Genomic DNA, 288,358 nt, shown 5'->3' on the forward strand with positions numbered 1-288,358 from the left:
TTTACTAATATAATTACTAACATTAACTCTCACAAAAAGGTCACAACGTCACCTAGTTTTTTTTTTAAGCATTAAAGGAATAAAAGTGCAGAAAAAAATATATAAGGGATAATAAATTCACCTTTAAGCATATCCTCCTCAAAAAAATGATACAAAAACAAGCATAAAAATCATACAATTCAATGATAGAAAGTATCTTTTTTTGTAGAATGTATTTATAATTTCATGTTTTTAATGAATTGATGTGAATGATAACAACTTAAACGATGCTATTTCTGAATTTTTTTTCTACATAACAGTTTTTAGCATAACAAAGCTGTAGGTTCAGTTGGGCTGAGGAAAAGAACAGGGTTTGTACATTTGTAATGTGTTTTAATAAAGAACATAAGTCTGAGAAGCAAATGAATGACGTTTTCCTTTACAGAAGAACTCACAGAAATCAACCATCAGTCCATTTCAGAAATTTTTGAGATGAAATGCTTTTTATTCATTGTATTTATGTTTTTATTTCAGTGATTATGAATTTAATTGGATGGCTGAATTTGTCATGATTGAAAGATTTATTGTTTACGTGAGAGCACTTTCGGCTATATATATACTGCGTCATTGGCTGAAGGGGCCTTCAAAGCGAAGACGTCTCTGCGGGCTTTACAGGTTTGTCACACAGATGCGTAATTAGAGGACAGGGGATAGAAGGACGGGTAAGAGCAGAGAAAATGACATGCATTGGGCCAGTCTAATGATAGTAGAGGAGTGACAGTCCTGTGGGTGCTGTACTTTCCAATCACAGCTTTCACACAGGACATCTACAAGTCACTCAGGTAAAACTGCCCATTGAAACAGAAAGCTTTCATTCTGAATCAGTGCCAGATATCAGGCGCACAAGCCAAAGTGTGGACAGAGAAAAACAGAACCACTGCAGCTTTAGCGAAAGAGTTTTGAGACCATCCAAGATCTGTCATTTGACTGCTAATACCACAGCAGTTGTCCTTACTCTGGGAATCAAAAGATCTGCAATATGTTGGGGCCAACAAGCTGAATTAATCAAAGCAGCCATTGACCATAATGGTGTTTTGTTGTTCACTGAAATTTCTTTTGAAACTCAACGTACAAAAGTATACCAAAGATATACACTAGTAACAAATATGAATCACACCATTAAATATGCTGCTTAATTCTGTGCTTGGAACAAAGTGTCTCCATGCTTCTTAGTGGACAAAAGTCTAATATCATGAACAGTGGGCTTTAAATTTGGTGAATTGCCCCAGAGCCAAAATAAAAAAAAATATATATTTAACTGACGTGATTTCCATTGAAATAGACACAGGATCCGAACGGATTAAACAATGATTAAACCTTCATGAAATGAAGCACTCCAAATGGCCAAACGTGGTCGCAGTAAGGTGGTTGCAGACTTTTAACCTGTTAACTTGTTGGACAGAATAACGGCTTATTCCAAGCAAAGTACCAAAAGTACCAAAAGTACCAAAAGGTACTTTGGAGTGTAAAAATCATGGCCGCCATATTGAAATTTCATTCCAAACCAAAGTGATCAAAACTGGCCACATTGAAGGGCCTTTTGGAATGTAGGAGTTAAAAAACACAACTGATGGACACTTTGGGAAATCATCCTTTCAGCAGGGATGCTGTTTGGTGTCACTCACTGCACTCAATTTAGAAGGGCTCATCCCTATGCTCTAATCCTTTAAGAGGGACCCTTCGAAGATATTACAGCATAGGGATGAGCCCTTCACTCAGCAAAAAAAAAGTTTTTCTTACTTGGATTTTTTCTTGTAGTCCAAATATTTGATCATACTTATCAAGAAGCTTTTTAGGCAAGCAAAGTAAATTGTCTTGTGTTCAGAAACAACATGCCAGTATTAAGAAATTTTTTCCTTAAAACAAGCAAAATAATCTGCCAATGGGGTTAGAAAAATAATCTTGTTTTTCCTTTTGACATAAGATTAGTTTTCTTACCCCATTGGCAGATTTTTTTACTTGTTTTAAGGAAAAACTCACTTCATTTTAGCATATTATTTGGCATATATTTAGACTATAAACAACATAAAAAAATCTAAGAAAAGCATTTTTTTGCAAGGCAGACTGGAATCCATTATAGGTTAGGGTTAGGCTTAGAGTAGTGTCCAGACTGCTCTCTGTGGACCAGTGGTGTTTGAATTGTAAACTTCTCATGTAAATGTAAACTGTTTCTATTTACAATTAAAATTGCATCATGGGTGCTGTTCTGACAACTTTTCATGTTTCGTTTGTCTTGTATACATCCAGAGTGATTTATAAATCAGGAATACTTATAGAGACATCACAAATGAACGGCAGAAGTGCTTGTATATGATTTAAATCTAAATTACAGTCTAATTTCCTCACACTCGCACACTTGGTCTCTTTTATTAATTAATATTTCAAAATTCATCATTTTATATTGATCTTTTTCCACTATTTTACCTTCTGAATTTTTGTAAAGTACTTTACCTGACAAAAGTCTTGTCACTTATCCAGTTTTTAGAAATAACAAATAATAACTATGATAATAATTTGGTACCAGAAGTAGAATATATGAAAGGCAAATGCCTCTAGATAACGCTTATTTTAGCAAAATAAAAATCATCATGCTTTGATTTTTAATTATTTAATTAGGAGGGTAAGGTCTGACTTTGCTTAGACAAAAGTCTTGTCACTTGACAGAAATAATGTACAGTATGGAATATAAAGTCATAGTGCAGTGGAAAAAAACAAAGAAAAAAAACAAAAACAAAATATATATATATATATATATAGGGACTTCCAGGACTTCCAGAATTCAACAAGAGTCTTTGGATTCATTTTCAATGCCTTCTCCATCTTACCTCAGACATGCTCAATAATGTTCATTTTTGGTGACTGGGCTGGCCAATTCTGGAGTACCTTGTACTTCTTTGCTTTCAGGAGCTTTGATGTGGATGCTGAAGTATGAGTAGGAGTGCTATCCTGCTAAAGAATTTGCCCTCTCCTGTGGTTTGTAATGTAATGGGCAGCATGTTTGTCTTGATACCTCAGACTGTTGATGTTGCCATCCACTCTGATGATCTCTCACACGCCCCCAACCAATATCATGATTTTTCCTTCAATAAAACCTGACTGATTTCTGTGAGAATCTTGGGTCCATGTGGGTTCCAATAGATCTTCTGCAGTTAACCATTAGTCTATCAATTATTCAATAAAAATTTGTTGTTAAGTAAGACCGCTCGTTAGCAAGATAAAAAATATTAGTATTGATCATTTTCTGCAAGTGAAATAAATGAAAAGTAATGAATGTGAAATGAATAAAAACTCTTCTTCTGTTCAACAATAAAGAAGACAGTTTGAAGAAAGTTGAAAACCTGTAACCACTGACTTTCAAAATACCATTGAAGTCTCAAGCTTTCCTTAAAATAACTTATGTCGTGTCCAGCAGAATAAAGAGACTTAAACAGGTTTGGAACAAGTGAAGTGTGTGGAGTGTTAATAATGCTGCCAGCATGCATAAGTCCTTTATTGTTACGCATGAGTGCTATACTCATCTGTAATATAAACACTAAATTCAAATTACCAATGAATTTTTTTTTATCCTGACTAACGCAACCGGCATTTATTTATGAAAGGAATGATTGTAAATTTCAATACTATAAGCATCTGTTATTTAAACACACTTTAGCACTGTCCTGTTTTGTGCTAAACAGTTTGACAGGATTAATCCCATCTTATAAATAACATTATTAATATTTTCATAAGCGACTTACCATCATGAAGATCCTAAACTTTCTGTCTTTATTTCTTCTGAGAAGCATAAAAGAAGATATTCTAATAAATTGATGCTCTTTTCAATGACTCATTCTACAAAAAAAAACAAAAAACATTTATTCTTTTTCGATTCGTTATACCCTCCCCTTCTATATATATATAGATAATGCTGTGTGATCGATTAAAGAATATTACAATTTTTTATCATTGCAAAGTGGCCTTTTTTTCTGGACATGTCATTTCTTTTTTTTCTGGACACACTTTTTGGACAATTCCAACACATGTTATTAAAAGCTTGAGTAAAAGCTGCTGTCATAAAAGCTCCTTGAACATGTTGTTCCTCTCGGGGTGAGGTCTGATGGAAGGGGAGTTGCTGCCTGTCTGCAGTGTTGCGATTCCGTCCCTCTCAGTCTCTCCCCATCTCTTATCCTTTAAATGTGTATCCTGGCTCCCTGATTCTGTGTTAGCATTACAATGGAGGCCTGCTGAGCAACCTCCCAAGGCTGAGCCTCATCCACCGGTGTGTTCATTCACTAGAGCGACTCACACCGCATTGTAAAGCTCTTGTTAAGAGTCTGGACCGAATGGATGAGCCTCATCTTTAAACGGGGACAATGCATGCCTGATTTACCATACGGTCGTGCAGCGGATGGCACGCCTGTTAGTTTTATGAGATGCCCAGAAGTTTGTGTGGCGCTTTTAAAGCTGAGGGACACTATTTAGAATGTGTTGCACTAGAATTAAATGGACAAGAATGAACTGTCTGGTGTGCGTGACAGGATATCCTTTAGGAGAAACAGGCACTAGTTGTCACAAAGGAAGGACAAAATCTCAGTAGCTATAAGCTGTAACTCTTACTAGAGTAATTTCCCTCTACTGCACACATTATGATAGATCTCTCTCTCTGTCTCAACTTATGTCATAAACATAAATTGTGTACATGTTTATGGTACTTTATGATAGGTTGCCATGTGGCAACAACATCCAATAGTCGATCTAACTTAAATATTTATTCATTCATCCATTTTCTTTTCGGCTTAGTCCCTTTATTAATCAGAGTTTTGCATATTCAGCATATGTTTTACACAGCAGATGCCCTTCCAACCACAACCCAACACTGGGAAACACCCATACACTCTTTCATTCGCACACATACACTACGACCAATTTAGCTTATTTAATTCACCTGCACCACATGTCTTTGGACTGTGAGGGAAACCGGAGCACCCAGAGAAAACCCACACGAATACGGGGAGAGCATGCAAACTCCACACAGAAATGCCAACTGACCAAACCAGCAACCTTCATGCTGTGAGACTGTTGTGCTTCCCAATGCACCTCAGTGACACCCTAACTTAGAAATTTCTGATTTAAAACTTTCCTTATATATAGTTAATAATTTTATTGTTTGAAATGATGTTTGTTTCAATTTAATTGATGTTGCAGTGTTATAATCATTAACACAGAACTTTACACCTTATACATACTTTCCAACAACTCATATTCCAACAGCTTTTATTTATTCCATTCTTTTTGCTGGATATTATTGTGAACAAATATAACATTGTATTATCATATATAGAACATACAGTAGGGATACATATGTCCTCCAGATGTCTTTATTTTGTGCATCTGACATAACTTGATCCTTTGTTTTTATTGACCTTTCATTTGCATTCAGCAACTACTCACAATAAATGCCTGTCAGAAAACGTGTCACAGAAAAACCCTGCATGTCATGTGACTTAACCAAAGCCTTTCACTGGCTAAACCGAGGTCTTCTCTTTTCACCAAAAAAATAGAGCATTGGTCTTAAAGAAACAGTGGCAGGGAAATGAACCTAAACAACATGTTGCCATATGATAACACCATGCGGTAGAGGGGTAGTATATTTTCAGGATAAAGGTAGAACAATGGGTTGATGTAGTCGCAAGATCAATAGGTAGCAGAATGCCTATAAGGAGACTAGCATAAAAAAGTGTTAATAGAAAATAAGTAGACAGTTTAACGTTCTGATCACTGCTACTTCAAGAGTTATTAAAGTGCATTTGGCATGCTGTCCCGGGAGAAAACCCTGAGCACAGAATATCCTTGAGCCTGTGGCTCGCGCCCGTTTGAAGGGCGAGAGGGGAGTTTGAGCTGAGGTAGGTCTCCAGAACCCCCCTACTTGTGAACTGCTGAGATATATCTGACTAAGAGTTGCCTTAGGATGCTATTTTGAAGTAGTCGATTTACTTAGGGTGTATGTCTTTGGACTGTTGAAGGAAACCGGAGAACCCGGGGAAAGCCCACACAAACACGGGGAGAACATGCAAACTCTGCACGGAAACACCGACCGGCTCGGAGAATGGGAAACCAGCAGCCTTCTTGCTAATGTGCAGGATAAGATATCTTTTAAAGTGCAGCAGAAACAGGGATTAGTTGTCACAAATGAAGGACAAAATAACAGTAGCCCCAAAGGTTTGAGTTTAAATATACACCTGTCCTAATAAACATTCACCCCAAAGTGAAAACTTTCCTGAACAATTGGTACCAGTCGGCAGAGCATGTAGCACTGATGTGGACAGAATACTAACAGCATAGAAAGTGCTTGTTTCAAAGAGTCAAACGTCTTTAGATGTATCTGTAAAACCTCACTGCTATGAACCCAAAAAGGTGCTCTCTAGTGACATACACCATGGTCAGAGGCCATGGTCTTTAGCTTCCATGGTAGAGAAACTAACTCCCATGCTGTCTCTGGGAAAAGTTCCACACACACACACACACATACACTCATACACTACGGACAATTTAGCCTATCCAATTAACCTGTACTACATGTCTTTGGACTGTGGGGGAAACCGGAGCACCCGGAGAAAACCCACGTGAACGCAGGGAGAACATGCAAACTCCACACAGAAACGCCGACCCAGCGACCTTCTTGCTGTAAGGCGACAGCACTACCTACTGCGCCACTGTTTCGCCCATTCGGAATTCTACTAATGTAAACTAAAACAATTACTATTTACATTTAAAATTGCATTACGTGTGCGCTTACAATAAATAAACTACAATAAACTGTCTAGTGTGGGTGATAGGAAACCTTTTAAGGTGCAGCAGAAACAGGGACTAGTCGCCACAAATGAAGGACAAAATGTCAGTAGCTATAAAGGTTTGAGTTTAAATGTACACCTTTCCTCATAAATATTTATCCTGAAGTGACAACCTTCCTGAACAATTGGTACCAGTAACCCTACGGTAACACAGATGTTGACAGAGTAGAAACAGCATAGAAAGTAATTGTTTTAGAGGGTCAAATGGCTTACATGTGTCTTCTCTGCAGCCCACATAGTCATTCCTCCAGCAAGGAACAGTAAAGTCTTTCAATGGGATTTTGTACATCTTTGGGGTGACACCACAAAACATCTCATAAAACTATCAGGAATATCTGCCAAATTGCTGAGATACAAGCAGATGTCATCAAATTATCAGGCAACGATTGCAAAGCCATGCTTCTGATAGTGCTTTCTTGTAGATGAAAACAAAAGACAAAAATGAAGACAAAGATGAAGACAAAAAATGGTCTACAGGCAGAGCCCTGGGGCACACCCGCAGCTTAATTTTGTGACTTGGACAGCTCAACCCTCCCTGAAGGTCCTGTTCTGTATCTGGTTACACTTTCTATGATGTTCACCTCCACACAATTGATTTTGTAACTTTTTAATAAGTCAGTGAACACTCATTAGAGTATAAGTATACTATTAAGATGGGGGCAGTACAATAGGACTATGTAGTGAAAAGAATATTAGGTAGTAGAAGGCCTGTTGGGAGACTAGAATAACAAAGTGTTAGCAGAAAATAGGAAGACAGTTTAATGTTCTAATCACTGCTAATCATTATTAATAGTTGTAAAGTTGCAATTTTTAAAGGACTTTTAAAATGAAGTGTTGATAAACATGTCTGAAAATGGATTTTGAGTGTTTATGTTTTCACTTAAAGTAATCCTGAAATTTGAGTTTCATTATGAGTCGATCAGTCAGCTTTGAAGGCAACACTTGATTATCCTGTTTAGAGAGCCACTTCAGCACAAATCAGCAAAGCTGTAATTTAGCTGGCAAGCTATTCACTGGGACGGCACGCTGTGATTGGTTAGGAGCTGTTCCTGGTACAACGGTCCACGTGCCTAGTCCTTGGGAGGGCTTCTCAAACATGTCTACACTTGCCCAGACTGTGTCATGCCCGCATCAACCCTCTAACCGTGTATTGAATTGCAAAAGATGGTCAACGAAATCGTAGTACAGAACACGTAGATCACATAGCACAAAAAAATCACATGGCATATGAATGGCTTACTAGAACTGTCCTTTATAGAGACAGGAAATTCTGTTCTGCTCTGTTATCTCCATGTGGAGATTAATTAAGCTTGAGTTACTGCTGAAAACAGGTGAGGTGGTCAGCTGTGCAAACTGGGGTAAAGTGCAGCCAAGTTTAATTTCAATGTGATAGATTGATAGATGGACAGATAGACGGACAGACAAATGGATGCAAAAACTGATAGATAGAAGTTCAATTCAATTCATGTTTATTTCTATAGCGCTTTTACAATGTAGAATGTGTCAAAGCAGCTTAAAATAGAAGTTGGATTAAAATAGTGGATTGATTCCAGATTCCAGATTTCAGAGTTTAAGTTCAGTTTAGTTCAGTTCAGTGATTAGAGATTAGTTGGCATGTAGATGCAATGTAACTTAATTCAACAAACGGACCATATGCCAACTTAATTCTCATTAGATTATGAGTAGACTGTTAGGTTAGGGTTAGGGGTGGGGATAGGGTTAGGGTTAGTGTTGACCTGTACTTGCAAAGTTTCTTATAGTCAGTTAAATGTCTGTTGAAGGTGCATTATCAACAGATATTAAGCAGACAGTCTACTAATACTCAAGTGGACCATCAAATTAAACTGTTACCAAAAATGTATTACAGGAGAGTCTGTGAGATGCTGATTTCATAACAGCACGTGTAATAATTGGTGTGTTCATGTCAAAAACCCTTACTCTCAGATCTCTCATTATTGGAGCGGATGAGCTTTAATGAAGTACTTGGAGGTGTTCTTAATCTAAATGTTAATCAGGCAGCTCACAGCAAACTGCCTCGGCATTGATAACTTTCTAGATGACCAGTAGCATTAGCATCAACTACAGTCTGACATTCTTTAAGAGTAAAGGGTTATTTTATGTATGCAGTTATTTTAGCATAACTGACCCCCTCAGAGCAAGACTCTTCAATATCGTTGACAACCTCATGCTCCATCCAGTCCTTTCATAAAGCTGATCCAGCACAGAATAACCGGAGACAGGAGCCGCACCTTAGGTCGGGGCAAGTCCACACATGCTCTGTTTACTAATTAGACACGCTAGTCGTGAGGGAGAACAATGCACCATTCCTCAGCACAATGCTTCAGACGGCGTGAGGGAGGTCCAGATCCTAATACTCTCTGTTTTTCCAGTTATGAAAACTGATACTGATGCTGTAAGAATTCATCATTGGAATTGACACTTTTGAGTGGGTGGGGGGTGGAAACTACTGATATGTAGCAGAACCAGTAATACATTTAATCCTAGATTGAATTCTTGAGAACATGAGAATGGTTGATAAACTGAACGTGCACTACCTGACAAAAGTCTTGTCGTCGATCCCAGTTGTAAGAGCAACAAATAATAATGTGACTTTTAGTTGATCATTTGGAATCAACAATCATCTCAAATACTTCAGACCTATTGGTACACGCATGGACCTAAGATTCTCATAGAAGTATGTCAAGTCTGGTGAGGGAAAATCATGGTTTGGGGTTACATTCAGTATGGGGGCATGCAAGAGATTTGCAGAGAGGATGGCAACATCATTTGTGCTGCCCATTACACTACAAACCACAGGAGAGGGCAAATTCTTTAGCAGGATAGCACTCCTTCTCATACTTCAGCCTCCACATCAAAGCTCCTGAAAGCAAAGAAGCTTAAGGTGCTCCAGGATTGATTAGCCCAGTCACCAGACATGAACAGTATTGAGCATGTCTGAGGTAAGATAGAGCAGGAGGCATTGAAGATGAATCCAAAGACTCTTGATCAACACTGGGAGTCCTGCAAGAACCCTCGAAATTTGTTTATAAATAAACTTCACTTATTGACATATTCTTATCAAATGACAACTTATTTACATTATGGGATGTTTTTTATAAGTTGTTTACATTTTAAGACTTTTTATTTAAAAGTATTATAAAAAAATGTTACACACAGACTGTTTGCTAAGAAAAGCAAAAAATTTTAAGCTCGATATCTCAAAATCACTCAGAACACAGATCAATTCAACAAAAAAACTAATTTTGTAGAACATACAGTGATCAAAATAAAATAAAAAACAGCAATGATTTAAGCTCTAAGAAATGTTTCTTTTTTAAGGTTACAGCATATTAGCAGGAAGTGAAAAGGCCCTTGTTTTGAATTTAGCTGTGATCATAATCAGCGCTTCCACAATTCTGTGACTGTAGTGGGTGTTTTAATATGACTTTGTTAGCTCATTGTCCTGCATGAATATTGCTGACTGATTGAATGATGAATGCAGAGAGGGAACTGCATGTTGCTGAAGGAGCTTCAGATATGCATCTTAATTTACTTGTCTAATTGAATAAGACTCTAAAATAAATAAAGATAAAGTCACAATCTTTCACCATAGTTTTTTCATCTGGCTTCAAAACGTTCAGTTTATATGATCAGTTAATTAGAACTTGTCAGATATCAAGGAAATTACCAACAATAGTTTCAGATTAATACCCGCAAATAAAGGCAAAACACAATGTGTAACTTATGAAATACTTAAAAATATTCCTTTACTACAATTAATTCCTTTATTACTTTCAGATAAGTTGTGACCTCAAGATTTTGCAGATTGTTCACTAGTTTCCACTGTATACAGTGAAAGAAGGTTGTTGGTCTGAGTCCAGGCTGTGTCAGTTGGCATTTCTGTGTGGAGTTTGCATGTTCTGCTCGTGTTCGTGGAGGTTTCCTCCGGGTGCTCCGGTTTCCCCCACAGTCCAAAGATTTGAATGATGGTGATTAGAATTAATTAAATTGGCCGTAGTGTGTGTGTGTGTGTGTGTGTGTGTGTGTGTGTGTGTGTGTGTGTGTGTGTGTGTGTGTGTGTGTGTGTGTGCTGGATAAGTTGGCAGTTCATTCCGCTGTGGCGACCCCTGATGAATAAAGGGACTAAGCCGAAGTAAAATTGATAAACTACAGTGTTTTTTAAATTTGTTTATTTAAATCATTCAATAAATTGAACAATAATTAATACAGAGTTCTACAAATCAGACACAAATCTAACCTGTGACCTTTAATGTCATCACTTTTATTTAGGATGTATTAAAAAGAAGATTTGTACTTGATTTGTTGTTCTTTCCTTAAAAAAACAGCAGAGTAAAACAAAGCATTTACTCCTGATGCTAGCCATTGGTGGTTGCATATACTTATTTAAATTTGATCTCATATTTACGTATTTGCCAGTCCAAGTTCTCTAGAGGTAATTGTCAGAACATGTTTATGGATTATTGGATGTGTGTAAACAAACATCAGCATATACTGATGACCAGCTGTGCATCTGCTCCACTGAGGTCACTCATTTCTCCTTGAGAGGGCATTGTGTGGGTTTAAAGGAGCTCGTTAGACATGTCCCTAACTAGCAGAAATGTAATTTACAAACAGAAGACTGGAGGGCTGAGGATCAGAGGTGCTGGGGGAGACGAGCCCTCGCTGCCTGAGGCCTGGATCTGACAGCTCAAAGAAGCAGAGACGGAGAGCAAGACAGTTAACTCTTGTAACACTAAAGGCCTGCCATGCTGAATAGATTGTCACTGACTTAAACAGGCTGCTTCTGAATAAAGACTGGATAATGAATGATTAAACCTTCATTTTATATACTGGTTTGATACTTAAGTATTTATTATTTTTTTTGTACATTTTTTATTATTTCGTGTTTTTAATGTTTTGTGACTTTTCTCATTTAAGATCATGGACATGCAAAATATACAAATGTTCTATTACCTTTGGGGTTTTTAATATTTTTGTTTTTATGTTTGATAACTTAAAGTTTAAGACAGTGGGACAGAATTTTTTTTTTTGTCAGTTGCTTAACTATAGCCGAACAGTGTTTTCTAGACATGGGTGTTTAAATTTTGTTTTAAATGATAATTAAAGTCATAAACATTAACTTGAGTATGTTTGAAGTCAGAATTATTAGCCCTCCTTTGAATTTTTATTCTTTTTTAAATATTTCCCAAATGATGTTTAACAGACCAAGGAAATGTTCACAGTATGTCTGATGATATTTTTTCTTCTGGAGAAAGTCTTATTTGTTTTATTTTGGCTAGAATGAAAGCAGTTTTAATTTTTTAAAAACCATTTTAAGGTCAAAATTATTAGCCTCTTTAAGCATACTTTTTTTCGATATACAGATCAAACCATCATTACACAATAACTTACCTAATTGCCCTAACCTGCCTAGTTAACCTAATTACCAGTTAAGCCTTTCAATATAACTTTAAGCTGAAAACTAATGTCTTGACAAATATCTAGTCAAATATTATTTAATGCCATCATGGCAAAGATTAAAAAACAAAAATCAGTTATTAGAAATCAGTTATTAAGACTTTTGTGTTGAGAAATGTGTTATTTTATGTTTATTTTATTATAATAAACCCACATCTACCCCACCCACATTGCTTTTACATGTGTACATGTGATAATATATGCAGAATTTTAACTTGAACAGACAAAGTCAAATGTTTCAACATTCATTAAAATATAATAATAAAAAATTGTGAAAACATCAGGTAGGATTTTTTTTTTTTTTTTGCACCTGCATAATATTGTATTGTTTGTACACATTAAATTCATTAAAATGTAGAATAAAATATTTAAAACGCGTGCTTTTTTCTTTGTATTTTACAGTCTATTCACATTTTTAGTTAATATTTTTGCAGACATATTCACTAAAATAACATTTATTAGTCATCAATTTCTTAACCAACAGAGCAGCTGTCATGAAGGTCAAAAGGTCACTCACAGATCATTTGCGCTGTTTACTTTGTCCTCCTCTTATGACTATTAGCTGAATTTAACATTTCTATTTCCAATTTATTTATTTTTTAATTCCCTGTTAATAATAAGATGTAGAGTGCCAGTAGGGGTGTAACAGTGTGACATCGTTAAAAATAAAGACACCCCCTCATAGTCCATTTTTCATTAACACTCATCATTTATGTTATATTAAGGCATACAGGTATTCATTGTATAATATAATCATTCATCTTTGAAAGTATGTTGATCAGTTCATTTGTGCCCCCTCTTCACCTGCAGTGTGTTAAGTAGATCAGCCTGCTGTCTCTGTGCTGTTCTAGAATGACGGCTCTGGGCACAGGTGGCAGACAGACCAGGTTTATGGAGCCGGGTCTCTCTGTCTCTCCAGCGATGTGTGACGTTGCGGTGTGTGTGTGTGTGTGTGTAAGGCAGGTGTGTAGTGTCCATCCAGCCCCCCGTTCACCTGTGTGCCTCTGACCTGCAGCAGTGGCTCTGGGGGTCTGCGGCGCCTCTACGTGCTCATCTGCGGGACAATGAGGATCGACAGCCTGCCACTGACCACCTGCTGCGCAGCTGCCAGGTTCCTGTTTCAGAATCGGTTTTCAGCTGCACCTCCCCCTTCATCCATCCATCTCTCCACTGCTCCAGCCGTCTGCCTGCAGCCGATCAGATGGAGGTACAGCACACAGCACTCACTCAACGTGACGTACAATATTAAACAATATTATCAGATGTTACAGTTAGTTTTGTTTATTGATGCTGGATTTTAGATTGTGTTTGCTTTTTTCCTCAATTTACATTTAGCTTACCTTTACTATCATCTAACACTTCCTTAGAGCGATAGTGCACCCAAAAATCAAAATGTACACATTATTTACTCTCCCTCAAGTGGTTCCAAACCTTTTGTTTCTCTATTCTGTTAAACCCTAAAGAAGATGTTTTGAGGAAAGTTGAAAAGCTGTAACCTTGTGGACTGGCTAAGAAGAAAAAACAAATACTATTGAAGTCAATGGTTTTGTCAAAGGTTTTGCTTTCTTCAAAATGTCATCTTTTGCGTTGAACAGAATAAAGAAAGGGGGTTGTAACAAGTATTCATTCATTCATTCATTCATTCATTTATTCATTCATTTTCCTCCGGCTTAGTTCCTTTACTTTCAAGGGGTCGCCACAGCAGAATGAACCACCAACTTATCCAGCATGTTTTTACACAGCGAATGCCCTTCCAGCTGCAACCGTGTATCAGGAAACACTTACAAACTCCCATTCACAATCATACACTACGGCCAATTTAGCTTATTCAATTCACCTAAACCTCATGTTTTTGGACTGGGGGAAACAGGAGCACCCGAAGGAAACCCACAAGAAAACGAGGAGAACATGGACACCACACAGAAATGCCAACTGACCCAGTTGGAATTGGAATGCTGTGTATGGAGCTAATAATATGCCAAAACAATCTGAATTTAAATTGTTTTAATTTGAATTATTATTAACAATTGTAATTTAATAAAACTGAATATAGAGCTTTACCAGAGATGGGTTGTGGATGGAAGGGCCTCCGCTGCATAAAACATGTGCTGAATAAGTTGGTGGTTCATTCCACTGTGGCAACCCCGGATTAATAAAGGGACAAAGCCGAAAAGAAAATGAATGAATGAATTAATAGGGTGACGTGGTAGCGCAGTAGGTAGTGCTGGTACCTCTCGGCAAGAAGGTCGCTGGTTCAAGCCTCAGGTGGTTCTAATGGCCTGTTTGTGTGGAGTTTGCATGTTCTCCCCGCGTTTGTGTGGGTTTCCTCTGGGTACTTCGGTTTCCCCAAAGTCCAAAAGACATGCGGTACAGGTGAATCGGATTAGCTAAATAGTCTGTAGTGAATGAGTGTGTATGGATGTTTCCCAGAGATGGGTTGCAACTGGAAGGGCATCCGTTGCATAAAACAAATGCTGGATAAGTTGGCGGTTCATTCTGCTGTGGCGACCCCGGATTAATAAAGGGACTAAGCTGAAAAGAAAATGAATGAATGAATAAAACTGAATATCATATGCCCTCAAAAAAGATTTGAACTTCTTAACTTGAATATTGAACATTTGAAATTTTAGACAACTGAATTTTTTAAGTCAGGTTTTTATCGACGTATTTTCAAACATTAGATTTTTTTGGTTTTGAATTCATACGTTGCAGATATTGGGTTTGCAAAAAATATTTATTATTATTGATATTATATTAATATTAATATATCCTAAATTATGTTTAACAGAGCAAGAAAATTATCACAGTATGCATGATAATATTTTTTCTTCTGGAGAAAGTGTTATTTGCTTTATTTCGGCTAGATTAAAAGCCGAAATTTAAAAAAAAAAAATTAAGGACAACATTATCAGCCTCTTTAAGCTAACTTTTTTATCATCTACAAACCAAACCATGGTTATGCAATAACTTGCCTAATTACCCTAACCTGTCTAGTTAACTTAATTAATCTAGTTAAGTCTTTAAATGTCATTTTAAGCTGTATAGAAGTGTCTTGAAAAATAGCTAGTCAAATATTATTTACTGTCATCACGGCAAAGATAAAATAAATCAGTTATTAAAAATAAGTTATAAAAACTATTGTGTTTAAAATGTGTTGAAAAAATCTCTCTGTTAAACAGAAATTGGGGGGGGGGGGAAATAAACAGTGGAGGCTAATAAGTCAGGGGGCTAAAATTCTGACTTCAACTGTATGTTTTAAATTTTCAAGATCAAGAAATTTGAAACCAAAAATTAAAATTTAAAACCAAAAATTTGTAATCAGATCAATCTTGTGATCAGATTGTGAAATTCAGATTGTGCAGAAAGTGGGTCAGGAGTCCTGACAAATTCAAATTCTGATTGTTTTGGGATATTATTAGCTCCATAGCAGTAAGGCAACAGTGTGAACCACTGAGCCACCATGCTGCCTTGTAACAAGTAAAGGGTGAGTAAATTCATTCATTCATTTTCTTTTTGGCTTAGTCCCTTTATTAATTTGGGGTCGCCACAAGTGAAGTGAGTAAATGATGACAGAAAAAAACTATGAACAAGAATGAACAATCCTTTTACAGCTGAAATTAAAATTGAATTAAATTAACCATACAAGTAAGTTTTACAATTTCATTTACATAAACTTAGAAATGCTGAAATAAATAACTTCTGTATGCTGTGATAAAGGTGGGAAAAAAAGTAATGATTTCACTATATATTACAATTTATTTGTCCTGGGTACTATTATGTGCTCTAATTTCCTCTATTTTCCATCTTAATGTTTTAACATTATGTCTATAACATTTAAAACACTAATGATCACATGTTGCCTTGGAATTTTAAAGGTATAGTTCACCCAAAATGAAAATTGACTCACTATTTACTCATCCTCAAACAAGTGATTCCAAACCTTTAAGAGCACAAAAGAAAATGTTAGAAACCAGTAAAACAAATACTACGGAATTCAATGGCTATCAACATCAAAATAACTTCTTTTGTGGTCAACAGAAATCAGAAATTCACAGAGGTTTGTAACAAGTAAATGGTGTGTAAAGGCAAGTCATTCAGTTATAGGTAACCTGCCTCATTTAAATAGAATGAAATTAACTTCACAACTACGTTCAACTTACAATACATTATCCAAATGACAATGCAATGTCAGTCATCAATGACGACAAATAAAGGCTTTCAGACTTTCTGTCGGAATGCCTGACAGAGTTTAACCGAAGTCTGTAATTGTGATTGTGGTTAATTTATTGTTCCAGAACATAATGGTGAGAACACTAATACACTATAAGGCAAAAGAGTTTTAACCTTTCTTTGTAGTTTGGGATAATTAAAGATATAAGTATTGGCTAATTAGCTGAAATAAATAAAATAAATGAACATATTATGCCTACATGTTTTACTGAGTATGTCTTAAATAAATTTAACACCGCTATAATCACTTCATCTTGAATCACAGCTCAACATATAAAGAGGTTACTTCTTGATCTGATGGCTTTGTTTTGAGTCTGGTCTGAAAGGAAGTCCAATATGTTGTTCATTTTCTGTTTGGGGTATGTACTTTTAAAAAAAATGTATACAGGAATGAGAGTAACACTGGAATGGGACACATGTTTTTTTTTTTTTTTCCAGAGATGAAAGGATGTCTCAAACCACTGATCAGAAGTGTGGTTAATCTGTCAACAGCTGGAAGACAAAATGTCCTCTCTTGAGCAGACGAGTGAACTGTTAAATCCACTAAACTTTCATGTCAAGCTAACATAAGTATGGGCAATAATACAGGGTAAAACTTTAAAATAATGGTCCATTAGTTAATGTTTATTGACTAACATGAACAAACAATTTAGTAATACATTTATTATGGCATTTATTCATCTTTGTTAATGCTAGTTAATATTATTCAAGTTAAATTGCGTTAGTTTGTTAATTCACTGTGCATTAACTAATGTTAATAAGCACAACTTTAGAATTTAATAATGCATTAGTTAATGTTGAACTATTAATAAATTCTTTACAAGATTATTTATACTTAATTAATGTTAGTAAATACATAAACATTCGTTAATGGACTATTATTCAAAAGTTATACCTAGACAATGATGTATTACAAATGTGCAACCTTATTATTTTTCGTAATGATAATAAATATTAAAATATTATAATTATTATTAGTTATTTATTATATATTAATATTGTGTGGAAAAATTAAATAATCAAACACAAAAAATGCTAAAAATATAGTTAAGCATATTTTAAATGTCTTTAAATCCAATATTAAGATACAACAAATGTTATTTCAATAACAGTCAACAAGTTAAATTAGTCAATATTATTGTAATTATTATTATAGAGAAGATTATCTTTAACTTATTATTATCTATTAACTTTTCCAACACGTCATGTTGTGCAGTTCAGTGTCACTTCCCAGCAGGCATCTTGATGTCAAAACAACATCCAAAAAAACACGTCAAAAATCAAAGCTCTGCTTGGTGCTCTTCCTTTTTCAGTTCACTGTTCAAGACACAAGGCAGATTTTGTAGCTTTTGTGTCACTCCTGGCCAGCTGCCGTATTCTACTGCATTGGAAATCAACCTACTCACTCCTTGAGGATTAATGATGATTTTCACTTAGAAGAATTAGACACTTGGAGGGGTTCTTCCAAAGAACTTTTGTAAAACTTAGGGTTTTCTTCTTTGATACATGGAAACATATACTTTCTGATTATTGGATGGGAGGAATTGATAACCACTAAGTTAGAGACTGAGTTAATGAGTGAGGGTGTTAGTGAGGGATTGAGTTGTGTAATAAGTCAGTAAAGGATTGAGTTAATGAGTGAGTTTGTGATTGAGTTTGTGGGTGAGTTGGGGAGGGTTAATGACAGTGAGTGACTCAATGAGTGATTGAGTTAGTGAGTGAGGGAGTTAGAGAGTCAGTTAGTTATTGTTTGAGTGAGTTGTTGAGTTAGTGAGTGATTGAGTGCTGGAAGAGTGAGTGGGTGAGCGATTGGGTGAGTGAGTCAGTGATTGAGTGAGTTAATAAGTTAGTGAGTGACCTGGTGAGTGAGGGTGAGAGTTAGTGAGTTGGTAAGTGAGTGAGTGACTTAATGAGGGAGTTAATGAGTGAGCTAGTGAGTGAGCGTTAGAGTTAGTGACTTGATGAGTGAGTTAGTGATTGAGTTAATAAGTGAATTATTGAGTTGTTTAGTTAGTGATTGATTTAGTTAATGAGTGAGTTAGTGAGTGAGTTAGTGAATGAGGGACTGAGTTAGGGAGTTAATTTGTAAGTTAGTGAGCTAATAAGCGAGTTAGTGATTTAGTTAACGAGTGAGTTAATGAGTGTTTGTGGGAATGAGTTAGTGAGTGACTTAGTGAGTTGGTGAGTGTGTTATTGAGTTAGTGAGTGAGATAATGATTGAGTTAATGAGTGAGTTAGTAAGTTATTTAGTTAGTGATTGATTTAGTTAATCGGTGAGTTAGTGAGTTAGTTAGTGGATGAGTGACTGAGTTATAAAGTTAAAAATTGAGTTAGTGAGTTATTTAGTTAGTGATTAATTTAGTTAATGAGTGAGTAAGTGAGTGTTTGAGGGAATGAGTTAGTGAGTTGGCAAATGTGTTATTGAGTTAGTGAGTGAGATAATGAATAAGTGGGTTAATGAGTGAATTAGTTAGTTATTTAGTTAAAAAATGGTTTAGTTAGTGAGTGAGTGATTGAGTTACTGTGTTAGTGAGGGGTTGAGGGAGTGAGTTATTGAGTAGTGAGCTGGTGAGTGAGTTAATGAGTGAGTTGGGGAGTGAGTGAGTTAGTTAATGAGTGAGTTAGCTAGTGAGTTGATGGATACATTTGTGAGTAAGTTTGTTAGTAAGTTGCTGAGATTGATTGAGTTTGTGAGTTGGGTGAATGAGCTTGTGACTGAGTCAGTTAGTTAGCGAGTGAGTACATGAGTTACTAATTGATTGTGATGTAAACGAGTGAGTTAGTGAGTGATTGGAGGACTGAGTGAGTTAGTGAGTGAGTGAGCTAGTGAGTTAATAAGTTAGGGAGTGAGGGACTTAATGAGTAAGTTAGTTGGTGAATTAGTGAGTCGATGAGTGACTGATTGAGTTAGTGAGTGATTGAGTCAACAAGTGAGTTAATGAGTGATTTAGTTAATATGTGAAATAATAAGTGAGTGAGCTAGTGAGTTAGTGAGTAATTAAGTTAATATGTGAGTTAATAAGTGAGTGAGTTAGTGAGTTAGTGAGTGATTAAGTTAATATGTGAGTTATTAAGTGAGTGAGCTAGTGAGTTAGTGAGTGATTAAGTTAATATGTGAGTTATTAAGTGAGTGAGCTAGTGAGTTAGTGAGTGATTTAGCTAATATGTGAGTTAATAAGTGAGTGAGCTAGTGAGTTAGTGAGTGAGTTTGTGAGTGGGTGAGTTTGATTGAGTTATTGAGTTAGGTAATGAGTGAGTTTGTGAGTGAGTGAGTTAGAGAGTTGGTGAGTAAGTGAATGATTAAGTAAATGAGTTAGTGAATGAGGGGAGTTAGAGAGTTAGTGAGTTAGTCATTGATTGATTGAGTGGGTGAGGTAGTGAGTGATTGGATGAGTGAGTGGGTGAGTGAGTATGTTAGTGAGTTAATGAGTGAGTTAGTGCATGATGGAGTGATTAAGTTAGTGAGTGAGTTAATGAGTGTATTAATTAGTGATTTAGTTAGTGAGTTAATGAGTGAGTTAGTGAATGAGTGACTGAGTTGGTGAGTGATTGAGGGAGTGAGTTAATGAGTGTGTTAGTGAGTTTGTAAGTGAGTGACTGAGTTAGCTAGTGAGTTAATGAGTGTGTGTGGTAATAAATGAGTTAATGGAAAAGTGAGTGGATTAATGAGTGAGCTAGTGAGAGAGTAAGTGAATTAATGAGTGAGTTAGTAAGTGAGCTAGTAAATTAATGGATGAGTTCTTTAGTGAGTTTGTTAATGAGTTGGTGAGGGCAAGTGAGTGAGTGAGTGAGTGAGTGAGTGAGTGAGTGAGTGAGTGAGTGAGTGAGTGAGTGAGTTAGTTAATGAGTGAGTTTGTGAGTGGTTGAGTTAGTTAACGAGTGAGAACATGAGTAGCTAATTACTTGAGTGAGTGGGTGAGTTAGTGAGTAATTGGAGGACTGGAAGGGTGAGTGAGTTAATAAGTGAGAGAATGAATTAGTGAGTTATTGAGTAAATGGGTAAGTTAATGAGTGAGGGAGTAAGGGACCTAATGAGTGAGTTAGTTAGTGAATTAGTGAGTCGGTGAGTGAGTGATTAAGTTAGTGAGTGATTGAGTCAACAAGTGAGTTAGTGAATGATTTAGTTAATTAGTGAGTTATTGAATGAGTGAGCTAGTGAGTTACTGAATGAGTTTGTAAGTTGGTTAGAGTGATTGAGTTAGTGAGGGAGTGAGTGATTGAGTCAGCGTGTTAGTTAATGAGTGAGTTTGTAAGTGAGTGAGTGTATCAGTCAGTTAGTAAGTTAGTGAGTGAGTGAGTGAGTGAGTTAAGGAGTTAATGAGTGAGTTTGCGAGTGATTGAGTTAGTGAATTAATGAGTGGGTTAATCTGTGATTTAGTTAGAGAGTAATTTAGTTAATGAGTGAGTTAGTGAATGATTGTGGGAGTGAGTTAGTGAGTTAAGGAGTGGGTTAGTGAGTGATTGAGTTAGTAAGTGAGTTATTATGTGAGTCAGTAAATTAGTGAGTTGGTGAGTGAGTTAATGAGTGAGTAAGGGAGTTAGTGAGTGATTAAGTTAGTAAAAGAGGGAGTTAGTGAGTGAGATAGTGAGTTGGTGAGTGAGTGAGTGAGTGAGTTAAGTTTGTGAGTTTATTTATTTTGGGAGTCAATAACCTATACAATCATTTTGGATCCCTGTTTATTATCTGTCTATCTTTGTACACGTCAAAATGTAGACCTCAAATTGACATCTAACATTCATTCATTCATTCATTCATTCATTCATCTTTTCGGCCTAGTCCCTTTATTTATCCGGGGTCGCCACTGCGGAATGACCCACCAACTCATTCAGCACGTTTTACACAGTGGATGCCCATCCAGCTACAACCCATCTTTGGGAAATCCATCCATACACACTCATTCACTACTGACATTTTAGCCTAATTCACCAATTCACCTGTACCGCATGTCTTTGGACTGTGCAGGAAACAAGAGCACCCGGAGGAAACCTACGCAAACGCAGGAAGAACATCAAAACTCCACACAGAAGCACCAATTGACCCAGCCGAGGCTCAAACCAGCGACCTTCTTGCTGTGAGACGACAGCACTACCTACTGCGCCACTGTGTCACCTTTGACATCAAACAATAGCATCAAAAACCAATGCATTTAGATATATTGTAGGAATACAAATCCAGTTTAATCTTTGAATTTCAAATTTAAACTTTCAAACAAACACCACTTTTCCTGTATTATAATGTTTGTGTCGTTATTTTGGTGGTCAGAACAGCACCACTGTGTAGAGACCAAATGGACACTAAGGTTTTGACATCAAATCAATTTGCGTTTTTGACATGATGTTTAATGTCAATTTGATGTTGTTTTTGCATCAATATGACCACTGGGTTGTAGTTAATTGAAATGTTTTCAAATAAGAAAATTAGAAGCATCACCAGACTTCTCATCCTCTCTGTATTATTCCATTGAAAATACACTTTAATCAGAAAGTCCCTTTTATTCATAGCTTGTTCCTGGAGTCAACTGAAGAACCAATACTGAAAAACTCCAGACGAGCATATAATGAAACAGAAATCAAGGAGATTAGAGTGAGAGATTAATGGAGAGACGTCACTGCACTGTATCCCAAACATTCCCTGCGGTGGAGAGCGACTTGCTAATCAGCAAATAGCTTGTTATGCACAATTGAAGAAGCGGATTAGAGGATCCCCTGCATGCTGATTTGATTCTGATCAATGATTTGCGATACGGCCCTCTTACCCTTAAATTAGCATGTGTATGGGCCGCTGGACGGAGAGGATGGGGGCAGGAGGAGACATGGCCAATTTCCTCTCAAGTGCCTGTGTGGGGTTTGATGTATAGAGCTCCTAAACAGATCTGATTGCACTGCTTCCCTCAGCTGCTCCTTTGTGCTTATCTGAGTCTGGAAGTAGCAGACGGGGTTCAGAACAAGTTAAAGACACATATCAAATACAGTTTGATGGCAGGGAATGATGGGAATTGTTTCTTGGCATGGTGCTGATGCTGCATAAATGCACAGGCTGTCCACACTAAATAGTATGTGAGATTAGAGAAAGTGTATCCTGAAGGAAGCGGGTTGAAAACAGTAGAAAGTGTATCGTAACCTTAGAATTATAAGGTTCTATCTGACAAAACTGGTTCTATCTCTTGTCAAAATTGAGTGATTGGCATCTTCTTATTAAATGACAACTTATTTATAGAATTATTGTTTACATTTTAAGACTTTTTATTTAAAAAAAAATAAAAAGACACACATACTGTTTGCTATATGGAATGCAATAACTTTGAAGCTCATTATTGTCGTGTTCACACCCATCTTGAGTGTCATTTGTCATAATTGCAGACTTCTTATCAATTGGAAATTATCAGACGGGAGGTTTTGAATATCAGGAAATAGACTTTATTCTCTATAATAAAGCCAAGAAATCGCAGAGCATTCTGAAGTCTCTCCTGGACAATTCCTGTCTTTCTTTCTTTCTTTCTAAGGTTTCTGTCTTTTCCACAATCTTTGTATAGATTATTTGACACACCCCTGGGTGTCTCGTTTTAACTCCTGACCATTTTTGGATAAGTATTTACTCTAGATGGTCCTGTTATTCTTGGCTCTCAGTCAGCTTGCTAAGGTCACCAGAGATGTCATAGGTCTATGTCAGCAACTGTTTTGACACCAGAGTTCTCTTTCCATAGATGCAACTTATGCAAAAGGACTAAGTGTTTACACATTGTCATGATGGTACTGTAACTTGATTATATGTTACTCACTCTAGCTTCTGCCATATATAGATTCATATGAATGTTAACATATATAATCAGTGCTTTACATATTCAGTTATTCTACATAATCAGTCATTCTTCAGCATAGCCTTCTCCTAGTGTTGTTCATGTCCTGTCCTTACTCATCTTACACACAGACAATCTACAGTATTTTACCACATGCTGGCATGTTTGATGCAAACACTCCATGCTTTTTGTGAAGAGAAAATTAACTGCTTTACACTTAGGAAATACTTCACACTGAGAGAATAAAAATCTTCTTCATTATCTCACAATCATTTAGAACGCAGACAGAACCGTATAATTCCAAGGTGGCGGTGTGTTTGCATTGGATAGTAAATGTCCGCACTAATGTCTGATAAATTGTTTCAAAACACATAATTTTGCAAAATGAGTTAAAGCATTTAAGCATTTCCATATTAGTCAATAAATAAATATGATATTAATAGAAAAATTGGGTTTCTTTTAGTTAGTTAAACGCTGTTGAAGGAGCAGTATCAACATATATTAGGCAGACAGTCTACTAATACTCAAATGAGAAGTAATTGGCATGTGGTTGCAATGCAAATTTTAACAAAATGTGCAATGGGAGCCATCAAAATAAAGTCCTACCAAAAATTGATGAAGATATATTTTACACACATTAACATAAGTAAATAAATCTCAAAAAGTCATTAATGGGCTAAAAAGAATTGGAGATTTTTGTGGGTGCAGATTCCATATGGGTCTGCAAATAACTAAGATAAAAGTATTTCAAGCAAGATGAATGAGCATCCTTAAAAAGCATCCTTATCATTTACTCCCACTATTGTTATATTCAACAGTACTAAAGTACAAGTAAATGATGGGAAAATGTTAATTTTTCAGTGAATTATCCCTTTAAATAATTAGGGTTATTAATAATCATTATAATAATAATAATAATTCTTTTATTAAAATAGCGATTTTCTAGAGTCAATCAAGGCGCTTTACATATTGGAATCTCCTCATCCACTACCAGTGTCCAGCAGCCACCTGGATGACCCAACTACAGCCATTTTGTGCCAGACTGCACACCACACACCAGCTGATTAGTGGGAAGAGACAGAGTGATAAGCAAATTATGGGGTGGTTAAGAGGCCATGATGGACAGAGGACAGTGGACAAATTTGTCCATGGATGCCAGGGTTAGACCCTTTTTCGAAGGACAGTCTGGGATTTTTAATGACCATGGAGAGTCAAGACCTTGGTTTGACGTTTCATACGGAAGACGACGCTCACTGAACAATATAGAGTGCCCATCATATACTGGGGCGTTAGGGCCCACATAGACTGCAGGTTGAGCACCCCTGCTGGTCTCATTAACACTGCTTCCAGAAGGAACCTAGCTTTCCAAAGTGGTCCCCTATCTAGGCACTGACAACAAAGACACTGATCCTGTTTGTTTAATACAGAAAGGAAGGACGCCTGTGTTGTTATCATTCATCAAAAATGGTATTTGTGTGTATTTTGAATACTGAAACCTACAACCCTAATCCTAAAGGCAGGAACAGATCAGGCCGACACCAAACAACTAGCACTACAACTAACGCAAGGCTATTTATAAAATCCAGGCATAACACTGTGAAAACATTTCAGAAAGCAGTTCTATAGCCTACTGCTAATCAATCTGATTCTGAAGTGCTTTACAGTTAAAAAAAAAAATAGAAATTATAAAAAAAATCTGATTAGTTTACATAAAAGACTCAGACAGGCTGATGAACAACTTGTTCTTTCTCTAGGATGATAAGATAAAATTGTGGCTAACACTTTTTAAAGGCATCCTCACACATGTTTCATGTACTTACTATAGGAATTACAAATAATTATGCATTGTTTAATGCAACTGACTATTAGCATATCTCACATTTTAACCCTAACCATATACAGTGGTAAGAACATGTAAATATTTAATATTGCTCAGTGAATGAATACTTACTAAAAATAATTCTTCTTGGCTTAATATTTTTAGTTGAAACAAATTAGAATTTTAGTCAACTCAACTTGCATCAAACTGACTGAAAATATTAAGTTGAACTTTGTAACTTTGCAACTTAAAGGACACCTATTTTTCTTTTCTAAGATTTAGGATAAGTCTTTTGTGTTTCCAGATTTTGTCTGTAAAGTTTCAGCTCAAAACACATGTCAGATTATTTATTATACCTTTTAGGACAGTGGACACACACACACACAGTGTACACATTTTTAACTTTCCACTGTTTTTACACAGCAAATGTGACAGGATACACATTAATATCAACTGCTGTATAGATATCTGTCATGTCAATGTACAATAAACCTGATTTAACATCCACAAATTGGAATTTAAAGCATCTTCTTTTATAATTGTACAGACGTGCGGTTGTGGTGATAAAATAAAGACGGTAAAATTGCTGTAATTACAAACTGTCCATCAAATATGTGAGCGGCGAAACCACACTCCTACGTCATGTTGTGATGGGCCTCAAAATGGGACCCAATTTTGATAGAAGAAAATTTAAAATAAGAGCCTTATTGTCTTCAAATCACTCAAATATGACTGTGGACACACTATACCTACACACAGTTCTGTCCAAACAGCTTTCAACTACATTTTCTTAAAGGGCACCTATGATGGAAATCATCATCATAGGTGCCCTTTAAGAAAATGTAGTTGAAAGCAGATTAACTCATCAGCGTTAAAATGACATAAAAACATTTTGTCACCTTGGAATTACATGTATAAGGTTCTATCTGCGTTCTGAATGATTTTGAGATATTGAGCTTCAAGGTTTTTGTATTCCATTTAGCAAACAGTCTGTGTGTAACATTTGTTTTTAAATAAAAATTCTTAAAATGAAAACAACTTATAAAAAAACATCCCATAATGTGAATAAGTTGTCATTTAATAAAAAATGTAAATAACTTAACTTTAACAAAAATGTCAGATAGAACCTTATCATTCTAAAGTGAAAATTTGTTGTCATGACTTTATCATATAATAAAAAGTGCCTTAATAATGTAACAAATTAATGAAACGCAATTTCATGATGATTTAACATATCCTGAAGCTCACCTCTTCCTCTGATTGTCAAAGTATCTCTGTTTTTCTTAACAAAAGGACTGCATACTTTTAAGCTGTAGTACAAGCAGATAAGTAAACTGAGACACAGCAGGAGACTTTCCTGCCAAAGTGGCAGTGTTCGAGAACAGTCACAGAAGAGCACTTGAGCGACCACTGCAGACCAGAGCCCAGCGCACACATTAATTAGCCAGCTTTTAATTACCATTTGGGCTAAACTAACACCGGGTTTGCAGTGTTGTGTTTGCTACATTAGGGAAACGGGGGATGGGAGACTTATAATTAGCATATAGCTTACAATAGAGGAGCCTTTTTTCTCTTGTGTTTTTCCAGAGGTGGAGGAGAGACGATGGAGCGTGAAGACGGAGCTGTATTAATGCAGTGATGCGCTCTCCAGACTCCTGCAGATCCTTCAGAATGATGGCAGGAACCGTCAAACCTCCCCCACACACACTTACAGCACAAAGAGCTGCTCTGAGATCAGGCCAATCATCCTCTGTCACAGATGAGTATGCAAACACTTGCAGCTGTCTGTGGGCTCCGGGTTTGAACAGAGGTGATAGGGGCATGTTTGAAAGTATGCTTCTGTTATACTTGAGAAGAACAGTTCTAGCAGTGTCTGAAATAAAGGTGCAAAAGCAAGAGCCTATATTATATATGGTTAAATTAATAAATGAATAATAGAAACTAATAGCTAAAAATATTGGAGGAAATGTGAAGATTTTTTTTTTAATATAGACTTTTTCTGATTCAAAAAATAACCAAATAAACTACAATATCTCATCTCGCGCATGTTCTTTTTGATATTTGGTGCCACTGTATGGAAACAGTGATTTATTTGCAAATAATTTATGCAATATTCCAGTTTTGTGTATATTCGTACACATGGATGGAAACATACCTATTGTGTGCTTATATTCGACATAATCTGTTTTAGTACTTTTTAATCAAATTCCCCAAACAGGAAGTGCAACCCATAAGTTGAAACACAATCATCACACGCAGAGAAAGATGGACAGGTCACACCAGAACAGCTTATCTCCCATAGTGCACGTCAGAACTGAAAATTCTGTGCGACTGCCACAAGGGGGCATATTCAGACAGTCGTGTCCAAATGTTGTGTACAGTGGAAAGGCGGCTATAAACCGAGTAGATGAAAACATAATGTAATAGATGCGGAGTAACTTTTAAAAGCACAATATTGCTCTTTTTGTAAGTAAAGCCACAAACAAGTTCTGGAAGTAATAATACTGAACCACTTTGATGACAGACTTTGGCTTAGTGATTTTAGAATGACCAAAATAACATTCTAAAATGTAGTTGGTCCAATGGTTTGCCCATTAATACTGTGCTAATCACACTCATTTTTGTTATTACATAATTTGTTAAAATCACATAACTTTTTTAACATACATGCAAGAATTTCTGCAAATGTGTTTCTATTGTAGTTCCATCCAAATTTATTTTTAAACACTTTTTAACCAAAATTTTGTTCCTCCATCTTTTTTTTTTACAGTACAGTACAGTACAATCATTTTCAAGATATGTCTGTATTGGGGCAACACGGTGGCGCAGTGGGTAGCGCTGTCACCGCACAGCAAGAAGGGTTGAGCCACGGCTCAGTCAATTGGTTTTTCTGTGGGGTGTTTACATGTTCTCCCCATGTTTGCATGAGTTTCCTCTGGGTGCTCTGGTTTCCCCCACAGTCCAAAGACATGTGCCGTAGGTGATTTGGATAAGCTAAATTGTCCGTAGTGTATGTGTGTATGTCCTGGTCCTCCAGATTGGGGGTTGAGCATTGAGCTAACAACTCAACTTATAAATACTAGATGTTACGAAACAACAATATGGTGTAGCTAAATATCATCTTCGATATAAATGGCACTGAGAGTATGTCTGTATTGCTGTGGAAAAAAGTTGTTTTAGGGGTTATTCTTGCGAAATTATTCTTTTTTCCCTAATAAATTGGCTTTTTATATTGGATTGGATAGTATTTTTTAAAATTTTACTCAATATTTACAGTTTAACGTACAGTACGTTCAAACAAAGCATCCTGATATCAACATCAGTACATTATGACTGTCAAACACAGTAGTTGTGTCCCAAATCACACTCTGTACACACGTAAACGTCTAGACTAGTATGACATTTATAAGGTTACTTTGTCATTCAGTATGAGTCTAAAAGTAATTAAAGCTTTGACGACATGAAGTGTCCCACATTCCACAATTTTAAAAAAAATGTCTTTATTATTTATTATTTCTTTAATAGAAATGTATTAGCTATAATTTCAATATTTGGTATTACACCAGAGTCCATTTGGTTTAATAAAAGTAAGATAAATGTGATTGCCTTTGCTACGCTTTTAGCTAGAAGGTTAATATTGCTCACATGGAAGGAAAAATTCCTTCTAACCTTTAAGCAATGGCTTATGGAACTTCGACATCACCTGACCTAAGAAAAATAGCATATACTGTAAGAGGTTGTACTGATTTGTTTTTTTTCACACTTGGCAACCTGTTTTAGATCACATAAAGAAGATAGACCCTTCTGTTATTTTAGAAGAGTAGAACCTTTGTTATTTTCTGTTATTTCCTTTTTCCTTTCCTTTTTCCTTTCTTTTACTTATAAGAGTGAACTATCCTTTTACTTAATAATTTTATTATTTATTTGTTTTTTATTTTAAAATTATTCATATATTTTTATAGAACCAAAATGTAAATGTGTGTAATGGGGCTTGTTTGTGGTCTAAAAAAGAAAAAGTGAAAAGCTATTTGTATTGCATGTATTATATCCAACATGTTAAATAAAAACACCTTTGAGAAAAAAATAGATGTTTAATTTATTTTTGTAAATCTTACATTATTACTACAATTTAAAAATAACAGTTTATCAATTTCAAACATTTATATTATAAGGTTCTATCTGATATTGTCAAAATTGAGCTATATACATTCTGGAGCAACTAATTCGTATTGTTATTTTTTCAGGTATAACCATATTCCACTGTTAATATTATTATATTTATTCTTGTAAACTTCAATTACTCAAATATTCAGTGCCATATGATGCTAACTTTTTTCTGCTCTATTATTATTATTTAACATTATTATTGTTGGAATTGGTTGTCACTTAATCAGTTAAATACATACTTTATTATAATTATTAATATTATTATATTTATTTAAATATTATTATTTATTATATTTATTATACTTATTTATTATAATTAGTTAAATAAATGTATAGCTACACTTACCAGTCATTTAGTGATCTTTTTTGTTTTGCCTTTCCTTCATCTTTTTAAATAGATTTAATTATTTTGTTGATACATTTCGTATCAAACCGATTTTAGTGCGCACCTGAGCATCTCTCAGTGCATTATAGGATTGTTCTTCTCACAAAGGACACACGAAAAAAACCCTGTCTTCAGAAGAGAGGATAATTATGCTGCTTTTTATTTGGAACAGACATTTCACTGGGTTCTGTGGCTCTAAGCAATATTTGAAATTCAAATGAGCATCATCTTTTAGTCTTTCAACAACATAATACAGTATGTTTAAGTAGGTCCTTATACAAATAAATATGGTGGCTACATAAGAAGCTGGCTATGTTTAACGCAAACCAAGCTCATGAAAAAAAAATGCTTGTGGCAAAATTTTTGACAAAATTATATTACATTTCTGCTGTTTTTCACAGCAAAGTAAAATGGCAAGCGAGTGGCCATTTAATTATTTTTAATGTTTTTAGAAACAAACATGGTATCTCATATGTTTTGATGTTTTTATATTCATTCATTCATTCATTTTCCTACAGCTTAGTCCCTTTATTCAACAGGGATCACCACATCGCAATGACCGTCAACTTATCCAGCATATGTTTTACACAGCAGATGCCCTTCCAGCTGCAACCCAGATCCGGGAAACCTATACACTCATTCATACACATACACATAGCGCATGTCTTTGGACTGTGGGGAAACCCAAGTGAACACGGGGAGAACATGCAAACTCCACGCAGAAACGGCAACTGACCCAGCCGAAGGTTTGAACCAGTGACCTTCTTGCTGTGAGGCAACAGCGCTAACCACTGAGCCATTGTGTCATCCCCATGTCTTTGGACTGTGGGGAAAACTGGAGCACAAGATCAAATGTGTAACAGGACATTGGTAACAACACTAAACACATCTGTAACAAGAATTACATAAGCGCATTGTGTAACAACAATATACTTGCAGGTGTTTTTCCATTTCCACACCTATTTGCATACCATGTACTTTTGAACACTGTATTAGAATAAGAATGGCAGAACTAATGCTGCATTAGAAAGTTTCACATTGTGATACCAGTGTATTTACAGGGTAAATCATCAGGAACTGTCCACGCAAAATATTGTGTAAAATGGTCACAAATTACTGTGTAGTATGTATATAAAATCTAAGCCTTTGTGTTACTGTTTAATAACAGCAAACTTCTGCCAAATTGTATATAGAAATATAAAAATGCCTTGTGTTTATATGTTGTTTTAAGGTAAACTCACATCAGTAATTCACATTACAGGGGTAGTTTACCAAAGAATGTGTTATTAATGTCCTGTTACACATATGAACTTACACATACTATTCAGTGTGTTGTTACATGTGTAGTTACACCAGTATTACACAAGTAAATACTATGTACCAATGTGTACATACACTGTAGTTATATACTATTTACACATCTACCTTGTAAGTTCACAGTTATAAGTGACACTTAAGATAAAGTGGGACCAAAGTGGAAAAACAGCCAAACATGACAGCAAACTTTGTGATTTTGTCACAATTTATTTTGTTCTCTTACTTTTGAACAGGTAGCTAAAACGCTACCGAATTTAACCTTTGTAGTAGTAGCACTACATGCATCACAGGTTTGCTCCAAAAGTGCTCTGATCTAACAGGACTCGGATATGGCAGTAGCTGGTAGTCAATGAAAAGGCACAACTGGCTATTCTTCCCTCCTGGGGTGGACTCTCTGAGCCGGAGAAATATTAAAAACAATAAAACTTTCCGTATGAAACAACATTGTATAAAAAGAGTGTATTTTATATAAGCTTAAGAGTCAAGAGTTGGCATCCAGATGCCTTCAAGCGCAGCCCTATTTCTGCAAGGCCTCAGTGGAGGTGAGCATTGAGGTCGTATTTCTCACAAAACTTGTCCGTCAGCGGGATGCAGGTGAGAAACTCACACCACTCGCATTTAACTGGATAAACATAGAAGAGTACCACGAAGCTGGAGAAGATGCCCACAAAAAGGGTAAGTGCCACGAGGATCTGTAGACGTTTGCGGTACATGTCCATGCGGCCGAAGCTGATGTAGGGCAGGAAGGCGAAGGACAGGAAGAAGCCCGAGACGAAGCCACAGATGTGAGCGAAATTATCTATCCAGGGCAGCAGGCCAAAGGCGAAAAGGAACAGCACTACACATGAGAGCTTGGTGAAGGCCCTCCACGGCCGTGCCAAGATCTGCCAGCTCTGGAACAGCTCCACGAACAGACAGGCCAAGATGCCAAACTGAGAGCCAGCCGGACCCACCTGGCATCAGAAGCAGAGGGAATAACGTTTTATGGCTTGAGAGAGACATTTCTGCACTGAACCTCCTCAAATAAACTGCACTGAAAAAAACATTCAATGATGATTCATTGGATTTACAGATTTTTTTTTAAGTTAAATGGTCTTAAACAGTTTAATTAGGCTGAATTTAAACAAACAAATTAAGTTCAAAATTACTAAATTTAATTTGTTAGTTTAAATTCAACCCATATAAATTGTTTGCAACAATTTTGCAGACATCATTTCTTTCAGTCTGGGACATTGGAACAAGGTGGTTAGTCAAATATGTCTGCTTCCTGCTATAAATGTTGTAAAAAGTAAGCCTTTAGATCAATTAAAAAAATTACTTCTATTTGTTACACTTAAAAATATATTTATTTATAATATAACTTATTACAGTGTGACAGTTTGATGTGCCATATGCATTAGACGTTCAGGTATTGCTGTGAAGTTTGAGGCTAATCTGAACGTCGTTCCAGTAGCTCAACTGACATCATAGATTATGATGGGTATCATCGATAAAGATTATGTGTATATCACTTGCACTTGCACACTTATAAAATGAATAATTTTAACAGCAGAGAAGCAGGTAAAAGATGATGGATATACATATAATAAAAATAATAGCGTTTTAAAGTTTAAAAATGTGCCTGAATAGACAATTCAGTATATATAGTTAATTATGCATTATTCTGCCAGTATCTGTAACACAATTTCACTCCGTCTTCTACAATACTAATGTCATTTTAATTCTTACAGTTTTTTTAATGTGAGAACGTTGTTGTTTAGACTTCAAATATGCAGTTTATTTATAAAGATGTTTATAACATATATTATATTATATATTTGAACTTTTTTTGCACCATGCACCAGGACAACAGCGGCAGTTAATCGCTCATGACATTTACAGAGCCTTTCCTTGGACACTTCTTTTGAAATTGACCACTCACTGTGATGCATGTCTCTATAGTGGTTAAATACAACCTATAATTTAATTTGGGTATATCGATCAGTCAGTCTGTATTCTAATAAATCTTTTATTTAATCCAGAGCAAACAGTATGACTGATAGCAAAAAATATTGTAATTTTAATTCTGTCTAAATTTGAAACCCTGCTTAAGTTCATTCAATTATTTTGATTAAGCTTAGTCCCTTATTTAACAGGGTTCACCACAGTGGAACAAACTACCAACTATTCCGGCATATATTTTATGCAGGGGATGCCCTTCCAGACATAACCCTGGGAAACACTCATACACTCTAACATTCACACTCCCTCATACACTATGGTCAATTTAGTTATCTCAATTCACTCTTAGCACATATCTTTAGACTGTGGGGGAAACTGGAGTACCCAGAGGAAACCCACGCCACTATGCGGAGCACATGCAAACTCCACAAAAAAATGCCAACAGTCCAGCCAGGACTCAAATCTTATTAACTCCAGCTATGTAAAAAGTGTCATTTTTTTAAACTTTCCATGGTGTCGCAACAAGTCTATCATGCAACACACTGTAACCCTGATGATTTATTTATGAATATGATTTATGAATATATATTTTAATAATATGTTACTTTTTCACTTTTCAAATTGACAAACATCCTAAATATATTGTAAAATAGCTAATGTTACAATTCTCAAATATATGTAAGAATAAGAATTTCATTGTTTATACAGTTTAATAATCACAGGTGAATAAAACACACCTTCTGATTATGTTTAAATATAATTATTATTGCCATCTCCATAGACATCAGCCTCTATTTTACAAACCATAAATGTTATATTCTGCTAGCATGAATACTGCTTTAAATGTCTGAAACCTAAAATTAATGTTATTTAATAAATCACAAGCACATCTTTCTCTGGCTCAGCGCAAGCAGATTTAAATTTAGCAGCTGATCTGCAACGCAAGGATAAAGAATGAGTCTCCTCCATTCGGCCTCTTTACTTTCTCTTTCTCTTTACTTTACTCCTTTACTTTTGTGGATAAGGAAACAGAGTTTTACGCACTCCACTGAAGACATCCATTAGTCAACATATTTAATTTAGTTTGTGCAGCGCAAAGATTTGTTTCAAAGCTACTTCTATTTCTCGATTCTAATTTCCAACAAACGAATAAATGAACTATAATAGCGAAGTGTGGTCAAAAAACTAAGTTATATGCAAACACACATTTATTCTTATGTCCCATATATTGACACAAACTTCTCCAAAACCTGACAGGTGGACAAATCTAAACTCGTATTTAGTAAACAAATAATAACACTATACCAATGCAGTAGCATTTTAATTTTTTTTTTTTTATTTATTTGTGTACTGCTGTACATCCTGTGTGTACTAAGCAATGTGTAAGCATTAGGGCTAACATAGGTGCATAACTAATGGGCTCTGCGCTGGACTTTAGAGCAGCTTTTAGATGGTCAATGGCGCAGTATTTTACTTCATCAAAAAAGCGACAACAATGTGCCTTAACACACCTCTATTTTAGACCGAAACGCCCATGAGTCCACGAAGTGAATTTGCTATTTAAACAATGTTTTGCAAAACGTAAAAATAAGGCTTGTGCTGGTTTCAAAATAGCAACAAATCGCACCAAACATGTCTAGCGCCTTATTACGCCAGGTGTACAGTGTGATAGGGCCCTTAATACTAGCAGGTGCCATTTATTAAATAATATTGTTAAATACTTAAATATTATTGTTTCTTTAATTATCGTATTTAATAAAATAATTCTGTATTGTAAAACAGTGCGTATGTGTGTTAATTTGGATTTTAGTGTAGAGTTTTTAAAATTATGCAAATACAATTCAAAAAGCTTTGTAACAGTACTTTTGCTCGGTTTCAAGAGTTCACACTTAGCTGATGTTTGATTATAGGGCTTGTTTGGCATGCTGTCCCGGGAGAGAGCTCTGAGCTTGTAAAATCCTCGAGCCTGGGGCTCCCTCCTGTTTGCAAGGTGAGAGGGGAGTTTGAGATCGGGTAGATCTCGAGAACTCCCGTGATGTAGTAGCTAATGAACAGATAGGGATTGCTCTTAACTGATAACTACTTAATAGGAGCATGCTGATTTGTTGAAACCCACGTGAGCACAGGGTGAACGTGTAAACTCCGGACAGAAACGTTGGTTGGCTTGGTAAGGACTAGAACCAGTGACGTTCTAGCTGTGAGGCAACTGTGCTAACCACTGGGCCACCATGCCACCTATCTAGGAAAGGAGGAGGAGTAGGGGTGGAATGGGGGATTCTTCAAAACGAAGATGGCTGTAATATGGAACTTAGAGTATTTATTAGGAATCATCTGATTGGTGAATCATAAATTAAATAATGCGGGACCAGCTACAAGCAATCATAAGCCTGTGATCCTCTCGAATTTAGTTTATAAATAAACTTCCCTTAATCCATTGGTGCTATTTTTTATTTTTTAATAAAAAAAAAAACATTTTTAGTGATTAATAATAATTGAGGTGTTTTAGAATAAGTGGTCTATAAGAATTATCCAGCCAATATCCTAAAGACCTATGAAAGGCTGAACTAAACTTTTAAAAATTTTTGGGTCCAAATTAGTTACATGATCTCATTACTGAACAAAGAAACTCAATGATCCCTGATTTAGACTCATTAGGTTTTTCTGTACCTCTGCTCTGTACGGTAAGAAGATGGCACTGGCGAGGTTGCCCGTAATCCCGCTGAGGATATAGATGATAGAGATTCTCAGCCAGCCTGCCAGCTTCTCCAAATCCCTTAGAATGGTCATCTGGAAGCACACAGACACCAGGCAGTGCAGGATCCTGCAGAGACACAGAGACTTTCTCTATCAATCAAACACGGCTTTACCTTTGTCAGGACAGTAATCTGACACTGCATTTAATTTATTGGGAAATTCACAATAGGCCCCCCTGTGACGGATCACGCTTCCTCCTACTCACCCGGCGTGAAGAAACAGAGATAGCCAGAGTCGATAGAACTGGTCTGGGATCTCTGGGTTCAGAAAAGGCAGGAGGCCACAAACATCATCCATGCAATGAACCTGAGAACAGATCATCAGTTTTATCCGTAATTACACAAATTACAATTCATGGCTAAAGGTTTGTCTGTACACTGACATTATGGATACTGGGACAAATGTAGATCTCTACACCCCCTGCTGGTGTTTTACATGATTGCACATTGTAGTGACACTCATTATAAACCAGCAGAAAATCGAATAAAAATAAGAGATCACCTTAAAATGATCAGTTTCTCAAAATTTACAATTGATGTTTATGTGTTTGAGTCTCCATTTTGTGAACAACTGATGACAATTCTTCCAATTTCTAATAAAAAATCATTTTTGTAACAATGTGCCATGTTGTCAGTCTTGTTTTTATTCACTTTAAACAACACAACACCAATATTTAAACTTAATATGAGCAAAGAACCAGTATTTGGTGGAATAACCATGATTTTAAAGCACAATAAAATAAAATACATTTTATTTTGACCAACTGTTCAAAGCTTAAACTGTTTCCAAAATTTTGTCAGTCATTTATAGAGCATCACAAATACTGACATTTTACAAACCCCTACCATACCTACGTTTCCATAGCTGTGTGTGTGTGTGTGTGTGTGTGTGTGTGTGTGTGTGTGTGTGTGTGTGTGTGTGTGTGTGTGTGTGTGTGTGTGTGTGTGTGTGTGTGTGTGTGTGTGTGTGTGTGTGTTTGCATACAAAATGTCACAACTCAAGAGGAAGAAATGCTTACTGACCTGTGAACAGAGCGTGGCCTCCTCATGGAAGTATCCCTTCATGAAGTCACAGTACTCTCTCGATGTAATCTCACACCTGTGCAAATCACACTTAAATTTGAATGATTTATATTCAATTAAACAAAACATAGAGTACATTAAAATGATAAACAATGCACAAGTGAATAATTTAGCACCTTTTTACAATTTTACATTGCTCTCTAAATGTACAACATTATCAAAATATAAAACTCATCAAATAATTGCTCACAATATTTAGTTGTGTTGTGAATTGATGAAATATACTAACAAATTTTTTGAAGATTTGTTAATTTTACTAAATTGAATATTGAACTGATTTATTATCCATACACATACTTTTTTTTTAAATTATGTCAAAATGTATGTTTCAGATTATAAATTGATAGTTTACATTCATTATTCATTCATTTTACACACATACACACATGCACGCACACACACACACACACACACACATGCACACACACACACACGCACGCACACACACAGGTTCAATATCAATATCAATTTGTGTTTAGTGGAATGTGATTTCAGGAGCTGTGCCAGTGGATTGTGACATATGTCACTAGAGGTTTAGGCATTTAACAGCGGATTGTGTCAGGTGCCACTGAAAATTACAGAATATGGTGGAGTGTGCTGTGGCACCGTTAAAAGTGACTGACAAACGAACTGAGGAGTCGACATATGCATAATGATGTTTTTGGGTGTTTAGTTCAATTAAGTTAATTCGAAAATTCTTCATTTTGTAAGATACTGTCACTGTTGTTGTTTTTTCTCAGAGTTTTTGCATTGCTAAAACGAATAAAAGAAAATAATAAGAAACTAAATAAACAACTAGTAAGTTTGTGACACCAGATTTAAGTGACATGTGACACTGAAAATTCTGTAACACGGCTCAAAACAAACAACTAATTATTGGACAACACAAGTATACTAACATCATTGACACTGCAGCATGTATCTGCAAACATGTATTTGTGCAAAATGATGTATGTGTGCAGGTAAGTTCTGGTATAAGTTAAACACTAACCTACACAAGATAAAGTGAAAATGTGATTTATTGCATATTTTATATTTTTTGTATTTTAGAATTTTCATATTTTGTAGTTATATTTTATTTTGTATTCCTTTACATTATATAAACTGTATTAACAATAAATTGGCAATTTAAAAATGTGAAGTAAATCAGTATTTACAAAGATTAATTGTTAAATGTCAAATAGAAAATTGTAAAATGTAACTCTCCACCCATGTCTGAAGTTTTTTAACATTTGCTGTCCTTCAGCAGAACAATAACCAGCTTTGTCACCCTTACTTATACTAATGTATATTGTTACTATATGACCTCTGTCAGTCCCTGCTGGCATATTGTTCTCATTTAAAATTAGGAAATAATTTTTGTTGTTGCTGTTGTTGTTGTTGTTTTTGCAAAAACTACTACTCAAAAGTTTGCGCTTAGTAGATTTTTCATTTAAAGAAATGCACACGTTTATTTGTCTAGAATTTGATCAAAAGACAGAAACGGCTGGGAAACACCAAAACTGAAAAAAGAATTTCATACGCTATGCTTTTTTCAGAAAAATATCTGTAAACTCCAAACAAAAAAAACTAAAATGTTGGCAGCAGGAGAGTATTCAAACTTCAAACACATTTACAGTATAATGTAACAATACACTGCTGCTTCAAGTACAGTAAGTGCTGTTTCACTGATCTTTCTGTTTATCAACAAATCTCGAATCACTTTTTTTTCACAAAATTATTAGGCAGCACATCTGTTTTTTATAGCTTTTATAATTACAGGGTTAACACTTTACTATAAGGTTTCATTAGTTCATATTAGTTCATGTATTTATTTAATAATGTACAAGGGCCGCACATTATATTGTTTCAGCATCAATATGGCAATGTCCCCGTCCACAATAGTTATATCGCAGATATTGCAGTATCTGCAATGTCAAGTTGGTATTTTTCACAGTTGAAATCATATGTTCACTGCAAAATTTTACTGAAGTTAACCAACATGTTTATTATTTGCGTTTGTTTTTAATGTCTGTGGGCATTTTAAGCCAGTTTAAAACATTCAGGCCATTAATTATAATGCTTTTAACTTTAAGGAAGATTAATTCTATTTATACAATGTAGACTATATAGGAATATTTCAAATTTGTTAATTGTTATTGTTGTCACTAAACTACAAAACACAATCCCAATTAATCTGAAATTATGAATTATTTCCAAATAGAGCCATTCATTTCATCTAGTGAAAGTATGCTCAATATCGCAATATGTATCGCAGAATAATTAAATATGGCAATGTCAGTTTTCTCCAATATTGCACTGCCCTAACATGTGCTGTACTCTACTGTACTGCAACTGTAGTCTGATTTAAAGCACACGTCTATTTTTTATTACATAGTTTAGATGATACCATCAAGTTAACATGAATAAAGGTGTTTTCCTAACCTTCCTTTCGTTCCGATGCAGCAGGGTCGACCAGTGATGACGCAGTCGATGTGAGGCAGGTTAGTGTGATTCCCTGTGCTGTACCTGGTGCATATCTGACAGAGACAAAACAGAAAAATGACAATAATTATTAAAAATATAATTTTCTGTCCATAAAATGATAACACATGCTTTGATATAATCTTTTTGTTGCCTTTATCTGTTATCCTGTTTGAGGATCATGCTTAAAATTCAAATCTAAAATCAAACTTAAATGTCTCTGTCATTTAGTATTTAGATATATTCGCATAATTACATTTCAACCTTGTAATGAGGAGCTATATAGATTATGATGATATACTGTAAATGCATGACATTAAGGATGAGAGCGTTTCAATTGACAAAAATTAAAATCAGAATATTTAAATGTATAGTTTAGATGGATGTGAATGGTTACAGGTTTCCCACATTCTTCAAAATATCGTATTTTGTGTTTTTGTTTTGAGAAACCTCTTGAGGGTGACTAAATGGCATGTACATTTTCACTTCTTGGTAAACTATCCCTTTAAATACAATTTTTACATGTACTATTTATTTCGGAGCATAAACTGATAACATAACGTCATGCTCTGACAACAGAACATTTTAACAAGATCACCCAAAAATACAAACTCTGTATTCATAGAATTTGATGACAATTTCCTCCTTACCCATCACAAACCTGTTTGAGTTTCTTTCTTCTGCTGAACACAAAAGAAGTTATTTAAAAAAAAAAAATTCTAAAAACAACCGTTTTAAAATAACCGTTGACTACCATAGTATTTGTTTTTCTTACTTTGGAAGTAAGTGGTAAGTGGTTTCTAACATTCTTCACAATATCTACTTTTATGTTCAACAGAATAAAGAAACTCAAAAGGATTTGGAACCACTGAGTAAATAGCAAGTAAATTTTGGGGTGAGCAATGCTTTAAAACTTTAACTTGCACTCAAAATTCTGCCTTTCATTTAGATTTGACATCTACCATGAGAATTGTTGAAAAACTGATATAAAAAATTGTGATAAATTATTGGCCATACTGCCAAGCTCTAGTATAACAGCATATAAATGAAGCACTAAAATTACAGTGCACAGCATAATTGAGTACAGCCCATTTTGAAAATAAATATTTTTTTAATCTATTTCAGAGTGAATAAAGATACTATATTTTGCTACATTTGAACAAGCAATCAGCTTTATTAAACAGTTAGGATTAGGGTTTAATTCTGTAAGAGTGTGGTCATCTAACATCAATAGGAATAGAAAGACAATACATTTAAATTTGAACTAAATATTGTAAGAAAAAAAAAACATTACATTTTTATATATTCCCCTTACAGATCAATTTAGGCAGGCTAATTCTTGAACCCTTATCTTAAGCAGTTTTGTTAAATTAGTTCCCATTTCAGCTTTGGTACTGACGAATAGAATTTAATCTAATGTAATATATGCACAAATATATAAATGTGAAGCATCCTATAGAAAAAAACTAATTTAAAGGAGAGACCCGTGAGTGCCTCATCCGTGAATTGTGTACTAATTTACAGTTTTATGCAAAAGTTTGGCCACCCCTGATCATTTTCATAATTGCAAGCCATAGTCTGCTTGCCTTTCAACTCATTTGGATTTATGTTATACCCTAGGGAAAAAGCACCATTTCAGTTCTGACATCAATTTCATTGCATCTGTTGATTAAATAAATTTTAAGTTATAACAAAAATAGACAGGTGCAAAAATTTTGGCACTCCAATAGAAAAATGATCTTTTGTACAGCCACCTTTTGCTAAAGTAACAGCCTGTAGATGCTTCTTATAGTCAAGGATATGTTCCTGAATTCTTGCTGAAGGCATTTTGCACAATTTCTCCAGTTCTGTCTGGTGGGATGGGTGCACAGCGTGAACAGTAATTTTTTTTTTAAAAATACATAGAATTTTAATGATGTTCAAGTCTGGGGACTAGGATGGCCATTCTAGAAAACTGAATCGTTTCTGATTATGAATTCCTTGGTAGATCTAAAACTGAGGGACTTTTGGTCCCTGCTGTAACTTCAGACCCTTGACTGATTCCTGAACATTGTTCTTAAGAATCTGTTGTGACTGGGTGAAATCCGTGCGGCCTTTAACTCTGACAAGGTTTCTAGAACCCTCCACCAAATTTTACAGTAGGGTGCAGGTTTTACTTCTGGAATGATTTGTTCTTTTCAGGTCATGCAAAGCTCCTATTGTTGTGACATCAGTCCACAGTATATTTTCCTAAATGATTCAGGCTTGTTCAGATGAGACTTTGCATACCTCAAACGACTGCAGAAAAGGCTTCTTCTGCATCACCCTCCATTGAGCTGTTCTTTGTGAGGATGTGCTGGATGGTGGGATGATCTACAATGACATTATCAGCAGCAAGATGTTCTTGGAGCTCTTTAAAGGTGGTCTTTGGTTTCTCTGTGACCATTCTAACCATTTTTCACCTTTGCCTTTCAGTTATTTTTCTTGGTCTAGCACATTTTCCTTCACAAGAACTGTTCCTGTGGCCTTCCATTTTCTTACTATATTTCTGACTGTGGAGACTTTGAACCTTTGTGGAAGCTTTTTAAATCCTTCTCCTAATTCATGTTGGTAAATTATCCTAGTTTTTAGGACATTAAGAAGTTCTTTTGAGGTTCCCATGTTGCTACTTTCTGGTTCACAATAAAGAGAAGCACAACTAGCAATCAGCTATCTCAAATATCCTTTTTCACGATTGGTTGCACCTCTGTTAGGATTGTTAAGGTAGACTGAGTCATTCAAATCAATTTTGTGTCGTAATCAATCAGCATTAAGTGACTACTGGTTTTGAAATGCTCTTAAAAAGAGAGAGTGCCTAAACTTTTGCATAGCCTATTTTTTCAGTTTCAATTTAGTTTCACACATCTCAATACTGCTACACTATGTATTTCTGTCTGAAAAACATGACATTATCTAGCTTTCTCTAGAAACAGAATGGCATTTCACTGCGATCTTCTCTTATAACATAAGAGCACATTATTATGCAACCAAGGAGGGGTGCACAAATGTTTGCAAAAACTGCTTGTTGGGCACTGTACATAATGCATGGTCATACTGATCACCGTTTCACACTCACCGGCCACTTGCTGATGTCATCAGGCCACACATGAGGAGAAACAGAGGCAGGCTCCAGACAAATCCTAACATTATTAATACACAAAATAAATAGTCATCCAATAGAAGATGAGGATAGCTTAAAAAAAGAAAATAAAGAGGATTATAAATGTACCTGGGGTCTTGATGGCACACGGAGCCGTACTGACGCACTTTATCCCCTAGAACTGGAGCACTTGGGTGCTGAGGCCACTTTACCCATAATGCCAGAGTGCTCTGAGAAAATTACAAGGACGTTTGGTTAAATATAGCTGGAGTGGATATAATAAAGTGCATACGTGATGTGAAAGGAGGAACTGACTGAACACTCCTCCTGAGAGGTCTGAACGCAGCCGGACTGGTCATTGCGGACGCAGCAGGCCGAGTGTTTTTCGCTGGCCTTTTTCTGCTGGATGAGCTGGTGAACCTCTTCATCCTGTCGCATACAGGGGGAAAACTTCGCCCCCAAGTGAATCAGCGCCTCCTGCAGGACACAAAAAACAACTAACTGTTAGATTTTGTCATTTGTAGAGTTACTGTATACTATTGTACTATTTATTGATATTTCAAATTGTATTTATTTTATTTTTTTGTTATAAAATATATATCATATTATATTATTATATAAAATTCTATTATATATTATCATATTGATATTGTTATAATACATAAATTAGTTTACAAATTAATATAATATATAATTATTTATTATATTATTATATAATATTATTATATTTTATATTATATTATTATATAATATAATTAATTATATCATTAGTTAGTAAATTAATATAATTATCAATATAATATATTAATGTTAATGACTTTCAAATTCATATTTTCTATAAGATGCTTTATAATAATATATCTGTGCATACACATTAAATTAGTAAGTACTAAAGCCCAAACTACAACAAATATAACAACTACAACAAAAACTTAACATAAAAAAATCCCAATCATCAAGTCATTCACTATAACTTTTGTCATAGAACCTACTGGACCCGACTCAAAAGACATCATATCAATGCCTCCTTTAGTCTGTGATAAATGTCCTGACAAGAACTTGGATCTTTTTTTCATATGATGTGGGAATGTGTATAAGTACAAAAATTTGTAATGAGGTCTCTGTTATCTTATCTAATCTAAAGTCATTGAATATCCCGTACCGGTAAATCCTTCCATTGTATTACTGAGCGGTGATTCATTGAATCTTACCAAGCTCCAAAAAGCTGTTTGGCTGACTGGCATAACTTTTGCAAAAAAAAAAAACCTACTAACCCAACATTGCCTGCCTTTACATAATTTGCACACATGGAAGTGGTTGGTACAACTTCAGGACATTATAATGTTGAAATTATCCACAGCTTGAGTGAACTTGGTATAAATTAATACATTAAAGATCTGGACTTCAGCTGCTGACAAAATGTCCATGTTTATTCCACAAAATAATGATCAGGATCCAGAATGATACCTTATTTGTATAACTGATACTTGATACTGTATTTTGCTTTTGTTTTTCTGTTACCTTCTATTCATTGGATACCCCAGTGTAAAGAGACCACAGGGGAGGGGTGAGGGTAGTTGAATTGATATATTTCATTCATTTTCTTTTCAGCTTAGTCCCATTATTATTCTAGGGTCACCTCAGTTGAGCCAACTGGCCCAACCTAGGCTCGAACCAGCGACCTTCTTGCTGTGAGGTTAATGTGCTAGCCACTGCGCTACCGCATCGCCGTGATATAATTATATTTTATTCATTATATTGTTTTTTTCAGCCTGTATGTTTTGTTAAAAATAATAATAAAAAAATAAATAAATAAATAAATAAATAAATAAATAAATAAATAAATAAATAAATGTAAAAAAAATAAATAAATAACATCACTGTCCAAAAACGAGTACACCCAAATTAATGTATTAGGGCAAAATAATAATTAAAATGTAATTTCACAGGAAATACCAAGACAAAAATAAAAATATAAAAATTGTTTGTTTGTTTTTTTTAAATGTTTTTTATTTTTTGCAATACCTCCTTTGATATTAAATGTATTGTGTTTCTATTTTTTTAAAAGTCTTATTTTAATAAACATAACTGGTTAATAAAACAGTTTTTAATTTTTTATGTTAATAATAAAACTATATTAATTATTACAAATAATACTCATTTAAAAATGCTTAATTAGTTAGTAAATTAGTTATTTCTGCACAAGTTAATTCACTGATTAATGTTTTCTAATGGGACTTTATCATTTAGTAAATTTTCCTTCAGCTTAGCCCCTTTATTCATCAGGGATCGCCACAGGGGAATGAACCGCCAACTTATCCAGCACATGATTAACACAGCGGATGCTCTGCCAGCTGCAACCAAGTACTGAGAAATCGCATGTCTTTGGACTGTGGGGGAAACCCATGCAAACACGGTGAGAACAAGCAAACTCCAAACAGAAATGCCAACTGACCCAGCAGGGACTTAAACCAGCAACTTTCTTTCTGTGATGTGACAGTGCTAACCACACTGAGCCACCGTGTCTCCTTTTATGGAACTTTATTGCAATATTAAATCAATTGTAAAATGGTTGGGTTGCTAAAGGAAAGATAGGGGGAGAGGAATAAAGAAACTCAAAAAGGTTAGGAACCACTTGAGGGTAAAATTTTATGTTTGAATTTTAGATTGAACCATCACTTTAAGTGCTTTAGATATATTTACCGAGCTTGGCCCAACCCAGAAGTTCTCTTGCTGCATGAATCTGACATTCTCATAAACTCCTTTGTTTCGTAAGACCTAAAATCAGATGACATACCAGGTTATATATGAAGTTAAACACAAGCTTGGTTTGAAACAAAACCAAATGAACATAGTTTGGCTTACAGAATCAACAGTCTCATGTTGTGAAAAGCCCACTGGTGCAATGCCATAGATGGAAACCGCCAAGACGGTAATCAACAAATGAACAAAGGTGATCCAATATGTGAAGAAAGGCCTGTTGGATGAAATGCCAATTCATCACACTGTACAGACATCTAGAATTAAAGGGAATGGTCACCCAAAAATAAAATGTACTCATTCTCTACTTGTTCCAAACCTGTTTGAGTTTCTTCTTCTGTTAAAAAAAAAAACAGCCATTGACTTTCATAGCATATTTTGTTCCTATAATGGATGTCATTGGATGCTTTTTTCCAACACTCTTCAGAATATGTTGTTTTGTGTTCAACAGACAATAGAAAATCTTAAAAGTTTTGAACCACTAAAATTTGAGTAAACATCATTTCCTTTCGTCATTTTCAATTTTTGAGTGAACTATCCCTTTAATTCAATCGCAAATTGTACAATTGCGCCCAAAAATATGACGTTATCACAATGGTCAACATCTGCAAGAGCTCCAGCAACACTGTGGTAAATACCTGTGGTCGTTCATGTCTTCGATCTGTTTCTTCACATAGCTGTCAATGCGTTTGCGATAGGTGCGGTTGGTCAGTTTCCCCACCATGCCAAGCCCATAAGGACGTTTTTCCTTAGCAAAGAGTTTTTTAACAGGCACAGTAATGCGCTGACCACGCCGCTGCCCAGTCACACTCACCACCTCTTGCCGTAAGCGCACTTTAGGCTGAACCAGAGCACCATCCTTTGCTTTACGCCAACCCCTCTCCAGAGGCCTGAGACAGAGGCAGAGATACAGAAATTAGTATTCACAAAAGGTCTTAAAGGGATAGCTCAACACCGATATGTAAAATAAAAATCCTCATTACTTACTCACACTCATGTTTTAAAACTTAAAATTGAAAAATACACAATAAGATTGAATTAAAGGGCAAATTCTCCCAAAAATGAACATTTCCTTCCAATTTCCTCACTCAACAGTTTCTAAATGTTAATGAATTTCTTCTTTCTGTTAAACACTAAACAAGACATTCTGAAGAGTGTTGGGAAAAAAGCAGTCATTGACATGTACAAACAAAAAAATACTATGGAAGTCAATGGCCAGTTTTTCCCACTCTTAAGTATATCTTCCTGTGTGTTCAACAGATAAATTAAACTCAAACAACAAGTGGAGAAAAAGCAAATGATGAAACAACTGTCATATTTAGGTGAACTATCACTTTAAGGCTCATAACTAGCAGATTAACAAGAACATCATTAAAATGAATGGGGGTCTCGGTCCTTAAATGTAAAACTGAACTTTTTTAAACAATATATTTTATCATTAAATCTAGCTCCTAAATTTGTGAAGGGTCAAGAGTAGTAAAGAGAACTCTTAAGTTGCTCAGACCAAACCACAAACTGTCATCTATCTGTTACCTTTGCTTCAGAAGAAAAGTTATTAATTAGATATTAATAATTAATTATGTGTAATAACGATGACATGACAAAAGGAGAAAGTACTGAAATACTGTAACTTATTTAATACTTTATGTAAAGGCTTATTTGGTGAGCAGTTTAAAGACACCTTTCATAAAAAGAATGAAGTCACATGAATTGCTCAGGTGTGAGTTTTTTTTTTTTTTTTACAGACTTCAACAGCGTGTAAAAGTCTTGATAGTTCTGTGGGTCTCGTTTATCAAACCTGATCTTTAATTTGTATGTTATATTGGCTTCAAGCCAGGTGATTGGCTGAGCCATTCTACAGCTTGATTTTCTTTCTCTGAAACCATTTGAGAGTTTTCTTGGCTGTGTTTTGGACCATTGTCTTGCTGAAATGTCTGGTTTCATCTTCATAATCCTGATAATGTAGATGTTGAACTGAAGCAGTGAATATTAATCTACTAATGACAAGGGACAGGCAATGTAGAGGCACAGTATAATGCTGTCGCCTCACAGCAAGAAGGCCGCTGAGCCGCTGGTTTGAACCTCGGCTCAGATGGCATTTTTGTGAGAAGTTTGCATGTTCGCATGGGTTTCCTCCGGATCCTCCGGTTTCCCCCGCAGTCCAAAGACATGCGGTACACGTGAATTGGGTAGGCTAAATTGTCCATAGTGTGTGTGTGTGTGTGTGTGTGTGTGTGTGTGTGTGTGGATGTTTCCCAGAGATGGGTTGCGGCTGGAAGGGCATCCGCTGCGTAAAAACCTGCTGGATAAGTTGGCGGTTCATTCCGCTGTGGTGACCTCGCATTAATAAAGGGACTAAGCCGACAAGAAAATGAATGAATGAATGAAAAGGGACAGAAGGTTGCTGAATAATTACTGAGAGATTTCAGCTGCTGTCTGGGCTTTCACTGAATTGACACCCCCTTTCTTCATGTGTTTAATACATTTCCCCTGCGTCATTTCATTTTAATATGCATAACTTAATATATTTGGATATCTTTGGCTGTTACTAGACCCAAACAAATTTCTGCAGATATTTATCCCATCATTGAGTCTATTTATTTACTTGTGTAAATGTATATTTATTTAGATTTAAACTCAATTCAGTAATGTTATTGATTAAAATGAAAATGTTTGTATCATTTATGTACAATACAGTTTGTAAAGTAATATTTTCAGTCTTATAGTAGATATATTATATGAGAGACTTGCTTTGTTTACCAAATAAGTGGATCTTATTGGATTTGCATAAACATCAAATACAAGTTAAAAGGATAATATTTTTTATTTTATATATTAAGTTTTTTGTTATGATACTCCCAAAATAATTCCACATAAATCCGCATATATATATTTTTTTTTTCAAAATTCTCAGCAGAAATAGCAAAAAAATGTCAGCAGATGCTGTCTGGCCCTAGTTGTTACTAACATCTGGTGAAAATTTCAAGTCATTGGCACTTTAAAAATATGTTTTCTGAGAAAAATGGTCACACGTTCAATACTTATTTCCCCCACTATAGTAGTTCAAGAAAAAACTCTTGGTGAAAAATGCTACTGTTATTTAGAAGAACTCTGAATGTAAGATAAAATGTTTTGTGAATATGAGCCTAGATTTTTAAATATCCAGCTTTCTTAAAATGTTAACAATATAATCATAAACTGACAGCATCAGATGGCTCCGCTCCAGCTCGGTCTTCTCCAGGGCACTCCCCGTCAGGTCCCGCTCATCTCCCGCTCGACTGGCATCTGTTTCTTTAATGGCAGCTTCAGAAGGTGATTCAAACACCTCGTCTGCGTATGTGGACAGCTCTTCATGGGTAACCCCATCCTAAATAGACAACATGGCTAATTACCTTTTACTTTCTTTCTGTTTCTGGCTGAATCTTAATTAATATTAAAACTACTAGTTGTTTAAATATAAAAATTATTCTGTTCTTTAATGTGGCATTTATTAAATGTAAAAAAATGGTTCAATTGTTAAATATTTATTAAAATTATATTAGTTTAGTTATTAGTTGATGAATTATTTAACTATTTTCTTATTGAATGTAGTTTCAAACAAAATTATTACTCCAGTAATTACCACCAATAATAATAATATTAATTAATATTAAAGGGATTTCTGTGACTGAAGAAATGAAGCTGAAAATTCATCCTTAAAATCACTGGAATAAATTATTAAATTAAATTATGAACTACTTTTGAACAGTTATTTTATAGTACAATAACATTTCACAATTTGTTCTGTATTTGATTAAATAAATGCAGCCTTGGTAAACAGGTGAACATTTAAAAATCCTAATGACCCCAAACTTTTGACAGGTAGTGTATACATATTTCATGATAATATAGGAATATGGTCACTTTGTTTCAAGTCAAACTTTTGATTTTGTTAGAATTTTAAAGGCAAACGAGTATTAGTGATGAAAGGCAACATATTAAAAAGCCATGGATGGATATCTACTGAAAACTGTTTTGTATTCCTCATTTGCATGGTTCAATAACATCAATATTTACATCTAAGTATGGCTTCTTGAGCAAATTGTTCAATTGTACACAGTCTGTTTTCAAAACTATATGCAGGCCATGTGGACACTGAGTCTCATCGATCTCAATATCCCAAGGAAGGAATTTTATGACTTGAAAATGGAGATTTTGTTTGGAAGCAGAATCTAAAATCTAATTAGGGTTATCTTTAATACTTTTAAGAGTTTCAGGAACACACATTTTAGAAAATTATATATGTGAAACTCAAATGTTTTGAAAGAGGGAAAAAATTTTACATTATGTTTAAAACATTGTTTGTATTTCAGGCATTAATTTTTTAGACAAGTATGTTAAAAATATCTAAATGTATATTAAAGATATATTCCGTTACAGATGATGCAAAGGTAAACATAAAAACAACAACAAAAAAAAAAAAAACACAACCAAACAATAGCAAAGTTTTGGCAGGACCATGTCTATATTTGATATACAGCCTGATGATGCAGTAGCTCATATTATATTTTAGTTTTAAAATACTTTATGGCTCATCAGATTATCCAATGACTTCAACAAAATAGCTCAATAACACCTCCGGGTGGCAGCATTGTAATGATCTGTACTGTAAACCACAGCAGGTTTTGTAGTCAATCTCACCTTGGCGAAGAAAGAGGTGTCCAGTTCATCAGGGAAATCCACTGTGTCCTCATCCAGGAAACTAGCAGCGGCAAAACTGCGCCTCGGCAATCGGCGAACAGCCCCGTCCCGCAGAGAACGACCCTAAAACCACCAACACTGACCATTATAATCTTTACCATCATCCTCATCAACAGCATCCAGCTTAACACTATAACTAATCTTCATATAACAAACACCAAGGTCTGTGATATTATATCATATGATATCACCTACACATCACAAATGATGGCAGAGATTAAACGCAATTACCAATGCAGCTGCGGCGTTTCCGGAGCCAAGCAGAGGATTATTACCTCAACCTGCTTTAGAATATTCTCTCTCAGACTAACAGCTGAACATTCCAGTGGATTTATCATTGCCATCTGTCAGCGTTGTGCCCAACCTATAGCCTGGTCATCTGAAACTGGGCCAAATCTGGGCCAACAAGTCAAGCCAGAGATAAACATTTACATAACAGATTATGGGGAGGGGGAGGTAATATTTGTTTATTACAATCTTTTACAAGGACGTCAAAGTGAGCCTCCGAAGTAATCTATGATAATCACCATGGCTGGGTTTATTACGATCTTGTTCCAGTGGCATTCACGTCATATTGAGGCACTCAAGCTCAGAGGAGATTTCAGAATTTTAAGGAATGATTATTGAGTGAATCAAAAGGTAATTTTTTTTTCTTGTAATTATCTGAAATGATTGGGTCGCTTTATCCTGTTGTTTGTTCCTGTCTGGGAACTTGTTTTGTTCATGTCTGGGAGATGATAATAAAAGCTGAGCCTGATTTCCCCCGGAAATCACTTTATTTGGAGCTATTCAATTCTGTCTTAATAAAGCAGACCGTATACGTCCAGCAAATCTCAATGTTGTTCTAGTTCTGGTTCTTCTATTAGTGGATGCATTATTTTCTCTGGTATTTATGCTGGAATTATTCTTGGAGCATAATTCCAACTCCAAGCATAATTCTTGGAATTATGCTTGGAGGTTTTACATTTAAAAAACAATTAAACACTGCTTAAATTCTGATGACAGATGTTTCAAGGCTCCGATATGCAACCACCCAACCCACTCTGATCTGGGGTCGAACCAGCAACCTTCGGCATGGGAGTCAGTTGCTCTAACAAGGAACTAAAAACCATGGCCTCTAGTGTCTGTCGCTAGATCACTTTTTCAGGTTCAGAGGTGTGAGGTTTACCCACACAGCACCTCACTAGCTGGCCACTGCTGCACTTACCCCTGTAAACCTCACTTCCATCTAGGTCACGGCACCAATGTAACCAGGCCCGGAGGCTAATCGGGAGGACCGGAACCGGAAGTATTCCTGGTGGGCTGGCGTCCCTATCTGCCTGCACTCTCAGCAGTCTCACTTTTTTAATTTTTTTATTTATTTATTTGACCATAGCCTCAGTCTTTTTATTCATTACTTTACCGCAGCTCAACTCCTATTATTTATTTTCTCGCAGCCCCATAAGCAGAGTGCTGCCTGCAGGTTAATCATGAAGTAATTGTCATTCGACTCCCCAGACAGCGGCACCATGCTCATCAGCAAAAATTTGTTAAGAGATACACGAGAGATGAAAAACTGATAATAAAATGTGCAAAGGTGGCATTAAAAATCCCAGAATTAGAAATGCCACAGTACATTTTTTGTTGTAAAAAAGTGGCACTGAGAGTACAACAACACATGAAGACGATGAAATGGCCGGTAAGTTAACGTTAAGCTATTTAGGAGCAGTACAAAACATCGATGTCTGCAAACCACCGTTGATGTTGTCCTGAGCGTTTTTTTTTTTTGTACTGTAGCTCTTCAGCAGTAGAAGCCTCTTGTCCAGTTTGCTGTTAACAGTGAAGAGCCAGGCCCCGTAACATTACCAAGCACCAGTCATGAGCCAACACATTAGAATAGGCAGGTAGGATTGTCATTGAGTGAATATAAGAATTCAAATTATTAATATTAATAAATATTAAACTTGCTGAATGAAAAATCCTTGTTTTATTCTTTATTTGTGTTTAAGGACTGGATATCTGTAAATAATTTTGCACAGAATATTTATTCAGATATTGCAGAAAAGGACATACAGTAGTGATGCTTTAAAGAATAAGTTTGAAGATTTAGCTACCCTTTAATGTTATCATATTTATGAAAAATATTCAAGTTTTAAAGCAGCTGTTTCCTTAAAAAAGACTTGATAGCGTCAATAGAAAATTCAATACATTTAATTTTAGTCTTGATTTTTATACTTTTCTTTTCGGCTCAGTACCTTTATTACTCTGGGGTTGCCACAGTGGAATGAACCGCCAACTTATCCAGCATATTGTATGTTTTACGCAGCGGATGCCCTTTCAGCTGCAACCCATCACTGGGAAACATCCATACACACTCATTCACACACATTCACTACGGAAAATTTTGCTTACCCGATTCACCTATACCACATGTCTTTGGACTGTCCCGAAGGAAACCAACGCCAACATGGGGAGAACATGCACACTCCACAACGAAATGCAAACTGTCTCAGCAGGGGCTTGAACCAGAGACCATCTTGCTGTGAGGCAATTGTGCTACCCACTACACTACAGTGCCGCCCTATTTTATACATTTAGCTTAATATATAATTGTATTTATTTGTTATTTTTTATTTCAAGGTTATTTATGAGCACATATTCTTACAGAACATAGATTTTGATACTGTTAAACTGTTCTGTTAATGTTAAAGTACTGAATTGGAAATGACGTTGTTTTAATATGGGTTCCAGAGTTGAAAAGGAGTCCCACTCCGGTCCTACACCACGCAACCAACTCTAAGCTTGGATCGAACCAGCAACCTTCTGCATGGGAGTCGGTTGCTCTAACAACCTTCACAGCTTTTCACTGTATGGCCTCTTCTACACTTGTAATTAAAAAAGTAGCTGTGTCTCAAATTTTAATTAAGGGTATAGCTCACACACAAAAAAAGAAAATTATGTCATAGTTAACTCACACTTGACTAGTTTTAAAGCAATTTGAGTTTTCAGTTCTGTTGTAATTACAGCCAAAGTAAAAGCAATAAAACTTTCTCCAGAAGAAATATGTTACAGAAAATACCTGAAATAAACCCTGAGAAAAATGTCTTTGCTTTGGTAAACAGCACTTTAAAATCTATAGCATCCCTGCTGTAGATCAATGCACAGTTCTAATGCAACATGCTTAACAAATGGCCTCACATTACCTTGACCAGAGCAGCAGCAGCTCTGAAGCCCATCTTGGCGACAGACTCACGCTTGCGTCTGCGGGGAGGCCGGTTGAAGCCGGAGCGGGAGCTGGTGAAGGAGCACAGGGAAGCGGCGCAGGGGGTGATGGGGGTCTGAGGTACATTCACACCATCCACCTCATCCACATTACGGAACGCTCGACCTCGAGCCAGCGGGTCTACGATCTGCAAAATCATAAACAGCGAGTCATATTCTGCATTATTAACCATTAGCTCCTCATTGAGTCCAACAGCTGTGGTAAATAAACATTACAAGGGCACATGGACTACAAAAAAAAAAAATGATAAAATTGAGCAAGGATAAATACTCCAGTATTCTATAAAAACAAACAATTTTTTTACAATTTGGATATCTTGTTGAATTTACAGCAAGAAATTTAATATTTTATGAATTAAATATTAATGTTAAATGAATAGTTCAACTATAAATAAAATTATTTTAAGTAACACTTTATTTTAAGGTGTCCTTGTTGTACATGATTTGTGTACTTACTATAGTTACATCCTAAGCATACAGTAAGTGCATGTAATTAATTAATGTTATGCAGTAGTCAAATAAAAAGTTACACTATAGTAGTGTCTCAGTGACAGTTTTGTACCTTTGTGCTTTTACACCTGTAGTATGTTTCCTTTGGTCCAGGCCATGGGTAAAAACGATACATTGTAGAATTACATTGTTTCACACCAGACCAACTGCTCTGAACTGAATCAATTGAAATGAACCAAAAAGCACATGACAAAATCCAAATCAGTCACTGGCTAGACAAATTTCTTGAACTGCATTTTGATTGGTCAGAATTAATGCATGGGACACAACACACAGAAGTAAACAAAGAGCTGTGAAAAAGTCAGGAGGCAGTATGGACCTCCGCTTAACTCCCCGTTTGTCCAAGCGTCAAAAAAAATTCTCATCCCAAAATGAACATCATAACTGACTACGACAGCTGGCTTAGTGCAAAAAAGTGAAATATTTTTGCATTTGGGTCAGTTTGTGGTTGATTCACATTTGAAGTGATCCAAGATTTGGTTGAAAGTGCACCGAAACCACCTATTCTAACAGGTCTCCTTATGCTTGCTTGGTCTCTATTTTGGTCACCAGAGTATGATTATCAATTTCACAACAGCCCAATCAAACCACTAAAAGAAAGGCAAACAATATCCGGTTAACGGACTAACTAAACTAAATAAGGCAGGTATGAAAGCACCCTTAGATTTTAGAAACAATGTTGTTTCCCTGATTTCTAACAAGTGTGTCTCATACATTCATCTGAAAAGTGAAGCCAAAAAAATGTTATCGCCCCCTGGTGGCTGGCTGGGAGTCAGAATCGGCAATAAATTACACCCTTTCCAAGCAAACATTTATTCATCAGGGGGTCGCCACAGCAGAATGAACCGCCAACTTATCTAGCAAATGTTTTACACAGCGGATGCTCTTTCAGCCGCATCCCAGTACTGGGAAACATCCATACGCACTCACACACACTCATGGCCAATTTAGATTACTCAATTCACCTATAGCACATGTCTTTTGACTGTAGGGGAAACCAGAGCACCCGGAGGAAACCCACGCGAACACAGGGAGAACATGCAAAGTCCACACAGAAATGCCAATGACCCAGCCGGGACTTAACCGGGACCTTCTTGCTGTGAGACGACAGTGCTAACCACTGAGCCACCGTGTCGGTCATCCAAGCAAACAAATTGTAGCATAAACCTTTAAACATGAAAAAACTAATTTCTTATTAAACTTCAAATAAATATTCATAAATATTTAATATGGGGTGTGAATAACTTTGATATTGATTGTATAACGCTATTGTAGGTCTTAATCAAGTTTGCTTTTATTGTTATCTAACGCCATAAAAGCAAAGTGTGGTGTCCATTTTATGTGCTTGTGAGTAGATCATGCTCAGCACAATAAAGATTCAGGATCTAAATGATGTCACCTTTATCATCATTCAAAACATGACATCAACCATACCCGAGACATGGTTTCATTTTTCCAGTGGTAATGCCACCCAAATGAAAAAATGACACCCATCTTTTTTTTTTATAGCCTATGGTTTCAATAGAATAGTTTAAGCAAAGGATTTTATGTGTTCAGCTTACCCTCTGCATGCCATGATGTGGCGGTGGGACATATAGAGGAGGAGGGGTTTCGGTGCTGGTCATGGAGAGATTGTCTTGGCTGGGCAGGTCCATCTCTCGGATCACCTGAGGCTTTAGTTTGCCGTAGCGCTGGGTGCAGTGACGCAAACTCTTCCGCTGCCATTTCTGGGTGGCATCCAAATCATTGCTGACCCCAAACCAGTCTGCTGTGCCCCTGTGGTCACATCAGTATTTATTATAGTACAAATACAACCTTTTTATCACACCAATTATACAAAAGGTATACGTCTAAAAAGACAATGGAAAAAATAATCAAATCCACTGAAGAGTGAAGATAAATCTAAAGAACTAGTTGAGACACATTTGAGGATGATTTTCCAATAAATCTACTTGATTAGAATAAGAATGAGCTTTATTCGCCAGATGTACACACAAGGAAGTTGTTTTTTTTTTGTTTTTGTTTCAGGAAATCAGGGAAAATGCAAACATATCAACACAAAAACACAGAATGACATTTGAATAAGTGGAAAAAGTAAACATTAACAATTCTGAATTTATATATATATATATATATATATATATATATATATATATATATATATATATATATATATATATATATATATATATATATATATACACACACACACACACACACACACACACACACACATCTAGATGGTTTACTGTATGTGCAATATATCCAATGATGACTTTTTTAACTGTACAAATAAGAAAAATAAATATTTACAATGTGGCATTATTGGTTCCAAAAACCATAAACAGTATAAGCCATGTATGTTTATGACCATGGGATAACAGGTAGCAACTAAGTTGGATATGGCCTGATGTTTTTATCCTTTGATGTTTTAGTGTCTTTTGTGCTTACTTTTTGATTATTTTGATTTTAAAATATTATTTGAACATTTTTCTTTTTTGCCAACTTTGCCCTCAATTAAAGAATGGTTTAATTATTACAGCTTTGCGCCTAATTTTTATATTTTGTGGCAATAGCTTTGTAATAAGTGGGATAAAGGTTGTTATTGTGGAATTACTGTTACTGGAAAAAAAGCATGACTTTTTTGTTGTATAAGGCCAAAGGGCTTTATTCAGCAAAAACAAACTGGATGTATCCCTTACTTAATGCACTGTGGGTTAACATTAAAGGTGCAGTAGGTGCTTGTCTTCTGAAACAAAAAACTTTTTAAAATCCTGAATCAGTATTGGAGTTACTTGGATGACACCATGGCTGAAGTATTTATTTTAGACAGGTAATGTTATGTTTTAAAACTATTTTAGTATGCAAAGCTTATGTAGATTTTGTTTTTACGAATGTGCTATATGCAAAGAAGTGTTGTTCAGATTGATGTGAATATTTTCAGTTTCATAAAGGACCTTTTACAGTATCGATATTGTAGATTTTTATTTAGTTTAACAACAAAACATCAGTAAATAACGCTTTTCCGCCTACCCTGCTTTACTGAGGTGAAATTGCCTTTATATTCACATCACATTGATTCATTTTTGAACAATGTTAGCCTGTGATGTGCTCCCTATATTGTTTACCGTGCTACTTTGAATATTTGGTCTGAAATAGCATGCAAGTATGGCTCGGTAACAAGTGTAATTACAGGACCCTGCCGTCCAACCACTTTAGGACAAAGTCTGTGAGAGAGTGAGACAGCAATCCTTGCATGCATGAAAGGATGCACATTATGACAAGTACTAATGTAGTGCATTGTCTATTGGCATCGTTCGTGTTTCAGGAGGCGTGGCTTTGGACGGCAGGGGAGGGACTGTGTTTCAAAGATTATGCTAACTGGTTAGCATTTTTGACAGATCACCTACTGCACCTTTAACCTACAATGAACAACGGTGTAACAGTATATTAATGTTAACAAAGGTGAATAAATACTTGAATAAATGTGCTACTCATTGTTCATGTTAGTAAATACATTAACTGACATTATTTACATGCGTCATATTGTAAATACAGTAAATATGTGCAATAATGTTGACAGTGGAAACACAAGCCTGATTAGTGTGACCGTAAAGCTCAGTACACTTAATAGTGTAAACTAAAAACTCTTAACATTTTGTAGAATTTAGTTTTTCAAGAAACCATGTTCTATTTGAATAACGTTAAGAGTCTGGAAAAACATGACAAAAATACATTAGTCCATATTATTTTAAACACAATTCAGAACAGAGTAAGCAAGCCTTTTTAAAGTGTTTGAAGTGTGTGTAAATGCTGGCCATACAGTGAGGACATCAGCCATGTTTAGAGAAAAGGACACATAGTAATAACAGAGTCAGCTGTGCATCATTACAAGGGAGGCCAACTGAAGGAGAGGCACCACCTTAATGCCAGTTTTTGGACAACCAGGAGATACAAGTAAAGTACTGTTTTGCCAATGTATATTTGAACAAACTTTTCTACTATGCATATACTCTTAAATAATTTTAGAAATGTTATTAGCAGTTTACTTATGAAATCAGACACATTTAGATAATCTGTAAACCAAAACAGACTAAAACCAAGTCCAGAAACTTCTGAAGAAGAAAATCAAATAACATTTTCCATTTCACAAAAACAAGGTTGGCAATTCACAGAGCAAATTAAATTTAGAAATAATTCACTGGCCTCATCCATAAAATTATCTATTTTACTTTGAAACCCCTAAAATAAATAAGCTGTTTCAATCACAAACACACATTCTTAAAGGGATAGTTCACCCAAATAATTTATTTGGTCATATTTAATCATCCTTTACTTGTTTCAAACCTTTATGAGTTTATTTCTTCTTTTAAACACAAAAGAAGATATTTAGAAAAATGTTGGAAACCTGTAACCATTGACTTCCACATGTTTTTAAGTCAATATACAGTTTTCAGCTTTCTTCAAAATATCTCTTTGTGTTCAACAGAATAAAACAACAACTCATAAAGGTTTGAACCCGTTTGAAGGTAAGAAAATGTGAAAATGTAAAAACTAAAATAAAAAAATTGGGGAAGAACTACCCCTTTAAACATTTACTTTTACAAAATTAAATAAATGATTTAACAAAATAATACACATTGTCAGAGAAAACTGAGCTACTGATGGTTAAAATGAATGAACAATCTATAAACCTAACAATAAAATAAAATAAAATAAAATAAAATAAAATAAAATAAAATAAAATAAAATAAAATAAAATAAAATAAAATAAAATAAAATAAAATAAAATAAAATAAAATAAAATAAAGTTTAATTTAATTTAATTTAATTTAAAAAATTAAGCTCCTCAAACATAAAGACACGATGCAACATTAAAAAGCTCCACTAGCCTACCTGTCTAACTCATCCCATGAGGCAAGAAATGTCATTTCAGAGACTGATGGGCAACATAAGCCCTCACACAAAGAGATACATTTCCTTGTTCTTCATTCTAGCCGCAAACATCAAATAAAAGTCAGAGAGGTAAATTATGCCAGAGCTCAGGCAGAAAACCAGCTCTAAATCCAGGTAAGTCCAGAAGATTGAGACTTTCTTAAACATTCAAACATCCTTAATGTATCTGAGACATCCAGCAGTGATTCACTGGTATCCACTTTAGTCTTGCCGCCTACAGATGAAACTCAGTGTTTGAAGAGTGTGTGTAAACACGCTGTAAAATACCAGCTCATCTGACTATTAGAGAGAGAGAGAGAGAGAGAGAGAGAGAGAGAGAGAGAGAGAGAGAGAGAGAGAGAGAGAGAGAGAGAGAGAGAGAGAGAGAGAGAGAGAAAGAAAGAGAGAAAAAGAAAGAGAGAAGGGGACGTGCTGAAACATGAGGTGAGTATGAGATCTTGGACTAAAAATCTCACTTTACACAATGAATCCAGGTCCATTCACACAAACACCTCAAATAGTATTGCCAGGGCCGACACATCTGGGAGCCCTAAGCACAATAAATTCGAAAAATAAATAAATAAATTAATTAATTAATTAATAAATAATAAATAAATAAATCATGAAAAACTGTCATTGCAAACTATGTACAATCTATCTTTTAAACAGAATTCAAAGATTGTATTGCTTAATAATATATTTATATAATATTATAAGTAATTAATTACTGATTATTGATTTTATAATTAACTATTAGCCAAAAGTAAAAATGCAATACTTTAACAAAATAATATGTGCATACATCTAATATTATCCCTTTCACACATTATTCTTATAAAAAGCACATAACAATTAATAGCATAGAAAATGCAAAGAATTAAAAAAAATAAAAAAAATAAAATGAAATAAATAAAAACAAAAAAGCAAATAATGTAATTTAAAAATAAATATAAAAACAAATGAAACAGAGGCAACAAATACCCTTCAGTCCCCCTCCCTTGTTCAGAATTGTTATCTTGTAGCTTTCTGAGATGCAGTTTCACAGACAGAGCTTAAATTAAACTAGGATTATTTCAATTAGGACACAACTTTTATAAACATAACTCATAAAAAATATTACCAGTGTGCTACTTCAGATAAAATATGCCAGTGAAGGATACTTTTAGCTTTTTTAAAGCGGCCCATTAATGCATTTTAGACTTTGATCATCATCTGTAAAAGCAGGCAAATAAAAAGAAAATTAATATAAATAAATAGACTGTGTTTGTTAATCTGAAACTGCCTATTTTCAGTCTTTAAAATCAAAATGACCGCTTAAAACTGATGGTAAAGTGATACTGTGTTTGTTTCTTGCACCAGGAAAATTGATTTGTTTCATTTTTTCATTTTTTTTTTTTCAATTTGAAAAATAATTTCAATGTTCATAAATCATATGATTGTATATTGTAAATCCAATCAAGTGGGCTTGCGTGTATTTTTTTTCCTTTTCTGTGAATATATAAGTCACACATGTGCAAAAGCACTGTTAATGAGGACAATTTAAGCATTGCAAATAAAAACGATTAGAGCAAACAAACACTTCAGACCACTGGACCGTAGGTGGCCCTAATGACAACGGAGCCCTGAGAACACATTTACAGGGAGAAAACTTATAATGAATAACTGCATAATGCAATGTCTTATACAGGTGACAGGGCTTGATTAAGGGTAAAGATATAGCATGTTTCTGAAACATTTTTTGGTCTGTAATACTGTGGCGAATAAAAAAAGTGTCACTCTTCACTCTTTACAAATTATTCATGCAATTTGGCCTTCTGAAGTTATCAGTCTTGAGAGAATTTATTTTTTTATAATCTTGTAAAAGTGTTTCATTCCTGGATTTAAGTGTTGAAACAATAACACTCTCTTATAAAGCAACAGGTTCATCACCAGGATTTTCAGAAAAGTATTTATTTTATTTATTAATTTATTTTTAATAAATTTTTTATAAATTTGTAGTTTCTCAAGATTAACTAGGTTTGGGTCAGAGTAAAATGTTCATATTTATTTTATTCTATGAAGATCTAATAGTATTTCTTTCATATTTCATTTTTGTCATGAATTGATAATTGGTTAAGAAAGCTTTTTTTTTTTGTTGTGTCTGAAACTCAGGCTTATACCGCCAAATATTGCTTTCTTTATGTCTTCTAAAGAAAAAAAAAATTTGTATGGTGTGGGCTAAAATGAATAACTTAGAAAATCTGTTTTTAATCATTTTCAGCTAATTTAATCAGTTTTATTTTCTTGTTTCATGTATTCTTGTTTATGTACAGCACTTTGAATTACCATTGTGTAGGAAATGTGCTATATAAATAAACTTGCCTTGTCTTGCCTTGCCTTGAAATCTTTTTATTTTTTTGTTACTTTTTGTTATTATCTTTCGGTGTTTTAAATGTATTAAACTTCAATATACTTATATTAAAATATTTCTAATAACTAATTTCTTTAGTCTTTGTCATGATGACAGCAGATAAAATTTGTCTATAGTTACAGTATTTTCCAAGATACTAGTAATCAGCTTAAAGTGCAAAGTAAGGTCTTGCCTAGATTAATTAGGTTATCGTTAAGTGAAGTGAAGTGAAGTGAAGTGAAGTGAAGTGAAGTGAAGTGAAGTTAAGTTAAGTTAAGTTAAGTTAAGTTAAGTTAAGTTAAGTTAAGTTAAGTTAAGTTAAGTTAAGTTAAGTTAGGATAGGTTTAGTTTAGTTAAGTTAAGTTAAGTTAAGTTAGACAAGTGACTAGACTACAGTTTGCTTTAAAACCTTAAAAAATATGTTTAAAAAAATGTAACTGCTTTAATTCCAGCTGAACTAAAAGAAAGTTTTTCTCCAGATGAAAACAAAATAGTACAGAAAATCATTTGAAAATGTACTCTGTTAATTCTCACGTGGGAATTAATTAAAAACAAATTAAAATTTGATAAGATGTTAATAACAATTTTGCCTATATAAATACAGTATATAGCCTACAGTATAAATATGACTCCTTTTCCCTCCTGCAAATCAGGTAGGTATCAATAATAATATAGTCCAAACCTGCAACCTCAAGGCACTCCAGAAACCCACACTGTTAATAAACACTAGTGCCATCAGACATGTGCAGAACAACATTTACATGAATAAAGCATGAGTCACAAACAGCGGCAGGGTTGAAAAGCACAGAGAGAGGCCCACATAAGCAGTTTGTTCAGCTCTGTGAATAACACTTTCTGTCGTGACATGTTCATCTCCCACAGCTCAGATATTCCTTTGATGGCAGACACATGTAAGACTGGAGAGCCAATACACAATCAGTTGATTATCTTTAAACGTAGCCAAACCCATACAGGCAGATGTGAAGGCTTTGATGCGCTCCTGTCTTAGTGTTTGAGGAAGAAAAAAGGAGTGTGTGTGCGTGCAGGAGACTGTGTGTGTTTTCTGATATTCCTTCAAAGGCAAATGAACTATTATGGATGAATATGGAGTGGCTAATAACTGTCAAGGGGTCTGTGCTAATTCATATAATTTATCTTAAAAAGAGGTCGTGTTCACAATTGGTTCTCTTGATTTGTTTGATCTGGATTAAAACAGTAAGCTTTAGTTCACCTACTTACAGAACAAACTGGGCCTGCAATTAGGTTTTGCTGTACCTGAGGACGATTTGGGGCAGTGACTGACGTCTGTCGGCTTCCAGACGTGAGACACAGTGGCCTTTAACCAGGACGGTGCTCATCTGCTCAAAGCGCACTCTTTTCCCTGTGGGACTGAGGTGTGGAGGATCAGGAAATACAGATGAAGAATCAAGAGAAGAGAAAAGATAGAAAAGTATACAGTTAAGTTACAGAGATGAAAAAATTTAAAGCATTTAAAAAGTTGACAGTCATGTTAATAGAAAGGGAGAAGCAAGAAAGGAGGTTAATAAGAAATTAACTCTGCATCATAAAAGACACAAACATGAGCACAAGAAGAACAGATGCTGAAATAGAGATGTGTGTGCGAATTTAAAAATGAACATAAATACATTAGTTTGATTTACTGCTGTTTCTCCTGACAGTCGAGAAATTCAGACATCCCAATAAGAAAAAACATCCAAGACTATTAAGAAAAACAGTGCTTATAACTGTGACTAAGGGAACAATATGGGATTTAAAAAGAAAAAGCACTGAGGGTAGATAAATGAGCAAGATAAAATAGTATACTCAAATAAGTAATGACAAAAAATGCAAGACAACAAATATTTTCAGTTCAAGTTTCAACATATTTTTAAGCTTTACAAAGTTTAACTTATTTGTCCAAATCAAGGTTTATTTAGCAGAGATGGTCAGGCAAGCAATGGTCAACACGGGGGCAAACAGATGTACACAGGCAATCCAGAGTCGAAGTCAAATAAAAAGGTAGATGGTCTGTACAGGCAGGCAGCAGGCAATATAAACAAAGAAAACAAGGCGAGGGTCTAAAACACAGCAGGACAAGGCAAGAGAAACTGCGTTGTAATGTTCACCATACAGTTTACAAGACTCAGCAACAATTTTGTTTTGTTTTTATAGTCCATGTAATCACATCATGAGCGGCTTCAGCCTAGACTGTGTGTGTGCATGCGTGCGTGCGTGCGTGCGTGCATGCGTGTGTGTGTGTGTGTGTGCGTGCATGTGTGAGTGCATGCAATCACTGGAACTAGGAGCATGTGTGTGTAAGCGGTGCATGACTGGACCTTGTAGTCCATGAAATGGCGTATTTGTAGTCCCTTAGCGATCTGCAGCCGCTAGATCATAGGTGAACAACTAGAAAAGTTAATTTGATTCAACTAAAAATGCAGCAAGAACTCTTTGTACAGTGAACACATGACCATTTCTGCATTAAAAATACTTTACTAAAACTGCATTACCAAAACCACTAAAACAATGTTATATTATTTGCTGATTTGTTTTCTTATGTAAGCCAAAACGTTTTAAACAATGTATATATTTAGAGAAATTGCATGGAATTATTCAATTTTGAGTGTGCCTCAAACAGGTAAGTGGTTTCGACAAACCACCTGTAGAAAACATCAATCTCTGACACTTTAACCGACTCTTGCACTAATTTGCACATTTGATCCAGACACTTTCTTACAATCTTTTCATATCTCTAAAAAACTAATTTTTTGCCTTTCTGAGTGTGCTTCACACAGGTGAGTGGGGTTGATAAACCACCTGAAGAAACACTTTTTTCTCTATGTGCCCTGGACACTTTACTTAAAGTCCATCTACAAGGCCTAAAAAAAAAAAAAAAAAAAAAAAAAAAAAAAAAACAATGTTTATTTTTGTGAATGTACCACAAATAATGTTGTTTTCTTTAACCTTAAAATACCTCTTTTGCACAATATTGTTTTGTCTTATGTAAAAGTACTTGTATAGTCTGTCCTGGGTTATGTGTTTAGTCACAGTTAGTAGTTGATATAGTTAATTACTGCTCTGGTATGTTAGTTATTTATACCGTAGGTTTAAAACAGCTCTAATGTCCAGTGTTGTGTTGTTATCTTTATGATTGTTGGTTTATGCAGCACTTTGGTTCTGTGAGAAACGACATTATGTTTCACTGTATGTCCACACATGTGGCAGATTGACAATAAAGCTCAACTTGACTTGAATTGACTTAAAATTTCAAGCAGTGACATAATCATGTTCTAACATCACCTGCCATCGGTCAGTATCTGGCCAATGCTCAATATCTGATTACATCGGATGATAATTTTACTTTCAAAAAACATTCATACTAGGGGTGTAACAGATCACTGTTGATCCGTGATCCGTATGGATCACAACCCACGGTTCGGAATGCAGGTGACCCACGGATTAATAACTTTTTTGAACTTGTAATTTAATCCAACATTTATAACAATCGCAGAGAGATCGCCTCCCATGAGCGTCGTTCAAATCGCGGGTATGAAAGCATTTTGGCTTCTCAGAAAAATATAATGATGATGGAAAGAGTTGTGGTGGGACCTACCTAAATGCTTTCATCTATTAATTTAGTGTTTTCTGTGACTGTTTGTTTAGCTTGCATGAATGCATTCAGTGTAAAACTGCACAGTTAGACATTAAAAGATTGTAATCCCAATTCAAACCTGCGCGACATGAACGATAAATGATAATGATTTGCATATGTTTATTAATCCTTTAAAGCGCTGCATTTAAATCTGTATCGAAAGAGATCCAGTTTTTATACTTTTTCAGTTACTTACAAACAATTAAACAACACAGAAGTACAGGGATAACAGTTTTAAGTTCAGATATAAACACTCATGTTAATGGTAAAGAATAAAATCACAGTTTAATGAAACAAGACGCTGGTGAATGTTTGACGCTGGTAAAAGCAATTACATTGTGTAACCAACAGATGGCAACCATCAAAATTATGTCACTGAAGAGGTTTTCAAAAATTATACACCTACAGTATAGTGAAACATGAAGTTGTATGTGTGAATTGTTACATCATTGATTGAAAATAAATATGATCTGTTGTACAAGATGTTAAATTTCTTTATTTTGCATTATCAGCAACAATAGCAAAGATCATTTTTCGTATCGAATACTTTTCTTTTTTCAACTGGTTGTTTCAGGATTTGTATTTTTTATTAAAATACAGGTTCTTAGTTTTGTTTATTCAAAGTAATGTTTTTTGCAGTAATATTTTTGTATAAATGGAAAGCAAATGACATTTGCTCTTTGCATAAGACATTTGTCTCTTTTTTGCTGATCCGAGAAATAGTCCGATCCGTGACTTAAAAACTGTAGAGTGATCCGAACTGCAGATTTGTGAGCCGTTACATCATTAATTCATACCATACTTGATATGCTGAAGAAAATTTTCCAGCTGCAATAAATCACTTGTCTTGTAAAGTGTAAAAATAATATTAGGATAAAAATATAACTTAAGTGACCCAAGAATATTTTGGCACAAGAGGACCTGTAAAACAAGGATCAATATTTGCATTTCTATGATGGAGGAACTGTGATAAACTTAGACTAGAGATTGAGATTCTGCTTGTGCTTTATTTGACTGGTAAACAACTCTTTGGATCATCTAATATTGTTGTTGCTTCAATACAATGCGCAACAATTGCTTGTTTTTTGAATTACATCCAGTAATGTTATAACAAAGCTCAGCTCGCTCAAATGTCTTTTAATGAGAATTTCAACCATGTTAAATTAGGTTAAGAAATAATATAATTTTTTATAAGTGTTCATATAATATCATATGGTACAGGACCACGCAATTTAACTTGGCAAATAAAGTGATCTTTCGTAATTTAGCGTTACATTACTTTGGGCCATAAAGTAAAGTGAATTTAAATGATTAAATTGTAAATTATCTAGCTATCAGCATGTGTCATTTTTGCATTGCCTTCGAGAAAATGATACGACTGCATCAGTAAAATTTATCTCCTCGTTCCTGTCAACATTCACATTCTGAACCACAACAGAGTGCAAACTGCCATTAAAATCTTCCTCCATTTTGCTAGCAACACCTATCTTCCAACGATCCAATCAGCTCCCAAAGGATGAAGTTATCCACCGCCCTCTATTTGTTTCCCATTTCAGAAACCATTTCAACTGGATGTACATCACAATAGAGGAAAAAGGGAAATCTTAACTTTCATTTCATGCAGACTTTAGTGTTTGCTACACTTAATAGCATACTACCACTACTAATACTACGACGATGACTACGACTACTTCTACTTCTACTTCTACTTCTACTTCTACTTCTACTACTACTAATACAACAACTACTATTACTGCTACTATTCCATCTGCCTTGATAAACTGAAATATCGTTACGTCTTTTCCTCCTTTTGGTTGATAAACTGAAATATCGCATAAAAGATGTGCAAATAAAGCAGTGTTTCAATTCAATAAGTCAAAGCAAACAAAATTGTCTCTTCCTGATTAACTGGCGCCAAATATCAAAAGGAAAAACGGAATTTGCTGCAGCAGGAAAAGTTGCATCAATGTTTTCTTCATTTAATAAATGAGTTGTGCCTTAGAAGACAAACACTGACGTTCAATGAACGTGTGGTGGTGTTTGAAAGCGTGAGACACAGAGCACAGATGCTCTTGAAAATTCTGGGGGTCATCAATAATATAACAACATCACTAATACAGAAACGGTTAAGGCGTTTTAGAATGACCAAAACAACATTTCAGGTGTTTTACAATGTGCTCGGTCTGCTGGTTTGTCCATTCACACACATGTTTATCATCACATGATCTCTTATAACAAAATCACATAACCTTTTTTAATGTGCATACTGGAATGCACACAAAAATAGGTGGATGGAAACATAGATACTGTAACACAGCTTTGGAATAATCTGCATGTATAAAGCACTATAGAAATAGAGGGGACCTGACTTGGCCTGACTTGAATGATAACAAAATTATTGATTTTAAGTTTAAAGCAAAAGATTATTCAAAAATCGACATTTTCGTGATTACTCACTCAAGTGGTTCTAAATGGTTTGAAATGATTTCTTCTGTTGAACACAAAATAAGACATTGTGAAGATTATTTTAAAAAAGCAACCTTGACATCAATAGTACAGGAACAAAAAAATTACTATGGAAGTCAATGCTATTTTTTCCAACATTCTTCAGTATAACTTTGTGTTCAACAGGAAAAAAAACCCTCAAACAGGTTTGAAACAAGTGAAAGGTGAGTAAAATGAAGACAGAACTTTTCTTTTTTGGGGGTGAACTATCCCTTTACAACTGTAGAACCCAACTTTTTGCTTCAAAGACCTGTCCAACACAGCTGTTTTTGTTTCATAAAACTTTCTCACAACTCAATAAGCATATCTTATTACTGTGAATGATAAAAACAATCATGCTGCTTAATACTTTTGAGGACACCAAAACACTTTTTGTTCCGGAGTCTATGACTATGATAAATAGAAAGTTCGAATGAACAGAAAGTCTCAAAAAAAAAAAAGTTTCAATAAGTGAAGTTTTAAAAAGTAATTTCGAGAGAAGCATGTGATATGACTGTTCGCGGCTGGTCTCCCATCTGTAATCATTAGTAAGCCAATAGGATTAATCCAAAATCACTATAAATAGCACAGTCTAGTATTACTCCCTTATATTTGTTGTTTGAAGAATCCATCCACCCTATCCCCCTCTTTTCCTCCTTCTCCAGAGGGAAATCTCCAGAACTACCTGATCTTGTACCCCTCGTCGTCCAGGTGGGAGCCCTGGGCTCAATTATCTCAGAGCTTAGGGTTCTCTCTCGGGATAGCATGCTAAACCTGCTAATATTATCAAGCAATATCTAAGTGAGATCTCTTGAAAGTAAGTGTCACACTGTAAGTAATTTCTGCTGCATTAGATCAATTCCATTTAATTCTGACATCAAACTTTTAAATAGCAGAACTTTATATGCGCATTTGAGTTATCCTACCTCTTGATGGTCTGTGAGATGGAGGGTTTGCGCAGGACTGAGGGTCTGCGACAGCCGTTGATGTCAACTGGCGGGCATCTGAGCTGAATATTTTCAGTGGGCACACTGGCACTCCGCAGGTACAAACTGTTACGCATGACAGGCTGTGTGTAGAACAGTAACATGTTTGAATTCTTCTTTATTCAAGGGGAAAAAAATAAGCATTTCAAAGCAAAAAAAAAGCCTATTTCGTTTTGATTGTAAAAATCAAAATTTCAAAATTGTAACACCAAATAATATCCACCTGAAGGAAGTGATTGTGTTCCTCCACAGTGGGGATGTCCAGTCTGAGCCAGGGCGGCTTCTTTCTCTGCAGGCTGTCATTCCTGCTCTCATCCTCAGCATCGGCCATGTCTGCCGCCCCTCCCCTTACCAGCCAGCTGTAAGATCAAGCAGGGGCAAATAAGCACAAGTGAACAAATATGGGTGAACAATACACCCACACACACACAAAACAGCAATGCCTTACATAAGACACACCACCATAATCCGTATTTCCATCTGGTTGTTGTGACATGATGGTCCAGTGCAGAGTTCAGTTACAGAAAAATGACAGACGCTTTTGTGCTCTTGGGACTCATAGCCGCTTTTTGCCATTAAATCACCCACTATGATTGCATATATAAGCAGTAATACAGTAATTCAGGATTTTCATGTGGTGAGAGGAATGTCACCTGCTGTCAAAACGAAGGTTTCATCCAATGGCCATTTACATTTTTGTTGAATATTTCAAGTTTTAGACCAAGAATTAATGTAGTAAGACTGTAATGTGTAGTAAGACATACAGTGCCTACTTGAATGCTTATTATTGCCTTATATATTGTGTCTTTATATTGTAAGAAACAGCAAAGGTGCATACTTAATTTTATCTTTTAATATTATTGTTTTAAAGGGACAGTTCACCCAAAAATGTAAAATCTGTCATAATTTACTTGCCCTTTACTTGTTTCTAAATCTGTATGATTTTCTTTCTTCTGTTGAACATTAAATAATATATTTAAGAAAAGGCTGGAAACCTGTAACTGCTGACTTCTATTGTATTTGTTTTGCTACTGTGAAAGTCAATGGTTATGGGTTTCAGATTTTTTCTAAATATCTTAATTAAAAAAATAAGTACTTAATCAAAACCTTTTTAATTTTGGGTTCACTATTTCCACTTGTCGGTGTAAACTATCATTTACTCGCTCTCATGTAAAGATCTCAAAAAGAAGAAAGAAACTCACATAGGTTTTAAACAAGGATAAATAAATGGAGGCAGAGTTTTAATTTTTTGGGAAACTATTACTTACGTTTGTTTTTTAATCTTCATTTCTGAATGAAAACTTCTTGATATTTTGCCCATAGGTCTCTGTTTGCTGTCATGTGACTGAAAATAAAAACTATAAATTCATGATGGCCTATTAGTGTGATTTAGTTTCTTAAAAAATGAACTGTGACCAACTGTGTGCCCCAATGTCTCCAGCAGAGGATGCAAAGTCACCTATTATCCACTGTTTGTTTATTTAAAGCAGTATGCTGTGCTTAAGGAACTGCCTTTGCTCATTCCTTATTAAAAATTCCCCATTGTTCAAAGTCTGCATTCCTGTGCATTTATTTATTTATAGTTCACTAAAAATTAACATTTTATCAAAATTTCCACACTCATGTGGTTCTAAACTTTTATGAGTTTCTTCTTCTGTACAACACAATACAAGATATTCCTAAGAATGTCTGGGGAAAAAGCAGCCATGGTCATCAATAGTAGGAACACAATATACTATGGATGTCAATGGCTGCTGCTTTCCAACGTTCTTCAATATACAGTATTTTCAATTGTGTTCAACAGAAGAAAAAAACAAACAGGTTTAAAACAAGTAAAATATCAGAAAACAATGATTTTCTTCTTCAAATTTTTTATTTTAATTTTAAAAAGACATGGAATATGATCAGGACTGAGAACATAAACACGGAAACATTTTGAGGTCACTTTGGGTAATAAACATTATGGTTCAACTCTATAAAGGCACTTAACTCCATGTTGTTGGAGTATTGGAAATCAATGTTGATGATAAAAAGTATTTTACAGAGCATCTAACTTTAAACAGAAAAACAAATAAACCAAAACGAAAAAAGTTTTATATAAGCACAACATTTGATTTACATTTGATTCAATTACATTTAATTTTTATCTTATCTTATCTTATCTTATTTAATTTAATTTAATTTAATTTAATTTAATTTAATTTAATTTAATTTAATTTAATTTAATTATTTCATTTTGTTTTATTTTATTTGTCATTCATTAATTTTCTTTTCAGCTTAGTCTCTATATTAATCTGGGGTCACCACAGCGGAATGAACCGCCAACTTATCCAGCATATATTTTACGCAGTGGATGCCCTTCCAGCTGCAACCCATCTCTGGGAACCATCCATACAATCATTCACACTCATACATTATGGACAATTTAGCCTACCCAATTCACCTGTACCGCATGTCTTTGGATTGTGGGGGAAACCGGAACACTCAGAGGAATCCCACGCAAACACAGGGAGAACATGCAAACTCTACACAGAAACACCAACTGACCCAGCCAAGGCACGAACCAGCAACCTTCTTCCACTGTGTCGCCCATTTATTTTATTTTATTTTATTTTATTTTGTTTTATTTTATTTTATTTTAGGTTCTTCTTAAATTATGAAATTTTGTTAATTACCTTCCAAATATATTAAAATCCTATTTTTGGTAAGTAATATGCATTGCTAAGGACTTGATATTGAAATCTTTAAAGTTGATTTTCTCTAAATTTGCATTTTTTTGAAGCCTCAGATTCCAGATTTTCATCTCAGATATATCATCCCAGCAAGAGCCGAGCAACATGGTGGCTCAGTGATTAGCACTCGCAACAAGAAGGACTCTGGTTTGAGTCCTGGCTGGGTTAGTTGGCATTTCTGTGTAGCGTTTGCATGTTCTCCCTGTGTTTGTCCTCTGGGTGCTTCGATTTCCCCCATATTCTAAAGACATAAGCTATAGGTGAAATGAATAAACAAAACTGGCCATAGTGTAAGTGTGATTGATTGTATATGGGTGTATTTCAGTACAGGGTTGTGGCTAGAAGGGCATCAGCTGCTTAAAACATTTGCCGGAATGAACCATGATTCATTCCACTGTGGCAAACTCTGAAATAGAGACTGAAGCTAAAGGAAAATTATTGAATAAACCATACATCAGTGGAATGCTTATTGTTTCAGCTTTCAGATAACATAAATATCAATTTTCAAAAGTGTACACTTGTGACTTGTCTTTTATTTTATATAGATATAGAAATACTAAATAAATGCATTCAGTAAAGATACATAAAGCACGAAAATGTCTCAGGTAGAGAATTTGTTCATTAAGGTCTCACGAGCAATTGAAAAAAGTCTGCAAAATCTTTCAGTGTGTACATATGAGCTCTGTTGTAAGTGAAAATATAACGTTTCAATGTGACAGATGGTCACAGGACAAATCAAAGCCGCTTTCTGCTCACTTTTCAATATTCTTTTTTGCATATCTGAGGCCGAATTCCACAGAGACTGTAATATCATTACTGAACCCATGGAAATTACTTCCTCAAAATACCAAACGATTGTGAAACATCACCCAGAAAAGCGTTATTATTTGACACCTTTGGTTGAAGAGTCGCTCTCGGTCACTACAGACAGTTCTGATCACGAAGCATGGTAGAAAGACCGTAGAGTACTTTTTGTTTTGTTTTTTCACTCCTGAAAACCAGGGCATTTACTTTTTTACAGAAAGTTAAACATAATCCTTCAAATAACACCCTGTGGCAAAAAGGACAGACCACATCCTACTGCAGACCACAGTTTAGTCCAAATAAACACATTAAAATGTGGTTGAAGAAATGTCAGGTTTGGGCAAAACCTTAGCAGTGACCCTTAAGTATTTTCCTTATGTTTTAATTTCAGTATTTCCCAGAACTATTTGAACTTTTGATTTTATTATGATGTGTATAGAGCACAACATGTGAGAATTAGCAAACGATCAGTTTACATCACTTTTGATTCATACAATTTTTATTATATCTTCTCTGCTTTCGACAAGAAATGGTAGCTTTTTCCTCTCAAAATAATACTGCTGATAAAACCACAGCGACTGACTGTAAACCACAAAAGAAACAGAGCTTCAGAGCAACTAATAACTTTCCAGAAATCCACTTGAATCCAGTAACATAATTGCAAACTACCATATAAAGACTTTTAGTCTTTAGCAGTTAGCAACAAGCTAACTGCAATAAAAACCTTCTGACCACTAGCATAAATCTGACCTAATACACATCTCATAACAAAATATTAATCAGGATGCTCAGAGGACACAAACCTGGAACCCAAAAAAAACCTCAAACAAAATGATGTAATATGTGGATTAATACGATTACATTTATTCAAGGTTATTTATTTAGCCTCCTTTAAAGACTCCTACGCACAGATGTGATTGTTGATGTTCTGGCTGTGCTCATTTCTTACATGAAAATCGAGTAGTTCACATCTAGAATCTCAAACAATTGATGTGTTTTAAACCAAAAATACACTCTTCTGTCTGTGATTCACTCATTCATTAAAGCTTGGTCAAACCTTTCAATTAAGAAACCACTTTATGTAAATGTTTTCACATCAAAAGCTTTCCTTTGCTTACACAGAATGTTATAAGGAGCCCACAAGAGTACTGTTATGTTATGTTTGTAAAGTTTATTGTTACAGCAAAATACTTCATGTAAAGAGACTTCCAGACCCAGGTAGCAAAGAATTTTGGCCCAGATTTGGCATAAAGCTGGCACAGCAGGCAGTCGTCTGCAGGCAGTTGTCAGCAGGCAGTAGCCTACCAAATTCACCTGTACCGCATGTGTTTGTACTGTGGGGGAAACCGAAGCACCCGGAGGAAACCCATCGAACGCGGGGAGAACATACGCAAATTTCACACAGAAACGCCAACTGGCCCAGCCAAGGCTAGAACCAGCGACCTTCCAGCGACCAGCACTGCCTACTGCGCCACCGCATCACCTAACAAAAATACAGTGCTTATATAAATGTAACATGCATTACTTAGAGGCAAAGACGAAAAAAACTATACAACTAAAAACTAAACTATACAAAAGAGGGTCCATTCCCTTTAAAGTGCATACAAAATTATTCAATATTTATAATATTATTTTGCATTTCATAATAAACAATAAACAAGCTGGATGCCACGGTGTCGCAGTGGGTGGCACTATTGCCCTTACAGGAAAAAGGTTGCTGGTTTGAGCCTCGGCTGGGTCAGTTGGCATTTCTGTTTGGATTTTGCATGTTCTCCCTGTGGGCTTTCCTTTGGGTGCTTAGGTTTCCCCCACAGTCTAAAGACGTGCACTGTAGGTGAATTGAATAGGCTAAATTGGCCGTAGTGTATGTGTGTTAATGCAAGGGTGTATAGGTGTTTTCCAGTGTTGGGTTGCGGCTGGAAGGGCATCGGCTGCGTAAAACAAGTGCTGGATCAGTTGGTTCATTCCACTGAGGTTGGTTTAATTATTCTGATTAATAAAGAGACTAAGCTAAAATGAATGAATGACCCAGTGCAACTCTATGTATAAAATAATGAACTTCACACTTTAAAATGTCCCCAAAAACATAAACATTTCTCTTTAAGCTATATTTTGAAACCGTTGAAGAGGAACACTGTAGCTGGCCTTTCTATTTTGCTTATGGACAATGAGTCACGCATGTACTAAGCTACTTGAGCCAACAGATCAAAAATATAAGCACATATTATAAACATATACTTATTTAAAACACAACAAAATCATGATTATACAGATGAATTTATGATGCGCTTGCACAATTTGGTAATTTTAAAGAAAATAAGTGATTTGTACTTGTAAAAAACAATTTTAATGTATTTTTTCCCCTTATGAGGTCTGTGGATCTGTAGATGGGATACGGGTATTGTTTCGACTTTGGCCAGATGTTTCAGTAGGACACTGAACTGGATTTTTTGGACAGGACTGGAAAGCAGATGTCTATGCTGTATGTTGTCGTCTGGTGATGAATGAGCTCATTTGGAGAGCACTTCCTTCCTGAGTAGAGATGCTTTTTTTTTTTTTTGCTTTTTGTCTCATAAACAATTCAATCAAATATGTGATCCAGAATCAAAAGTGAATAGCTTTCATTTATATCCAGCTTGGAAGATGTTATCTGTAACTGTCACAAGTACAATTTAAATGTAAATCTTAATAATGCAAGGAATGCTAAAATAACTGTCTATCGTAGTCAAATCCAAAGAACAAAAGAAACACCAAACACTATGGATACACCAAGATATCGAACAATTTTTGATTGATTCAGCATAATGACAATCATTTGAAAAGACAGATACCAATTGTTTTTTTAATTACACAGAGGCAATGAGTCACATGTCTTTTAAATATATTTTGTTCTCAGAGTAAAAAAATTGAATATTGGTAAAACAAAAAATCTGTAAAAAATATCATACCTGAATTTAATGTGTACAAAATGTCAGAAGTGCATGGGAAAAGTAACTTTTGTGCACCAAGCTCAAACACTGGCACGAAAACACTGGTCAGTTTGTGCTAAAAGCTTCTACAAAAAAAACAAATAAATAATAAATAAATTTTATAATAAATAAAATTAAGCTTTGAATGTCAGTGGTGATATTTTATGAAGTCATTATGCTAAATATACAATCTTCCTGGTAATACAGCATTTAAATGCGCACAACTTATAGACCACCCACGATTGTGTGCATATCTTATTTTGTCCAAGCAGGAGAGGAAGGTTTTTCACTGCACTGAATTTGTTGTTTTGAAAGATATGTCTGAAGTAAAGTTGTGTTTTCGCAATCAGAAAGTTATGTTTTTGCTAGCAGAAAGCTGCTAGGCAACAGATGCGCACATATTTGAAGGCACAGGAAAAGTCGCAGATACTAAAAGTCATTCGGTTCATTGGACCATTATGCCCAGTCAAGGTAGAAATACTCAAAACACTGGTGTTTGTTTGTAAACACAAGAAATACTTGTTTTGTAATTTAGTAAATTAACATTGTTAGAAATAAATATAAACACATTTAGGACTCAGGTTATCGTATAGTTATGGGTTTTAAATAAATTAGTAAATCATAAATGGTCAAAATGATAGTTCGGTAGTTCTAGTGTTAATGTCGAAGAAACTAGCTGGAAACATTTAGTGCTATATGCTACTAACTTATATCACTGTTGGAATTGGCTGAATGTTTTCTGTTAAAATCTGTTTTCATTTTCGCCAAAACAAATTCTATCGATGCATCCTACTAAACACAAAACTGAAATGGAATCTAAGTATACTGTATATCAAATTGAAATGTGGAAAAATTTGGATCGATTTTTACTCACATCATGATTTCAACAACTTATTTAAATTAGATGCTCAATCATTTAATATTTCAATTCATTTATGTAAAATAACATTTCAAAATGTAGGTAACATTACAGTAAATTCTATAAAAAAAATAAATACATTTAAATAAAAAAAATTTGAAGAAATTGTAAATTTTTTTTAGAAAAGCAGTTTTGTAACACTATCCTAGGCCATTACTGACCAATTTATGGTACATGCACGTTTTCCTTTTCAAAAGTTGCCTTATAAAACTGGTCTTGTTCGAAACATTGGCCCTTCATTCCATGAGCAACAATAAACACAATAGTTCCTCTCAGAAAAGAGGGATGACAACGACATACAGAAGCCATAGGAATCTGATCTGGCTTTTTCATCCCATTTGACGTCAATAGAAACCTTCAAAAAACAGACACATTCATTCAGCTCTAATAAGTGAAACCCTGCAGTGATGTTTACCCGGATTAATGCTCCAGATTAATATTTCAAACCGAGAAAAGCTAAATAATTCAGACTAGACAGTCTTTTTTTCATAAATTAGCCACAGAGGTAATGAAACATTCAAGTGAGTGGTCACCGAATGATCGTTTTATAGTTGTAATGGCACATTTGGCATCAGTGAACTGCTGATGCTGAAAAACTTGCATGCACCTTTAGGAACCAAAAGCACAGGCATGAATCCGTCAGATCTGGGCACACTACCTGGCAGAGAAAAAGCGCTGCACATTCTGGGAAATGCCGCATATACCACTGGACAGCAAGAGCCGTTCTGCGCTACTTTATTGCATTTATTTTGGTTGGCCAGTGAGGTTAAAACTGGACAGAATCCACTATAATAACTCAGTTGACCTCATTGTGCACAATGGGTCGGTCAGTTCATACTTACATTTAACCTCTCTAACTAGTAACTAACATATGTTGTGCTGCTGGGGATGTTTTCATGCACTCTGGGGCGATTTTAAGTCTTAATTTGGCCACAACATTTTCAGCAAATGTAATCGTTTTTGGTGATAAACCTTATTTTAAAACACATTTTTAGAGAGAAGTTTTCAAAAACTCAGCAATACACCCTGGGTAAATTTGTAAAAGTTTCATTATGTTTGTGGCTGTTTTTGCTCTATTGACTTCCATTAAATTGAGATTTTTTGATTGCAAAGCCATGATACCAACATTCTTGAATCAAACATTCTTGATTGTTGGTGTTTTTTCTTGTTGGAAAGAAGTCAAATAGAAAAAAAAGACAAATTTTACCTCTTAGAGACAGATCACATCGAACGCACTTTATGGGTTGAGAAGCCTCTTTTGAATGGTTTACTAATGGGCGTGAGCGTTTTGTGTGCTGGTTATGCGCCCTGCATGTTTCACGTTTTAACCGTCTCTGGTTTTTGCCCTTGTGTGCCATGCGCTCTCAGTTGAAAAAAAGCCAACTCTGAAGGAAAAAGCGCAATACGTCACTCTCATGTTTTTCATTCTTCAATCAAAGGAAAGCAGAGGCGGGGTTTCAGTTCAGGTGCCTGCAGTGTTTGTGTGGTCAAGACAACAATGGAGACTTTTGAAGATGGAGGAGAGACTTGTGGTTGCTGTTTTGGGTTATCCAGGGCTGTATGACTTTACAAATCATGAATATTACAATATTATTAGTTATTAAAATTATAGTAATATCAACAGCAACACCACTCTCAAACAATACTTAGCTGATTCAGTCGTTGCTTAGTGACATAAAAAAACGCACAGTGCTCCTTTTTTTCTTGTCAACAAAAATGCAGTCTGGTTTTGGAACGCAAATGCGCATTCGGTATGATCGACCCCTTAGGGTAGTAAATTTGAACTGTATACCAGGGTTAAAGTTGCATAGGTTTAAGTCTGATCAGCAGGGTTTGTATGGTCAGTCAGTTTCAATAATACATGGTTAATATGCATAAAAAGTTTAAAGAAAATTGCTGGTTAATTTTATAAAGCAACCATTAGCCTGTGACTAATGTTACAGTCCCCGATAAAGTAAAGGAATGCCATCTTTAACAAACAAATACAAGTAAAAAGTACATATTGCTTTAATCATGGTATTACGGTTTTCAAGTCAGTTTCAAACAGAACCTCTAATACAAATATTAAAGATTTGTTGATTTGTTTTTTAAACAATGGGATCTTAGTTAATGCATTAATTTAAAAACTACAGACATTTTACAAAATGTATTAATTCTTTATTCATTGTTGATTAGTCATTATTAGACATTTTATTAGACATTATTAGACAGGGTTTAAAGAGAATGGTCCGAAAAAGAGAAAATATGCAGTGACCGGCAGTTCTGTAGTCGAAAATGTCTTGTTGATGCCAGAGGTCAGAGGAGAATGGCCAGACTGGTTCAAGCTGATAGAAAGGCAACAGTAACTAAACCACTCGTTACAAGCGAGGTATGCAGAAGAGCATCTCTGAATATATAACATGTCCAACCTTAAGGCGGATGGGCTACAGCAAAAGAAGACCACACCAGGTGCCACTCCTGTCAGCTAAGAAAAGAAAACTGAGGCTGCAATTTGCACAGGCTCACCAAAATTGGACAAAAGAAGATTGAAAAAAACATTGCCTGGTCTGATGAGTCTTGATTTCTGCTGCAACATTCGGATGGTGGGGTTAAAATTTGGCGTCAACAACATGAAAGCATGGATCCATCCTGCCTTATGTCAATAGTTCAGGCTGGTGGGGGTGTAATGGTGTGGGGGATATTTTTTGTGAGGCACACTTTGGACCCATCTCAGACTAGTTTCTTGAACATAAGAATGAGTTCACTGTACTCAAATGGCCTCCACAGTCACCAGATCTCAATCCAATAGAGCACCTTTGGGATGTGGTGGAATGGGAGATTCGCATCATGGATATGCAGCCGACAAATCTACAGCAACTGTGTGATGCTATCATGTCAATATGGACCAAAATCTCTGAGGGATATTTCCAGTACCTTGTTGAATCTATGCCATGAAGGATTAGTGAAGTTCTGAAGGAACAAGGTGTACCTAATAAAGCGGCCAGTGAGTGTATATCTAAGATATGTATTTTTTAAGTAATGTAAACAGATTTTCTTCAATATGATAGCATAAAATATTTACACATTTAATATGAAGCACAAATGTTTAAAAACAATGTTTCTTGAGCTTCAAATTGCATTTTTTTTTTAAATTACAAGACTTACACTTCGTTTAGATTATTATTGATCAAAAATAGACTTCATGAGGATAAAAAAGCAACAAAACTTAAAGAGTTAAATATTGTCTAAGATATATTAGTAAAATTATTATACGGTTTAATTAACTTTAACCAGCAATAAACCAGCCAAAAACTACTCCACACTTGCTTTAAGCTGAACTCTGAACACATACGGCACTTTAAAATCAGTAAAGTAGCAAATGCTCCATTAAGACTCAATGGCTGTGCTTCAGTTTAAAAACATCAGAGTAAGTATCCCTGGACTTCAGCGTGCTGACAGAATGGCACTGCTGCTGCATGCTAGGAGAAACAGAGGTGCTGAACGGTCCTACAGGGGACTTCACATTCATCTTCTAACCTGCCAACAAATATCTTTCTGTCTCTGCCGTGTCAATCGCCAGCCAAGAGGACTTTCAGCAGCGCATGCCTAAACAACATGTGATCCTCATTTAAATACTTTCCAGGGTGACGGTCGCCTGGAGCACTTCCCACTAGAGAGGGCTCGGTGTGTGGGCCATTCTCTATTGATTTGGGCAGTTAAAAAACTCCTGGCTTGATGGAAATGTCTAAGCCGTGCTAATAAAGTGGCTGTGTGTCATTAATTCAGAGGGACACGTTGGCTCCGCACCATCCATAACATCACTAAAGAGAAGAAAACGGCAGTATTTCAGACACAAAAGCAATCTACTTCTGGAAAATCCCTTCAATTATGCATTAGCTCCCTATGAATCAGCCCTTGAAACTGCCAAAAGAAGCTGTTTGAGAATAATGCGATAAAAACAGAATAACCTTTACCAGAGTTGCTGGTCTGGCAGACATTTTTACTCTTTTTATGCTATGACAGCTTGATTATTGTTGAAAATGGAGGGAGCTTTGGAGCCGTATTCACTGAAGAACCATCACACAGATGCTTAAAGTTTTTCCTCCAAAAGGGACATAAGGCACAAACTTAGCAGACTATGAGGTAAAGCGGGCCAACATTCAAAGTCATAAATGTGTACACTTGGGTCTTAGATGAATGGCACACAACAAAAACCTGATGCTTTATTTTTTTAATATAGTTAATGCAATTCTTTTTTATTTAATACATTTTGACACACAATAAAAAACCAGATGCTGAAACAGTTTGTGTGGAACTACCAGGAAACAGCAGTTAAAAGCCCATAGGAGAATCTGTGGAGGCCCAAACCAGTTCCTGATTTATATAAACTGTAAGCAACATGGATTTTTTTATACTTTATTTATTTATTTATTTATTTTATTATTTTTTTTATTATAATGATAACATAGTTGAAAAAATAAAGTGTTTAAAAAATAACATCAATCCTAACAAGTACATGTTCCCTTTACGACCATAAGAGTTTGTTTTTTAAGACGGGAGGGTTTCCAGCATTACAGAACTCTTTTCACTCCTTCAATAATAAAGAGGCAAAATTTGCTGAGTATAAAAATAAATTGGTCAGATGATCTAGTGCTAGAACTGCAAGTGTAAAAGGATAAAACACTGCAAAATATGAACCTCATTGATAAACAGAAGCATATGCACTTTCCTTCTTAAATACAGTGATGACCACGCATACAATGTACAATGAGTGTGTGAAGAGGCGCTTATGACAAAATGTAAAGCAGCATAATCATAATTTTAGCAAAGATAAACTTGCATGTATAGTAGTCAACATTTGAAGAGGAATAGAAAATTAAACTGATGCTACAATAGAGCCTCTGGAACACCTTTTGTCTACTTAAATTCACTTTTTAATTAAATTTTTTTGTGTTAACAGAGTGATTTTTCTGATAATAAAAATTATTGAAACAATTTACAACTATTTAGATAAACAGTATACAGATATAAAACTAAATATGGTTGAAAAACATAAGCATGCATGAGAATAAAGCGAGAATTAAAGTGCCAAGTGTATGAATACATCATGCAAGAATGGTATTGTCTATTGTAAATCCACACTGTACGATTAGTGAACCACTGAAATCACTTAGAATGTTTCAACAAAGTTTTCAGGTGCATTCAACTTCATGCAGCGATGCGCAGATCAGTCGAAATCTATGTTAAAGTGGTGCATGCAGGTTAGAAATTTTTTCCGGCTTGACGCTGCGCAGACACCACATGTGTGGCATCAAAGTACCAAGACAAGGTTAGACGATTGATTTAGCTGGTGCAGCATCTAAAGAACAACTGCAGGAGCTGCGATGACGACACCGATATTACACAATTAGCTCATCGCATGACAAAAACCACATGCGTTTCACGTTTATTATTAGACAAATTCCATCTTACAAACTACCAAACAAACAAACAATTAACTTTTTATGCCATCTCTATCTTGTACACGTTATGCCTATTAAATAACTACAAATATTTTACTGCGGTAGGCCAAATCCTGTCTTTTGTTATATCATTTGTTTATAAAGGCTAGATTGTTTGCATAGGTTTATTTTTGACCATTTTATTACAGGCCCTTTACCGTGTACAGCTGCATATATGATTTAAATTATATATTTTAAGTGAATAACCAAATATCAACTCAGATAAATTTTACTGACTTGTAATATAAGTCATCATTAATCTTGGCCCCCCATAACGATTTTTTTAATAAATTGAGAGAAATGATTATTATATAAAATAGTTCTAAAGTAATTTAGGCCCCGTTTACACTAATGCGTTTTGCTACAGTTTTGCTACAGTTACGCCATCCATACACACTACGCCGGAGTTTTCGAGTTTTTGAAAACGCTGGAGAGGCCGTTTTCATTCTAAAACGCTTCTGCTCCATCTTAGTGTGGATGGGGGAAAACGGAAACATCTGAAAATGAAGGCGGGGGTGCAGACATTCGCCTATCTGATTCGGGTTTTTCCCCAATATTAAGTAGCTTACACACACAATTCAGTCTCGCATCCTCTCCCTGTAAGTTCGGACTTGTCCGGTAAATCTTCAAAGGGAACAGTGTACTTTATACCCTTATTCACATCATCCAGGCTAAGTTTGTTCACTTTCTCAACAATAAAATGAAAAACATGATTTAAGGAACTGCCTATTTTCATTTTGATATTAACAACTTAACAGACAGCAGAACTGCTGAGGCGTCGTGCTGCATCTTCACTGTATGCATATTTATAATAAAGCAGAGCCGCTGGGTAAAACGCTAGTGTGGACGCAATTATTTTCATACTAAAATGCCGTTTTAAAACCAAAATGCACAAGTGTAAACACGGCCTTAGATATTTATAAAATCATTTTATCCTGTCAACCTGTTTAAATTTTTAAATTAACGCAACATTATTTATATCTAACTGTTTAGCTCACTTATTTTGGGAATATACATATTTTTGGATTAATGTGATTGAATTAATTAATAAATAAATAAATCGTTAATGTTGCCATGTGATTTGTCTTCATGCAGCAAAATACAAACCCGAGGTTTCCTACCTGACAGCCTCATTTGCAGCTTCGCCCCCGCCTGCGCTCTGCTAATCTCATTGAGTGCTGGCTGCATCCGTGGTTCAATTTAAACGCACCTTTTGGTTCCTTTTGAAATAGGTTTGTCAAAAATATCGAGTTTGATACTGAATTGTTAAAAATGTCCATTTCCTAACATTAAAGAACTGTTGGGCACATACTTAGAGTGCACTCACACTATGCTATCTGAACCATCCCGATGTGCATTTCTCAGTTCATTTGACAAGTGTAAGTGATCCGAATCGAGCCAGGGCGGTTCAGTTGGCCGGTCCTGGCCCGGTTGAAAGAGGTGTGCCTAAGCGCAATTCGATTGGGCTTCGGGGCGATACGCTAGTAGTGTGAGTGCAAAGCGTGCCTGAACCTGAAGCTGAAGATGCAAGGGACTGTTTCATGTGGATTTATTAATCATTCTTACTTTTCAATGAATGCAAAACTGTCGTAGTTTATAAAAGACACAAACCCCTCACTGCACATCAGCTGCACTTTCAGCAAACCTCCTAGTACCTGCAGCACAATGACTTTTATAATAATTTAAAAGGGTTAAAAGTTTTGGATCTGTCAGCCAAAATATTTGACTGTGTGTCACTGCATCCCAAACGACTAAAACGATATAACTAAAGCAATCTCGAATGAACGAGAGCACTTCTCTTCCTGTGAAACTGAACAGTTGCATCATCGATGATGTAAGCATGCTCAGGTTGAAAGGCAAAATGCAATGTGAGTACAGGCTGTCAGGGGAGAGGGCAAGGGGGACAATCGTGCTTAGTACGGTTCAAGGCAACTTTACCTAGTGTGCTTACGCCTTTAAATACAGCTGATTGGCCACTGTGCTCACATGCTCAACAAAAATTACTATGTTGGGACATGAAGGTCATCAGTTCACCAGTCACTGATTGGTACAGAACTGGATACATTTGACAACTCTACTTTGAAAGTCTCAGGACCAAATGTGTCTACAGATGATGAGGGAGCTCTAAGGGCATACTCACACTACGTATAGTTGCCTTGAACCGTACGGAAGCACGCTTTCTCTCTCCTCCCCCCAGATGGCCTGCACTCACATTGCATCTGAGCCTGAGCAAGCTTACGTCATCGATGATGCACTTTTTTGTTTAACAGAAGAGAAGCTCTCTATCTCTCAGTACAGTGAAGATTGCTTTATTTATATGATTTTAGTCATTTGATATGCAGTAATGTAATGTAATGTATTTTTTATTTAGTGCCATGTCAGCAACCAAGGCTATCTTCATGGCAGGAATCTTTCAACAATAAATATACAATTTAAAAATCAACAAACAAAATAAAACATAAATTAAATAAGATTTTTTGTGTTAATACATGATAAAAATTCTAAAATCTTTTCTGGTTCCACTTTGTCAAAAATGTCCTTAAAAGAGTTCATTTCATAAAAAGTCCTTCTGGAATCAGTAAAAGCAGGACAGTCCAGTAAAATATGTTTTACAGTGATAGGAGTTTTGCAGCACAAACACTGAGTGGGGTTTTCACCTTGGAGCAAAAATCCATGTGTAATTCTCGTATGTCCAATACGGCATCTGGTAAAAACTACTTGATCAAATCGATTCTTAAAATGTCTTAAAATTCTGTGTGAAATTTCAGGTTGGATTTCATGTAGTTTATTGTTTTCTAATGCATCCCATTCCTTTTGCCACTTGTTTAAAATGTAAGCGTTGATAAAAGGTTTCATCTCTGACGGAGGAATTTGGCATTTGTTTATTACTTGCTTCAAAGCATCTTTAGCAGCTGCATCAGCTCGCTCATTGCCTAAAAGCCCGACATGTCCAGGAACCCAGCAAAAAATGATGTGATAAAACTGATTTTGTAGTTGGTGAACTTTAGTTAAAATATTGTCAATCAAAGGATGATCATTTGTTGAAGATTCCATAACTTGGAGGCATGATTTAGAGTCTGTGAAAATGATGGATTTCTTTTGTTGTGCATTTTCTATGTACTCCAATGCTAAAAGTAAAGCGCGGGCTTCAGCTGTGAATATGGAGCATTCTTTAGGTAGACTGATTCCATGACTTTGTTCCCCTGTCACCATTGCTGCTGCTATATTACTTTCCATCTTTGAACCATCTGTGAAGATTGGTATGTGCTGAGAGTATTGAGTTCTGATATCCAGGTATTGTTGTTTGTACATATTGGGATGAGTAACTCCTTTCTTCTGGTGTCCTAGCTCCATATTGATTATAGGCATCTTTAAATTCCAGGGAGGCAATGAGTTGAAGTGTATTTGTTTTAAAATGTCCAGGTTTAAATTTAGATTTTGTAAGTGTGAATTGATACGTAAACCAAATGGTCTGATGGTTTTTGGCTTACTTTCGTATAATTGTACAAACTGAGGTTCGAAAACTGCAGTATAAGCTGGGTTATTCTTATTTGCCTTTAGTTTGATAGCATATTGTAATGAAAGTTTCAGCCGTCTATTTTGAAGTGAGGGTTCGTTAGCTTCAATGTACAGACTCTGAACGGGTGATGTTCTGAATGCTCCTAAAGCAAGCCGTAATCCTTGATGGTGGACTGTATTGAGGATTTGTTTATAAGATTTCCTGGCAGAGTCATAAATTATGCTTCCATAATCCAAACGAGATCGAATGAGTACTCTGTACAATCGTAAAAGTACAGTTAAGTCAGCACCCCAATTTGTTTTTGCCAACACTTTGATTATGTTCATAGCTTTGAGGCACTTGTTTTTCAAAAATTTTAAATGAGGGATAAAAGTCATTTTGTTATCAAAAAGGAGACCTAAAAACTTGATTTCTTTAACAACTTTGATCATATTTCCATTGATAAAAAGTTCTGGATCATGATGAAGTGATCGCTGGATACAAAAATGTGTACAAACAGTTTTTGTTTTAGAGAACTTAAAACCATTTTCGACAGCCCACTGGTTAATTTTGTGAATATTTAACTGCAATTGCCTTTCAATTGTATTCATGTTCTTCCCTCTGTAACAGATACATAAATCATCCACGTAGATGCTGCAGAACATATTTGGAGCAATGATTTCCACAATGCTATTTATTTTAATATTGAAGAGTGTGACCGAGAGTATACTTCCTTGAGGAACTCCGAGTTCTTGTTGGTGGGTATTTGAAAGGGAATTTCCCACTTGGACTCTGAAGTTTCTTCTAGTGAGAAAGTTTGAAATGAAGGTAGGAAGTTTTCCTCTAAATCCCATTTGGTGAAGATCTTTTAAAATTCCATATCTCCATGTTGTGTCATAAGCTTTTTCTAAATCAAAGAAAACAGCAACAACATGTTCTTTTCTGATGAATCCATCTCTGATATAAGTTTCTAGTCGGATTAACTGATCCAATGTACTCTTTCCACGTCTAAATCCACACTGGTAGTCAGTTAGTTGTTTGTTTTTTTCTAGTGTCCAGACAAGACGGTTGTTAATCATTCTTTCCATCGTTTTACATAAACAACTGGTCAGAGCAATTGGTCTGTAGTTATTTGGATCAGTGTGGTCTTTTCCTGGTTTAGGTATAGCTATTACTGTTGCTTCTTTCCACGAAGCTGGAATTTTTCCCGAAGACCAGATGTTGTTGAACTCGTCCAGTAGGAGGCATAGTGAACTATATGGTAAGTGTTTTAAAAACTGGTAATGGATTTTATCTGGTCCAATGGCTGTATCATGTGAGCATTTTAAAGAATTTATTAATTCTTTAATTTTAAAAGGTTGATTATATACTTCTTTGTTGTCAGAATAAAAATTTAGTTCTTTGCATTCCTGCTGTGCTCGTATGATTTGAAATGCTGGGAGGCAGTTCTCTATTGATGAATTCTTTTCGAAGGCTTCAGCTAATGTATTTGCTATGTCCATTTCCTTTGTTTGAAGTATTCCTTGTTTTATAATATGTTGTATGCGAGTTCCATTTTCCTTTCCCTTCATTTTACGGATCATGTTCCAAATCTTCTTCATGGGTGTATAGTAAGTTAAGCTGGATACAAATTGTTTCCAGCTTTGTTTCTTTGCTTCATTTAGGGTTCTGCGAGCTTGGGCTCTACAAATTTTAAAATGGATAAAATTTGTAGTTGTTGGATGTTTATTAAAAGCACGTTCTGCTTTTTTCCGAGTTTCAATAGCTTTTTTACATTGTTCATTAAACCAGGGATTTGTCTTTCGTTGTGGTTTTGTTGATGTCTTTGGGATGGTTTCATCTGCTATAGCGATTAACTGCTGAGTGAAGTCTTCTATTGAGTTCTGATTATCTTGGGTAGCTGACATAAATTTTTCACAACACAAGGTTTGAAAGGTGGTCCAGTCTGCTTTCTTGAGTTGCCATCTTGAAGGTCTACTTGTTACATCCAGTTGTGGGAATGTGAGGATAATTGGGAAGTGGTCACTCCCGCATAGATCATTCCATACTCTCCATGAACAGTCAAGTAAAAGATCAGCACTACATATTGTCAGATCGATTGCTGTATAAGTACCATGTCCTGGATGAAGATATGTTTTGGTTCCATCATTTAAAAGACATAAATCATTATTTTCTATAAAAGTTTCCATTCTTCTTCCTTTGGCATCACAGTGATCATCACCCCATAAGATGTTGTGGCTGTTAAAATCACCCATCAGTAAAAATGAAGTTGGTAATTGTGAAATAAGTTTGTCCAGTTCTTGAGGTATTACAGCTTCATGAGGTGGGATATAGATAGAGCATATTGTAATTGTTTTATGTAGAGTAAGTTGAACTGCTGTTGCTTGTAATTGAGTGTCCAATACAACTTGACTGTGGATAATGTCGTTTCTCACTAGGATAGCTGATCCTCCAGAGGGTCGTTGTATGTTTGGTCCACATATACTAATCATATTAAAACCTTTAAAAGTTAAGGCATCATTTGGAGATAAGTGGGTTTCCTGAATACAATAGGCAAGTGGGTTAAAAACAGAATTTAAATGCTGTAATTCTGCAAAGTTGGTTTTTAGTCCCCGACAATTCCACTGTATTATGTGATTGTTTATTCTCAAGTGGGAAATATAGGTACAGGTCCTTTATTTTTACATTTAGGTGAGAGACTACGACTACGACTGGTCGTTGTCTCCGTCATTTCAATATCTTTAGGATTGTCATCTTTGTGAGTTCGACATTTATCTTGATTTGGTTGTTGATTTGTTGTACTTGGAGTTTTCTTTTTCACTTTTGATTCTTTCTGTTCTAGGTATGAGTCTTGAATTGGTCCAGTTTGAATGAGTTCATTTTTTGTTTTTTGGGAAGTTGAGTTTTTGGTGTTGCTTATGGTTTGAGGTTTGTCCTTGAATAGCCAAGTTAGATCCGTCTGACAACTTATTGATTGAGTTTTTGGTGTGACTGCAACAGAATAGGGCTTTTTCAGACAGAAGGCAGGAAGAGCTTCAACTATTTTACGAGCTTCAGGATAACTCATCTTCCTTGTGTGTTTTATTTTTTGTATTTCTTTCTCTTTATGCCAAATGGGACAATTCTTTGATGAGGCTGCATGATCTCCAAGGCAGTTTTTACATTTAGGAGGTTTTGTGCAGTTCATTCCATGATCATCCTCACCACAGTTTTGACATGTTGTCTTATTTTTGCATCCTGCAGATCCATGACCAAATTTCTGGCATTTAAAACATCTCAGTGGATTTGGTATGAATATATCTACAGCAACACTTAAATATCCAAGTTTGATTTTCTCTGGTGGTTGTGGTCTGTTGAAGGTCAGGATGTATGTTCCCGTTTTAATCATCTGCCCATCCTTTTTGATGATTATTCTTTTTACGTCGATTACACCTACTGGTTTTAATTCTAAAGCGATTTCAGATTCGTCCATATCTTGTAATTCTCTGGTGCGGATTACACCTTTGCTGTTGTTCAGGGTAGAATGAGGGAATGCTTTCATAGTAATTCCAGCCAAAGTTGTTGCTTGTAGTAAATTTTCTGAGTTAGCTTTCCTAGCACACTCCACCAAAATTTGTCCAGATCGCAGCTTTTTAATGTCTTTTACTGTTCCTGCAATTCCTGTGATTCCTTTGTGGATCGCAAAAGGGGACAGTTTGGTCAGGGGCATGTCATCAGTCAGTGATTCCAGTACAATAAATCTTTGCCAGTTTTCATTTTCAGATGGGAAATTAAAACCAGTTCTTAGTTCAGTCTCCAAGTCTTGTTCCAATATCCGTTTTTTAGTGTTTTGATTTTTTGCCATAATGTTAGATATTTGTTCTTCATCTCTGCTCCTCACCCACCTCGGAGTCCTACAAGGGGATGTACAGAGCCACGGACATCCACTGGATGTACATCAAGGATACAGTGATGATATACTTGAGCATATAAACACAGGGTCTATAATACTCAATTGACCCTATGCCAGCGCCTTCCGGGAGAAAGGCAAGTCCTGACAAGCCGATTGATTGGAATGGGCCTTTCCAATCTCTCGTCTAGTTGAAGTATGAGCCAAAGTGATGTGTTGGATAATTGATAGCCGCAGCAAATCAAAATCCTCAATCACCAGGATCTCTTCCTCCACCAACACGAGTCGCAACTCACGGCCAACAAGTTGCCCCATTTGTCGCCTCTTACGAACAGCAAGGGGGTGCTAGGGACCTATTCTACCCCGGGTCCCCACGGGGAATTTGATATGCAGTGACACGGAGGAAAAAAATATTTTGCTGAACAGATCAGCCATTTTTGCCTCTCATAAATAATCATAAAAGTCCTCATGCTGCAGGTATGCAGTGAGGGGTTTGCGTCTTTAATATGCTACGACTGTTTGCATTCATTGAACCGTAAGAATGATTAATAAATCCATATGAAGCAGTCCCTTAAAAGTTTTCTTGTTTTCAGTTTCGGGCTCAGGCATGCTTTTGCACTTACGCTACAAGCATATTGCGCCAAAGCCCAAGTGAACTGTGCTTTTCCGACCTGTCCATTGGCAGCACCTGAGCCCAATTGAGAGCACTCAAACTTTTCAAACAAACAGGGAAACCCACCTGGGCACGGTTCTGGTAGAATAGTGTGAGTAGGCTCTAAGATTTCCTTAATAATAACTTAATTTGTGTTCTAAAGATAAACAACTCGTTGGCGCCAGTGGAGTAGTGGTTAATGCGTCGACATATGCACTCCGGTGCTCGCAGTGACCCGGGTTTGATTCCGCCTTGCGGTCCTATGCCGATCCTTCCCCTCTCTCTGCTCCCCATGCTTTCCTGTCAATTCTCTCTACTGTCAAAATAAAGGTGAAAACGCCGAAAAAATAATAATAATAATAAAAAAAAAAAAAGATAAACATCTCACAGGATTGGAACAACATGAGAAAGGGTGAGCAATTAATAATAGAATTTTCATTTTTGGGTGAACTAATCTTTTAAGTAACCTACTGTATAATGCTATATGAACAGAGGTTACTTGATTGGTGTGTCGAAATGCAGAACTCATGCGAAGGACACATCCCTATTTTCAACTTCTTTATTAAATGATGTTTTCTACAGCATGATTTTTTTTAGATTAAAAAGTTTCAAAAGCTCACTCCAGCAGATTTTAAAGGGGTGGTCCACTATGATATCATATTTTAATTATTAGTTGATGTGTAAAGTAGCTGTGTGGACATAAACAACATCTCAATGTAATGCGCTCAAAGTTCAATGCAAAGGGAGATATTGGCTTTTACAGAGTTAGCTAAGCAAAAGCTTACAGCAAACTAAGCTTGAGGACTACAATAAAATAATCAGAGTTGATGATATTATAAACCCTTCAGGTTACGTGCATACACCCTGTGCAGCAAAGAGGTGTGGCCAGAGATGCTGTAATGTTATAGCAGGGAAAGCTGAAATGCCGTCGTAACGCTGCAATTTCCACAGAGCTTCTTCTCTGAAAGAAGTGCTTACAATTTAATTTTAATTATGTTTTTAGAAAAATATAAAATAAAAATATAGCTAGGCCGAAGCAGTGGCGCAGTAGGTAGTGCTGTCGCCTCACGGCAAGAAGGTCGCTGGGTTGCTGGTTCGATCCTCGGCTCAGTTGGCGTTACTGTGAGGAGTTTGCATGTTCTCCCTGCGTTTGCGTGGGTTTCCTCCGGGTGCTCCAGTTTCAAATTCATATTTATCCATCAAACCATTGTCTCAAATTTTGTTTATTTGCTATAAATGATCCTGTTGTTTAAAGGTACAGTTTTTATATCTGACTGTTTGCATTAAAGGACAAAATTGTATTACAAATGGTATATAAATATATTTATACATTTTAATACAAGAATTGCTGTGCTGTGAAGAAAACATTAAACTGTGTATGGAAAGCATTGTCAATGCACCGTGATGCACCGCGACATCGAATTGAACCGAATCGATGGCATGATAATCATAACCGAACCGAACAGTGGGACCAGTGTAGGTTCACACCTCTAAGTTATACTGACTGACAGTATTTACACAATGGCAAAGCTTGTGCTAGTAGAAGCGTGGTGACATGGAGCTGATACATGAATCAGCACATTATGTTAGCTGATCAATCAGAGCCTCTTAAGGGCGGGCTTTGGAAGAAAGTAGGAATTATGAGTCGTTTTCCTGTTACCTGAGTTGTAGTATTTAACCAAAGTAATATATATGAACAAAACAATGTGTTTTTTTTTTTTGAAGCATAAGCACACATTGTTTTGCACACAAAAAACACAACCAAGCCTTCAAAATACACTCTAAACCACCTCTTTAAGATGCATTTGCACACTTGAGATTAATGATATAGCTTACTTTTTTATTATATAAATAAGCAGAAATAACACTGCTTTCATCATATATGCCAGGACCAAATCAATAAGATTTCAAAAGGATGGGTTGCAGCTGGAAGGGGACTAAGCTGAAAAGAAAATGAATGAATGAACGAAATTAGAACCAATTAACAACATTCTTCAGAATATCCCCTTTTGCACTTTGAAAAATGTTAGTGTGTGTAATATGAACTGTCTTTATAATATATTTTCTGCCCCATACAAAATTATAAAGAAATGTCAAGTGTAATATAACTTAAAAGTAACCTGTCTGGCCCCCATTAGCTGATGCCTGTCTGCCAAAAGCTTGACTTCGGGATTCAATTCAAAGAATGCCGTCTATGTTCACATTTTAGATTTCTCCAGTGAGTCCAACACACCCAATTACTAGACCACTGAGCGGCTGCTCTCATTTATCCTGCACAATCCTTCTATCAACATGCAGAAACATGTAACGCAAGCATTCTTGCACAAGCGTTCAGCCGCAGAAAATGAATTGTGCTCATTTCATTTCATCTTTTTAGTCTACTATTCAAAAGAAAGCACAAGAATGATCACGTCTGCAGATGGGCAAATTGTGCATTAGGGGCTATTAGAGAGCAGCAGGGTGGTTTGTCGCCTTTGTCTAAGAAGGGGCTGCTTTCACAATAGTGCTCATTATGAGGCATCTTCACACTGTGAATTTGACATGAACACTTCCTCTGTTGGATCACGCTGTATGAAAATAAAAAGTTAATTGTACGCAGATGGTGCACGGGCTTGAAAAGAAAATAGACAATAAAATGAACATTTCAAACGTCTGACATCCAAGATCAAATAATGGTGCACAAGGTCTCGAATCAAACGAATGCCAAAACCTTCCCCTCAAAGGATTTCAGACACTACAAGAGGAGAAAGAAGTGATTATTTCTGGAGGGATTGGCAGAAATTCTTCCTTCAACTAACAAAAAAGTATTACAGTCGAGAAGCAGCAGGCTGTGAAAAGCTTTGGACTCCATTTATTAGACCGCAACTTACTAAAGCTGCTATGTCCATGGGTATGTGAGTCAAAAAGGCTGTGTGATGAAGTGTGTTATTGCCATCATATGTTCTTTGATATTTACAGCTAGTAAACTGCACATTTATAGGATTTGCCTATGAATACGCAGCCATTAAACGATTGGTTAACACAACAATTTCAAATCTGTTATTAATTACCTATTCTTATATTCTTCCTAGGACTTTAGTTCATCTTCAGAACACAATTTAGATATTTTAGATGAAGTTAAAAAGCTCCCTCATCCTCCATAGACAGCAACAGTCTGAGACATTCGAAGTCCATAAAAAAACCAAAAACAGTCCATGCGACTTTAGTGGTGCAATTATGAACAGACTCCAAGAACACTTTTGTGTGGGAAAAAACTGCTAATATGATTTTTGTTTTGTTTTGTTTTGTTTCACCCCATGTCAGGTCAGGTTGTGCTTTTACCATACACAGTCGGGCTGAGTGATTTAGAGAAAATATCTAGTTACGATCTGTTAAACAGATATCGCGATTTTGATTTGATTTGCGATTGAATTTTATAGTCAAGCTTCAGCTCAAAATTTAGGTAGTGTTAGTTAAAAAAACTGAAAAGATATTAACTCCAACATTTATTCATTTATTTATTAATTTGTTTTTAAATAATCAGAAATGAAACACTAATTTTTCTCTAGAGCAAACTGTAGTGAGTTATGGCGTTAGTTATCTCCTGCTGCCTTCATGATTTTTATTCCTATGGTCTAACAGCCGCAAACAACACTGAAATTGTACTTTGCTGTTGCTTGCTACTAGATTGAGAGTCACTCATCAATACTTTCAGTAGACTTTATAGCAATACACTCCTCATATGGCCGCCTTTGGTGCTTTTTTATTTGCTGGTTGTTGTATTTCCTTGTGCTTTGTCAACAATTCTGCGACAGCTCTTACAAATGACCTGTTTTTGTTCAGTGTCTGTGACTTTGATATTAATTTGTCTATTAATGCTTCAGAAGTGGAAGAAGCCATCATTCCACTTGTCCGCGCTTTCCTATTTGTTTGTTTGTTTGTTTGTTTGTTTTAATTGTGGGCGTTTTGTGTAGTTTGGTTGTGCATTTCTGATTGGGCAAAACGAAAGTGTGCTCACTCAATTGCCTAGTAAGACTGTCACACATAGACGGCAGTCACTCATTTGCTCTGGGCAGGGGAAATTAAATAATTCATACAGTTGAAGTCAGAATTATTAGGCCCCCTTTGAATTTGTATTCTTTTTTAATTATTTCCCAAATGATGTTTAACAGAGCAAGGGAATTTTCACAGTATGTCTGATAAAAGACAAAGTCGTTTATTTAGTGCTTAAATTGTCTTCTTGGAGCTTCGTATGATTACAGTTAAACCACTGAAGTCACTTGGAATTTTTGAAAATATATTTGGTTTCCTTTTCTGCACTTTGTATGTTTTGTGACTATTGGTATCTATGGAGGGTGAGAGAGCTTTCAGATTTTATCTTAATTTGCGTTTCTAAAGATAAACCAATGTCTCAAGGGATTGCAATGATATTCATTCATTCATTCATTTTCTTTCGGCTTAGTCCCTGATTAGGGTCGCCACAGCAGAATGAACCACCAACTATTCCAGCATATGTTTTATGCAGTGGATGCCCTACCAGCTATAACCCAGAACTGGGAAACAGCCATACACTCTCACATTCACACACTAAGGTCAATTTTGTTTACCCAATTCACCCTATAGTCTTTAGACTGTGGGGAAACCAGATCACCAAGAGAAAACCCACGCAAACACGGGGAGAATATGTGTCTTTCTCTTTCTCGCAAGGATGAGGGCAATATGTGTGTTTGTGTGTGTGTCTGTGAAAAGAGCAGAGTGAGACAAGCTAGGAAATCTCCTCGACAGTGTTTGGAGTTTTTGCTCAATAAAATAGTTAGTCGTCTGTATTTTCAAGTCCATCGACTGTATTTACATTGACCCACTGGCAGCTAAAATCCACGCCTACACTATCGAGCGTGTATGAACTGTGATTACTTTTATATTGCTGATTAGCTGTTGAGCATTTCACTCTCTGACTGAAGGCAGTCAACCAATCGCAACAGACTGTCATCGGTCCAATCAGCGCAGATTAGCTTCGCGCTAAGGAGGGGTTTGGGAACAAATGAATCACTGGACGATTCATACGGGAGTCGCTGGTATAATTAGGTAAAAATAAATGCAGATTATAAGACCATGAAAGTGTTTTTTGACCTTGCATGCATATTAAACTGTTGTTGGAGACCCTTACAACCAAGATATGACCCTATTTCATGTATAATATGGGCTCTTTAACATCAGAATTTTTATTTTTGGGTGAACAAAACCATTCAAGCATTATTCTACAAAAAAAAATGTAATTATAGACAGAAACATCAAAAGAATGCTTTAGAAAAGGTCTTACTTATCTCTATATTTATGGAGGGAAAAACTAGATTGGTTCCAAACACCATATTTCCAGTTTACTCGGGTAAATTGCCATCTTTTTAACATATATACAAGCAAATTAAAGTGAGAGGAGCATAATGTGTAGCCTATTGCTGCCTGCACTGATTTTTTTTTTTTTTTTTAAGAGGCGTTTTGATCCTCAGTGATGGGCATTAAGTCGAATGATCAAATATATCGAGGTCATTGACAAGAGCCTAAAAGCCTCTGAAATATATGATGACGCACAGATTGCCCGAGAGCAGATGAACTTGTCCTACCACGTGATGTCCTGAGGCACTAGACACCACCCATGTCTCTGCTGCTCCACCCAGCAACACAGAAGCTACCAGGATTATAAAGCCCCTGCTCATTCAGGATAAACTTAAATCTTCATAATATTTTCTTCTCTAAACCAAAGTGGGGGAGAAAAATCAGCTTACAGTGACAGTAAGCAAATCCTGCTCCTGTTGAATATGCTTTAATAATTAATGCAAATATGGCATCTTTAGAAACATGTTTATCACAGTAAACGGAGACTGGACGGGGCCTGTGGTTTAATGATAGGACTAAAAGACACAAAGAAGCAGAGAAAAAGCTGGTTATGGACACATTGGGGTTACGCGTCGGTCTGCTCTTTCTTCTAAAATCAGCAGCCAGGAATCACAGAAAGAATTAGGAAATAAGTTAAAAATATCACGGATAAAAGAAATTTGATTCTACACATGTGATGGATAATCAGTTTTAATTTGCTTTACTTTCCACTACTTCACATCATGCTGTCCTTGTCTTTTCTGCTAATCTTCTTTTAAATCTGTACTTTTGGTGAAAATCCCACAAATTCCTTAATGTATCAGTTTTTTTCTGTCTCTCTTAATTTCCACACAAATACCCAGGTGCTTAATTAAATTCACAGAAAATAAATTACAGCATCTGTTCTTGTCTCACAGCACTGAGAGTTCAAAACTAATTCTTTTCAAATACAATAACTACATTCAAAAGCTGGAAAATGCTGCTTTCAAGGGATGCATTCCAAGGCAGGAAGTCACCGGGTTACACCCTAATCCTAATCTAGCTTTACTTCCTGTCTCCTGAGAGCAGTGTTGTGTAAATTGCTTTAAAAAAGTAATAGATTACAAATTACTGGTTACTACTTGAAAACTGTAATCTGATTACTTTACTAATCACTTCATTTATTCATTCATTTTCCTTTCGGCTTAGTCCCTTTATTAATCTGGGGTCGCCACAGTGGAATGAACCACCAACCTATCCAGCACGTTTTTACGCAGTTGCTGCTCTTCCAGCCACAACCCTTCTCTGGGAAACATCTACACACACTATGGACAATTTAGCTTACCCAATTCCCCTGAAAACAGTCTTTGGACTGTGGGGGAAACTGGAGCACCCGGAGGAAACCCACGCGAACAAAGGGAGAACATGCAAACTCCACACAGAAATGCCAACTGACCCAGCCGAGGCTCGAACCAGTAACCTTCTTGCTGTGAGGCAACAGAACTACCCACTGCGCCACTGTGTCACCCTAATTACATCAGTTAAAAAGTAATCAGATTACTAATTACTTTACTTAGAAGTTATTTTTAAAACGTATAAAATATACAAACTAAAATACTAAATATACTGCAGCTCTTTCAGTAATTTAATATTGACTGAAATACATTACAATGGGTAAATCACAGCAGCTGTGGCGATCCCGGATTAATAAAGGGACTAAGCCGACAAGAAAATGAATGAATGAATGAATGAATTTAGTTTATTAGAAATACAGCGGAAATTTACCAAAGCTACTTGTTCTTCCGCCTGCCAAGTCATGTGTAATATGGCACTGTACAACTGCAGAGCACACTAGCTAGCCACTCAGCCTGCTGGCAAATGTTGTTCAGTCACGCTATCATTGGATATGGGTGACCGCAAGCGAAGTTAACTCAAACCATGCGGTATGTGACACGTGTAACAAAACAGTGAGGAGGTACTGGGGTAATACCACAAACCTAATTAAACATCTACATAAATCCCAAGAAAGATTATGACAACGTCATGACTAGGTGATCAGAAGAGAAGCAAAGGAGAGGCACAGGTGCTGGTAGGGGGATGGAGACATCGCTTTCAGGGTCCTTAGGTGCAGAAGGCAGGCACTATCCAGGTACAGAGTAGGAAAATGTGGCCATGTGGCTGTATTTTGGGGGGCTTGGGTTTTGACAATGATAAAACAACAGCAGTGCCCTGAGTTCTTAAAGCAAATTTATTTTAGAACTTTATTTATGAAAAAAAATTATGAAATAATTGAATGACCATAATGTCTGCAATAGTTCAGCTTGGAGTAAAATGTGTACACTACTTGTTACTTAAATTTCACAAAAAGTAAATTTTGGACAAAGTGTCGGTATCGGATCGGTATCACCGATACTTACCTTCTTTTTACTTGGTATCGGATAGGAAACCAGTGGTACCGCACATCACTAAAGACATAGACTGCATTTCACAGCAATATTTTTGTTTTTATGCTCAATGAAATCAAAGTAATGTCTGTATTTCCACTTGAAGAAGCAACCACTCTTGTCAGCAGCCATTTCAGCTCGCGTTCTCCAGCAATTTAAAAGTGCATGCTTATTGACATTGCAGCAGAAAACTGTATTTAACCACAAACCATATTTGTAACAAAAGTAACACAATTACACTGACTTTAATAACTGTAATCAAATTACACAAATTTAAAATGTAATTTGTTACTTAACTGCGTTCCCTAAAAATGTAATTAGAATACAGTAACGTGATACACCAAACTCTGCCTGAGAGACATTCATCTGATTGAATTATGAAAGTAACATAGATAAATCTTTCTTGACTTTTGTTGAAATTTCTAGTGAGTATTAGGACTGCACAAAATATCCTTTCAGCATCGATACTGCATTGTGAGCATTCTCAATAGTCAGATCATAAATATACCCAATGTTGAGTCAGGACAAGTATTTTTTGAGGCCTGTGACTGTGTGAGGATTTTAAAAGCATTTAGGCTTAAGAAACTGTTTTTACTTGTTATAAAAGAAGACTATGCAGTTTTGTTTTTACATTTGATTATTCATTTACTGTATAAATGAATCCAGCTCAACTCCTCAAAAAACAATAAAACTCTGTTTATTTAATTTGTATCTTTTTCTTTATTGATTTTATCTACGCTTTTACGCTATGTTTCTTATATTTTATGCAAATGAATTTCCTGCATAATCATCCCAATCAATGTTTGCAAATAGTTATGCAACTAATCTATATATATATATATATATATATATATATATATATATATATATATATATATATATTTTTTTTTTTTTTTTTTTTTTTTTTATATATAATATATATTTTTGTGCATTCCTAGTGAGTATAGCAAATACCGTCCCTAGTTATCATTAAATCTCTCTCTGTTTTAATTGTACATATTAAATGGATTAGTTCAGCCAAAAGTGAAAATTCTGTTGATAATTACTCACCCTCATGTCGTTCAGAAATCTTTTTAAGATATTTGTTATTATTTGCTATTATTTAAATTAAGATGTTTTAGATGAAATCTCATTCGCGATAAACATCAATGATCACAAGACATTTCCAGAAAAAGAAGCAAAAGTACTGTCAAAACATTCCTTGTGATTTTAGTGGTTTAACAGTATTCGCACAACTCTCCAAGAACACTTTTATGCACCAAAAAACTGTAAAAGCAACTTTGTTAACCTTCGTCTTTGTCCATTGCTGTCATTTGATGATGAGAGAGCTTTCATCTAGAATATCTTAGTTTGACTTTTGAAGATGAATGAATGTATGATTTAATAACACAATATAAATTTTAGGTAAAATAATCCATTAAATTATTGTGCCGTTTCAGAATACTGTATTGTCATATGAAATCTGGTATGTTGAGTGCCGACATAGTAACAATCTACTAAGGATCCATTTGAAGGTGTAAGACGGTGATGTAATTATCTCAACTAATTGTTCAAAAAGTATATTTGAAAGTGAACATTCTCCCTGTTATTTAACATCTCTTATGCCTACTTTATTGTATAATCATTTGGGATAGGTCTGAACTAGTCCATTTCCTGAATACTGCCCTGTTTTTCTTCACTTAACTGTTTGTTTGTATACTTTTTGTTACAGTTTTAGAATTGCAGCCATCTGCAGAAATTTAAGAGTAGAAACTTCTTCCATGTGAAATACTTTCATACTGTAGACATTGGCTGACTGAAATAAAAAGAAACATGTGAAGCCAGTAAATGAGATTAATAAAGTAATTAAGTTTAATTGTTGCTACTGTTAAGTCAGAGGTAAATCTAGTGTTTTTAATATTGCTGGGCCACACCAAAACAAGACCTGCTCCCACAACAAACAAAACTGAACCATACCATGGCTTTATTATCTTGAAATGCAGCATTGCTACATTGTTACACCCCTAACTTTAAAAGTCAAATTTTGGGTGGGGAAATTGAAAACAACACGCACTCACTCACTTTCCTTTGGCTTAGTCTCTGATTTATCAGGATTCACCACAGTGGAATGAACCACCAATTACTCTGGCACATGTTTTATGTGACCGATGCCCTTTTAGACGCAGCCCAGCATTGATAGTACACTCATGAACACCCAATTCTGGGAAACACCCACACATTCTCCTATTCACACACCATGGCCAATTTAGTTTATCGAATTTACCTATACTGCTTGTCTTTAGACTGGACACTGGAGCACCCAAAGCAAACTCGCACGAACATAGAGAAAACACAAACTCTATATAGAAATGCCACCTGACCCAGCTGGTGAACGAAGCAATGACATTACTACTGTGAGGCAACAGTGATAACTTAGCCACCATGCCACCCCAATTAATATTATTATTATTAATGTAAATAGTTGGGGTGTAATGGTATACTGAAGTAACATTGCATGAAACGTATCATTCTTATAATTATTTCACAAGTTTTGATGCATATATGTGATCTTGGCTTATTTACATCATGAGAGTGTCCAGTTTTATTACCTTTACGGTCAAAGCATGTGCTACCACCAACATGCATACTACACATAAGCAATAGAAAAACTAACATGAAAGAAAAATATGTGAAATACAACTGAGTAGAATTCATTATTTAACACCAACAATTATGATAATTAACCTGAAAAAATAAACTATGTAATATGGCTTTTTCAATCGCTTGTTACATTCTTCGGTTTTGGGGTAACAGTTTGATAAGAGTTTGGTACAATAGTAATAAGGAATATCTCTGAATATAATTCATTATTAATATATAATAATTGATTATTATAATCAATGTTGAAAATGATTGAACTGCTTAACACTTTTGTAAAAGAAATTTTTAAAATTAAAATAAAAAGATGCTTTTTTTGTTAAGCAATTCTTAGATTAAAAAAATAGATTTTTTGTGGTTAGCACTGCACTATCGTTTCACAGCATGATAGTCGCTGGTTCGAGTCCCGAACCAGGTCAGTTGGCATTTCTATGTAGAGTTTGTATGTTCTCGTGAGTGTTCTCACGCGGTGTTCGCATGAGTTTCTATCATGATCACCAGCGATCGTAACTGGGATACTACTTTGGTAGTTTCAGCTTGGCAAATAGCAAATGCGCTTATGGTGCGACTTAGCTAGCTCTTAAAGGGAATGGGAGATGAGACTCGGATTGGTTTATTTTTAAAAACACACCTATAACTCATTAAGAAAATAAACTCAACCCTTTTACATCATGCGTCACAGCGCAAAGCAGATTTTCCCATCTTTAAATTAGCAAATATGGATTCTGACACGCCCTGAAAGCTTTTGCGCCCTGCGCCTTCCGTTTTGCACATGGACCGTCAAAATAGAGCCCTAGATCACAGAAATACACTCACAATCACTTACGGACTACAAATCCGCCATTTCGGGACTACAACTTCATACATGCACTCCGCTCACTCACTCATGTTCCTCATTCTAACTGATTACATACGCACCACTGGAGGATTGTCAATGACTGATTACACACACTATCTAAGCAGCACACACACTCACTCCGATCGCCAAGTCTTGTTTACTTCAAGCGACATTACAACGCGTTTTCTATTTCTTGTTTTTTGCCGTCTGACCTCTGGCCTGTTATTGTACTACGATTCTAGATTGCCTTCACACATCTGTTTGTACCCATGTTGAGCATTGCTTGCGCGACTGTCTCAATAAACCTGCATGTGGGTCCGAACTCTATTGTAAGTGTCATACCCCTGGTTACAGTTTTCTTCTGGTGCTCCGGTTTCCCCCACAGTCCAAAGGCATGCTATAGGTGAACTAAATCAACTAAATTAAGGGTCAAATAACAAAAAATAAGGTCAAGAATCTTGGTGTGACTCTGGAGTCAGATCTGAGTTTCAACAGTCATGTCAAAGCATCTAGTAAATCAGCATACTATCATCTAAAAAATATTGCAAGAATTAGATGCTTTGTTTCCAGTGAAGACTTAGAGAAACTTGTACATGCTTTTATCAGCAGCAGGGTGGATCACTGTAACGGCTCCTCACTGGCCTTCCCAAAAAGACAGTCAGACAGTTGCAGCTCATCCAGAATGCTGCTGCCAGGATTCTGACCAGAAGCAGGAAATCAGAACACATCACACCTGTCCTCAGGTCTCTACACTGGCCCCCAGTTACATTCAGAATAGATTTTAAAGTATTATTACTTGTCTATAAATCACTTAATGGCCAAAGACCTCAATACATTACAGATATGCTCACTGAATACAAACCTAACAGATTACTCAGATCTTTAGGATCATATAAACTAGAAATTCCAAGAGTTCAGTCAAAGCAGGGTGAATCTGCCTTCAGCCACCATGCCCCTCGCTGCTGGAATCAGCTTCCAGAAATGATCAGATGTGCTCCAACATTAGGCACATTCAAATCGAGACTGAAAACACATCTGTTTAGCTGTGCCTTTACTGTATGAGCACTGTGCTACGTCCAACAGATCGCACTATTATGTTTTTCGTTTTCTTTTACATTCTTTTATAACCTTTTTTAACTCATTTTAATTTGTTTTTATCTGTTTTTAATCATTTTTATTGTCTGCATTTTATGTTCCTAAACTTGTCTTTTTTTATTCCTGTTTATGTAAAGCACTTTGAATTGCCACAGTGTATTAAATGTGCTATATAAATAAACTCGCCTTGCCTTGCCTAAATTGGCCATGCGTGAATGGAAGGGTGTATGGATGTTCCCCAGTACTGGGTTGCAGATGGAAGGGAATCCGTTGTGTAGAACATATGCTTTAAAGTTGGTGGTTCATCCCGCTGTGGCAACCTCTGATTAATAAAGGGACTAAGCTGAAGGAAAATAAATGAATGAATAAAATAGTTTCATTCTGCGCTCAAAAATGAACAGGTTATTCAGACCAATGAAATAAAAAACTAATGTGTATGCGTATTACTTAACCTACAGCGATAAAACCTACAGGGATAAAATTTAATTCTAAAAACATTACAACGAATAAGCAATAATATGATCTTGTGAGAGGAAGCGGGTGTCACAGAATTTAACAAGAGCTTGAAGGAGATGTGTGAGAGCCTACTGGAACAAAGCCGTGCAGTCTGCTGTGATTTCATAATACAACACCTAATTCCAAGAAAAAGTCAATTGCTGTGTTTATCTAATGCTATTACCAAATTGAGAGTTGCTAGGCTATTGCAAAGTGTGTGAGTCCAAATCACCCAAGCTTATGATAAATCCACAAATGGGATCATACACGCACAAAACATCCTCATCCAGGGTCACAAGAGAGAAATTCAACTCACCCTGCACTGTAATATGCTTCAGTTATAAACATACAGCCAGGGATAGGTAAGTTATTTAAAAAGAAAAGTAGTTAACTACAAATGATATCATTAGAATTGAATTTAAGTAGATTTTATAATAATAACTATATGTGAAAAGTAATTTCTTTTTTTCAATAAAGCATTTAATGACTCTACTAATCTTTTATTAAGTGCTACTAAAAATCCCTATAAATCTCAATAACAGATGACAAAAAAACTGCTCCTGCTATTAGCCTGACTGTATTATCCTGTTTACTTGTTTGTATATTTCCCATTATTTCCTACTGTATAGCTGAGACTGTATTTGTACATGTGCTGATGTATTAAAATAATATTATTAATATTAATAATAATAATACATTAATAATTAAAGAACTACTAAATACTTCAGCATTTTAGCAAACATAACATTCTTTAGTCAAGAAATAAAACAGTAGTGCCCAATGTAGGGCCCACGGGCAAAGTTGACCCATATTAACCTTTGGTTTGGCCTGCCATCTCATCTGAAAAGAGAGGAAGTATGATGGGGAGTTGGTTTGGATGAATGCTTTTGACAGACGTCATCGTCATTTTGAGTTTATTTTAACTTTTGTTTCTTTGTTTAATTGAAGAACTACAAAAAAAACAAGTAAAATGAAATGATTTATTTAAATTTGTAAATGAATCACATTTTTAGAGGTAAATACTGTCACTTGACAGATAGAGGGCAATGCACAAGACATCGGCTAGCAAATCAAGGCAAAGGCAGGAGCAGCTTAACTGGTGTATTGACCACTGAACTGCATTGTGTAATAAATGAAATGGGTAATGTTTTTACTATAATAAGTTTATTATAAAATGTAAAATAATTATACTGCATCATTATTTAATATGTTTTAAAGCAATATTTTTGGGTTATGTTTAAATAATACACAAATAAATTAGCAAATTTAATGTAATAGTTTGGTATGTTTAACTTCGGCCCGCAGCCCTTAATCAAGTTTGGTTTTTGGCCCTTCAAAGGAAAAAGTTTGAGTGCCCCTGAAATAGAAAAAAATGGCAATGACGCCATATTTTTACACACCATTGTAAACAATTTCTTACCCGTTTCATTGTTTCTCATGCATACAGTACACCGTAGTCTTGTAAATGTAACCATTTTTAATTCAAATTATTATTCATTGTTATTATCTAAATAACAAAAAAAAACTCACTTGCTCTGAATTTGTACAATATATCATTGAAAATCTATCAAACTCCTGAAAAAATTATAACCTTAATTAATGTAATAAATATATTATTTGCTTTTCTGTAATAATTTATGTGGAACTGTTGAATTTATTATATTTAAGTGTCTAAGCTCAATATAGAAAACTGTAAATGGCCCTATTTATGCAAATCTGCAATGTATTAAATGAGATTCAGTGAGTATTGTAGTCACCAGATGGCTGAATGCTCGCCCCAAATCTTCACAAGAATCTGCACACAGCATGCTGTCACTGTGTGTCCACTACTGAATAATTGTTGATTTTGAGCAAGCATAATAATTGTCTAATAATACAGTGAATATAAACACAACTGACTTTCCTGATGTTTACAAGAAAGAACAGTTTTTGCCTTTTACCAAAGATGTATTTTCACTATTTAACTTAGCACCTGTGTCCATACACTACGTTTGGAGCCAGGGCTGCATGATATTGAAAAAATATGACATTAGACATTTTGTTTTACCGTGATATATAGTGATATGAATACAATTTTTGCAGATAGTTTGAATAACTCTATTTGTAAAGATTTCATTAATTTAGATTGAATAGGAAGATCAAGTCATTATCTATGAAGTGCATCTGCATAAATTATAACAAATTACAAGCAAAAATAAATATGTAAACAGTGCTTAATGGTTTTCGGAGCATTCTAACCATATTCAATTACAGAAATTGAACCATTCAATGTTAAATAACATGGTCATCATTGTTGAAATAAATTTAAAAATTGTAATATTTTATAATATCTTTATGTTTTAATCTTTAATAAATAATCTAATCCTGTAAAAGGACTATTGCAGACACACACATTGCGATATTGATCCTCAAACTATTTATTTTGTAGCCCTACGTGGAGCCATTATAAGGAATGAGTTCCTGCATTTCCTGGGCGACACGTTCACCTTCATGGCCTCTTAAATGGTGCCCGCAGGCTAAATACTGGTATGGCTGTAAAAGTCAGTCACTAAAACACAAGTGAGAACCAATTAATGTGGAAAGCTTTGCAAGGCTTTGGATTTTTTCCCCAGTGTGTTTTCTAAAAATACACATTTGAACTGGAACCACTCAAATAAACAAAAGAATTATCAAATTCTAGACTTCAGATGTTTGAGCTTTGCATGTGCACCTTCTGCATTCCTGCAGCTGCAAAATATATGATGCAGCTTTCACAAACATGTAGACAGTTTCTGTTCTGTATTACAGTAATTTTTTTGGAGGAAATTGAAATAAAATAACATCCGATTAGTCCATACAGAGCTGCGTGACTCTGGATAAACATGATTCACAATTTTATTTTAAAATTAGAAGTACAGATCCCCCACAATTCTAAAAGATAGAAACAAGTAATTTAATTTTGATTAATTTGAATTGTAACAATACAAAACAAATGAATTTTATTAACAATACATCAATATGCATCAATAATTTTATTTTTTTTTTTGTAAAGAAAAAAGATACCTCCATGAATATTTTTAGGACACTTTTATTTTATATTATCTTCCTATTTATGTGTACATTCTGGTAGTTTATTATATATAACTGTGTACATGAATATCATACTGCTGGCTAAGAGTATCAATATTCTAAAATATCATGACAACACATTCGATTTACACCCTCACTCACTATCCTTCGGCGTAGTTCCTGATGTATCAGGGGTAACCACAGCAGAATGAACCACCAATCACTCTGAAATATGTTTTATGCAGCAGAAGACCTTCCAACCACAACCCAGTACTGGGAAACATCCATACATTTCATTCACGCACACACTCATCCACTACAGCAACTTAACTTATTCAACTCACCTATACTGCATGTACTTGGACTGTTGAGGAAACCAGAGTACTCGAAACATGCACATAGAAATGCTACAGGGCCCAGCCGGGACTCGATAAAGCAACCTTCATAATTTGAAGCAACTGAGCCATTCTTGATTTACACCACTACCATTAATTGCAGCTATATTTTATTCATTAGGCCTACTTTGTAGACATTTCTAAACAAATTTTACTGCCTTGGAAATAAGCAGGGATGTTGTCATACTATCTGGGGTAAATTAACACCGGAATGCTGCAATTAAAAGGACTTTTCACCCACGAAAATGATATGATCGTTTAGAGTCCAAGCTTACATTTCTATCTAATATAATTACAGAACCTACAGTATGTGATACTGTATGTATGGAAGCAAACTCACATGTGAGATTTACTGTGTGTTTATAATGTAGTGGGTCTACGTGTCTTCCATTGGTAGCCAAAATGGAATTTGTGTTCATTGAGATAAAGTTGGTTTTATATTGGCACATTCGTTCAATGACATTGGTTTGTTTGCTCCCTATATTGTTCATCATGGTACTTTGGATATTTGGTCTGAAATCACATGTAAGTTTGACTTGAAAACAACATTAGCACAATTTATTCGACTGTGAACAATGTTATACTTTGATAGTTACTGAATGCTAATATGACTTCACTTGTTACAATATGCAAAAAATACTTTTCTGAAATTATATCATTGAGGAAAGTCTGAATGTGTGAATTTAAATCAACTATGCCTCAATCTTGTGTTTATCACACTGCCATATACAGTTGAAGTCAGAATTATTAGCCCCCTTTTAATTTGTTTTTCTTATTTGAATATTTCCCAAATGATGTTTAACAGAGCAAGGAAATTTTCACAGTGTGTCTGATAATATTATTTTCCTTTGATGAGAGTCTTATTTGTTTTATTTTGGCTAGAATAAAAGCAGGTATTAAATTTTTAAACACCATTTTAAGGACAAAATTATTAGCCCCTTTAAACCATCATTATACAATACCTTGCCTAATTACCCTAGTTAAGCCTTTAAATGTCACTTTAAGCTGTATAGAAGTGTCTTGAAAAATATCTAGCAAAATATTATTTACTGTCATCATGGCAAAGAAAAAATAAGTTAGTTAGTAGAAGTAAGTTAATAAAACGTTTAGAAATGTGTTTAAAAAAATCTCTCCGTTAAACAGAAATTAGGGAAAAAACATAAACAGGGGGTCTAATAATTCAGGGGGGTTAATAATTATGACTTTAATTGTATGTAAAAATGTTGTTAACAAATGGTGTCAGCTCACTTGCACTCAATGCATATGTAATTATGTTCACGCAATAATTTCACTTCATGTATTTTCAGTAACCACAAGTTTTGGTTTTGCTTTTGCCAGTGTATACTATTTTGTACTTTACTTCACAAAGCTAACAGATGATTGATCACATTTAATATGAAGAAAATGATATCCTATACTCTGATGATGTGAGTATGAGTAGCCTTTTTTCTACAAAAATGACAGACGTCAAAATACATTTTAAAATATAAAACAGTGTTTTGTGGAAGCTGTTTATATTTGTTGATAAGATGTCATTCTTTCTTTCTTTTCTGGAGCACAGAGAAAAGCCCTTGATTGAGGAGAATCCATGTCCATTAAAAAGACTAAAGCAGTGACGTTCGTTACACTTAATCCACCAAACGCCAGATTATCAAGCAGTCAGATTACAGATGCATGCAATCGCTTTGCAAACCCATTTTACAGAAGCACATATTCATAAAAGAAACAGTAAAGGAGCTGCATGCTTTTGTATAGTTTTTTGGCAATCACATATTCTTTAGGCAGCATAAGTGTAAAGCGCACCAAAATACTGTAAAGGTAGAGAGCTCACTAGTTTGCAAAACAGCAATAATTAAAATAATAATAATAATAATAATAATAATAATAATAATAATAATAATAATAATAATGTACAGTATCTGTATGTCGCATTTAGATGGACGTGAGTTTGCACATGTTTGACTCACAATATACTTTAGGTGGAACTTAAAAACAGCAAACGTAAAAATAAAGCCATACCTTCTGATGGACTCTCAGATCTCAGCGACTGTGTTTGTTCATGAACAGGCGTATAGTGTGATGCACCTTCTTTGCAGGCAGAGGAAATATATTGTCAGAGCATAACTGAACAGTACCAAAGCGTTAGGGCTTTTCTTACATAGTCAGGTCTTAAATCCAAGATTCGCGACAACGCTGCAAATAGAAAAGCATGCTTCTTGTCGCGTGAATTCCGACTCTGTGGAGCCCAGCACAGAGCAGCGAGTTTCAGTCTGCACTTTTTCAATATCAAGCTGTAAATACGCCCACACGCGCAAAAAGAGACAGAGTGGGCGGAGACTACAAAGACGTGCGGTCGCCACTAACCAATCAGCGGCGCTCATGGGCTTAAAAAATGACTACTGATGTGTATTAGTCTAACCGCTAAAGGATGCAGAAACCGCTGATGTACGTCATGTGAATTGCAAGAAATGCATGTGCATCATTACAAAAAGCATACTGTATAATTATTGTCTTTTTTGTTGTCGTTTGGTGGGTTGTTGTTTTTGTTTTGTTATCCTATATTCAACTATTTGACATGGTATTGTATTCTTTTTTTTTCTTTTTATGTTATTGTATTGCTCTTTACTATTTATATTTTGAGGTTAGACTATCAAACATGACTTGCATTAAACAGCTGATTTAAACATGTTTAGTTTATTAACCCCTTTATACCAAGTTCATATCAAACTCATTTGTTCCAAGTTTCAGAAAAATGTAAAAGTCTGTGTCCCCAGTTCTGAAGCTCATATAAATGAGACCACATTATTAATAAAAATTAAACGACAAATATAAAAAAACATACATGGTCGCTGACATAATCTTGAAAATTATTTTCAAACCACAAACATCAAGATTGTGAATATTTACTTTAATGTTGATGCTTTTGTTGTTTAAATTACACCTTGTTTATAACAAACTTTATCTTCATCTTTCAGCACTTCACATAATATCCACATTTGAGATATTTCCATCTGCTATACGTTCAGGAACTTCAAGATCTGAATATTCTGCACGTGAAATAGTTTCAGCAATGAATTAGTACATCAATATATTTTTATATATAAAAAGGTTCAATCAGCATTACTGGAGATTTAATTTCAGTAACAGATCTTAAACCCGTTGTCCATCCTAATAGATAGACATATTTTTAAAAATCCTGATCTAAAACTTGCATTTTAACAAAAGATTTTAAACTTTAATTAGTTAGCGCAAACCCTCTTTTTTACATACAATCTATGAAATATTGGCAAACATATCAATAAATCTGAATTAAAAACCTCGTAAACCTTACCACCATTTGATTAGATGACAATCGTCCACAGACTGCAGGCTTTAAATTAAATGCTCAAGGAACCACACAATTAACCATGGGCTGACATATGATGTTCATTGTAAAGAGTAAAGAACACAAAAACCTTTATTTACAATATAATTGATAATACATACATTATTATACACATTCATCAAACATGACTTGAATTAAATAGCTAAATTAATTATGTTTACTGCTTCATAATTTAACATTTGTGTTTTTAAAAACATGCATGTTTACTACTAGCATGTTGCTATATATTTCCCAGAGATGGGTTGCTGCTGGAAGGGCATCCGCTTTGGCGGTTCATTCTGCTGTGGCGACCCTAGATATATAAAGGGTCTAAGCCGACAAGAAAATAAATGAATGTTGCAATATAAAGGACCAAAGGTTTGTTTTGTAACTCAAAATACTAAGTAAACTTTTACTGCATTGCAATCTGTCCAAAAAGAAGCATGAAAGCGAACATAGTGATTACCTAATTAAAATAAATCACTGCAAAGAAATTATTAAATAACATGCTTTTTTCTTCATGTAATCAAGAGCATTTGAGTAAGTTATTGTATGTATATGCCAAAATAATATGCACTCAAGTAGACTATTTTACACCCTGATACATTTTTGTTGTCGTGCTTTTATTATTAGCAAGCAAACTATGCATAATTTATGTTCAAAATGTGAAATCTCTTCAAGTAAATGTATTTATTTTACCCATACATCCAGAAACTGCTATGTACAGAACACACAGGAAATTTCAGAAGAAACCCTTGCCTTGAAAGTGCTAATTTTTTAAAAGTTTTTAGGCTACAAACTCAAACTCAGCTGACGTACTTTCACGGTGTGTTATTTTTGAAATATTTAACATCAGCTGAATGTATCTATATATAAAGACACAAAACATAAAGAGCTTGAAAATAATAATCAGCAATCAGCCACAATATTTACAGATATAACTGATGCTATTATGTAACGTATTATGGAGTCCATGCTGTTATCTGTGGTTCAGATTTCTCATCTGCCACATCACATGGAAAGATCAAGTTAGAAATCACAACACTTTTAGTTTCGCTTGAAGAAAACTGAAGTAACTCAAACTGACAACCGTCAGTGTTATTGTGTGGCCAAGGACTAAATGTCACTGTAATAAGATGTAAAATGTGGTCCCTCATCTGTGGATCCAGTTTAGCTGTTTATAGCTACTATAATTGCTTTTCAGAACAGAATTACTGTTGAGTCTGGACACAGTCACTGTAGCAACTGTAATACGTTTCATACCAAAACAAATGACAGCACACTGATGAAAATCTTAAAAGAAAATGTAAACTATCCAACAGGAATCCACACACATAAAGAAGATACAGGCTAAACATCTGCATTCAAAGCAGCTATTTGTTAAAGAGCCCCTATTATGGGATTTTGAAAATGACCTTCCATGCAGTGTGTAACTGAGCTCTAAGTGAAGTGAAAAAGTGAACGTTCTGGTGATTAATGCAATAATCTATCCTTCCACGGGGAATTCGTAGGTTGTTTGTTAAAGAAAGAATCAGAAAATACTATTTATGTATGGGACTTTGTTAGTCAGGAACTTTACAGTACACAGAACAGTACACAGTTAATGGATCAGTTTTCTCCATTTTACAAGTCTAAGGAAGTGCGATTAAAATGGTTGCCTCCTTGTTTTACAAGTAAATATGTATTATTGTGTTTTGTTACTTGTAATTGCTCCACACGGTTTGTACTGTATCTGGTTAACTCTTTATATTCACATATTGTGTCTAAAGCCACACTGAAAACGCGGCGTGTGCTGCTTTCTTTACCATGCGTTTGTGAGCTTGGTAAAGCCTCCGCTGTTTGTCATTTGTATGACCACCTTTAGCTGTTCCTACACAAGTGCAGCAGTCAAGTTTCAAAATAGTTCAGCTTTTGCCACAGTGTGGATTAATACTGAATGTGTGTCGTTGTTATACGTTTAAGATAAGAGCAATATGCAAGTGGTAAACAGCACTGCTTTAATGCACTCCTGCACTGGGCTCACAAATATACTCTGCACTCTGACTAATTTAATAATGTTGATAAGCTGTGGTGCTAATCGCAACAGACTGGGTTGGACCAATCATAGCATCACACAAAGGATGGGTTTGGGAACAAATGAATCACTAAACAAATCATATGGGAGTCCTTGGGATAATTAGGTAAAAATGAATGCATATTATATGACAATGAAAAGTTTTTTTTTAATATACCTTGCATGCATGTCAGCCTGGAGTTGGAGACACCAACACCAAAATGTGACCTTATCTAATGCATAATAGGGTTTTTTTTTTAATTGTTTGTTTGTTTGTTTGTTTGTTTGTAGTTCTGTTTTTGTATTTCAGTTGATCATTTTGGAAAACACTTTCTTTAATAGTGTTGATGCAAATGTGACAATTTTACTTATGTTCAGAAAACTGATAAATTCAAAGGAGTTTACTTCATTTGTGTGAAAGTGTACCTTTTTTTAAAAGAGGTGTCCCTCCAAACCCTATTTATATTTATCATTGGGGTATGACTAAATCATACTAAAATGTACAAATGAGATTGTACAAATTACTACAAATCAGTCACTTATTCAAAAAGTCATGAACTGCCATGGGATTGCATTGGGAATCAGACCCCTGATTGGCTGAACATTTTTAACATGTGTACATGTCAAAGACACGTTTTTCACAAAGTTGTGTATATTTATGTGTCACAATCACTAGCGATTTTATCTTGGCAGATTGCTGGTAAACACAGATCACATGAAACTACAAATCTGCCATTATGTGGACTTCAAGATCCAGTTATGCACTGCACACACACACACTCCGATTTCTAATCCTGGCTGATTGCTGACACACAGCTGAAACTGCTCATAGACTGATTACAAAACTATTTAAACAGCGCACACACACACATCAGTGCTGAGTCTTGAATTTACAGTTTTGTGACATTACGGCGTGTTTTCCTTGCCGTACTGTGTTTTGACCCTCACTTCACTTCACATTACCTTATTTCTGTTATAAAGTCATTTTAATTTGAGTTCATTTATTGTTTTAAATACTTGCCAGAATGTATGAATGTGACATTTAATTTTAAAGCAGAGAGTGTGCACCCTTGTAATGTTTGAAGTGAAGTTTATTTATAAGTGAAGTTTCATAAACTAATTTCAAGAGGAGCATGTGATATGATTGTGCACCGCTGGCCACTCATCCGTAATCAGTAATAATCCAATCAGAATAAATGGATCACTTTCTCCTTACTGCACTATCTTCGTTTTGGAAGAATCCCCCCTTCCACCCCAACTCCTCCTTTTTCTCCCCTTCTAAAGGGGGAGCGATCGAGACCTACCTGATCTCGGTTCTCCTGATATGCTTCAAGACCAGGCGGGAGCCCTAAGCTCAAATATCTCCGAGCTCAGGGTTCTCTCCCGGGACAGCATGCCAAACCTGCTATAAGTGCCAAGCATATCTAAGTGGGAACTCTTGAAACTAATTTCGAAAGGGTCACGTGCTTATGATTGCTTGCAGCCGGCCCAATTTATGATTCCCCAATCAGACATTTTCTAAGCCACTATAAATACCCTAAGTTCCATTCAACAGCCATCTTCGTTTTGAAGAATCCCCCCTTCCACCCCTACTCCTCCTCCTTTCCTAGATGCATCTAGAGCACTGTTGCCTCTTAGCAAGAACGTCACTGGTTCTAGTCCTCCTTACCAAGCCAGCCCACATTTCTGTGCAGAGTTTACACATTCTCCCCATCCTCGCATGGGTTTCCCCTGAGTTCCGTGGTTTCCTCCCACCGTTCAAAAACATGCAACTTAGGTTAATTGACTAATCCAAATCAACACCATAGACATGCTCCTAGTAAGTAGTTATCCCTTGTAAACGGGAGGGAGCCCCGGGCTTAAGGATCTTATGAGCTCAGGGCTCTCTCCCGGTACAGCATGCCAAACAAGCTTTATAATTAATCATCAGCTAAGTGTGAACTCTTAAAGTTACAGTTTTTTAAAAGAAAGAGTTGCTATTGGAGCATAACAGATCACATGTTTAAGTTGAGTGGAGTGCGGGACCATTGCATTATGAGTCAAACTAACATGGTGGCAGAAAGAAACTAACAATACATAGCCACTAAAAGTTCATTAATCTGCATGGTCTAAGAGGGCGTCTACAAAAAAATCATGTTTAATTTTGTTATATTTTGTGTATAGTGTTGTTTTATGTCATGTTATGTACATGAACAATGTGATGTGTAAAGACTGATGTTACTGGATTCAGAGTTGTCGTACATGTCTAAATGCATATCAGTGGACATTTAAATGAGAGACTGTGAAAAAGACTGAAATGCATATTTTGAATGTTATTGGCTTTATTTCTTGTAGTTTTCAAGGTGTCTGCTGAAAAAGAGAGAGAGAAACAAATAAACAGCAAAGACGTGTGCATGTCTTTAATTCAGACAGGTATCACTTCTCCTTCTGGCACAGAAAACATTTAATTGATGAGTGGAAACAAAAGTAAACTTGTCCCTAAAGAACATCCCTTTGTTGATTGAATTTGCATGTGGATGCATCCTCTTCCCCTTCCTGAAAATGAGCAGCATTCCTCCAACAGGATGGACAAACTTCCGGGTGGGATTTTCCAGTGCTCAGCCCTTGACTGAATTTCACTTTTTAGACTTTTATTTTGCATCTCCATTCATTCGTTAACTTCAAATTGCCATTATTAGAAATTAAATACAAAAGATTCAGAAAATGTGCCATAATATGATTTTGGGTTAATCTTAAATGGTTAGTTCATTCAAAAATAAATATTCTGTTAATCACCCTCATGTCATTCCAAGGTCAAAAGCTCTGTCATGCTGCATGTGAACAGCAATACAACAGTCCCAATATATTTAATCTCCAGAAGAGTGGTCGAAATTCAACACCTTTGTGTACCAATAAAATGGGCAATATGACGCTTGTGTGTTGTGCTGCAGACTCTAATGGCAATATGTCATACTGTCTATAGTACACATGCACCCCAACCTGAATAATATAGTATTTACTTTATTTATTTATTTTTTTTTGCTGCACAAAAAGCGTTCTTGTAGCTTAGTTTGAATCACATGGACCATACAAGCCAAATATAATGTTTTGACAATGTCTTTAGTTCCTTGTCTGGACTTTAAAGGGTACCTATTTTCCCCCCTTTACAAGATGTAAGAAAAACCTTTGGTGTCTTCAGAATGTGTCTCAGTGGCAGATTTAGGCAGGGGCAATATGGGCGATCGCCCAGGGCAGCATCTTGCTGGGGGCAGCATGGGGAAATGGTGCAAATAAAAAGTGCCCCAAAAGCTTAGAGATAAGATTTACTTTATCCAAGTGTATTAATTTAGAGTTATTCTCCCAGAATAAAGACGTTAGGGGCTATTCACATTTGGCATCTTTTGTATATTCAAGTTTGTTATTCTCTATGTGTCTATGTGTAAACAAATCTACGCATGTGCACAGAAAGCCACTCCTGCGTGCCTTACTTGCATTGCTCCTTATAGCGGTTGTTTACATGCACACCGATATGCGTCGACATGCAAGTCGACAAAACTAAAGTTTTTATCATATGATCATGATGTTACTTTGACTAAGCATGGCTATGGAGCAAAAAGGAGGAATAATAAGTCTGGGAGGTAACTAAAACTTTAAAAACTAAAACATTAGTTATTGGCCACGATTTGGGTCTAAGACAACAGATAATTCTATAAAACATATATTTTTTGCATTCTTTAGAACTGTCATAATAATATTCATGCAAAAGACTTAGAATATTACTCTAGTTGTGTCTTTACATTGTTTTTCAGTTAAATTTAGGATTGATTTCTGTTATTTATTTAGAAAAATAATTGTATAATAATAATAATAATAATAATACTGTTCTAAAATACTATATCTAAAGTCAACCACATAGTGTCTTTATTTCTTGGGGGAGGGGAAGGCGGTATGTTTGGGGTGTTTTCACCTGGGGTGCATTTAAACTAGAACCGCCACTGATGTGTCTGTAAAGTTTCAGCTTAAAATACCTATCAAATTCTTTATTATGCTGCAAGAATCTGTCCGTTTTGGTGTCTAAGTACATTATAGCTTTTTTTGTAGCCTGTGGCTTTAAATGCAAATGAACTGCTTCTCTCTGCCCACCACATGCACGTGTCTGCTTCACATCATGCATTACGTCTGATAAACAGCATTCAGTTATAGAGACAGACACATATGAAGCTGAAATACAGCTCATTAGTCAAAAATACCAAGTAAGTTTATTTGATGTATTTGTGGTGGAGTTTTTTCAAGCCTATCTGAAATGATGAGTCCAACACAAAGGGCATTTGCAGTACAAACACAAACACACACACACACACACACACACACACACACACACACACACACATATATATATATATATATATATATATATATATATATATATATATATGCACGTCTACTGACACCATACAGCCGTGATGATTATAGCGGTAAAGAACACTGTGATTTTACTCTACCACAAACATGCACTTTTAAAAAATGTTTTCAACTTATAAAGCTTATAAAAATCACAGAGAGTTGTAACAAATATGTTAATCCCAGTTTATTTGCAAAACAAATGTTCTGTGGACGTATATACATGTTATCATAGAAACATGGCACCTGTCAATCAGTGTGGTGGGCGGGAAAAACAGCACTCCTGTACGTCACGTTGCAGAGGGCCACAAGATTAATGGGATTTAAGGTCCTTATTTAAAGTCCAAATTTTTTTAAAAAGAGACTTGTATTTATATTACTCCATGACGAGCGGACACACTATACATACAGACAGATCTGTCTTACATACATACATACAGAACAGCAACCAAAAGTTGATTTTTATCATAAATAAAGGTACGCAAGCTGTCACTGGGGTGGTACCTTTTCAAAACATACACATTTGTACTTAGAGGGTTCATATTGGTACCTCAAAAGTAAAGATTAGTACCTAAACATTTTAGAAGGAACACTTGTTATTAGTTTTTAAGTACTAGTACCCTTCAGGTAATAATATGGACCTTTTACGTACAAATTCGTACCTTTCGAAAAGGTACCACTCCAGTGACAGATCGCCTACCTTTATTTCTGAGAGTGCAGGTGCCCTTTAAGTCTGCATGTCCTCCAAAACATTTTTGCACTGCAGAAACGTGAACACTATTTTAAAAAGTTCTGTACTTGAGAACAGCAGTTGCTTCTTGCCACTCAGGCTTACGCTTTTGTCATGAGGTGTGAAAAGCTTTGATCCTGCACTCTGATATAACAAAATCAGCACACAACTGAAAGCAGAACAAATCAGATATGCTGCTCCACATAAGGGTACATTTTTACACAGAGGAAGCAGAGAAAAGGCACTGATATCTTAGTATCACCCTATCCCTCTATGGGGGAACTATCAGAGATTTAGTGCTCTGTGTTGACAAAGGAATGCAGGTAGAAAGAGGAGAGAGAGCATACATGTCATTAGCTCTATCAGCATGTGGAAGACATTACGTCCTGACCTAAGATTTAACCCTGTCTGAACCCTGTGTGTTTTCCTGCTTTATGGACTGTGGGCCGTGGGGTGTGCGTTTGTGTTTTGTTATATGTACTCATAGCTCAAAAACACTTGCCAATGAATCAAACCCTCGCTGTTGAATCTTCACAATAAAATTAGTCGTATTTTACATGAATGAACTAACCTGCAATAAAAAAGCAATAGATTTATTTCTGTGGAGTTCCATTGATGTTTCTGTTGGCCACATGCAGCACATCATTAATGCAGCCTCATTGCAGAATAGTATTCATTCATATTCCAAAGTAAGAAATGGCAGTTCTTTATGCCTTTATGTTTTAAAATGTGTTTTTTTTTTTTCACAAATCGAGATTAATGTAGCATGATGTCCTAAAATAAATAAGTCCTCTGAGCTGGTTCTTTTTATAGCGCATAACAGTAGATGAGTGTGCAGTGTAGGTCAATTCCTAAAATAAAATGTGAACTGATTTGAATGTAATGTTCGAGCCTGAGGTTGCTTTCACAACTGGTTTAATTGGTCTGTAAGTAGTTTGACTGACTGCACATCATATTTCTGTAAATTAGCATGACCGCATTCACACCAGAAACAACCTGTATTGGAGTTTGCATGAACCATACCAAGACCATCCTATATACACTACTGATCAAAAGTTTGGGGTCTGTTGTTTTTTTTTTATGTTTTTTTTTAAAGAAAATTATTCTGTTCACTAACGCAGCATTTATTAAATGTAAAAACAAATTGTTAAATCTTTATTTGAAAAAAAAACTGCTTTCTTATTTTATGTAGTTTCCAAATTAAATTGTTGCTCCAGTCATTATTGCTTTTATTACAATTACTATTAAAAAAATATTATTATTATTATTATTATTATTAATAATTATTATTATTATTAATAGTAATTGTAATATAATAATATTACAGTGATTTCTGAAGGATCATGTGACTAAAGACTGAAGTAATTAAGCTGAAAACTTATCAATAAAAATCACTGGAATAAATTTTTACATAAAATGATTAACTACTTTTGAACAGTTATTTTATAGTGCAATAACATTTAAATAACAATTTGTACTGTAATTTTGATTAAATAAACGCAGCCTTGGTAAGCAGAATAAGCTTATTTTAAAACATTTAAAAATTAGACTGACCCCAAACTTTTGACCAGTATGTACATGGACAACAGAGCGGTTTATAATGCACACAATAAAAAAAATAGCCTTAAAATTATCCAAATGAAGCAATTTTAGAATTCTAACCTGGTTGTTTCTGAAAATGTGTTACCAAATTGGTAAATTTGTACTTTGAACCCTTCCCAGCAAGCATTTTTTTGTTTTTAAAAGATGTGTAATAGATTTCTAATAGACGTCTAAATATAGTTGTCTTGGCTAAAAACAAGGCTAAAGTGTAAATAATAGACATCTAAGAATAGGCCAAAAGTAGACAAGTCATCAATTAGACAGAAATGTCTAAAAAGACAGAAAGCTACGCATATAAAGTCTGCGTTATCTGTCATTTAATGACTAGTCTAGTTTTGGGTTATTCTTATATGCCTATTAGATTTTCACCAACAGCCCAAGTTTAGCCCTGTTTTAGCCAGTCTGTCTACGTTTAGATGTCTATTAGATGTCTATTAAACACACTTTTTTTTCTGGATTGGCATCAGCATCACCCCAGTTAACAGGGAATGTTACCATGTAACATTATTCAAACAAAGTTTTAGGGACATTCTTGTAGGGTTGATAGAAAAACTTTTTTAGAACAACATTCTTGGAACATCTTTAGGACATTATGTGTACTTCAAGGTTCTCATGTTATTGTTGAACATCTTTAAGATGTTACATGTACTTCATACTCTCATGTTGTTGGAAAAGATTTCTGTTTCTTTTATTTATGCTTGATGAATGTTCTCATTATGTTGGAAGAAAAAGTTCTTAGAACAACGTTCTCCATTTGTCCTTATAATTGGATTTACTACAGAATTTACGGATTTACTGGGTTTACTACAGAAAAGCACAGGATCAAAAAATGCAGATTTATTAACAATTACTTACATGGATAACTAAATACACAGGAACATGATGACAATGACTACACACAGGGCATGAACACAGGTGAAGGTGATGAACATAATGACATGGTGGGAACTAGAACAAAGGAGCACATGGGGATGGCCACATGATGAAAACAAGAACACATGGGGGAAAGGTTGTGACAATAACGTGATATTTTCAGAGTGTTTTCTTAACGTCATCATAAAAATAAATAATAGTTAATAGATATCATGCTTGTGACCTGACAGATAGTGATCTGCTAAGAGAATAAGTAATTTAATTTCTGATCTGAAAAAAAAAACATTCTAAGAACATTTAAAACATGTGTTTTTTATAAATTCAGAGCAAATTTTACCTAGCCTAAAATTGTTAGCTGGGACAAATGATCAGGGGTTTACTCTCAAAGCTCACTCCCATCAGTTCATAGGGTCATTGCCACCCATCTATTTGAACCCCTCAAAGCATGATGTGTAGAGTTTTCTAACAAAAGAACAATAAAGACTGTAGCCCCTACCATCAATAATTAGTGTCTTCAGAGACCAGGGGAGTGAGGTTTTCCTGCAAAGCTATTATGAGTCTGCCTTTTTAGTACTTATCCACTAAATCATACTCCCATCTGGGTCGTGAGACCATGCATTACCCCTATGGATCTGCTCATGCCATTTCAAGCAAGACTCAAATAGATTATTTCCAGCAGGTAGGCTGAGCTAACGCCTGTAGCCCTTAGTGTCTGTCAAAGGTGCACCTCTGTAGACCAGGACAGTGAAGTTTACCTGCAAAGCTCATACTAAGTTACCTTAACAAACTTTACTCACATCCAAGTCACAGCATTAATATAAACCATCCATTTCTGCTCCCACCACTCCAAGCTGAACTTAAGGTGTCTCCAGCATGGAAGCCTGACACATTAGCAAAAACACTAAACACTGTAACCCTGCTGTCAGTTTGTGCCTCTTGAAGCCAAGGGAGTTAGGTTTACCAACAGATCAGCTTGCCTATGCTACACTCACCTCTCTAAACCTCACTCCCATTCAAATCACCAAATTACCATTCGAGATTCAAATGGGTCTTTAGTTTGGCTCACTAAAAACAACTAAATTTAAAGAGTTTTCCCACACTTCCACAGTCAAAATAAGGTTTACTTCCAAAGTGTATACTACTGTAGCTGCATGGCCTCTGTTACACTCACCCCACTAAACCTCACTCTCATGTGGGTCACGGCACCAACATAAATTCCCTGGTTCTACTTTTACAGCACTCAAATATGCGTCTACAGCATGGAAGTTGCTGAACTAACAAAAAGATTAAAGACGTATAGCACCATAGCTGGCTTCTATCACATTCAACCACTAAACTTTAACTCCAACTTTAACTGTAATGTAACCCCTCTTGGTCTACTTCTACTGCTCTAAAGTGGGATTCAAACGGACATGTCAAGTATGGGAAATTGGTGCTTTAAAAAAAAAGCATGCTAAAGAGCACAGCCTCTAGCATTAGTCACTATGCACTTCCATTCTATTCCATTCTCTTTCTAATACTGCCGGTGTTCAATTCAAGTTGAGCCTTAGGATTGAGACTTCTCAGAGGACAGCAAGCCAATTTAAATTACCACTGAATAGAAAGGTGAACTTGTGCATGTTAAATTTCAGTTGCAAATGAGTAATGGTATTAAAAATTAGTTGTGACAGCCAGTGTTTTTTTTTTAAACATCGTGGACTTAAATGTAAATGAGGCCAACACCCGAAACTCTGGAGATATGGCAGATCAGTAAGAGATCTAAAGTCCTCCAAGAGTGCCTATTCACAAAGCAACAGTGAAGCGCATGTTTAAAACTGAATTGTCAGACACATGTGCTTCAGTTTATTTTGTGACATTGTTATAGCTTATACATAAGCCACTGAGTCTGTTCCTCTTTATTGTCAGTCATCTGTCACAGTGTATTAGAGATTTGAGGTTAAATGTTGTTTTTGTGGCTTCTGTGTCTGCATCCCGCTTAACCAGTACTGGCAATCTCCGCTGCTCCACTTCTCCAGGCTAAACAGAAAGGAGAACGGAAATGATTACACGTCAAGGGAGTAAGTGCTTCCATAGCTTCTCACAAACTCTGTTTATTAGTGGCAAATAAAGACAGCCTGGGACCTGAACTAGCAATAGCTTAGGGGGACAATATCTAGTCTCTAGTTCATTAACTTTAAGGTCAGAAATTTTTCATGAAGAGCTTTTGGAGTAGGGGAAACTAAACAAGACAACAAAGTAGTAAAACAGATGTACAGAATCTGATTTTTAGGCAATTATTTTAGGCAATGCAGATAAAGATTTGGTTTTAAAAATCCTTTAACTTCATTTTTTACAGAATAATTTAACTAAGCATCAAATTTTTGTGAAAAATGCTTATCGTTAGGGTTTAAATTATGGCTTGGTGCTATTTTAGCTTGTTTGCTGGTCATTCAACAAAATTATGGGTCAGTATAGCTAACTAGGAAGTCTTGTGGATTATTCAAGTTGGTTATGCTTACTTTGATGATCTTTTTTAGATATTCTGTTGAATATAATTAACTGCATGCAAAATAAATCTTATCAGAGTACACTGTAAAAATGTTGTGATTTTTGTTGGGAAAATATGAAGAAATTAAGTTAACTTATTAGTTTTTATTATTTTAAGTGGATTGAACATAAAACAATTCAGTTGTTACTCCATGCTTCAAAACCTGTTGTGTCAGTAATTTGGTCCAAGTCACTAAAACATTGTGTCCACAGCTCAAAATGGTTAGTTGTTTTTTTTTTTTCACCATGATAGTCTTGTTGGAAATTAAAGTTTTAAAATATCTGAAATTTATTAAGAAGAGTCATTAGCAGATAGAAAAAAAATGTATATGAACATATATTGTATATATTGTTATACTGTACACACAATATAACATATTGTGTTCATACAGTACATTTATTTGTTTTAAAATGTATTATATGCAAAGTGCAATCTTGATTGTCCAATTACTGTAAAGTATATTTCATATTTCTTATGTTAACACTATACAAAACAAAAACTACAAAATATCATCAATGAAAATAGCTATTCTTGATGGTAATCCTGTTGCTCATGTTGGCCTTGCCAGAGATTACGCTTCTTCCAATTGCTCTTTCACCAGCATGTTACTGCAGTTCAGGATTGAGAATGAAGTGATTGTGATATACAGTATATGCTCCCAAACTTGATCAATAAATAGATAACGCAAATTGTAATGCAGACATTACAGTTTGGGGGATGGAATGTCCGGGTAAAATGTCCCGGTGATCACTATGGCCATTTCGCCCCTGCTCATACATTTGTGTAAAGGATGTCAGGTTGTGACATTGACCTCTGAACCATGATGTTGAGGTGAAGCAAATCTCAGCAGTATATCCCAGCTGATGACAGGCTCCTTCTAAACACTACAGTATACTATTAATATGCATGGAGAGGTTTGGCAGCCGTTGCAGTTTTATATACTGTACTGTCCATAGTGACATACTACACATATACTTCACTGTCCATGGCGATTTGTGGTGATTTTGATTTAATAGTCACTACAGAAAGCTCTAGCCACAGAAGACATTATTCCTCCTGTTATGGTCGATTTTTTAAACATATATTGTGTTGGTATAATGGGGGGATAATGGTGTGTCGTAGTAGTTTTTTCTGGACAGGACTGCGAAAAGTCCTTGTGATGGAATCAAAATTCGGTACACCAGAAGCAGAAATCATTTAAACCATATTATCAAATCCAAGGGTTAAATTTTAGCAAAATGCGAAATAGTTTGTCAATTGTTTAACATTTCTTTTAAAGAACAGTTGTCTAATATTAAATGTAAACTGGTTTATCAGTATTTCAATCATTTTTATTTCACACCACACTTCAATCACTTTATGAGGTACACCTGTGCAACTGCTCGTTAACAATATTTCTAATCAGCCAATCACATGGCAGCAACTCAATGCATTTAGGCATGAAAACATGGACAATAAGATCTGCTGCATCAGAATGGGGAGGAAAAGTAATTTAAATGATTTTTAACGTGGCATGGTTGTTGGTACCAGAGGGGCTGGCTTAATACTTCAGAACTGCTGATCTACTGGCAATTACATGAACAACCATCTCGAGGGTTTACAGGGAATGGTCCGATAAAAGAGAATATATCCAGTGAGCATCAGATCTGTGATTGCAAAAGCTTTGTTAAGGTCAGAGGTCAGAGGAGAATGGCCAGACTGGTTCGAGCTGATAGAAAAGCAACATTAACTCAAATAACCCACACTTAATAATAATTTTTCTTGGCATACTTTGGGCCCATTAGTGTTGAAAAAATTACAAATTTGATTCACTCGTAAGTGGTTTTAAATAATTTCTTATTTTCTGATGAACACTAAAGATGCATTAAAAATAAATGCTAAATGATTTGGTAGCACATTAAAATTGAAGTATTCTTAATAAAAAAGTAGAATTAAAGTTAAAACAGGCAGATGTTTTTGTAAACCACATAGCAAAATATCAATGCCTTCTTTTTACTATAACAAAGGCCTGATTTTGTTCGGATCATCAAAAAATAAAATAGATCATGATTTCATTCTTTTGATTTTCAAAGCTCACATCTGCCACAGAAAACCTTGGAATAATTTGAGTTTCTGCTCTTGCTCCTTTCACCTTCTTCAGATCAATCATGACAGCACAAAATCTGTAAGTGAGATTCATTTTCAAGTTTCTGCAGACATTATGGCTCCTTTGGGTGGACTGTGTAATACTGAATACACCATGTGGCATATGTTTAATCATCAACAATTGTATTATATACTACATTTAAATAAGAACATACTTAATTGGGTATAAAAAAGTACACTCTACAGTTTGAATATATTTAATATTCATGCATTTGGCTTATGTGCTGCATAGATTACTTACAATTTTTTGTCGGTTACTAATTATACATTACAAGATGAAAATTGTAGTTTGTATACTAGATTACTCATCTTTGGTCATTTATTCTGAGTATATAAGTTTTGAGCTAATATGATCTATCTATCTATCTATCTATCTATCTATCTATCTATCTATCTGTCTGTCTGTCTGTCTGTCTGTCTGTCTGTCTGTCTGTCTGTCTGTCTGTCTGTCTGTCTGTCTGTCTGTCTGTCTGTCTGTCTGTCCATTCATTCATTCATCCATCCATTCACTGTACACTATTTTAACACTGTAAAAATATGTTTTTACGTGGTAAAAATATCCATAGTTTAGCAGTTTTATGTATTGTGTGATTCATGTATTTATTTACATATATACTTATATACTTATATACATATATACTTATATACTTATTCTGACAACCTTTAAAAGTTAATTTTATATACATTTTAATAGTTGTTGAGATTTTGAATATCAAAAGTTGACAGAGCAGAGATAACCATCCCATAATGCAATTTACAACATTAAATAAAGAGAAAACACAAAATATGGAAACTATTTATCAACAGATTTTTTTTTTACAGTATAGACCAAAAACAATTCAAGTAGTAAAATTAGACATATCAATGAAAAATAGCGAGCTTGTGTAAGTCTGCAGCCAGACACTATTGGAAAAACTTATTTACTATTGCAAAAGTGTCATCTGATTATCACTATTTTTTATATCTTTCTGGAATGTGTTTACAAAATCCATATCACATGTAATCTGTCACATTCATGAAAGTTTTCACATGATTTAAGGCATTAGATGTATTCACCAATTCAGTGGTGTTAGCATGCTATCATGTTGTTCAGCAATCTTTGTTTAGAAGTATATAGCAAAGTAAAAATAGAGAACTCATATTAACTAAATCTTTAAAGCTAACTTATGTTAGAAACATGCTCACAGCATGCTAAAACAGTGTTAGCGACATTCTAACTCAAGTGCTGTGTCAAGTTGGCATCAAAGTTCAACAAACCCTACTCGTTACCCTTTACTATTGCATAAAGAAATGTCAAACTCACAGTTATGCTGTTAGCCCAAATGTCAACTTCAAGCCTCTTTGTAACTTGAATCCCTGATATTCAAAACAATAGTAACTTAAAATTCTCTTAGTAATGGTTTTAAATTGTTTTCTTATTATTTTAGCGAACAGGCTCCTCTATGAGTCTTACTTTTTAAACACTCTCGTACTTCTTCTCTTCAGGTTCTTCTGTTTACCTTCACGCTGTGACCACTTCAAAGATTTGTGTTCCTCTGCAGAGGCCCAGAGCAGGAAGCACAGCTGGCACCCGTTCACAGAATCACTCTGCTTCTGCTCTCTTGTGTTCCCATCCTAACCTTCTAGTTTACGGGGGCCTGAAGGGAGTATAGTTTACAGTAGTCCTCCACATGATGACATGTCCATACTCTCAGAGAGTTAACTGTGAGACCTGCTTGTTTCCTATAATGTAGCTATAAAAAAGAGTCTTTTTTATTTGGGCAGCCTGAGTGAAAAACTGCTCTCCCTCAATAAAATATTACTGAAAAATGTGTCAGTAGTTATAACCATTAATCTTCTGTGGTCATATCACGTCACGTCTTGTGGTCCATCATCTGTTTATAATCAAAACTAGAGGGAAAAAAAGTCAAAATTCTGACAGAAAGAAGGACATTATTGGAATTGGCTTAAAGGAATGGTTCACTCAATAATATTCACTCCATTTCCACTTATGTAAATTTCTACTGCTGAACCCAAAAGGAAAAAGTTTGACAACTAGTCATTGATTTCAGTGTTGTTTTTTCCTATTGGAGAAATCAGTGGTTGCTATTAACTGAGATTATAAATCTCACATATTCAGTGTCGTCCTAATGTGCTGTCATGGTCACACAAAGAAGACAAAGATGGATAAATCTTCAATGGTATTTATTTGTGCAACGCAACAAATGCTGAGAGATGAAGCAGGTAAGTGGTGTAGCAGAGGGAGAGCGAACTCAAACACAATTTAAACGGTAAGTATCAGATCTTCAATAATACACCAACATAGCTTTAGACACTTCTCTTAGACAGGTGTGTTTGCATCCACAGAATGGTACAAGAGGAACCAGGTTAGCCAATGAAGAGAACCATCAGACTCCAATTTTAGCCGGTGAGTGAATGGAGGTGAGTCTTTATAGTGCATGGGTGATTGGGGGTGCAGGTGATCAGTAATCAGGGTGATAGTTCACGGTGTGGTGTGTGGTGGATGGTGAGGGAGAGTAGTGATTGGGACTGCAGGGACGAGCCGAGGGTGTGGCATGTGCATAATGGAGCCAGTGATGTCAGCGTGAGGGGTTAAGCTGCGGTCACACTGGGCCTTTCCTCCCATAGACTTCCATTCATACGCACGCAAATGCATCAGACCAGAAACGCGAGCTCATGCATTAAGTTTCACAGGTTGCTGCTGTGCAAAGTTCAAGCTTGGTGAACTCTGACCTGCGAAATCACATCATTTGACTGTGTGAGATCAATCGAGGATCAAAACATGACCTCTCTGGACAGAAATTTAAAACATGGAGCAATCGCTTACTTTTTTAAATGTCTAATAAGCTTGTTTAATCCCGCCCCTTTTCGCAGCTCCACACAACAGAATTTTGCATTATCAAACTCTAGTTTGACCGCAGCTTTAGGGGTGCATTCTATGTAGCTCAGATTGCACTGCATCAAGTCTGCAGCCAGACGCCTCTCACATCTTTCAAAATTTCTTCTGTTTTAGCAAAAAAAAGGTAATATTTGATCCAAATAAATAGGATCACTGATCCTGACACCCTAAAGGTTTCTTAACTAATTAAGTTAAAGAACTATTTTATTGAATAATTATGAAATGATTTATACGATGATAAAATATATATTTGTTTCCTGTCTAGCCGTTAATGTACAAGTTTTAAAGGTGACATTGATGTGCCTGCTCTTTCTAGGAAACTTCTACTTAAAGTTTAGCTCACTTATTTCAGGAATGCCATTTTGTTCAATCTTTTTGCTCTTTTGAAAATGCTTTCATTATCCAAAATAACCTTAATCATTGTTTAAGACTTAATCAAAACACCTTGTTTTGGTTTTTAATGTATCTATATATTCAAATTAACATATCTATAAATGTAAATAAATGTAAACGTTTTTAGAGTATTTAAACAAGAAGTATTAGCCTAAAGAGGGATATTTAAACTCCCAAAATTTGTGCTTATTGCTTCGTATTTATTACGTCTATTCATTTTTCTTTATATCACCCTGTCGTTTGCCCTTATTCTATTATATTAGGCTATTCTGAATATAACAGAATATTAGACTATTCTGTTTAATTTGTACAGTAAATCTTTTGTTGTTATAAATAAATAAGTTATGATGATGGGGCGATGCAGTGGCACAGTAGGTAATTCTGTTGCATCACAGCAAGAAGGTTGCTGGTTCAAGCCTCAGCTGGGTCAGTTAGCGTTTCTGTGTAGAGTTTGCATGGTCTCCCTGCTTTCATGTGGGTTTCTTCCGGGTGCTTCGGTTTCCCCCACAATCCAAAGACATACGGTACAGGTGAATGGGGTAGGCTAAATTGTCCATTGTGTATGAGTGTGAATAAGTGTGTGTGTAGATCTTTCCCAGAGATGGGTTGCGGCTGCGTAATAAAAACATCCTGAATAAGTTGGCGGTTCATTCTACTGTGGCAACCCCGAATTAATAAAGCCATGGTTCAAGTCGAATGCACCTTAAAGCTCTTAAATGATACAAAATACTTATAAAATATGTTTATAATCGCTTTATTTTGATGGTCCCTTACACCCTTTTTTTACCCTCAATGGTCCCATAATTTCCAACCCAGGCTCATTCTGAAATGTACCGCTATACTTCCGGAGAGTGCCAAATATGTCTCAGGAGCTACTTTTTTTTTCTTGATGTTTTTGTTTTTGCAAAAACCACCAGAGACCACTGTGTACCCATTTTTGACTGACTGACTGACCTATCGACAAACCCACCCTTCTCCTCCCCTAAACCCAACCAATAGTGTTTTCAAAAGACTTTTATTTACTTGTTTATTTTTATTTTTGGCTTCTGTTCTTGTCTTACGTGCTTTCTGGAACCATTCTTTGCTGGACTCGAGCCCCATTGTGATGTTCAACTCCTTTTGCATCTCAAGTCTGCTGGCATACATGGCAAGCTAACTAGACAAACTGGTAACAGCGGGAAAGCTTTCCAAACAGAGGGTCAGCTGGTAAGTGTTAAAAGGAATGGCATCATACAGCCCCACAGCTGAAATGCAGCCATACACAGAAATGTATATAGCTACATTTTCACAATGAGCCTATGTTGCAACTTTCTCCTGACTCTAAGAAACTTTGCAAGTAAATGTCAACTTACACTGACACAAACCTTAACAGTCTACTCTAAAGTTGTCGTGTAGTTGTATTGTAACTTGTAATTAACAATATTTTTTTAAAGAAACCATCAAAATAAAGGCATACCAATAGGTTCTTTATTAACATTGTTGGTTCTTCTCATACATGGAAACTTTTCCACAAAAGGATCTTTATAGTAAAAAAACATCCTTTAGATTCTTAAAATGTCCCTTAAACCAACAACAACAAAAAAAACATTTTGAAAAAGTTACCTTTAGGGTTCTTAATGGAAAGTAAAATAGGTCTTGTATGGCACCAGTGTAAAAAAAAATGCCTTTTTGTAACTTTAATGTTAAAGGTGTTCTAGAATCAAATGTGCCATCTTGTATGCTTTGTCAAAGCTAAATAAAGCTAAATTTGGGATCTGATCTATTGTATTTTTACTCTATGTATATTGCTGCATGTTTTGTTGCAACATAGGCTCATTTTGAGTAGCTGCCTTTCATCTTTAAAACATGCAGTATGATGCTGTTCCTTTTTGCACTAACCATCTGACCGTTTACCTCTGTGTGGGCGGCTTTTACATTGTTACCAGTTTGTCCAGTGGTTTGCCGCATATTAGTCAGGGGATTTGAGACACAGAGCAAAGTTGACTGAGACAACGCGGTTTGAGTGTGGCGAAAAACGGTTCCAAAAACCAGGTAAGACAAAAACAAAAGCCAAAAAAATAAATGAGTAAATGACAGGGTGAGAATTTAGTAAAATCTGTAAACATGAGAAAAATCAATAAGGCAATAAGGACAGACAGATTGTTTAAAAACACTGTCGGATGGGTTTAGGAAAGTGGGTGGGTGCTGGTCAATCAGTGCTTTTTAAAACAAACGGGTTTAGGGAAAGGGGTGGGTGGAGAGCTAGACAGTTGGTCAGTCAGTCCATCGACAGTGGCCATTGGTAGATTTACATGAGAACAGCATGCGCAAATGACACTCTTGAGAGAAATTTGAGACCTTAAAAAGTTTAAACAGTGGCCTATGGCAGATTCGCGAAAAACAAAAACTGCAAAAAAAAACGTAGCTTCTGGGATGCATTTGGCACTCTCCAGAAATGTATATAAGGGTGTGTAATTAAATTGAGGCTGGGTTGTTTTTGTCTCATCCACAAATAGTAATTATTTTGTGTCTAATTAGAATTTTAAAAGGATTATTTACATTTAGCATTAATTAAAGTGGCTCACATACACACACACACATTGTGAAGCTAGGGGTTTGGTGTCTTGCTCAAGGCTGTCACCTCAGCCATAGTATTAAGGGTAAAAGAGAGTGAATCATTTAGATCACAGGCTGGGACTATGTTTTTTGTTGTTTGGTTTGATTTGCAGAGAACCTGATTGGTGATTCGATGGTGGGTTGTCCAATGTGAATCCCATAAAGACTGCAGTGTTTGACATAAGAGGAAAGATGGCTCGGAGGATTCAGTCTTCTAACCATTAGGCCACAGCTGCTAAAAAAAACTGAAAGAAACTGGGAAACTGCTGTAGTTACATTATATAATTTTGTATAGCTACATAAAAACACACACAAATTACTCATTTGGAACTGAAAGCAAAAGTAGGAGTTTTCTCAGTTACTTTAGTCCATTTCTCAAATCAGAATTGAAATTCTCCAAACTACCTGTTCAATCCTCACATCATCGTGTCACTTGTGCACATCAAAAAAGCAGTTTCTCATCCTTTTGAGCAAGTTGCAAATGCTTTTGTTCATAAATGTAAATGATTATTTTGAGTTCTCTGATGTTTCCTAGAATATCAATTGCTTATGTCAAGTTGATCAAAATGCATTATAATGGTCTCTGTCTGAATAGTCTCACCCCCCACAACATTTAATCCTTTGTTCATGGCAGAAGTCTTTACATGCAAATTGGCTGAACAAGTTGTCAAAATACTTTATCATTGTGCATTTTCTTTACATTTCCATAAGACTTTTTTTTCTAAATCTGTCTATAACTGCCAAATTTCTTCCAAGTGAATCTTGACTTATTCTAATGAAGGTGCATCTCAAAGGAGGTTGTCCTATGGTCACATTTCTACTTTTGTTTCTTCTTTGTGCTATGCAGTGCTGTCTTTTTCTTTCTGTGTTCCGATGACATGTTATGTCAACAAATTACAGTACAAACAGCAAAAACAGTACACTATGTATAGACAACATGACAAAGTAATTTGACTGTCTTATCCGTACACAATGACACAAGGATTTGTCATTCTGATGGCACAGACACATTCATTGGCATGAAATTTAGTTTTGAGAGATGAACTAAGAATTTTGAGCAAGAGACTGGCTTTTGCTGCATGGTAACCCATGGTGTTTTGCTATTTGTACACACTGTATTGAGAAATGCATTTACTGTTTTGCTAATTTCAGTTTGGTCTGAGAAGTGTACCAAAGTGACTAAGAAAAACTGTACATCATTGATGGTTAACAGACAAGACAGTAACAAGAGCGCTTTCTCTTTTCTTAGACAGGGCTACTACTGATGTTTTTATCCAAACAGCAGTGCAGACAGTAAATCCACTGCTTGTCTCTAACTATACATTGACATACAGTTCATAGGAGACTTCCAGATCCCTGGTGACTTACAATATTTATTGCTGAGGTCGTTTGTCAGCATTTTGGACAGTCTAGAGAATACAGATATTATATACAAGATCCAATGTAAACCAAAGTGAAGCAATGTATCATACTTTAGCTAACAAATCATCATATAGATTTACGGGTATATCTATGCTATTATCAGACTCTAATACATTATGTAGATGTATAATAGAATACATTGAGAATACATTGCAGTTTAGGACACTCCTTTGTTTACGTTTGTCATTTTCAAGGGTTTCATTTGGTCACTCATTCTAAAGTCCACTTGTACTGCAAAAGGTTGCAATTAGGTAAATTAGGTTTCCTTTTAACTTTTTTTAACTGTCTAATATGCACAGTAAATCCAAAAGCCATTTGCCTTTTATGTTGAAGTGCAAATGGCTAATTATTGAACCTTTTAAATTAAGGCTGCACGAGATTGGAAAAATCTAACATTGCATTATCCTGCGATTACATTCTGCGATGTGACTAATGTAAATGATCACATTGCGACGTTGATGCTGAAACAATATATTATGCAGCCCTATTATGTATGCAATTAACACCTAAACTGTATATTATGCATATTCATTCATTCATTTTCTTGTCAGCTTAGTCCCTTTATTAATCCGGGGTCGCCACAGTGGAATGAACCAGCAACTTATCCAGCAAGTTTTTTTTACGCAGCAGATGCCCTTCCAGCCACAACCCTTCTCTGGGAAACATCCACACATACATTCACACACACTCATACACTACGGACAATTTAGCCTACCCAATTCACCTGTACTGCATGTCTTTGGACTGTGGGGGAAACCGGAGCACCTGAAAGAAACCCACGCGAAGGCAGGGAGAACATGCAAACTCCACACAGAAACGCCAACTGAGCCGAGGTTTGAACCAGCAACCCAGCGACCTTCTTGCTGTGAGGCGACAGCACTACCTACTGCGCCACTGCCTCGCCCTATTATGCATATATCACCTATAATTTACAAATGTAAATTCCAAATGTGGTGTAACAAATAGTTTACAAATCTAGTGCTCTTGTAAGCATGAAAACTTCACAGTAAGTCCACGTCTTTAAAATTGGATGTGGTCACACAAAAACCATTTCTGGTTCCTCAAATAACCTCACAGTCAACAAAATAATCATTTAATTAACTTTGCACTATAAACAGCCTATTGTGGAATGAAAAGACTTTTACATTTTCTTAATGGAAAAGGATTTAGGATTTTTTCAGTGCCTCAACAGACCTTTATTTGCAATGATAACATGATGGCAGATGTATACTACGAGTCAAAAGTTTGGGGTTAGTCTGTTTTTCAAATGTTTTAAAATAAGCTTCTCCTGCTCACGTGCTCACCAAAGTTGCATTTATTTTATCAAAAATATAGTGCAAATTGTAACATGACATTTTATTGTACTATAAAATAACTGTTCAAAAGCAGTTTAGAATTTAATTAAATAATTTATTCTGGTGATTTTAAAGATGATTTTGAGCTCCATTATTCCAGTCTTCAGAGTCACATGATCCTTCAGAAATCACTCTAATAATTATAATTATTATTTATTTTTTATTGATATTATTTATATTAATAATATATTAAAAGCAATAATGACTGGAATAATAATTTCACGAGAAACAATAAATAGTAAATATTTTTTGTAAATAAGTATTTAACAATTTAACTATTTTTATTTTACGTTTAATAAATGCTGCCTTGATGAACAGAATAATTTTATTTAAAAAAATACAAACTTTTGACCATTAGTGTATGTTCAAATTTTCACACTACACACTTTAATTCAACAAAGTATACTCATGTTTATTCTATGATAGTGCCCATTTAATCGTTTGCAATTATTTTCAAATTATATTTTAAAATATGCACACATTTGCTAGCATTTCTTTGTAGGTAATTATCAATACTATAAAACCATTCTTGTCAAACCACATTCAGTAAGGAATTGCATTAGCAATCACTTACTGTAAAAAATATATATTAAATTCCAATTTTAAAATCTTAAATGGAGTAGTTTGCATTACTGGATATTACAGTCAGTCTTTTAGCATTTCTTTCATAAAACATTTGTCAAATATAATTTCGTTTCATTTTCCTTTGGCTTAGTCCCTTTATTTACCAGGGGTTGCCACAGTGGAATGAACCGCCGACTTATCCAGCATATTTTACACAGCGAATACCCTTCCAGGTGCAACCCAGTACTGGAAAACACCTATACACGCTCCCCACACAAATACACTACGGACAATTTAGCTTTCCCAATTCATCTATAGCTCATGTCTTTGAACTGTGGAGGAAACCGGAGCACCTGGAGAAAACCCACAAGAACAAGGGGGAGAACATGCAAACTCCATAGAGAAATGCCAACTGGCCCAGCCAGGGCTCAAACCAGCGACCTTTTTGCTGTGAGGTGAATGTGCTACCTATTGCGCCATCGTCATGTCAAATTTTAAATGTATTTTTTTTTAATAGGTTATATATATAGAAATATATTTGATTTTATTTAACTTTTATCAGGCATTTATAGATATTTACTATTGGAAATAACACACAATAAATATCAATGCCCCCAAATAATTTTAAACTCTCGTTATTTCTTACCTATTGAGTGTTTTTTTAACACAAAAGAACATATTTTGAAGAAAGTCAGAAAATGCTAAACACTGACTTCCATAGGAAAAGCAAATACTATAAAAGTCAGGGGTTACCAGCTTCCAAAATATTTTCTTCAACAGAAAAAAAAGCTATTTCAAGAAGGTTTATGACAAGAAAATGGTGAGTAAATGATGACATACAGAATTTTCAGTTTTGGGGGAACTTAAATATATTTGGCCTATACCCTTTTTAGCCTATTACTATTCAAAACAACTGTTTTCCACTTTTAAATGTTATTTGCTCCCTCACTCATTTACTCACTGTCTTTCAAGTTAGTTCCTGATTTATCAGGAGTCACCATAGTGGAATGAACCGACAATTACTCAAGCTTATGTTTTATGCAGTGGATGCCCTTTTAGCTACAACCCAGCACTGAGGGGGAAGTTATACCTGTAATTTTTTTTTTTTTTTTAAACACCAGTCACAGAAAATATTTCTATTTACTAACTCATATTTCTTATAATATTCATATGAAAACTTTTTGGACACTTTTGTGAAAATATAGTTCAAAGGATTTGAAACAGTATTCCTTTGTATAAAATACTAGTTAATGTAACCTACATTTACTGACCCCAAATAAAATACAACACATTTAAAACTAAAAATGACCTGCACATGCTTCTTATAAGCCTACAGATAAGCTCACAGATGTCGTCATTCATAGAGCTCCAATCTACAATGGCTGTCGGTTGCGGTCTTTGAACACTTGCGACTTTTGTCCCGAGAGAGAGGATGAGCTGCTGTCACGGAAAGATTGATGTTTAAAGGCTCTCATGGGGGCTTTCACGGGATCAGAAGACATGACATGGCCTAAGAGGTGGACAAATAGATGGTCATGTTGACAGATGCGCACATGATGTATTGCGTCTGTTAGGTAGAATTTCAAGTAGCGCTCTCAAATTTAGTTTCTTAAAAGTTGTGATGTTTCACAATGCTTCTCTCCCCGTTCCCCATTATTACAGACTTCATAGAAGCCCACGAGCTTTTCTAAATCTTCTAATCTAATGTAAACGGCAATGAATATCTATTAGTGAGCAATCCAGTCATAATAGCCTCTATAACACGTCTGAGTATTGGCAGGCGAAGGGTAGACATCGTGGGTGGGCATGTGTGATTTACCAGTGAGAGCTCAAGCAAACAACACATCAAGAGGATTGAAGAAGGGGAAAAAATTAATCTTTAATCCTGTTTGCTTTACTTTAATTCTTTTAAAGAGACGAATGACACTTCCGCCAACGCTTAACTGGCATTTACTCTCTGGGATTTATCTCACAAGCAAACAAGATACAAAGGGCTGTGCTTTTGATATGCACACATAGCCTACTCGTAATTGTTTGGAAAACAGAGATTTTAATAAACGGGTGAGTACATATATTGGCAGTAGAAATGCAAATTTTTGCTTATAAATAAAAGGCTACCCACGTTAAGTAGCTATATCTGGTTTGTGAATCATTTGTTCCATACGTTTGCTTTTGTTGCGCTGTTGCCATCTAGTGGATGTTATGCACAACAGAAAAGTGGTAGAAAAGCGTTTAACTATTAGTTTTTTCCCAATTGCTTTGTCTCAATTCTCGAATTAAATTTCTTCAAAACAACAAGTTTAGATCTTTAAACAATTAGTTATTGATCACAACAGAATGGCATTTCTTATTGCTTTAAGCAAATTACAAATGCTTTGGCACATGTGTGCAAACAGTACAATTTTCTGTAGTTTGGACTAAAATGAATTGCATATAGCTTGTTGATCAAAACTGATAACACACCTCAGAACTCCTCAATAATTTTTCATTGTGTGTGCCATCATCACACTCAAAACTGTTTATTCAATGGTCAAACATTTGTATACGTACATGTTTACACCATAAATATCTGATATTGACATTGTTTGTAATGTCTGCTGATTTGGTAAATGACCTGTAATTTCAATACAATTTGCATAATCTCTGGTAATAAAAAAAATATGAACTATACGAAACAGTAATTGGATGGGCAGGATTGCACTTCCTTTTTTTTTCTCAATGGCTTTGGTGAATTTCTCACAACACTATTTACATTTGCACAACAGTTAAAGCATTTCTCAAAACAATTAGTCATTTTTGCACATAATAGTAGCAGTTTCTCATTCCTTCCAGCAAATTGCAAATGCTTTTGAACATGCATCAATTGCTTTCATAAAACTCGCTGCTGTTTTATAACATTATCATTCGCTTATGTCAAAATTAACTAAACTTGTGAATGCTGAATCGTCATTCCATATAAAAACGAATAGTCCTCATTTCATTACTTGAGTCATTACATACAAACATCTTGAGTCATTAAATCAAAATTTGTCAAGCTAAATTTAAATATGAAAAAAATTCATGAAAATGTCTTCTAAATTGAACAATTTCATGAATGTTTTACAGACATGTGTATGTTATGGTTCAGCTCCAGTATGTACTGCAATACTGTTTACTGTTGTGCACAGCTCCACCCTAAGGGAGTTTATGTTTGTTGTAAATAAGGGTGTATTTATTATTTTGCACAATGCTGTGAATTTTCACATGGCTGTGCAAATTATATATAGTGCTGTCTTGAGCATTTTCAGAAAGTGTCACCAATATCTAACTTTTTTGCATTGGAAAAAAATGTACAGACTAAACTGTCATACTGAGAACATGACAAAGCCATTTGGCTATCGTCATAAACAATGGTGTCAGGACTTTTCATCTTGATGACACAGAAACTTTTATTGACATCAATATTTACTTTTGAGGATTGAGCTATCCATTTTGAGCAAGTGACACAATTTTGCAGGTTATCAGCTATATTTTGCAGTTTGTACAAATTGTTTTGAGAAATGCATTAACTGTTTTGCAAATGTAAATTGTGTTGTGAGAAATGCACCAAAGCCACTGAGAAAAACTGTAATACATTTGTACACAAAGTAGTTTACTGTATAAATACAAATGTTCATATATATTTTTTATATTTTTATATAGTGTGGCTCACATTATGACAATTACACTTTATGTTTTGGTGGCCTTGGCCAAATTACTGACACAGAAACTAGGTTTTGATGCATGAATTAAATGTTTTGGGGGAGTAACTACATATTGCAGACATGCAATAAAGTTCTGAAATTCCAGCAAACAGTTTAGAGATTTGCACTCACAGTTTAGGGAATGTTTAGACTGTTTCAAAAAATGTGACAAAGCAAATGTGAAAAACTGTAAAAGTGATCTTTTATAAACAATTACCCTGCCATACAAAAGTTTATTGTTTGTAAAATGTTTTTAGTCAATGCTTACCAGCATTAAAAATGCAGTGAAAACTGAAATATTGTGATACTGATGTGTGAATATTCGTTCGTTCGTTCGTTCATTCATTCATTCATTCATTCATTCATTTTCTTGTCAGCTTAGTCCCTTTATTAATCTGGGGTCGCCACAGCAGAATGAACTGCCAACTTGTCCAGCATATGTTTTATGCAGCGGATGCTCTTCCAGCTGTAACCCATCACTGTGAAACACCCATACACTCTCATTCACACACATAAACTACTGACGATTCACCTGTGCCGCATTGGACTTGTGGGGGAAACCGGAGCACCCACACGAACATGGGGAGAACATGCAAACTCCACATAGAAATGCCAACTGACCCAGCCGAGGCTCGAGCTGACGACCTTCTTGCAGTGAGGCGAGAGCACAACCCACTGCGCCACTGTGCTGCCCCGTGTGAATATTATGATAATTTAAAGTGACAGATTCTGTTTTAATATATTAGAAATAATATGATGTGATGGCAAAGCTGAATTTCTATCAGTCAACATTCCAGTCGTCTGTGTCCCGTGATCTTTCAGGAGTCATTAAATATGCTGATTTGGTGCTTATTAAATAGTTATTCTAAATATCAGTGTTCAAAACAGTTGTAGTGACACATTTTATATCAGAATTGTTTAATGAAAAAAGATTCAAAATAATTTATAACATTTGTGAATTTTTTTTATGTTTAAATGTGATTAATAAAAATACTTAATAATTTAAAGTCTAATAATTCTACCAAATATGTAAAAACAACTGCAACATGGTATATAAAATGTGTTTTTTATATTAAAACAAAATAAAATAAAATAAAAACTCTTCAAATATAATAATATATGTTTAATATATTTTATAATATATTTTAGAAATATTCACATAACTCGTTATATTCTTAAAATGTTCATACATATTTTAAATAAAGTTTTATTTCATGTTTTTTAAGATGATTAGACTTTCATTTGAAAATGTCTTTTAAGGACACAGGGTTATACAGAGGACAGTGTCAAAGCAAAACATCTGCAGAGCTGTTTTCTAAATTATACTTTTCTGTTTTTCTGTCAGCCTCATCATTTCCAGCTTGCCTGTTTTTTGCATAAACATGCTTGTTGTAAAATCTTCATTTCTGTCACTCGTCTTGGAAAGGCAAGCATGACTTTTTTTCTCTATATTTTATTCAAAACCAACTTTTATGTGTTTTTTGTCACTGATTTACTTTTTAAACTTTTATAATAAAGCAAATAGTTCACAAACAAGGCAAAAAGGCAATGCCAAGATTTATTTTTCTTTTAACATGATAAAAACATTAATTTTAATGTGAATGAATTATAAAAAATAAAAAATAAAAATAAATAACATTTAAAATAAAATAAAGACAAAAATACAAATAAATAAATAAATAAATAAATAAATAAATAAATAAATAAATAAATAAATAAATAAATAAATAAATAAATAAATAAATAAATAAATAACATTAATCCTTTAGACAGCATATTGACTGTATAAGCAAATTTATAACAAAATGTCAGCTAATTCAGCAAAATCAGACTTTGAGGATAGATGAATACACTGACTTGATTAACATACACAATTAATTATAGTTATTAAAATAATTGATATATAGATACTAAGGTAACACTACAAAAAGGTTGTATACGTTAATGTGATTACTAACATGAACGAACGGTGAACAATACATTTATTACAGTATTTATTAACGTTTTTAAATGTTAGTTAATGACAATACAGTGGTTCATCGTTAGTTCATGTTAACTCACATCAGTGCATTAACTAATGTTAACAAACATGAATTCACATTTTAATAATGCATTGGTCAATGTTGAACTAAAATGTGTTGTTTATTAGTTCAATTTATGTTAAATATATGAAAAAGTCATTACAGCAAATGTTTTTATGCTACTTTAACTTATGTATTTCAATAGGTTAGTCAGGTATAATCTTATATATATTCTTATATATAATAATACCTGTTGTCAGATTGACTGAAGTAAGTTGAGATGACTAGAAAAGTTCACTTGATTCAACTAAAAAATATTTTTTAAACAGCAATAAATTAACTAATAAAAGCTTATTGTAAAATGTGACGAGTTAGTTAACATAAATAGTTCCAAAATTGATTATAATTAACAAAATGTCTAAATGGGATCAAAATAATGCCTTACCCTTTTGCCAGTTGGTGTTTAATTAACACAACATGATGATAATGCTATCGCACTTGAGGTCGACCCTTGAGGACGATATTACAATCATACGCTATTAAAAAATACAAACATCATTTAAAAATACAACAACAGCAAATAATTAATTCAATAAACCAATCAATATGTAGGTAACACACATAATCTCTAAGAATGGACCTGATCAGACAGCACATTAATTAGGAAGTGGATTAAATAAAGGCAATGGTTGAGTTTTAGCTGAGTCATGTGTAACGTGTGCCAGCAGGAGGGCAGGGCAATGCTGACACGGGTGATTACACTGCTCTTCTGCTTACACCCTCTCACAGACCACAGCTTGAGTCACTGATAGGAGGGTTTATCAGAGCCAGTGCCAGCACCCATCCCTATCACTGAAGTACATGCTCATCATAGCTGCAAACAAGAGAGTCCTTTAATTTCATTCGTGTTTGTTTATAATCTTACTTTGCTGTATATGTATTTTTTCATTTTAGATATATTTTTTTAATTTGTATTTTTTATTTTGGACCATAACTTGGCATAAAATTGCCTAGATAAAGCAGACGATAACATTTTTACCTTTTCAATTTTGTTGTATTTTCATAAGTTTGTTTGGATGTTTAATGAGTACACTGTTTAAAATTTTGCTAGGTTACACACAATTCCTTCATGTTGTCCCAACACAAATTTATTAAGTTAACCTATTTTTGTCTACAAATTTAAGTGAATTGATTATAAAACAATTACGCTATTTTTAAAAAGTTAAATACATATAGAAAACCTTTTTTGCAATAAAAATAAAGTAATAAAGAGATTCTTCAAATATCAAAGGATGTTTTTAGAAAAAAAGAGATTATTTAAGAGGATAGAACTTGTACATTAGAAAACCATCTAAACCTTTATTAAACTGCAAAACAAGTAAATTGATTTCATAGAAATTAGGATTAAATGGCAGGATCAAATTATTTTTTGTCAAGGCCACCAAACACTTTTTGCTCCATAAAAAAAATATACTAAAGTCATTGTAAAATACATCTCATGTTGGGTTGCATTGTTAAAAAAGAGACAGAATTTAATTCTGAAAATCTACTTAAACATATATATTATGTAAGGAAAAAAATCCAAAATCAAACAAAAAGTGGGTAGCTTAAAAATGTATTGTGCTCTTTGAGTAAGGCATTTATCAGAATAAACAGCAAAAATCAGTCCATGGCACTCAAAAAAAAAAAATGTGGAAAAAATAAATAAAAATCCTTTATTGACATGGATATTCCTTAAAACTGTGCCTACGTGTTTTGGCAAACAACTGCCTTAATCAGGGTAACAGTGATTAGGTGTGTCTGGAGTTTCTTTTGAATATTATGGTCTCATGACTCATTAGAATATCTAAACAATACTAAAATCATATACTAAACAAAAAATCAACTCAACAATTATCATTAATTCAGCACTGAGAGAGGGAGAGACAAACTATGGAAAAAATAAAAAAGATGATTATTATTTCTCAAATAATACAACGTGGATGTATATGAATACATCATAAATGGGCACATTTATGGTTAGGATTGTCTGCTTGAAGTTCATTTATAAAATGTACTGGAGCTTGACCAACATAGCTGTTGATTTAAAAGCAACAGAAGTTAAATTATAAATCTTTTTTTATGGTGATAAAAACTTGTTTGGTTTTCATTTTATCAAGCTATACTTAGTCTTTTTAAAAAATCAATCACAAAAAGTAGGAATCCCCGAATGATAACCCAGACTCCTGTAGTATGACGCAGAACAGGCTAAAGTTGCGCAGTTTTAACAGTCACGTGATGAACTCATTGACCGGTGAGGTGAAGAGAGCGACCGACGGGAACGACAACAGTTCGGTTAACCGCTCTCTTCTGTTTTTGCACTATTTATCGAGTTTATGGTTAATTATGCGGCCAAGTCGTCGATCTATTTGCGTGTTTTTAACTGAAGCTAATTTAATTTAACCTATTTATTCAGCTGTGTTTGGTAGTAGATCAATAAGCTATATTTTAGCAATATTTAACTGCATAATAATGCTCTCGAGTGCCGAAAAAGAGCTGATTGCAGAAATATGGGACAAAATGACTCCAGTGGCGGAAGAAATTGGATCTGAAGCTCTTTTAAGGTATGCTGTCATAGACCAAATTAAGCTCATGATAATAATCAGCTATTCCTATAAACAAAGCGTTTTTACAACTGATAAGGCTAAACCATGTGAATTAAGCTATTTTAAGTCAGACTTACCTATCCTTGATAGCTCGCCGTTAATTTTTCTGAATATCAAAAGTCAATGGTTGATGGTGTTGTCATATTTGGCATATGCCCAGGATGAGTGAGGATGACGTAGGCAAAAGAGAGGGAGGAGATAGTTTACTGTAGTAGCCCACCTGTCAGGGGTCTCGTGCTTTAACATGTCTTCTTAACCTTGTTTTCACTCTTGTTAATGTGACTTTACAGGATGTTCACAACGTTCCCCAAAACAAAGACATACTTCTCTCATCTAAATATCAGCGCTAATTCAGAGCATTTGCGCTCCCACGGAAAGAAAATCGTCGAGGCTCTGGCCGAGGGTGCGAAGAACATAAGCACACTTACTACAACGTTGGCACCACTTAGCAGGTTCCATGCCTACCAACTGCGAATACATCCTACAAACTTCAAGGTCTTTATGTCTGTCCAATAAAATTGTCCAGTACACTTACGTATTCTTTGTTGTTGCTCTATTGTGGTGGTGGTTTTAATTAACTCACTGACGCTAGACTTTCTTCTCTCCAGCTTTTCAATCATTGCATCCTTGTGACGTTAGCCTGCAGAATGGGTGACGACTTCACTCCAGTGGTGCACGCGGCGATAGACAAGTTTCTGTCGGCATTCTCAGCTGTTCTAGCCGAGAAGTTCCGATGAAGAGCCCTCAGAGGAAGGACGGAATGGTTCTGCCAGATATTATCTTTATCAATGTATATGCTAGCTTATTAAATAAACTGATAAATACTCATGTCTTTGTTTTATCTTTCTGCATGGATTGCAAAATGTTCAATAAAAAATGTATATCCGTTAGCGCCCTCTGTGGGATTATTGTGTTTAATATATTTATTGATTAATAAATTAGCCAAGCCTATACCCTTTTTAAACGAGATTGCTGTGTTGTGTAGCATAGGGGTATCTCTTTCTGTTTAAGAGAACCTGCATTTAAAATGCTTAAAATAAATAGCCTAGTTTTAAATATTTTTATACGCCATATTGTATGGATATACTTTTAAGATACAGATAATCCGTTATATCAGTTTAATTTTTGTCCGTCATACTATTTTTCAAGAAACTAAAATAACTTTTATTTTCAATATGATATTGCTTTTAAAATACACACTAATAACTAATACTTAGCCTAATCCGTCCACAATATTAGAGTCACACGTAGCCTACGCTTCTGAGGTTATCTGATTAGACTGTAATAATTTGTGAATAACTATACACTTTTAACTTTATTTTTGACGCATATTGCGAATGACGAATAATTTTACTGTGTGTTGTATGTTGCATTACTCAACAAAATTGACAGTTAAGTCTGAATTAAGCTCCAATTACTCTGAAGTATAAAAATAAGTATTTCTTGTAAAAAAAAAAATGCTATATTATCATTATAAATTTTAAAGCATTTTACAGTGTTTATGGACTACATATAAGGATTGAGAAAGAACTGCTGTTGCAGTTACACAATCAGAATAATGCAATTATTTCAGTAGGCCAGCTTTGTTAAATGTAATTAACATGTGCACCATAGCTGTGGAAAATAATAATTCGACTTGTAGATCAAGCAACTTTAACTTATCATAGAATAGTCTATACAGTATTGATAGCCTACTTATAATATTAATATTGTATACTTATAATAGAATACTCATAATCTCTGAAGATTTTATGTGCGTCGTTTATACTTGTAAGTCGCTTTGCAAAAGAGCTTCTGCTTGAATGAGTAAATTTAAATGATCATTAATATCTTAAACGCGTGATGTTTGCTATGGGTGTGGAGCTGTCCAGATTTGAGTGCTGAAATCTTGGCCGCAGTCCAATATGAAGTATGGCGCTGTCCGTTGTGCTGAAATTTTAAACATCAGATTCTTTACCCGTGGGTCACTTTCTGCATACCTAAAAAAAGATGTACCTGCTGCTACTTTAGAGTTTAACTAAACCAGCACCAACACACTTGCATTGAAAGGTAATGAGTCTGCTTGACTTAGCAGAGCTAAACTCCGCTGGACAGTTTGGCACCCTGTAGGAACAGGATTTGGACACCACCGCATTATAATAATGCATAATATAATAGCCCGTTAGGTAAGATGAATAGGTTTTTTTTATCCGACAACACGTTAAAGTGAAAATATATCATTAGAACTTTGTATTCAATTGAAATTTTTCTTTAATTTGATTTGGCTTCTGCTTTGGCTTTTTTTAACAAGCAAAAATTAAACCGGTACAATAGCACAGTGTATTTGTATTTGCCATGCAGCTTTAAAAAAAACTTGTCAAAATTACTTGATTAAAATGAGCTAAAGCAACACTGTTTTACAACTTCAGGATCGAGTTTGGGCACCTCTGCTGTACAGTGTATTTAGTTTACAACATACTTTGCAAGTGAATCAAGTGTTTCTTCTTGTTGAAGAGTGTGTGTAAGATAATTAAAACTTAATAGAGAGCCTTTTTACTGGCATATTGTTTCTATAGATATACTTGCCCATTAGCCTATATCCCATATTTTACTAAACAAATTATAATTAGCAAACAAATATACGCACAACAGACGATACCTGTTGTTTATGTATGTTTATGTTCTACTTTAATCTTAACATCAGGTCTTAATAGATTTTTCAGTTCAGTCACAGGCCCAAACAAAATTTTGTATCTTCAGCATTAATTAAACATGAAATTTGCATCAGTTTTTGTCTTTTAAAGTCTTGACCATGTTCGTGGGAAATTATAGGCTATTTTAGAATATATCAGAAAAAAAATACAGTCATCTTAGGTACTCCCAACCATGTTGTAAGTCACTATTTGTAAATATTGGCACTTCTGAAATATTAATTGTTAGATTAAGATTTTAAATGTTTTTAAACAGAGACAACTCAGACAACGCAATTCATTTTAATCGTTTATTTTTCATAATGCATAAAACAATGGTACAATCACTTCTTTCAGTAAGCGAATCTAAAGATATTGCCTTCTGAGGGCTGACACAACAACAGACAGGAACTTCTGCCAAGCAGCTTGGATGTCCGGGGTGAACTCACTCCTCATGCGTGTGGCGATCACCACGGTCAGGCAGTCCGCTAACAGCTGAAACAAGAAGAAGAAAAGTTAAGCACAGTTCCAACACAACAATATACAACATAAACTGTTAAAAAATAAAGGTCATTGAGGAACCAACATGATTTCTCAACGAACTTTTTAGTGAACACAACATTTCGAAGTGTGTATAGAAATTTAAAAATGATGTTTAAAGAGGAATAGCTACTCACCCGGAAATTGCCTGGGTCGACTTGTAGTTTCTCTGAGTGAAGCTCGCTGAGAGAAGCATAGGTGCTCTTGATATTATCCATGTTGTTGAGAGCCTTTTCAAGTCCCTTGAGGACCACAACACCGTGCGCTTTGACTTTTGGGTTAGCCATGATTGCCTCTGTGTTGTATAGGTTTCCAAACCCACCAAAGTACCGCTGAGTCCACGGATAGACGACCAAGCATCTTGAAATAAGACAAATAAGACAACGACATTAAAAGAAGTTCACTCAAAAATGACAGTTCTAGGTCCCTCAACTTGTTCCTTGTTTCCTTTTTTGTTTCTTTTATTGATTTCTTTCTTCTGCTGAACACAAAATAAGATATTGTCATGAATGTCAGAAATCATGCAACAGCCGTTGGCTTCCACAGTAGCCTACTGCTGTTTTGAAACATTCTTCACAATATCCTCTTTTGTGTTCCCCAGAATAAATAAATAAATATACGTACAGAACCACTTGATAGGCTAATTGATTAGGAAAATTTATTTTATAATTGAACTGTCAGTAAAGAGACGTTATAGTTTCTGTATGTACAAATATCCACAAGATATTCAAAACATCTCAAACCGAATAATTAAACGTGTTGACGAAGTTTGAGAGAAGATTACCTTGTCAAGGTCTCGAGGCCCACCGACTCAAAGTCGAGTTTGGCAAAGATGTTCTGAATCGCTGCGCGCTCCTCAGCTGTCCACACAACCATTGTGTCGATCTTGTGGCTTCAGAGCTGGACAGAGCTTTAAATAGACCTACTGGACCACCGCCCATATTACCGGACAGATGTGTTTGGCCGATAGTCCGAAGAAAAAGGCGGCAACTGACCGATAAAAGTTTCACTAAACTATATTGTCCATTATTGTCCAGTTTTTAATCTTCAAAGTGTAGCCTAGTGTTCTTGCTGATTTTTTAAAGGTAGCCTAGTTCAAATTGAACATGTCATTTTTACATTCAAAAAGTTCTGAAGGGGTACAAGGAAACAAGTGGGCTACTTTAAAACAATTTTCTCTCGTAAAATTAAAAAAGAGAATTACAAAGAACCTACACTTAATTAAACATGAAATGTGAAAGTATGGGACATGTTCTCAAATAATCTTTTCATCATTTCTCACACCAATTTGATTAAATGTTGCTGTTTGAAGACATGATGCTTTACTTTTAAAACATTGTCCATTAACTTTTAAATTACAACACTAAAATATACAACAAATGTAGCCTAGGCTATACCTAATTAAGTAAGATGACACCAAGAAGATAAACTTGCTCCAGCTGTCATTAAATATCCTACAATACCTAAACTAAAATGATGTCATTAACACTGAATTTGTCATTTATTCAATAAACAAAATACTCAAAACATGTTGTTCTATATTTGCGTATTTAAGTTGAATAGCCAAATGATGCCAAATACGCAAGACAAAACAAATTCGTCTTAAATGTTTTAATGGTAAAAATGCCAGTTATTACATTCAGTTAAATATATTTCAAGGGTTAATGTTGTGATGTTATAACACTGTTACAATTGAAGTAGGCTCTATTAACCAATTTCCCTGCTGTAAGATGCTGAACTCTTATTTCTCTTTCTAAAAGTTTTGAATGAATCAAACATGGTGTACATGTAAAGCCATAGGCCAGTTAGTCATTTAGACCACATTTGGAATCTTTTATCTCTGTAATAAATTTGATACAACAGATTTGGCTAGATTAAGAAATATATAATGATTTCTATTTTCCATCAGTCAGTCAATGTAAATTAAAGTAGCACATGCCAATGTAAATTAAAGTAGCCTGTGCTTTATGAATTTTAAACATTTTAAAGCCATTAATTGACCGTATTTTTGGATGTAACAGGCAGCAGGTTTCCAAAATTTCTCAATATATATATATATATATATATATTTTGTGTGCAACAGAAAAAGATCATAAATATTTGAAATTACTTGAGTGAGCAAGTTTTCATTTGTGGTCAAGTATACAATTTTACAAACTACACAACAATGGGATTTTAACTTGGTCAAATACAAACTTTGGTTAAATTTAAATTAAATTAAGTAAAATTAAATTACAATTTTACATTTTTTTTAAACATTTTAAAAGTAACCCAACTGTGTTGGTCTTTTATTTTTTAAAGAGTAGAATTTTTTAATCCTGGTTAGTGGCAAATTCCGCTTACTTATTTAATATATAGCATTAACCATTATTATATATATTTAAAAACTGTAAAGCACTGAAAACACATGACTCAAATATAAACTCATCAAAAGTAAGTAAAGAGTAGGCTATTACAATTTTAATCATATCTTTCTTTTAAAAAATGTTGATCACTGTAAAAAAAAATGCAGTGTTCCACATAATTCATTCATGTTGACCCAACACAAATCGATTAATTTAACTTAACATTTTTAACAAATTTATGTGGATTGAACATAAAGAATTAAGTTGTTCCAATAAAATCTCAAGAATTGTGTTGTTTCAGCGTTGTTGTTTGAGTGATGTTAAGGTGTTATGCTATCGTTTTTGCGTTTTTATTTATTTATTTATTTTTATTAAGATTGTAATAGGCCTCGCCCCCACTCTATCACTTCAGCTCGGACCTTTCCTCATTTTAGCTAAAGTGCATGAGTGCTACACTTTAGCTAAAATGAGGAAGAGGAAGAGGTCTACAAGTCGCAGCAAATGGTAGGCCTATGTTTTATTTATCACTCACTATATTGGACACGATCCAACTGTATCTTATTGGTGCTAAGTTTTGACTACTTTATTAAAGTGTTAGAACTTGTTGTTAATGTGAAACCACGTTCTTGCTTTGCCATCTCAGTCCTTCTAAAAATCAATACATGAAACACTAGTCTGAGTTTCCCAAAAGCATCATAAGCGGATGGTAAAAATGATAGTGCTAAAAAAGGGAGAATTAAATAAACTGCCGTTTTAATGGAGAAATTGTGCTCATAATTTTGATAAATTAGTTTTTTGTTTGTTTGTTTTTAACCGTAGTAAAATGTAACAGTAACATTTAAAACGTGAAAAGTCTTTAACAAAATAATAATTGTACAACATTACTGTGATCAAATATTAATGTTGTCAGTGGCCTTTGCCTATAGATGCACTATTGTTTATTTCATGTAGTCAAGGTGTGTGTTGGGGAGAAGCTGTTCTGACTGCATGATCCAGTTTGGGGCCATGCCATGTTTAAAATTTTTTTTTTTTTAAAGAACAATTCAATTTATGCATGTCACTGATATTGGAAATACTATTCTGAATGTTCTTTAGGGTTATTTTTCAGCTTTTTTTTTACTTTCACACCTCTCTCTCTCTCTCTAAAAATAGGGTAAGTGGTTGCAAATAAATTTTATAGGCTGAATTTAAACAAACAAATTAAGTTGAGCATTGCTCATTTAAATTTGTTTAAATTCAGCCCATATAAATAGTTTGCAACCACTTAACTTTCAAAAAATGAGTACATTTAATGAATTTTGTTGTGCAAAGTAGAGCCTGATTTAGCATAATACAAATAATAAATATAATGAATTAAAGATAAGAGTGTAAAATTATCAAATAAATGAAATTAAATGACACAACATACAGCTCTATTTGGGGATGCCTACATTTTAACTGGAACCCTATAAGAGGTAGATCAAGTAATAAAAATATATAATATTAATAATAATGCTAATCAAACGTTATTAAAAAAAATATACATACAAATATACAGTTGAAGTCAGAATTATTAGCCCCCCTAAATTATTAGCCTCGCTGTTTATTTATTTATTTTTTGCCCAATTTTGTTTAACTGAGAGATATTTTCAACACATTTCTAAACATAATAGTTTTAATAACTAATTTCTTACAGTGATAAAAATGATTCTGAGTGTTTGTAAATACTATGTAGTTTAATTTGTAAAATCAACAAAAAATGTTAAGTTCGTAGCTTTACATGAACAAATGTCGTTTTGAATTTTTTTTTTACTCAGTTTTTCTGAATAATCTCAGACAAACATTTTTTGTACACGTAGACAACATAACATAACACCTTGTTAAATTTACAAAATAACTATTTCCCTTCGTCTTTGGCTGGGAAACCCCATTTGAAAGAAGAAGAACATGCGGGCGAAATAAGGTAAGGATCAAGTGTTTAAAGTTAGTTATAGGTTCATTAACATTTGTTTCACAACAGTTTTGACATTGTACAGAAACAAAGACAAACTGTAAATTTACTGTGCTGTGACAACTGCGCTTTATATGGATTTCCTAACATAAACGGGAAGCTGGTATGTGGCAGTTAATTGCTGCATGTGCTAATGCAAATGGCGGATTTGTTCTTACTCTAAGTTGACACTTTTGCAAATCTGACTATGAAATAATGCATGTAGTGTAAAATAATGTTAGATTGTATTTTTAGGACAGGATTAGTATTTAGATTCTTTCAGTTTAACCTCTTTACACAAGAAGCTAGCTTCAATATTTGAACAGACTGTTTATGTTGCATGTTGCAGTGACATTAATTTCTTAATTTATGTCAAGAGTCCAAAATAACTAATCATTATTTTATCTTCAATGGAAAAAAAACGAGTAGGCCTACATAATATTTGTATGCAACTATATGCTTCAATTTATTTCTGCTTGCGTAGCTGCACTGATGGCATCTGTTAGAACAAAAATGTACATGTTTGGAGAAACACTGATTCATTCTCACGTTTGTAAAATATTCTGTCAAGATACGGTTTTATGTTCTTTAACTTAAATTACATGTAAAGGGCTTTTCAGAGAAGCTCTCCTTGGTCTTAAGCCCTATTTTCAAACATTATTAACAGGCAAGATAATGATAAAAATCATGTTAGTTATTATGCATGCCAGGCTAGCAAATTGAAGTATAATAATAAAAGTGCCTTAGATACCCAGTGCTAGTTTCAGCATCTTTGTTCTCTCCTTTAAAAAATGCTGAGAAAAATGTTTGTTTTTATTTCACTACATTTTTAGATAACGATTTAAAAAACTTACTAGTTAAACTAATTGCCCTGGATTTGTGCATTGGTCAGTTAATAATCATTACACACTCTCCCCAACAGGGGATTCACTTGACAAGTGCACTGGATAATGGTATGTAATGTTCAAGAAATTGGTTTATTGTGTTAACTGTTTATAAGCTGATTGCAGTGCATTAAATTCACATTTGGAGAGGTAAAAGATAAGTTAATGGTGACAATTTTAATATGTCATATTATATATTTTTAGGACAACAGCATTGACTCCCGAAGATAAAGGACTACCAGGTAAAGGAACATTTTTTATATATATTCATGTGAAAACTTTAAACAAGTGAGATCATACAAAATGCATGTTATTTTTTTATTTAATACTGTTTAATACTGTTTTGAGATGTTTACATACAGTATAGTTCAAAATACAAAAACCTAGCTCAAAATATTAAATTAGCCCCCTGCAAAAGTTTACCTACATTATTTTTTTAATATGGTTTGGGGTTTTCTGATGATCCACTAGTGTCTTTTCTGCTTTTTGATGGATCAGTCTTATGTTTGTACTGAAAAGTTAAACTCCTCTGAAAAGTTAAATTCTACATGTTCTGCACATTCTTCAGTTTTTTTAGCATCTTCTATAGATTTGAACCCTTTCCAGCAGTGATCGTATGATTGTGAGATTTGTCTTTCAGTCTTTTCACTCTGAGAATGATCAAGGGACTCAAACAAACCTATTAAAAAGGTAGCTTTTGATGCTCCATGATGCTCCAGAAATAAATGCAAGGCACTAAGAGCCGGGCGGTAAAAACATTTATAATCAAAATATTAAGGTAAATTGCAATTTGCCTTTTAGGAAATATGCAAGTATTTTCTGTTTTTTTTAAGTAAAATATGACATTTCAAAATGATGTTTCAACAAAATAAAAAAATGACATGTTCCTCCTGTTTAAAAGTTTTCACCCCCTGGTTCTTAATTCCATGTGATTCCTTCTGAAACGTCAGTTAACATTTAAACCTTTTTAACAGTTATGTTTATGTCCCTTAATCATCCTCAGAGTGAAAAGATGAATCTGACAATCTTACAGTCACTGCTAAAAAGGGTTCAAATCTGCTGAAGATGAAGAAAACTGAAGAATCTGCAGGACATGGATGATTTTTTTTCTAAAGACCAGCAGTCAGTTTAACTGTTCAGAACAAACAAGAGACTCATAAACAACCACCATAAAGTAGAAAAGCCAAGGGTGAGTAAACGTTTGCAGGGGGCTGCTCAGAGGAACAGCAAATGTGCATTATTTACATCAGCAAATATACATGAGATTTTTAATTATTTCTGGATTTTTTTGTTTGTTTTGTTTTACAGGTTTAAGATGACTATAATTTTATAACCAATCAAGAGCACCCCAGTTCACTTGTTTCCAACATCTTTGTGGACAACCAATCCAGTGATGAAGGTCACAAGAAAGCTGAAATATAGCCATAGAGAGAGCAAATGTACTTTTTGGAGCCGATTCTTGCACCTACTGTACCTAATGGGCCGCATTTATGCACTGGAACTAAGCTATCCAAAGAAACTCAAATACAACTTTGAGGTCTTTCATAAGGGCTTCTTCAAGCTTGACGACGAACAGTAACATGCTCCCCAACGTCCACAATCTCAAGGTCAGCTTATTGACCTAAAAGCCATACAGACATTGTTGATGCTAGCGAGATTTTGTTGGGTAATTTCAGTTAAACTGTATTGTTCAGATTCATCAGGTTTACCAAAAGCACATTTTTGAAATGGTATTTTTATATTTGGATCATACTAGTGTGTCAGTTAAAGGGTTAGTTCACTAAAAATATATATATATATATTTACTGTTTTTCTCCCTAAAGTGGTTACAAACCTTTGTTTCTTTCTTCTGTTGAACAAAAAAATAATAATATTTAAAAGTAAGATTAACCTGTAACCATAGACTTTCACAGTAAAATAAATAAATAAATAAATAAATAAAACAGCTAAAGGGTGAGAAAATAATGACAGAATTTCTATTTTTGGGTGGACCCTGTTCTTGTGAAGTGAGATTGCTTTTTTTTTTTTTTTTTTTTTTGCACAGTCTGAATGTAACTTTATTTACAGCATTACCAGGTAATATAGTGCATATGTTTAGTAAAATGCATTTTTAAAAAAAGTCTAATTTAAAAAAAAAAAGTAGTTTTCTCTAAAGATTTTTTTTACTTTTACAATGCTGTTTTGGTTGCAGTTTAATAAACACAATCATTATTGTATAGAAAATTGTCTGGACCATTAATATGAAGTCCTTTGTATTGCATCATTTTATGTTTTGACGGAGTAAAAATTGGAATGTCAAAATGTTTATACAAGAAAAAAATTGCATAAATAAAACCTGTCATTTTTTACATATACTGTCATTTCTTTACACAATTTGTCAGCTTTATGTAATATTTTGTATGATTAGCCTACACCTATTTAAAATTTGTAATAAAGACAATTTAAAAAAAGATGTTGGTTTCAATACAAAATGCAAGTTTTTAACTCTTTAGGTTATGTAGATTTAACACACAAAATAATGGTTAGAGAAATAGAAAAATTTGTTTATTTGAAAATTTGATTTCGACAGATATAAAAATTAAGTTCTAAAAGGCCTAGTATTGTTTCATCTACATAATAAAGCTATGCAAAAAATTATGAAAAAAATATAAATAAATAAATAAATTATTAATGAAAAAAATTCATTATTTTTTTTAAGTAAATGAAGCAGAAAATTTTTTATCAGTGTATAACTGATTTATTTTATCTTTGCCATGATGACAGTAAATAATATTTGACTATATTTTTTCAAGACACTTATACGGCTTAAAGTGATATTCAAACACTTACCTAGGTTAATTAGGTTAACTATAGGTTAGGGTAATCAGGCAAGGTATTGTATAACGATGTTTGGTCTGTAGACTATTGAAAAAATATATGGATTAAATGTGTGTGTGTGTGTGTGTGTGTGTGTGTGTGTGTGTGTGTGTGTGTGTGTGTGTGTGTGTGTGTGTGTGTGTGTGTGTGTGTGTGTGTGTGTGTGTGTCATTAGGATTTTAAAATGTTTTTAAAATTTAAAAGCTTTTCTTGCTCACCAAGGCTGTATTTGTTTCATCAAAAATACAGTACAAATTGTAAAATTGGGGAATGTTATTGCACTGTAAAATAACTGTTCAAAAGTAGTTTATAATTTAATTTAATAATTTATTACAGTGATTTTAAAGATTAATTTTCAGTTTCATTACTCCAGTCTCCAGAATCACTTGATCCTTCAAAAATCAGTCTAATATGTATTATTAGTATTATTATTATTGTTATTATTATTATTATTATTATTATTATTATTATTATTATTATTTACATTATTATTATTTAAAGCAATAACGACTGGACTGATAATTGCATTGGAAAACTACATACAATAAGAAAGCAGTTATTTAATTTTTTTATAAATATTGAACATTTTTACATTCAATAACCGTCGCCTTGATAAATAGAATAATTTAAAAAAACACTTGAAAAAAGTAACGCTCAAAGATGTTATTTTTGAATGCATCTTAAATAGACTAATTATTAGACTAAATATTATGATGATTATGATGATGATTATTATTTTTACTATTACTAATATTATTCTTATTCTTATTAAAAATCTAAATATATTTGGCTATTAAGACAAATATTCGGACAGTGAAACTCTTTCCGTTTGCTACTGTTTGCAGCTGTTGAGTTACTTAAGATAAAGATGCCGATGTTTGACTGCAAATGAACTGAAGTTACCCTTTTCCCCCCCTCTTTTGCACGCCCATTTCCCTGAATTTTCCCCATCTGATGCTCCTCCCCAGCCTCTCAAGTCTCTATTAAAACTTTTTTAAAACATGTTCTGGAAGCTAGTTTTTGGTTGGCGTTAGGCCCCTTCTATTGAAAACCAAGCAGAAAATAGGATGGATTTCAAAGATTGATTTTCGACTTGAAAATTGCTGTGTCATTGAACAATTTTTGGTTATTTGGCACGTCTCAAAGCAATTTATTTTAGTTTAGAAAACCAACAAACCCTATGTCCGACGTTTTTCATCTTGTTTTGGTGATATTACTGATCAGCAGAACACAGATTAATTTCCTTCTTTTACATTTTGCTCTTTGTCGCAAAAAAATACGCATTTTTTGTACACTGAAATTGTAATTAAAATGTCTAAACATATTCCATCACTATTCGCAGTAATAAAAGAAATACTGTCTTAAACGCACGTTATTATGACGCGGGTTTACCTTTTATGATTATACAAACTTTTATTTTTTTATTAGTCTAAATTTTAAATAAATAAAAGTCAGATTTGGCAAATAAACAAAAAAAAAAGCATTGGCAAAATAAAAATTAGAAGTAATAATTATTTTTTGTGGTCGCAGTGGTATCGTTCATTAAATGTTATCAAATTAATCTTGAATAAATATTCCTGTCAAGATTTTTAATTTTATTGTGTATACTGTATATAGGCTATAACACTGAGTGATTGGGAAGTCTTCTGTGATCCATGGTTTGCCAGAAAATAAATGACTGGCATTTATTTATTTATTTATTTATTTATTTATTTATTTATTTATTTATTTATTTATCTAGGCTATTATAAATGTTTTAATCTTTTTGATGCTTGTAAATCATATTTAATTCTTGATTATTTCCATATTCCATAACTACTTATATTACCCGATAATTATTAAAATCATTTGGTAATATAAGTAGTTATTAAACAAGACTTTAAAATAAAGTGCTGCCAATTTCCATGTCTTTGCAATTGATATACATACGTGTACGTGTAGGTAGTACGTGTACATAATAATAATAATAATAATAATAATAATAATAATAATAACAATAATAATATTATATTATTATTATTATTATTATTATTATTATTATTATTATTATTATTATTATTATTATTATTATTATTTATACGTACTGTAGCCAAATACAATTTGTGTCATCGTTTTAAATTCCAAACACCTCTATTAGGCTATCCAGAAAACACACGGCTCAGGTGCGTATCAATTTCTCTTTATTGCGTTTGAGAGCAAACATACAATGTTTCCCCACCACATCTGAGAGGTCTTAATGATACTGTCTTTGCAGAGCAGAGACAACAACAGCGAGGAACTTCTGCCAGGCAGCCTGCATGTCGGCTGTGAAAGCGGCGCCCATGGTGGAGGCAATCACGATTGTCAGGCAGTCGGCCAGCAGCTGAAACAGAGGAAAACAAACGGAACAGGTGAGTCTCAGACAAACAGGTATGTAAAATTGTGTTTACTGTACTGTAATGTTTGCTCACCCTGAAGTTGTCAGGATCCACGTGCAGTTTCTCGGAGTGCAGCACGCTCAGCTCGGCGTAGGTGTTCTTGATGTCATCCATGTTCTTCATGGCTCTGTCCAGTCCGTGGAGCACGACGGTTCCGTGGGCTGCGACCTTTGGGTTGTTAATGATGGCCTCAGCATTGTACAGGTTTCCAAAACTTCCAAAGTATCTCTGAGTCCAGGGATACACAATCAAAGCCCTGTAAAATACAACAAATGCATAATTTAAAATGATAATAGGCCTAATGTATTTTTACTATATAAATTATGATATTGGGAATACATACCTCTGCAGTGCTTTGGGTCCAGCCTCCTCATAGTTGAGTTTGCTGAAGATGTCCTGGATGAAGGCACGTTCCTCGGCGGTCCACGCAACCATGTTGTTGATTTATGATTTTCTTCTCTGTCAAGAACAAGAATCATACCTTTGCACAACTCTCGATTGTATTTATGTCATCGAGTTGCTAAGGCGGTGCATGTTCGCTCATTTGATTGGCTGGCACATTCAGGTGGGCAGGACGCTGAAGTAGTGATGGTGAACTCTAAGAATCTTCAATCTAGTTAGTCAAAGTTACGCCCAACTTTTAATGAAAGTTATAGGTAGTCTAATATAAAACGATGCAGTCCTGCATAGGCTATACTTGCAAAATTTTGAAGCTTTATGGTCACAAGCACTAGTTTTTGTCCACTGACCTTCATCACTGCAGTTCTCAGCCTATTACATTTATAGAAAAAAATGTGATGGATATAAAAGGAAAATCCACATAATATGGCAAGGACAGTCTAATGTAACCTATTGATATATTTAAAAAACAATAGAATATTAGATTCATCTTTTTAAATCCTTGTCAACTCAGTTAGTAATATGACTTTCATAAATGACCAAATATTGCGTCTCGGTTGTTATCTCGCGCACGCACGCGCGTCTCTGAACGCCTCTGTCTCTCTTATCTTGACTCACAGATGCGCCACTTACGCTGATGTCAACGTAAAATGCATATTTGCCTAAAATCCAGACTCATCAAATAAAAGGGCGTGGGCATTTTATCGATTAACCAGACATAATTTATATCAGAGTCAATTAATGAAACACACGATTTATAAATCAATTCCGAATAGAAGATCAGATTCGTCAAAAGCAGTCGTTTTCAAAATAGTACAATTATTATTTACTTCACAGTAATGTATGTTTTTATTACACTTGCTGTTGTTTTGTCAAATGTTGCAATATTATAACAGGTTGCATGCTTAATATACCTGGGATAAATTAATGTTATATAACAATAATGAGAATAATAATTTAAAAATAATAATAATAAATATTGTTATTGTTTTTTTTATTATACTTAATTATGATTATTGTTGCTTTGTGGATTTCATTATTATTATTATGATGATGATGATGATGATGATGATGATGATGATAATTATAATGATAATGATTATTATTATTATTATTATTATTATTATTATTATTGAATCCAGACTCGTTAAATAAGGGTTTGGACATTTATCGATGAATTAATTATCGATAAATAAATGATTTACAAATCAATTTAGAATAGTTTATTAATTGATTGATTGATTGATTGATTGATTGATTGATTGATTGATTGATTGATTTTATTGTGGGAAAACAAATGTATAATTATTTATTTATTATTATTATTATTATTATTATTATTATTATTGTTGTTGTTGTTGTAATGATTACTATTATATTAATCACAATACTGTTATATGGAAAAAAAATCATCATAATCCTTTTCTTTTTATTATTAGTAGCCTATGGTATGATTATCATTATTGTTGTGTGCTGTTTTTGCGAGAATTAAAGATGATAAACATCAATTAAAAGTAAAAGAATGTTGTTTTGAAAAGGCCATTACTAAAACTAAACGTGGTGCAGAAACATTTTAATCTTAAATTGCTAGTGAGTAAAATTAAATAAGATTACTTTTTACATTACATAAACTTATCAAATTAATTGAAAAACCTAATTAACTTATAAAGATTGTGTTTTCTTTGCACTAAAGATGCTGACGTGATCTGATTGGGATCTGACCCCATCTCTTTTTTTGGCTTGCGACCCAAACACGCAGGCACTTTTTTTATCATGCTACCCCAAAAACGAGGTGGGTAAAATGGGCATCATGTCAGTTTTCAAAGTTCTCTGGCAGAAGTTCAATCTGGGACGCAATTAAGCCGTATCTTGGGCGTGTCCGCTCAACCACAAACGCTTAAAAAGAGGAGCAACATGTAGGTGCCCAGTCTGATCATCCCAGACATCGATTCAAAATGAGTCTTTCTGCTAAAGACAAGGCCGCCGTGAGGGGCTTCTGGGCCAAGATTGCCCCAAAGGGAGAGCAAATTGGTAACGAGGCGTTTTCCAGGTGAGTAAAATCATAATTGCAAGGCTATTTCTAAAACAATTATTTAGCTACATTGTTTAAAACACTTTATTAAAATGAGCTGAAACAACACAATTCTTGAGATTGTTTGGGACAACTTAATTGTTTTATGTTCAATCTACCAAAATTTGTTAATTTAATCAATTTGGTTGGGATAACATGGATGGATTGTGTGGAAACCTGCATTTTTTTACTGTGTAGTGGCATGCAGAGCAACAGTTGGGAATTTTGTAACTACAGTTTAACTATGGACTCAATAACAATACATATAAGTAGCCTATTTGTTTGGTACAAAATGCAATGTCTTCACTTTTTTTGTAATTAAAATGAACATAATTGATTTTCAAATAATACAAATGCCACATTACAGATTTAAGTAAGCCTATAATCTCAAATGTAAACCTCAAAATATATTAATATTAATATTTTTTATTTTGCAGATTGCTTTTGGTGTACCCTCAGACCAAGACCTACTTCTCCCACTGGAACGATCTGGCCCCCGGCTCTCCCTCTGTGAAGAAGCAGGGAAAGAAGATCGTCGGTGGACTCGGTCTGGCTGTTGATAAAATCGACGACCTTTTCAACGGCCTGCTGAACCTCAGTGAATTGCACGCCTTTCAGCTGAGAGTCGACCCTGCTAACTTCAAGGTATACACTACAAACCACTTGTTGTTTATTGCTAATTGAGTCCAACAGTTGCAGCTGTCGTACCTAAAATTGTGTGTTAATTTTGGCTTGCAGCTCCTGTCTCACTGTCTGCTGGTGGTGTTCGCCATGCTCTTCCCTGATGACTTCACCGCTGAGGTCCATCTGGCCATCGACAAGTTCCTGGCAAGAGTGGCTTTGGCTCTGTCTGACAAATATCGTTAACTCTTCTGTTTAACAGCATGAACGTGGTTTTGTCGATATGGTCAACAGCATGTCAATAAAAACAAACCTAAAACCACTTCACCCTGAGTGTTTGCGTGCTAATCTGTTTCACAGTGGGCCGATTATCATATTAATTCTATTAGAAATAAAAACATTTTTTAAATTACTTGACCAGATTAAAACTAGCCTCTGAAATAAGTCAAGGTTGATCTGGAGATCATTAAAATTATTAACATTTTCATTGGCTTATAATGTAGGTTAATAATAAACATTTCACACATTAAACAATAACATATGCAACACATAATTAAAAATGATATATGACACATATAAATAAATAAATAAATAAATAAATAAGATGACAGTATAAAAATAAACACACTTTATATTTCAATGTAATTTCATATAACATTAATTGAATATTAATATACTCTAATCAATTTTTATTGCATTTGTTTAGAAAAAAAAGAATAACATAAAATTTTAATTAAAATAATGATAAAATAAAAAAAATTAAATATAGAATGCACCATATTTAAAATTAAATTAACTTAAAAATAATGACAAAATAAAAAAATAATTAGGACACAACAGAAATTATATAAACAGAATATAAATATTACGATTGGTTTATAATAGGAATATCAAACATAAGCAGCATGCTGAGTGGCTTTGAGACACGAGACACATTTTGGCGAGGGTATTTAAGGTCATAAACCTCATATTCTGATTGTGTGAAGAAAAAGCAACAGAGTTGTCAAGGAACTGCATGCACATGGAAGGCAACATATAGTTAAGGGCTTTTTCACATAAAGGTACAAAAATAAAGTGATTAAAATACTTACAAAAAGTGAGTAAACTCTTTGCCTGAAAATGGTAAGTTGAATTTTAAGACAACTGGTTTTCTCACTTTTTTTAAAGCAAAGTCAACTAATCACATATTTATTGTTTATACATTAAAAAATAATTGCTAAAATGTACTTATCTATTATATCTAATATCTTTATGTATACTGTATTCTATATACAGTGCTCAGCATATATAAGTACATCCCTCACAAATCTCTCTTTTAAATTAATATTTTTAATAGGAAGCTTTACAATATTAAATTTGTGCATATACATTAGATTAGTCAGTACTGAAGCCAAATCTGGAGCTTATCTTACAAAATAATTATGATAACAGTCCAATAACTAGTAAACCCAAATTTACATTACAAAAAAATATTAAATACAAATTTTAAAAAGAAAAGAGAAGACAAAAAATATAAAAAAAGAAAGAGAAACAAAAAATATAAAAAAGAATTTCTAGAAATTTCGTAGGTTGTAATATTTTTTTAAATATCATTTAATAAATGTATATGTTTAATAAATCTGATTTGTTTAAATACACCAAAATACAAATGTCTATATTCACTGTGAATGGATAAAAAAAAAAAATCTTTAAAATGGGTGCACTCAACTATGCTGAGCACTGTATAGTACTAGTCAAAAGTTGGAAAAACGAATGGGAAAAGGTTTTTACCGGTACTGTTCTATAATTTGCATATAAAGAAATCATAATTTTTTTACTCCAATATCAACCCCAAAAACCCTGTCAGGCTCTATAATCATATTTGATACTGAACTGAAATAAAGCACTTCTGAATGAATAATAAACAAACAAACAATCAATCTTCAATAAAACATATTTAATAATAATGACTCAATAATACATAATTACTTTAAAATAAGCCAATTAAAATAAAGATAACAGAGATATAGTTATAACACAATGTTAATATAAAAATATCTAATAATGTTTATTTCAAGTAAATTCTAAACAACAGCCTGAAAAAAAAACTATTTTATGTCATTTCATTTTATGCTTGGAAAAAAAAAACATTTAAAAAAATCTCCATTTATAATTAAAGTTAAGCGTGCTAACCCACAGTACTAAACAGAATAGATATTAGAAATATCTACACTCTATTAATAATGATGATGTCATGTGTAGAAAGGTTTTAACATGCTGATGTCAAGCTCCAGTTTTATTTCATTACAACCCGTAGCTTTTCATCTCCAAGCAGAAGCCTGTTAAAACAATAAAAAAATGCTTACTTAATTTAAATGTCACTATTAACAAAGACTTTAGCTCAATAAGTCACTCATTAGCTGCTCATTAATAGGTAGTAAGGTTGTAGTTGGGTTTAGGACTAGGGATGCAGAATAAGATTATAACTTTAATAATCTTAATAATAGGAGGGTAATAAGCCAGTTAATGGTTTGGATTGTTACTTAAACTTATGTGTTACCATATCAATGTTCATTTCTTGACCACAAAACTTGAGCAAGAAACAATGTAATATTTTAAATGAAAGCACACTGACCTCATAAGAGCGGCAGCCACCAGACCACCTCCCAACGGACCGACCCAATAAACCCAGTGATAAGTCCAGTGGTTTGCCATGAGTGCAGGTCCAAAAGCTCTCGCAGGGTTCAAACAGGTGCCAGAAACATCTCCTCTATTAAATAAAACAACATATACATTCAAATGGTAACACTTAGGTTGTTTTAGTTAAGGTTAATGCATTAATCAACATGAATTAACAATGAACAACACATCTGTCTAGTTTATCTTTGCTAACGTTAACTAAAAATATTTTAATGTGTTTGTTGATGCATTCGCTAAGGTGAATGGTGAGCAATGACTTCGTTCATCAGCTGTAAACTTGATATTCTAATCTAATGCATCTCTTTACATTAACAGTTTTATTAGTTTATGTATTTATTTGAGGATTTGATAGCATAACATAGCGAACAACACATTAATTCAGCAATACTCTTTGCTAATGTAAACGTACTAATGTGTTGTTATAGTTGAAGCAACATGAACAAATAATTAACAATGACACTACACAATCTTGCATGTTATCCATGCTTATAAACTCTTTACTAACATGATTTATCATTAACAAAGCATTTGTTAAGGGGATTGGAGCCTTTTAGTAAAGTGTACACTATTTAAAATTTTGATTAATGCAGTATTAACATGTGTTAACTTTGTTAACAGGATTTATTATTAGCAAAATTCTTATTTTTATTTTTTGAACTTCTGACACATGATCCAAATGTAAATTTATTGTTTACAGAGCAAAGAAAATCTCATAGGAATTCATAAAATATTTTTCTCTTCTGGAGAAAGTCTTATTTCTTCTAAATTGGCTATCATATGAGCAGTTTTTTTTTAAACAATGTTTAAGGTCAAAATTGTTAGTACCTTAAAATAATTAATTTATTTTTGATTGGCCACAGAAAAAAAACACTGTTGTCCAATTTCTTGCCTAACTAACCTAACTTAATTAACATAAACCTAGTTAAGCCTTTAAAGCTTTAACTCAATAACTAAAAAGCACATTAAGCTCAATAAAGTACTATCATCATGGCAAAGAAAAATTATATTGGATTTTTTTTAAAAATGTAAAAATGTGTTGAAAAAAATCTTCTCCACATTATAAAAACAGCACTGGAAAAATATTTTATTTATTCATTCATTCATTTTCCTTCGACTTAGTCCCTTAATTATCAGGGGTCGCCACAGCATAATGAACCACCGACTATTCCAGCATATGTTTTATGCAGCGTATGCCCTTCCAGTTGCAAACCATCTTGGGAAACACCCATAAACTCTCGCATTCACACATGCACCTATACACTACGCCAATTTAGTTTATCCAATTCACCTATAACACATGTCTTTGGACTTTGGGGGAACCAAAGCACCAGGAGGAAACCCACCGTGCCAACAGGGAGAACATGCATACTCCACACAGAAATGCCAACTGGCACATTCAGAACGCAAACTAGCGACCTTCTTGCAATGAGGCAACAGTGCTAACCATTGAGTTACTGTGCCACCGAGAAAACATGTACAAATTTCACATTAGGGCAAATAAGTTTGACTGTATATTTGAGTTCAACTGTATACCTCTTTGTGGTCACATCAGAAACACAGTACAGATAACACTGAAATAAGAGTGCTCTATTGTGTACCTGTCAATCAGATATTTAAGTTAAGAATTACCCATAACATTTGTGATTTTTTTTCCTCTTCCCACTAAAAGCTGTATCTCTTTAACGTAAAGCAAACACAGCAAAAACAGAACTGTCTGTCATACTATTATAAAAACAATAATTATACCTTCAGTGTCACATGATACCTCAGAAATCATTCTGCTAATGGACATTCGCTTGTTATTCAAATATTAGATATTACTCTAATACTGACAATATTTCACAACAAGAGTGTATTGCTGTATACTTTTCATCAAGTAAATACACACTGTAAAAAGCATTTAGTTACTTTACTCAAAAAAGTCAGTAATCCCATTGCCTTAACTTTCATAATTATGCACATAGTTTGTTTACTTAATAATTATGAGTTTACTTTCTTTTTAAAGGGCTCCCATTTTAACCATTTTACAAAATGTAAGATAAGCCTTCGGTGTCTGTAAAGTTTCAGCTCAAAATATTATAAGGTGATTTCAACCCAGGCTCATTCTGAAATGTAGTCCCATGGACGTTTCTGGAGGCTGCGAAATACGTCCCGGGAGTTACGTATTTTTGCAGTTTTTGTTTTCGCGCATTCATGAGATGCCACTGTGTGTATCTCAAATGACTCTCGCTAGTGCTGTTTGCACCCGCACTGTACTCGCGTAAACCCACAACAGGCCAATTATTGACTGTGCAACCGACCAATCGACTGACCCACCCCTCCTCCTTCCCGAAACCCAACCAATTTTACCAATTGACCCGCCCACACACTTACTTCCCAAAACCCAACCAACAATCTACAAAAGCCATCCAGAAAAAGAAAAGCCCTTGTCTGATTTTTACAATGTATTTGGATTTTACCACATTCTCACCCTGTTTTGAATTTCTGGAACTCCTTTTCCCCGGACTCGAACCCGGTCATCGCCATCGTGGTCCACTCCTCTCTGCGTCTCAGGTCCGGCGACGTACATGACGAGCTAACGGGACAAACTTGTTGCAGAAGGAAAGCCCTCCACCCGGAGGTAAGCGGTCAGCCGGTAAGTGTGAAAAGGGACGGTGTCATATCGCCCCGTAGTGTTCGCTTAAAAAATAAAATGCAGCCATATGTACCTCCGGCTACATAATTCTCCAGAAACGTCCATGGGAATACGTTTTTAGAATGAGCCCGAGGATAATTTATTAAAGCCTACAGAATCTGTCCATTTTGATGTCTGAGTACTATGTAGCTGTTTTTGTAGCCTGCGGCTTTAAATGCAAATTAACTTTTTCTCTCCGCCCACCGTTTCCACGTGAGCGTCTGCTTCTCATCATGCCTTATGTCAAATAAAGATCCGTCAGTGACAGAGACGGACAACTTATAAAAAGCACAGATTTGTACCATTTTAATCTCAGTTAATTTGTTTTTTATTGTTTTGTAAACGTGTATACCAGATTTGTAACATATTTAAATCTCAGTTTATGTATATTTTCAAATGTTCAGTGAACGTGCGTACATGCTATTATAGAAACATGGCACATGTCAATTAATTCGGTGGGCGGGGAAACCGCACTCTTAAGTCAGGTTGCAGTGGGCCTTAAAATTACTGGGATTTGACTCCTATATTTTAACTTTAGTAAATTTTTAAAAAGAGATTTGCTGTGTTTATCCTAATATGACACACTATACCCACACACAGTTCTGTCCAAACAGTTTATAAAAGTTAAATTTCATCATAGGTGCCCTTTAAGTAAAGTCAACTAATTGCTTTTTGTTGTGCAATGTTGTTGCATGAATTTGCCTTTTTTAAACTTTTCACCATTTATTTAGACTATTTCCAGACTCACCCTGCTAGAATATTGACAATAACGGTGCAGCCCACCATGAAGGGCACCATTGGGCTTTTGCTTTTTCCGTTAACAGCTCCCATCAGGACCACCAGAGTCACCAGACACGTCATGGCCATTTCAGCAAACACCACCTTCCCCAGCTGCTCATCTGATTTCAGAACAGCAAATGCAGCTCCAGTAGCGTTCGCGTAGTTTTCATCTGAAGTCATAACCTTAAAAACACATCTGATCATTGAGCATTGTTTTATGCTATGTATTGGTGATTATTAAGTGTATGGGCCTTGTTCACACCTTTGACATTGCAGCTCCTAGTACACCTCCGATAAGCTGACTGATAAGATACGGGACAACCATCGTCAGCTGCATTCCTCCACATAACCAGATAGCAATGGTGAACGGAGGGTTGAAATGGGATCCGCTGCGTTGAGGAGAAAAACAATACAGTTCAGGTGAGATAGAGACTAAATTGTTAACAAATAAGAGGTTTAGAAAATCCCTTTTTTTGATGGTTTCCTTTAAATCCCAATTCTGTATCTGAAGATCTAACTTTAAGCAGAGCTCAGCTGCATCCTTGATCAAACACAGCTGTCTTTAAACACCAAATGCTCCTTCAGATCCTATGTATCTGCTTGTTAAGTGATGACGTGTTTGTAACGTATGTAATACTGTTTCCGGGTCCAAGCTGCCATTCAGTTGAGTGGAGAAATCATTCGTTTATGATCACGTTTTATTCCTATCACACATTAAAGTTAATTTTACATAAAGTCATAGTGTACACAACAATCTCTGGGCTTAACAAATATCAAAATTTTAACAATTTATAAAACAATGAATTACTTTCTGGCCATCGGATAGGCATGGACATATATATTGCGATCGTGACTTTCGAAAGTCTTAAATCACTTTGTAAACGTTTATTACTACCATTTCATGAATCTCCCCATTCAGTTGAATAGAGCGCTTGGACCCGGAAGCCGCTCCGCTTGACGTCACACTTAACAAGCGGATTGGTTTAATTGTGTCTAATCAGGGTTGGAGCAGAACTCTGCAGGAAGGAAGATCTCCAGGATCAAGATTGGGCTTTAGACATTCCAAGTAACTTTTCTTTGTCAACTGTCATTAGAGTATTTGTAGACTGCATATCTTCTGCTAACACTTTTGTTTGACACTATTCAAAACATTCTTGATAATTAAATTCCCAGCTAACACATAATGTTTCCCTAACATTCTTATATTGTTTCCACTTATTTTGGGGTGAACCAAATTAGAAGGGGGGCTAATAAATCAAACTGTAGTGTTAAAGTTGGGTTAAAAACTGTATTTAAAAATTGAACTTGGATTTGTTCATATTTTAGCATATTGTTTTTGCATTGAAACAGCTCTATCAAACTGTTAATGTGCAGTTGCCTGCAGCTTGTAAAGTGTATGCCATTTATTTACAACTTTCAAATTGCAATGTGAAGACCTTGACCTGACCTTTTGATGTTGAAAATTATAAAAATGATGGATTTTTATGGACTTTTTAAAATTTAGTATTTACTTTCTGTAACTGATGATGTCCAGGTCTCTGGTAATGACCAATAATGAGCACCAAGTACTTTTTTTTGTTTTATTTGACTGATTTTTCATAAAAAAGCAGGGGAAAAAAAAAACTATTTTCAGTTTCATTACTCCAGTCTTCAGGCACATGATCATTTAGAAATTACTCTAATATTAATAATAATAATAATAACACTAATAATAATAATTATTATTATTATTATTATTATTATTATTGTAATAGAACGCAGAAATAAAAGCAATAATGACTGGAGTAATAACATTTTTTACATTTAATAAATGCTGCCCTGGTGAACAGAATAATTTTCTTTAAAAAAAAAACATGAAATATATATATATATATATATATATATATATATATATATATATATATATATATATATATATATATATATATATATATATATATATATATATATATATATATAATAGCCCCCCTGAATTATTAGCCCACATGTTTATATTTTTCTTCACTTATATACAGTTCTACTTCTATACAGCTTAAAGTGACATGTAAAGGCTTAACTAGGTTAATTAGGTTTACTAGGCAGGTTAGGGTAATTAGGCAAGTTATTGTATAATGATGGTTTGTTATGTTGACTAGTGAAAAAATATATAGCTTAAAGAGGCTAACAATTTTAATCTAAAAATGGTGTTTAAAATATGAAAAACAAATATGACTGTCTCTAGAAGAAAAAATCATATCAGACTTACTGTGAAAATTTCCTTGCTCCGTTATCATTTAGGAACTATAAAAAAATTCAAAAGGGGCTAATAATTCTTACTTTAACTGTATATATACATCCCATAATATGAAGTTTCAAAGCACCTGTGTTTGTTCATCCAGAAGGCAATTTATATAAATAACTGTATTATTATTAATTATTTTTAATAAGCTTCTTACTATAACACTTTTTTTGTAATAAAATAATTCCTACCTGATTTCCGCCATACATGCCACCAGCACAGCCACTGCCAGCCCGTGCACAAGTGCTGGCTGCAGTCTTCCAGCTGCTTCCACATTTTCAATAACAGACACACAGCCAATGAAGACAAAAAATGTCGTGCCCACCAGCTCAGCAATGCATGGCTGGAATATTCTTTCGTATTTGCTCTGAGGTTTTGGTTTGTCTCTGTTTAACAAGGTTTTGTCCAGTTCTTCGAGCTCCAGCTTCTCTGCTTCCACCGGCATTGTGCTCCATCAAGTGCAATGAGTAACTCTGGGACTGTGGCAAAGGAAACACTATGATAACAGAGCTCACTTGTTCCATCATAAATCACTCTTTTATCCATAAATGTCTGATATTTTATCATAGGAATATTGTAAATGATCAAGCAACATTATACAATCAAGTTTTAGTTGACATTTAAAAGCTTAAAGAGTAACTGTGGGGTTTTCAGTTCAGAGTTACATCAATGGAGATTTGCTCTCTTATCGCATGTCAAGTTTCACATTTGAGCAGTGTTGTTTCCACTATTATCTCTGTGTTATTTATTTGTCAAGTGTGCCATAACTACTTGGCCTTGCGTGTAAATGCTATCAATCCAAATAGCATTGTAAAACATCACATGGACGCTTCTTGGTGAACTTTGAGCAGAAATGTTAAATATGTTGATGGTTTTAAAATGTTATTAATATACTCAAGGTGTCATAAAATTACTAATACTTAATCATAAATATTTACATTTTATGATAATCCTTTGCAAAAGTCAAAGACTTTACTGTAAAAAATGTACTGCTTTGTTGTTAAAAGTTAAATTTTCTAGTCACCTCAACTTACAAACTGACTAAACATATTAAGCTAAACCTACTGGCTTATTAAAATAAGTTAAAGCAACAAAAACATTTGATGTCGTAAATTTTGTCACATCATTTTTCTTACAGTCTATATTTTTAGCACAGTATAATGATGACCTCATATAATTTAATTTGCATACAACCAGAAATACATTTTAGTCAGTGGTTTCAGTGAACCAATAGGATTGTTAGTCCTAAAAATTCATTCTATTTATTCATTTTCTTTTCAGCTTAGTCTGTTTATTAATCTGGGTTAACCACAGCAGAATGAACCGCCAACTTATCCAGCACGTGTTTTACGCAGCAGATGCCCTTCCAGCTGCAACCCATCACTGGGAAATATCCACACAAACTCATTCACATACATACACTACGGACAATTTAGCTTACCCAATTCACCTGTACCGCATGCTTTGTGAGGGAATTGTGGGGGAAGCCTGAGCACCCAGAGGAAACCAACAGGAGGAGAACATGCAAGCTCTACATAGAAATGCCAACTGAACCAGCTGGGCTTGACTCAGCAACCTTCTTGCTGTGAGGCGATTGTGCTAGCCACTGCACCACCGTGCTGCTTAGTCCTGAAATAGGCAGACAAAAATTACTTCATAATGTTTTCCTGATCAGCATCATGATAATCCCAAACCCATTGCTTGTAAAAATTATTATTTGGAGAGAGAAAAAAAACACTGACAGTCATGAACTGGCCTCCACACAAACTATACCTAAAAAATTATAGAGCTGGTATGAAATTACGAAGAAAAATTACACTAAAACACTGTAAAAAAAAAAAAAAAGTATTTAAAAGGGTTCAAGATGTGCTTAGTGCAGCGAAATCACACTAAATAATCAATTTAGCTTGAAAAAAATCAATTTAAGCTATTTGTTTTCATTTATTTTATTTTCAGCTCAGTCCCTTTATTTATCTGAGATCGCCACAGCGGAACGAACTGCCAACTTATAGACCATATGTTTTACGCATCGGATGCCCTTCCAGCTGCAACTTATCACTGGGAAACATCCATACACACCCATTCACACACATACACTAAGGATAATTTAGCTAACTCAATTTTACCTACAGCGCATGTCTTTGGACTGGGGGAAAAACTGGAGCACCCGGAGGAAACCCACACATACACAGGGAGAACATGCAAAGAAATGCAAGCTGATCCCGCTGGGGCTTGAACCAGCAACCTTCTATCTGTGAGGCAATTGTGCTACCCACTGTGCCACCATGCTGCCCTTGTTTTCATTCATTCATTCATTCATTTTCTTTTCTTTTAGTCCCTTTATTTATCAGGGGTCGCCACAGCGGAATGAACCGCCAACTTATCCAGCATATGTTTTACACAGCAGATGCCCTTTCCAGCTGCAACCCATTACTGGAAAACACTCATACACTCTGATTCACACATACACTACGGACAATTTAGCCAACCCAATTCACCTGTATCAAATGTCTTTGGACTTTTGGGGACACCGGAGCACCCGGAGAAACTCATACCAGCAGGGGGAGAAAATGCAAACTCCACACAGAAATGCCAATGGACCCAGCCAAGGATCGAACTAGTGACCTTCTTGCTGTGAGGTGTCAGCACTACCCACTGCACCACCGCGCTGCCCCTAATTTGTATCATTTTAGATTGTGTTTCTGTATTTCCTGTTTGTTTGTTAATAAAGAGGCTGAAAATTAAAATTAAGATCACTTAAGAGCTGTTTTATCACTTTTCTGGGTTTGTTGTTGATGTGTTTTGAGTAAAATATATGTGTCCAGTGATTATTCTAGTTTAATGGTACCCTGGGCAAACCACCCCATACAATTAAATAAATATAACAATTTATTTATATTTATTATTAATATTATACAATTATTTTTCTACATAAATAACAGAAATCAATCCTAAATGTAACTGGAAAACAATGTAACAACTGGAGTGATATGCTCACTTAAGACATCTTTTGCATTAATTATAATTATGACAATTCTATAATACAAAAAAATGTATATGTTTTATAGAATTGTCGGTAACACTTTATAATAACTACACACTAATCATTTATTAAGCATTACCATCTAGTGAATTCATTATCTGTTAAGTATTAACTCTACATTAATAAACATTTGTAAGCAGTTTATAACTGCAGTTACAAATAATTTATTCTTGACTTACAACTACATTTAAAATGTGCTTAATAATTGTACTTTCATACTTTGTTAATGATATATTTTTCATGACTAATATAATTACTGCATTATTAACGAACCGTTTTTATTTAGGAGTAGTTGGTGGTTTTTAAGATCATTCAGAATGAGTTAGCAAATGACGCCAAATGGGTTGTTTCCACATGAGCAGTGCGTTTGCATATTATAAATACAATAAGTAGGCCATATTCGCGCGTGGAAGCCGCGTGTCTCCAATTAAATAAAAAACGTGACACACTCACAGAACTAGACCTACATATTCGAACAGGACCACCAACACTGCATGTTTTGGATGTCTCCGTCTGACACAATCATTACACGTCTTGCAGTCTCTGCTAATGAGCTGTTGATCTGAATCAGGTGTGTTTGGTGGTGGACACATGAAAAATGTGCAGGGCTGAGAGCTGATGGTCTGGAGGAACGTGGTTGAAAAACACTGCATTACTCATAATAATTATAGAAATGAGTCTAAAATCATCAGATGTGTAACGTTGTCACAACAACACCTCTAAAATCAATTTAAGTCTAGTCCTACAAGTTTCTAAGTGAATAATAACCTATAAACGGTGGCAAAAACAAACTTTTCTAAAATGCTACAAATATCTAAAAGCACTTGCCTCAGTAGAGCTGCAACCTTCTCTTCGATGAATGAACTCTGCTTTGCAGTGGTGTCGTATGTTTATAAACACCTATCAAAAATCCACCTTGCAGACTGTCCTAAACTAAACTAAAATATTGCTGTTTTGGCTTATTGTTCGTTCCAGAAAGACAATATATTTTGGAAATTTTATTTCTGAATTACATGTTTTTTATTAAATCTTTTTTTAACATATTGATAATCTGAGGGGCGGGTGAGGACGCTAACCCAAGCTTAATCTTTCAACTTTATTAAACGCAAATTAATTTCGTAATGCAGTCTGTAGTTGCCTACCTTGCTGCCATCTTCCTGAAAACCACCACTAAACATAACAGTTATAACAGTATAATAACATAACAGTTATAAAAGGTTTAAGAGAAAACGAGTATAAGAGAAAACATTATAAAATTAGTATTATGCTGCACTAAAAATGAGTTTTTTTAAATATACTTTTATTTTTCATGTGCGCTTGCATCTCATTATGGTAGTTGCTGTCATGATTTCAATCTTTCATGTCAGCAAGTGTATTCTGCACTGAAGCTGATATTACTTTGGCAAATAATGTAAATTTGGTGCTGCATAATTACATATTGCAAAGTGAAAACAAATACTTCCAGACAATTTATAACAAAAGACTTCCTTTATTAATGTAAAAAACTGAATATATAATGACAGGGTATAAAAACTAAAACAACAACTATATTTGGCGAAGAGACATTTAAGCATCAGGATACAGAAAAGAGTAGAATACTGCATTCATATAAAAGTTTGTCAATATTATACAACGCTTTACAAGGTAAAAAAGCTTGCAATCCTCTTCAGTTCCTTCTTCCATCATTTGAAAATAACACGGACCTTCTTGTCACCCATTACCAATCTAGAATGAATCAAATAATTGGTCAGAACATTTATACTGGCATACTGCAAATTAAGATCAAACATTTCAAACTGAAACACAAAACTGCAGCAAACATCAAATGAAGCTTAAAGGGACAGTTACGCCAAAAATGACAGTTCTTCATCTACCCCTCCCCCCACTTGTTCCAAATTATGAGTTTCTTTCCTCTGTTGATCACAATGGAATATATTTTGAAGATGTTGGAAACTGGCAGCCATAGACTTCCATAGTAATTGTTTTCCTACTATGGCAGTGGTTCTCAAACTTTTTTCACCAAGTACCACCTCAGACAAAAATTGTAACTGCAAGTATCCCCATAATGACCAGTATTGAATTAAAGTAGTGCAGTTGGCTAAATTAAGCAGCTACAGCACTGCACACTTATAAAAAAAGACGCAGAGTCATATTTATTCAACGAAATTATATTTCATACAAAATGCGAAGCTGATCAGTCGGTTCTTATCACGTGACTCACGGTGCGGCATTCTGAAAAGTTAAGATGTTTTCAACTGGGGACACCTGGAATACACAAGCGCCTCGTGCTGTAGTTCTTACTCATTTTGCTAGCCTGTGGATTAAATTTTAACGCTCAAGTGACCAAGATGTAACAAGAGAATACAAGATAAAAGATTTTTCAAAATAAATGATCGTTCAGGCTCAGATTATAGATAAATGGAAAAAAATAATGATTTTTTGTGCGGCCTGGTACCAATTGATCTATAGACCGGTGCCGGTCTGTGGCCCGAGGATTGGGGACCACGCTCCATGCACCTCTTTCTCTAGTTATGCGACAATTTAATTGATTTTTAGCAGCTGATGACGCGATACCATAGTTTGAGAATCACTGTTCTATGAAATTCAATAGCTACTGGTTTCCAACATTCAAGTATCTTACTTTGTTTTAAACAGAAAAAAAACTCATAAAGGTTTGGAACCACTTGTGGGTGAGTAGATTGTGAACACATTCTGTTTTGGCTAAACAGGCCCTGTAAATTGGATTGCACGCCAGATATGCTGCGCCACATTGCAACACCTCTTTTATAATTGTAAACACTATTTTCTCTGAGGGTATGCACACCAGCGCCACCATTTGGCATCTGCTTGTGTTGCTTAGGAACATATGGATAATTATGTGTAAAGATGGTGCGTAACCCACTTTACTCAGTCGTAATACATTGTTCAAGCTGATACACTAAATGATGAAAATCCTTCATTGTGTATGATAAAATCAAGAATACCTCACAATGCTGACAGTGACCAGAGCGCCGGTAAGAGGTCCAACCCAATAAATCCAGTGGTGCGTCCAGTGGCCGGACACTACTGCTGGCCCAAAGGCTCGTGCAGGATTCATACATGCTCCTGATATTCCTCCCCTGTTTAACACACATGACAAAACCAGTGAGGACCTTGAAACCCCACACACAGTATATCAACCGCGAAACCAAAAAGTTCATTGTACTTAATATAAACAAGTTACATGAACTGCAGTTTTACATTTTCTCCACGCTACATGAACTCCTCCAACTTAAACTGACTGAGTAGCAGATTTCAAATAGGCTCATTCTGAAATCATAGCCCTATAAACATTTCTGGAGATCGCAAAATATGTAGCCAGAGCTATGTATGGGTGCATTTCATCTTTAAAAGGGAGGCTACAAGGCGGTATGATGGGGTTCCTTTTTTCAATAGGGTTTGAGTCCGATGAAGAACGGTTCCAGAAAGCAGATAAGACAAAAACAAAAGCCAAAAAATAAAATGAACAAGTAAATAACAGGGTGAGAATGTGGTAAAATCTGAAAACGTGGTAAAATCAAGCTGCTGTAAGGGATTTTCTTTTTTGGATTGCTTTTTAAAACACTGCGGTTGGGTTTAGGGAAGGGAGTGGGCGGGTCAATCAATGCTTTTTAAAACACTATTGCTTGGGTTTAGGGAAGGGAGAGGGATCGGTCAATTGTTCATTAAGTCAAAAGTGGCCTTTGATGGATTTATGTGAGAACAGCAGGCATGAATGGTATTCGCGAGAAAAATTTGAGATCTGAAAAAGTGTACACAGTGGCCTCTGGTGGATTCCCGAAAACAGAAGCTGCAGAAAATGTAGCTCCTGGGACGTATTTCGCTCTCTCCAGAAATGTAAATTGGGCTACCAAATCAGAATTAGCCTAGGTTGCAGATTTCAATTTCCCTGCTTGCTTTGTATTAGTATGTATAAGGAAAATAATGCTGTGTCCCAATTTGCATACTATCTGTCATAAATAGAATTAGTATGTCCAAAATCAAAATATATTGAAATGATTATAGACCCTTTTCACATTTCCACGTTTCTTATGCCTCATTCACACTAGCAGCAACTTTCTAGCTGTCTGCCACTCTGTAGGGTGAACTGATGCACACACAGGTCTGTGTAGGTCTACAGCATGGAGAATACAATCAACCTCTGCAAGAGCTGAGGGAGGATCACGTGAGCTCTACTGGTGCTCCTATTGGCTGTCGTTCAAGAAAGTCGCTCTTCATTTGCATAAAGTTGATGGATTCTCAACTTTGTTGCGTCGCTCGACATGTCCACCTGGCCGCCAACAGTCGCTGTAGATTGCGTAGACGGAATTGTCAAAAGTTGCTCACTTTGTTGAAATGAACGAACATTTGCCGATTTGCCACTGTAAGTCGCTCAAAGTGTGAATAAGACTTTAGCAGCAGTTTGTAGTCATCATTTTTTTTTTTTATATGTTAGTTTTATGAAGGATTTGTTGTGTGTTTAGAAGCTCAAAAAAGGGCCACTTTCCAACATTATACAGTATGGAAGAGCCAGATTTAAACTTAAATCTATTTGTTTTGTCTGAAAGAAGAAAGTCATATACATCGAGGATGGTTTCAGGGTGAGTAAATTATAAATTTCATCTTGAGGGGAACTATTTCTTTAACCTATGCTGTTGCTAACATTAAATCATAAAGATTTGAGTTTGATCAAATTTTTGCAACCAAATTTCAGAAATTCATACATTGATTAATTTCAAGAAAATTCTACTAAATGTCTAAAACAGGGGTCACCAATCTCAGTCCTGAAGGGGCCGGTGTCCCAGCAGGGTTTAGCTCCAACTTGCCTCAACACCTTCTTGGATGTTTCAAGTATACCAAGTAAGACCTTGTTGAGGTGTGTTTCATTAGGGTTGGAGCTAAAATCTGCAGGACACCGGCCCTCCAGAAACAAGTTTGGTGACCACTGATCTAAAACATCAGTTCCACCAACATTTTGGGTGAAAATCTTTAAGGATTTACAGTGCTGTTTAGTCTCAGGAACAAATATTTCCTGGAGTATAATTAAATCTTTGTTTGGTTTCCATGTTCACTGAAATACATTTATTACAAGTGAATAAGTTTTCATTTTGATTCAATATCGTCTTATATAAACGCTGCAAACAGTTATCCTAAAATAAGATAGCAGGTAGTTTTGTAACATGACATGAAACACCATCTGATTTACCAATCTAAAATGAGCTACAAGGGTAAAACCAGTTCACACTTGAGGTCAATCATGGGACAACAGTCTGCATCAATGCTCAGGATCTGAGTCAAGAAAATATAGTCAATGATAATATTATTTTTAGTATCATATGATGATGGCTTTATATAATCAGTAGCTAGTAGTTTATCTAAACTATGTTTGTTATATTGTTATTAAATGACCTCTATATTTTATATTTCTATATTTATGTATTTTACTTGATTAATAGATAATTTTTGTACATCCAGAAATATCCTCAATCAAGAAAGATTGTTTTGGATATGGATGATTATAGTAACAGCAACTAAAAATATATACTTTTTTTTACTATTTACACAAAACAAAACAGAAAAGCTTTTACTTTTAGATTGTGTGTTTTATATAGTCAAGATAATAGCTGTTAAATGGTAAAGAGAGAATCATACATTAAATTATTATAATATTGTTGTTTTGAAGAAATGTATTTATTATTTTTTGTAATGATATCATCTATAATTATTGTTCTGTAATTATTTAACTTTTATACAAGTTTATTTTACTTATTACTCTCACAATAAAATAAGAGAGAGAAAGACAAAGAGAGAGAGAGAGAGAGAGAGAGAGAGAGAGAGAGAGAGAGAGAGAGAGAGAGAGAGAGAGAGAGAGAGAGAGGGGGGGGGAGAGAGAGAGCAAGAGCAAAGTTTGAGACTCCAGACTCAAAAAACCGGAATAACAATGCTCTTTATGACTATAACTCGCTAGACTTTTGTTTTAAGCAGTCGGCTACAGGATATTGTGTGCACTGTTTGTTTCCTACCCAGCCAAGATATTTGCCGTCACAGTGAGTCCAATGCAGAAAGGAGCAAGTTGACTTTTGGTTCTTCCGTTCACAGCGCCCATGCTGACGACAATAGTCAAGAAAAGCGTCATGATCATCTCAGCCATAGTGGCAGCTCCAATGCCGTCAGACGACGGAATGGCATTAAACGCTGCTCCTGTTGCATTGCTGAATGCATCATTTGTAGTCACAGCCTGAATATAAGACACAAAAAGTCAATTTTTGCATCACAAAAAAGTAAAAAACATCCTTTACTTCTTGTAATTGTGCCTGAGAAAATATTGACCGATATTGTACTCTTTACCAGATGACATTTGGTCCTAAAAGTTACTCTTTTGATAGTCATTTGTCCAAAGTTCATTTTACTCAATATGGTGTTAATATTTTACTGTTTCATGACTCTTTTTACTGTTTTTATCATTAACTTTCAATCCCATTTTATACAATGTTAAATAAAATTGTTTATATTTCAACTTTTAGAAACCCCATAATAAAAGCCTTGGTTATCAGAAAATAGTCTTTAGTTTCATAAATCGATTCCAGGTCACATCATATTGAATAAACAAATTTATGCTTTACAAATCAAGTCAAAAAGAAGCAGTGCTGTGCAGTGAACAGATTTAGTTTTGTGTTTATTATTAAAAATGTAAAAAAAAAAAAAATGAAAGGTGCAGTTGAAAAATCATTATTAAATTCATGTTTCAAACCTGTATGAATTCACTTCGTTTTTATAAATATACAGCAAAACAAAAATTTAATTGCAGCATCTTGAATAAAAATAATGGTTGCAACTTGCAGCCTAAAGGTTAATCAAATAAAAAGAGTTTAAATTCCCATTATTAATACATGGAAACATTTTTTAGCCTCATTTACAGTGGTTTCCCCATGAAATTTCACAGTTAAATCCTATGAAGTGATACTAATGTAATTTACTATCACAAAATACAGATGCATGTTGTGAATTTCTTTAAATTGTTTTGCTGTTTACCTACAATAATATTTTTTCTTTAGTATTAAGCTCTTTTACGCTTCAAGTCTTAATAGGCATAATTATGAAAATTGATATAGAAGTATAAAAACATACTTTGGCAAGGCTGGCAGCAATCACTCCACCTAACATCTGTGAGATGATGTATGGCACCAGGAGGATCACCTCCATTCCTCCAATGAGGTAAACACACACAGACACGGCTGGATTGAAGTGACCACCACTGGAAAACAACAAGTGTTGTGATTACACAATCATAGTTCAGAACAAATGTCTACATTAGAATTTTAGAAGTGAAAATATGTAACTTAATAACAAGATTCATGTAAATAAAATAATAAATTAAATGTTTAAAAAAATGTAAAATTAAACAACTGTTTATTAAATGTATAATTTTTAATTTATAAAATAATAAAATTCAGACTTTGGTCTAATAGGAATAGTCAGATGTTAAACATTAATTAATGTTAAACAAAAAATACAATTAAATTTACAGATTTCATGTCTAAAATTCTGTTTACATTATTTAAAATTATTGAATTATAAAATTTTAAATAATACTTTTTAAATAATCAATCATTTTAACCCACTGCCAAAAATATAGCTGTGCAACATAAGACTTTATAACCATTATGATCATTTTATAGTATGATTAAAATGCTGGATTGAATTAATAACTAGATAACAAGATGACACTGTAAAATTCAACAAGAAACCATACATAATCATACACAGCCTAGTTAAATATGAATGAATGAAACCTCAAAAAAAATTTATAGAAATGATTAAAATAATTTCTAATTTTAACAATAAATGAAATAAAGTACATAAAATTTCGTTTATAAAATCACAAACTTCTAAATATTTGAAGTATATGTTAATAAAATGCAACTTTACAATTTTGGATAGATTAAATAGGCTAAGTGTCTATTTTAAATGTTCATATTATAATATTAGAAATAGAGTAAATATTATAAATGTCATGCATATTTTATAATATATTCATTCATTTATTTTTATCTGTAATGTAGACTTGTAAAGTGGAATCATGATGCAAAACACAAGCAAATTACCTGATTTCCCCAAAAATTGCTATTGCTATGGCCAGTGCTAGTCCGTGTGCCAGGGCGGGCTGGATGCTCCCGCTGATGCCCACGTTGCCCATGACGGACACGCAGCCCACAAACATGAAGAGGAAAGAGCCGACGACCTCTGCCAGACACGGCTGGATGTAGTGCTCGAAGAAGGGCAGCTTCTTCGGCTGGTTCTGGTGGTTGTCTCCCCCATCGCCCGTGGCTACAGTGAAGAGCTCAGACTTGGACTCTGCCGAGGTCATTTTTGATTTCTGCCCGGAGCTTCAGGGTGATTTGCGGGCATCAGCCGCGGGTTCGAGCTGATAAAGGTGGGCAGAGGATGGGGTGGAGTGGCGGTGAGGCGGGCCAAATATGGCTCCCTCGTCATCAGTCTCGGTGGCTTGGGAAAAAACACTTCATTTCCAGCAGAAGAGAGCATTGTTTGGGGGGGTGACGGGTTCAGGATAAAGCTTATCATCCAGAGCCTGTTATTACACAACTGAGTGAGGACAATAAAAACGTGCGGAACGAACTCTCGTCGTATCACCCAAGGTCTGCTCGTCTGTTATGCAACTCAATTGATCCCGGCTAATGTAGTTTCCCCAAACTTGATAAATTTATTGGTATATTATAGATTGGTTTTGCATTTCGACAGGGCCTGCAGCAGTTTTATTTATTTTTTGTCCCATCAGATCAAATCAGGGTTCCCGGGGCGGCAAATAGCAGCACAAGGTTGAGCTGGGTTAATGTTTCTCTTGAGGGACTCACTGACAAAAGTGAATGCAGAGAAAGACTGCAGGATGCACGGCGTTGATGGGCGAAGAGGAAACGTTTCCTTTTTTTGTGTCTTTTAATCGCCTTTTGTTTTCTAAACTACTTCCTGGTGATTATTTATGACGTTCGAGAAAAAAAAAAGAAACACTAAAATGTTGGTGGTCGCCCTAAATTAACAATGATATTGGCATTTTAATTAGCATTTGTGTTTAAACGCAGTTTTGCTCGAATACCTGTATGCAAAGGGGGTAAGATCTGGGGTGGCCAAGCTTTTTTTTGGATGAAGGGCCAAAAATCAAATATCATTGAGAGCCTGGGCCGAAGGTGAATAAACCAAACTATGTTACATTAAATATGTCATGGGTGGTTTCGTAATTTATTTAATAACATTTCAAAATAAATAGAAAACATTACTTTAAATTAATTTAAACATTTTTATTGATAACTTAAAAAGCAATAAAAACATAAACAATCACATTGATAACAGTGGAGTTCAATGCTGAACACGCTGGTCAAGCAGAGTCTGCCCTTATCTTGATTTGCTCAACCAAAGTCTCTGCAGTGTCGGGTGACAGTACAATTTAGATCAGGGGTCACCAATCTCGTTCCTGGAGGTCCAGTGCCCTGCAGGGTTTAGCTCCAACTTGCCTCAACACACCTGCCTGGGTGTTTTAAGTATACCTGGTAAGACCCTGGTTAGCTTGTTCAGGTGTGTTTGATTAGGGTTGTAGCTAAAATCTGCAGGACACCGGCCCACCAAGAACAAGTTTGGTGATCCCTGATTTAGATCATTTGATTGAAACATTTAATTTCAGTTAGCTTTTAATAATAAAGCAAACAAACAAAGGGTTACATTAAATTTGAGTTGACATTTTCAATAGGATTTCCATAATTCTTACTTTCTTCTCAGGAAGGATGGCGGGCCAAATCAAAAGTTTACCATGGGCCAATTTTGGCCTGCAGGCCCTAGTTTGGTTGCCTTTATTTAATTTTACATGTAAATTGAACTTTTATTTTCAGCATCATTAGTCAACTTCAGTCTCACATGATCCATTGTATCATTTATTTTCATTTCGGCTTAGTCCCTTTATTAATCTGGGCTTGCCACAGCGGAATGAACCTCCGACTTATCCAGAACATGCTTTATGCAGCGGATGCCTTTCTTGCTGCAACCCATTACTGTGAAACATCCATACACTCTCATTCACAAAAAAAAAAAAAAACACAGATAATTTAGCCTAACAAATTCAGCTATAGAACAATTCACCTTCAGTGCATGTTTTTTGGACTTGTGGGGGAAACCCACACCAACACAGGGAGAACATGCAAACTCCACACAGAAATGCCAACAGACCCAGGTGAGAGAGGATCGAATCAGCGACCTTCATGCTGTGAGGCAACAGCACTACCCACTGTGCCACCTTTACATTGTATCAATTAAAACATTTTCTATTATAATCAAGGATGAAAATAGTTGAGCTGCATTATTCACCTAATGTTTTAGGAGTTTTAAGTTAAAAGAAAGCTCACAGCATTTATTTGAAATGCAAGTAAAAGGGTTATAAAATGCTATATATATATATATATATATATATATATATATATATATATATATATATATATATATATATATATAAACAATCTTTAAATAAGTATATTGCAAGCATTCACACACTTTATCTTTACACTTGACATTAGGAGGATTTCAGATTCACCAAATCATCTTTTAAATATTTCTACTTTAAGTAGATGACAAATTCAATAATCAGTTGCCTAGAGGAAAAACCACATCTTGAAGTCAAAGGAACGGTCTCTAGAGCTGTGTTGAGACAAATCTGGGAATGAATAAAAAAAATTTCTCCACAGGTACACATGAGCATTCGGCCTACATAATCCTGAACGGAAGTATTCAATGACCAGGGCTCCTAAACTGACCTCCAAAACTCCCAACCAAACTGAGCAACTGGAGGAGAAACATACAACACTGCAACACTCAAAACACTTAAGCCTCTTCCAGCCAAGGGACACCTGCTTAGAAACTTCCAAATGCACCTAAACAGCTCTTCAGACAGTAAGCAATGAGAATCTCATATTTGGAGGACACCAGGTAGAGCTCAGATTTAGATATCTAAAGAAATCAGAAGATATCTGTCAACAGTTCCCATCCCAACTAACAAAGACTGAGAAGATCTATAGAGAACAACGGCAGAACCACAATCACAATGCAGAGTTGCAAAGTTTGCTTTCCAAATTATCAGAGGTTGTCAATCCTAGTGCTCACGATACCCTACTGTGCACATTTAGTACGTCTTATCACTCCAGAGGTTTGTTCCATTCAACCACAAGTGGCCTGTGAAGCGGACATAACAGGGTCTTTTACCATGATTTCAGTTCGAAAAGAAGTGTAATGAATTCAAAGGGTATTAAAGAGTCAGGACATGACTTTTCCACAATTCTCATGCAGCTATGGGGCTCTCTTTTGACGAGCTGTTATCTAAATCAGTGTGAAAAAAGAGAGACATGAAGAAAAGCAGAGTGTACGGTGGTGATTACCAGGATTGAGAACCATGAAGCCACTGTATTAGGTACACTGTAAAAATAATAATAAATAAATCAGCCGTGGTTAAATGTATTTAAATAAATCAAACAGCCGCTGTGGATGGCAGAATTTTACTGTTAAAATAGCATGTCTTAATTTTGCTTGGGGACTTTACATTTTTATTTTACAGTAAACTACCATATTTAATTAATTTATAGTTTACACCAGTTGTTTGAAGTACTAAAATCTACACATTCTACATTTGTTAACCAGACAAAAACACAACCAAAAGTGTGTGGTGATGACAAAGTCAAATAATGAACCAATGCTTACCACAAATAGAAACTAGTAATATATAGAAGGTGCTTCTATATAGAGTGTCGGTTACAAAACTAATAAACACAATCATGGTAAACACACACAGAGCTAAAGTAATGCAATAAACATTACATTACAATAAACAACTAATGTACAAAACTGATACATTAGTAAGTGAAGCCTAAATATAACTACAGTAATGTCTACAAAAATAGTGATGCAGGGAATTCTCTGAAAATCAATCTACAGTTAATTAAAATATATTTAAAAAAATAATGCCAGGCTATAGGATTTTACTGTAACATTTTACGTGGTCATGAAGAAATTGATATGGCCAGCCCAGTTAGTACTAAGTGACTATATCCCCCAAACAATTATAACACCATCGGGTCCAACCATTTACACACAGCAGATGGATCCATGGTTTCAAGCTTATGGGAAATTCTAACCCTTTCTAAAAATTGACGTTGGTCAAAGCAGACAACCTATTAGTATCAATGTTCTGCTGTCCAAGTGACACTAGAGTGCTCTTCTTATGCTGCTGTAGCTCATCTGCTTCAGTGTTTGATGAGTACTGAGATGCTCTTCTACAGGCTTTGTAAACAGTGGTTATTTTAGCTATTCTTGACTATCTATCTACTTGAACCCAGTCTGATCATACTTCTCACACCTCTGCCATCATAAAGGTATTTTCAGCTTTTGTGCTGCCACTGGATGTTTTTTTTTGTAACCAAAATGTCCTCTGTATGAAAGCATTTTCTGAAATAATCTTGTATATAAATCTGGATATAATCTGTATATGTTGGTCTGTAAACAATAAGGCCAATGACATGTTCAAAGTCACTTACATCAACTTTGCTCCCTATTTTTGTTTGAACTTCAGCAGATTGTCTTATCTACCTACATGCATGATTGATGGTATATTTACATTAACCAGCTATTGGGGAGTAATACAAAAAATAAATAAATCACAATCTAAAACATTGTTACAATTGGTAATAAAAAGTTTAAAATATGAAAAACATATAGCAAAACATTTAATATACAATAATAAGCTTTTACACTATGACCACCCACCTAATAACCTGCAGGACATACTCAATCCCTCAAAACTGTATCCATGCGTCGAGGAACTGATTCAGTGAGGTTGGGATAGGTCTTCTGGAATACCAATGTCATTAAACATTGTAGAGTTGTGGTGATAGAGCGAATCTGGTTTTCAAACTCAATTTGGTTAATGTAAGGTAAATTTGGAGGCCAAGGCATTAATTAAAATTCCCCCACCTCTTGATAGGAACACAGTAGCCATGAGTTGGAGCAGCAGGTCCACAATGGTGTCTAAATACTTGACAGTTGTCAGAAATTGTCCTTCTGGGATAATGGGTCCTAAATTGTCCCAAGAAAACCCCATTCAAATACTGCCACCTCTGGCATGTGTCTGCTTAATTTAGCATCCAGGTGCCCTCTCTTGGTAATTGGTGAACAATGTGCAGCAGTCTCTGCTCCACTACGGCATCACTGAGCTGTGGGCGACACGCGGCTAGACAACGGTTCATTGTTTGGCCATATGTGCACCGCTTTTGCAATATAAGCTCTACTACAGCACACGAACAACCCACAATTTCCGCTGTTTCTGAAACTGATGTTCTGAAGTGCAATAACATAATTGCTCCTTTATCAACCTCAAATTAATCCCCATAATTCCTGTTCTAACACCAAATTCTTTACTGACTGGAAGTGTCTCTTTGGGTGGAATATGTACTGTTCTGTGAACAGTAAGGAGTTCACTTATTGCTATAGCCTGGTGTTACTCAATATAATGCACTGGGATGGTCATAATGCAATATAATGCACTCCTAAGGCCCTATTTTAACGATCTAAGCACATGGTGTAAAGTGCACTTAGGATGTGTCTTAAAGGGCCTTTAAGACTATCTATAGAATGAGCCAAATTCCCCAAAATCCCCCTGAGACGAAGAAAGCACAGAAAGAGGTAGCAATTTATTTATATTTATGTAGACAATAATATTTTACATTGCAATTCTTATATTTTTTTCATATATAAAAATATTTGCTGCAGCACATCCCTGTGTGTGTAATAAGCAACATTTATGTGAATTTGGACCCCCCCCCAATCACTAACACTTTTAGATGACCAATGGCAAAGTTTGTTTTAGTTGCCTCAAAATAGAAAAACACCAAGAATGCGCCCTAACACACTCATGCCAGCACAAATGGGACCAAATGCATTTGCTATTTCAACAACATGGCGCACAATGTGAACATGATAACTACACCTGAAGCTACAAACTAAGTAGGGCCCTAACTAGGGGCCTAAGTTTTTGTTAATAAAATGTAAATGATAATGTACTGATCTTTCACTATAACAAAATATCCTAAATACTGTGTGGGCAATTAAATATTGGGTTTGATAATGGGAAAACTAGGTATTAAAATGTAAAAAAAAAAGAAAAAAAAAAGGAAAACACTGTCCTATACAATCTAAAAATATGCTGTATTTGGCATTAAAAAAAATCGGAAGAAATGAACCCATATGTGGGTTTCTCCATATATGAACATTATGACAACCCAGCATTTTAGAGTGTCCGATAATTATCAATCAACTCTATAGCTTATTTAACTAAATGCTTGTTACAATAATTGATGAGGTGCAACTAGGCTCTTAATTGCTGGTGGTTTTAAACAATTTTCGGTCAAACTGTTGGGTTTGTTTTTTTAATGATTTTAAATACTAATTATTAACCCAGCGTTTGGGTTTTTGGAGTGTATAATATCTGCTGCTTTTTTTAGAATTTGCTCACTTATTTTGCAGTATTCTAGTAAAACTTTTCTCAAGTGTAATAATAATACATGCACGTAACATTCATTTAACACTCTTAATTGTCTTTATTAATCATCACAATTCATTAATATTAATACAGAGGGCCAGTTACACTCACAAAGCTTACAAAATAAGCATTGATGTGCATCCCACAAATGTTCCAAAATGGTTTAATAATAGTTATGGTAAAAAAAAATCATAGAAGTTTGAATATGGCACTTCAAGTCAGACACGTCAATCACTTGGGAAACATAAGGAGACATTCAAAAGCGAAGAGAAGACGCTGACTCCAGTAGTTTCCATTTTTATTGTAGTCAAAAATGGAAATAAAGATATAAATGACTTCCCTTTCCTGTCGTCTGACTCCTGGTCATGTTGTTTCAAACTTTTACAACCGAGTCCCACTTGCCGTTTAAAACCCAATTTGCGACAGGCCTGAAAAGAAAAGTCTGCTGTAAGTTAAAACTATCCATCTAACATTAGAATGGAGTTATTTGGGTAAAACAGAAGTCTCACCTAGATTGAGCTTATCTTTCACAGCCCAGCAGATGCAGTAGTGTTGGAGAAGCTGTTGGAGAAGTTCCTTTTCATCTAAAAACTCTAGACGTTCAATTCTGTGATTGCGCAACAAAGAAAATTACGGGAGAGATTTTAATCTGTATTTTTCCTGGCACAGGCTGTACAGTTAAAAATACACACTTGATTACAACTGTACTTGAGTGTTGGCTTGTGTACCTTGCTACATCTTCCTGAGGAAGCATGCTGTAGACCGTCATCATGTCCAGTGCGTTTACACTTTCCCAGCCTGAAGACAAAAAGCGCTCCTTCTGTGAAAACATGTGCCAGAGTTCTCATTGTTAACCACAAGTAATACTTAAAAATACTCATTAATTACAATGAAAGAATTCTATTTTTATTACTTGAAACAATTGTTAGGTAGTATATAAAACACAAACGCACTCAGAAAACTTTTAATAGTTTAGTTAAGGTCCTAAAAAAACGTAGCATTTTTTAAATGTATACATACAATCACTTTATATATGTAAGCAATAAAACTAATGCAAAGGACAAAACATCACAATTATTAAACATTAAATAAAACAAAACTATAAAATAATTATTTAGTTATATAATAATTAACTGAAAATATATAAACATTCATATTAGTAAAAGTATAACTCATATTAATGACACTAAAATACCACTAGTACTTAAGTCATCATTTTCCATGTTTATTTATACAGTTTTATGCAAAAGTTTGGCCACCCTTGACAATTTTTATAATTGCAAGCCATAGTCTGCTGGCCTTTTAAATCAGCAATTTAATTTGGATATATTTTATACCCTAGAGAAAAAGCACCATTTCAGTTCTGACATAACACTTATTTAATCGACAGATGTAGTGCAATTTAGGTCACAACAAAAACAGACACATGCAAAAATTCGGGCACCCCAACAGAATAATGACATCAATCTTTTGCACAGCCACCTTTTGCTTAAATAACAGCCTGTTGATGCTTCTTTTGACCAAAGACAAGTCTCTAAATTCTTGCTGAAGGCATTTTAGACCATTCTTCCTTGCAAAACCTCTCCAGTTCAGTCAGATTTGATGGGTGCTTTTCAAATCAATCCATAAATTCTCAATGATGTTTAAATCTGGGGACTGGGATGGCCATTCTAGTACATTGTATCATGTCTGAGTATGAATTCCTTGGTAAATCTGAAACTGTGCTTTGGGTCATTGTCATGCTGAAACATCCAACCCTGCCATAATATCAGCCTCTTGACTGATTCTTGAACATTGTTCTTCAGAATCTGTTGATACTGGGTAGAATCCATGGGCCTTTAACTTTGTCAAGGTTTCTAGAACCTGTGCTTGCCACACATCCCCACAGCATGATGGACCCTCCATCATATTCTACAGTAGGGAGCCTGGGAGCAGGTTCTTCTCCTAATATGCATTGTTGTTTTTTCACCATGCAAAGCATCTATATGGTTGTAGAACCTGTCCACAGTATATTTTTCCAAAATGATTCAGGCTTGTCCAGATGAGACTTTGCACACATCAAATGACTCTTCTTGTTAGAAGAATGCAGAAAAGGTTTCTTCTGCATCACCTTGCATTTTGCTCTTCTTTGTGAAGATGTGCTGGACTGTGGAACGATGTACAATGACATTATCAGCAGCAAGATGTTACTGGACCTCTTTGGAGGTGGTCTGTGGTTTCTCTGTGACCATTCTAACCATTTTCGCCTTTGCCTTTCAGATATTTTTCTTGGTCTAGCACATCTTTCCTTCACAACAATGGTTTCTGTGGCTTTCCATTTTCTTACTATATTTTTGAATGTGGAGATGGAGACTTTAAACCTTTGTGACAGCTTTTTTCATCCTTCTAATTCATGTTGGTGAACTATCCTATTTCATTAGGAAGTTCTTTTAAGGTTCCCATGTTGCTACCATCTGGTTCACAAAAGGGAGAAGCACAACTAGCAATCAGCTCTCCTAAATATCCTTTTTCGTGATTGGTTGCACGTGTTAGGATTCACTGAGTCACTCAAATCAATGTTGTGCTGTAATCAAACATAAAGTCATGATTTGCACTCAAATAATTACTTTGTATAGTTTTTTTTTTACATTCTTCAGGTGTTACAAAATCCTCAGTGTTTTAATAAATTTCCTTTTTCATGAATGGTTGCATCTATGTTAGGATCAATTTTGTGTTGATCAATCAACATTAAGTGACTACAGATTTTGAAATCCACACAAAAGAGAGGGTGCTCAGACTTTGCATGGCCTATTCTTCAGTTTCAAATTAATTTCACACATCTCAATACTGCTACACTATGTACTTCTGTCTAAAAACATGACATTATTTAGCTTTCTCTGGAAGCAGAATGGCATTTCACTGCAATCTTCTCCTATAAAGAAAGCACATCACTACGCAGCCACAGAGGGGTGCCTAGACTTTTGCATAAAACTGTATGTACCATCAACACATTTCACTAGGTATTTAAAAAAAGAGAAAACCACATGTCCTGCAGTTGTTTTTGAATAAGGGAATACGTTTTCTTTGAACATTAATCATTATTTTATCATTTTATTTGAGGAGAACCTTTGATATATACTTGTGTATTAATCATTTACATTTTTTAATTGAAAAAAAAAACTATAAATAAAACTAAATTATAATAACTAATGGAAGCCTTTTAGGTTGTGCAACAAATAAATGAACCTTCCCTTATTATTTATCATATAATTTACAGGATTCCAGCAAAATCTGTAAGATGACTAAAAATCAAAGTTGAAGCAAGAAAAAAAGATAAAGAACAAACATAAATAGGTTTTGAACAGTGGTGAATCTTTACAAACACTGTTAAAATGTGTTGTTTATAGTTACATCATTACACCTAATCCATAAATTAAAATCAACCAAATGAACAAAGCATTGAAAGAAATAATTTCCTCTTCTCTTTTTACACCAGATTCAAGTTTCAGCCTGAATTTCACGCAATGTAAAATCATGCTGAGAAGATATCCTGAGGTGTCTACGGAGGTCACAATGGAGTAACCTTGAGAGACTTGCGCTGATAATGCTTTTGTGAGACTGAAGTGTTGGCGTTAACCACAGTAAACAATGACTTGAGCTTAACTGCGCTGTTTTCCTGAGTCTTGATCACCCATTGTATGCTGAGCAGGAAAACAATTTTGAATTCCAAGTACAACCCTGTGTAATGTTTTGATTGTACATAGCAAGACACCATTTTACTGTACAGAGCAGAACCATCACCTTTTGAAGAGCCTGACGGTTCCTCGTCATTAAAGGACATTACGAATACTGAGCAATAAAAGTTCATGCTCATTCAAAATGGACATATTTCCCACTTGAAAATCGAGAGGTCCACTCCAGCCAGATTTCACTGCCATCTCTGCAGATTCTTAATCATGATGTGCCCAAAGCAATCATTCATGTTCACGAAGGTTCACTGAGTCACCTAAATCAATTTTGAGTTGTAATCAATCAGCATTAAGTTACTACAGATTTTAAAATTCACACAAAAGAGAGGGTGCCTAAACTTTTGCATAACCTATTATTTATATTCAATTTAATTTCACACATCTTAATACTGCTACACTGTGGATTTTTGACTGAAAAACATGACATTATCTAGCTTTCTCTAGAAAACAAATGGCATTTCCTCTTATAAAGAAAGCACATTACTATGCAGCCACAGAGGTGTGTCCAAAGTTTTGCATAAAACTGTATGTACCGTCAAAACATTTCACTAGGCATTAAAAAAAAGAGTGAACCACATGTCCTGTAGATATTTTTGAATAAGGGAATTCTTTTCTTTAAAACATTAATCATTATTTTAGCATTTTATGTGAGGAGAACCACTACTCTTTTGTTCCTCGTCATTAAAGTACATTACGGATACAAAGCAATAAAAGTTCATGCAAATTTCTTACTTGAGAGTCGAGGGACTGACAGAGGTCCACTCCAGCCAGATTGCACTGCCGTCTCTGCAGATTCTCAATCATGATGTGCCCAAAGCGATCGTTCATGTTCACCTGAAAAAACATGAACGGTTAGCTGAGCAGACAAAAATAATGCTAGACGATGCTAAACTGGAGAATTTGAGAAGTTTGTGTGATGAAAATTTTGTCATCAGCACAGTTCACTCTCAGTATGTGTGCAGTGTGTACAATAATTTTTCATTTTTTTGTCCACAAGAAAAAAAAAAATTCTGCTTAGCGATTTTTGGAGATTTGCATTTTTTTTTTTTTATAAATAAATATATATATATTTTTTTTTATATTTTTTGTTTGCAAAACTTTCTTATATTTTGCAAGTATGCTGTATATGGCTCTAGATTGACTCCATAAAAGTGTGCTTTTCTCAGACCCAAAAAGCTAAAAAGCATACAAGGCAAACCGTAACTAAGCAGAACAATAAAAAACTGTAAAAATACCACAATAAGACAATAAAATATGTACAATAAAATTGACGAAAACAATCAACCTAATTTAAAAACAATGGTAAAAAGGCGAGAATTGAGAAGTTTCGTAAAACAGTCCAAAGAAGCAGCATTCCTGATGCTGATAGACCATTTCATAGCTTAGGTGCACTATACAAAAAAACTTTACCACCCATAGTCTTAAGTTTACAGTGTGGATGATACAGGGTAAGTCCAGATGCAGAACGAGTTACCAGGTCACAAATGTAGTCAGGTGCTTAAAATCAATACGTGACTTAACAGGAAGCCATTGAAGTTGCTGAAGTACAGGGGTAATATGTCATAATTACGATTGCATACAAAATCAGTAGTAAGTGCACTTTAGCACATATGGACATCATTAGTTTCTTAGGCTCTGTTCATACAGAATGCATTTTTCATCTCCAATGTGCTACTTTTCTATTGTTTTTGAATGCAAATAGACGCTTGATGACAGTTACGTTTTCAAGCGCCCCTGACAACCGCATTTTTAGATGCTGTTTGACATTAAAAAGCCTTCAACTTTAACATGCAGTGCAGCCCATCACTGTCAGTTCCACAGCAATGAACCAATCAGAAAAAAAAAAAATAAAAATCGGAGGCAGGTTTAGTTGCCAGTTTCTGTTTACAGGCGCTTAGTTACTGTCCGGATACACTCATGCTTTATGCTGCACTCGGTGGGAATGAGACCTTACACTGTTCTGCTGTGATCTTCATCTGCTTTTCTTCAGTTTCTACAACAGTTCACTGACTGTGATGTTTCTAAGCCATGATATTAGTGAGATTTTCAATCAGGTTTAGATCAGGACTCAATTTTGCCATTTAATTCATTCGCTCATTCATTTTCCTTCGGCTAAGTCTCAGTGGTCAGAGGTCGGGCCTATGGGGGAAACCCACACAAAGATTGGGAAACCTGCAAACTCCACAAAGTCATGGCCAAACCGAAACCGGGACTCGAACCAGCGACCTTCTTGCTTTCAGGTGACAGCAACCACTGAGCCATTTAATTACTTAGATGAAAGTTTTCAGCTTCAAGGAGTTGCTGAAAAATTGCTGGCTGACTAATTGATGAATACAGGAAAGGAACCGGATGTCTCCAAAAGAAATTCTGATAAACATTTGCTTTCACTCTGTCATGTATCTGTACGTTACAAAACTCCTGATGCAGACTCACAAACACCACTAAACCATGACACTTTATCTAAACTTTTGCTGGCTTATTTACACTTTGGGTTTAGTCTTTTCCCAATGTTAAAGACTGATTAACATAATGTTTCTCACTGGAATAGAAACCCTTAACACACTGAGAGCAGAACTTCACTCTGTTCAGTGCTGAAGTGACAGTCAATTTTAGCTGCAGTGTTAAAGCGATTACCCAGTGACAATCTCCACATTATCTTGTCTTTTTCAACATTTATCTTTCTTGGGCACCCAGCCTTTTTGGGGTAATTGAATGAGTGGAAGACATTGTAAATATGCTATATTCTAGAAATTACAGATTTGCAATGACCAACTTTTTTTTCTATGGCTAAAAGGCTCTTCTCTTTGGCATTAATCTGGATGACCTTCTGTCGGAGGGTTTCAGTCTAAGGCTCACCATCTTGCAAATTCTGTGAAAACTGTAAAGTTAAGCAGCTGGTTAAAGAGTTGCTATAAGAAAAAAATGCTGTATGTAAGTTTTTTGACATTTCTAAAACATGAAAATACAATAATATGCTTGTTTGAAAAACAATGCTAAAGTCAGATATTCTGCACTGAAAATGAGTGATACGTGCCAGAACGCCTGTCTTTGCCTTGGCTCTTTTAACCCACCCACTGCCACTTTAGCCAATTATTCATTCATTCATTCATTCAGAAAGGCTCTCAAAGCATGCGACCGAAATACGACCTCTGGTGGACATAAAACAGAATCTGAAATGAGACACAGATTCAGAGTTCCACATGAGGTGGTTATTAATTAGCAAATAAAATAAATATTAGGAACGTACACCTTAGTTCAGCAGGTTACATTGTAACAACATGCTACATGACCAGATTTGCAGTGGTAAGCAATTTGATTGTTTGCACCAGACGAAACACAACAGAAATGTAAATACAGCCATTCAAGAAGCACAGAATATGCACTCACTCACAAAATGGTAAGTTTGATAATCTGATTAATACATGTTAAACCTCTGAATGTACATGCTGAATCACTGATATGTGTTAGCTTTGAGTCACAGTTCTGAAGTTCAATTTCAAACAGTTTATTTTATTTTCAAGATCTGAGAAGAACTATCTGCTGCTGCTTTCAGTAGTATGGCAAAAAATGTCACGTAAAATGGCATCTAAACTCACATTGTTAGCATTTGCCAATGAATAAAGCACATGAGCTGTACCTGAGCTGATAATTGTCAGTTTATCCTGTTGTTCAGCTCTAAGAAATAGAAGCCATTTCTAATATCAATTCGAGGAGTTGGTTAAAATAAAAACTCCTTTTAAGATGGAAATATTCCTTCTATCGCGTGTCGTTGCTTTTACATAGAACACAATTTAAATCAGCCTTTAGGCTGGATCGTCAGGCTCGCTACTGTTGGTCCTCAATCTGGCAACCTGCGCTTGCGTTTATTTTAATCCAGGAATGCAATATCTAGTTCAACCACAGGGTGTCAAACTTACATACTGCACCTTTAAATAGAGTTGTATGTGCCAGATTAAAGCCAATAAATGTGAGGAAAGTGCTCAGCAATTTTGATCAAAGTTATTTTTTAGTCTCCCAAAGTACCCCCCCCCCCCCCCCCGAACATTTAATGATATTATCACTCATAAAAGCAATAAACAGTAAGAATGAAAAATAATTGTTGTTTTTAAACAAACAGTATGTTTATTACTATATCTAGATATGTTTATGCATGAATAATAGCCTAATGTAAAATATAAAAGCAAAACATCAGTAGGCAATTTGTAAATGACAAATGTAAGCCTTTAGACTTTAAATTGCCCCAATATTAGTTGGCAATTTTATAAAAGTTTCTTGTCAGTAGCTGTGACATCCCTCATCTCATTTTGGGCGTGTATCAATTCTTTTGCCTTGCGCACAAAAAATGCTATGAGTTTGTCATGGTATAGGGAATGAGTCTTCTCCAAATGTCTTATTAATTTGGCATGCATTCATTAGCAAGAACTTTGGCGCATATAATTGCACTGTGGCTGGGTCAGGGACTCTTTGCTTTAAGAAATAGAATAAAACCATAGTTCAGCTAACTATCTTGGTATTTCCTGCATTTCATGTTTCCAGTATTGCTAGCGCTGTGACCCGAAATTTTTGGAGCTTCCTTTCCTGGGTCCAGTATGCTTGGGTCATTAATATTAGCTGCTGATGGCAAATCAGTGAAACTGTCTTTTTTGTGGAGGACGAATTACAAATGTGTCAATTTTTTTAGTTAGCCAGGGAATAAAATGAACTAAGGTAACATTATCATTCTCCTAATTGCCCACTGCTAAAAAAGGTTAAAAATATGAAGCGACCCACCACAGAGCTTGCTGAGGGCCCCATGTGGGCCAAGACCCCCTTTTGGGAACCGCTGCTTTGGAATAAATGCAACTCATAAAATACAGTATGCCTTAAAAATGTCTGTTTCACTTCTGTTAGAAAACCTTTGAATAATACTAAGCTGTGACCTCAAAAGGTAATAAAAGTGTCCCTAACTTTGATCTCCACTGTACAGTAGTAGGCCAAAAACAGTATGTAAGGAGAGCAATAAGTCACCAAACTCATAAACAAAAAGCATTCATGTGATACTGAATCAAAAGGATACCCAATAATAATAATATGAATAATAAATTGTTGTCAGTTACACACAGTATAGCACACTAATTATCATTAGTGTGCCATATGAAGTGTTGAAGTCCTTTGAGTTGGGTGATAGTCGTTCTCTGTTTGTGGAAACCATAAAAATGAATGAAAAGGGGTGTGTGTCTAACATCTGTGTTTGAGCATGCAATTCAAACCAGTACTCTTTGATAGCCTTAGTGTTAAACTGCCTTAAAGTGTTAAAAGCCACTTAACATAATTAACTTACCTGTTCATAGTTAATGAACATGGCCGTGGGAAAGGTTTCTGCAATCCAGTGCACTAGTCTGGACGACTGTTCGGGGCTCATGTACACCAGCACACATTCAGACAGAAAGAGCGTGGGCAATCTGGGTGGAAAGAAGCAGGAATGCTGGGATAAAAAGAATGTTAATGGCATAATCCTTCAGCTCATATCAATGGTGGGGAAGTGTTCCTTTACAACACCCATCCTATGATTAAGCTTCCTCTAGATACAGGCTAAAATAACCCATGAACTACGGGTAGCAGTTTGAAGTTCGGTGACATTAAAGGATTTGGAACAATAAACTAACCAAGAACAACTTGTACTTGTACGCTATTTATTAGTCTAGTTTAGTGTAGAAAATTTGCATTAATTGTATAGCAGTTATGTACCAAAAAATAAAATAAATTAATAATGAATGATAATAATATACAGTATTTACAAATTTACATAACATACAAATATTTTGGGTAAAAATAAGACAATAAAAAGACAATAAAAACTTTTATAATGTTACAATAGATTTCAATAGTAAATAACTTCAGTTTTTTTTACCATGAAAGGGTTTATACACATTTTTGCTACAAAAATTCCAGGACTTTCAAGTCAATTTTCATGACCTAATGTTTCAGGTAATGTCTAGATACACGTGGTAAATCATAAGAAATGTTAAAATTTATTACAACATATCATAAAACGCGCAATAGTTTCAATTTATTGTTATATCAATGCAAAATAGATAATACTTACACTGCACTAATAATATGACAGCATATTTTTGGCCAAGAAATAAAAAGAAGTAAAAACAACTAACCTCCATTCCAATATACAGATATTTGTCAAACAAATTTTAGATGATCTTAATAGTTCGTTAAACTAGTAATAGTAGGTAAAACTACTTGTATTATAAAGCCGCAATCACACTGCACTTTTCGTTCCATAGACTTCCATTCTTAGGCATGCGAATGCTGGAGCTCAGAAATGCAAGCACATGTGACATGTTAGTATCGCATTTCACGGCATTCTAAAGTTCAAGCTTTTAAGGTGAATTCTACCTGCAAAATCACATACGGTGATTGCGTGAGACCAATAGAAGATAATTTTAAATAAGAAATTTAAAATATATCGGCTACGCAGTGGCGCAGTAGGTAGTGCTGTCGCCTCACAGCAAGAAGGTTGCTGGTTCGAGCCTCGACTGGGTCAGTTGGTGTTTCTTTGTGGAGTTTGCATTTTCTCCCCACGATCACGTGGGTTTCCTCCGGGTGCTCCAGTTTCCCCCACAGTCCAAAGGCTTGCCGTACAGGTGAATTGGGTGGGTTAAATTGTCCGTAATGTATGTGTGTGAATGAATGTGTATAGATGTTTCCCAGAGATGGGTTGCAGATGGAAGGGCATCCACTGAATAAAACATATGCTGGATAAGTTGGCGGTTTATTCTGCTATGGCGACCCCAGATTAATAAAGTGACTTAGCCAAAAAGAAAATGAATGAATGAATTTAAAATATGGAGCAATCGCTCACTTTTATTAATGTCTAAATATATTGTTTAACCCCGGCCCTTTTCGCAGCGCCGCACAACAGAATTTTGCAAGCACAAACTCTAGTGTTACCGCAGCTTAAGTTGATTTGGACAAAAATGTCTGCTAAATGACTTAATGTAAATGTAATTTCCATGACTTTTCCAAAACCTTGTGGGTTTTTCTGTTTTTCCAAAACTTATATAGGCCTGGAAAATGCCACGTCAAAATTCCATGACTTTTTCAGGTTTTCTACGACCGTATAAACCCTGATATTAAACAATTGTTTTTAAGTATTATTGTTTTTACAAAAATTAAATCAAACATCCCAACTATATGGAACATAAAAAAAATAAATGTCATCAACATTTTTGAATTATTTCTTCAGAATCATGACAAGATTAATGGTGAATTCATGGAAATTTCATTCATGCCATCACATATATGTATTTTATTTTTTAATTTGTAATAATTTTTAGCAAAATTACTATTACAGCCTAAATGAATTTGTGCATATTTTTGTTTTCTGAAAAAAACTTGCCTACCACTATATATATATATATATATATATATATATATATATATATATATATATATATATATATATATATATATATATATATAAACAAAAATTATTTGTATTATTTTTAATCATTTTTAATATCATTTTATATAAATCATTTAATTAATGCATTGCCAATTAAAAGAAATCTGATTGTGAATTGTTCCTAAATTACATTTTAAGCATCTGATTAAAATTACATCTTTTTAAGGAAAACCGACTCAGGAAGAGCATTTTCTTTGGCTGAGAATGTTACAATTTGTTCTCCCCATGAATTGAAACAAAACAAGAAGTTTGTTCCTGGAGACTGAACATTACGGTAATATCTGGACGTACACAGCAGGAAATCATGTTTTTGGAAGAGCACTTTGCGTGCAGCGACAATAGATTTTCCTGACTTTTTTGTATTTAGCATCTGAGCGACTGATGGGATTTGCAGACAACTGGTAAGCGTCAAGACGCCACGTTAGGGTGGACTGAACAGGAAGTCGCAAAAGAAAGCAAAACAAAACAAAAAAAATAGACTCAAGGTGAGAGGCCTTGAGAAAGATGCTATTGATGTCATACACCTTCTAGAACGGTAGCTTCCTTCGGGTCTCATCAGTCCACATCAAAGAAAACGTGCACTTATTGACGCATCTGAGGAACCACTAAATGCTCCCATGTGTACTATTGTTATCAGGGGCATCAACAGAGATGCACGAAAACAAAACAACAGATGCTTACAACTCCTACTGGGATAACTAACAGGATGGATCAACCCTATCTGGGATGCACAAAATTATAAAGTTAACTTTCTAGTACATCAAAAATTAGGCATCAAATCCAATTTTTTTGTAACACAAAGTTCTACCAATGGTTAAATATAGATACTGTACAATATACAGCTCACATGTGACTGGGGCGACAACATGTGCCAATTTTTACAGGACACTTTTCCAGAATCTCTATATTGTGCAGACTGATCATTGTATGACGTTGGTAAGAGTGGTGCTTGTGTTTTGAGCTTATTGCGGTATCAGCTTCTCTGGTTATTTAATATTTATATTTATAAAAAAATTTAATAAATAACATGTTTTCTTAAATTAACCCTTGTGTGCTGTTGGGGAGGATTTCATCCACTCTAGGATGATTTTGATTCTTTATTTTGCCACTACTTTCCCTGAATTAAATTATTTTTGCTGACATCTTATTTTGAAATATTTTGGAAAAATGCTTTGGATTTTTTATTTTTTTGCTCCCAGAATATAGTAAACATGGTAAGTATATTTAAAATTCATAGTAAGTTTATTTATAAGAAGCACAAACTTGTTTGAACAGGCCTATCTAAATGGTTAATGCTTCCAACTGATGATCAACAGTAAAAATTTAAAATGTTACCTCTTCCAAACAAACAAAACCACCAACAATCAAAAATGCATGATTATATGGTGTCATGGCTTTAAAATAAAAATGTTATAATGGAAGTCAATGGGGCAAAAATAGCCATAAACATAAATAAAGGGTAGTCGATTTGATGGGTGAAAAGGTATATAGGAATATAAAAAAGACATAAACAACAATTAATAAAACATAAAATATGAAATCAAATCTAAAACTTTTGAAAAAGTAACACTTCTGAAAAATTCACATTTAGAAATTATTCCTTTAAAGGTTCACGAAACCCTAGTGTGTGTTGAACATTAGTTAAGACAATTTTTGCACCTGTGAGCTTTAATTGTGGGGAAAACTGGATAATTTGGAGCTTTTGTCAGCTAATTTAAGCTTCCGGGTTTAAATTGTTTTTAGGGCGGGATCAAAATCGGCTACGTAGCGCAAAACTGCAAGTGCAAAGATGACGTGTTGGTTTCTCATTATTATTTATAGCTGAGTTTTCTTGTCCTATGAGAAGAGCCTGCTTCTTAATTATTCAAGACTGCACATGCTATCCGAAGGCAAGGCAGATCTGCCAGTAGCAAGCTGTGAGACACGGACCCACGGCATACAGTATTTAGCTGTTCATGAAGGGTTGTATGTGTTTGCTTCCATGACCATGATCCACGGTTTGTTGCATGCTTTTCCCTGCAATGCTATCAGGGACGATACAGAAAAGCTGTTTGTGTGCAGTGAGCATTTTTGTCGGGAGAGCTGTACGAGAATTGGAGAATGGCAGACGTTGGGCCCTATCATACACCCGGCGCAGTGTGGCGCAAGGCGTGAAGCAGCAGTCTTTTGGTAGTTTAAGCTTGGCGCAAGAGTCGTTTTAAGGCGTTGCGCTACACTGTTTAAATAGCAAATGCATTAGCGCTCATTTGTGCGCCCATAGCCGTTCTGGTCTAAAAAGGAAGGCGTTCTGAGGCGGACCGCTGATGCGTTGCTATTTTGTGAAACTATAATAGATTTTTCATTAGACCAAAACTAACCCGGTCTAAACTCCGGCGCAGAGTTGCGCCTCGCTTACACACTGCTTAATACGCACAAGAGAGCAATAGGCAAATATCTGTACATATGAAAAAAATTTTATATTAAGGATATATATAGGATATAATAAGAATAGATATAGAATATAAATATAAAGGATTAAAATATTACAAAACATATTATTTTCTAGCCTATATAAATATGAAAAATCACTGCTTTTATGTCTCCTTTATCTTGGGAGGCTTTTTCAGTTCATTCATAACAATTTGCTTTTGTATAATGGTATTATTATTAGCAGTATTATTTATTATATCCATATTTATATGTGTTTTATTAAAAACAAGCTTAGATTTGCCCACCTGTCAGGTTTTAGACCATATGGGGCACAGCATGTGTTTTAGGATATAACTCAGGTTTTTGAGCTTATTTTGCTATTATTATTTATTTATTCGTTTGCTGGAAATTAGAACTGAATTTAGAAATAGTTTTGAAACAAATATTTGCGCTTAACAAACAAAAGTATTTATTTATAGACTAATTGATGTCTATGTGTAAAGGTTTCCCTATCAAAGAGCGAAAGTGAAAGTAGATAATTTATCTCTCATTCTCACGCAGTAGATGCTCTGTTTAACAGTTTTCTGTTAAAAAAACTGTCAACTGTTTGCTTGTAAAATGCTCATTTTTTCCACTTAGACTTTGCGTCCTGTAAATAGCAAATGCGCTCTTGGCGCGACGCACCTGACTCTTAAAGGGAATGGGAGATAAGACTCTAATTGGTTTATTCTTAAAACACACCAATAACTCATTAAGAAAATAAACTCAACCCTTTAAGACCATACGCCGAAGCGCAAGGCAGATTTCCCGTCCTTAAATGATCAAAAACGCGTCCTGACTGGCCCTGAAAGCATTTGCGCCCTGCGTTTTGCGCTTTGCGCATGGACCGTCAAAATAGAGCCCGTTGTCTTTCTTCACAAGTTTGTTCACATTTAGACACATCGCCGTGCTGCTGTGTTGGCCTAAATCCTCTAGATTACCAACAGGGCTAATGGTCAAAATAGACAGGGCAAGAGACATGCTGCACTGAGTCTGCATTCAGGCCTATGATTCAGACCCGGGGAAAAGTCCTTGTTTATAGTGTTTATATGAACATGATTATCTTTATAATGATATAAATTGTGGTTATCTGTAAATGAAATTATGAATAACAAATGTAGCAGGACAATAAATTACTATTTATTTCTTTGCATTTTAACTTTGTAAACTATAAAATCACGAGTCTCCTGAAGGTTTGTGTCTCATTTTGTGAGCCAACTGACAACAGTTGTTCGCTCCCCTCCTTTTCCCCTGCTGGCCACACTCAAACCTGCCCTTTGCTCGCGGAGCTCCACGATGCATCTTTTAAAAAAATTCTGAGGTAGACTTGAACCGAAAGTCGGGGGTGTCATGGCCCTTTAAAGTCTCTCCAGACAAAATAGTTTTTTGATAACATTAAAGATCTTTATGTTTAAGTTTATGTATTGCAATATTGGTTGATAATGCAATGTTGATATTTGTAAAAGAAATATAGAGCACATGGCTTCTTATACTTTGATTTCATTAAAATATTGGTTTACGCAGTGCCAAAGAAAGAACAGTAAGCATATTTGCATTGATTTGAACATTTGTTGATCCCTGTGAAATCATGACTGGTCGGTTTTGTACAGTGCCTGCACGTTATTGGTCAAACTACTTTTTAATCATTCAGGATTCCAGCTATATACAAATTCCCTGACATTTCCTTGATTTTCACTGTTTTTTAAACTGAATTTCCATTTAAGAGTGGTGAGGCCATTGTAGATTAAATTGCATCAAGACTTCTGGTCTTATTAACTTCCATTCATTTTTAGCAAAACAAAACTACTTATGCTTTTTGATGTTCAAAACCATTATGTTTTAAAGGGGACCTATTATGTCTATTTTTACAAGATGTAAAATAAGTCTGTGATGTCCCTAGAGCAGGGGTGTCAAACTCAATCCCTGGAGGGCCAAAGCCCTGCACAGTTTAGTTCCAACCCTGCTCCAACACACTTACCTGTAGGTTTCAAACAAGCCTGAAGGACTCGATTAGTTTGATCAGGTGTGTTTAATTAGGGTTGGAACTAAACTGTGCAGAGCTGCGGCCCATTTGGAACTGAGTTTGACACCTGTGCCCTAGAGCGTTTATTTAAAGTTTTAGCTTAAAACAGCACACAATTTGTTTTTATAACTCTTTGAAACTGCCTCTTTTAGGCTTTAATCCAAATTTTGCCATTTTGGTCACAATCGCTTTAAATTCAAATGAGATCCTAGTGCTATTTTTAAAAGAGGGCGGAGCTACAAAAGCCATAGTGGCTGATTCAAAACGGTGTCTGAAGAAGGCAGTCTCTGGTGTTCATTTGTGCATTTTAAAACTCCACATTTAAAATCCTGTTAGTCCCTAATCTTTAGCAGGTATGGTGAAATTTCTAATGTCGCTCAGGGCTGTTTATGCTAATAAACCCTCTTCTGATGACATGTAGAACAAGAGAATGATAATCAAAGTGTTTCTGTACACTGTTGTTATCTGTTTAAGTATAATGGTAAAAAAAAATCATATTTTTACTATTAGATTTATCATCTGACTATTTCCAGTTTAAATCTGTAGAAAACAAAGTGACTGGAGGTGCAGTTAGAGCTGATTGTATTCTTTTGGAATTCTTCTTTTGGAATTTGATACCACAATCTGTTAGAGAATATGTATCTTTTAAGTCATTTAAGTATAATTGTAAGAAATGTTTTTTTAATAATCAACATCGTGAACACTAGGCTTTTTGATATTGTTGTTGTTTTCTGTTATTTATTTGCGTATTTTTCTTTAAGTTTTAATTTGTATTTTTATTGGCATGGCTTATAACATTTGGTTAAAAGACCACCAATGAAAACTAGTCTTTGGGCTTATTTGGGAACATTTACGTTCTTGGGGAATGTTGACTGATGTACACTGTCCCTTGTGAAAAATAAATAAACTCAAACTCAGTGGGTGAATATATTCACACACTGTTATCACACAACTGTTTTTAAACCCTTTATAAAAGTAATTTTTTCCACTTAATAAGTCCCCTTTAATATATTTGATTGTCAATTGACGAGCAGAAAATGAAACAAATGGCATGGAAAAAATTTACTAAGCATAAGAATAGGTGAATATGTAAACAAATATAGAATTTGATGAACGAATGTGAAATTAAAAATGACAAACAAAAATCCATGATATCCCATGACCTAAAAAAGAAATATAGATTTCTCTGATCATTACATTTTGCAGCTGTGCAATCTACAAAAACAAATATAAAAATCCTGGCCAGGATATGTCCTGTGAAAATGGCACATATGATCACCCTACATGTGACAGAAGCAACAATTAAACGTGTGAACTTTTCTGAAAGACATATCTGCCAATCACAATAAAGATAAGAGAGGCTCATCCTGATGTTGCAACTGTATCTCCCTTGATAACCTTGTTGATAAAGCATCACAAAACAATTTTAAGGTGCAATAGAAAGACCAAAACAGTGCTCCATTTACACTTAACTTAGCCAAGGTTGTAGTTTTACAGTACGTACTCTGGATTTATCTGGAACTTTTTTAGCTTGTCCTCTAAAGTAGGGATGTCTCTTAAATCTGCACCGATAATACAGTATCTGTCAGAGTCCAAACTATGACCATCTGTGAAAAAGACAAAGTCGAACAGAAGAGAGGTTACATTGAAAATAATCAGCAAACAACAATAAAGTAATGTATAAGTAATAATGTTTGATTTTCAATACCTAGAAGAAGCGAATCAGTGGAGTGAGTCTCAATCAGAGGTTTCGATAGTGGAGGTTTTGTCCTGTAGATAGATAGATAGATAGATAGATAGATAGATAGATAGATAGATAGATAGATAGATAGATAGATAGATAGATAGATAGATAGATAGATAGATAGATAGATAGATAGATAGATAGATAGATAGATAGATAGATAGATAGATAGATAGATAGATAGATAGATAGATAGATAGATAGATAGATAGATATAGAGAGAGAGAGATAGATAGATAGATAGATAGATAGATAGATAGACAGACAGACAGACAGACAGACAGACAGACAGACAGACAGACAGACAGACAGACAGACAGACAGACAGACAGACAGACAGACAGACAGACAGACAGACAGACAGATAGATAGATAGATACACAGACAGACAGACAAATACTTGTTAATCATTCATTCAAAAGTGTGATTGAAAACATTTTTATCTCTGTGATCGCTATCAGATTTTTATCATCAAAGCCATTCATGTTTATCATAAAACAAACAGCTTAAAGTCAACCTTAAAAAAAAACTGTTCTACACTTGCATGCTGTATGTAAGATATACTACTCAAAATTTGGCATCTTTTGTGTAAACCTGAGTGAGTTTGAGTTTAAACAACACCAGCTGGTTACAGGCAACTGTCGAAAAAGGTTGTGAGAAAAGGTCTAGTATTTGACACTTTGGTATTCTGTTATCTAACGGAATGAGGGTCTGGATTGTATTGTACAGGTATTACGTAACTCCCTGTGTACACAGCTTGTGTATCTGTAGTCTGTATATCACTAACACACACACATACACACCCATGCACATGCATGCACACACCCACTCACTCACTTTCACTAGTACAGTTCTCGTTGTGGGGACTTCTATCAGCAGAGTTTCTGCAGGTTTCATCAAGTCAAATTTAAGACCATTTTGAATGAAATTTTAGACTTATACAGGAGTAACACTAATGACTGTTTTAATGTTTTGTTTTTTTCTGCTTGCCACAAATATAATTATTTGTAAACCACATATTTTAATGCGTCAAAACAAGAAAATTATATATATATATATATATATATATATATATATATATATATAGCTAAATACACTCTTTTCAACATAATATTTATTTTTCTTTAAAATGACATGCATATGCATGCATACATGCATATTTATTGTGGAGACAATTACATGTACAATCAAAAATATATATTTGTTTGCTTTTTTCTAAATGGATTAAGTTTAACTCCCATTCATTCAACATAATGCATTTCTGCCATAAAACCTTCAGTTTCATCTCAATTTATGAATATAATGTCAACTTACTTCTGTAAATAGTTTTTACATAAAGATCATGTAAACTGAGATGTTTGCTCCGTGAGGAAATGTGTAATTATTTGTAATTTTCTTTCCCTGACTAGGGAATTTATTATGGAGCAAATGCTGTGAAAATGATTGGGTAGCTTTACTTGGAAAGAGGAAAAATTAAGACCTGTTTAAAATGATTAAGGACATACAACACAATATTTTAGTGAATTTAAGACTTTTTAAGGCCTAAAACTTAGTTTTTCAATTTTAAGACATTTTAAGGCTTTTTACGTTTTACACTGTACAAATTGTGTATACTATGGAACAAAATCAATGCCAAATGTAACAGCCTGCCTGTTGGATATTTCACACTGGATGAAAGATCATCATCTTCAGCTTAACCTCGCAAAAACGGAAACGCTTGTAGTTTTTGCCCACCCAACTCTACACCATAACTTTTCAATCCAGATGGATGGGGCAACCATTACTGCATCCAAAATGGTGAAAAGCCTTGGAGTAACGATTGATGACCAACTAAACTTCTCTGACCACATTTCAAGAACTGCTCGATCATGCAGATTCACACTCTACAACATCAGAAAAATCCGACCCTTCTTATCTGAACATGCAGCTCAACTCCTTGTTCAAGCTCTTGTTCTCTCCAAACTGGATTACTGCAACTCTCTACTAGCTGAGCTTCCAGCTAACTCAATCAAGCCTCTTCAGCTGCTCCAGAACGCAGCAGCACGAGTGGTCTTTAATGAACCTAAACGAGCACATGTCACTCCGCTGCTAGTCCGTTTGCACTGGCTGCCAGTTGCTGCTTGCATCAAATTCAAAGCTCTGATGTTTGCCTACAAAGCGACTTCTGGCCTTGCTCCTTCTTATCTGCTCTCACTTCTGCAGATCTATGTGCCCTCCAGAAACTTGCGTTCTGTGAATGAACGTCGCCTCGTGGTTCCATCCCAAAGAGGGAAGAAATCACTTTCGCTCACGCTCAATCTGCCCAGTTGGTGGAATGAACTCCCTAACTGCATCAGAACGGCAGTCACTCGCTATTTTCAAGAAACGACTAAAAACTCAACTATTTAGTCTCCACTTTAGTACTTTCTAATCTGCAATTGCCTTTCTGGATATCACACTAACTGTACCCAAAAAAAAAAAAAACATTACTAATACTTTCCATCTTAGACTTTACAGACCTGAAACTTGCCTATAGCACTTATTCATTATTGCTCTTATAGTTGTGTAAGTTGCTTCCTTGTGCTCATTTGTAAGTCGCTTTGGATAAAAGCGTCTGCTAAATGACTAAATGTAAATGTAAATAAAAAGCTTGTTGAATAGCAAAAACTGAAAATAATAATACATTAAATTAAGAAGTGCTTGCATTTTAATGACAGGGTTTGTATTTTTAGGTCCTGAAATTTAACATACCCATTTATTTAAGCTGTTATAAATATTTCAACTTAAAATTTTTAAACATGTTTTCATACTTATAAATCTATTAGTTGATTTTTAATTTTAGGATTTCACTTACAAAAACTGTTAAAAGACACAATGTGTATTCAAAAGGCAATTTTCAGTTTAAAACTTCCAAGAATTGAGTGGTTCAAATTTGGCTATTAAAAGTCAACATTATAAATAATAATATTAATAACGATAATAGTAGTAATAACAATAATAATAATAATACAATTCACAATACTAGTTTCATATTTTTTGAATAATATTATTATTGTCATCAAAATGTGACAAATTTAAGGGTTTGCCTGTTGAATGAATGGCCTCACGTTCATGGTCAATGGGTCTCAGTGACTATGTTTACATGGACATCAGTAATTGAATTATTTGCTTTAATCTGAATAAAACAATACTATGGTTAAGGTGATTACATAAGTTACTTTTAGAATGTTGCTTTCGTGATTATGTTTTACATGTTATAGCACATAATTCGATTATCGTCATTGCATTACGGCACTATCCACATTTCCTCTGGAGTTATTTTGTAAGTTCAGGTAAACATTCTTAATTTGTAGACTTTAATTGCAGTTTGGCACTTTCACTTTAATTCAGAAACATTTCCTGCGTGTCCCTGTGAAAAACGAGTTATTGGATACGAGTATAAAATGCTGAAAGAGTGTTGTTTTAATGGAATTTGATACCCCACGCCGAATTGGAGAAAATCCCCTCTGCATTTTGCAGTATATGTGTCTGTGGTTCTTCACTGACTCTGATTGGTTCAGGAAACAGTGTCAAACAGCCGAGTATGTATAGATGATCCTGTCACAAAATGTAGCGAAAGTCATACACAATGATTATAGTTTAAGGTGTTTACATGTCTATACTGCACTTCAATAATGTGACTTAAATTGGCATACTCCACATGGCTTAATTCAATTTCTGTTATGATTATGACCTTAATCAGATTTAAGTATTTAAAAATCGCTGTTTACATGGTCAGCTCTTAATCAATGTATTGACTCAATTGTATTAAAATCAAATAATTGGTGTCCATGTAAACATACTCATAGGCTGTAAAAATTGCAGGTCTGCAGCAAAATCTAGCATAATCATCAGCAAGCTGGATGCTTGGTATGAGGTGTTTGTGCTGATAAGCTCTTTGGGTTTTCATCAAAAGAGTCAATTCTAGGAGTTTTTATTGTTTTAAAAAATAATTTAGCAAACCAGAAAAATGTCTTTTATTAACATACCATGTCTAAATGCATGGATCTGATCTTTTCACAATTTTTTTACCTGACCATTTACATTCACCTCAGACATGCCTTGCGTCTGATAACAGTGCTTACACTAATCTGCCGCCTAAAAAATCATTCCATTGGCTTTCACAGCCCTAAACACACCTAATGACCCTCAAATTTAGAATGGACTTTAGCTTATTTGTCTATTCATCAGCTTTTTGATAATAAAAATTTACATTTGTACATTTGAGCCATGACTCTTGTGGGAAAGACCAAGCAGGAGTGGTGTACATCTCCTGGCTCAACTGACTTCCATCCATTGCATCACATAAATATTTTGACAGTGCGTACAACTCGTGCTTGAGACGGGTGTGAAATGATGATGTTCAATGCAATCCTTCTTGGAACATTGACGCAACTGACATGGAGAATCGGAAATGAATGTTTAGATGTAGGTTGAATGTCCAGATATTGTATATCTGATTTAAAACCATTGTAAATTACTCAGATTAGTCCAATCTGTGTTAGATGCGAGTAAAAAAAAAACTATTCTGGCAGTGTAAATGCAGCCAATTTTGTGTTTAGAAAGAAGAGGCTTTCTTCTGTCAACCCTTTCAAACATGCCATTTTTGTTTTGTATTTTGTAATTTTCCAGTTAAGAGAGTCTGTGGTGAAGTTCTTAGCTTGTTTTCCATTGCTCATTGTCGGATCCTAGGGGTGAGTTTTGCTGGGATGCCCAATCCTAGAAATATTACTGTATTGTCAAATTTAGAATGCTGTAGAATGCTGAAGAAATCGTATAATGACAGGTCTATGACCTAGAGGTACTCTATTAAGGTGGTTTACGAGGACATGCTTTGTGTCCATGTTATTCAAAATGCTTAAAAACTTACTTAATGGGGTTTTTGACATTAATAGTGCCACAGACTTCCTGTGAAGGTTGGATTTAGGATTAGGGTAAGCATGTTTTAGTCCTCGTAGTAAGACCATACATCAATGTATGTGTGTGTCAATATTACACACTTTTAAAATAAAGTATCACCATCTTTAAAAAATATAATTTTTACATAAATAATTTTGCGGTTTGTGTGGGTAATATTGTGATTAAATTAAAATATATGATTGTGATCAAATTAAAGTTTAACAAAAAAAAATTTATCCTGCAGATTTAAACATTTTCTCCAAACCAGCTTAGCTAAAACAATTTTGACAGTTCAAAACTGAGTGCTAAACTGTGCATAGTATAAATCACTGAGAGAACAGAGACGGCTGGTACAGAAATGCAGGAGATCAGCAGTAACATATATAGACAAAAATAAAGCAAAAATCAAAAAAATGAAGCAAGGGCAATGGCACTTCAGTGCGTAAATGGCATCTGGTTCTGTCTTTTATCATACAATTCCTCTGAAAAGTTCTTCAAACCATTGATTTTGCTTTATCTGAACATCGCAGACTGTTGCAATACACATCTTTGGCAATCAGCAGCATTGGGCTCTATAATCAATCACAAATATTTCTGTTAAGCTTATAAACGCAACAGATTTGTTTACACTTGACCTCAGTGACTAACTACTGCACTTTCGTAAATTCACAGATAAGAAAAGCACTGATGCATATTAAACATACATTTCTGAGCTTCTGTGTGATCATAACACAATTTTTTAAGTTGATGAAGCCATGCTAAAATGAAGACATTTTGTGGGGTATCTGAAACTTCATATATGCAGGTACAGTATGTGTCAAAAATGTTATACCAGTTCACTAGACACAAAGTGAAATATTTTAAACTCTTATTTGTTTAAATTTTAATGAATGTGGATTTTTAAAAATCCAGTAATTATCATTCTAATTATAAATTAGAATATCATGAAAAATTTAAATATTGTAGGCTCCCAGAGTGTCTCAATCTAGTCAGCTTACTAACACCTGCAAAGGTTTCCTCAGCCTTGAAATGGTCTTGCTCAGTAGGCTTCAGAATCATGGGAAAGAATTTAATGGTTTTGCAGAAGACCGTCATTGACACCCTCCATAAGGAGGAAAAGTCTTAAAAGGCAATTGCAAAAGAAGCTGGATGCTCACAGAGTGCAGTATCAAAGTATATTAACAGTGTTAAAAGAAAGGGTGTCCAGAAAAGGTGCACAAGTGAAAGAGATGACCAAAGCCTTGAGAAGATTGTCAAGAAGGAGTGATCTGAGGCTGGTGTCAGAGCATCAAGAACCATCACATACAGAAGTCTGCATGACATGGGCTACTGCTGTAGAATTTCATTCGTCAAGCCACTCCTGAACAAAAAACAACACCAGAAGCATCTATGCTGAGCTAAGGAGTAAAAAGTACTGGTCCATTGACCAGTGGTCCCAAGTCCTCTCTTCAGATAAAAGCAAATTTTTTATTTCGTATGGAAATCAAGATCCCAGAGTCTACAGGAAGAGTAGAGAGGCAAAAGCGTCATATCATTAAAAGTCCTGTGTGAAGTTTCCACAGTAAGTGGTTTGGGGAGCAATGTCATCGGCTAGTGTGGGTACCATTGTCTTTTATCAAGTCCAAAGTCAACGCAGCTTTATATCAGAACGTTTTAGAGCACTTCATGCTTCCTGTTGCCGGCAAGCTTTTTGGAGACGATGATTTTGTTTTCCAGCAGGACTTGGCATCTGCCCACAAAGCCAAAACTACCAGTTCCTGGTTTTAAAGCAGTGGAATAACTACCTGATTGGCCGGCAAACACACCCAATTTAAACCCCATTGAAAATCTATGGGCAATTGAGGGAACAGAGAACCCGAAATGCAGAAGAGCTGAAGGTCAATTTCGAAGCAACTTGGACTACCATAACACCTCAACTGTGTCAAAGGCTGATTGCCTCCAAGCCATGCCACTTTGATGCTGTAATTAGTGCAAAAGGAGTCCCAACAAAGTATCGAGGACAAATTACAGCATATTAACACACTTTTCAGAAGGCCAACATGCGTTTAAGATCCTTTTTTATTGGTTACGCGAAATATTCTAATTCCAGCATAATCATTAAAATCAAAACAAATAAGGGCTTGAAATATTTCACGTTGTGTGTAGTGAACTAATATAACATACAAGTTTCACTTTTTGAAAGAAATTATTGAAATAAATGGACTTTCCCTTAGTACATTTTTTTGGCACATACTTGTAGTATGTGAAAAACAAATAGTACTGTAAGTCTGAATTTACATAGTATTAAAAAAAGTATGCAAGTACCACCTGGATGATACACTTCTGGCGAAATTCTAACATCTCATTTCAATTCATACTACTTCCATTCATACTATAGAACATTCTTTTCTAATCGTCATAAAGTAATTTCAAATTTAATACCTACTTGTGTAGTACAGTATGTGATTTTGGATGCAGCCACACAAAAAAAGTTTTCATTCATATTTTAGTAATCTACATTAGGTTGATAAGTAAGGGAAAAAGTACACCTAAGTGGTTCTTATCGCAGCCCGAAAGGCTTATCAGCAGCTTGATGCAAAGCAGAGTGCTGTTGTATAAGACTGAAGGGATTTATTCTGTAAAAAAAAAAAAAAAAAAACAGCTGGATATACTTTATTCCATGGATTACTTCTGCGGCTACTTGTCATAAAAAATACAATTTTTATGCAAAAAGCTGTATCAAAACAGAAAGCTGTTTTAAGCTGTAATTGTTTATTAATGCTTTAAATAAAGGCAAAGCTGACAGCAACAAAAATGGCTGAACTGAGCATACACTAACCTAAGTATTATTCAGTCACAAGTGTGCCAAACACTCAAAAATAGCAGAATAACAGACCAGCATGTACAGTTGAAACCAGAAGTTTACATACTATCTAAAAAAGGAACATAACCATTTTTTTTAAATGTCTGATGGTAAATCAAACTAAACGTTTTCCATTTTAGGTCCGTTAGGATTACCTAAATAATTTACATTTGTTAAATGCTAGAATAATGAGATTTTTTTTTATTTCTAAACGGTCAAAAGTTTACAGTACATATAATTCCTTGGTATTTTTTAGCTTTGCTTTCAAACGGTATAACTTTGGTCAAATGTTTTGAGTATCCTTCCACAAGCATCTCACAATAGTTTGAAGGAATTTCGGCCCATTCCTTAAGACAGAATTGGTGTAACTGAGTCAGGTTTGTAGGGTGTCTTGCTTGCACAAGCTTTTTCAACTCTGGCCACAAATTTTCTATAGGATTGAGATCAGGGCTTTGTGATGGCCACTCCAAAACATTCACTCTGTTGTCCTTAAAGCACATTTTAACTAATTTGGCAGTAGGGTCATGGCAAGCTTGGAAGGCCCATTTGTGGCCATGTTTTAATTTTTCTGCCTGATGTCTTGAGATGTTGCTTCAGTATTTCTACATAATGTTCTTTCTTCATGATGCCATCTATGCTGTGAAGTGGACCAGTCCCTCCTGCAGCAAAACAGCCCCACAACATGATGTTGTCGCCCCCATACTTCACAGTTGGGATGATGTTCCTAGGCTTATAATCATTCCCCTTTGTCCTCTAAATGTAACACTTGTCATTATGGCCAAACAGTTCAATCTTAGTTCCATCAGACCACAGGACTTGTGTCCAAAAATAAGTCTTTTCCCAAGTGTAATTTAGCAAATTGTAATCTGGCTTTTTTTGTTGATTCCGGCTTGTTGATTTTCCCATGTTGTCACAAAAGGAAGCAGTGTGTTTGAGGTTTTCCTTAAATACTGTTCTACAGTTGTGCCTCCAATTAACTCAAATGTTGTCAATTGGCCTATCAGAAACTTCCAAAACTTTGACACCCTCATCTGAGCTTTTTCAGAGGCATAATAATCTTATTGTATGTAAACTTGACTTTCAAGAAAAGTTATAACAATTTCTCAAAAAATCTCTTTCTCATTATTTTGCTATTAAGGATAACAGAAACACATTTGATAATCCTAACTTACCTAAAAGAGAAAGAGTTTAGTCACATTAACATCAGACTTTAAAAAAAATGGTTATGTGCATTTTTCTGCTTTTAACTGTAAATATGAATTTATGTAAATGTAAGTGAACGTACTCAAAAACTACAGACAAGGTGATTTGGTATACATGGATAAGCCCGTGTTAGTAGATTCAGAGGTTGTTATCTGAAACAAACACAACTTGGATTGTTGCAACCAACTAATCAGAATCAAGTATTCCAGACAGTCATGTAATAATCATTGCTAAATGTCAAGGTTAATAATCAGCACATTTCTGTCATTAACCTGTATATAAATTATGCAATCAGGAACAGGGCTTTAATAAAAGTGTAATGTATTTTGATGGAAGAAACTGCTTAAAATATTAAAGTCAGACATGAACGATTTGAATAGTTATAAGTGAAATTATTTGGTAGTTAGAGTCTAGAGGTGAAGTAGGATTTTTTATTTTTTTTATTTTAAAGGGTTAAAGTTAAGAGTGATCAAAAGCTCACTGTATTAATGTAAAGATATAAACCTTTGCTAAACTGATACATGTAAATGCAATACTGCATATGTGGCACGGCTGTACCAACTGCAATTCTTAGTGACTGTAGTTAAATAGTAATTATACAAAATATAAATTCATCATAGACTTAACATACCCCACTCACTCATTAATCGCAAATGCATAAATGTTAAACTATTCGTTCAAGCAGGACATTTTAAAATGATAAAGAGCGCTAATGCATCAATCAACTTTAGTCAATACAAAACAAATCAGTTATACAATCCAGACACTGAGGGGTGGACTAACTTGATGAATCCACTCATCTTACGCACTGTCTCCATCTAGAGGATAATTACTGAAGAACATGATCAGCAAATACAGTAAAAGCAAATGACTGACAAATAATTATAAAATAAACAGAAACACTTTTACAATAAGGTCTCATTTGTTAACATTTATTAGCGAGCATGCACTAACATTATTACAGCATTTACTAATCTTAATGTTGGCTTTCAGGAATTCTATTGTTTGTTAATTTAAACAAGTAATAACACTTTTTAAAATCAAACAATGATGCTGTGAATTAACATGAACTGAAGTTCTTAAAAGCTGTCACATTAATTCCTAGTTAACTAAAAATTGTTAACCAATGTTACCTTATTCTAAAGTCGTGCACAAATATTATAAAAATAAAAACACCTTACTTGATGTTGTGTATTTTTCTGGCAACGATCATTGGGAAGTCAACTTCAAAGAACTTTTTTGGCATTATGTTTTCATCCTATGAATAAAAAAATACATTTATAATTTTTCTTTGACTGCTTATCATTTTTCAGTAAGAATAAAATAGACATTAAATAGAACAAAAAATCATTAGAATGTATAATTACATTTATTAGCTATTAGCTAACTTTAAGGAATAGTTCACCACAAAGTGAAAATTCTGTCATCATTTACTCATCCTTCACTTGTTCTAAACCTGTCTGAGTTTCTTTCGTCTGTTGAAAACACAATAATATATTTTGAAACAGTTGAAAACCTGTAAATATTGACTTCCACAGTAGAAAAAACAAATACTATGAGAGTCAACGATTACAGGTTTCCAGCTTTCTTCAAAATATATTCTTTAGCGTTCAACAGAATATAGAAATTGATACAAGTTTGAAACCACTTGAGGGTGAGCAAATAGAGAGTACATGTGATTTTGTGCATGAACTATGACTTTAATAAATATGATGTATAGATTTTTTTATTTTTGTTAATATTTTAATTATATTATCTATCTATCTATAGATAGATTAGACAGACAGACAGACAGGCAGACAGACAGACAGACAGACAGACAGACAGACAGACAGACAGACAGACAGACAGACAGACAGACAGACAGACAGACAGACAGACAGACAGACAGACAGACAGACAGACAGACAGACAGACAGATAAGATAGATAGATAGATAGATAGATAGATAGATAGATAGATAGATAGATAGATAGATAGATAGATAGATAGATAGATAGATAGATAGATAGATAGATAGATAAATAAATTGTTATATTGAGTCATAAAAAAGACATTTATTTTGAAAAGTACAAGCTACTGTAATGTGATTATACAGTAATACAATAATAAATACAACAGTACAATAATAAATCTCAAAAAAAGTTAAATGCAAAATGATCAACCTTTAATCTCCAAAAAGTAGTATCCAGTCCTGCCCCAAGATTAACCACCTGGCAGTCACATTGTGTCTTCTTGAGAAAGTCGTCAAGAAGGAGATTCATCCCTTTGACACGTCCATAATAACCTACATCAAAAATAAACACATTTTGAAAGAAGACCCACTCCTCACTGACAAAGGTCCAGAATTTGTCTCATACATTACCTCATTTGTCCTATTTTGTGTATTTTGTTCTAAAGAGTGAAAAAACCCATCGAAAAAGGCTTTAAGAGCAAGCGGCCAATGCTAACGATCATTTTTATTTTAAAATCTGACGTAAGAGAAGTCTTCTTTCACTACTGTACTATTTTTAAACAGAGAAAATATTTTACATGTAACTTTTATTCTAAATTGCGGAGCTTTTTCTTGCAAACAAAAATAACCAATAAAAAGGTGTGAAGCATCAAAAGTGGCCCATATCAAATTAATTGGAATACTATTTTGAATATTTTTGTTTTCCAAGAAGTTTCAAACTTACTTATTTTTTTTTTTAAAGCGGATAAAATTGTTAAGCTGTACATTATAATAATGTTTTATTTTTATTATTATTAAAATGGCCAAATTCTGACTGGGGACACTTGGATGTGCTGGCCAGTTTGTTATTTGCCTAATAACTGACAATCGGCTACAGTTTTTCATATAAAACAGATTCTTATTTTTTCCCAACGATATATGATGTAATAAATTTGTATTTTAAAAATAAACATTTATTCATATTTCTTTATACTAAATATTTAGGAAATATTTTTGGTACATACAAAGTTTGGTTATGGTGGCCATCTAACAAGCTAATCCAGCTAAAAATGGTGCTTAAAATGTCACTAAAATGCAGTATTTAACTCTCATAATGGAATAGCAAAATGAGGAGTAAATCAGCAAAAAAAGGTCTGCTTTTTGAGAAAAGAGAACCACCCTATTCACCAGTCTGGCTAGGGGCATGTGTTAAACATAAAAAACAGCCCTTGACTTCACCATAATATTTTTTGTACCTACTATGGATGAAAGTGGCTGCTTTTCTCCAACATTATTCAGAATATCTTGTGTTGTGATCAACAGAAGTAAATAAAAAAATCATAAATGTTTAGAACCACTGATGATGAGGAAATGGTTGTTGTTTGGGTGAACTATCCCTTAACTAAACGCAACTGCACACATTGACCGGCAGGAGGAGATATTTAAACGATCAATCTTACCTCTGTTGATCTCAGGTGCTTTCCGTTCACCTATTTGCCTCACAAAATACTGGACGTAGAGGTCAGTCCAGTAACCTTTACTAGTAGCAAACCTACAAACAAACACAATAAATTAAAATGTTATTATAGATGATCATCGAATCGTATAAGTACACTCCTTATTTTGTCAAAATTATTGGAATAATCAATAATCTTAAAACTTATGCATAATATCTGATATATAATATTAATAATAGCTGCCACACTGTGCACAACCACGACAGTAGCAGTATATTTTTTACATATATGGCAGTACTGTGAAAGCACAGAAACTAAATGTGGCTAAATGTCAATGCATTCAGAAATACGGGTCAGTGTTTTCTCATTATTTTATTGCGCATCACCTTTTGCATATGGACGCATCGTCGCAAGTTGCTCTGACCGCTTCGTCAGCAGTGTCAGAATCTGTAAATGATTGTCTGGATGCCATGAACACTTGCAGTTTTGAAGCAATATAGGAATTATAGTCATAAACGCAGCGTTAAATACACATAACGTTACTGTATTCGTGAGAACACAAAATCCTAAATGTTGGCAAAACTGAGCGGGTTCCTTTCGAAGAACGCAACAGCGTAAGATTGCGTCATTGACAATATTATCAATTGATACTTTAAATATTTCTTCAAGCACATTTATTTCAATTAATCATACTGGTTTTTAACAGAAGCAAAACTGCACCGAGCGCTCCGGTTGACAATCACATGTTTACATCTACTTCCGGTGACGACACTTTCCCATAATACATTTCGAGAAGACCGTACTGCGCATGTCCGTAATTTTAATTCACATTTATGTGTAAGATTTACATTGGTTGACGTCGAGGTGTTCACGCGTATGATTCTGCAAATCATTTGAGTTGTTTTTATAAATGCCTGTTTTTATTAACATTGCTCACAATAATGTCGCATTCTTCATCATTCACGTCAATGCTGATAACGGGGAAATGTCCCGTTAGCTAACGTTACAGATTTACAGGTGATCAGGATCTGAGGGTTGTAAAACCTGTTGATATCGATTAAATAGATGTTGAAAGTTGAGGATTTGGATGGGATCAGTTTGAGCAGTATTCAAGCCCTTATATGTGAAGGTTAATAACAGATTTTGAGTAGACACAAATTTATTTAAAAATTTATTTTACTATATATATATATATATATATATATATATATATATATATATATATATATATATATATATATATATATATATGATAATAAAAGTTTTTTAAAAGTAAAACTAAATATGATAGTGTACGCCAAGGCTGTCCTAACTTGGTCCTGTAGGGCCGGTATTCTGCAGATTTTAGCTCTTACTAGCCTCAACACACCTGGAAAGATGTTTCTAGAAAGCGTAGCAAGAGTTTGATTAGCTAGCCCATGTCTCTGATTGGGATTGGAACTAAACTTTGCAAGACATCGGCCATCCAGAACTGAGTTTGGACACCCATGGTGTACGCTATATATATATATATAAAAATGACAAAAACAAAAAAACAAACATACAAAAAACCCTTGTTGTCATACTCTCAGCAGGAAATGTTTTGACTAAAAACAATAGATTAAGATTTTGTCACCTTGTAATTAAAAGGGGTTATCTGCCTTCTGAATGATTTTGAGACATTTAGCTTCAAAGTTTTTGCATTCCGTATAGCAAACAGTATGTGTGTAACATTTGTTTTTAAAATAAAAAGTCTTAAAATGTAATTAACTGTGTAAATAACAATGTAAATAACATCTCATAATGTAAATAAGTTGTCATTTAATAAGAATATTTCAATAAATTAATTTTGACAAAAATGTCAGATAGAACCTTATCATTGTCAAAAATTTAATATTAAAAAAGAACCTAAATTAAAAATCTAAACGTTTGATAAATAAACATTGAAAATAAAAAAGCAAATACATAAATATAGCATTAAATTAATGTTATAAAATAATACAATAAATAAAAAAAACTATTTACTTTAGACACAAAATAAATAAGCCAACTTTGACAATATATATATTGGAAAAAAGTGACAGTCATTACAAATGAGCTAAAATCAATGATTTAAAAAAATTATTTATTTAAAAAGAAAATGTGAATAATTACGAATAATAATGTCACATGTCGCCTCACAGCAAAAAAGTCGCTGGTTCGAGCCTCACCTGGGTCAGTGGGCATTTCTGTGTGGAGTTTGCATGGTTTCCCTATGTTGGCGTGGGTTTCCTTCAGGTGCTCAAGTTTTCCCCAGTCCAAACACATGCAGTATATACAGTAGGGGAATGAATGCTCTCGTAAAATCATACTGTGTGTGTGTGAATGCAAGAATATATGGGTGTTTCCCAGTGCTGGGTTGCGGCTGGAAGGGCATCCCGGTGCATAACAACATATACTGGATTAGTTGGCGGTTCATTCCGCTGTGGCGATCGCTGATTAATAATAAACTAAAAGACTAAGCTAAAAAGAAAATGAATGAATAAATGATTTTTAAAAAAATTCTCAAACACAATACCATAATGATTGATATAATGAATGTTTATAGTGTAGGTAGGATAATAAAAAGGCCTTATAATAATAATAATAATAATGGGCGAAGCAGTGGCGCAGTAGGTAGTGCTGTCGCCTCACACCAAGAAGGTCGCTGGTTTGAGTTTCTTTCGCTGGGTCGCTGGTTTCGCGTTTCAGTTGGTGTTTCTGTGTGGAGTTTGCATGTTCTCCCTGCATCGCGTGGGTTTCCTCGGGGTGCTCCAGTTTCCCCCAGAGTCCAAAGATATGCGGTATAGGTGAACTGGGTAGGCTAAATTGTCCACAGTGTATGAGTGTGTGAGGATGTTTCCCAGTGATGGGTTGCGGCTGTAAGGGCATCCGCTGCGTAAAAACGTGCTGGATAAGTTGGCAGTTCATTCTGCTGTGGTGACCCCGGATAAATAAAGGGACTAACGTTAAGCCGACAAGAAAATGAATGAATCAATGAATAATAATAATAATAACTAAATATTTTTCAAATAACATTTAACCCAATTAATAATAATTAAAATGTTTGTTTTCTTTGTTTGTATATTCATTTATTTATTTATTTATTTATTTATTTATTTTATTTTATTTTATTATATATATATATATATATATATATATATATATATATATATATATATATATATATATATATATATATATATATATATATATATATATATTTGTGGTTTTGTGTAAAACAGAAAAATCCGTCTCTAAAAGAATGTTTATGATGTTAAACTTCTACACTCCATGCAATAAGTGTCTGCATGGTCATCCCAGCTGGTAATACGAGTGGACACTGAACTCTACGTAGCTTCATTTGACTGCGTCTCAAAGCCTTTACAGCTGCCTACACAGACAGTATCTTTGAGCACAACCGACGACTGTCAGTGCTGTTTATATAGTCATCGCACTATGTTCTGGGACAGCCCACAGTTTTCACGTTCATGCCATCATGATCAGCCCGGAGCTGCGCCGATGAGAGCACTGAAACACACTCACACACACACACACACGCACACGCACACAAAGTGCCCGACTCGGATGGAGTGATCAGCCCGCTGCCATGCACTCTTTCCCGTAGTTGTCACGGGCTGCTGGCATACGTGGAAAAACACTCACTCCCGCTTATGAGACCAGTTGCAACACGGAATGACATGAAACGAGCACCGCTACTCACCGGAGCTAACTTTTTTCCACACTGCTGTTTTTTTCTCTCCCGATTCGGCTAGTTTTCTAGCTGCCTGAGCTAACCGTAAACCGGGCTGTTTTAATGTAATTAGCCACACGACTTCACTATCGTGCACAAGGATCTTTCGGCTCATGAGGAATCGACGAACACACGTCTTTACTGGGTTTTGAGGCCGACGACACTAAAATGAAGAAACAGTTTAATCGGATGAGACAGCTCGCCAATCAAACAGTTGGCAGGCAAGTACAGATTTCAAGTTTTCTGCTGCTTTTTGCCCTCTCACGGATGGGTACGGGCTGCTCTGTCATGTTGTTGTTATGTTATGTTGTTAAGGCGTCAGCCAAATTAACCAGTTGCCTAAAAAACATATTTTTGATTCACTGTTTAGTATAACAGCAACTAACTGAACAGTTAATTTTCCTAGTTTGTTATTATTTCAATCCGCTTACGCAGCTGTTTGTTCGAACAAACTCTAATTTGTATAACTGCATGTTGGCATGGATTTGTATATTAACGGTTCGGATTGTTGCGGCCTCGTTACTGTTTATTGAATACTAAATCTGAAAGGGACATGGTTTAAGATAAGCTATCAGTTAAACTAATCAAGATAAGAAATGACTGATTGATTCGTAAATGAATCATTCATTTGAGTCGAATCTTTTCGGTGAAGCCATCGAATACATGCTCATAATTCTGTTCGATCGTTTTTTATGAGTCGACTGAACGGTTCACTAATGAATCAGTGCAAGCGATTTACTGCTTTAATGTAACTATAGCTAGGTAAACAGTTTCATTTCTTAGTTGTCTGACGATAGTATGCCTAGCTTTTGACCGTAAACTAATTTTGTTTTAATCTTAATGGCCATGTTATGAGACTAGTTATCAGATACAGCACTAAAGATTAGTACTTTGATTTGTGAATAAATAATTCTTTTGATTCAGATCTATTCAAAACCCATTATGAACGATTTGTTTCTCAATCGACTGAGTAATTCACTCATGAATCATTTATTGCTTAGTATAACAACTAGCTAAAGAGTAAACTTGATTCTTTGTGTAACTATTACTCGGATTATGCAGCTGTTTGACCACAAACTCAAATTTTTAATGGATTATTCACCCAAAAAGTTGTTATTCCAAACCAATAAGACCTTCGTTCATCTCTAGAACAATTTTTTTTATCAAATCGGGAGTTCTTTGACCCATCAGACAGCAAGTGCACCGAATTGTTCAAAGCCCAGAAAGGACCCAAGAACATTTTCAAAAGCTTTTCAATGTGTCAGTGGTTCAAACTAAATGTTTTGAAGCTATAAAATATCTTTGTTCACATAAAACAACTTGAAAGTAGAATGACATTAGTGTAAGTAATTAATGACAGAATTTTTCATTTTGGACTGAACCAACACTTTAATATAGTATGATTTAAATATTAATTGTTTGTGGATTTTGTTTATTGCTGTTTATTTATTACTAAATCTTAATATGTTAACTTACTTAAAATGTATTGTTCACCTAAAAAATGCTAATTATGCCTTAATTTACTCACTCTTGACTTTTTTCCTTTTTCTTTCTTTTGTTTTGAACACACAAGATGATACATTAAAAAATATTTGAAACTGGTAACAATTGACTTCCATTGTATTTGTATTTGTATTTGTTTTGACATCCTACTATGGATGCCAATGTTTACAGACAGCTTCCAACATTCTTCAAAGTATCTTCTTTTGTGTTCAACAATTCAACCTGGTTTGGAACAAGTCAAGAGAGAGAAAATAAAAAATAATTTTGGCTGCACGACACCTTTAGGTATAGTCTGAATTATGCTTGTCACAATAATAAATATATTGACTTATCTCACAACACATGGACATGACCGCACACATTTTTGGTGATGCAATATATATCACCCATACATAAAAACCAATGACTGTAAAAAATATGGACGACGCGACAGCCCCTTTTCCCATTGAACGCCTTGAGGGCAAAACGCCTGCTTGACGGGCACAAACTGTCGCAAAAGACTGCTGAAATTGGAGCCTTGACATGCGCAGAAGGACTGTCTGATGGAGCCAGAGGAGGAGCCGCGATAATAAGCGGAGTCGAGCTTCAAACCAAACGCTTTATGTAAAATCAACCACGCCCCCCGAACTTCTCACTCGACTCCCGGTGTCTGCACTATAACAAACGCTCACTGATGTAAATAGAAGCACTTACATAAAAAAAACACAATAATATACGGGTTAAAAACGGTGTGATGTAAGCTGTTAAACTTTAATAAAAGCAATACATGGTGGACTGCAGAAATAAACGATCTTTTATACACTCTAGCCTGAATATGAGCACAAATAATATATTCTCTTATTGTTATATTTGTTGTTGGTATTTGTTATCTTCATAGGGGTAGAAATAACACTTGTAAAATATGAACAATAACATATAAACAACACATACATTTTTAGAAAGGTTTTTATTTTTAATTAGCCATCAACAGAACCCAAAATATAGCCTACACACCATAACGATTTACCATGCAGGAACAATCGTGCGTTTAGAAGATAAATACAGCAAGATTACTAAATATCAACAGGTTATTTACACATCCCAACCCTGCAATTTGTCAATTTGTGCAAAAAAACTTTGCACTATTAATACAACGTCTATCTGCTGCAACATCACTAGTATATTGTTTATTCATTTTCGCTTGAATTGTTTATTTATTTAATTTTTTTGCCTCCGTTTTCATTTGGTTTATTCGATGCCTTCATTATATCTGGCAACGAGGAATTTACATTCATTTTAATGTTAGCTGGAGTGTTCAAATAAAACGCCAACAGTAAATGATGTAAATAAATAATATCTAACATTTACAGCTCTATTAGGTTATATAAGATTCGATTTCAAGAACCTTATAATGATTTATAACAGCACATTCAGTAGATTACTTAATAACATGCCAAAACTTAAAATGCAGAGACGTCCTGTAAAGCAAGTTCAAATAACCTTACAGGAGATCAAAGTGTAGATTATTATTTAGACACAAAGAGAATTACTGCTAACGATCTCCTGTATTTTCTCCGTACTTAAATGGGTTTATTTTATTGTGCAGTTTTATTGTCATTTTCGTATTTCTTAATTCTTGTGCACTACAAAATGTATTCAATTGTATTATTATTTAATACTTGTGCAATCGATACAGGTTTATTGTTATTTATTTTGTCCTTTATTTAAATAATTGCTATGTATGCTGTTTGCATCTTTATTCAAAGGTTAAACTCAGTGATACACTTTTCGTTCACATAGTAGCATGCGTTTGTTGTTATATCAACAAAAATGGTTGTAATAACGTTAACAAATGTGAGGGTTTTATATAATGAAGATTCAATCGCGCCAGCTCCGGGCAGCAGCGCACATAACCTACTCGCGGCGTCGCGGGCTGATTCCGGCTCGCATGCGGCAGCGCCTGCTCGCTCGGCCCCCGCATCTGGCTCAATTGACTCAGGCTGGAATCGGGCAGTGAGTCCAGGCATCCGGAGTAGGTCCAGCAGAGGTAGTCTGTCTGAGGGGTAAGTCTCCGGCAGGCAAGAACTGGCCCCAGTGTATTTTGCTATCTGGGTGGCTAGGCGTGTATTAGCAAACTAATAAAGCCCGAAAAAAGCTCTGACCTTAGCGAATAAACAGTGTTCCACCAGATCATGTATGTCAGAAACTGTAGTTTACTGCTGAACTCATTTTGTCATGGTAAAATAACACAGAAATCGAGTAATAACACTTCAGTCTTCTGCCGAAGCTCAGACGCCGCGCTTTGAGAAACTGTCAATCACAGCTGTCAATCACGATGACACGCCCAGCATTAAATTACTGCTAAAAACAAACTGTTTACAAAAATGAAGATCTGCACCTATTTCAGCACAATAATCAGTGCCTTAATCGACCAGAACCATCTTTCGGGACATTTTATTGCAAGTGTAATTAATTTTTTTATTTGGGCTCAAGTCTCCTTCATTAACACGGAGGAGGCGGGCTTTATGACTTGTACTGCAGCCAGCCCCCAGGGGGCGATCTAACGGCCGAGACCCTCACTCAAACGCAGGCTTGCAGCACACTTGATAAAAACCAATTCTAGCAACATTCAAGCTGATAGCACAACCTCTTTCTCTATTGGAGGTGTCAATGTCAGTATGGTCAAAAAACACTAAACTGAAATTATTTTCGTTAAATATTTTCTTTAACTGAAAATAAATCTGGTAGCAGATATCGCAGCCTCTGCACTTTTTACCTTGTGCTTTTTTGTTTACATTAATTGTTTTTATTTATTTAGGAAATGCCGGTTCACATTCTGATTCCAATGCCTAGTTATTAAATTGTTAAAATGGCTATAATTAAATGAAGCATTCCTAAGAATAAATAAAATATGATGTGTTCTTTGGAGGAGTGTACTTCTATTATGTTGCTGTTATATTGTCATTCTGTCATTATATAATGAGTGGCATAAAACGAGTCTTGAAATGACAATAATATCACAATAATACAACAATATTATTGTTTATCGCCATATATATTTTGGTGCAGTATATCGTACACCAAAAAATAAACTGTGACAGGCCTAATCTGAATCAAAAACAAATCATTCTTTTGAATTTAAGTTGGATTTGTGCACTGAAATGGTTTTGGTCCAAATCAAAGTAATTTTGAACTAATTGTTTAAATAAATCATTCAAACATATTATTGAGTCAGTGATTCAATCAGAATGTCACTTGCGTTATTTCTAAATGTAACCCAGCCGGTCCTACTCCACCCAACCTGCTCCGAGCTAGGATCGAACCGGTGACCTTCCGCATGGGAGTCGGTTGTTCTTACAAGGAGGCTAAAGACCATGGCCTCTAGTGTCTCTCGCTAGAGCACCTTTAGAGGTCAGAGGAGTGAGGTTTACCTGCACAGCACTTACTAGCTGGACTCCGTTACACTCACCCCCCTAAACCTTACTCCCATCCGGGTCAAGGCACAAATGTAACCCTGCCGGTCCTACACCACCCAACCCGCTCCGAGCTGGGATCGAATCGGCGACCTTCAGCATGGCAGTTGGTTGCTTTAACAAGGAGGCTAAAGACCATAGCCTCTAGCTAGGGCACCTTTAGAGGTCAGATGAGTGAGGTTTACCTGCACAGCGCTACTAGCTGGCCTCTGTTACATAAACAAATCAGCTGGTTTGAACTAATAAATTATTTTTAGTGTTGATTTAGTGTCTCATTGACCTCTTACATGGACGTCAGTAATCAAATTATTTGCCTTAATCTGAATAAGACAATCACTTGATTAAGGCGTTTACATGAGCTGCTTTTTGAATGTTTCTTTCATGATCCCATTTTACATGTTATAGCACATAATTCGATTAACGTCATTGCATTACCACACTATTCGTTTCCTTCAGAGTGCATTTCGCGATGCAGATACCTGTGGTCCTTCACTGACTCTGTAGGTGCAGAAAACAGTGTCAAACAGCCGTGTAGACTATCCTGTCACAAAATGCATTGAAAAGCCTACATGAAGGTAATAGTTTGATTTTGGTGTTTACATGTCTGTGCTGCATTTCAGTAATGCAAATAAAATCGGCATACTCCACATTAATTTGATTTCTGTTTAGTTCAATTATGATATTATTTTTGATGAAGTTAACATTAATCAAAAGTTGCTGTTTACATGGTAGACTCTTAATCAGAGTATTGTCTTCATTTCATTCAAATTTATTGGGTTATTGGTGTCCATTTAAACATACTCACAGTTATAGAGACTTGCCACAGTTGTAGTGTCATTTATTTAACAAAAATTTACTTAGAAAAATATTAATTATCATTAACAAAAATAATACCCCACCCAAAATGTTGGTAGAATATATTGATGGTATTTTTTCATTACATGTTTTTTATGCCAATATGCTCCACCTTATTTTTTCCTTTCATCAGATCTAGTCTCAAAAACATCCAAGCAATTAATTCATAAATTAACAGAACAGTTCCCTCATGAGTCACTCAGAGGGTTTCTTCATTCTCAAATTCTTTTACTTAAAATACTTTACTTAAGGATATATAAATTTACTAAATGAAATAATGGACCTATTAAACACACTTAATAAAAGTTAATGTTGCATTGTTGGAAAATGTAAGAAAATTATTGAACCATATACAGTTGAAGTCAGAATTATTAGCCCCCCTGAATCATTAGCCCCCTGTTTATTTTTTTTACCCATTTTTTGTTTAACAGAGAGAATTTTCTTCAACACATTACTAAACATAATAGTTTTAATAACAATTTTTTAATAACTGATTTATTTTACCTTTGTCATGATGACAGTAAATAATATTTAATTAGATATTTTTCAAGACACTTCTATACAGCTTAAAGTGACATTTAAAGGCTTAACTATGTTAAATAGTTTAACTAGGCAGGTTAGGGTAATTAGGCAAGTTATTGTATAACAATGGTGTGTTCTGTAGACTATCGAAAAAAATGTAGCTTAAAGAAGCTAATCATTTTTTCCTTAAAATGGTGTTTAAAAAATTAAAAACTGCTTTTATTCCAGCCAAAATAAAACAAATAAGACTTTCTCCAGAAGAAAACATATTATCAGACATACTGTGAAAATTTCCTTTCCCTGTTAAACATCATTTGGGAAATATTTAAAAAATAACAAAAAATCAAAGGGGGGCTAATAATTCTGACTAATAGTTCTGTAAATAACAAAATCTGGATTCCATTACCCAAAATGCTACTTGTTTGTGCATTTATGTTTTTATTGTTTTATTGTAGTGCATTACATAATCTTGGCGCTTACAGTTTTTAGATGCAATTCGTGCTTGTGTTTTCACATTTTTGTTTGTTGGGCATCAAGAGTCCTTTGAGCTCATACTTTGTATCCTACATTGAAATGGCATGTGCACGGTCATCACTTCTGACTCCTCTGACTGTTGATAAAGCCTCAAACTGCATTCTTCATTCTGCTCAAACTGCTTGAGGGTAAACGGGCCTGTAGATTCTCAACTTTCGAGGATTGCAGGTCTCTCGGGGAGGTGTCAAATCCCCTTTTTCTCAAGCAAACAACAGTTTTTGTTACATCAGACATTTTGAGTAGGGCTATTGCTTACTTGAAATGAATTTGTATCAATGACACTTTTTTGAACAGACCTAAATGAGGTAGATATCATGTACCACCATTCTTATATGGGAACTTTTTTGAGAAATCTACCTCAAATGGATACAATTAGAGATAATAACATGCATTTTTCTCCAAAGGTGTAGTGGATTTATAGACATAGATGCAGCATTTCCTACGCCAATTCATAACTTTTTGATTTAGTGGATGATTTATATAAATTTATATTCTTATTTGTACATTTTATTTATTTATTTATTTTTATTTATGAATAATGTGAAAATATACAGTCACTGTATAAAGAAAAAAAAATCAAAAACATATACAAAAAGGTGTATCCGCTTGATAATTGTAACATTGTGCGTAGGGATGTAACGATTAACCGTTTTTACTATTAACTGCGATTTAATTCGTTATGGTTAATTAATCGTTAAGGCTCCTCAACTCCGCGTTTCTGCACAGAACAAAACTGCTGCAACTAAACAAAGTTATTCCAACTTTGAGCTAGTTTAAAGTTTAGAGTTTGTACACTAAGGTGAATACCCACTCACACTGGATTAACTATGGCTGAGGCTATTACCTAAGGGCTAATCAATCACATTCTTTGTCTTTTGCATGTGCAAGTTCATTAATTCCAATGGAGGTACACAGCTGAAAGAATGGTGCGAGCGCACGTGCACCACGAGTCTTGTGACTGATCAGTTTCATACTTTATATGGAATATACTCATTTCTACTCCAAAGAGAAAACAGTTTAAAATGATACCAAACACATTTGTAATATAGTTAATCAAAATTGCCTTTCAGACAAAGGTTTAGCAGCCTTTGATTTTAATTTGCTAATATGATGCTTAGATTTACATTAGACAAATACTATTTTTTATTTAAGTCTTATTTTATTTATTTATTAATTTTGTGTGTTTTTTTCCTGTGTAAAGTTATTACTTATATTTGAATTCTGAATTTGACTTATTTTTAAATCCAAAGAGAAATAAAATATTGTTTGTTTTTTAATATTATTTTGTGTTGTGTTATTTGGTAACTGAGCAGCAATAAATAACACTTTAAATATGAGGAGTTTTCATATGATTTTCTAAGCTAGTAGTGTTTTGAAATTAATAATTGCATAATAATCATAATAACCATAAAACCATAATTTTTCCTCAGACTATAATCATCCATAGTCATGCAAAGTGGCTTCTGGGTCCAAGCGCTCTATCAAACTGTATGGGGAGGCTCAAGAGATGGTAATAATAACCATTTACAAAGTGATGTAATACTTTCGAAAATCACAATATATAGATCCATGCCTATATCAGATGGTCTGAAAGTGATAAATGTTTTGTATAAATTGTTAAAATATTGGTGTTTGACACAGCACGTTCAGAGGCTGTTGTGTAAACCATGATTTTATAAAAACAATTCACTTTAATGTGTGATATGACTAAAAAGTGGTCATAAACAAATTTTTTTCTCAATTTAAATAAGTAGCTGCTTGGACAGAGTATTTTATGCCACAACTTAAAAAGCAGATAAACATCGTCACACAAAGAAAAGATTATAGTTTACTAGTGGTGGGCCGTTATCTGCATTAACATGCTGTTAACGCGAGACTCGATAAAAAAATATCTATGATGACTTTCACCTTGTTATTTTAGTGTGGATGTATACCTGACCGGTGAGCTGTTTGACAAAAAAGTGCCCTTCTGAATCAAGTCAGCAGGATGATTGGATTTAACTGTAGTTTGGCAGTTTCACTTTAAATCATTGAACATTTAATTTATGCCTGGGGTATTAGACGCAAATAAGTAGTAAGGTCTGGTGACAGTGTTATGGAATTTAATACCACACACCAAATGGAAAGAAAAAACTTCTGCATATCACGATGTGTTTGTGGAAAATATGGTGAAAAGCCCTGCATGACGGTAATAGTTTGATCGTGGTGTTTACTTCAATAATGCCACTAATATAAATGAACACACCACATATCTTAATTCCATTTCTGTTTAGTTCTGTTTTGAGCTTATGTAGGCCGTCAGTTCAAAAATCATGTTTAACTGAATTAACAGTTAGTAAACACAAGTACAGCTTATTGAACATCATTTATTTTCATCACCAATTATCATAGTAGAACAGTTTCTCAAGCAGTTATGATGTATTTTGGAAACAGAAGAAGAGCCCCTGGTCTAATGCGCCACCTGGCTTGAGAAACCCGTTCTCAAAGACTATTTGGGTAGTACACATATTCTGAATGCCTTCAGCAGAATTCAAATAAGCCAGATTAATTAAATTAGATTAATCTAGATTTTTTTTTAAAAATTATCTATGCCCAACTATAAGATTCACTTATTTCAGTTTTTAAAGCCTTTTTTGTAATAGAGTTAGAAAGTTTCAAAATAATACTGCGTTTCAGTAAGTAAAACATAAAATAAAGAAAATGTATTTCCTTCTTATGTAAAGGCTCTGTTTTGCAATTAACAAAACCAAACAAAAAAATTTCCCACATTTAAGGAAAAGTCTTCATCAAGGCTCTCAATTACAAAAAGGGAAACGTCTTTCCCAAGCAAATTAGAATAATATCATTGCCAGAATAAAAACTAGAGACTCTATTAACGTCTTTTATCTTATTTGTAATTAAGTATTTGGAATGAGCCATTTTTTTCTTATCATTGTCAGGAACAAAAGTGCTCCAATAAAAGGTAACATTTGGAACTGATATACTTCCATTGAGAAATAAAGAGCCATTTAAGTACGATCTCCCAATGTCATTTGATGACATGTTTCCTTTTAAAAAATTATACATTTTTCAACTGAATTTGTACGAATTAGCCACTTAACTGACAAAAAGTTTAATGAATTCTGTTTTCTCATGAGATGGGCCTGGATGCACCTGCCTGTCACCTGTGCTGCTCATTTAACAGGTCGTTGTTAACCTGACCTTTAGCATCCATGTCCCCAGCCTCATTCTCTTCAAATGTGTGCAATTCGATCAGCCACCAGAGACTTTTGGCTAGCCTGCTAACAATAGAGTAGTATAAGATGAGAAATACCATAGCTAACAGTTGACTGGCGTTCATGCATAGCCCAACAGGGGCAAGGCCATTCCCTTTCAGTTCAAATCTAGATAATGAATGTGATTATAAGTTTGTTGCAAAATTTGGAATAGCAGGAACTTTTCAGCCCCCTCAATCCTCCTGAGCCTCAAAAATAACTGTTTAATGAAGAAGTTGACTTGTTTCTCACAGCCCAGTGTTTTTACCAAATTTAAGGTGTCAAATTTTTGAAGATAGTAATAATATTAATATTCGTGACCCTGTATCTGTGTCCTAAATATTAATTTTTAAATGCCAATGGCCTAGCCAAGAGCTTAAAGGGATAGTTCACCCAAAAATTTAAATTGACATTATTTACCCAAATCTGTTTGAGATTTTTTCTTTAGTTGAACCCAAAAGAAGATCATTTGAAGAAAGCTGGAATCCCGTAACCCTTGACTTTCCTAGTATTTATTTTTTCCTACTATAGAAGTAAATGGTTACGGGATTTCAGCTTACTTCAAAATAAATTTAGTTTTTAGCAGGAAAAAAGAAATAAAGAATAACAAAGAATGTTTGGGATCACGCAATGAACGTGTGGTGTCGTTTGAAGGCATGAGACGCAGAGCACAGTCACACTTGACAGTTCTGGAGGTCATTTATAATATAATATCGCTAATACTAAAATGATTAAGGCATTGTAGAATGACCAAAACAACAATTTAGATGTTAAACAATGTGCTCAGCCTGCTGGTTTGTCCATTCGCACACATTTTTTTTACCATCACATAATTTGTTATAACAAAATCACATGACTTTTTCTTTTAAAACTGGACTTTGTTCAGTAAAAGTGTTTCCATCGTAGTTTATGCACATCTTTTCTTATTGAATAAAACGTTTATCCTACTCTGTTATGCGCATCTTTTTTATGTGCATTTTCAAAATTTATGCACATAAAAATAGGTGGATGGAAACGTAGCTATTGACAACACAGTAATAATAACAGCCCTGGACTCCATATCAATAACAATTAATCTGTGAAAGTTAATCCACTGAAAAAAAAGTGGTTTTGTTAATCTTCAACCAAAATCTGACCATTTAATGTTTTGAATATGAAGATGTTTTGAAATCAAGTTCAAAAGATGTCAGCGTTTACCTCCATTATAGGAAAAAAAACAAAGGCTGCATCTGAAATTACTTACTACTCAGTAGGTACTGCATTTGCATTTAAATGTACTACTAGACTGTTTGAAAAATATTTTTCTATACAGTTTGAATGTGAGTATTATGAATAGATCTCGGATGCACTACATCTCACATTTTGTCATCATCATGTGGCCTACTCGCATCAGTTGCATCGCTTCCCACCCATTCATGAATTCTCTCATGGTGCATCATGGATGTCCTTCCGATTCACACTTCAGAATGTCGCCTGAAGCAGTAGGTGATCTGGTTATTTCTCACATTCTGTTTTTTGAATTCTATGAATTAGGACTTACTACATGGCTCACCTACTGATTTTAGTGTACTATATGGTATGCGATTTCGAACACAGCCAAATACTATGGATGTCAATGGTTACAGGTTTCCTCCTTTCTGTCAAAAAATCTTCTTTTCTGTTGTGCAAAAGAATGAAAGACAGTTTAAGAGCACATATTCCGTAAAACACTGAAAACACAAAACATCTATAACACACTGATAATCAGCTTGTTTCTGGTCGAGAAACACCTAGTTTCCTGTCATTTCTTGCAAGACACATCTAGAAAAGTGACCGTGTGTTTAAATGCACTATTGAGATGAAGTTACAATCAAAATGCCATAGACTTTAAGGGAAGGCAGTTTTTACTTTCTGGAAGTTGATTTTGTTGTGGAAGGTGTTTTCACTCCTGTAAATGAAGAAACTGTGTGTACAGAACTTTATTAATCGCGAAAAGCTGAAGTGACAACAAAACCTAATGTAGCCTTTATTGTGTTCAATTCTGTTGTCAGATTAGCAGTATGAGGTTATAAGGTACAATATTGTAGATCAGACCATATTTAATATAATCTGCTTTTAGTTGGTACATTATTTCGAAAGGAACATCAAGGGACAGTAAGATCTAGTTTGTATGTTTTTAGTTTATTTTGTTTGCAAAAGCTATTTAGCCTCATACTCAGCAATGATTCATTACATTTAAAGAGTTTTACTAATGATTTTATGTACACACATTATTTTGAAGTATATATTCATCAATAAATCCTCTAAATAATATTTAGAAACAACAATTATAGTAATAAATAAATAAAATGGCATCATATTAAAATGATTTCTGAAGGATCATGTGAAATTAGCTTTGCCATTAAAAAAATTCATTTCCTTTTAAAATATAATAAAATACAGATATTTTATTGTAAAATTACATAGTATTATTGTATTACATAATTTTTGATTAAATAAATACACCCTTGTTAAGCATAAGAAACTTCTGTTAAGAAATAGTAACCTTTAAAGTGTGTTAAAATTAAAGCTGAATATGATTTCTTACAATAATACACAAAAACATCAAAGCCGGTCATGGCCTTGTAAACGCAAGTGCGTTACTTGCAGGATAAAAGAAAATTCAGCTGGAATTCTCATCTCTTCCTGAATTTATTTTACCAACAATAAATCACTTGACTGTGATGCAGAAAGCAGACCTGAAGCGGTTTAGGGTCGGACGGACGTAAGAGGGGGGTGGGGGGTAGTGTTGAAGTGGCTGGACGCAGGGCTCCGCTGGTCCCTTGGTTCCTGTGATTGTGAGGAGGCAGTACACTGTGTTCGGCATGCAGCGCCTCAAAGGAAATCTCTCCTTATTCTTTTTTAAACAGGAAGTCGTACTGAGGAAGTTTCGTTTCTATGAATGAAATCAAAGAATGAACTCTGAGGCAGATCCAGAGATGAGCTAGGCTTTAAATTGTGTAAATGGTTAGTTCACATCCAGATTTTTTTTTTGGTGATAATTAACTCTACTTTGTCATCCAAGATATTTTTTTTCTTTTAGTTGTAAAATAATTCAAACATTCCAGGACTCTTCTTCATATAGTGGACATTTATGGTGCTCAGTGCAACCTTAAAAAGTCTTTAGCAAGAACCCAGTTGAGGAATAATTGTCTTGCAAAGGAAAAAAAAATAACAACAGCTTGCAACCAAGAGCTAATGCAGATGTTCATTTATGGTTAAAGAGTACATAAAATTAGTTTTTGGGGAAAAATTTGCCACTGATCGTTTGGCTAGGTAAGACCCTTATATTCTCTAGCTGTGTCCGTTTAAGGCACTTACTTAATGATTATTAATGAAGGACAACAAAACTAGATGTGTGGAGGAGTCTGGAAAATGGTTTGCACTGTTCTTTATCTAAAATAATAGTAATAGTTAATATGTAATATTGACCCCCCACCCACCCACCCACACACACAAACACACACACACACACACACACACTCACACACCCTATAATGGTTCATATCTTTGCCAATGCAAGATTTGTCTACCAGGAATGCAGAAATATATTCAGTCAGTGGTCTGAAACAAGCAGATTTTGCTCACAGAAAAGCATTGTAAGTGTTCAAAAGAAACTTTTTTTCTGTTTCTAAATTGTAAAATTAAGTTTCTATCTAAAATTAAAATATTTTCATTTTAAAATCTATACATGCATACTAAAGGCAAAGTCAAATTAATATAAATATTTTAATAGATCACAATAGGTGTGGTCTTTTATGCTGATCCTCTTGTCATTGCAGGGGTACAAACTTGTGACATTTCCGCATAATACACCATTTTATATTAAAAAAAAAATTGAAAGAAAGAAAGATCAAAATCTTTATCTATGAAAACACTAAAAATAAGTGAGTAATTTAAGTGAATGAGGCATATATATAAAAAATATGATTTCATATTATACTCTCGTTTTGTGGTGTCACAAAATACATTGTTTATGGTAATACCTTTTCATAATTTAAATGAGCAACAAAATTGCATGTCATTGCAGAATGCAGACAAAAAAAGAATTGCAGAAAGTTCATGAGAAAGCTGCAGTTTTGAAAGTACACCAGTGTGGCATACAGGTGACGCTCATCAGCACTTGCATTCACTGACCTCACTCCGTTCCCATGGCTCTCAGCCATTGACACCAATGTGTATTAAATTAAATTATTTATGGATTGGTCATCTCAATATGACCAATACCTTACTAAGCTTACCCCCACCTCCCCAGTAGTTGCTGTTCTGCCATTGACTTTTGTGACCCAAAGCAAACAGAGCTGAAAATAAACACTTTTGACAGGAGACGAGACAAGAGAGGAAAATGACAACAGCCTTTCAATCGGAGTCAGAATATCTGCTGAGATTTTCACTCATTCATAGTGTTTTAAAGACTAAATGTTGCACCTTGACTCAGGTTTCTTGTCTGAATTAGAATTAATTAAAACCGAAAACTATGTTTTAACTCTTTATTTTAATATCATCAAATAAAAAAAAAGTAAAATCTTAAAAATATATAGGGAAATTTTATATCATAAGAAATATCGTTATCACGAAACTTAATATAATATAGTAATATTATATTATAATATATTATATTTATTGATTGAATTTACAGAAATGGTACTATATCTTACTTTATCCTTATCAGTTTTTTGTCATATTGCCCAGCCTTAATATGTATTACAAAAAATACTGATAAAAAGCTGATCTCCTTGCTTTGAAGCTGTACTGAAATTTGGAATCTCAAACTACTGAGCACCACAGATGTCCACTAAAGAGAAAAATCAACTGAAGTAATAATTAAATTAACATCCTGGATGACAAAGGGTTGAGTAAATTATAAGGGAATTAAGTATATTCTGGAAGTGAAACCAATCCTGTAACTTAACATTCTAATATGACTCTCTGCACTGCATAACACGCCGTCCCAAGGCACATTAGTGCCACTTTGCCTCACAATTTATCAGAAGACTAGAACCACCTGTCAGTTTGCTGATAAGGCAGATCTGTTGTAAACTCAGGCCTTTCACTGGCCTCGGGTGCTTTGTGTGTTTCAGCAAGATTGAAGCAATTAAAGTAGAAGCAAAGCTGTTTTAATATACTGCTAGAGAAATCAAGCGCTCAGTGAGTACATTTACATGCACATTCTAAAACTGACTATAGGCTACTCTGTCTAAACTAATTTGGATTTAAATAATGTATTCACATTGTATTGTTCATTAAAAACAAAGTATATGAGGTAATTTCGTTTCTATTGATCTACAATAATTGAATATTGGGGGCGAAGCAGTGGCGCAGTAGGTAGTGCAGTCGCCTATCAGCAAGAAGGTCACTGGGTTGCTGGTTCGATCCTCGGTTCGGTTGGCGTTTCTATGTGGAGTTTGCATGTTCTCCCTGCGTTCGCGTGGGTTTTCTCCGGGTGCTCCGGTTTCCCCCACAGTCCAAAGACATGCGGTACAGGTGAATTGGGTAGGCTAAATTTTCCGTTGTGTGTGTGTGTGTGTGTGTGTGTGTGTGTGTGTGTGTGTGTGTGTGTGTGTGTGTGTGTGTGTGTGTGTGTGTGTGTGGGCTCTATTTTGACGGTCAATGCGCAGAGCGCAAAACGCAGGGAGCAAATGCTTTCAGGGCGTGTCAGGACGCGTTTTTGCTAATTTAAGGACGGGAAATCTGCCTTGCGCCGCGGCGCATGGTCTAAAAAGGTTGAGTTTATTTTCTTAATGAGTTATAGGTGTGTTTTGAGAATAAACCAATCAGAATCTCCTCTCCCATTCCCTTAAAGAGTCAGCTGCGTTGTGCCAAGAGCGCATTCGCTATTTACAGGACGCAAAGTAAGTCTAAGCGGAAAAAATTAGCATTTCACAAGCAAACAGTTAACAGTTTTTTTTTAACAGAAAACTGTTAAACAGAGCATCTACTGCGTGAGAATGAGAGATAATGGAACTACTTTCACATTCGCTCTTGGATAGGGAAACCTTTACGCACAGACATCAATTAGTCTTTAAATAAATACTTTTGTTTGTTAAACGCAAATATTCGTTTCAAAACTATTTCTAAATTCAGTTCTAATTTCCAGCAAATTAATAAATGAATAAGAATAGCAAAATGAGCTCAAAAACCTGAGTTATATCCTAAAACACATGCTGTGCCCCATATGGTCTTAAACCTGACAGGTGGGCAAATCTAAGCTTGTTTTTAATAAAACAAATATAAATATGGATATAATAAATAATACTGCTAATAATAATACCATTATACAAAAGCAAATAGTTATGAATTAACTGAAAAAGCCTCCCGAGATGAAGAAGACATAAAAGCAGTGATTTTTTTCATATTTATGTAGGCTAGAAAATAATATGTTTTGTAATATTTTAATCCTTTATATTTATATTCTATATCTATTCTTATTATATCCTATATATATCCTTAATATTTACATTTTTTTCATATGTAAAGATATTTGCCTATTGCTCTCTTGTGCGTATTAAGCAGTGTGTAAGCGAGGCGCAACTCTGCGCCGGAGTTTAGACCGGGTTAGATTTGGTCTAATGAAAAATCTATTATTGCTATTTAAACAGCATAGCGCAACGCCTCAAAACGACTCTTGCGCCAAGCTGAAACTACCAAAAGACTACTGCATCACGCCTTGCGCCACACTGCGCCGGGTGTATGATAGGGTGCTGTGTGTGTGTGTGTGTGTGTGTGTGTGTGTGTGTGTGTGTGTGTGTGTGTGTGTGTGTGTGTGTGTGTGTGTGTGTGTGTGTGTGTGTGTGTGTGTGTGTGTGTGTGTGTGTGTGTGTCTGTGTGTCTGTGTGTCTGTGTGTCTGTGTGTGTGTGTCTGTGTGTCTGTGTGTCTGTGTGTCTGTGTGTCTGTGTGTGTGTGTTCCAGAGATGGGTTGCAGCTGGAAGGGCATCCGCTGCTTAAAAACGTGCTGGATGAGTTGGCGGTTTATTCCGCTGTGGCGACCCCAGATTAATAAAGGGACTAAGCCGACAAGAAAATGAATGAATGTATAATTGAATATGTTTTTAATGAACATACATGGTATGAGGTAATTCTCTTTATATTGATTTACAATAGTTTGATATGAGCTCATCTAAAAAAAAAAAAAAGCAGAGGAGTTGTGAGCTGCTGCTGCAGGAAAAGTGTATAATTCTGTATATTCTAAACTTTAGCCATTCTCTATATTGAGGGGTTTAAAAGAAAGCAAAAGATGAATGTTTTAAAGTGTTTTGCACAGTAGATTGTAATGCAATGAGACTGTTGGAATGGTATGTTTTTTCCCACCCATTTCTGAAAAGCATTTGCTAACTTGGTTGCATTTTATATATTTGTTTTCAAAATCTTTAATATAAACATTGTTTCTTTTAAAGGTGCCATATAAAGAAAATCTGGATTTACCCAGGCATTGATGAATAATAAGAGTTCAGTACATGGAAATGACATACTGTGACCTTCAAACACCATTGTTTCCTCGTTCTCATGTAAATCCTGTGACTGTCAAATCCCTGTGGAAAAACACGTAAACCAGAACCAAACACTGACTCTGACGATTCAGACATTAATATGCCTACCCTGTCAGCAGTTATGTAATTGTTTGCAACAAAGCAATGCTATTTTTTCCCAGGAAAGACTGAATATAAACTTATTCAACTTTTCCTGAAGAAGTTTTTGTGTAAATTTTTTTTTTTTTTGTCGTGGATATTTTTAATGAGTTAATAAAGACTGCCGTGAGTAAGTGTTTACTACACATTTATGCATTTTGTCATATCACTAAGCTCTTACTATAATTTTTCTGTTATGAAAAGGTGGCAGTAAACTTCCAAATACATTTTAACCACAAAATACAACTCTAAAAACATATCTGCCAGCCCCTTCTGTCAGCTCATTAATATACACATTCCAAATATTGTCAAAACTTAGCTTGTATAACCCTAAATATAAAAACACGCTGTTAAAAAATGCTGGGTTTCTCACATTCCATTTGTGTTGGGACAGCATTAAGGAAATAAGTTAACTTATTAGTTTTTACAGATTTAAGTGGATTGAACATAAAATAATTAAGTTGTTTCAGCTCACTTTAAATAAATAGTTTGAAAAACCAGCGAACATCATTTTTGAGTGGTCTTTTTGAACGCTCTTCATCCACACTAGCTTCCTTTAATGATTTTTCAAATATTGCTCATCCACACTAAAATGACTAAATATGTTCATGTCCCTTGTATACTGTTATCAAAAAACAACTGAGTAAATTCTGTCTCCATTGAAGAAATGGATGTGCAAACTGACATCTAATAACGCTGCCATGACAATGATGTTACTAACTTACTACATTCCCTGTCATCTTGCTTTTAGCAGAGTAGGTCACGATGACTAAAAATGTGTTGTTTTTGTTTTTTCAAAAGCCTCTGTTTTCACACCACTACAATTAGGAAAGTTTTGAAATATTAGAGAGTTGTTGTTTTTATATTTATGAATAAAAAATTTTTCTTACAGATAGAGGCCTATATGGTGAGAAAGTTACAAGCCAAAAACATGTGTGGTCGTGTAAACGTATAAACCCATTTTCCTTTATCAGCGTAAAGGTCATAAATGACTTAAAAAGAAACAGATGGACACATATATTTTGCTCATACCTGCAGTTTCACCCAGTAAACACCTCAGCCTGCATTCTGACAGTTTATTGAATATGTGTGATAGAGAAGCATCCTGCAAAATAAAATACATTATACAATTTAATTATTTTGAAAGGCCTTTTTTTATCAAAGCTGGAAACGAGGGTATACCAGTTTTCTGCTAACATTTTAGAATAATGTACGATTTTGAATGCTTTATTCAACATTGCATCTCGCATAATATCCTCAATGGGTGCTTTTCACCACAAGGAAATAACCAGATTTTTTTTAAATGATAGTCTTGTGAATGTGGTTTACTTTTATTGCTGGGTTATTGATTTGCATGCAAACCAGTAAAACAGGTTATTTCAATGAGCTGATTTTTGGTGGTTGTCAGAGCATTAAAAGTGAAAATGCTTTATACAAAGATTTAGATGATGGCTTAGATAAGTTTTGATTTATCAAATGCTCATCTGTTGATATCAGTATTTGTACCATGAATGGACAAAGTGCTTCTGGCCATACACTAGCTATGTGTTTATTTACTTATAAGATACATCAGAGGTTGGATGATGTATACTCTCAGAAATAAGAGTATACCATGAGCTGTCACTTGGGTGGTAACTTTTCAAAAGGTACACATTTGTACTGAAAGTGTCCATATCGGTACGTCAGAAGTATATATGAGTACCTACAAATTTGAAAAGAAATACTTTTGTACTTTTTAGGCACTGGTATGTACCCTTGAAGTAAGGTTGGGTGATGTTGACCAATTTGGCATCGTACAATGTCTAATGTGAAACATCGCGATGGATGATGCCACCGTTGTCATAGGCAGGGGGTGGTGGTGGTTGTTAAATATCAATTAATTCATAACTAATTAATTAATTGTAGCCTACCGTTTTCGCTACCTGACCCACATGGTCTTTGCTTTACCCATAACCAAACCAGAAAAAAAATAGTTACAAACAAATGACCACCTGTCAATCACTTTTTTTTTTCTGTGGGACTCTGGCATGAATAGCCACAGTGATCTGTGTCATTCTAATGGCTTTCCCACAGCTGGTGGAGGAGACGAGAGTTTGGTTGGAGTTCACTGTAGTAGTGCTAGTGCATACATTTTCATTGTTTTCACTGCAAAACCCTAACCGCGTTCACAGATTTAGGAGACAGTTATGCAGAATGCATCTTTGCACCTAAAAACGCCAAACGCAGCACTCAGGAACCGGTTAAAACAGTTGTTATGTGAACTTGCTTAAGTAAAAAAAGCCTGCAATGTTTGCCCCGCCTTTGTGCTCTTCTTATTGGATCACTGCTGTAGAACTGAACGCGAATCATTGGTTAATATCAGCTGTCAATCACTCAGTCAATACTTTCTGCCTTAGGATGACAGGAGCTATAATTGCGAAAATGTGAAGCACTGAAGATGAGTGAATAAAATAACACTGACAGATTTACCTAAAGTTACTAATAATGGCACATCTTATTAATGATCATGTGCTGAATGTTATCCACCATTTACACTTCTCCAAAAGTAGATAAAAGACTTCCAGTGTTTCAAGCCACTATGAAAATGACTAAAGCCATTCATTGTAAAGTCTGTGGGACAGGGTTTGCTGGTAACAGAGTTTGCCACTGAATCTACACATTTTAAGCACGAGAGGTACTGTAAAATTCCTAATTGAATCTTCACGATGCTGTCAGCCTTGCAAGTGGCAGCTATATGTAAAATTTAAAACAGCTCATGAAAAGACCGTTATTGCTATTAAGATAACATGCAAGTAATAAGTTATCAATATAAATGTGGGGCAGGGGATGGATCGCGATGCCGGCTCAGCATCGTGAAGATTGTCTGCCATCAACGATGGCATCAACTATCGGCACAACCCTACCTTGAGGTATTAATATAAACCTTTTTGACCCGTTTTCACTTAGTGGTATGGTATGGTTCAGTACGCTTTTTATGGCCGTTTTCACTGTCAATAGGTTCCTAAAAACTAACCATTTGGTACACCTTTGCAAAGGGTACCTAGCACAACTAAAGGGTACCAAAAGGCGGAGCTAGACCCACAACTGAATGCTATTGGTTTACAGAGATGCGTCACTCACTTGTGCAACAACTACAATGAAAACAAAGGAAGCGCTTTTCTGTAATTAGTAACATATCAGAGACTGTAAGGGACCATATGTGTTCATATCTTTTTTTTTTAAATAAATATAAAAACAAAGATATTTTATACAAATTATAAATAAAATGTTGATTTAATTTAAATTTGGGACATTGATTGATTGATAATGTTAAAAAAATGCTTTTGCAATAAATTCTGTGTAGTTAAATATTGTCAACCAAAAAATTCTGAAAATAGTGTCGTGATTTCACAGAAATTATAAGCAAGGCAGCTGTGTTCAGTTGACATATGAATAATTTCTTTCTATATATAATATTTAAATGATCAGCTGACACTGGAGAGCAAAGTATCAGACTAACTTTGCTGGCTAGAGAATAACTATATTTTAAAATGCTCAAAAAATAATTATTTTAGATGTTTTATTTTCAAATATTATTTCACAATATTACAGTTTTACTGTATTTGTGTTAATTAGTAGCGTTGCTAAAACCACATAAACAGATTAAATAAAAAAAATATTGAATTAAATATTATTTCACAGTATTACTATTTTTATTGTGTTTTTGACCAGTTAACTTGGCCTAGAAAAAAATCAGCTCTGGAAAGCTTTTGTTTTTAGTTGTTCTTTACTTGTGACATCAAGAGCTTAATTAAGGCACACTTTTAAAATGTTTGAAGTTCAGCCTGGATTGGTTGCAGCCTTATATTCTTTTTCTTGTCCTCCTGTGTTAATTGAAAGCAGCTGTCCTCCACTAGTCACGAGGTTACAGCCGTGCACTTTTTGCAGAATGAAGAACTGGATCTGAGATTTGTGGGTAACATGGCAGACTGAAGACATGAAACTCTTCAAAATTCCACTCTTAAGCTTTGACCGATCATTTTTCAGTTGTTCAGACCCTGTGTTCTGCTTTAACCACATTAGACGAGCTTCATTAGAAGCCAATGCTAATCATCCCAGCTCAATTGCTGCTCGTTAATATCAATGGGAATAATTGTTTTATTGCTTTTTGATTACAAAAGAAAAACATAAGGACTTAAATTGGAGACAGATGTGACCATAAATAAAGATGTAAATGACAGTAGCATGCTATTATTTAGCTTTAGGTTGAAATGCTAGAAAGTATAATGAAAATGATAGTCACAAAGGAGATGCAGATTATTTGTTTTAGGCATCATTCAAATATTTACATGAACGCTTAATAAAAGTAAAAGAAATGGCAGCATTAAATATAATTTAAACAAATGTGGAAGCAAACACAACTAATAGTAAATATTTGTGAGCACCAAATAACCATTAAAAACAGTGATTTCTGTGGATTATGCTATTAGATGTCCTTTAGATCAGTGCTCTGACTGGCCATACCGCTGACATAAAGAAAATGCTTTTTGCTATTTTAATAGGTGGAGGAGCTACTAAATATGCAATGCCCTAAATGTCAGCACATCAAACATTCCAATGCACTTCAATGGACCTTTAAATGGATGTCAGAAGTGATTGGCTCCTGTGATCATGCTCTTCACTGAGTACTTAGACAGACTCACAGACATGGGAGTATGCAAAAGCTGCATCTATCGCTTGGTAAAGAATGTAATGTGGTAGCCAATCACCGTCATAGCTATTGAGCATGTGAACACAATGGCCAATCAGCAGTGTTCAAGAATGTGCTAAGCTGTGCTTAAAATGCAAACAGGAAATGCTTTTTTCCATTTTAATTCAGTTACTGAAGTCACTACTTTAAGCATCTTGACTTAAGGGTAAAGTTCAACCAAAATTGAAAATTGTCAATAATTACACAACTTTATGTCAAACCACTGTGGATTTCAAAAACCTATTAAGATATTTAGATCTTCATCATTCTCAATAGACAGCGAATGTCCCAAGACATCCAGGGCGCACTTACACTATGCTATTCGAACTGTGCCCAGACATATTTCCCGGATCATTTGAGAGAGAGTCATTTCTGTATAATTTTTTTCAGTGTGACTTTAAAAGGACTATCTCATGTGGATTTATTAATCATTCTTACTGTTCAATGAACACAAACTAATGTAGTTTATTAAAGACGCAAACCCTTTACTGATGGACAGCTGCACCTTCAACAAACTTCCTAATACGAGCATCGAAAGTGGCTTATCTGTTCTGCGAAATATTTAACTACGTGTCACTGCATCCATAACGACTAAAATGATAAATAAAGCATTCTCCATATGCTAAGCGAAAGCTTCTCTTCTGTTAAATTGAACAGTGCATCATTGATGATGTAAGTGTGCTTCGGCTCGAATGCAATGTGAGTGCAGGCCATCGGGGGAGAGGGGAGGAAAAACAAGAGTGCTTCGGCACTGTTCAAGGCAGCTGGACAGAAAAGTTTTTAAAAAGTGATAAAAAGTGTCCATGTGTCTTCAGTGGCTCAATCAGTATATCATGAAGCTATGATAATATTTTTGTGCGCACATTTAAAATAAAGTCAAAAATAACTACTTTGGTCGACCAATTTATTCACTGTAGTGTCAGTATTCATGAGCAGTGTGCTCTGGTTATCCAATGGATACCTGTGCGGGACTTGATAATATATCTCTTGATAATATATCTCTTGACATATGGTCTGTTTTGAAAATGTTTTGGGCAACGAGTTGTCACTATTTCTGTCTATAGAGGATCAGGAAAATCTTAGATGTCATTTAAAATATCTTTATTTAGCAAAAAAAGTTTCAGGTGTTTGGATTGACATGAGGGCGAGTAATTAATAACATATTTTTTTGTGGGTGAACTAACCCTTTAAAGTTGCAATAGGCAATTATTAAATATTTGTTGAAATTAAGTGGTCCAATTGTATTAATTTTATATTCTGTGGAAGATGTAAGACCAAGAAAAATTTGTCCCATCAAGTAATTTGGTCTAAATATTATGATAAGCTATCCTACCTGATTTGCACCCTATTCACACAGAAAGAAATGTGTCAATGTGGCTCAGACAGAGAATTGCGGGCAAATGTCAATAACCTACCATCTTCTTTTAAGTTCTTATGTGGTGTGGCATGGTGGTGCAGTGGGTAGTGCTGTCGCCACACAACAAGAAGGTTGCTGGTTCAAGCCTCTGCTGGGTCAGTTGGCATTCTGTGTACAGTTTGCATGTTCTCTCCGTGTTTGCATGGGTTTCCTCCGGGTGCTCCAGTTTCCCTCACAAGTCCAAACACACGCGCTATAGGTGAATTGGGTAAGCTACATTGTCCGTAGTGTATGTGTGTTAATTAGAGTGTATAGGTGTTTCCCATGATGGGTTGCAACTGGAAGGGCATTGGCTGCGTAAAACATGTACTGGATAAGTTGGCGGTTCATTCCGCTGTGGCGACCCCTGATTAATAAAGGGACTCAGCTGAAAAGAAAATAATTGAATGAATGTTATGCAATGTGTTGCAGTGATGTTGTCTTTAAATGGTAATTTGCAGAGTGGGGTTTTCAGTGCTATCAGGCTAAAATTAGCATAGTTAGCACAAATGACTTTCAGAACATTGTCAAAATAAAGTATTCTCTGTAAAACAATATCTTCATTAATATCTTCCTCTTGGCAAACAATTCCGATTTAGTGAGTGTAGACTGAAACTAATATTTTACACTGCGAGGGACAAGCTTACACTGTTGTGTAACAGACAACATCCTCAACTGCTTTCCAATGTTACGGTTGCCACAACAGAAGGTTGAGACAGACACAGAAACAGACCCACCTCCTCTCACAGAGGAAACATTTCAGCAAGGTTTAATAGCCACACACTACTGTACGCTAGTTTTTATGTTGATGTGAACTCGCAGGACCATAAATCCTTTCAGATCATAAATTTCTACCGGTTCTCTACAGTTTTTTATGCACACTTCAGAATAGCTTCAGTACACATAGACAACTAAAACTTTTTCTCTGTGGTGTTAACTACATCTTGAAGAATAATAATATGCTTCTCACTCTTTCCTTAATCCATCTCAACTCTAGTTTGCATATTTCTAACTATGTCAGAAACTTTTAGTGGCACTTTTTAATGAGTTTTGCCTGTTTATTATGGGTTTCTTGATGCTTTCCTCATTTTTAAATCGCTTTGAAAAAAATTGTCTGCTAAATAAGTTGTGCCCGAAAGGGGTTTTCAATGGGTGAAGCTGAAATCCTTTGAGGCCTAATAAAGGTAGTCTTTGAGCCCTATGAAAACTTGAAGAGATAATGCCAACTCTTCATGACTTGATGGACATCACAAAATCTTAAGCAATACGCAAATACTCTTCATTGAAAATGTATTATACACATCAAGATTGTCTTTGAAAAGGGCACTACACTGCAGGCTAACTACATAATATATATAATGTTCAACCACACAACAATGATTTTGAACAATAATTACTGTGAAAAGCACTACAAATATGCTTGAAATAGCCATTAACATTACAAATGTTTCCTTAACAATTTAAGTTAAGAATGTTTCAGTTTATATGCATATAATTCAATAAAAAAAATATTAGTCAGACTGTAGTCTACCAGGGCTTCAGAATGCAGACAAACCTGTACAACAACAATCCAGTTCAAAGGCATTCTGCAAATCAACAATATTGACAATGGTTTTGCTGTAGAAGCATTGACAGTAACCCTGGTTTATGGCAGAAAAGTAGAGTATTCATATAGAATTGTTTATTAATACTGTACTGTATATTAAAGCAACACTGCATTTTTTAAAAACAGGCTTATTTTACAACACCCCTATAGTGTTAAACCATCATTTTACCATTTTTGTATCCATTCAGCCGATCTCCGGGTCTGACGGAAACACTTTTAGCAAAGCTTAGCATAGATCATTAAATCAGTTTAGACTATTAGCGTCTTGCTCAAAAATGATCAAAGATGTTATAATATTCCTATTTAAAGCTTGACTCTTCTGTAGTTACATCATAAGACTGATAGAAAATCTACATAATAAACTCAGGTCTGATATTTTTTCTACATATTTTTGCAAGTATTTAATGATTTTCCTCTGAGATAAACATTGCATTATTCTAAACACGTGCAACTCATTTCTTCAATGTATTTATTAAACATTGGTATCTACCTTTTTCATATTATTGCCAATATGCTGATGACTTTAAGAATGTCATATACCAGGGGTGTACAAAATTTACAAAATACAAAGGGTCAACTTTGGCCCACAGGCTCTAGTTTGGGCAACTCTGTCATATACAGTACAGTTGAAGTCAGAATTATTTGCCTTTCTTTTTCAAATATTTCCCAAATGATGTTTAACAGAGCAATGGAATTTTCATAGTATTTTCTATAATATTTCTTTCTTCTGAAGAAAGTCTTATTTGTAAAACCATTTTATGGTCAATATCATTAGTCCCCTAAAGCAATATTTTTATACAGGGGAAGCGGGGTAATAATTCAGATTTCAGCTGTATGTGGGGGGGACAAAGATTTAAACACACCGGATCCATTCCAATCTTTAAAGTAGCAAATGGATAAGTAAATCACATTGATCACTCTAGATAAAGATTTCTAATGCGGACAGTTTCTAGGTGAGGTCATACAACCTGTCTCTGAGTCATTGGTCTGAAACAGTAGTGTGTTGTGTGTGTGTATATTTATGTTTGTGTGTGTGTGTGTGTGAACTGAGCCGGTGTTGTCCTCTCACATTCTCTCTGTCTCAGATATAGACAGGACACAATCTGTGCCATGGTCAAAGCCCTCCATTAGTTTACTATTAATAGTGCCTTAACTATTTGTTCACAAGGCTGACAGTGGACTGCTAAAATTCCCTGGGAAAGTAAATGCCTGTGACTGCATTTCAGACAGCTGCTTTCATTAGACAGAGTGTCAGCTGTTTGCAACTCCTAGACTTGAACGGTGTCTGTAGATTCATTTAGAAAAATTATTTTGTAGAGCTAATATGGCTGCAATGTTAATCAAAATAAACTGAAATGTTGGTATGGGTTAGCAGGATTATCAAATCGTAGGTTAGTTGATCAATTAAATGTGTGTAATGCTTGTGTCACAGTGAAACCCAGCACTGTGTAATTTTACACCCGAGCAGCTCATAGTCTGGAGTTTTCAGTGTCTCAGAGTGGTTCTGTTTGAAGTAATTGACTGGTAATGCTGTCTGTTTGTACCATCTTGTCCTTAGAAATTTTAAAATCATTAAAAAAATGCTTGACATGTTTGTTTGTTTTTTACTGAAATTAATTTTGTTGACAGAAATAAGATAAATGTTAGCTGCAAAAATAAGATGGGTTAAAACATTGTAGTTCTGCTAGTTAGAAGCTAAAATAAAATAATTAAAACAGTGAAGACACAATTTCTAAAAAAGAATAAATGCAGGTGGCACGGTGGCTCTGTTGTTAGCACTGTTGCCTCACAGCAAGAAGGTCGCAGGTTGGAGTCCTGACTCGGCCAGGTAGCATTTCTATGTGGAGTTTGCATTTTCTCCCCTTGTTGGCGTGGATTTCCTCTGGGTGACATGCGGTACAGGTAAATTGGATAAAGTGCATGTGTGAATGCATGTGTATGGCTGTTTCCCTGTGTTGTGTTGTGGCTAGAAAGGCATCCGCTGCATTAAACATATGCTGAAATAATTGGCGGTTCATTCCGCTGTGGTGACCCCTCATAAATAAGGGACTAAGCCAAAGGAAAAAGAATGAATGAATGAATGAAATAAAAAGATGAGTGGTTCAGAAGAAGATCAGAAGAAAAACAAATTTAAACTATGAATAATAAATGACTAACTAAAATACAATAGAAAAAAAAACTGTTATAAGCATTTTGTAAAGAAAATTATCTAAAACATTGCAAAACAGCAGAAACAAAATGCTGAAAAAACAAAACTATCATTTAATAAAAATTTACATTTTTATAAACATTTTCACATCACTACTCAAATGGTTTGAGGAAACCGATTGTGGCAAACCATTTGAATTGACTAACTTTATTCATTTGAGTTCAGTCAACTTAAACCATTTGTTGGTTTTCTCAAACTATTTGAGTAGCTATACAGTTTAGGGTTGTGTGTTTATGTGGTCACGTGATGTGCGTTTTCAGTGGACGGAAGGCTGTTAGAAATGCTAGGTAAAACACGTGTAGATGTGGATCATTTTCGTTCTAAAATGGCATTTTAACACTAAGACGTATTAATGTAAACGAGGCCTAAGTGTCTATTTTTCGCGAGCGGGTTTGCGACGGGGGCAGGGTTGAGGATCAGCGATGCCAGCTCAGCATCGTGTTGTCTATTGGCCATTGGCAAAGGAGGATGGCCTAGTCTATCGGCCAAACCCTGACACAGTTGTTTCTACTTAATTTGTTTAAGTTAACTGAACTCATACAGATTTGATAACTGAACGTAAAATGTTGAAGTTACTAATACTAAATGTTTGACAATTTCAAACCAAAAAGTATATGTGTATATGATTCAATGAATATAAGTTTACAGCACTCCCTAAATACAGCCTAAATGGTTTGACGCAATCAGTTTCCTCAAGCAGTTTGAGTTAACTTATCTTATCGGGTTATACAGTTTACTCAAAAAAGTAGTAGTGAAATCAATAATTGCTTGCTTTGTTTATTGTTAAATATTTGTATATGTATAATTTATTATTGTTATAGTAATTCTTTTTTAGTTGACTTTCTTTTTTTAATAATAATACTAATTATCATCAAGGTGTTTATGATGATGATGATGATTATTAATGATTTACAGCAGATAATATTAATGTTTTCATAATGATATGATATTAATTGTATAATAATATATAATAATAATAATAATAATAATAGCATTTTATTATTATTATTATCATAGTTTGTTTTTACTTGGATCACAATCATCAATTAAAGCAATAAAAAATGCTTATAAAAAGTTATGTATATTTCTTCTCCACATAAAGAAGCCTCACCTCTTTGAATGTGAATTTTAAAGCATTGTGTCTTTTTAAGAATATTATTTTTGTTTCTAATAGTTTGTTGTTGTTTTTTACAGAGCGGAGAAAACAGAAGTCCTCAGTGATGACCTGTTACAGGTGACTCTTTCCTTTTTCAACTCCTCCTCCGCCGCTCTGTTCTTTGGCTTTAATCCATCTTAAATTAAACAGTGGGAAACTAGTGAGTCACTAGGTGTAGGAAAGGTGAAGTCATCGATGGCCAGCAAATACATTCCATCCCATTTATTTTTGTCACATTAGAAAGAATGTTCTCTCCCGAATAATTATGCGAAATGAATTGTGTCACGTTGCTTTTACCCTCTTTATGTGAAACCGTCCCCAGGGAATTCGTCAAAAGAAGTTGCTGTAGAAACAGGACCAAAAACAATCTCCTAGAAATGCAGGAATTAAGCTTGCAAAACAGACAGTTATTATGTGAACAACCACCAATATAGCGTTTTTGACAGCTTGTTTATTGCTCGTAGTCAAGAGCTTCTAAAATTATCTCTAGGCGATGTTCGGACATATGAAGTAAGAATTATGCTGACATCCCCTATGGCATGCAGAGGGCCTTGGTTTTTATTCTGGGTTCTGCAGGGTGTTCAGGGAGGATCACAGCGGTATCCCATCACCCCCTTCTCAGCTGTCTGAACGTCACGCACATCACTCACAGATGCATTCTGGGGATATTTTGTGACAATCTTGACTGAGTGTCTGGATTAGGGCTGTGCACTAATGAAAAGAAATGTTAAGATTAATCTTTTTTTTTTCCGCTGTTTTACACATATACTTTATTTATTAGGTAAACAATTTATTTATATATATATATATATATATATATATATATATATATATATATATATATATATATATATATATATATATATATATATATATATATATATGGGTCAATGACGTGACGCTCATTTTTTTGTGTCCATGCCTTTTAAATAAATTCATGTAGGTTACAGTTTCAAAATAAATAAGCAAATAACTTGCATACACTCTCTATTTTGAGGACCAAGTCTAATTTTTTGGTTTTAATCCATTTTAAGATAATTTTTAGGGGATTATTGTAAGAATGTCAATGTGGTGTAACCAAAAAAAATTGGTACCAAATAATTTACCTTGTTTAAAAAATGTGAAAGCCTCAATGAAACATTGTATCGCCTAGTTTGGCATAATTTTACATTAGACATATTTAATAGTAAATAAAGGTAAATATAGCACAATTGTTTTAAATATTATAATTCATTTGTGGAATTTTGTCTGTCACCTCAAATTTCTGAAATGTCAAGATGGTGTAACCACCATTTATTGAGCCATTTTGTTAATATTGTTCACAAGAGAGTTAGACAGGAAATTGGATCACAGATAAGAACTCTTGATAAGACTAATTGCCGCATGCAAAGGTTAGTAACTGTTTTTAAAATGTGAGATACTTTGACCTTTTTAAGGTATGGTCAGCTATTCTTAGATATGCATGTCAAATGGTAAGACCCCAGAAATGCACTGATAATTGTTCAATATTATAAAAATAAGTATTATATTTAAAAGTTACATTTGAAATATTCCCACTAAGCCCATGTGCTTACATAGATGTTGATGATAATGCCTGTCAAATTTCATTTTAAGTTGAAATGTCAAGGGGTGTAACTGGTTACACCATTTGACTCATATTGCAGGAGTCTTTCTGTTGGGGGTCAATTTAGTCAAATATCATTAGTTCATGATGCTGATCAAAAATGCGACATAAATTGAACTACTATTTGAAGCTATTTGTGTTCATAGTGTAGATCATTTATTTATTTTTGTTTGAGAAATAGGTGCTTAATCCAAAGCCTTACTATTAAAGCTCTGTAAACCTGGGATAAAGTTATTTTACTGCACAACATAAATGTTTTTTTATGTTAATCCATGTTTATATTTACACAATATAATGTACACACTCTCTCATTCACACACACATTCATACACTACAGTCAATTTAGTTTTTCTAATTCACCTATACCGCAAGTCTTTGGACTGTGGGGTAAACTGGAGCTCCCAGAGGAAACCCATGTCAACTCCACACAGTAAGCCATCCTGGTCCATCTGGGACTCAAACCAGCAACCTTCTTGCTGTGAGACAACTGTGCTAACCACATTAGCCACTGTATCACCCTCCTTTAAAATGTTGTATGTATTTTTTTTTCTTCTTGAGAAAGTCTTATTTCTTTTAGATTGGATAGAAATTAAAAGCAGTTTTTAAAATGTTTAAATAGATTTTAAGGTCAATATTGTTAGCCTTCTTAAATACAGAACAAACCACAGTTACTCAATGACTTGGCCAATAAATTTTACTTGCCTTATTAACCTAATTAAATTTTTAAATGTCACTTTAGGCTGAATACTTATGTCTTACAAATTATCTAGTCAAATATTATGTGCTGTCATCATGGCAAAGACTACGAAAGAAATCAGTTATTAGAATTTAGTAATTTAAACTATTTTGTTTAGAAATGTGTTGACAATAATATTCTCTCTGTTAAAGAGCACTTGTGAATTTCTTTTTTAAATAAAAGAAAAAATTAACATGGGAAATGAAACAAGGTTGACGAGCCTCTATAGACTGAGCGCACAGCCTTAAGTTTTGGAGGTTCATACTTGATGCGCTCGCTGTTGTACTATTATTATTAACAACTGGAGGTGACTCAGAGGAACTTTGATGAAAAGTTGTGAAGAACAAGTCAGAAGTTGCTAAACAAATGAATTTATTTACAGTTGAAATCATTTTTTTTTACAGTATGTCTGATAATATTTTTTCTTCTGGAGAAACTCTTATTTGTTTTATTTCGGCTAGAATAAAAGTAGTTTTTAAAAGCCATTTTAAGGTAAAAATTATTAGCCCTTTTTAGCTTTTTTACCTCCGATAGTCTACAGAACAAACCATGATTATACAATAACTTATCTAATTACCCTAACCTGCCTAGTTACCCTAATTAACCTAGTTAAGCCTTTAAATGTCACTTCAAGCTGTATAGAAGTGTCTTGAAGAATATCTAGTCTAATATTATGTGCTGTCATCATGGCAAAGAATAAATCAGTTATTAGAAATGAGTTATTAAAACTATTATGTGTTGAAAAAATGTGTTGAAAATGTGTTGAAAAAATCTCTCTGCTAAACCGAAATTGGGGAAAAAATAACAGGGGAGCTAATAGCTCAGGGGGACTAATAATAATTCAGCATAATTCTGACTTCAACTGTATAAAATAAATAGGTTGTGGATAAGTTGTGGATACACTCATGAAAATGTTTTCTATGCGTTGTTGTCAGTCAGTCGTGTATGCTTGCAAAAATTGGCCTTTAATCCCAGCACCAAGGCAACAACGAGAAAGCAGCAGTTCTTATGTACTAGTGTTTTACGTACAGTGTTTGGCAAATTGTTTCTAAAAAGCTTAGAAGTAAAATAGTGGATTTTTATCTAATATCATCTACTTATTTTTATTTTACTTAAGCCAACTGAAAAGAAACAGTTATGAAAAAGGTGTTAAATGTTAAACATGTTTATTTAGTTTTTTAATATTCTATTGATGAGGGCCACACATTTAATGTAAAGGATGTTATTACTTGGTGTATGAAAGTTCAGAAACTTGGCTTCATTGTTCTAAACAAATTTGTCAATGACAATCCCACCCCCCTCAGATATTGTTCCTCAACTGTCATTACAATATAAGACATGGATACACCGTTCATGCGCCATGATGATTTCTTGTTGCCAGACATTTTGGTTAACATTTAAAAGAAATTAAAATCACTTCAGCTGAAATTGTTGACTATCATTCTTAATTTGAATTGATTTTAATTGTCAATTTCAAAATCTTTGGCTGTAGAAGCAACACTGTCAAGTGGTGTAACTGGTTTGTGTCAATTGGTGTAACCAGTATTTTTTATAAAAATATAACCATGTACATGGAAATAATGTGAAATTAAAATTAAAACACCCAGTTTAGTGTAATAAAATAGTTTTTAACATTTTTTACATAATTTGTCAAAGATTATTTAGAAATCAGAAGTGTTTTTAGCATGTGTCCGGCCAAATATTGCAAAAACTCATTAAAATGTACATTTAGAGATAATGCAAATAAAATTAATGTTATTGTGGTATTTTAAAATGAAGTATTTATTTCACTGTGTACACTTGCATATCATCTAGGAGGAGTAAATTATTTAATATTTCACAATTTTTGGCAGTTACACCATTTGACATTTTCAGGTACATTCAGTCTTAATGTTTGTAAAAAATGGTACAAATGTAATTTTTAGTTACATAAAATCAACATGAATACAATCTGTACATTTTAAAATATCTGACGCATGCTTTTAAATCAACTTTATAAAAGATTTTTAAATTTTCCATCTTGCCAAACCTGTTTTGTCACTGACCCATATATATATATATATATATATATATATATATATATATATATATATATATATAAGAAGAATAGTTTTCACTGATAAGTTTTTTTACCCACCAGTAAAAGCTATACTTACACTCAGTGGTCACTTTATTAGGTACACCTTACTAGTACCCCCACACCATTACACCACAAACACTAGCCTGATCTGTTGATACAACGTAGAATGGATCCATGCTTTCATGTTTTTGACTTGAAATTCTGACCCTATCATCCGAATGTCGCAGCAGAAGTCTCATCAGACCAGGCAACATTTTTCCAATCTTCTGTTGTCCATTTTTGGTGAGCCTGTGCGAACTGTAGCTTGAGTTTTCTGTTCTTAGCTGACAGGAGTGGCACCCGGTGTGGTCTTGTGCTGTAGCCCATCCGCCTCAAGGTTTGACATGTTGTGCATTCAGAGATGCTCTTCTTCATACTCGATAGTAACAAGTGGTTATTTGAGCTACTGTTGCCTTTCTATCAGCTCGAACCAATCTGGCCATTCTCCTCTCACCTATGGCATCGACGCAGTATTTGCGCCCACAGAACTGCCACTCACTGGATATTTTCTCTTTTTTTGGACCATTATCTGTAAATTCAAGAGATGGTTCTGCGTGAAAATCCCAGTAGATCTGCAGTTTCTGAAATACTCAGACCAGTTCGTCGGGCGCCAACAACCATGTCACTTTTAAAGTTACTTAAATCACCTTTCTTGCTCATTCTTATGCTCAGCTTGAACTGCAGCAGATGGTCTTGACTATGTCTACATGCCTGAATGCATTGAGTTGCTGCCATGTGATTAGCTGATTAGAAATTTGCGTTAACTAGCAGTTGGACCTAATAAAGTGGCCGGTGAGTGTATGTTAAAAAGTGATAGAAACTCAACTAGAACTTTCTTTTGTTTTACACCAATTCTGTGCAATTTTTGTTATTTTTCAGTTAAAGAAGAAAAACATGCAATTCTACACTATGATCAAGTCACTTTACACATTACATTGTTTTAATAAAAAGAGAATTTTTGTATTAAACATGACATTTATTTCAATTTTACAAGACGTTAAATGATCCACACCTACCAAACTTAATTGTGATGTAACTAAGCTTAGCTACACATGACATGGCACCATGTCCTAAGCATCTGTGACGGTGAAGCACAAAATTAGAGGTGTGAACCTACGCTGGTCTCACGGTTTGGTTTGGTTACGATTGGTTATCATGCCATTAATTCAGTTCAATTCAATTTCTCAGTGCATTAACAATGCTTTTTATACATAATTAATTTTTTCTTCACAACACAAGAATTGTTTTTTTTAAAAGCTATAAATATATTAATATTTATATATTATTTGTAATACAATTTTGTCCTTTAATACAAGCAGTAAGATATATGAACTGTATCTTTAATTTGACCTGCTCAAAGAAAGCACTCTTTTTGGACGTATCAAACAAAACTCCAATACATGCAGAGAAGACAGCATGAGCATTTATAGCAAATAAACGAATGTAAATATTATCCGCTTGCTTTTTGAGCGCTGTCAAGCGAGGTCTTACAGCCCTATGATTGGTCATTGTCTTCACCAGCTCAACAGAAAGGGCTGCCACAAGTATTGCTTTAACAGCCAAGAGGAGACAAAAAGTTACCTCACAAACACGCCAGCCGGTCAAATGTCCAAAGTGAGAGAGAGAGAGAGAGGCAAAGATGGATTTTACAGCATTTCTCCCTTGTAAATAGTGGCTTGTGTGCTGTGCCTTTCTTTAGTGTCAATGAAAGACTTTCCAGCAAACTTACAAGTAGTTGAACTCTGCATAGTTATCTATCTTTTAAGTAGTAGGAGCATTTTATTTACTCTCCCTCGTCCTTCGCCATGGTATTCTACAGCAACATCACACATAATAGATAAATGACACTAGTACGTAATAACCAGTTATAATCTATTGCTGAACCGATATCGAATTGTCCCCATCTGCATCACGGTGCACCGAAGAAACAATTTTGACACCCCTACACAAAATGTTTTACTTTATAAAAAGTTTCTATTTCTGTGCTTTGCAACAAAACAACAGCGTAAACTACAAAGACTACCATCACCTCAGGTACAAATTATGTGCCTTATTCAGTGTTAAATACTACCAATATGTGTTTGAACACCATTTTACATCACACGTATTGCCAAATGGTAATTTTGGTATTGTCAAATGTCGGTGTAAACCAAGAACATCAGTCATAAATTGGTTTGATATGTACTAATTAGGTCATAACCCTTAAAGTATTTGTTTCTGTTGTGTTGCATCGCGTCGCTTGTAGTTAGGACATGGTGTGAGGATATCAGCACCATTATACAGAAATAGAATATTTAATAAGAATAAATTTTAAAGTACAATCATAATCTCTTTCTTTTCTAATGGCTAACCCTCAAGGTCATTCATTTATTTTTTTGCTGACTTACTGACAATTTATACTTCACCCAATTTATACTTCACCATGGAGTGTTTGCTGTACATTACACTGCATCCCCTGCACGTAGGCTGCACAATTTATTATTTCAGCATCGATATTGCAATGTGGTCATTTGCAATAGTCACATCGCAAGCATACGCATTGTTGAGTCTGAATTCTAATTTATCATTTAGCCAGTGTCTGACTGAATGCCTGAATACAGTTCGACTCATTGGAAAACAATCAAACGCTGTATATTTAATTGATATCTTTATCTTTATTATGTCTTGTTGTGTGTTGGACTCCTTGCCCAGTGTTGGGATGATTGTTTCCTTTTTTTCCATCAAAGTTTTATTTTATTTTGTATTATTTGAACACAGAAAAAAACATGCCATAGACAATCAGCATATAGCAGTGTGTATAGATCTACATGTGATAACCAATATACAGGTTGTTCAATAATGATATTAATAATAATGCTAACAACAATAGTGACAATAAAAAGTAAATACTGAAGAGTAAATGACAAAGACATACTAAAACAAATAAAAATAATAAAATAAAATAATACATATATATACACATACACACACCAATACATATACAGAAAACACATTTCCAAACCAAAAAAGGCAACAAACCAAATCTTTATTAAAGGTTAGGTAAGAGTAAAGTAAAGCCAGTTAAAAATAAATAAAATATTGGTAATAGACTATGAGAAATGGGTATTCAAAACCATGTTGAAAGAGGTCTACGACAATGAAGAAAAGTTATTAGAAGCTCAAACAGGAAAACTTAAATTACTATAAAGAAGAAAAAAAAACAGATAAAAGTAATAAAGAGGGAAAATAAATAAGTTAATTAAAAATAAATAACTAAATAATAATTTTTAAAAAAATGATGGGGCCTGGAACCAGAAATTTCTGCTTTTTGATGTTTCCTTAATTCAAATTAGTAAACCTTTAAGTTTGTCTGATTGTGTCCTCTTTTGCACCATGGATGCGAGCAGTGGATATTTCCAGATACGCAATATCAAGAAAAGTTAGATCCAGTGATGGTGATTAAGAGAATGTGGAGGCTTCCAACTTGTTGCAACTATTTTTTGGCTGCTATCAAGCCAGATAAAAACACTCGCTTCTGAATTTTGTTAAGCTGGATATCAGAAAAATCAGCTAAAATGAAAACAGAGGGGGCAAGAGGGACTGAAACGTTTTGAAAAGTATTGAAGACAAATTTTGTTTAACCATATTCCAAAAATAACCAAGCCTAGGACAGTCCCAAATCATGTGAAAGAATGTAACAGTTTCACCTGTATACAGAGAGTTTAGGATTTAGGATCAGGTTTAAGCTTCATGCTATAAAGTTTGCATGGAGTGAAATAAGTGAAGGAGTGAAGTGAAGTTTAAATGAATCTCTTGATGATTCGGATTCCTGGATGCAAGCGGGATGATTGTTTCCTATATTTTATGCGGATGCGCTCCCCTAAAGATTCTTCCCATTCAATCTAAAATTATATATTATTTCCAAATAGTTATTCAACTCATCTAGTGAAATTGTATTCATATCGCAACATATATCACAGAATTAAAACATTTAATTTTCGATTTTTCCACAATCGTGCAGCCCTAGCTGATGCCCTTATGAACATTTGTATGTCTTGTTTTGTCTGTGTTGCCCTGCAATACCATTTCCAACAACATTTTGCGATGAGGATTCTAGGTTACTCTGCGTCTGTGTTTTGAGTTCAGTGGTATAGTTCAAACTCACCCTCATTCAGTTGTTTGATCAACAAAGGTACAGCAACTTTCATAGAATACACAAAAAACTGGAAATATGACTTTGCCAATTGTATTGTACAAAGATAATCTAAAAATTTAAGATATTTAAAAATGTGTAATATAAAAACTAGGGTTGGGCAAAAATGAATTGTGATTATTTGTATCCAAAATAAAAGCTTGCTCTGACATAATTTAAGTGTGTGTGTACTGTTTATATTAATTATGTATATATATATATAAACACACACATGTATGTGTATTTTTGAGAAAATGTTTATTTATATTTAGATATAAAATATATGTGTATATATAAATTATATTTAAATTTAAATATCTATTATTTAATATGTGACAAAATATATTTGTTTGTATGTATTTGTGTGTATCACATAAACAATAAATATATAATACACACACATATTCTGTCAAAGCAAACTTTTAATTTGGACAAGATTAATCACGATTAATATTTGCGCAGCACTATTAACTACCAAGTAATTTTTTTTCTATATTTTTTAAAGAATATTTATATAACTGAAGTAAAACATATATTTAAAAAAAACTAAATTTAATATATATTTATATAAATGTACACAAGTAAATATCTTAACCATCAGCAAAAATGATTGCAGTTTCCATGTGGGACTTCCAATGACTAATCCGAATTTATAGTGGTGTTTCCCCATTTTTCCGTACATAGCATAATATGTTCAATCCACCCATCCACCCCACCTTTCCCTAAAACAGCTCATTGTTTAGTCTACTCGTCAGTTTTTAGTCTCTGTTGGCAACAGGCAAACATGTAAAGACCTCTCACACCACAGAATCCAAACAGCTCTTCTGGAACAGGATCTCCCTCAGCAGAAAAAGCAGGACAATAACAGTCAGTGATTCCCCTTGTTTTCGTGCCAGGTGTCAGAGACGCCTGAGAGGAATGTACGCTTGACCCAGCTGCATTAGGAAGGCCTGTGAGGGAATGTTATGACGTAAAGGACGCAGAGAAGTGTGAGGAGGTGGTTATCTCCTCTCCCGGCCTGTGGAATTCCTAAACTGGGCTGTTTTTGGAACATGACTCACTTTTTTTTTTTTGCTCATTGGGATCTGTTTCTCCTCCTGTTTGTTCAGTCAAACCGCTCTCACAGTTCTGAAGTGACATTCTTCTCATGCTTGTTTTTAGAGCTGACATGTGTTCAAACAGGCCCAACCTTCTTGCATCAAAAAAGCTGTCATGACGTTAGTTTTTAAAGTCAGTGAAAGTCTGACAAAACCTACAAGATGACACTCGCTTTTTTTCCACTGTAGAAGAGAAAAACAGAAAAGTTACTCATCGTTTACTCACCCGGTTATGTGCGAGTTGCTGTTTTGGTTGTTGTTAATGTTGAATATAAGATAGATAGTTTGAAGAATGATAAACTCCATTTTCCAACATTCTTCTAAATATCTTCCTTTTTTTCAATAGAACAGAGAAACTCAAACTAATTAGGAACAAGTGGAGACAATGACCATTTTCATTTTTATGTGAACTGTCTCTTTAATTGTAAGCAAGACAAATGTAGAGTTACTGTTTGTGTTATTGTTTTAACATTGAACTTAAACGAAGATGGTTTGAAGAATGATGAACACCATTTTCCAACATTCTTCAAAGTATTTTCTTTTTTTTTCAACAGGACAGAAAAACTCATACTCATTTTTCATTTTTGTGTGAACTGTCCCTTTAACTATGAGCAAAAAAATGTAGACTAAATAATACACAAGAATGCTGATATCAGGCAAATAAACAGCAGAACATTGAACCCTGACTATTTCACATTTGTCTCATCTGCTGGAGTTATATATTATTATATAGTTTATCAAATGATAAATGTTAAAACTTTTCATCGATAATTAGTATCAATTCAAGTCTAACGGGCACAAACAGAAGTGTTTCAATCACTGGTGGAGGAGCAGACAGCCAGATTAGGCTGAATTATGTTTATTTATTTTTTAATATTTACTAAATATATTCCGCTGCTGGCTGGAAGGGCGTCTGCTGCATAAAACATGTGCTGGATAAGTTGGCGGTTCATTTCGCTGTGGCGACCCCTGATTATTAAAGGGACTAAGCCGAAAAGGTTTCACTGCTGACAGATTTTTGTTTAATTATCATTTTAATTCATATCATAACTAAAAACTTAATACATGAAATCAGCAAATAATACCTTTTTAACTTTTATTTATTACTTTTACAATGCAAATCCAATTAGATACACTTATTTGGTAAACAAAGCAAGTCTCATATAATATCTCTACATCTCTGAAAGAGAGTAAATATCACTTTACAAACTGTTTTGTAAATAAATTATATAAACATTTTAATATTAATATTTTTATATCACAATAATATTAGTGAAATTAATTTAAAAACTAAATGAACATAAATTTACACACATTTACACAAGTAAATACATAGACTGTATGGTGGGCAAAAAAAATCCGTGGAAATCTACAGATTTCTGCAAGTGCAGATTCTGTGTGGGCCTATCAATAACTAATCAGTTGTTTTATATAATCTGTTGTGTTTTTATACTGTATGCAGCATTACTATCAGAGCTTGTAGTTTTGTAGTCATTACTTGAAGGTGTTGTAGTTGTTTACTCATATTTTAATACAAATATATATATATATATATATATATATATATATATATATATATATATATATATATATATATATATATATATATATATATATATATTTTAAATGTGTAGAAATTATATATAATTTATTGTGTAATAATATTTAAGTGTCACATTATTCAAAAACATTATTTAGTAACACTATATATTTGATAATTATTTCATAATAAATAAATAAAAATTTTATTGTACATTTTTTCTTTACATTTCTTACTCATTATTTTGCACAGGCACACACTTTTTATATATAAAAAATGAGCCACAAAAACATCTGCATGTGCCTTTTCTATTTATGACATCCTAACATTGAACTCAGACATCCCAATGGGGCAGATGAATCATACTTGTCTTTATTCTGTAGCATACCATGTCTTTTTCATGCCTCTCTAGGGAGTGGTGTCATTCTTGACCTTACCCCACCCTCAAGACTATCAAAAGTTGTTTTATATCCATGCTATCAGCAACACCAGATAATTAACAAGTACTCAGACTGTGATGATCAATGAGAGTTAAATATCTAGTCTAAGGCTACATTATACTGGATACGTTTAAAGCATGTCCAATTTAAAATACTCTCGTAAGAATTAGGCAGAGCCCAAGATTATTGTAGATAAACCAACTACAAATGAACAGATTTTGTTACAATACACAGTAGTTGTAGTAAACATAGTTGTAGTAAAACTTTATATACAATAAATGTTAATCAATGTGGCAAAAAAAACCTGGTTGCTACATCTTTAATTTTTTTAACAATGATTAATATTAAAATAAATGAACTATTTCACTATTTCCCAAGATTCCTGTTCAATTTTAAGTTGGAAATGCTTAAAATGTTGTAGTTTGCTTATGTAAATTGTAGCTTTGTTGAGTTGAATTGTTAATGTTGGCTTGAGAATGTTTACATTGATACTTCATTAATATTTAGCACATTTCAAGCATGTTTTAACACATTTATGAAATGACGATATGTTTTTAGCATATTTCTACCTTGTTTTAGCACATAGCTAACGTGTTTTAGCATAACATGCTAAATGTAAAGCCTACATAAAACTACTTTAAAATCTCCTGACAAGCTGAAGAGTGTATTAGTGTAGCTGTTGCCAAAGGCTTTCTGATGGCTATGAGTAAAACCTGCTGAATTTATGAAATGCGTTTCATGTCACAGAAAAACACATGCTTTGTTACATAACTTGTCCTAGGCACTTAATTAACAGGCTGTTTACTTCCAATACAATGCATACAGACTTTGCACTGAGTGAGAGTCATGGCTCAATATGGATTGTGGGCCGTTATTGACATTTAGGTTTTTTTTCTGCACAGATTGAACGCCGTATGGAGTTGGTGCGGGTCGTTTCGCACAACACGCACAAAAAAATGGCTGTGTGTTTGCAGGGGCAGATTGGCACTGATGCTGAGAAGAGACATGTAAGGGCATTACCGGTGCTTATGGCTGCACAAAATGTCAGTCATCATTGCATATTTTGGATGTATTGTTGCACAAACTCAGTGTGTTTCTGTCACAGAAAAAGCTTCCACTGACAGCGCTGTCACAGGCCATGCAGGACGGTGGGAACCAGCTGGGGGAGGAGTCTCTGATTGGGTAAAATGGCATGACATCATCATCGATTTACAATTAAGTCTGCTTCTTTGTTGTTAAATCGGAAATTGATTAGCTCTTTGTATTATTAATATGAGATGATGACTCAAAAAAGTTGCCTAGCTTGATCATTAAATTGTTGTAAAGTGGATAAAACATTTATAATATTACAAGATTAAATGTTATTAATTGTCATGCGATCATGAGATAAGACAAAATGCTTGTAAATTATTAATTAATTTATTAATTAGTTTATTTATTTATTTATTTTTGTTTATTACTGTTCTGAGCAAGGTATTTTAATAAAAGTTGTTTTCATATAGTCCACAAGACAGAAAAAATACCTGAAATTATTTGAGTGATCAAATTTTTTTGTGGAAAACCAGATATATCTGAAGTTGTAACTTAATAGAAGAAACTATCCATACGCAACAAGTCATAATATTAGAGTGATTTCTGAAGGACTTTGTGAGACTGTCATAATGACTGAAGGTTTTGCTCTGTCGTCACAGGAATAATTTTCATATTAAAATGTATACACAGAGAGAGATGTTTTTCTAAGTAAGATTAAAAAATGGTTTAAGCCTTGTTTTAAGAAACTAGAGTATTTTGGTATCTTCTGTGCAGGAAGATGATGGAGATGTGTGGAGATGCGGAGAACAGACTGGCCTCAGAGCTGATGCAGCATGAGATGAACATCGAGAAGGAAATCTTAGACCCCCTTAATCAGCTAGCAGAGGTACACACTGTCCTTTATGGATTATGCTAGCACATTTCCCCAATTTTTATTAGGCAGCCACTAAATTTACAGCTGCCAGAAGTTGTCATCTGAAAATGACATTTTCAAAATTCAGACAAAAGAGAAAAATAAGCCATTAATTCAATGGCTTGTGCCACTCAAGGGTGGTTTGTTTGTTGGTGGTTTGTTTGTTGTTTGTTGTTTAAGACCGTACTCACACTATGTACAGTTGCTTTGAATCGGGCCAAAACACGCTTGTCCCCCCTCCCGTCTCCCCCGATGGCCCGAAATATTTGACTGTGTGCCACCGCATTTCAAACAACTAAAACATTATTACAAGAGAAATCTCCACTGTGCTGGGCGAGAGCTCTTCTCTACTGAACAGTGCATCATCGATGACGTAATCGTGTAATGTGATGTGAGTGCGGGCTAAATAACTCACTGACAGGACATTTCTATGTGGTATACTTGTTTCTGCTGCTTACAATAGCACTGCTCCGCTATCATGACATTTGCTAATTTCACACATACAGACCTCTCCGGAAAACTACTGGCGATTCTTTTTGAAAATCCCGGTAAATTCGTTTTGGCAATTTTCAAGAAAGAGAAGTTGTAACATTACTGGTAATTTGCCGGAATGCTGCGCTGTGTGAACGCAGAGGGAAGATTGCCGAAAAGAGCATGTTCATGTCTAGAACGTGCTGATGTGAGACAGCTACTTTAGCCAATCAGAACATCAGACACATTCACATCCACTTGGTTTATGAAAATAAAAGCCTTTGTATATTTTTCCAGACACATTTACACATAGCTCTGTTTGTGTACCTTCAAGCTCTGCTTCAGTTATTTAACACATGTGCACATGAAGCAGCCGGTGAGTGCCAGCACACACGCATATATTACAAACATTTTGACATTTGAAAATGTTCCTCCATATCTTTTCATATAAGTTGTTCACTTACCAATCCACAGAATTTGTAATGTAATCAAGTGTGTAAACATTTAGCTGCAGTTTGTGTTTCTGCTTTTGGATGTCTCACAAAGCAGCTGCATAAATGATAAAGCTTTAAATAAAAGTGAAATCACAGGATCCCTTCTACACAAACCCTTTTATGTTTACAAATACAAGCACAGTCATTTAGAGCTCATTTCTGGTTAATGATGTCAGAATTTACTGGTATTTTGAAATGGATGTGTGAATGGTCTTTTCCGGAAAAATTCCTAAACGACCGTGCCTGTGTGAACAGCGCTTTTTTGAATTAACAAATAAAGTCGTTCCAGATATTTTTCGGAGATTTACCAGTATCATTGTGTGAAAGCGGCTAATGCTGGTATAAAGACGCCTCTCGACTCGTTCACTGACAATTAAATTTTACTGTCAATAAAATGTGCTTGTTTTATCGGCTTGTGTTTTTAAATGTAAAAAAGTTAAAAATGAAATAATATCTATTTATAACATAGAATTTTTTACTGTAGGCCAATGTATCCAGAAATTTGGCTTTGTTTTTGGCCTGGAATTTTTATTTTGGTGCATCCCTAGTGTTTATATTTACATATTTGGCCATGATCTTACACTTTTAACACTATTAGTCAACCAATGTGTTTTATTACACTGGGGAATTGCTAGCACTTTTCTAAAAACACTCAACTGTGAGACTTCTAAAAAAAAAATTTTTTTAATTAAAAAAAAAAAAAAAACGGAGAGTAAAAAAAAAAAAAATCCATCCTTAGTACCTGCCTACACTGTCGTCCTTTAAAGAAAACATGGTAATTGGAAACTGGACATGCTCCCTTAAGGGTAGTTCAGTTCAGTTCTAATTTGGTGAACTTTAATCCGGACATAAATTCTGACCAAGCACAATTAGTGTTTACAGTGTAATTTTAAGGCTGAACCTAAACATTACAAACAAATGCTTTTATGATGTATATTTTGTGACAAAACTTACTAAACATGCTGGGCTAAATGTCCTCAAATGGCCTTGTAAAGAGAAACACACACACATACACATAAGTTTTAATCAACAATAAATTTTCAATCATAAATCAACATACAGACTGTCACAAGGGGGGTGTGGCTGACAGCCGTGAGAATGGAGTGAGGCCAGTTGTACTTGTTAATGAGGATCACCTGTTCACGCACCGGTTTTAAGTCTCACAGAGGAGCACAAGCATAAAAGGAGGAGTGACGACAGAGGAAGATGAGAGAGGATAAGGCCTGGACACTTGTTGTGTTTGCTTTCAGTTTTGTGGCCACAGGGGACTGCCTCCACCCATTTGTTTTATGTTTATTTATGTAATGCAATTATTTAAAGTTCTTCCATTCTCCCCCTCCATTTTCCCGATGGCCAGGAGCCCATCAAACTTCATTACACAGACGTTATCTTCCAGTTATGTATCAACAACAAATCTATTAATAATAATAATTTAATTTTGTTTGTAAATAGCGCCTTTCTGGACACCTAAGGTCGCCTTAATATAAGCATCAACAGCCATACCAGAACAAATTACAACAATTAATAAAACGTTGCCAAACAAAGTGTAAAATACATGTAAGGGGTTGCAGGTACAAACGCATCGTGAGTATAAAATAACAAGAAAAAGCATAGTCAAAAGAAAGCCTGCTTAAAAGGATCTTGAGATGACATTTAAAAGTGTAAAGACTTCCATTGCTCCTTAGGTGGAGGGGAAGCTAGTTTCATAGCCGAGGAGCTGTGGAGATAAAAGATCTGGCTCCTATTGTGTCTAATCGAGTGCAAACTGGCATCAGGAAAAAAAGAGATTGCTGATCTAAGAGTGCAAGAAGGGGTACAAATATGGAGAAGTTCAGTGAGATATTGAGTAGCAAGAGTATGAAGTGCCTTGAAAGTGAGAAGTAGCAGTTTAAAATCAATATGAAACTTCACCGGAAGCCAGTGAAGCTGAAAGAGAAGTGGTGTGACATGCTTATGAGATGAAGTCCTAGAGATGACATGAGCTGCATGGTTCAGAACCAGTTGGAGTTTATGTCGAAGTTTATAAGGAAGCTCGGTGAGAAGTGCTTTACAGTAGTCTAGATGTGAAGCAACTAATGCATGGATGAGAATTGCTGTGTTATTGGTTGTGAGAGAAGGATGGAAACGACTGATATTGTGCAGCTAGAAATATGCAGTACGCATAGTATTATTGAAACGCTTCTAACGAGAGTGAGCTATCCAAGTTGACACACAAGCTCTTGACCCGCAGAGAGGGATAAATTGTGCTATTATTAATTTCTATTGTAAAATTATCAGATTTATCCAAAACACTTTTAGTCCCAATGAGTCCAATATTAAATTGAACTGTATTTTTGACAGAATAAGAGGGGGAAAAACACCAGAAATCAGAAGCATTTTCTATAAATAAATATATATCTATTTAAAATATCAAGCTTTAAACATTTTTAAAGAGCACTTGTGACTAATTGCATTTAGTAGGTGTGCTTATACTTTCTCGTGTGGCACAAATTCAAATCTCTGTGTGCTTGCTTGTCTTTACTTGTTTCAGGTCATGAGAACATGACTTTTCATTCATTCATTTCGTTTTCGGCTTAGTCCCTTTATTAATCAGGGGTCGCCAAAGCGAAATGAACCGCCAACTTATCCAGCATATGTTTTACGCAGCGGATGCCCTTCCAGCTGCAATCTATCACTGGGAAACACCTATACACTTTTATTAATACACATAAACAACGGACAGTTTAGATAACCCAATTCACCTATAGCACATGTTTGGACTTTGGGGGAAACCGGAGCACCGGAAGGAAGCCTGCACGAACACAGGGAGAACATGCAAACCCCACACAGAAATGCCAACTGACCCAGCTGAGGCTTGAGCCAGCAACCTTCTTGCTGTGAGCCAACAGCACCACCCACTGCGCCACCGCGCTGCCAAAAACGTGACTTGAATTGCTTAAAATATAATAAACGTTAAAGGGATAATCTTCACCCAAAAATAATTTTCTCACCTTTTACTCTAAACTTTTATGAATTTCTTTCTTCCACTAAAAAAAAAAAGATACTAAAGATTGTTAAAAAATTGACATCTATAGTCGAAGCAACAAATCCTTTAGAAGTCAATGGCTGTTTTTTCCCCCAATATTATTATTTTTTTCAGTTTGTATATCTTCATTCGTGTTGAACAGAAGAGAGAAACTCAAACAGGTCTGAAAGAACAGGAGGTTGTGTAAATGATGGCAGACTTTACATTTTTTGGGTGAACTGGCCCTTTAACTATAATAAATAAATGAATGTAAAAACAGATAAAATAATATTCTCACCAAGTCTTATTTTAGATGCTGTATTTCATTTTTTTTTTTCATTTCTTTTTTTTTTCCATCTCTTATTAATAGTACAATTACAATGTTGTTAGCCAGTTTGTTTATATCAGTATGTTTTAATGTTTATCTTTAATATCAATGTCTATCATAATCTTCTTGTTTTGTCAGTTTGACATTCCTAACATCCTGAAACAGAGGCGGCAGTTAGCCAAGCTGGTTCTGGACTATGATTCTGCCCGGGCAAGGTAATTTTTCTTTTACACATATTATATATAAATATAATATCTCCATATAATAAATATGGTTTTATTATAAATTGTATTAGATTTTTTACCCACCTAACAACTAAAATGGTCTCTTTACAGGTGGTTGCAGGCGACCAAGTCAATAATCTCAGGAACAAACACACAAGCACTGACAGCCAAAGCAGACTCGCTTAAAGAAGAAGTTGACGAAGCTATGAACAAAATGGAGCTGTGTAAGGTACTGATGGATGGACAAGCATAAACATGCCTTACTCTCATGAGTCGCTTTAGTTATGGATTTTAAAAAATGGTGGCAGGGGTGCAAGGAGCATCTCAAACCTCATTGGCTTGGCTTAGTTCCTTTATTCAACAGGGGTCTCCACAGCAGAATGAACCGCCAACTTATCCAGCATATGTTTTACACAGTGGATGCCCTTCCAGCTGCTATCCAGTACTGGGAAACACCCATACACACTCATTCACACACATACACTACGGCCAATTTAGTTTATTCAGTTCACCTATAACATATATTTTTGGTCTTGTGGGGAAAACCGAAGCACCCGCAGGAAACCCACGCAGAAACTCCACACAGAAATGCCAACTGGCCCAGCCAGGAGGTGAACCAGCAACCTTCTTGCTTTGAGGCGACAGTGCAAACTACTGACCCACTGTGTTGTTACACCAAGCTGAGTATAAAACCCATGCTTTTAGCCTTAGATTCTTCCCATTCAACAGATATATACACTAGATATCGCATATGCACCCTGAGCAAGTGTCAATAGCGCCACCACATTTGTACAGTGCTTCCAGGACAAATGTCATTCAACCACACTAGTCAAGAATAAAGCCAATGTGAAGATGCTGGATAAATGCGCACAAAATTAGGTGGATGGAAAGATATTGACATCCAGTCAATGACTACCTTTTCTATTTTGTGTTGTCGAAATTAAAAATGCTATCAGCATTTACTTAACCTTGACTTGTTCCAATCCTGTTCAGGGTGAGTAAACAATGACAGAATTAGGATTTGTGAGTGAACTATCAATTTAAGAAACAAAAATCTCCCAGCTCAAGCTCAAATCGGACCAGACATTAGTTTAGTTTAACACGAAATTCATCTGGCTTGTAGTCGAACTGTTGAGTTACGGTATGCTGACTGATTTATGACTTGGTGATTGTTTTAACTGCAAAAATTCGATGTGTAATCAGTATTCAAATTCTAAAGAAGTTATAACTCCAACAGAAGCCTTTTTTTCCCCTGACAACAGTTAAGACTCTGCGTGTGTGCTCCTGTACATCACCACTTTGAATGCTAGAGAACACATTACTGATAAAACGTATAGCTGAGTACAAGCCAATCTGGATAAAAGCATTTGCCAGAAGCATAATGTAATTTTGCATAATATAATGTAGCATAATTTGTCAAGAGGTTACCACAGTGCGTATTCCCTGTAATGTCCAATTTCAATCTCTGCACAGTCAAATGCAATCCAAAATTTTAAATTTTTTTTATTTTTCAGGATCAGCTTTCAGCAGATATGTACAACTTCTTCTCAAAGGAGGCAGACTATGCCCGCTACTATGTAATGGTAAGAAGCCTTTTGTTTGTCATCCGCTGATTCAATAACTCAGTTGCTATGTTTATCCCAGTTCAGTTCCATGTTTATTTTGCCCATTGTTCATTCTGCTGTGTGTCAATGTCTGCTCTGTTCTCAGTTATTAGAGGCGCAGGCGGATTACCACAGAAAATCTCTCACCTTGCTCGAGAGCGTCCTGCCAAACATTCAGGCTCAACAAGGTGACGACACACATTCTTGATGTTTCTAAGAACCTAAAAATTATATCAGTGAAACCTTTTAGTGAATAATGGGCAAATGTAAAAACACACTGCATGTTTTTGAATTACTGGCGACGTGCACAGTGCTGATAAATAAAGTTGTCATTCACTTTTTAGTGCTTAATACTGTTTTACACACACTTCTGTAATTTATAGGAGTAACAACCAGTGTTGGGTAAATTGCTTTAAAAAAGTAATGAATTTCTTATTACATAATTGAAGTTGTTTCTAATTACTTATTACTCTGTCTGAAAAGTAATTTATTTACCAAATAAGGATTTATTTTTTACTCAATACATCACAATATGCCACAATTTTGTAACAGTTATATAAAATGAAACGTTTTTCCTTCTAAAATCTAGTCCAAATCTGGTCTTTAAGCTTTATTTTAAAAAATAATACTTAAGCATTTTAATAAAAAACATAACATTATTTAGTTAAGAAACATAAATACTCAGCAAAGAAATTTTTTAAAAATATAATATTTTTAAAACATGAAACTTTCAAATCAGTAACACCGTTTTTATTGACTTTTTTTTTTTTTTTTTTAATTTAATTTGTTGCTAATTGTTGTAATGGGCCTATTATGCAAAAATTACTTTTTGTAAGGGGTTTAAACAGTTGTGTGGCAACAGTGTGTGAATATAGCCAGCCTTTATGGTAAACAATGATTAATTCTATTTTTTACAATCACGCCTAATTAAAAACTGCAGAAACACTTTTGCTGAGGACGTACAGTACTCATACTATCTACAGTTCCCTTGAACCGTGCTGATGCACGCCTGTCCCCCCTTCCCTCTCCCCGGCCTGCACTCACATTGCATCCGAGCCGGAGCATGCTTAAGTCAACGTGATGCGCTGCTCAGTTTAACTGAAGAGAAGCGCTCTCGTTCAGCACAGTGGAGATTGCTTTAGTTATATCGTTTTAGTCGTTTGGGATGCAGTGACACACAGTCAAATATTTTGCTGAACAGATCAGTCAATTTTGCCACTCATAAATAATCATAAAAGTCCTCGTGCTGCACGGATAAGAGATTTGCTGAAGGTGGAGTTGACGTGCAGGGAGGGGGTTTGCGTCTTTAATAAAATATGACAGCTCGCTTTCATTGAACAGTAAGAATGATTTATAAATCCATATGAAACAGTCCCTTAAAGTGATGTCGCATCTTCAGTTTTGGGCTCAGGCACGCTTTGCACTCACACTACAAACGCACCACGCCAAAGCCCAATCAAACCGTGCTCTGGCACACCTCTTCCAACCACACTAGGGCCGGCCAACTGAACCTCTCCTGAGCCCGATTCGGAGCACTCTGCGCCCTGACATTCTGCCTTTGTACATGACATCCACAGCAGGAAAGCCTCACCCTTTAGCGACAATCTCTCCTTCATTAGCTTAGACAGCCCTGAGTGAGAAGCAGCCTCCCGCCAATACAGTTTTTGCACTGTATCTGCTGAAGATCTAAATGATTAATTATAAATGTGGAGTTTTGTCTCCAGAAATGACCTTGATCTGATTTTTTTTTTTTGTTGTTGTTGACATTTTCAGTTTTTCACAGAGATAATCTTAGACATGTTTTTGAATCTGCTGCTTTGGTGACACACAGGCTTATATATCCCTGCCTTCTTTTTAAAAGAAGTGCTGGGATCACAGTCTCGTGTAAATTTAAAGCGACAGTCAACAAAATGGTTGAAAGCCTAAAAGGGGTGCTTTCAAAGAGTAAAAAAAATATTTGTGTGATATTTAGTGCTAAAACTTTACATATGACATCGTGACAACAAAGACTTATTTTACATCTTGTAAAAAGAGTCATGAAAGCTCCCCTTTAAGCACATGCAATTTCTTGCCAGATGTAACCTTTAGTTGAAAATAAAACAAATATTCTGCAAAACATATTTACATAACAAAAAGTCAAATTTCTCTGCTTCTCTGAATTAATTTCTAAAGAACTGCTAAATTTAATTGCAGTATTTAAGGGAAGTACATTATAAGTAACTTTAATATGTTTAATAATGAATAGTAATCAGTGGTTAAGTAATTTAATTACAGTAAGTAGTTACCTTGTAAATGATTACATCTAACCCTGTTGACAACCTCATTGAATTTCAAGTAGTGAGAAATGCATTTATAACAAATCCAAGCAGTGAGTAGAGAAGCAAAGTGAACATACACTGTTATAAATGATTAATAATACATATTAAATACGTGTCAGTTTTTTATGCACAGAATGAAAAGTGTGACTTCTTCAAATCTTCACTCATTTATGTTGCCAGATCTTGCTTAAAAAAATGCAACCAAGAGCAAGTCAAAAGAAATCCAAACTACTTGCATTGAAAATAAAAGGAAAAGGTCATGATGACCAATGCATCTGACTTAAACATCGTAGCAGTCATACTAGCTGTTCGTATAAGACTGACATCTCATAGTTACTTTTGAAGCATCTATTGACATTGTAGAATTAAGCTTAGAATGTCTCTCTCATCATGTTTTTTTTTTATTATTATTTTAAAAAATTTCTTTTTTTGTATTTTTTTGTACTTGACCGCTTTCAAAAGTTACAGACCTCAATTTGTCTGGTTGTTTTTTTACTGCAGCAAACAAACTTTTTTTTTTTTTTTTTGAAAGTTGAAGACATATTTGAAATAATGTTATTTGCTATCGGAAAGTTATGTTTTTGTTAACACAAAGTTGCTATACAACAGAGACATGCATATTCAAGGCCAAAGTAGCAGACGCTGAAATGCATGTGGTTGATTTCAACGTTATGGCCATTCAAGGTAGAAATACGCAGAACAACTTTTGTGTATTGTAATTTTAAAAAAAAATTATAAAAATGTTAGATTAAAATATAAACACATTTAGGAAAAGTCAGTGTACTATAGTTATAAGGGTCTTATTTTAACAAAGATACTCAAATATAAAAAATACTAAAATCAAGTGATAATGCCTCAAGAAAATGTATTGTTTTATGAGACAAGTCTAAACCTCAAACATTTTAGAGGCCCCTAGCATAATGTTGTTTAGTTGCTATATTAGTTTGGTCAAAAACAGTGGAATGACACTGTTATCATTCTGGGGTCAGCTATCCCTTTGGAGAAGATTGTGTACTTAGTGTCATCATTTTTTTTATGTCATCCTCAAATTGTTCTAAACCATTTCTTTAATCTGCTGAGCACAAAAGAAAATATTTAAAGAATGTTGAAAACAAACCGTTTTGCTTCCCATTGAGTTTCATTTGATCTGTTTACTGTAAATAAGTTGGAAATCAATGGGGACCAAATCATCAAGAACATTCTTAAGAATATTGTTTATCTTGCACAGAAGAAAAAAAAGGTATTCGGGTTTGAAAAAACATGATTTTTATGGGATTTTCCTCACTGTTTACTCCAAGGAGTCCACGGGGTCTTAAAAAGTCTTAAAATGTCTTAAATTTCAAAAACTACATTTTAGGCCTTAAAGTCACAAAAATTTTGTCTTGTAGGCCTTTAATTTAAACAATTTTAAAAGCTAGGTCTTAATTGTAATTTCTTTATGAAAATTTACCTAATCGTTTCAACGCATCCAATCACCAACAATATGAAATCTCAATAAACCTTTTAACAAAACGCTATTTATAATATATACTATAACAGTTTGTTTTGCATACATTTAGTTTATTTACTTTTTATTTTTAAAGAGTTTTTTTTATTTGCATGTATACAACAAGGGTCTGTTTGTTTTGACACATTATTTTAAATATATGGCTAAGAAATAACTCATTAAAATTCTTTTTTGATGGGGCAAGTAATTAAATTCTGTTGGGCCATTTAAAAAATCCTTAGCAATAAGCCCTATATAAGTCTAAAATTGATTTCTTGATGGTCCTAAATTCTTAAATGTAACTTGGTGAAACCTGCAGAAACCTTGTTTCTGAACTTTGTTAAAAAAAAATTCGGTTGAACACTAAGATGATATTGTAAAGAATGTTGAAAATCAACAGCCTTTGACATCCATGACAGGAAGACAATTTCCGATGTAAGTCAATATCTAAACTAGTCAAACTTTACTTTTTTGTATTAACAGAAGAAAGAAATTCAAATAGGTCTGAAAGAAGTGGAGGATGAATTTAGGATGACAGATTTTTTTTTCTACTCCAAGCTAGATGTTTCAGACTTCAGTCGTTCAAGACATGGTTTTGTGTATTTATGACCATCTTAATGTACATGTATCAGCTGAAAATAAATTTAGCCTGATGTTGTTTCCGTGTGTTTTTTTTTTCCTGTGCAGTCCACTCAGGCGCTTAATTGCTTTCATTCATATTTGTGCCTGTAAAACTAGCACTTAAGTGCTATAAATTGTTGTTGTTGTGATGTTTTCCTGCGGGCACACATGAGGCAAACAGACTTGAGATCCCAGCATGTGAACCATGAGTAATACTTCTCACACCTCACCCACCTGGTTAATTTGCCTTTTTCAGAAACAGTAAGAAAACAAAAAAGAGGAAAAAACTGCTTGAAGAGTGGATGTCACAGCAGGACACAGTGTTTAGTTTATCTTGAAAGTAGATGAAATCTTCGTCTGCAAATCTATTGTTTATTTTAATAATCTGTACAGATGATATATCCAGTCAGCATTTTTTTAAATTAAGTTTTTATTTCTGGACAGACTCATGGAGTGAGAAGCCAGCGTTTGGGACAGCTCTGGACGAGCACCTGAAGCGCAGCAGCAGAGAGATTGCTCTGCCCATAGAGGCATGTGTCATGATGCTACTGGAGACTGGAATGAAAGAGGAGGTACATGAAATATATTAGAAAATATTTTTGCATAATTTACTATGATTAAGCATGGGACAATATTCAGTTTAAAATTCAGTTTACCGTTTCAAAATATTATAAATGTTTCCTAAAATAAAATATATTGTGTTCAATGGTGGAAAATGTGTTTTTGTTTTTCCCCAGACATTTAAAAAGAACTTATTTTAGAGCAGTAATCTCAATATTGTGAAACCGTGATATTTTTATCCAAGGTTATCATACCCTTGATAACTTATACTAGCCCATGCCTAACTGCGGTATAAAGATGCAGGAATGTTTAATAAAAGAGTTAGTTCACCTAAAATTAAAATGACTCCATGATTTACTCAACTTCAAGGCATCCTTCACACTTTGTTCTGGCCTCTGGCTTTTCCGGCTTTTCTTACCTTACAAAACATTCAGTTCAAGTCAGAATTACTAGCTCTCCTGAATAATTAGCCCCCTGTATATTTTTTTCAACACATTTCTAAGTGTAATAGTTTTAATAACTCATTTCTGATAACTGATTTCTTTTATTTTTGCATTGATGACAGTAAATAATATTTGACCAGATATTTTTTAAGATACTAGCATTTAGCCTAAAGTGCAAGTTAAAGGCTTAACTAGGTTAATTATGCAAGTTAGGGTAATTAGGCAAGTTATTGTATAATGATGGTTTGTTCTGTAAAGACTATGGAATAAATATTGCTTAAGGGCTCTAATAATATTGACTTTAAATGTTTTTTTGTTTTTTTTTTACAAAATTAAAAACTGCTTTTACTCTAAATAAAATAAGAATTTTTCTTTTTGAAAAAATATTATCAGAAATATTATGAATTTTTTTTTCTTCTGTTAAACATCATTAGGGAAATATTTGAAAAAGGGGAAAAATAATTAGGAGGGCTAATAATTTTGACTTCAACTGGACCTTAAAATGTTGCGACTGATCAATCTGAATCAAGTATTACAGGCAACCTTGTAGGAGTGTCAAAATTAATTGTTTCTTTAGTGCACCACAGTGTAGACATGAACAGTTCGGTTTCGGTTCAGTTAGATACTAACCGGTTATTGCGTACTGAAGTCATTTATCTCAAATGCGCAATATTGCGAAAGGTTACTATGGGGAGGGAGGCGAGTTTTGTTTGAAACAATTCAAAAATGTTTTCTTTGAGCAGATCAAATTAAATGTACAGATCATATATCTGAATGCTTGTATTAAAGGACAAAATTGTATTACAAATACACATAAAATGTATTTATGAATATTACATTTTATTACAAAGATTCTTGTGCTGTGAAGTAAAATATATAATTGTTTATGGAAAGCGTCATTAATCAAACCAAATCGATGGCATGATAATCATAACCAAACCAAACTATGAGAGTAATGTAGGTACACACCTCTACAGCCTTGTAATAATGATAAATCTCGCATTGTTGATCTGCCACAGTCATCTTTTCCAGTCCATTCAGGCAGGTCCAGTCTATTGAATCTTCTAATCTATTCAAGGCAGATCAATGAATGTTTTCAGTTGTTTACATATCTAAAATGTTTGAATTATCAAAAAATATGATATTATTGTTTTGGCAATGATCAATCAAAACAAAACTTTAGAATCTTGATAGGATCATTTTGGGACTTTGCTGGCAATGTAAATATGCCTGTATGCTTATTCTCCAGGGTCTGTTCCGCATCGCAGCAGGAGCCTCTAAACTGAAGAAGCTGAAGGCTGCTCTGGATTGCTCCACCTCACAGCTGGAGGAGTTTTACTCAGATCCACATGCTGTTGCTGGTACGGCCTGTTCTGTTAGTGTATCAGTAATATGTCAGTCAAACTTAATAAATGGTGATTTCTAACTATGCTCTCTTGGTTTAAGGGGCACTGAAGTCGTATCTCAGAGAGTTGCCTGAACCTTTGATGACTTACCAGCTGTATGATGAATGGATACAGGCCTCCAAGTAAGCCATCTAACTGTGGTTTACACTAGGCTTTAAATGAAGTTTGTGTTGTTCATTTGTGTTGCACTTTTGTTTTGTCAAGTGTTCCTGACCCAGACAAACGATTACAAGCTTTGTGGGTTACCTGCGATCAGTTACCAAAAAACAACAAGGCAAACTTCAGGTGAGCTTCTAATGCATATGAATGCGAAGACAAATAGTGGAGAATAAATATTGTTTTAATTATGAAAAATAAGTTATGAAATGATTGAATGATGAAAATGAACGATTTTCTTAAATTTAAGTGTTTTTATTTTTTATTTTGATTTAGGTATTTATTGTTTACCAATATGTTTGAAACGTATGCACATACACTACCGGTCAAAAGTTTGGGATGAGTCTGGTTTAAAATGTTTTAAAATAAGCTTCACCTGCTCACCAAGGCTGCATTTATTTCATCAAAAATACAGTACAAGTTGTAAAATTGTTAAATGTTATTGCACTATAAAATAACTGTTCAAAAGTAGTTTATAATTGAATTTAATCATATATTCTGTTAATTTTAAAGATGAATTGTCAGCCTCATTACTCTAGTCTTCAGAGTCACATGATCATTTAGAAATCATAATAGAAATAATAATAATAATAGTAACAAAAACAATAATGACCGGAGTAATATATATTTTAAAATTCCCTTTAATAAAGGCCGTCTTGATGAACAGAATAATTACACACACAAAAAAAAACACTTTTGTAGTGTATGTCTAATCCAACACACAGATACACACCACATATATTGTGTGTAATGTTGTATGAAATGTATTTTGTTTTTAATTGTGCTTTAAATAGAATAAATAAAATTCAAACAATTGTCAGTGAAATCAGTGAGAAAACAAAACAACAAAAAATGCATAATTTTCATAATTGAATAATAAAATATTACAAATATTTTTAATGGTATTTTTCAGATGCTTAACAAATATTGTTTTTAATATGTTTTATATAATACACACACACACACACACATTACTATGAAAACTAACATTAAAATATTGGTTTGTCTTATTTTTATTGTTATTCAATTATCCATCTTCAGTAATTAAAGTTAATATACAGTCTATTACAATATAACAAAAAGTCAAACAATTCATATTGTTGTTATTAATATTCATTATTAATAAACAAAACAACAATTGCTTGCAATCAGCAGATCACTGCCAAAACAATATTACATTTCATTGTATTTTTATAATTTAAAACCTTGACATGTATAATAGTATGTTTATTAAATCAGCATTTCATCAAAAAAAAAAAATCATTTGCCATATACCATATGTTCAAAGTTACTACAAATGAAGAGTTCAGGTGCAAAACCCTTTAAATCCATCAGACCTCTTTTCTTGTAAATGAGCATTTTCTATCGGTCTCCACTGATTAGGTTCAGAAGTTTCATTTATATGTAATGATGAGGTTATTAGCTTTTAAATAAAATACCTTTTTTTTTTTTTTTAAATGACACTTTAGACAATTCTTTGGTTTTTAACAAGGTAGATTTTCTTTTGCATCAAAACCAGCTAAATCTGCGTCTGTTTTTTTGTTTGTTTGTTTGTTTGTTTGTTTTTTGTTTTTGTTTTTTGCAAATCTATCTATTGGAATAAGACAATGTAATTAATTGAAAATCACTAAAGATGCAAATAGAAATTATTTTACCAAACATAAAACACATACTCAAACCACTTAAAATCAAAAATACATAAATTAAAATGGTCAAGTGGCAGTTCATTCCGCTGTGATAAACCAGGGAAAAAGCAGAAGGAAAATGAATGAAAGAAATTTGTCAGGTAAGTGCATTATTAAATAAAATTAAACTTGACATTAATTAAATTTTACAATCTGTTGTCATTTCTGGTATTTGAGATTTAGATTAAATGTAAGTAGAGCAATGTAAACATTGTAAACTCAGCTTGGTAGATTCAAACAATGTAGTCTAAAAATATGGTGAAACATCAACATCTGTGCATTGTCTATTAATATAAAAACTAATCATGCATATAGATATTATGAAGTAATATAAACAATGTATAGTTTTATAAAAAAAAAAAAAAATTAATAGCTTACATAAGCAAATAAAACACAAGGTAGGCCTACTGTGCAAAAAAAGGGGATGCCTTGCAGACAATTATCGAAGCTGTCATTCACAAGCTGTCTTGTTTTTCCTCATAGCATCCCTGTGGGATAAAAAAATCGACATCGTAACTTCGTCTTTCGCGAAATGGAGTCGTTTCCGTTTAATGTATAGTAAATCGGACTCATTTAAAGTAGCGCCGCTGCGCAAACAACAATATGAATGCATGCTACACTTCCAACTGTACATTATGTTTTCTTTTTTTATAATGCACAAAGCTTTGAGGTAAGGTACATTTTCATTTGCCATCCACTGACAGTCAGACAGGGATAAAACTGTCTCCTCATAAAAGCCGGCGTATCAGTGCACTGCTGCATTGGAAATATATTATTTGATTTGCGTCTTATCATTGGTTCTTGGCTTATAGCGCTTTTGCTATCAAAGGCAAGTGGCATTCAGAGACTTTTGCCAACAAACTGTTATTTCTGAAAGCGCTGACACTGGGATTTGGATGATTAGAAGCAAATGTATTTGTTAATGGTGTAGTACCTGCCTAAAGCATCCACTCAATGTCATTATCTCATTTTTGGCGGAAATGGTGTTAAGCGGCTTTTGCATCTGAACTCTTTAATTAAATTCCAGATTTAAAAAAAATATTTTTTTTATTTTCAAGTTTAACTTGTTTCTCTTCTGTTTGGCAGATATCTTGTTAAGTTCCTCGCTAAACTTGCACAGGAAAGTGACGTTAACAAGATGACGCCCAGCAACATCGCCATTGTCCTTGGACCCAACTTACTGTGGGCCAAAACTGAGGGGTAACAATATTTTGCAAATGCAACAAACACATTATCATCCTTCATTGTATCCTTTTAAAAACACAGTCTATCTACTCTCAGGAGCCTAGCAGAAATGGCTGCTGCAACCTCTGTCCATGTGGTTACTATAATCGACCCCATCATCCAGCATGCGGACTGGTTTTTCCCTGAGGGTATGTGCTGTAAAGCTGTAAATGTCTTAGTGAAAGAAAGCATCTCTATCACTTTTAAGATGAACCTGTTTCTTGTTATTCATTTAGATGTGGATTTTAATGTATCCGGCATGTTTTCGATGCCCGCACCCCTGCCAAACAATGTCAATCACCTGACGCCGCCAGATTATGACTCAGGCACCATAGAGAGAAAGAGACCTGGCAGTATGGTTGGTCCAGATGGGGATATGCCCCGAAGAGACAGGTAACATTTTACACCAAAGTGTTTGATTCTCTAAATCAGTTACACTGGTTATTTACTCATGCTTCACCAAGATCAATCCACTTTAATTGAGCAATTAAAAAAATTGATCAAATTACACTCACATAGTACTGGGCGATTTATTTTGTACGATTATTTCAAATTAATTATTAAATTGTAACTAAACATAGCATCTGTTACCATGTTTTGTTTTGTTAGCAAAAGTGTAATTTAACAAATACTACAAAGCACTAGAGGGCGCTTGTTAAACTCTCTGTCTGTTAAATAAGGAAAGGATGTAAAAGTAGTAGTTTGATAAAAAAAAAAAAACATGCGCTGCGCCCCAATTCACGTACTTATACTGCACCCTAGAAGTATGTACTTTTTGTGGAGGAAAAGTATATATTTTTGAGTATGTAACAGAAGAGTATGCAAGCTTTGGGACATACTACTCGCTCTTTAACATATCGTTATGTTGCTTAGTTAAGTCCCCAGTCAATCATCTCGAAACATCATCCACATTTCTTTCATATTTAATTTCGTACCTTATTGGAGAAGCAGCAGCGGGCTAATTTGCCATTAACAATTTTTTCATGCAGAGAAATCTCCTCAGGTCTTTGGATAATTATGGATTGAGAAGTTAATGTCCAAACAAATCTTGATAGAAGTTCACATTTTTGTTACAGATGAAATATGATGCGGAAAATGCAATTGAACTATTTTCCTGTGGGCTAAATATTGATTAATGGTCATTCAAACATCTTTACCGAAGTCTTGGTCTCGTACGTCCGCCATGTTTGTGGTTTATTTACATTTTTCACTCGTGTTTGTAGTTCTAATGCAGGGTTTCCTCTGTGTCTTAAAAGTCTAAAATGTAAAAATCTAATTATTAGGCCTTAAAAAGTCTTAAATTCGCTGTTCTAGGTCTGCAATATTTTTGCATTGGCCTTATTTTTACGATTTCCATGTAACACTACATCTAATGCTCATTTAAATTCTTCTTTGTTGTTGTTGCTTGGTTTTTGTGGTGGTGTTGTAGTTCTTTAGTTGACTATTTCAAATGTAATTTGTGGTATTACAACTACAAATGAGACCAACATGCAATAGCCAATCAGCTTTCTGTTATTGAACTCAGTGCGCGCGGCAAATGTGACGTCATCGCAGAGTTTGTGGAGGTTTGCTTTGGGTGCGCGTGACTGATTTTGGATGGCAGAGCACACAAAATGTTTTGAGACACGAGCAAACAGTTTCATTTGAGTTAAATATAAATCGCTTTGAAGAGATTTTGTCTGAAACGGGTACGACTGTACAGACACCTTTATGATCCATCCAAATGAACAGTAATTCTTAGCTAGAAATTGCAACAGCAGTGGGAAATGAGGAAAGTTTTTGTTAAAAAGTTTGGCAAAACCTGAGGGATAAGTTTGTTAAAGCCAAAAGAGTCCAGGTACACAATTACAGAATATGTTTTTCCACCAGTTGTAGGTTTTACACTGATCTATATATTACAGTTTTGAATTTAAAACAATTTAATAGTTACAAAACCAAAATGAAGTAATAAATTATGTCTTTGATAACTGGAAAAGAATACTTGAACCTATCGGTTTACAATATACTGATGCTGTTTTTCTAAGCATCATTGGTGATAATGATCAGGAATGTTGGAACTTTATTGCATTTTTTAGCTTTCAAGTCGAGGACAGAAACTAACCAGCCAGTAATGTGTGAACTGTTGAGTGGGCAAAATAAAAATAAAAAAGTCAGTATTTTTTTATAAATTTCTTTTGGTTTTATCCTTTCAAAAACAAATCATTCTTTCTGTAGTCATTAATATTTAACTTTAATAGGACTGTCTGAGATAGTGAGATAGAAGTGATGCACCAACCAGCTTGAATGGTTATAAAAATCTTTACAATCATTATAATAAATTATAAAAAATAATAAAAAATAATTTGTTTAAAAATTTTGAACAATATTAATGATATGACTAAGTTCCGGAAACTTCCTACTTCTCTGTTTATCCAATTGACTTTACAGTGGCTTTCCTTTGACCGCCCCTGTAGTTTTAAAGAGTCTCGTCCGTTTGAGGTGTGCGCGCAGTCAGTGAAGGTGTGCAATGCGGTGCCAGGCGAAAGTATAAATCAGCCTTAAGATGTTAGTTTGTTTTTTTCCTGTAATTCAGTGATGCATCTAACCTGTCTTCAGTACTGTTCAATTTGAATACATTTATTTTGCCGCTAATTTTGTTATTCTTTGCTCTCACGTGTTTTTGATATTGTGATGCAGGTCTTAAATTTAATACTTAATGGTCTTAAAAAGGACTTTAAAAGTCTTAAATTTGACATGATGGTATCTGCAGCAACCCTGTGATCAAATTCACGTCCATCGCACAATGTATTATGGGCAATATCATCGTTTAGAACATGAAAGCTTCTACACTTCAAATTTTTACCGGAAATAGTAAACCATCCGGGAGCCTTTGGCATACTATTTTCAACATACTATGGTTTGGGAAATACTAGTTCTATTTTCGAGAACTATTTAGGATGTATAGTTTGCGAATTGGGACACACAAGTGTAACAGATCTTATGTCCTATTACATCTTTTAGTTTTGAATAAGATTATGTATATACAATATTGTCTTCCTTGTGCAGTCTCATTTGAGATCCTGTAAAATATACAAACAATGTAGAAAACAAAGCTCGACATCAACACATTTACATAAATCATGTGGAATTAAATTTTTTTTAGCCTGATAGTTTTCAGTTTTTCATTTCGCCCAGTGCTGCACTCACCATTAACCTCTCAATAATTGTTTGTTCTACTGATAAATTATTGCTTCCCCCTATTAACCCTTCAATGTTTGTGTCAGTGGGATTTCTACCTGTGCAGTTTGCCCTCTTGGTTTCTGTGGTGTCGCTCTTCTGGGAACTTATTAGCACTAGTGGTGTCTTTGCTGTCTCCTCTTTCTGTAGCTCTGCTAATAAATTAATGGACCACAATCCTCGTAGAGGCAATACTGTACCTAGAAAGCAGCACGCTTCGCCTGCCTTCCAGCCTCCGCTGCCCCCGGTGGAGGCTGCGGGTGGTGCAGGGGGTCAGTCCACAGCTGAACTCCTGCTCCAGCAGCCTGCGCAGGTGGGTCTGGGCTTAGAGAACTGCCAGCCTGGGGTGGCACTGGGGATGGCTGCCCTGGCAGCAGCACAGCAGCTTCTAGCACAGCATACTGAGGAGATCAGGTAAGATGCCTGCTGTGTGCCGGGCCGGTGCAATGCATGAATGAAGCAACCCTGCATGCACATGGAGTAGCTGTAGAGGAGAAAAATTGAGCTTTCCAACTCATTTTTTTTTGTATAGTTGTTTCCATTATTGAGTTGAATGATCAGTTATTTAAATTTCCGTAACTAAAGGTGTCTAATTATTTTCATTTATTTTCAAAATATGTAGATATGATTACAATTCTGACTTTTCTCACAATTCTGAGTTTAATTAAGTTTTTCTTGTTGGCTGGAGAATTGCTAGATTTAAACTTGTATTACAAGTCAGAGTTCTGAGAGTTGTTTTCTCTGAATTGATATGGGCATTCACGCTCAATAGTTTCTAAATTATTAAATTAGTTCCAGTCATCTTTTTCTCTTCAATGAGTGGGTTAAAACAAGCTTTCATTCATAGCAGTTATTGCCTAAAATATATACAGTTGAATATTATTATTATTATTATTATTTTTATTATTATTATTTCCCAAATGATGTTTAACAGAGCAAGGAAATTTTAAGAGTATGTCTGATAGTATTTTTTTCTTCTGGAGAAAGTCTTGTTTGTTTTATTTCGGATACAATAAAAGCAGTTTTAAATTTTTAAAAACCATTTAAGGACAATATTATAAGCTCCTTAAGGCTATATTTTTATATATATTAGTCTACAGAACAAATCATCGTTATACAATAACTTGCCTAATTACCCTAACCTGTCTAGTTAACCTTATTAACCTAGTTCAACTAGTGACTTTAAATGTCACTTTAAGCTGCATATAAGTGTCTTGAAAAATATCTAGTAAAAGTTATATCTAGTTATTTACTGTCATCATGACAAAGATAAAATAAGTCAGTTATTAAAGATGAGTTATTAAAACTTGCATGTTTATAAAAGAGAAGAAAAAATCTTCTGTTCGTTAAACATAAATTGGAGAAAAAATAATCGGGGGCTAATAATTCTGACTTCAACTGTATATAAAGAATAAATTTTACTGGGGTATTACATAATAATAGTTATGTACTTTTCCGGTTATTCCAAGCTGTAAATTATTTTATTCGTAAACTAATTGTGAGAATACAAGTTGCTGTTTTATACAACTTAATGTCAAAATATTCCATCGGAGAAAGTTGGAGTTTGCATGCTGCAGAATAAATATTAATAAATGAATATTATTAATTTTTGTTGATTGACTTTTCTGTCTGTTTGTTTAACAGTTCAAAGAGCCGAGACTCTGCATCCACTCCTCCTGCTCAGAGAAATGGCACTGGAGGCTCAGGACAGCTGAGTGTGGGGACCCCTGTGGCGGGATCTACAGGACCCAGTCCTCACATGACACGCAGAGGTTAGTGGACTTGCCTTAAAAAAAGGTGAAGGCCCAAAATATACTCACTACTCAATGTACTTGGGCCCAATCCCAATTCTACCTCTTAGCCCTTCCCCTTACCCCTACCCCTCGTTTTGCATGTGAAGTGGTAGGGGTGTGCCAATTCTCTTTATCGTGAATGATAGTGCTAAGGCATAGGACTATATACCCCTTCGAACATAGATTTTTCAGGACCACACTTGAAACCAATGGGTAAAAAATTTTTTGTCATTATTACGAATTTTAATACAATTATAACCTTCATGCTTAAAAAAAAAAAAAAGAAAAAAAAAAAGCTAAAATAAAAATGCCTAAATTTTGCTGTCTACAATCCCTAATAAAAATTCTTGTATAGTAGTCCATCAACATTCTGTCACTAGATGACACTTGAATATTCTGTCAGAACTGTCTTGTGGCTGGGAATGAGCTTTTTACAGTGTCTGCCATAATCTCAATGTCTTTTTTTCTGTGTTTACATAAATGGCCACTGTGTAAATGCACAGTACAGTTACGATCCTATTGCCACATTATAAAGGATAAATACCATTAAATAACACAACTGAAATAACTACAGCAGTCATGATCTCATATGAAGCAAGAGATCACAATGACATATGATGATGTGTGCAGGTGTTTTAGTGGTGTCCCATTTCTTAGGGGTAAATTTTGAAGGGGAGGGGTACAAAAATAGAATCGGGATTGGGCCTTTATATCAAACAATGAAAGTGCAATCACAAAATAAACAGAATCTAAACAAAAGTAAGCAGCAGCCCCTCACAGACGACTGATGAACAGACATAAACAAAACAGCAGCATACACTGGCCCAGGCCTGACCTTCTCTCTTCTTTTACTGACATTTCTCCTCCCTTTCCTTTCAGAAAGGAAGGAAGATGTAATCTTGGAATTGGATGTTTATAACTTGCATTTGACCAAATGCATTAACATATGCTAAGGCAGCTGGAAAACATCCAGTAAAACTTTGTTTACTGCATTAACTGTATTAACAAATTGAAAGTTGTAGTGGTATTGGCATGTTGTTCTTTTGTTGAAAGATTACTTTTGTCCTTATTTGTTAGTGACTTTTGATAAAAGTGTGAATGACTATGTGAATGTAAATGTCCAAGCAATTGTGATATAGTGAATAATGAAGAAAAAAAACAATATTTTGTGTTTAGTAATTATGGTTATTCTTAGGTATTGTGGGCATAGTTTGTAACTTCAGCATGAAATCCAAACAAATTCTTTGTTTTAGTCGGATTTTTTGTATTTTGAATTCATTATGTCAAGGCCTTTATATGATGAGCTCAACTACACTAGTACTGCTAACATGCAATTAGTTGTTTAAGGTATACAAATGCTGCAGGTTGCTCATATTTCAGTGTAAACTTGTTTCTGTATTTGGTGTTAAAATAGTTTTTTAATCTCTCATTGCAGTTTTTATATTATGCCATTAAAAGTTAAGACAAAATATAAATAGTATTCTTTAAAAAAAAAGGTCATTTTTCACAGTATTTTTCACAGAATTAAGAAAGTCTTATTTTATTTTTTTTTATGGATTAAAAAAACCCCATATATTTCTAAATTTCTCTGTATACACTAGTATCTTGTGAAAAACTAGCTAAACATTATGTACTGTCATCATGGCAAAGGCAAAAAAATACTTATTAAAACTTATGTTAAAAAAATGTATTGAAAAAATCTTATATCTGTTGAAAACAATTGGGAAATATTAAATCAGAAACTCAGAAATCAAATTTCACAGCAAAGGCTAATAAATCTGACTTTATGTCTAACAAATCAAGGTCATCTAGCACATTTGAGTTTAATTTTGAATTAAATAAAATTAAACTCTGAAGGGAAAATATGCAGAAATGTGCAAGAATTAATAGAAGTGTAAGGCCTTTATATTATGAGATCAACTCAAAACGGCAGAAAGAGCTTATATTAAATTGCCTTTTACTGTATATTTCTAGGTACAAAGAAGCCTGCTCCAGCTCCACCTAAACCAGCCAACCCTCCACCAATCCAACCAGCCAATCAGCCCGTTCCACAACAGACCCAATCAGGCACCCCTCAGTCCTTCAGCCCGTCCCCTAGACCGCTTTCCAGTTACTCTCCAACCAATCTGAGCCCCACACAGACCCAGGCCCAAACCAACACCACCCCACGCCGCCACTCCAGCAACCAGCCTCCCATTCAGGCACCCAACCACCCACCTCCACAGCCCCCGACCCAAACCACTCCACCTCCCCAAACCGGCATGCTTGGTGACCAAGCTGAAGACCCCTCGCCTCCACATACCCCCACCCCACCGAGCACCCCTCCTCCCACAGCAGTCTTCCAGGACAGTCCTAGTCCCACCGCGCCTCCGGTGTTCCAGTCAGGGTCGCTTCCACGCCCCAGGCCTGTGCCCAAACCACGCAACAGACCCACTGTCCCCCCTCCGCCTCAGCCTCCAGCCATAGGAAGTGACAGCAATGGAATTTGCAGCGCTGCCTTCAAAACAATGGGTGAAGCTCTTTTATTTCCCTCACACTGTAGGCTGCTGAGTAACAGGCTGATTGTTTGTGTTTCTGTGAGCTTTCAGTGAACACCACAACTGAACAAACAAAAAGCTGTGTTTACTCGCAGTCATTATGAAATTAAAATATGCAGAATATTATTTTTATTGAATAGTGGTGTAACAATGTTTTGCAAGGCGCAACGCAATTGTTGCTTGCTAGTTTTCAGCTCGGCTAGTTTCACCAAAAGTTGTTTTGACGTTTTCCAGCACGGTGTATAAATAGTAAATGCATTTGCGCTCATTAGTGAGCTTTTTTTAGTTTATTCATGACAATTTTCTTTTGTATAATGTTGTTATTATTAGCAGTTTTATTTATTATATCCATATTTATATTTGTTTTATTAAAAACAAGCTTAGATTTGTCCACCTATCAGGTTTAACCATATAGGGCACAGCATGTGTATTTGGAAATAACTTTTTTTTTGACCACTCTTCGTTAATATTGTTCATAACATTGTTTATTGTTCTTTGTGCTTAATAATTTGTGGAAACATTTAGAATAATTGTAACAATAATTATGTCGGGCTAAATATTCAAATAAATAATAGATTCTGCTGTCTTCGTTTGTTTTGAAAACACAGATTTCTTTACAATCAACTTTGGATATCTTTTCTGTTGGAGATACTGTTGTCTTAAAAAAAAAAAAAAAAAAACTTTAATAAAACATCTTACACAAACCCAAGGAGCGATATAGTCGAAAATTTTAGCAGTTTTATAACCTTGACTTTTCCAAAACGCGACATACCTTGAAAACGATTATCGTCCTATGCCTAGTTGTAGCTACACGAATACTATACATAATGGGTTAATGTTTAGAATACAGTGATGGCCATATTCATTTAAATTGTAATTCTACTGATGTTCTGAACAAAAATATTATTTAAATTAAATATAATTTTTTTCTGTAATTACTGTACGAAATTACTTAACTTGTGTAGTTTATTCATAAAATTATCATTTATTTTTAGATTATCACATTGAATTCTATCAGGAAGTCAAATGATCAATCATTTTTACTTGTGCATGTAGGATTAATAGTGTTAGTTCACACAAACATTCAAATTGTGTTATTAATTCTCATCTTCATTTTCTTCCAATGCTTTGAAACTTTTGTTTATCATCAGAATTCAAATGAAGATATTTTGAATGACATCAGAGAGCTCCCTCATCCTCTATTTACAGCAATAGTCTAGAGTAGGGCTGGGCGATTTGGCCTAAAATTAAAATCTTTTTTTAATTGAATTACCTCGATTACAATTAATGAACGATCATTTTATTTATTGATTTATTTATTTTTTTTGCCTTACAGTTCACTGACTGGTTTTGAAAAAGAAATATGCTCAAATATTAAGTAAGGAATTCTTTAAATGGTGCATTACTTGAATTTAAAGTTTTTGAAGGAAACGCACACTATCAACTATCTATGATCGTTCATCAATGTTGAACAACTAAAATCAAAACACAATACCTAAAACGAACAGTCACTTTTTTTGTAAAATAAATAACTTCAGCATTTGCATAAAGGTTATGCGACTGCATGAAGGCTGTGGTGGATCATGTTTGTGCAGAGCAGTATAGTATAAACAGGAAAAACTATTGACTGTATAAACAGAGCAGGGTTATGTGAGTCCGCACACTGTAGAGAAAATGATAGAAAAAATTAGATCGATTACAGGTTCTGAATGTTGGTTTCAATTACTTTTCGATTAATCGTCCAGCCCTATAATCTAGAGACATTAGCCCCTTTCACACATACAGACCTTTCCGGAAAATTACCGGCAATTTTCCGGAAAGGTTGTATGTGTGAACAGGTCCTTTTTGAAAATACCGGTAAATTCGTTCTGGCTATTTTCCGGAAAGAGAAGTTGTAACATTACCGGCAATTTGCCGGAATGCTGCGCTGTGTGAACGCAGAAGGAAGATTTCCGGAATAAGCTCGTGCACGTCTAGAACGTGCTGACGTAAGACTTCTGCTTTAGCCAATCACAACAGTCAGACGCATTTACGTCCGCGCGGTTTGTGAGAATAAAAGCCTTTGAATATTTTTCCAGACACATTTAGCTGCTAGAAGTTAGTCAGATCACGTTTATATGTTCTTCTTAATGCCAACTGTGCAAATAATCATCGATAAGATGCTTATGATAAGCCGTTGTTTGTTTACCTTCAAGCTTTGCGTGTGCCCATGAAACAGCCTGTGAGCGTCAGCACACGCACATATTATGAACATCTCGACATGCGAATATGATCCAGTGAAAGTTGTTTACAATATTGATCATCAAAAGAGTTTGTAATTTAGTCAAATGTTTACAAATACAAGCGCAGCCGTTTAAAGCTCATTTGTGGTGAATGATGTCAGAATTTACCGGTATTTTGGAATGGATGTGTGAATGCTCTTTTCCGGAAAATTTCCGTAACGTCCTCGCCTGTGTGAACAGCGCTTTTTTCAATATACCGGTAAAGTCGTTCCGGAAATTTTCCGGATATTTACCGGTATCACTGTGTGAAAGGGGCTATTCAGTGTCCAGAAATGGAACTAAAAATATTGTCAAAACATTCCATGTGAAATCAGCAGTTGTTCTTCAAAATCACTTTGTTAAACTGTAGAATTGAATTTTCAACATCAAAAGGCAACAGAGCAAAGATCAAGATCCCATAATGCAATTCAAAACTGTAAATGAACAGAAAACACTTGTGAATCACGAAATACAGAAACTTAATGAAGAGATATTTCTTGCGGTGTATGGAAGATGAGAGAGCTCTCTGATTACATCTAAAATATGGTCATTTGTGTGCTGAAGATGAATAAAGGTCTCAGGTGAATTAAACGACATGCAGATGAGAAATTTACAACACAATTTTCATGTATGGGTAAAAACCCTTTAAAAAAAAGAACAATATGTGTAATAGTAACAGTTGTTAAAGTTGTAAAACATTGTTTGAAATGTACTGCATTTCCAATCATTTGGTTCTGCTCACCTCTAACTGTTGACCTGTATTACTATTATCAACCAGATAATAGCCAGACTTGAGAGGCAGATTTGTAACCTATTTGTGTCTTGCAGAATCGGGGATGACATTTAAAGCAGTGGGTCGAGCTCTCATTCCGGACATCGCAATTGAGAAGCCTGTAACTCACCTGAAGGACGCAGACCTCGACACAGAGAGCACCGTACTGTAAAATATGGCCTTCACACAAACAACTGCTCCCTTAACCAAAGGTTTGATTAAAGGGCTGCTCTACTCGACCATTACCAAAGTGTTCATCACCTTGGCTGTACTTCTGCAACCCCCTTCGCTTAAGACAATCAACAATCCCAGTGGCACCAGGGAAACCGATGCTTTGTGATGTAGCACGTTTATTCCAATCTGCCTTTTCATTTCGGATGGTGGCGAAAATAAAAAGAGCTGTATTGCATGAGAGGAACTGGGATTGAATGGTGATGGGTGAAAATGGAGAACAAGAAAATAAGCGGATCGTTTCGAGGTACTTGGAGGTGATTCTTAAGTGGCCTTAGCTAAACAAGCAAACACTCGAATTAAAAGGTGAAAGACACTAAATGAAAGCAGCACAACTGTGGCTTTATGTATAGCTCGTGACTGCAGGTCTCCAGTCAGCTTATACACTACATTCCTTGTTTTCATTTGCCTTATTATTATAATTATTATTATTTTACTTTGGATAGTAACGTGCAGTACTTTGGTTGAAGGTCTATAAATGCCGAATGATTCATTTTCAGTGGGAGCTTGTTTCCGTCATAAAATTTAAAAAACAAAAGGTTTTTTTTTCATGACATTTCAGTTTTTCTATTGTGCAAATTTATATCTCATCATTCAGACTTTGTATATTAGCACATGTGTTTTGAATTAAGTCTAAATTGTGAGATATACAAGTAGCAATATGAGAAATAAAGTTGCAATATAAATATAAACTTAAAAGTTGCAGTTCATTAAGATAATGGGAGAATTGTGAGACATAAATAGAATTTTAAGAAATAAAATCACAATTTGAAGAAATAAAATGCAATTTTTCATAGTATGATGAATTGCAAAATTTTTTTTTTTGCGCTGTATGTACATATATACCACAACAAAACTGAGAATTGCAAGTATAGATTAGCAGAACTAGGATTTTTGTTCTCACAGTTGCAAATGTTTCTCAAGTTTGCCCTTTTTTCGAGAATGTTTTGTGAACACTTTTAATAACTACACACTATAAACAATTTATTAAGCATTAGCAAATAGTGAATTCATTATCTGTTAAGCATTAACTCTACATTAATAAATGTTAGTAAGCAGTTTATAACTGCAGCTACAAATGAATTTTCTTGACTTAAAACCACATTTATAATGAGCTTAATAATTGTACTTTCATACTTAATAATTCGTTTTTCATTACTAAATTAAGAATTGCTTTTTTTACAAACCAGTTATTTAAGCATAGTTGGTTGTTTTTTTTAAGGTCTTTCAGAATGAATTATGTAAATAACTAATTAACTATTCAAATTAACATTTTATAATACTTATTATTCAGGCATATACTAATAGTTGAGTTAAGTTTGTTAATAAATACTTTATTAACTCAAATTCTTCCAGTTTTGTTGACCTAATCTAAATTGAGGACTATGTATCCTTTATAAATCCCTTATTAATGACAATTAAAGGCTCAGTTATATTCTAAACAGAAAGAAAAGACAACATTATTCATTCCTATTCGTTTGAAGATCCACAAATGAAACTGTACTTCAAATAAAAAAAAATTTATCTTTGCAAGCGTATCTAAAATCAAATGACAGTACATTACTCATTACTGCAACTTATTATGTTGTTGAATTATTAGTTGTTATTTTATCGTTCCATGTTGTATTTTGACATTCCTGTTATTCAGCAATGTTTAAACCTTACAGGAATTTAACTTTTTAGATAATATTGCAAAGATTATTGTTCATTTGATACCAAGCCTTTAATTGTCATCTATTAGAGATTTATGAAGCATAAATAGGCCTTACTTTAGATTAGGTCACAAAACTGCATGAGGTCGAATTAATAAAGCATTTATTAACATAAATAGTAAACATTAATATGTGCCTGAATTATAAGAGATATAAATGTTGATTTCAGTAGTTTAATAATCATTTACTCACTCATTCTGAATGATCTTAAAAACCTCCAACTACTCTTAAATACAACTGGTTTGTAAATAATGCAATTCTTAATTTAGTTATGGAAAATAAATCATTAGCAA

General features: G+C 34.7%; 9 protein-coding genes and 5 long non-coding RNA genes across 25 annotated transcripts; 6 read left to right on the forward strand and 8 right to left on the reverse strand.

The window, feature by feature from the left end:
* Positions 1-31,249: 31,249 nt before the first annotated feature.
* Positions 31,250-107,652, reverse strand: rhbdf1b (rhomboid 5 homolog 1b (Drosophila)). Of its 3 annotated transcripts, XM_087276136.1 has the most exons (19): positions 107,384-107,652; positions 68,361-68,496; positions 68,078-68,220; positions 62,291-62,404; positions 55,254-55,467; positions 53,103-53,309; positions 49,861-49,983; positions 48,384-48,547; positions 45,819-46,070; positions 45,286-45,397; positions 45,124-45,198; positions 42,736-42,897; positions 42,550-42,650; positions 42,397-42,460; positions 39,264-39,358; positions 36,780-36,855; positions 35,963-36,063; positions 35,671-35,824; positions 31,250-32,015 (listed from the first exon to the last, which is right to left on the reverse strand). In XM_087276136.1, the coding sequence occupies exons 2-19, from the start codon at positions 68,466-68,468 to the stop codon at positions 31,596-31,598; spliced, it is 2,685 nt and encodes an 894-aa protein (XP_087132262.1). In that variant the 5' UTR covers positions 68,469-68,496; positions 107,384-107,652; the 3' UTR covers positions 31,250-31,595. The 3 variants fall into 3 exon arrangements, with proteins under 3 accessions (XP_087132262.1, XP_087132263.1, XP_087132265.1); XM_087276137.1 differs by lacking the exon at positions 62,291-62,404; XM_087276139.1 differs by lacking the exons at positions 53,103-53,309; positions 55,254-55,467; positions 62,291-62,404; ... (1 more) ...; positions 68,361-68,496; positions 107,384-107,652 and adding an exon at positions 51,052-51,785 and having other exon boundaries at positions 49,861-50,870.
* Positions 60,024-63,933, forward strand: LOC147841377 (uncharacterized). The gene is made up of 2 exons (XR_015504075.1): positions 60,024-61,189; positions 61,294-63,933. It is a non-coding gene; the product is annotated as an uncharacterized LOC147841377 (long non-coding RNA).
* A 10,663-nt stretch (positions 107,653-118,315) lies between the features above and the next one.
* LOC110438937 (uncharacterized) lies at positions 118,316-140,842 on the reverse strand. Of its 6 annotated transcripts, XR_015504059.1 has the most exons (5): positions 140,732-140,842; positions 138,455-138,545; positions 124,492-124,675; positions 124,342-124,394; positions 118,316-120,382 (listed from the first exon to the last, which is right to left on the reverse strand). It is a non-coding gene; the product is annotated as an uncharacterized LOC110438937 (long non-coding RNA). The 6 variants fall into 6 exon arrangements; XR_015504060.1 differs by lacking the exons at positions 124,342-124,394; positions 124,492-124,675 and adding an exon at positions 136,521-136,676; XR_015504055.1 differs by lacking the exons at positions 124,342-124,394; positions 124,492-124,675.
* On the forward strand, positions 140,295-141,482 carry hbae4 (hemoglobin alpha embryonic-4). Its single transcript, NM_001082834.1, is given in 3 exon segments — positions 140,295-140,612; positions 140,945-141,149; positions 141,263-141,482. Coding segments are annotated over 3 exon segments (426 nt in total). The 5' UTR covers positions 140,295-140,520; the 3' UTR covers positions 141,392-141,482.
* Positions 141,483-143,676: 2,194 nt separating this feature from the next.
* Positions 143,677-144,751, reverse strand: hbbe3 (hemoglobin beta embryonic-3). Its single transcript, NM_001015058.1, is given in 3 exon segments — positions 143,677-143,818; positions 144,001-144,223; positions 144,648-144,751. Coding segments are annotated over 3 exon segments (444 nt in total). The 5' UTR covers positions 144,740-144,751; the 3' UTR covers positions 143,677-143,689.
* A 3,345-nt stretch (positions 144,752-148,096) lies between these two features.
* Positions 148,097-151,284, forward strand: LOC101884456 (uncharacterized). Of its 2 annotated transcripts, XR_015503628.1 has the most exons (5): positions 148,097-148,150; positions 149,100-149,130; positions 149,266-149,303; positions 150,065-150,250; positions 150,370-151,284. It is a non-coding gene; the product is annotated as an uncharacterized LOC101884456 (long non-coding RNA). The 2 variants fall into 2 exon arrangements; XR_015503629.1 differs by lacking the exon at positions 150,065-150,250.
* Positions 151,285-154,082: 2,798 nt separating this feature from the next.
* Positions 154,083-154,789, reverse strand: hbbe2 (hemoglobin beta embryonic-2). Its single transcript, NM_212846.1, is given in 3 exon segments — positions 154,083-154,279; positions 154,368-154,590; positions 154,678-154,789. Coding segments are annotated over 3 exon segments (444 nt in total). The 5' UTR covers positions 154,770-154,789; the 3' UTR covers positions 154,083-154,150.
* A 1,835-nt stretch (positions 154,790-156,624) lies between these two features.
* hbae5 (hemoglobin, alpha embryonic 5) lies at positions 156,625-157,752 on the forward strand. Its single transcript, NM_001326701.2, is given in 3 exon segments — positions 156,625-156,783; positions 157,242-157,449; positions 157,543-157,752. Coding segments are annotated over 3 exon segments (432 nt in total). The 5' UTR covers positions 156,625-156,688; the 3' UTR covers positions 157,672-157,752.
* A 1,594-nt stretch (positions 157,753-159,346) lies between these two features.
* aqp8a.2 (aquaporin 8a, tandem duplicate 2) lies at positions 159,347-166,301 on the reverse strand. The gene is given in 5 exon segments (NM_001080182.1): positions 159,347-159,743; positions 160,040-160,174; positions 163,527-163,741; positions 163,821-163,947; positions 166,028-166,301. Coding segments are annotated over 5 exon segments (774 nt in total). The 5' UTR covers positions 166,282-166,301; the 3' UTR covers positions 159,347-159,700.
* A 4,047-nt stretch (positions 166,302-170,348) lies between these two features.
* On the reverse strand, positions 170,349-177,298 carry aqp8a.1 (aquaporin 8a, tandem duplicate 1). The gene is given in 5 exon segments (NM_001004661.1): positions 170,349-170,604; positions 171,864-171,998; positions 174,921-175,135; positions 176,026-176,152; positions 177,003-177,298. Coding segments are annotated over 5 exon segments (783 nt in total). The 5' UTR covers positions 177,266-177,298; the 3' UTR covers positions 170,349-170,561.
* Positions 177,299-182,621: 5,323 nt separating this feature from the next.
* lcmt1 (leucine carboxyl methyltransferase 1) lies at positions 182,622-213,990 on the reverse strand. 3 transcript variants are annotated; one of them, NM_001004645.2, is given in 11 exon segments: positions 182,622-183,909; positions 183,991-184,088; positions 184,210-184,301; positions 187,942-188,043; positions 192,530-192,650; positions 200,644-200,746; positions 200,848-200,909; positions 211,027-211,103; positions 212,011-212,132; positions 213,239-213,330; positions 213,622-213,990. In NM_001004645.2, coding segments are annotated over 11 exon segments (978 nt in total). In that variant the 5' UTR covers positions 213,708-213,990; the 3' UTR covers positions 182,622-183,886.
* On the forward strand, positions 194,732-199,017 carry LOC147841378 (uncharacterized). The gene is made up of 3 exons (XR_015504073.1): positions 194,732-196,574; positions 196,630-196,777; positions 197,976-199,017. It is a non-coding gene; the product is annotated as an uncharacterized LOC147841378 (long non-coding RNA).
* Positions 213,991-216,645: 2,655 nt separating the features above from the next.
* Positions 216,646-223,645, reverse strand: LOC147841379 (uncharacterized). The gene is made up of 3 exons (XR_015504066.1): positions 221,083-223,645; positions 218,089-218,895; positions 216,646-217,995 (listed from the first exon to the last, which is right to left on the reverse strand). It is a non-coding gene; the product is annotated as an uncharacterized LOC147841379 (long non-coding RNA).
* Positions 216,764-287,417, forward strand: arhgap17a (Rho GTPase activating protein 17a). Of its 2 annotated transcripts, NM_001017592.4 has the most exon segments (20): positions 216,764-217,207; positions 245,885-245,924; positions 258,476-258,580; positions 258,679-258,755; positions 259,380-259,491; positions 263,954-264,030; positions 264,151-264,268; positions 265,554-265,622; positions 265,750-265,831; positions 270,513-270,640; positions 272,322-272,433; positions 272,519-272,600; positions 272,683-272,763; positions 275,406-275,519; positions 275,601-275,692; positions 275,780-275,936; positions 278,910-279,173; positions 280,404-280,531; positions 282,527-283,063; positions 286,179-287,417. In NM_001017592.4, coding segments are annotated over 20 exon segments (2,544 nt in total). In that variant the 5' UTR covers positions 216,764-217,154; the 3' UTR covers positions 286,295-287,417.
* The last annotated feature ends 941 nt before the right edge of the window (positions 287,418-288,358 follow it).

The sequence above is a fragment of the Danio rerio genome, chromosome 12 (genome assembly GCF_052040795.2).
Source record: "Danio rerio strain M-AB ecotype USA chromosome 12, GRCz13ab, whole genome shotgun sequence".
Lineage (NCBI taxonomy): Eukaryota > Metazoa > Chordata > Actinopteri > Cypriniformes > Danionidae > Danio > Danio rerio.

Coding starts and splice junctions, on each gene's coding strand:
- rhbdf1b (XM_087276136.1), bottom strand. CDS start 68,468: ATGGCCGATGCTGAGGATGAGAGCAGGAATGACAGCCTGCAGAGAAAG. Junction 55,468..62,290: donor CTGCCCCAAATCGTCCTCAG/GTACAGCAAAAC, acceptor ATGTGACCACAG/GGGCACAGCAGACTGGTTTG. Junction 46,071..48,383: donor GAGCGGAGCCATCTGATGCT/GTCAGTTTATGA, acceptor CCTCTGTCTCAG/GCCTCTGGAGAGGGGTTGGC.
- lcmt1 (XM_087274936.1), bottom strand. CDS start 213,707: ATGGCATCCAGACAATCATTTACAGATTCTGACACTGCTGACGAAGCG. Junction 192,651..200,643: donor AAGTTCCAGATAAATCCAGA/GTACGTACTGTA, acceptor CTTTCCACCCAG/ATTGCCCACGCTCTTTCTGT. Junction 188,044..192,529: donor TGTTCATTAACTATGAACAG/GTAAGTTAATTA, acceptor ATGTTTTTTCAG/GTGAACATGAACGATCGCTT.